The 287,500-nt window shown below is 42.0% G+C and overlaps 11 protein-coding genes across 20 annotated transcripts in view; 5 read left to right on the plus strand and 6 right to left on the minus strand.

Annotated features, from left to right (window-relative positions):
- Positions 1 to 29,913: 29,913 nt before the first annotated feature.
- On the minus strand, positions 29,914 to 148,872 carry sorl1 (sortilin-related receptor, L(DLR class) A repeats containing). 3 transcript variants are annotated; one of them, XM_041994393.1, is made up of 48 exons: positions 148,551 to 148,872; positions 132,012 to 132,128; positions 128,153 to 128,287; positions 120,171 to 120,332; positions 116,877 to 116,944; positions 108,467 to 108,647; positions 103,111 to 103,212; positions 98,937 to 99,106; positions 96,217 to 96,409; positions 89,797 to 89,914; positions 87,526 to 87,599; positions 86,157 to 86,245; positions 85,451 to 85,629; positions 85,174 to 85,360; positions 84,951 to 85,079; positions 84,787 to 84,872; positions 83,796 to 83,968; positions 83,588 to 83,719; positions 83,299 to 83,390; positions 80,583 to 80,829; positions 79,425 to 79,563; positions 79,160 to 79,333; positions 78,944 to 79,057; positions 78,742 to 78,864; positions 78,547 to 78,666; positions 76,744 to 76,869; positions 75,233 to 75,343; positions 75,004 to 75,135; positions 74,795 to 74,926; positions 74,557 to 74,691; positions 74,147 to 74,299; positions 73,882 to 74,061; positions 73,353 to 73,481; positions 73,133 to 73,256; positions 72,571 to 72,740; positions 72,357 to 72,469; positions 67,206 to 67,310; positions 67,058 to 67,124; positions 61,750 to 61,832; positions 61,560 to 61,650; positions 61,288 to 61,478; positions 58,935 to 59,054; positions 53,644 to 53,808; positions 53,354 to 53,528; positions 51,276 to 51,382; positions 50,932 to 51,121; positions 50,583 to 50,795; positions 29,914 to 30,461 (listed from the first exon to the last, which is right to left on the minus strand). In XM_041994393.1, exons 1-48 carry the CDS (start codon positions 148,869 to 148,871, stop codon positions 30,394 to 30,396), a joined length of 6,705 nt encoding a protein of 2,234 aa, XP_041850327.1. In that variant the 5' UTR covers position 148,872; the 3' UTR covers positions 29,914 to 30,393. The 3 variants fall into 3 exon arrangements, 2 of the variants coding, with proteins under 2 accessions (XP_041850327.1, XP_041850326.1); XM_041994392.1 differs by having other exon boundaries at positions 73,133 to 73,259; XR_006011502.1 differs by lacking the exons at positions 29,914 to 30,461; positions 50,583 to 50,795; positions 50,932 to 51,121; ... (2 more) ...; positions 53,644 to 53,808; positions 58,935 to 59,054 and having other exon boundaries at positions 61,337 to 61,478; positions 61,750 to 61,809; positions 73,133 to 73,259.
- Positions 148,873 to 171,754: 22,882 nt separating this feature from the next.
- bco2b (beta-carotene oxygenase 2b) lies at positions 171,755 to 177,114 on the minus strand. The gene is made up of 12 exons (XM_041995082.1): positions 177,078 to 177,114; positions 176,806 to 177,004; positions 176,517 to 176,728; positions 176,322 to 176,437; positions 176,068 to 176,170; positions 174,728 to 174,856; positions 174,358 to 174,518; positions 174,102 to 174,269; positions 173,884 to 174,021; positions 172,720 to 172,902; positions 172,501 to 172,611; positions 171,755 to 172,031 (listed from the first exon to the last, which is right to left on the minus strand). Exons 1-12 carry the CDS (start codon positions 177,112 to 177,114, stop codon positions 171,885 to 171,887), a joined length of 1,704 nt encoding a protein of 567 aa, XP_041851016.1. The 3' UTR covers positions 171,755 to 171,884.
- Positions 177,115 to 203,669: 26,555 nt separating this feature from the next.
- On the plus strand, positions 203,670 to 210,689 carry LOC121645486 (interleukin-18-like). The gene is made up of 8 exons (XM_041993961.1): positions 203,670 to 203,793; positions 203,830 to 203,869; positions 205,205 to 205,288; positions 205,416 to 205,427; positions 205,509 to 205,658; positions 205,813 to 205,955; positions 210,277 to 210,531; positions 210,658 to 210,689. Exons 3-7 carry the CDS (start codon positions 205,213 to 205,215, stop codon positions 210,493 to 210,495), a joined length of 600 nt encoding a protein of 199 aa, XP_041849895.1. The 5' UTR covers positions 203,670 to 203,793; positions 203,830 to 203,869; positions 205,205 to 205,212; the 3' UTR covers positions 210,496 to 210,531; positions 210,658 to 210,689.
- A 4,760-nt stretch (positions 210,690 to 215,449) lies between these two features.
- Positions 215,450 to 229,066, minus strand: sdhdb (succinate dehydrogenase complex, subunit D, integral membrane protein b). Its single transcript, XM_041994971.1, has 4 exons — positions 228,961 to 229,066; positions 225,072 to 225,182; positions 219,120 to 219,270; positions 215,450 to 216,224 (listed from the first exon to the last, which is right to left on the minus strand). The coding sequence occupies exons 1-4, from the start codon at positions 229,007 to 229,009 to the stop codon at positions 216,059 to 216,061; spliced, it is 477 nt and encodes a 158-aa protein (XP_041850905.1). The 5' UTR covers positions 229,010 to 229,066; the 3' UTR covers positions 215,450 to 216,058.
- A 9,637-nt stretch (positions 229,067 to 238,703) lies between these two features.
- Positions 238,704 to 240,388, plus strand: timm8b (translocase of inner mitochondrial membrane 8 homolog B (yeast)). The gene is made up of 2 exons (XM_041993785.1): positions 238,704 to 238,940; positions 240,033 to 240,388. The coding sequence occupies exons 1-2, from the start codon at positions 238,839 to 238,841 to the stop codon at positions 240,198 to 240,200; spliced, it is 270 nt and encodes an 89-aa protein (XP_041849719.1). The 5' UTR covers positions 238,704 to 238,838; the 3' UTR covers positions 240,201 to 240,388.
- A 2,853-nt stretch (positions 240,389 to 243,241) lies between these two features.
- Positions 243,242 to 244,031, minus strand: LOC121646065. The gene is made up of 2 exons (XM_041994950.1): positions 243,531 to 244,031; positions 243,242 to 243,451 (listed from the first exon to the last, which is right to left on the minus strand). The coding sequence occupies exons 1-2, from the start codon at positions 244,029 to 244,031 to the stop codon at positions 243,329 to 243,331; spliced, it is 624 nt and encodes a 207-aa protein (XP_041850884.1). The 3' UTR covers positions 243,242 to 243,328.
- Positions 244,032 to 249,353: 5,322 nt separating this feature from the next.
- Positions 249,354 to 255,086, minus strand: il4i1 (interleukin 4 induced 1). Its single transcript, XM_041995115.1, is given in 8 exon segments — positions 249,354 to 250,139; positions 251,731 to 251,852; positions 251,855 to 251,869; positions 251,949 to 252,017; positions 252,085 to 252,286; positions 254,473 to 254,585; positions 254,682 to 254,896; positions 255,008 to 255,086. Coding segments are annotated over 8 exon segments (1,524 nt in total). The 5' UTR covers positions 255,027 to 255,086; the 3' UTR covers positions 249,354 to 249,370.
- Positions 255,087 to 260,519: 5,433 nt separating this feature from the next.
- On the plus strand, positions 260,520 to 262,374 carry lyrm9 (LYR motif containing 9). 5 transcript variants are annotated; one of them, XR_006011651.1, is made up of 5 exons: positions 260,520 to 260,817; positions 260,923 to 261,071; positions 261,364 to 261,456; positions 261,526 to 261,638; positions 262,242 to 262,374. XR_006011651.1 is itself a non-coding variant. In XM_041995522.1 (4 exons), exons 2-4 carry the CDS (start codon positions 260,946 to 260,948, stop codon positions 261,541 to 261,543), a joined length of 237 nt encoding a protein of 78 aa, XP_041851456.1. In that variant the 5' UTR covers positions 260,520 to 260,817; positions 260,923 to 260,945; the 3' UTR covers positions 261,544 to 261,718. The 5 variants fall into 5 exon arrangements, 4 of the variants coding, with proteins under 4 accessions (XP_041851456.1, XP_041851457.1, XP_041851459.1 ...); XM_041995522.1 differs by lacking the exon at positions 262,242 to 262,374 and having other exon boundaries at positions 261,526 to 261,718; XM_041995523.1 differs by lacking the exon at positions 262,242 to 262,374 and having other exon boundaries at positions 260,520 to 260,648; positions 261,526 to 261,718.
- Positions 261,785 to 265,688, minus strand: ift20 (intraflagellar transport 20 homolog (Chlamydomonas)). Of its 3 annotated transcripts, none has more exons than XM_041995519.1 (5): positions 265,588 to 265,688; positions 264,758 to 264,901; positions 264,585 to 264,670; positions 262,561 to 262,664; positions 261,785 to 262,487 (listed from the first exon to the last, which is right to left on the minus strand). In XM_041995519.1, the coding sequence occupies exons 2-5, from the start codon at positions 264,882 to 264,884 to the stop codon at positions 262,406 to 262,408; spliced, it is 399 nt and encodes a 132-aa protein (XP_041851453.1). In that variant the 5' UTR covers positions 264,885 to 264,901; positions 265,588 to 265,688; the 3' UTR covers positions 261,785 to 262,405. The 3 variants fall into 3 exon arrangements, with proteins under 3 accessions (XP_041851453.1, XP_041851454.1, XP_041851455.1); XM_041995520.1 differs by having other exon boundaries at positions 264,758 to 264,895; positions 265,588 to 265,673; XM_041995521.1 differs by lacking the exon at positions 265,588 to 265,688 and adding an exon at positions 265,499 to 265,567 and having other exon boundaries at positions 264,758 to 264,895.
- A 371-nt stretch (positions 265,689 to 266,059) lies between these two features.
- Positions 266,060 to 272,167, plus strand: tnfaip1 (tumor necrosis factor, alpha-induced protein 1 (endothelial)). The gene is made up of 9 exons (XM_041994569.1): positions 266,060 to 266,211; positions 266,788 to 266,831; positions 266,956 to 267,016; positions 267,097 to 267,452; positions 267,693 to 267,862; positions 270,084 to 270,167; positions 270,256 to 270,308; positions 270,423 to 270,618; positions 271,461 to 272,167. The coding sequence occupies exons 4-9, from the start codon at positions 267,206 to 267,208 to the stop codon at positions 271,689 to 271,691; spliced, it is 981 nt and encodes a 326-aa protein (XP_041850503.1). The 5' UTR covers positions 266,060 to 266,211; positions 266,788 to 266,831; positions 266,956 to 267,016; positions 267,097 to 267,205; the 3' UTR covers positions 271,692 to 272,167.
- Positions 272,168 to 273,026: 859 nt separating this feature from the next.
- sgsm2 (small G protein signaling modulator 2) overlaps positions 273,027 to 287,500 on the plus strand; it is a 107,114-nt gene continuing 92,640 nt past the window's right edge. The window contains exon 1 of one of the 2 annotated variants that reach the window (XM_041994567.1): positions 273,027 to 273,270. In XM_041994567.1, coding sequence (XP_041850501.1) covers positions 273,211 to 273,270 — 60 coding nt within the window. In that variant the 5' untranslated portion in view covers positions 273,027 to 273,210. The remainder of the gene's footprint in view (positions 273,271 to 287,500) is intronic. The other variant, XM_041994568.1, reaches the window with a different exon arrangement.

Raw genomic sequence — 287,500 nt, forward strand, 5'->3', positions numbered from 1 at the left:
GATCTATCTGTTATGGTGGCTTTATTTCATTTCTTGACTTTAATAAAGCCTTTGATCTATTTGTTATGGTGGCTTCCTTTCATTTCTTGACTTTAATAAAGTCTTTCATCTATTTATCATGGTGGTTTATTAAGTTTATTGACTGGAATAAAGCCTTTCATCTATCTGTTATGGTGTTTTTTTTCAGTTTATTGACTTTAATAAATCCTTTGAACTATCTATTATGGTGGTGTTTTGTCCTTTCTTGACTTTAATAAAGCCTTTGATCCATCTGTTATGGTGTTTTATTCATTTTATTTACTTTAATAAAGCCTTTGATCTATCTGTTATGGTGTTTTATTCAGTTTATTTACTTTAATAAAGCCTTTGATCTATCTCTTATGGTGGCTTCCTTTCATTTCTTGACTTTAATAAAGTCTTTCATCTTTTTATCATGGTGGTTTATTCAGTTTATTGACTTTAATAAATCCTTTGATCTATCTGTTATGGTGGTGTTTTGTCCTTTCTTGACTTTAAAAAAGCCTTTGATCTATCTGTTATGGTGTTTTATTCAGTTTATTTATTTTAATAAAGCCTTTGATCTATCTGTTATCTTGGGGTTTTGTCCTTTCTTGACTGTAATAAAGCCTTAGATCTATCTGTTATGGTGGCTTTATTTCATTTTTGTACTTTAGTACAGCCTTTGATCTATCTGTTATGGTGTTTTATTCAGTATATTTACTTTAATAAAGCCTATGATCTATCTTTTATGGTGGTTTATTCAGTTTATTTACTTTAATAAAGCCTTTGATCTATCTGTTATGGTGGCTTTCTTTCATTTCTTGACTTTAATAACGTCTTTCATCTATTTATCATGGTGTTTTTTCCTTTCTTGACTTTAATAAAACCTTTGAACTATCTATTATGGTGGCTTTATTTCATTTCTGTACTTTAGTAAAGCCTTTGATCTATCTGTTATGGTGTTTTATTCAGTTTATTGACTGTTATAAAGCCCTTGATATATGTGTTATGGTGGTGTTTTGTTCTTTCTTGACTTGACTAAAGCCTTTGACCTATCTGTTATGGTGGCTTTATTCACTTTCTTGACTTTAAAAAAGCCTTTGATCTATCTGTTATGGTGGTGTTTTGTCCTTTCTTTACTTTAATAAAGCCTTTGATCTATCTGTTATTTTGGGCTTTTCTGCTTTCTTGACTTTAATAAAGCCTTTGATCTATCTATCATGGTGGCTTAATTACATTTCTTTACTTTATTAAAGCCTTTCATCTATTTATTATGGTGGATTATTCAGATTATTTACTTTAATAAAACCTTTGATCTATCTGTTATCTTGGGGTTTTGTCCTTTCTTGACTTTAATAAAGCCTTTGATCTATCTGTTATGGTGGCTGTTGGGGTCCTTGACTTCCAAAAAGCCTTTCATCTGTCTATTATGGTGGTTTATTCAGTGTATTGACTTCAATAAAGCTTTTGATCTATCTGTCATGGTGGTATTTTGTCCTTTCTTGCCTTTAATAAAGCCTTTGATCTATCTGTTATGGTGGCTTTACGTCCTTTCTTGACTTTAATAAAGCCTTTCATCTATCTCTTTTGGTGGTTTTGTTTCATTTCTTTATGGTAATAAAGCCTTTGATCTATCTTTTATGGTGGCTTTATTACATTTATTTACTTTAATAAAGCATTTGATCTAACTATTTTGGTGGTTTGTTCAGTTTATTGACATTAGTTAAGCCTTTGATCTATCTGTTATGGTGGCTGTTGGGGTCCTTGACTTCCAAAAAGCCTTTAATCTATCTATTATGGTGGCTTTGTTTCGATTCTTGACTTTAATAATGCCTTTCATCTGTCTATTATGGTGGTTTATTCAGTGTATTGACTTCAATAAAGCTTTTAATCTTCTGTCATGGTGGTATTTTGTCCTTTCTTGCCTTTAATAAAGCCTTTGATCTATCTGTTATGGTGGCTTTGTTTCATTTATTGACATTAATAAAGCCTTTGATCTATCTGTTATGGTGGCTTTATTTCATTTCTTAACTTTAATAAAGCCTTTGATCTATCTGTTATGGTGGTGTTATGTCGTGTCTTGACTTTAATAAGGCCTTTGATCAATCTCTTATGGTGGTTTTATTTCATTTCTTGACATTAATAAAGCCTTTCATCTGTCTATTACGGTGGTTTATTCAGTTTATTGACTTCAATAAAGCCTTTTATCTATCTATTATGGTGTTGTTTTGTCCTTTCTTGACTTTAATAAAGCCTTTCATCTATTTATTATGGTGGTTTATTCAGTTTATTGACATTAATGAAGCCTTTGATCTGTCTGTCATGGTGGTATTTTGTCCTTTCTTGTCTTTAATAAAGCCTTTGATCTACGTGTTATGGTGGTTATGTTTAATTTATTGACTTTAATAAAGCTTTTGGTCCATCTGTTATGGTGGCTATGTTTCATTTATTGACTTTAATAAAGCCTTTGGTCTATCAGTTATGGTGGCTTTATTTCATTTCTTAACTTTAATGAAGCCTATGATCTATCTGTTATGGTGGTGTTATGTCGGGTCTTCACTTTAATAGGGCCTTTGATCTATCTATTATCTTGGTGTTATGTCTTGTTTTGACATTAATAAAGCCTTTGATCAATCTCTTATGGTGGTTTTATTTCATTTCTTGACATTAATAAAGCCTTTCATCTGTCTATTATGGTGGTTTATTCAGTTTATTGACTTCAATAAAGCCTTTGATCTATCTATTAGGGTGGCTTTGTTTCATTTATTGATGTTAATAAAGCCTTTGATCGATCTTTTATGGTGGCTTTATTACATGTCTTTACTTTAATAAAGCCTTTGATCTAACTATTTTGGTGGTTTATTCAGTTTATTTACTTTAATAAGCCATTGATCTATCTATTATGGTGGCTTTTTGTCCTTTCTTGACTTTAATAAAGCCTTTGAAATATCTATCGTGGTGGTTTATCTCCTTTCTTGACTTTAATAAAGCCTTTCATCTATCTGTTATGGTGGTGTTTTGCCCTTTATTCACTTTAATAAAGCCTTTGATCTATCTGTTATGGTGGTGTTTTTTCCTTTCTTGACTTTAATAAAGCCTTTGATCTATCTGTTATGGTGGTTTTGTTTCATTTCTTTATGTTAATGAAGCCTTTGATCGATCTTTTATGGTGGCTTTATTACATGTCTTTACTTTAATAAAGCCTTTGATCTAACTATTTTGGTGGTTTATTCAGTTTAGTGACATTAGTAAAGGCTTTGATCTATCTGTTATGGTGGTTTTATGTCATTTCTTAACTTTAATAAAGCCTTTTATCTATCTATTATGGTGGTTTGTTCAGTTTATTTACTTTAATGAAGCCTTTGATCTATCTGTTATGGTCATGTATTATCCTTTCTTGATTAAATAAGCCCTTTGATCTACCTGTTATGGTGGCTTTATTTCATTTCTTTACTTTAATGAAGTCTTTCATCTATTTATTATGGTGGTTTATTCTGTTTATTGACTTTAATAAAGCTTTAGATCTATCTGTCATGGTGGTATTTTGTCCTTTCTTGCCTTTAATAAAGCCTTTGATCTATCTGTTATGGTGGCTTTATTTCATTTCTTAACTTTAATAAAGCCTTTGATCTATCTGTTATGGTGGTGTTATGTCTTGTCTTGACATTAATAAAGCCTTTGATCAATCTCTTATGTTGGTTTTATTTCATTTCTTGACATTAATAATGCCTTTCAGCTGTCTATTATGGTGGTTTATTCAGTTTATTGACTTCAATAAAGCCTATGATCTGTCTATTATGGTGGCGTTTTGTCCTTTCTTGACTTTAATAAAGCCTTTCATCTATTTATTATGGTGGTTTATTCAGTTTATTGACATTAATAAAGCCTATGATCTGTCTATTATGGTGGCGTTTTGTCCTTTCTTGACTTTAATAAAGCCTTTCATCTATTTATTATGGTGGTTTATTCAGTTTATTGACATTAATAAAGCCTTTGATCTATCTGTCATGGTGGTATTTTGTCCTTTCTTGCCTTTAATAAAGCCTTTGATCTATCTGTTATGGTGGCATTGTTTCATTTATTGACATTAATAAAGCCTTTGATCTATCTGTTATGTTGGGGTTTTGTCCTTTCTTGACTTTAATAAAGCCTTTGATCGATCTATTATCGTGGCTTTATTTCATTTCTTGACTTTAATAAAGCCTTTGATCTATCTGTTATGGTGGTTTTATGTCATTTCTTATAATTAATAAAGCCTTTGATCTATCTGTTATGGTGGCTTCCTTTCATTTCTTGACTTTAATAAAGTCTTTCATCTATTTATCATGGTGGTTTATTCAGTTTATTGACTGTAATAAAGCCTTTGATCTATCTCTTATGTTGGGGTTTCGTGCTTTCTTGACTTTAATAAAGCCTTTGCTCTATCTGTTATGGTGGTGTTTTGTCCTTTCTTTACTTTAATAAAGCCTTTGATCTATCTGTTATGGTGGTTTTATGTCATTTCTTATAATTAATAAAGCCTTTGATTTATCTGTTATGGTGGCTTCCTTTCATTTCTTGACTTCCATAAACTCTTTCATCTATTTATGATGGCAATTTATTCAGTTTATTGACTGTAATAAAACCTTTGATCTATCTGTTATGGTGTTTTATTCAGTTTATTTACTTTAATACAGCCTTTGATCTATCTGTTATGGTGGCTTCCTTTCATTTCTTGACTTCAATAAAGTCTTTCATCTATTTATCATGGCAATTTATTCAGTTTATTGACTGTAATAAAGCCTTTGATCCATCTGTTATGGTGTTTTATTCGGTTTATTTACTTTAATAAAGCCTTTGATCTATCTGTTATGGTGTTTTATTCAGTTTATTTACTTTAATAAAGCCTTTGATCTATCTCTTATGGTGGCTTCCTTTCATTTCTTGACTTTAATAAAGTCTTTCATCTTTTTATCATGGTGGTTTCTTCAGTTTATTGACTTTAATAAATCCTTTGATCTATCTGTTATGGTGGCTTCCTTTCATTTCTTGACTTCAATAAAGTCTTTCATCTATTTATCATGGCAATTTATTCAGTTTATTGACTGTAATAAAGCCTTTGATCCATCTGTTATGGTGTTTTATTCAGTTTATTTACTTTAATAAAGCCTTTGATCTATCTGTTATGGTGTTTTATTCAGTTTATTTACTTTAATAAAGCCTTTGATCTATCTCTTATGGTGGCTTCCTTTCATTTCTTGACTTTAATAAAGTCTTTCATCTTTTTATCATGGTGGTTTATTCAGTTTATTGACTTTAATAAATCCTTTGATCTATCTGTTATGGTGGTGTTTTGTCCTTTCTTGACTTTAAAAAAGCCTTTGATCTATCTGTTATGGTGTTTTATTCAGTTTATTTATTTTAATAAAGCCTTTGATCTATCTGTTATCTTGGGGTTTTGTCCTTTCTTGACTGTAATAAAACCTTAGATCTATCTGTTATGGTGGCTTTATTTCATTTTTGTACTTTAGTACAGCCTTTGATCTATCTGTTATGGTGTTTTATTCAGTATATTTACTTTAATAAAGCCTATGATCTATCTTTTATGGTGGTTTATTCAGTTTATTTACTTTAATAAAGCCTTTGATCTATCTGTTATGGTGGCTTTCTTTCATTTCTTCACTTTAATAACGTCTTTCATCTATTTATCATGGTGTTTTTTCCTTTCTTGACTTTAATAAAACCTTTGAACTATCTATTATGGTGGCTTTATTTCATTTCTGTACTTTAGTAAAGCCTTTGATCTATCTGTTATGGTGTTTTATTCAGTTTATTGACTGTTATAAAGCCCTTGATATATGTGTTATGGTGGTGTTTTGTTCTTTCTTGACTTGACTAAAGCCTTTGACCTATCTGTTATGGTGGCTTTATTCACTTTCTTGACTTTTAAAAAGTCTTTGATCTATCTGTTATGGTGTTGTTTTGTCCTTTCTTTACTTTAATAAAGCCTTTGATCTATCTGTTATTTTGGGCTTTTCTGCTTTCTTGACTTTAATAAAGCCTTTGATCTATCTATCATGGTGGCTTAATTACATTTCTTTACTTTATTAAAGCCTTTCATCTATTTATTATGGTGGATTATTCAGATTATTTACTTTAATAAAACCTTTGATCTATCTGTTATCTTGGGGTTTTGTCCTTTCTTGACTTTAATAAAGCCTTTGATCTATCTGTTATGGTGGCTGTTGGGGTCCTTGACTTCCAAAAAGCCTTTAATCTATCTATTATGGTGGCTTTGTTTCGATTCTTGACTTTAATAATGCCTTTCATCTGTCTATTATGGTGGTTTATTCAGTGTATTGACTTCAATAAAGCTTTTGATCTATCTGTCATGGTGGTATTTTGTCCTTTCTTGCCTTTAATAAAGCCTTTGATCTATCTGTTATGGTGGCTTTACGTCCTTTCTTGACTTTAATAAAGCCTTTCATCTATCTCTTTTGGTGGTTTTGTTTCATTTCTTTATGGTAATAAAGCCTTTGATCTATCTTTTATGGTGGCTTTATTACATTTATTTACTTTAATAAAGCATTTGATCTAACTATTTTGGTGGTTTGTTCAGTTTATTGACATTAGTTAAGCCTTTGATCTATCTGTTATGGTGGCTGTTGGGGTCCTTGACTTCCAAAAAGCCTTTAATCTATCTATTATGGTGGCTTTGTTTCGATTCTTGACTTTAATAATGCCTTTCATCTGTCTATTATGGTGGTTTATTCAGTGTATTGACTTCAATAAAGCTTTTAATCTTCTGTCATGGTGGTATTTTGTCCTTTCTTGCCTTTAATAAAGCCTTTGATCTATCTGTTATGGTGGCTTTATTTCATTTCTTAACTTTAATAAAGCCTTTGATCTATCTGTTATGGTGGTGTTATGTCGTGTCTTGACTTTAATAAGGCCTTTGATCAATCTCTTATGGTGGTTTTATTTCATTTCTTGACATTAATAAAGCCTTTCATCTGTCTATTACGGTGGTTTATTCAGTTTATTGACTTCAATAAAGCCTTTTATCTATCTATTATGGTGTTGTTTTGTCCTTTCTTGACTTTAATAAAGCCTTTCATCTATTTATTATGGTGGTTTATTCAGTTTATTGACATTAATGAAGCCTTTGATCTGTCTGTCATGGTGGTATTTTGTCCTTTCTTGCCTTTAATAAAGCCTTTGATCTACGTGTTATGGTGGTTATGTTTAATTTATTGACTTTAATAAAGCTTTTGGTCCATCTGTTATGGTGGCTATGTTTCATTTATTGACTTTAATAAAGCCTTTGGTCTATCAGTTATGGTGGCTTTATTTCATTTCTTAACTTTAATGAAGCCTATCATCTATCTGTTATGGTGGTGTTATGTCGGGTCTTCACTTTAATAGGGCCTTTGATCTATCTATTATCTTGGTGTTATGTCTTGTTTTGACATTAATAAAGCCTTTGATCAATCTCTTATGGTGGTTTTATTTCATTTCTTGACATTAATAAAGCCTTTCATCTGTCTATTATGGTGGTTTATTCAGTTTATTGACTTCAATAAAGCCTTTGATCTATCTATTATGGTGGCTTTGTTTCATTTATTGATGTTAATAAAGCCCTTGATCTATATATTATTGTGGTTTTATGTCATTTCTTGACTTTAATAAAGCCTTTTATTTTAATATTATGTTGTTGTTATTTCTTGTCTTGACTTTAATCAAGCCTTTCATCTATCTATCATGGTGGTTTATTTCGTTTCTTGACTTTAATAAAGCCTTTGATCTATCTGTTATGGTGGTTAATATCATTTCTTTACTGTAGTAAAGCCCTTGATCTATCTATTGTGGTGGTTTATTCAGTTTATTAACTTTAATAAAGCTTTTGATCTATCTGTTATGGTGGTGTTTTGTCCTTTCTTGACGTTAATAAAGCCTTTGATCTATCTGTTATAGTGGTTTTATGTCATTTCTTGAAGTTAAAAAAGCATTTGATCTATCTATTATGTTGGTGTTATGTCTTGTCTTTACTTTAATAAGCCTTTGATGTATCAATCATGGTGGTGTATTTTGTTTCTTGACTTTAATAAAGCCTTTGATCTATCTATTATGGTGGTTTAATGTCATTTCTTGACTTTAATAAACCCTTGATCTATATATTATGGTGGTTTATTCAGTTTATTTACTTTAATAAGCCATTGATCTATCTATTATGGTGGCTTTTTGTCCTTTCTTGACTTTAATAAAGCCTTTCAAATATCTATCGTGGTGGTTTATCTCCTTTCTTGACTTTAATAAAGCCTTTCATCTATCTGTTATGGTGGTGTTTTGCCCTTTATTCACTTTAATAAAGCCTTTGATCTATCTGTTATGGTGGTGTTTTTTCCTTTCTTGACTTTAATAAAGCCTTTGATCTATCTGTTATGGTGGTTTTGTTTCATTTCTTTATGTTAATAAAGCCTTTGATCGATCTTTTATGGTGGCTTTATTACATGTCTTTACTTTAATAAAGCCTTTGATCTAACTATTTTGGTGGTTTATTCAGTTTAGTGACATTAGTAAAGGCTTTGATCTATCTGTTATGGTGGTTTTATGTCATTTCTTAACTTTAATAAAGCCTTTTATCTATCTATTATGGTGGTTTGTTCAGTTTATTTACTTTAATGAAGCCTTTGATCTATCTGTTATGGTCATGTATTATCCTTTCTTGATTCAATAAGCCCTTTGATCTACCTGTTATGGTGGCTTTATTTCATTTCTTTACTTTAATGAAGTCTTTCATCTATTTATTATGGTGGTTTATTCTGTTTATTGACTTTAATAAAGCTTTAGATCTATCTGTCATGGTGGTATTTTGTCCTTTCTTGCCTTTAATAAAGCCTTTGATCTATCTGTTATGGTGGCTTTATTTCATTTCTTAACTTTAATAAAGCCTTTGATCTATCTGTTATGGTGGTGTTATGTCTTGTCTTGACATTAATAAAGCCTTTGATCAATCTCTTATGTTGGTTTTATTTCATTTCTTGACATTAATAATGCCTTTCAGCTGTCTATTATGGTGGTTTATTCAGTTTATTGACTTCAATAAAGCCTATGATCTGTCTATTATGGTGGTGTTTTGTCCTTTCTTGACTTTAATAAAGCCTTTCATCTATTTATTATGGTGGTTTATTCAGTTTATTGACATTAATAAAGCCTTTGATCTATCTGTCATGGTGGTATTTTGTCCTTTCTTGCCTTTAATAAAGCCTTTGATCTATCTGTTATGGTGGCTTTGTTTCATTTATTGACATTAATAAAGCCTTTGATCTATCTGTTATGGTGGCTTTATTTCATTTCTTAACTTTAAGAAAGCCTTTGATATCTCTGTTATGGTGGTGCTATGTCGTGTCTTGACTTTAATAACGCCTTTGATCTGTGTATTATCTTGGTGTTATGTCTTGTCTTGACATTAATAAAGCCTTTGATCAATCTCTTATGGTGGTTTTATTTCATTTCTTGACATTAATGAAGCCTTTCATCTGTCTATTATGGTGGTTTATTCAGTTTATTGACTTCAGTAAAGGCTATGATCTATCTATTATGGTGGTGTTTTGTCCTTTCTTTACTTTAATAAAGCCTTTCATCTATTTATTATGGTGGTTTATTCAGTTTATTGACATTACTAAAGCCTTTGATCTATCTATTATTGCGGCTTTGTTTTATTTATTGACTTTAATAAAGCCTTTGATCTATCTGTTATGGTGGCTGTTGCGGTTGTTGACTTTAAAAAAGCCTTTAATCTATCTATTATGGTGGCTTTGTTTCATTTCTTGACTTTAATAATGCCTTTCATCTGTCTATTATGGTGGTTTATTCAGTGTATTGACTTCAATAAAGCTTTTGATCTATCTGTCATGGTGGTATTTTGTCCTTTCTTGCCTTCAATAAAGCCTTTGATCTATCTGTTATGGTGGCTTTGTTTCATTTATTGACATTAATAAAGCCTTTGATCTATCTGTTATGGTGGCTTTATTTCATTTCTTAACTTTAATAAAGCCTTTGATCTATCTGTTATGGTGGTGTTATGTCGTGTCTTGACTTTAATAAGGCCTTTGATCAATCTCTTATGGTGGTTTTATTTCATTTCTTGACATTAATAACGCCTTTCATCTGTCTATTATGGTGGTTTATTCAGTTTATTGACTTCAATAAAGCCTTTTATCTATCTATTATGGTGGTGTTTTGTCCTTTCTTGACTTTAATAAAGCCTTTCATCTATTTATTATGGTGGTTTATTCAGTTTATTGACATTAATGAAGCCTTTGATCTGTCTGTCATGGTGGTATTTTGTCCTTTCTTGCCTTTAATAAAGCCTTTGATCTATGTGTTATGGTGGCTATGTTTAATTTATTGACTTTAATAAAGCTTTTGGTCTATCTGTTATGGTGGCTATGTTTCATTTATTGACTTTAATAAAGCCTTTGGTCTATCTGTTATGGTGGCTTTATTTCATTTCTTAACTTTAATAAAGCCTATGATCTATCTGTTATGGTGGTGTTATTTCGGGTCTTCACTTTAATAGGGCCTTTGATCTATCTATTATCTTGGTGTTATGTCTTGTTTTGACATTAATCAAGCCTTTGATCAATCTCTTATGGTGGTTTTATTTCATTTCTTGACATTAATAAAGCCTTTCATCTGTCTATTATGGTGGTTTATTCAGTTTATTGACTTCAATAAAGCCTTTGATCTATCTATTATGGTGGCTTTCTTTCATTTATTGATGTTAATAAAGCCCTTGATCTATATATTATTGTGGTTTTATGTCATTTCTTGACTTTAATAAAGCCTTTTATTTTAATATTATGTTGTTGTTATTTCTTTTCTTGACTTTAATCAAGCCTTTCATCTATCTATCATGGTGGTTTATTTCGTTTCTTGACTTTAATAAAGCCTTTGATCTATCTGTTATGGTGGTTAATGTCATTTCTTTACTGTAGTAAAGCCCTTGATCTATCTATTATGGTGGTTTATTCAGTTTATTAACTTTAATAAAGCCTTTGATCTATCTGTTATGGTGGTGTTTTGTCCTTTCTTGACGTTAATAAAGCCTTTGATCTATCTATTATGGTGGTTTAATGTCATTTCTTGACTTTAATAAACCCTTGATCTATATATTATGGTGGTTTATTCAGTTTATTTACTTTAATAAGCCATTGATCTATCTATTATGGTGGCTTTTTGTCCTTTCTTGACTTCAATAAAGCCTTTGAAATATCTATCGTGGTGGTTTATCTCGTTTCTTGACTTTAATAAAGCCTTTCATCTATCTGTTATGGTGGTGTTTTGCCTTTTATTCACTTTAATAAAGCCTTTGATCTATCTGTTATGGTGGTGTTTTTTCCTTTCTTGACTTTAATGAAGCCTTTGATCTATCTGTTATGGTGGTTTTGTTTCATTTCTTTATGTTAATAAAGCCTTTGATCGATCTTTTATGGTGGCTTTATTACATGTCTTTACTTTAATAAAGCCTTTGATCTAACTATTTTGGTGGTTTATTCAGTTTAGTGACATTGGTAAAGGCTTTGATCTATCTGTTATGGTGGTTTTATGTCATTTCTTAACTTTAATAAAGCCTTTTATCTGTCTATTATGGTGGTTTGTTCAGTTTATTTACTTTACTAAAGCCTTTGATCTATCTGTTATGGTCATGTATTATCCTTTCTTGATTAAATAAGCCCTTTGATCTACCTGTTATGGTGGCTTTATTTCATTTCTTTACTTTAATGAAGCCTTTCATCTATTTATTATGGTGGTTTATTCTGTTTATTGACTTTAATAACGCCTTTGATCTATCTATTATGGTGGCTTTGTTTCATTTCTTGACTTTAATAAAGCCTTTCATCTGTCTATTATGGTGGTTTATTCAGTTTATTGACTTCAATAAAGCTTTTGATCTATCTGTCATGGTGGTATTTTGTCCTTTCTTGCCTTTAATAAAGCCTTTGATCTATCTGTTATGGTGGCTTTATTTCATTTCTTAACTTTAATAAAGCCTTTGATCTATCTGTTATGGTGGTGTTATGTCCCTTCTTGACATTAATAAAGCCTTTGATCAATCTCTTATGTTGGTTTTATTTCACTTCTTGACATTAATAATGCCTTTCACCTGTCTATTATGGTGGTTTATTCAGTTTATTGACTTCAATAAAGCCTATGATCTGTTTATTATGGTCGTGTTTTGTCCTTTCTTGACTTTCAAAAAGCCTTTCATCTATTTATTATGGTGGTTTATTCAGTTTATTGACATTAATAAAGCCTTTGATCTATCTATTGTTGTAGCTTTGTTTTATTTATTGACTTTAATAAAGCCTTTGATCTATACATTACGGTGGCTGTTGCGTTACTTGACTTTAAAAAAGCCTTTAATTTATCTATTGTGGTGGCTTTGTTTAATTTCTTGACTTTAATAAAGCCTTTCATCTATTTATTATGGGGGTTTATTCAGATTATTGACATTACTAAAGCCTTTGATCTATCTATTATTGCGGCTTTGTTTTATTTATTAACTTTAATAAAGCCTTTGATCTATCTGTTATGGTCATGTATTATCCTTTCTTGATTAAATAAGCCCTTTGATCTACCTGTTATGGTGGCTTTATTTCATTTCTTTACTTTAATGAAGCCTTCATCTATTTATTATGGTGGTTTATTCTGTTTATTGACTTTAATAAAGCCTTTGATCTATCTATTATGGTGGCTTTGTTTCATTTCTTGACTTTAATAAAGCCTTTCATCTGTCTATTATGGTGGTTTATTCAGTTTATTGACTTCAATAAAGCTTTTGATCTATCTGTCATGGTGGTATTTTGTCCTTTCTTGCCTTTAATAAAGCCTTTGGTCTATCTGTTATGGTGGCTTTGTTTCATTTATTGACTTTAAAAAAGCCTTTGACCTATCTGTTATGGTGGCTTTATTTCATTTCTTAACTTTAATAAAGCCTTTGATCTATCTGTTATGGTGGTGTTCTGTTGTGTCTTGACTTTAATAAGGCCTTTGATCTATCTATTATCTTGGTGTTATGTCTTGTCTTGACATTAATAAAGCCTTTGATCAATCTCTTATGGTGGTTTTATTTCATTTCTTGACATTAATGAAGCCTTTCTTCTGTCTATTATGGTGGTTTATTCAGCTTATTGACGTCAATAAAGGCTATGATCTATCTATTATGGTGGTGTTTTGTCCTTTCTTGACTTTAATAAAGCCTTTCATCTATTTATTATGGTGGTTTATTCAGTTTATTGACTTTAATAAAGCCTTTGATCTATCTGTTATGGTGGCTGTTGCGGTTGTTGACTTTAAAAAAGCTTTTGATCTATTTGTCATGGTGGTATTTTGTCCTTTCTTCCCTTTAATAAAGCCTTTGATCTGTCTGTTATGGTGGCTTTATTTCATCTATTGACTTTAATAAAGCCTTTGATCTATCTGTTATGGTGGCTTCATTTAATTTCTTAACTTTTATAAAGCCTTTTATCTATCTCTTATGGTGGTGTTATGTCCTGTCTTGACATTAATAAAGCCTTTGATCAATCTCTTATGGTGGTTTTATTTCATTTTTTGACATTAATAAAGCCTTTCATCTGTCTATTATGGTGGTTTATTCAGTTTATTGACTTCAATAAAGCCTTTGATCTATCTATTATGGTGGCTTTCTTTCATTTATTGATGTTAATAAAGCCCTTGATCTATATATTATTGTGGTTTTATGTCATTTCTTGACTTTAATAAAGCCTTCGGTCTGTCTGTTATGGTGGCTTTATTTCATTTCTTGACATTAATGAAGCCTTTGATCTGTCTATTATGGTGGGTTTTTGTCCTTTCTTGACTTTAATAAAGCCTTGGATTTTAATATTATGTTGTTGTTATTTCTTGTCTTGACTTTAATAAAGCCTTTGATCTATCAATTATGGTGGTTTATTTCGTTTCTTGACTTTAATAAAGCCTTTGATCTATCTGTTATGGTGGTTTTATCTCATTTCTTTACTGTAGTAAAGGCCTTGATCTATCTATTATGGTGGTTTATTCAGTTTATTAACTTTAATAAAGCCATTGATCTATCTATTATGGTGGCTTTGTTTCATTTATTGACTTTAATAAAGCCTTTGATCTATTTATTATGGTGTCTTTATTTAATTTCTTACCTTTAATAAAGCCTTTGATCTATATATTACGGTGGCTGTTTTGTGTCTTGACCTTAATAAAGCCTTTGATCTATCTGTGAAGGTGCCTTTATTTCATTTCTTTACTTTAATAAAGCCGTTGAGCTATCTGTCATGGTGTTGGTTTGCCCTTTCTTGACTTTAATAAAGCCTTTGATTTATCTGTTAAGGTGGTTTTATTTCATTTCTTGACTTTAATAAAGCCTTTGATCTATCTGTTATGGTGGTTTTATTTCATTTCTTGACATTAATGAAGCCTTTGATCTATCTGTTATGGTGGTGTTTTGTCCTTTCTTGACTTTAATGAAGCATTTGATCTATCTGTTATGGTGGTTTTATTTCATTTCTGTACTTTAGTAAACCCTTTGATCTATCTATTATGGTGGTTTTATGGCATTTCTTGATGTTAATAAAGCCTTTGATCTATCTGTTATGGTGGCTTTTTGTCATTTCTTGACTTCATTAAAGTCTTTGAACTATTTGTCATGGCAGCTTTATGTCTTTTCTTTATTTTAACAAAGTCTTTGATCTATCTGTGATGGTGGCCTTTTGTCATTTTTTTTACGTTGATACAGACTTTGATCTACCTGTCATGGCGGCTTCATGTCATTTCTTGACTTTATTAATGATGTTGAACTATTTGTCTTAAGCTATATGTCATTTCTTCATTTAAATAAAGTCTTTGATCTGTCTGTGATGGAGACTTTTTGTCATTTCTTAACTTATTAAAGTCTTTGATCTAGCTGTCATGGTGGGTATATAAAGTCTTTCATATATTTCTCATGGCGGCTTTAAGTCATTTCTTGACTTTAATAAAATTTTTGATCAATCTGTGATGGCGGCTTTTATGTCATTTCTTTACTTTGATGAAGACTTTTATCTACCTGTCATGGCGGCTTTTTGTCATTTCTTTACGTTGATACAGACTTTGATCTACCTGTCATGTCGGCTTCATGTCATTTCTTGACATTATTAATGATTTTCATCTATTTGTCAAGGCAGCTTGATGTCTTTTCTTTATTTTTAATACAGTCTTTGATCTATCTGGGATGGTGGCTTTTTGTCATTTCTTTACTTTTATAAAAACCTTTATCTTCCTGTCATGGTAGTTTCATGTCATTTCTTGACTGTATTAATGATGTTGAACTATTTGTCAAGGCAGCTTTATGTCTTTTCTTTATTTTTAATACAGTCTTTGATCTATCTGTGATGGTGGCTTTTTGTCATTTCTTTACTTTTATAAAAACTTTGATCTACCTGTCATGGCAGCTTCATGTCATTTCATGACTTTATTAATGATTTTCATCTATTTGTCAAGGCAGCTTTATGTCATTTCTTTATTTTGATAAAGTCTTTGATCTGTCTGTGATGGCGACTTTTTGTCATTTCTTAACTTATTAAAGTCTTTGATCTAGCTGTCATGGTGGGTTTATAAGCTCTTTCATATACTTCTCATGGCAGCTTTGAGTCATTTCTTTACATTAATAAAATTTTTGATCAAACTGTGATGGCGGCTTTTTGTCATTTCTTTACTTTGATGAAGACTTTTATCTAAATGTCATGGCGGCTTCATGTCATTTCTTGACTTCATTAATGATTTTGATCTATTTGTCAAGGCAGCTTGATGTCATTTCTTTATTTTAATTAAGTCTCTGATCTATCTGTGATGGTGGCTTTTTGTCATTTCTTTACTTTGATAAAGACTAGCTACCTGTCATGGCATCTTCTTATCATTTCTTGACTTTTTTAATTATTTTGATCTATTTGTCAAGGCAGCTTTATGTCATTTCTTTATTTTAATAAAGCCTTTGATCTTTCTGTTAAGGTGGCTTTTTGTCATTTCTTTATTTTGATAAAAACTTTGATCTACCTGTCATGGCAGCTTCATGTCATTTCTTGACTTTATTAATGATTTTCATCTATTTGTCAAGGCAGCATTATGTCATTTCTTTATTTTAATAAAGCCTTTCATCTATCTGTGATGGTATCTTTTTGTCATTTCTTCACTTTAATACAGTCTTTGATCTATCTTTGATGGTGGCTTTTTGCCATTTCTTTACTTTTATAAAGACTTTGATCTACCTGTCATTGCAGCTTTATGTCATTTCTTCATTTAAATAAAGTCTTTGATCTGTCTGTGATAGCGACTTTTTGTCATTTCTTAACTTATTAAAGTCTTTGATCTAGCTGTCATGGTGGGTTTATAAAGTCTTTCATATACTTCTCATGGCAGCTTTGAGTCATTTCTTTACATTAATAAAATTTTTGATCAAACTGTGATGGCGGCTTTTTGTCATTTCTTTACTTTGATGAAGACTTTTATCTAAATGTCATGGCGGCTTCATGTCATTTCTTGACTTCATTAATGATTTTGATCTATTTGTCAAGGCAGCTTGATGTCATTTCTTTATTTTAATTAAGTCTCTGATCTATCTGTGATGGTGGCTTTTTGTCATTTCTTTACTTTAATAAAGTCTTTGATCTATCTGTGATGGTGGCTTTTTGTCATTTCTTTATTTTAATAAAGCCTTTGATCTATCTGTGATGGTGGCTTTTTGTCATTTCTTTACTTTAATAAAGTCTTTGATCTATCTGTGATGGTGGCTTTTAGTCATTTCTTTACTTTGATAAAGACTTTGAGCTACCTGTCATGGCATCTTCTTATCATTTCTTGACTTTTTTAATTATTTTGATCTATTTGTCAAGGCAGCTTTATGTCATTTCTTTATTTTAATAAAGCCTTTGATCTATCTGTTAAGGTGGCTTTTTGTCATTTCGTTACTTTGATAAAAACTTTGATCTACCTGTCATGGCAGCTTCATGTCATTTCTTGACTTTATTAATGATTTTCATCTATTTGTCAAGGCAGCATTATGTCATTTCTTTATTTTAATAAAGCCTTTCATCTATCTGTGATGGTATCTTTTTGTCATTTCTTCACTTTAATACAGTCTTTGATCTATCTTTGATGGTGGCTTTTTGCCATTTCTTTACTTTTATAAAGACTTTGATCTACCTGTCATTGCAGCTTTATGTCATTTCTTCATTTAAATAAAGTCTTTGATCTGTCTGTGATGGTGACTTTTTGTCATTTCTTAACTTATTAAAGTCTTTGATCTAGCTGTCATGGTGGGTATATAAAGTCTTTCATATATTTCTCATGGCGGCTTTAAGTCATTTCTTTACTTCAATAAGATTTTTGATCAATCTGTGATGGCGGCTTTTATGTCATTTCTTTACTTTGATGAAGGCTTTTATCTACCTGTCATGGCGGCTTCATGTCATTTCTTGACTTTATTAATGATTTTCATCTATTTGTCAAGGCAGTTTGATGTCATTTCTTTATTTTAACAAAGTCTCTGATCTATCTGTGATGTTGGCTTTTTGTCATTTCTTTACTTTAATAAAGTCTTTGATCTATCTGGGATGGTGGCTTTTTGTCATTTCTTTACGTTGATACAGACTTTGATGTACCTGTCATGGCGGCTTCATGTCATTTCTTGACTTTATTAATGATTTTCATCTATTTGTCAAGGCAGCTTGATGTCATTTCTTTATTTTAACAAAGTCTCTGATCTATCTGTGATGTTGGCTTTTTGTCATTTCTTTACTTTAATAAAGTCTTTGATCTATCTGTGATGGTGGCTTTTTGTCATTTCTTTACGTTGATACAGACTTTGATCTACCTGTCATGGCGGCTTCATGTCATTTCTTGACATTATTAATGATTTTCATCTATTTGTCAAGGCAGCTTTATGTCATTTCTTTATTTTAATAAAGTCTTTCATCTATCTGTTATGGTGGCTTTTTGTCATTTCTTTACTTTAATAAAGTCTCTGATCTACCTGTCATGGCGGCTTCATGTCATTTCATGACTTTATTAATGTCTTTGAACTATTTGTCAAGGCAGCAAAATGTCTTTTCTTTATTTTTAATACAGTCTTTGATCTATCTGTGATGGTGGCTTTTTGTCATTTCTTTACTTTTATAAAAACTTTGATCTACCTGTCATGGCAGCTTCATGTCATTTCTTGACTTTATTAATGATTTTGATCTATTTGTCAAGGCAGCTTTATGTCATTTCTTTATTTTAATAAAGTCTTTGATCTGTCTGTGATGGCGACGTTTTGTCATTTCTTAACTTATTAAAGTCTTTGATCTAGCTGTCATGGTGGGTTTATAAAGTCTTTCATATACTTCTCATGGCAGCTTTGAGTCATTTCTTTACATTAATAAAATTTTTGATCAAACTGTGATGGCGGCTTTTTGTCATTTCTTTACTTTGATGAAGACTTTGAGCTACCTGTCATGGCATCTTCTTATCATTTCTTGACTTTTTTAATTATTTTGATCTATTTGTCAAGGCAGCTTTATGTTATTTCTTTATTTTAATAAAGCCTTTGATCTATCTGTGATGGTGGCTTTTTGTCATTTCTTTACTTTAATAAAGTCTTTGGTCTATCTGTGATGGTGGCTTTTTGTCATTTCTTTGTTATAATAAAGTCTTGGATCTATCTGTGATGGTGGCTTCATATCATTTCTTTACTTCATTAATGACTTTGAACAATTTTTCATGGCAGCTTTATGTCTTTTCTTTGTTATAATAACCTCTTTGATCTATCTGTGACGGTGGCTTTTTGTCATTTCTTTACTTAACAACTTCTTTGATCTTTCTGTGATGGTGGCTTTTTGTCATTTCTTTACTTTGATAAAGAATTTGATCTACCTGTCATGGTGTCATTTCTTGACTTTATTAATGACTTTAAACAATTTTTCATGGCAGTGTTATGTCTTTTATTTATTATAATAAAGTCGTTGATCTTTCTGTGATTGCGGCTTTTTTACATTTCTTTCTTTAATAAAGTCTTTGATCTATCTGTCATGGTGGGTTTAAAAAGTCTTTCAAATGTTTCTCATTGAAGCATTATGTCTTTCTTTATTTTAATAAAGTCTTTGAACAATCTTTTATGGCGGCATTTTGTCATTTTCTTACTTTATTAAAGTCTATTATCTTTCTTTGATGGTGGCTTTTTGTCATTTCTTTACTTTGATAAAGACTTTTAACTACCTGTCATGGCAGCTTCATGTCATTTCTTGACTTTATTAATGACTTTGAACTATCTGTCATGACTGCTTTATGTCATTTCTTTATTTTAATAAAGTCTTTGATGTATCTATCATGGTTGGCTTTAAATCATTTCTTTACTTTAATAAAGTCTTTGATCTATCTGTCATGGGGGCTTTATAAACCTTTTATCTATCTGTCACGGTGGCTTTATATTTTTTTATTTTAATAATGCCTATGATCTATCTGTCATTGTGGCTATGTTTAATTTCTTTACTTTATGAAAGACTTTGATTTATTTGTCATGGCAGCTTTATCCCCACATGTGATTGCTGCCTGTCCATTTGGGCCAATCCAAATAAAGCAGTGCCGTGGGCAGAGCTGCAGCTGAGCACTCAGAGCTAAGCACACAACAACAGGAAAAAAAACTAGCTGTTCATGCTGCAACGTATCTGTTTTGACCTTGTTGTGTTGTTTTGCTTGCCAGTCAGTCACTGTTCGAAACTGCTGCCTCGCTCCCTGATAAATGCAGGCCAAGTTGTCCTGATTGTTGGTGGCCTACTCATCCGCTGTCAGTGACTCCGGCTGACCTGTGGCGCTTAACATACAGTCATGAATCTCCTGTGGACCGAGGCGGATGCACTGTCCACTGCCCTTTCTTTTTCTATGGCAGGGTGCAGAGAAGTTCATGGAGGGTTCTGTTAAATAGTTTACACTGGCCATTACCTTGAGGTCCGTAGGGTGTCCTCCTAGTCTTTGTGATATTGTAAATACATATCGTCATCACTTTAGCCTCAAAACATCGTCCTCAGTCAGAATGTATTCGGCGAGGGACTCCAAAGACATAGAACCAGCGTTTAACCAAAGCCTCAGCTACTGTTAGGTTTCTAACTGAAATGGTCTGTACATATTTTGAAAACACATCTGTCATGACTAAGACATTTTTCTGTCCATCAGATGCGGGCTGTAGAACAGTAAAGTCTATAGCCAGGATGTTATTAGGCTTAGAGGCTGTTAAATGGCCCATGAAGCTCCTTGGTTGAGTATGAACGTCTTTGACCAATGTGCAGTGTTCATGTAACAAGGTAAGCTAAGATTCCTGGGCACACCAACACAGCAAGAAGGACAGGTGGAAAAGGCTCGAAGCACAGCTTTTATTATAAATGAAAAAGATCACGGCTATAAAATAAAAGGAAGTGCTAAAAACCTAAAAAGGAAAACTTCAAAGAAAATAAAAGTCCACACTTTGCTGTTGGCCCCAGACCCGGCAGCACTTTCATTCCTTTCTTAATTGCCCCCTTAATACTAGAGAGTCAAGTCCAGTCCTGTCCGAGCTCTGGGATTTCTTTGGCCCACCGATTGTCCACCAGACGGCGCTCTGACAGGACTCCCACTGCAGTCCAATCCCTAGATCCAGTGCCGGGCCTTCTGTGCGCTGCACACCGCAGTCCGAACCATCATTCCCGAGCTCGGCCATCAGCGCCACTGCTGCCGTCGTTGCTGTTCCAGTGCCGAGCTTTCTGTGCCCTTCACACCGTCGTCCGTTCCATAACCCAAATGGCCTAGCTTCAAAGCCATCGTCGCCGTCGTTCCTGCTGTCAGGGGAGAGGGAATAAAATGAATGCCAGCCCATTTCTGTTAGCGGACATAGTCCAAGCCAACCTGGCACCACTTTCCTTCCTGTACGAGTCAGTGAGCATTGATTCAACGGAACCCCAGATGTCCAACATCACTACAACCGGGGGATGATCGGAGCCGAGGGAGCGAAGCCGACCGCAGCTTGAGTGACAGCAGCCATAGCAGGCGGGATGGCCACGACTCTCCCACGCCATCTGCCGCATTGTTCAGAGTTCATAATCAGGCAACCATCCAAGTCCACACAAAACACATAGCAATAAGAGGATAAAACATGGGGTTACCTGACCACACTACAAAAACTAGGCTATACTTTGCATCCTGTGACATTCACACGCCCTGCTGTACTTCTCTATTGTGTTATTCATACCTGGCCAGCAGCATCTCCTTCTAATGAGATCTGCTTTCGTTTCCACACCTTGGTGGCCGTTGTCATGAAGGCTGAGGAGGGCATCCCCTTGCAGTTTTTGTGGCAATAAAAGTTGCTTCTGAGTCCTTCTGATGACTCCTGTTGAAAAAGGACACCATCTTTTTCAATGACCCAAATCCCATTGCTTCAAGAGCTTGAGGAGCATGGGTGATGCTTCTTCCTCTCGTCCTCCCAGATCTCGAACTCCTGGATCATTTGGTCTTCTGCCTTCAACATAGTAAGGTTAGCTCCAGTCTCCCCAAAGGACACAAATACAGCCTGGGACACAGTTTTGAGAGGTCAATATACCATGCTGCCTTTGCACCACACACCTCAGCTCCTCTGAAAGGGCAGATGATGAGCAAGGGTTAGAATATGCTCCAGGTCAACATTTTGCCTGGACAGAGCATCAATATTTTTATTTCCTCTTCCTGGCTTATATTTCATCTCTAGGTCAAAACTTGCCAACACTGAGGCCCACCTTTGTTCAATTGCTCCCAATTTGGCTGTTTGGAGATGGCTTAGAGGATTATTGTCAGTGTAGACTACATTTTTGGCTCACCAAGTATTCTCTGAATTTTTCTGCCACAGCCCACTTAAGGGCTAAAAATGCCAATTTCATGGAACTGTAATTTTACATATTTCTTTCAGTTCTTCACAGATTACGGCTAACAAAAGCAATGGGTCAAATTTTGCCCTCCCACTCTTGTAACAGGAAAGCCCCCAACCCATCATGGCTAGCATATACATCCAGAATAAATGGTAAATGGTAAATGGACTTGTACTTATATAGCGCTTTTCCAGTCAGTTTGATCCCCAGTGTTGTTTTTGTCAACGATGACAAATTTATTTAGTTGACAAACCTTTTTTTCATGATGATAATGAGACGTTGAGGAGCTAAAAATGGCTCTGATGACGAAAACATGACGAGACGTTTGTGAGATTTCGTTGACAAGACGAGACGAAAATGTTCAAGGGCTGATTTTCCGTTATTAAAAATGCATGAAATTTCTGCCTATTGTGAGTCTACCTATATAGCGTCAGCAATGCTGCTGCACCTTGGCCATGCCCACCACCAAACGTGCAGCGCACACATAGACAAGCAGTTTATTCATTCATGTTAACCTTTGCCGTTTTCCTCTTGACCATCTTTCTTCTCCAGGGCCAAAGTAGCATTTGCTTTGGGGTTAAGTCCCTAAGCTCCTGTCTACACTTGTTAATGGGGTGAAACACAAGGAAATGAAGACTAAAACTAGTCTAAAATCCTTTTTCAGATTTCATTGACTAAAACTGGACTAAAACTGGACCAAAACTATCAAATTTAGAAACGACTAAAATGTGACTAAAACTAATAAGCATTTCCATCCTGAAGGCTAAAACTAAGACTAAAACTGAGATACCTGCCAAAAACAACACTGTTGACCCCTAAAAGTGCCTTACATTACATATCACATTCACCCATTCACTTCACACACACATTCACACCCAATAGGCACATTGGTACGCAACATGGGGTTAAGTGTCTTGCCCAAGGACACTTCGACATGTAGTCAGTGGAACCCTGGAATCTATCCACCTACCTTCCTTCCAGTTGGAAGATGACTGCTCTTCCTCCTGAGCTACAGCCGCCCCCTAAATGGTTTATTAAAATCGGAATAGCAAGCATTGGGGCTTCAATGAGTTTCTGTTTGAGTGTCTAGAATGCTGTTTGACATGTCTCTGTCCAGTGGAGTTTGACTAAATTTTTTACCTCTTGTCTTTACCAGTCAGTTTTGCAGCCAAAGAGTTTAATGGGGAGGCAACTTAAGAAAAACCAGGAACAATCATTGATAACTAGCAAAGCCCAGGAAGGATTTTAGTCCTTTGACATTCTCTGGGCATTTCCACTGGGCCACTGCAGTGATCTTATCTGGAACAGTGGCCACCCCATCCTCAGCCATCACATGGTCCAGGTATTTGACTTGAGTTTGGAAGAAGGACCACTTGCTCAGCTTGACCTTTAAGATCTCTTTTTGCAGACGCTGCAACACCAGGTCCAATCTTTGCAAATGTTGTTCCACAGAGGTTAAAAAAGACTACTACATCATCCAGATACAGAAGTAGAGACTGAAGACTTTGGTCTCCAAATATCCTTTCCATTAATCTTTGAAAGGGTCTGGGCACATTACACAAACCAAAAGCCATTCGATTTAATTCAGACTGATCAAATGTGCAAAAAGCTGCTTTTTGCTTGTCTGCTTCAGTTACAGGGACCTGATTATATCAACTGGCAAGGTCTACCGTAGAGAACCATTTAGCACCTGTTAGAGCATCAAGAAATTCTTCAATACTGGGCAGAGGATAGGCATCCCTTTGTGTCTTTGTGTTGACTTGCCTGTAGTCCAACGGTAACGTTGTTTAGTTGGAATGTCATCAGTAAGTGGAATATTATGTTCAATGAGTGTTTAACAGCCCAGGTCACTGTTTCCTGTTGAAAATACATCCATGTACTTCCTAAGCAAATCGTTTGATTTCAGTTGCTCCTGGTAACTCAAGTTAGACAATTGACTAGATCTAAACCCAGAGAGGGGCTAGCAGGGGCTTGGGAGTACATTACAGTTACTTTGCCTTGAGCATCAGTCTCCTCATTGAGCACAATTCTTGGACTATTAGCCTTCACTATATTAGTGGTTCTCAAACTTTTTTTTTTATCATGCCCTCCTTAGGAGGAATAAACATTACCAGTCTATCCCCCCATATATACAGAGCAAGTTGTCAAAACATTTGTTTGTCTGCTACATTTTCCCAATTCCATGTACCCCATGACGTTCATTCCTAACAGCCCAGGTACCATTTCCTTCTGTTTATGACATGGAACTGGCTGGGCTTCAACAGTTGGAATACCACAGTCATGAAGCACTGAGACAGTGACCCCCTCCTCTACATACCCCAAATATGAGATGGCGAGCCCATTGGCAGCAGAGAGGCTTAGCCACGAATGGAAATGTAACATGGTAAAACTTTTTATCAGTGTGGTAACAGTTGAACCAGTGTCCAGTAATGAGAGGACATTCACCCCATTCATGGTCAGCTGCTCGACGGTACATGGACCCAGCAGCTGCTTCGGGTTCTGGAGAGACTGGGTTAGAGTCAGATTCAGCTAGATATGTTACCTGGTGAGACAAAAGTTGGCTCCGTCACTGGGAGCTCTGCTTCCACCGTCTGGATGCTGGAGTTTCGATATATTCTCGTGGAGGTGGGCATGGGCTGGTGACAATATCGAGCAGTATGCCCTCGTTATTACAACGCAGGCCCTTTCGTTCCTTTGTCAGTCTGGCTGTGGTCTGCTCAAACATCGACTGCAGAGACTGAAACTGCTGCGCTAGAGAGGAGATTCTGTTGAATTGTTATCAGTTCGGTGATGGCCAGGAACTCTGGAGACTGTTTTGGCTGTTGTACTGATGTGTCAGCTGTTATGTTAGCTTGTGTAACATGTCACTGGCATGAATGAAACTGTTTCCTCAGTCACAATCCTCGCCCCATCTTATAGCTTCCTCTCAGTGACATGCTGGGTTTACCTCTCACCGCCTCCCTCTCATGGTGCCGTTCCACAAACCTGGTCCCTCAGGGCTACCTCTGAGTTCAGAACTGCATCTGGATCGTTGTCAAGAACAGAATCTATTTTTGACATTAATGCATGAGAAAACTGTCTCAGCGACTCCCCTCTTGCTGTTTACGTTCATAGAACCGTTGCTGCTGTACAACCAGGGGCTTTTAGCACCATGCAGTCATTTTAAGATGTCAATGATCTTGTGAGGATCCTCTCTCTCGCTGCTTGATCTGTGCTCGATCTCACTCCGTAGTTCATCTCCCCAATGGTCCAGGAGGAAATTAGATTTTCCTTGTTAGAGAATTGACGCCCTTCCAGACAAGCTTCCACTTCCTCCATCCAATCCTCCAGGCCAATACTATCAGGCGAGTCTTGATCACCATGAAATTTTGGGCATCTCCTTTCATGTGGGACATAAACAGTTCTTCAATTCTGGGGGCAGAAGCAGAGGAATTAAAGACACGAGGGCTACTGGCAGCTTGTTTAAAGACAGGAGAGAGAAGGTTAAAACCATAGACTGTATATAAAAGATGGACAGAGCCTCTGTGACGTCACCTGTGGGTTTCTGAAGAGCTGAATTGAAACTCACTGGGCGGTTCCCACTGTCACCATCTTGGCAGCGTCACGTGTGTAGTCTTTCCCAGAAAATCCAAAAATGGACAAAGAGGTGGAGCTGGGAGGGGGACTGTGAAGGTGGGGGTGGATAGCTAACAGTAGCTAACCAGCTAATGAAGGTAGGCGGGCTAAAGCTAAGGCACACTGTTAGCCGGCTAAAAACCGTGGTTGTGCTACACTCTCTTCTTGCCGCGGATATTGGATACCTGTCAATCAAAAGGACACGCCCCTAATTATGCCAAATTTCAAGATTAAATAACATCCAAACAGATGAGTCAGAAAAAAATTCACCCCCCTCACAGTTGTCATGAAGGTAAGCTTGACCTTTTAATCCTAAAATGGATTTTTGTACCAGGCCTTTATTTCTGCTGTGAAGTTGGTCTTTTTAACATGGGAGCCTATGAGGATTGACTCTGTTTTAGAGTCAGCCCCTAGTGGATGAGGAGGGAACTGCAATTTTTTGCACTTTCACATAGGCTTCACATTTTACCACGGGAGGTTGCCGCTTGGTTAGAACCTTAAAACAAAAAAATAGCAATGGCAAGATGGAAACGGTGTTCTAGTCCGTATTAAAACTGACATGGAACGTTTGAGGCAAAACAGTGTTCCGTGATCTGATTTAAGACGTGGTTGTCACATGACTTTTCCGTCACCAGTTGTTCTTAAACATCATGGGCGTTTCACCTGCTTTAGAATTAAAATTCTGTGAATCACAACTGAATGTGATGTGATCTTTTTGCCTTGGGTCCAAAACGGAACAATGAAAAATGTTTACTACATTTTGACAAAGTAAAAACACTCATATTCTGAATTACTTCTCGTGCCTTTGCTGATGTGCATACATTTAAAAGCTCTCCTAACAGCCATTTATTTGCAAAGTCTTGCCTCGTTTTATCTGAGTGTGTTGTACTGAGTGTTTTTGAGAAAATGAAAGGAAATGAAAGGATGCAGGTCAGCTCTCTGGGATCACTTCGAGCTCCTTGAGGAGAAAAGAGTTAAATTTGTGCATTGCATGCAACATTTGGCCTTTTGCAACAACACCACAACAATCTGGAGCCACCCACGGCCACATCAGTCCCATCTGAGAGAATATTATCCAAAGCAGGAGAGATTTTGAGCAATAGGCGAAACCCTCTCAGCTAGAGTACGGCTGAGCAGATCATCTTAATAGAAATATGTAAATGTACAGAAGCAGCCCCTACAAATATTAATGTTTATGTGTACAGGTGCACCCCATACAAATACTGACTGGTTAAAATAATACACCCTCACATACAAAAATCACTATAAACCACCAGAAGAAGGTACAACAGACAAAATGACCTAAGACACATGAAAACATTTCAGTTTATTGAGATTGATACTTTCACAATACTTGTTTTGGCCACCAGATCCTCCTCCAGAAATGAAAGAGTCTAAACTGTGGACAGCATGATGGCGCAATGCTTCAAGATACGAAATGGCGGCTTCTTTATGTGGAGTCTGCATGTTACTGTACCTGCATGTGTTTGGTCTGGATGTATTAGGCTCCAAATAGACCACAACTGGACCACAGTTTAATTTTCACCAACTTTTATTTCAATAAGTGGTTTTTCAAAACACCTCACACTGTTTCTCCAAGCTTTTCTTTTCTTGCATTTTCCAGAACAAGCAAGCAAAACATCAACATCGTCAAACATGGCCAAGTTCAACATAATCAAACCTCGTGTCAAATGACGTTATGAAGCAAAGTCAACATTAAGACAGGTGGGGAGCAAACAGTCACAAAACAACTAATAATTATACTTTTTACATGTGTAAAACCCGACTAAACACATTAAGCGTCCAGCTCGGGCACAGAAAGGAGCAGTGATATGATAAAATGATCAAATGCCCCAACATTAAATTTCTCCTTAGCCTCGTTGGTGTGTGAGACTATAAGCATGCCTGTGCATGTGTGTTTTATCGTACAAACAATACACTGAAACCTAACGTGTTCTAATAAGGCATTATGTGGCAAATAGAAAGTCAGACAACAGAAACTAAAAACAGCATCAGTACCAGAAAATCAGTTTTAAGGCCAAGAAACAGAGCCAAGTATCTAATTAACAGCAAAAATGAAACTTCCGTCTTGAGGAAACCTTGAACGTCAACACACACAGTGACTGATGCTCTGATGCAGAAAGAGACAATGAAAGGAAATATGAGACTTAAAAAGGTCTGTTTCTAAGATAAAAACTGTGTGCTCCACTGTGAAAGCAGTGATTTACAAATTCACGTCAAGGTGCAAAGACAAGAGAGTGCACCAAGTTCACAGGTGGTAACAGTAGCATCATGAGCTTAAAAAGTCCAGATAAAAAATACATTCATGAAGACATCTTTACAAACAAAACAAGAAAGCTGGACACCATCGTTTCAAAAGTCAAATAGCTCAAACCAAGACACACATCAGTTAATGGGGTGCGGTACAGAGTCAGGGCTGGAGCTGGGGGAGCAGAACCACTGGTTTTTTGGTGTGTTGACTTGTTAAGAGACAGTCGAATTCACTTCAAACTGGGACAAATAAAATCCGCTTTGGTTATCATCAGCTGGCGGCTACTGATCCAAGTCTGGTTTCACTGGCCTGGAAAACACGAACTTTCTGAACCTCGTGCTGTATCAGCCATGCGGATACTGTTTCTATGTTTTCTTCAATGTGTGGAAAAATCTGTTCCGCTGATTTTAATATTAATAAAGGTTTGTGATAGCATGCTAAGACACTAGAAGAATTCCTGACGTTTTTTTCACAAATTTGTTCCATTTGAAAAGGCAATCAATTCATTTATGAATGAGTGATTGATTTTGTTAATGTGAACAAACATGCTCAAGTTAATGGGGATTAGGAGTCACGATTAGACGAGAAATGAGGGTCTGATCAAATCTTTAATTTTCTTGCCAATAGTTTTTGTGTTTAATTGCTATTTTAAAAAAATAAAAATCTGTTGTTTAGAGTTGTGCAACCATAAGGATGTTTTTTTTTTACACCGACGCACTGGCACTTTGCTGCTGAGAAAACGAAGCAACTAGAAGGCCATATTTGAGCTCTGGGAGAAAGCCGGTTTATCATTTTTATTATAAAATTAATAATAAAAATAATGGTGAAACATATTTTAAAAATTAATAATGAATGAATATTACAATTTAAAAATGTATCTTGTAGATTGTGGACTTTTATGTAAAAAAAAAAAAAAGAAGTTAAAATGAACAAAAAAAAAAAGCCTGACAACTGTCTGCTTCATATTTGTTTGTTTTTTTTAAATATTAATTTCTGAAGCTACTATCTGACCTTTGACCTGACCTGATCTTTTCTATTTTGAGAAAATAACGTGTTGAATCTCGATGTTGTATCTTCAGCCGTGACTAAATACTTACATTGAATAATTCAAATAAAAATATTCAATAGGGGCTGTTTGTTTAGCAGAAAGTAGTTTCAAAGATTCTTTAAAAACCCAAATAAATACAAATTACAGCATGCCTACAAAAAAACTATTAACAGTGGAAATATTAATTTTATTTAACTTTTGTTTAACCAGGCAGTTGCTTCACATTAAAATATCCCTCTTACGAGCACAGCCTGACCAAATGGCTTTCAGCTTAAAAAAAAGACAAAGAAGCTCAAGCTGAAATGATCCCATGATCCCAGATCTGGATCTGATATTTTGTCTGCTTTTTCTTTCATCACAACCAATTATCTGCTCATACTACTGGTCCCCCCTACAGCTGTACCCTGTACCGCTGTAAAATCATGTGACAGTGCAGCTTAAGCCATGGTACTGATGGTGGTGATGTGTGGGTATCCGTTCTGACACAGTTCCCTGAGAGCCCCAAACACACTTCTTATGTGACAACAGCTATGGCAAAATGTTGGGGAAAATAATCTGTGGTCCTGAACAATGAAAGAAAAAAATTACAGACTGATGTGGTGCAGCATTACAAGGACAGGACATAATAATGTCACTATTTACATTAAGTTTAGATGATCTTGGCAATGCTCTAAGGGTGTTTTTCCCCTCAAAGCCAGAAATAATATTTTCCAATCATAGCATGTGGCTCCTCTACATACATACATACATACTTCCATACATACAACAGTGTGCTGGTGATAGAAAGAAAAGTGTTTTTATGAGGACACTGTCATGTTACTATTGAGTCTAATCACATATCTGTTCAGTTCTGGGATTAGAACATCTACAGTTTACAAATTGGTGATCATTCAACAAAACTATTCAGATTCTGTAAAGGATGAAACATGATCCACAGTTAACTCCTCCAACTGCCTCACATGGGGCACCAACATTGAAATTATCATTTCAACGTTGACCAAGACATGTAACATTACTGACCCGATAAATTCTATTTGTACATTGTGTATACAGCATAGGACTATATATTTGTATTTTTTTCTGTGTGTATATATGTGTTGTTTTTTTTTTTTATTTTGCATTTTTATATTCCAGTTTAGATGCTTCTTTTGGCTTTAAGCAATGACCAGCTCCAATGGACAGAGAGTTTGCATTTCAAACAGGGTCTTTCTTTCCCTGGCGTGCTGGACAAACTCAAATCTTTCACAGTTTACTTCCTAGGACTCTTTCCAGTCCTTTTTTTTTGACCCATATTCAACATTATAAAAAAATAAGTTATTGCACATCCAAAAAAAGTGCATTGTATTGTTGAAAAATATCTCTCTTTTTATGCCTATCCATTTTTCTTCATATTTTCCTGCTAATCAGAGGTGAATTCCCATCGATGGATTTGAAATGGCAGCAGTTTCCTGCTCTGCGCTCCATCGTAGCGCGCCACTAATGAGGAGTGAAGGGGACTCAGGGAGCAGAAGCAGGAAGAAGAGAGTAACAGGGGTGTCTTGCTATGCAATGACCATGGGTACATCATCAGAGAAACCGCTGATCATGGGGGCGTCCTCATCATCATCACCTAAGGAGAGAAAAGAGGAAAAACAGATGTTTTACAGAAAGAAAATGGACTTTTTTCCTATTTCCACTAAGATTCTGCCTATTTTGAGACAACTGTAGTATAGAACAGCACATACAGGTGGGGCCCAAGTTTTCATGTTGACAGCCATTTAACCGTTTAATAACAGGACTGCCAGATGTTCCCTATTAGTAGCAAGGTTATAATAGTTTTGGATTTTTTATTAATTTTAGTTTTTATTTCATTCTGACTTTTTATTTTCAAATTCAGTTAGTTTTAATTAGTTTTTAGAACATATTTTCTAGTTTTTATTAGTTTTCGTTTTTTAAAAATGCTTAGTTTTAGTTTAGTTTTTATTAGTTTTAGTGTTAGTTTTTTGTTTGTTTTTTCTAAATTAGAGTAATTGCCAGGTGCAAAATTTAAAATAATCAGAATAAGCACTGTATAATAAAAACTTAAGATACACTTTTTAAAAACTGTATCAGGAGGAAACATGAACGACAAATCAAATACAACAGCCCATAAGATAACAGCCTTAAGTAAAAAAAAAATGTGTGCAATACTGCTTCTGAGATAGTGTGCTAGGTAAAAATCAACATAACCAACATACTAAAGACACACACCAACATAACATAAATCCATTCAAGAGACAATTCACAGTCCTTGGCAGCCAGGAGTCTAAAGGAGATAAATCTGGCTAATCATGAACAACCTGAAAAACCCAACAAACTCTAGACCAGAGGTTTAATTCATTCAGATGAAACAATTCACAATTAACTACATAAAGAATTGTACTAGAGGTGCAGCAGCTTTAGTACAAATCACTGCATCCGTTTAACAGTACAGGACCTCACATGTTATACTGGACATGATAAAGCTGTGGATATTTTACACACTGAGAGTGAACGTGTCTGGTAGAACACAGAACCAGCAGCTGGTTAAGATACTCGTCCGTTTCAGCTGGATGATGATGTGCTTTTCTTTTCTTTTCAGAATTAAAAGTTTAGTTTCCCAGAAAGACCAAGAGAAACTCATCCATGCATTCATCTCCAGTAGGCTGGATTACTGTAATGGTCTTTTAACAGGACTTCCTAAAAAGAGCATTAAACATCTGCAGCTCATCCAAAACGCTGCTGCTAGAGTTTAAACCAGGACTAAGAGATCTGAACACATCACACCAGTTTTAACATCTTTACACTGGTTTCCAGTTTATACTTGTTTCCAGTTGATACTGGTTTCTAGTTTATACTGGTTTCCTGTCAGTCACAGAATAGATTTTAAACCCTTCTGATTGTTTACTAATCCCAGAATGGTTTAGGCCCAGAATACATCTGTGATATGTTCAGAGAATATAAACCTAGCAGAGCTCTTAGATCCAAAGACTCTGGTCAACTAGTCCAGACCAGAGTCCAGACTAAACATGGAGAAGCAGCATTTAGCTGTTATGCTGCAAACAAGTGGAACAAACTGCCAGTGGAGATTAAACTTTCACCAAATGTAGACATTTTAAAATCCAGGTTAAAACATTTCTTTTCTCATGCGCCTATGATATGGGAATATCTAATTTGTGTCCTAAAATGCCCACCTGTATCCTATTGGGGTTATATAACTGCTTGTTTTGGAAGGTTTTATGAATTAAGGCCATTTTAGGCCAGAGGTGGAATGATATGGGAATATCTAATTTGTGTCCTAAAATGACCATCTGTATACTATTGGTGTTATATAACTGCTTGTTTTGTCCCAAGTGACCACCTGTATACTGTTTTTGTTATATTATTCTGCTTGTTTTGGGAACTGTGTAACTGCCTATCTTTGGAAGGGTGAGAAAAGGGTGTCTTGTAAATATGTTTACAAGACAGGATCTCAGGACTCATCCTCGCCTGTGGGAAAGGACCGGCCATCCTCTCTCTCATGCGATGTTGTGTTTTTTCTAAATAAGTATAAAGACGGGGAAATCCCACATCTCGGTAGAGTCTGCTGCGGGTTACGTATACGAACGCCCAGCCGGGGTTTTCTAAGCCACTCTACCGGGATTGTTGGCTCTCCAGTCCGTGTCAAAGGTAGGGCAAGCTATGCTATGCTTATAAGGCTGAACCCATTGAGATGTAATGATGAGTGTCATGAGCTGCGGGGAATAAACCTGACACATTTATTCTAGCACTCTGACTTTGTGTGTTTCATCTGCCGACCACCACGAACCTCTAAAATCACACATTACATTATTGGCGTCAAGAACAGGATTAATAAATTAATAAATTGTAATTGATATTATTTGGTGGCTGCAGAAATGTTTAAGAAACAGAATAGGAAGTCTCCCGCCGTGGAGCAATCTGATGTGCCAGGTTGGACTGGCGAATGGAGCGAAGTTGCTCTCTGTCTTCGGGACGGCGGTGGTCGTCCCGAGCCGTGGGGGGAGGCTGTAAATGACGGCTCTCTAGCGGCTGCATTGCCTGCGCTAAAAGAAATTGTTGTTCCTCTGAAATCCCCGTTGGGGGGGGTTCAGAGGCGTGCGTGGTTTTGTGCATCAGCATGGCGTGGATCGCAGGAGAAGTGTAAAAAGTTAACTGATGAAAAAGAACAGTTGGAAACACAGCTGTCTTTAGCCAGGCAAGAAGTAATGAAAATACAGGCAGAGAAAGAAGCACTGAATCAGTGTTTGAACAAAGCTTTGGTGGGTTTGGCTCAGACTCAGCGGCAAATGCGGAGGAGACCGCCACGCCGTCCTGACCCTGCCAAAGTCCGTACCATGGCTGCACGGGTACGGGAGGATGCTAGTTGGGATCCCATGAAATGGGATGAGGATGTCTGGGATGAGGCTGAAGGGTTAGACTGGTATCAGGCAAAACCAGTGACCCGTCGTCGCCAGACTGAGGATATGGCTCAGTTAATGATGAGGGAAGGAGTGTTTCTGGGAACGGCTGATGCATGGGCTGATATGAATGTGCCCAAATCAGTACGGGATCATCTGATAAAAACCAGTCCTCCACATTACAGACCCCTGGTGTTGACATTAATGTTAAATGCTGTAGACAGACCTGCTTCTGCTGTACAAGGGATGATAAGAGAATTAGAAAATCTGGCAGATGGATTTTACTGGACCATTGCCAGTCTCACAGAACTGTAAATATGCATGTACTGCTGTAGATACTTATTCTGGAGTATTGATAGTTCACCCCTGTAAATTTAGTAATCAAAAGGCAACGTTAAGGTGTTTAGACATGATTGAACAATATTATGGCATGCCTGTGCAAATTCAAACTGATAATGGATCACATTTCACAGGTCACATGGTAAGGAGATGGGAAAACCATGTAGAATGGATTTATCACATTCCATATCACCCACAAGCAGCAGGGTTAGACAGACAGACAGACAGACAGACAACTTTATTTATCCCCGAAGGGAAATTGCGTTGTTACAGTAGTCCAGTGTCATAAGTGGCATAAACTAGGAATAAAAAATAGAAGTAAAATATACAATATAAGTAAAGTGGAATAAAAATAGAAATAAAATAAAGATAGAAATCCAGAGTGGATTGGCAGATAAAGTGCAGTGGCAAGATGATGACTATGTAAATAAAGGATGTGCAAAGATGATACAGAATGTTGAATGATGTGCAAAGGATACAAATATTGTATAATTATATGATATATAGTATCAGAGCGACAGTTATAGGTTGCAGTAAGTGGTTGACTTAGTCCAGTTGTGTGATCGTGGCTCTGGCAGAGGTAGATGAGTTATGAGTTAATTGAAAGACTAAACGGATTATTAAAATCCTCACTGAGGAAAGCCTCAGGTGATAATAGTTTAGATAATTGGAAGGGCAATTTACCAGAGGTGGTTAAACAAATTAATAACAGACCCCTTGCAGAAGGAGTGACACCACTCACTCAAATGGTCATGGTGCGAAAGTGTTAAAATGTGGAAAAAACAAAATGATGCTAAATTCCACTGCGAGCCACAGCTCAGCAGGTTTTGGACCTGACAAGTAAATATAGCTGCTGAACCGTTTGTGGTCACTAAAGGTGACAAAATAGCTCAGCTGGTAATAAAACCATGTAATATGACAATGGTGCAAGAAATAACAACACCACAGGTGTTTACTACTAGAGGTCAAGGGGGATTTGGATTTAAAAGACTAATGCTGTGTGCTATATTCTTCTGAAGTCATGTGTCTCTTTCAGCCTGGTGTGCCTGGTGGATGTCTGAGTGGGAGTGGAGGAGGTTGATCGGAAGATCCAATAAGGAGGGGACGCAGAAGGATCCTCGCTAGGGCCCGCCTGAGACCTGGTGGTGCTGCCTGCTGGGGCATGCTGCTAGCTGTCCTCACTGTCACTGCGATGACCCCCCACCAGTCGATGGAGGAAGTGGTTCAGTTTCGAATGGGCTGGAGGAACGCAACAACAATGAGGCCTGTTACATTGCCAATTTATCAGTTAAGAAATGCTACAACCATAGATAATCGGACTAACCCTTTTATTTACCCAGTGGACGCATTGCCAAAGGAACTAGTAATTAAAAATCATACAGCTCCACTGGTGACGACCTGCCAGGAAAAAGCACACGCTGTGGTTCGAACAGGAGAAACCACTTGGACAATGTTGTCCAACACTGGAAATAAAGCTAGCCAGGCCGTTCATCGCCTGGGGAACTGGATGCCGGTCCCTATAGGACCACAAAAAGAGACTGCAATCATTTTACAACAACAGTTGAAATGGCAAACTAGATTGTTTAATGACACTGCCGATGTTTTAATAAATGTAACCAAAGCTATTGATGCAACTGTGTGTGGTTTACAGGTGATATATTCCCGACTACAGGAGGAGAGGTTTGTACGGGTAATAACTACACCTAACCCAAATGAATGGAGACGATTGTTTGATATATCTGATGCTTTATGGTTACAAATAAAACCTGAACAGACTCGATGTAATATGACCATGTGTACAGTAAGTTGGATACAGTGGAATGTTACTCAAGTAATCACCATCTGTAAGTTTCAGGTATTACCATTGATCGTACATAATAAGTATATGTTTTTGAGAACTCACGGTGAATGGTTTAGTCCCCAAACCAATCACACATATGACCTGACGGACTGTGAAACTACTGATCGAGGCCAAGCCTGCCTCTTATCTAAAGGGTATAGAAATCCATGCTTTACAGGAGACACGGCACTGTGTGAATGGTTTATAGAACCAGCTAGCGACATGCTATGGCAAGTGGGCCCCAACACCCTTTGCGTAGCTACTACTCACAACCATACTCAGTTGCCTACTGTACCGTTCTCAGGTTGTTTAAAAGGTTTACACCTATGGAATTGGCACAATGTAACAATGTTACCCGTGCCTTAGCAACAACTCTAGTTAACCGGGAACAGGTTTTGCATGCAGCAAGGATGGTGGAGATGGACAGTGCTCATCACTGGTGGGACATTTTTTCAGGAATGTCTGTCACCGCTAGAACATATGTAGCTCCACCATTATTGATTCTTGTGGCTATTTTATGTGTATTGACGCTATGCAATGTATTAACATGCCTTTATATACGCCGCATTGTGTGTTATAATCTGACCGTAGATAATCAAAATCACTGGGGGCATGTGCAGGCTTTTGATGGAATTATTGGATGTCATGTGGGAAGGTGGAGGTTTTATGGATTAATGGCATTTTAGGCCAGAGGTGGTATGATATGAGAATATCTAATTTGTGTCCTAAAATGCCCACCTGTATGCTATTGGGGTTATATAACTGCTTGTTTTGGAAGGTTTTATGAATTAAGGCCATTTTAGGCCAGAGGTGGAATGATATGGGAATATCTAATTTGTGTCCTAAAATGACCATCTGTATACTATTGGTGTTATATAACTGCTTGTTTTGTCCCAAGTGACCACCTGTATACTGTTTTTGTTATATTATTCTGCTTGTTTTGGGAACTGTGTAACTGCCTATCTTTGGAAGGGTGAGAAAAGGGTGTCTTGTAAATATGTTTACAAGACAGGATCTCAGGACTCATCCTCGCCTGTGGGAAAGGACCGGCCATCCTCTCTCTCATGCGATGTTGTGTTTTTTCTAAATAAGTATAAAGACGGGGAAATCCCACATCTCGGTAGAGTCTGCTGCGGGTTACGTATACGAACGCCCAGCCGGGGTTTTCTAAGCCACTCTACCGGGATTGTTGGCTCTCCAGTCCGTGTCAAAGGTAGGGCAAGCTATGCTATGCTTATAAGGCTGAACCCATTGAGATGTAATGATGAGTGTCATGAGCTGCGGGGAATAAACCTGACACACTTATTCTAGCACTCTGACTTTGTGTGTTTCATCTGCCGACCACCACGAACCTCTAAAATCACACATTACAGCCTATGCATGAAATCTGCATGTTAACTTTTTAACTTATCTTGCTTTTAATTATTTTAATGTAATTTATGATTTTATTGTGATTTCTGCTATGTGTTGCTGTCTTTTATTATTTCTTAATATCTTTAATGCTTTTGTTTTATGTAAAGCACTTTGAATTGAACTGTAAATAAAATATGTGCTGTACATATAAACTGCTTTACCTTCTATTCTAAACATACATAACCTGCTGTCCAACACTGTAAACAAAAACTAATTTAAGCCTGTGTGTGTAGGTCTGTTTGCGTATGTGTGTGTGCGAGACTTTGTGTGTGTGTGTGTAACTGACAGTGTGTCTGTGACTCACGTTCCCTCCCCATGCTGCTCGGCCCGGCTGAAGCTTATCAATCCGTGGAGGGGGGCAGAAAGGCTACCTGGTCCAGGGACTCCTGGTTAAACTTCATGTGCAGCTTTTCAAATGGATTTTCAGATTCGTGGTTTTTCCTTCCACATATTTTACCACCTGCTTCTTCTACAAGACACTTTATCTTTGACATGGTCATAACGAAAGAAATCCCAAATAGGACTCTCCTCGCTTTCTCCTAACTTTCTCCGTAGCATCATGCTAGCGGCGCGGGCGGACACACTGTTGACACGTGACGTCACGGCTGTACGACGCAGACACCTGACGTAAATCCAGCAGAGCGAAGTAAATAGATTTCATATCAACCCCGAGGCCTTATGTATGAAATAAATTTACAAAAAACGAAAACGAAGGACATTTTGCTTTCATTTTAGTTCGTTTTAGTTCGTTTTGTAAACACACAATACAGTTTCAGTTAGTTTTTGTTTTTTTAAAAACTCTCGTTTTTATTTTTATTTCAGTTAGTTTTCGTTAACTATAATAACCTTGATTAGTAGAAACTTTGTACATTTAGAAACGTTTTGGATCACTAAGTTTTTTTTTGTTTATTTAGGAAGATGTGATGACAAATTTCTGATTTTTGTGTATTATTTATATTTATGCCCATTGACTATCACAAGTGTTTAAGTTGTTCACATCATAGAAATGTGAAACATTGAGGAAACTTTAAGAAATGACACCACTATGAACAAAAATAACAGTGTAGGCATAGGTGGTGCAAGCCGGGCTCCTGACACTCATACATCATTTATCCTCTCTTTCCAGGATGCAGCTGATAAATTGATCCATAAAAAAAATAAACGGATTTGTCTAATAATTCCTTCCACAAGGAAAACAAAACAAGCAATAGGGTTTTTTTTCCTTTGTTTTAGTGTCCTTCACATTCCTCACTTACAACCAGGATCATTAGAAATGTGGAATGCAGTGCCACAAGCATGATCACCACTAACAAAGAGTGGAAGTTCAGGAAACACAGCCAGTCAGAGGGTTTTCTCATCAGCAACACCAGAGCCCGACTACAAAACTGGACTCACGTACCTGGGACATCTCTATGTTATCTGGGCTGACTTACCCAGTCATTCAGGATCCTGATCAGTGTTACTACGAAGCTGCTTATCAACTCGGTGATTCAACCCAGGGTTTTCCATCTTGATCAGAGCGCGCTCACATAAAAGGGGCGGAGTTTGGAGTGTCTGACCAATCACAAACATGGAGAAACCCTGCAGAGCAGCTACTTCACCATGGAGGAGCAGACAATTATTCTTCACAAATATGAAGAATTAAATACATCATCCAGGCCAGAAGCAACAGCAGGAAGCAATGCTGGCAGAAAACTGCTGACTCTGTTAATGTATGAATTGGTGAGATTATAGGATATAAATTAATGAGACAATATAAACGCTCTAATCAGTCTGATTATTACAGCCCAGAGGTTTGGGGCTGAGCTTCCTCAGTGTCCTTCATATTTTTTATTACCTCCACCAAGGTGAAGGTTTGTCTGTCTGTCTGTTAGCAGCTTAACTCAAAAAATTATGGACAGATTTTGATTAAATTTTCAGGAAATCGACTTCCGGTTTGGGAGCATGTGAGATGGAAGCTTGAATCAGAGCTCTCACCAGAAAATCATAATTTTCCCCATACAAAATAACTTAACTCGAAACCTACACTGGAAGATATGTGGGGATGAGCGGAAGACATAAAAAAAGACGACAAACCCAAAACAAAACCGAAAAAGACTTGGAAATGGAAGGAGAAATCGCTGGAGACTGAAGGCTAACAGCTAATGCTCAGGGGAGTATGCTAGCACCTACCGCATGGCAAGATGGGATCGATAACATAACAAAGGAAATACGAGGGCTGAAACAAGAAATGAAAAGTGATCTGGCAATACTCAAAGATGAAGTGAAGACTGACCTTAAGCAAGAATTAAGCGCGTTCAAAGAGCAAATCGATCAGAGACTGTCGGAAAGTCAGAAAGGATTTCAAGAGCAGAAACAAGCTCTAGCAGAAGCGCAAACACGAATAGGAGAACTGGAAGAGTGGAACGTTGAGTCGAAACGAGCCCTCCTAACAGTTTTGGAAGAACAGCGAGCCCTAAAAGAAAAGTTGACTGATTTAGAGGGAAGATCACGGAGGAATAATATAAGGATCTTCGGAATACCGGAGGGTGCAGAGGGAAATTCCACCCCCCGCTACGTGGAAAATCTGCTGCGGAGGGAATTGGAGCTACCGGAGGAGACCCGTCTCTTAATCCAACGAGCACACAGAGCAACAGTGGGGAGGCCTGGACCCGGAGCAGCGCCCAGATCGATCATTGTTAACTTTTTACAGTTTGATACAAAGGAGTCCATACTCAAGAAAGCGTGGCAGAAACGCGTACAAGTGGATAATAAACCACTGTTCTTTGATCATGATTATCCCAGTGAGGTGGTCAAAAAACGCAAAGCATACACCGGTATAAAGAAGGTGTTGAAGAAAAATGGGATAAAGTTTCAGACGCCGATGACAAAAATCAAAATCCACTGGCAAGACGGAACTAAAATATACGACAACCCACAAGATGCAGCGCAGGAGATGCAGGAGAAGGGACTCGAGGTGGAGATGGGAGAAGGGGACCAAGAGGACGCAGTATACAACAGGATCAAAGAAGTGTTCCAATGGGAGAGGATCGGGGAGCCACCGGTATCGACAGGGGCCAGTCTGAGAGCAAAACAGAGGCTCCAGGAGTTTCGGAGAGGAGGTGTCAGTACGAAGGATGGGAGGTAGAGAGTACAAACATGATCAAAACAAGACCATGAGGCGGAAAATCCTTGAGACTTTTTGTTGGTTTAATTCCTTTGTACCAGCTTAATTGCTATATGTGAGTTGATAAAACTTTATATAGCTGGTCAGTTCTGTACGACATTGTTTCTCATTTGGAATAGTTATTCTAAGGACAGCCTCAACCTACCTCCCTACCAAAGTTGATGTCTTTAACAATGCAAGCTTGGTGAGAAAAGTGTGAACCGTTGGACAAGTGTAGAATGAAGGGAAGACTCACTTCTGAGTACTATCCCACCTCTACTGAGGGGCCCTCCTTTTCCAGGAGGCTCTACCCCTCCCCTACCAACAGGACCTGGGGACCGACGGAAGGTCCTCGAACTTACTGGGTAAAAGTTCATAAATGTTTTTTTTTGGTTATTGTTCTTACAGTTAATTGTGTTGATGGTGACAAGGTGACAAACAAGGAAAACTACTTGACTATAGATGCAACTTAATGAAGTAAAAATAATATCTTTAAATGTGAATGGGCTAAATAATCCAATCAAAAGAAAAAAAGTTCTTAACAAGTTTAAAAAAGAAAAAGCTGAGATAATTTATCTACAGGAAACACATCTTACAGACCAAGAACATGAGAAATTTAAGGAAAAGGGTTTTAGAAATACAGTTTACAGTTCATTTACAGGGAGCAGTAAAAGGGGTGTAGCAATCTTAATCTCAAACAAAATCAACTTCGAATGTATAAAAGAAGTAAAGGATAAAGAAGGAAGATATGTTATGGTTAAAGGGAAATTGGAAGAAGAGTTGGTCACGTTGTTTGCTGTATATGCCCCCCCTGAATCAGATAAATCTTTTTATAAGACCATATTCCATATAATTAGTCTAGAATCTGATGGAATACTGATTTGTGGAGGTGATCTAAATATTGCTCTAAACCACTCACTTGACTCCACCAGCAAAGCAAAGGGTAGTAAAACCAATATAGCCCACTATATAAACACAACATTAACAGAATTGGGAATCATAGATGTCTGGAGGGAGAGTCATCAGTTGGAAAGAGATTACACATTTTACTCCATCCCACATTCAGTTCATACAAGAATAGATTATTTTCTAATGAACAAGGAGGATGGGTTCAGGGTAAAAGAGTGCAGGATAGGTACAGCAGATCTATCAGATCACTGTGCATTGAGTTTGAAAGTAAACTTAAACAGGAGAACTAAGATCACAAATTGGAGACTGAACACTGGCCTATTAAACGATAAAAAATTGGTGGAAGAAATGAGAAAAGGCATAGAAACATACAAAATTGAAAACAATCAGGGAGGAGTAGATCCTACAATAGTGTGGGACGCAATGAAGGCAGTGATGCGGGGCAACTTAATATCAATAGCTTCATACAATAAAAAACAAAAACTGAAAGAATATCAGGAAACGATAAAAGAACTTGAAAAACTCGAAAAACTGCATAAGAAGACAAATGATGCGCATATATTGGTAAAGATTAAGGAGGTAAAAACCAAACTTGATGCTATTCTAACGAAAGAAGTGGAAAAAAAGATTAGGTTTCTTAAACAAACATATTATGAAGGGGGCCCAAAAATGACTAAATCTTTAGCCAGACAATTAAGGAATAAACAACAGTCAAATACAATCTACAAAATTAGAGACCCGATATCCAAAGAATTAATGTATAAACCAAAAGAGATTGAGAGAGCATTTGAAGATTACTATACAAACCTATACAAACAGCCTACAACTGCAGATGAGGACTCAAAAAAAACATTTCTAAACTCATTAGATCTCCCACACATAGGTAATCTGCATAATGCAGTGTTGTGTTCACAGATTACAGAGGAAGAATTGGACAATGCAATCAAGAAAATGAAAACTAATAAGGCCCCAGGTACTGATGGTTTTCCTATAGAATGGTACAAGACTTTTAAAAAAGAATTAAAACCAATGTTGTTAGCATCATTCAACCAAACACTTAAGAACAGAATATTGCCTCCATCATGGAATGAAGCCATAATTACAGTCATACCCAAGGAGGGTAAAAACAGGGAATACTGTGAAAACTACAGACCAATATCAATACTAAATTGTGATTACAAGATATATACGGCAATCATATCCAATAGATTTCAAACTTTTATTTCAGAGATTATAGACGAAGATCAATCAGGTTTCATTAAAGGGCGACAGACCCAGGATAACATTAGGAGGACCCTACATGTAATTGAGGACATTCAGAAAAAGGAGGAAGGTGCAATTCTTTTGAGCTTAGATGCAGAAAAAGCCTTTGACTGTGTAAGCTGGAGATTTCTGTATCTGTGTCTAGAGAGATTTGGGTTAAGCTCACAGTCAATTGCATGTATCACAACGCTGTACCAAGGTCCTAGGGCAAGAATTAAAATAAATGGCAGCCTCTCCAAATGGTTTAGACTGGAAAGATCTACAAGACAGGGCTGCTGCCTCTCTCCTACTTTATTCGCAATGTTTATTGAGCCCTTGGCCCAGGCGATAAGGCAAGCTGAGGAGATAGAAGGGGTTGAAATTAAAGGTAATGAACATAAAATTGGGTTATTTGCAGATGATGTCTTAATATACTTAAAACGACCAAACGTATGTCTACCTAAACTAATGAGTCTTTTGGAAAATTACGGATACATGTCGGGATACAAATTGAACATTGAAAAGACTCAAATCTTACCGTTCAATTATAATCCTACCATAGACATCATGAAACAATTCAACTTTAAATGGGGGAAAAAATCAATCAACTACCTAGGGATAACAATTACAAATAAACTAAACGAATTATATAAAACAAATTATACTCCCCTGAATCAGAAAATATACAATGACATGGAAAGGTGGGGAGTTTTGTTGCTAGACATGAACGCAAGAATAGAAATAATTAAAATGAACATATTACCCAGAATTTTGTATCTATTTCAATCTTTACCAATAACATTGCCAACCTCCCAATTTGCAGAATGGGATAAAAAAATCTCAAGATTTATCTGGAATGGAAGAAAACCAAGAATTAAATTTTCTACACTTCAAATACCAAGGGCAGAGGGAGGACTGGCTCTACCCAATCTCCAAAATTATTACTACGCAGCACAACTAAAGCCCTTGATTTGTTGGTGCAATAATGACTACTTTACTAAATGGAAAGAAATAGAATTAAATGTTGAAAGACACAATGTAATGGCTATGATTGCCAATAAGAAAATGTTAAAAGACAACGTAAAGGAATTAGATTCTATTACCAAATTCACCTTGGAGACCTGGTCCTCAGTAGTCAGGAAATGTAAAATTGAAAACGAATTGAAGATCTACAGATGGTTTGCATATGATGAAAGCTTTAAACCAGGAATTATAAACCCAAAATTCAAGGAATGGTCAAATAGAGGGTTGACTATGATATCTAAATTGATAAAAGGAGGGGAAATTAAGAGTTTTCAGACACTACAAAAAGAAGTTAATTTGGATAAGCAGGACTTTTATATGTATCTCCAGATTAGAGACTATTATTATAAGGAAATAAGGCCTGACCTCCCAGGTGAAATAAACACAATTACAGAAATATTAGACAAAGCATTTAAGAACATAACTGAGAAACTGACATCAAAACTTTATCAAGGTTTAATGGCAAATAGGAAAACTTCAACATTATATATAAGAGATAAATGGGAAAAAGAACTAAAGGTGGAAATAACTGATGACATGTGGTATGATATTTGTAAGACGCAACAAGGTACATCAAGCTCTAAAATATGGAAGACATTTTGTTGGAAAAATATTGTCAGATTTTTTATTACACCAAAGATTAGGAAGAGCTCTCTGTTTATACATCAACCCTGCTGGAGATTGTGTGGTGAGCAGGATGTAGGTCATGCACATGTTTTTTGGTATTGTAAAAGGATGACAGATTACTGGGACAATATATGGAAACAATTAAAGGAAATATTGGGATACGAATTACCTAAAGTATGTACAGTCTTGTATTTGGGACATTTATCAGGAATTACTTACTCAAGCAAAGACCGATATTTGATAAAGATTCTTTTGGCAGCCTCAAAAAAAGCAATAACCCGAAAATGGTACAATGTCAACCCTCCCACTTGGGAGAACTGGATAGAAATAGTGGAGGAAATTCATAACATGGAAAAACTTACATATATTATTAGACTTCAGCTTCCGAAATGTGAAATCAAGTGGGAAAAATGGTCAATATACAGAACTTGTCATAGAAATAAGTATTAACCTGTGTACTTACCTGTCACTGTTTTGTTCTTTTGTTACTGATTGTGTTGTAAAACATGAAAATAAAAAAAAAGTATAAAAAAAAAAAAAAAAAATTTTCAGGAAATCAGAAATGGAATAAAGGAACAAGTGATTACATTTTGGGGGCGATCCGGACCCCATCTGGATCCCAGATTTTTTTTAAAGGATGCTTTACCATGGGGAAATAGATGCACTAATGGCAAAATTATCATTTACTAAAAAATAATTCCCACAATCAATGGTAAAAATAAAAATAAATACATTTTTTTGTGTTGGAATATTAATTCCTCATGCAGCCCTAGCGGAGCTAAATGGACTTGGGAACAAGTCAAGAACAAGACAGAAACATTCTTCAAAGCTCTCAGTGACCAGGTTTCATTTCTTCATCTAAAGCAGACCCGGGCATTTTACGCCCCCCGGGCCACATACGGCCCTTTCGGTAACTCTGTCCGGCCCGTCTAAGGTTAATTGGAAATTACAAAATAAACATATTTTCTCATTTTACCTCACACATATACTAAAGCTGCATTGCTTTTATTTTGAAGTTGTTTTTTTTTTATTTACGTAGTAGTTAGTTTCCATAGTATTCCAACACCTGCACATGCTTGGATTATTGTCACAAGATAACTTTGGCCTTCAAAATGTCCGCTCATGCTAAAAAGAGAAAGGTAGATGCAGAATGCAGAATTTTCAACCAAAATTGGACTGCTAAGTATTTATTTACTGATGTCAAGGGTAAAGCCGTGTGTTTAGTTTGCGGGGAGGAGATCTCTGTTTTCAAGGACTAAAATTTGAGTAAGGATTACGAGACAAAACATGCGGATAAATAAAAAATCTTGACTAATGCTGAAAGGGCACGAACATCGGAAGCTTTGCTAGCTAAGCTGTAAAAGCAGGAAGGCTTTTTTTTTTTTTTACCAAACTTCACATGTCCATGGATGCAGCTTTGTAATATCTCACAAAATCACTAAAAACAGTAAGCCATTCTTGGAGGGGGAGTTTGTTAAAGAGTGCTTGGACTCTGCAGCACTAATATGCCCCGAAAAAAAAGCGCATTTGAGCAAGTCCCGCTGTCCAGGCGAACTGTGACGAGGAGGATCGAGGACATGGCGGGGAACTTGGAGCTTCAGCTTCAACGTGAAGAGGCAAGTTTTGACTTTTTCTCCTTGGCTTTGAATGAGAGCTGTGATGTCCGCGACACAGCCCAGCTACTCATATTTGTCCGGGGGATAACGGATTTCAAGATAACTGAGGAGCTGGCAGCCATGTGGTCGATTAAAGGGACGACGACAGGGTGTGATCTGTTTACAGAGGTAAATGTGTGCATGGACACTCTGGGATTGAAATGGGACAGACTGGCAGGTGTCACAACGAACGGTTCTCTCCTTACAGGGAAAAATGTCAAGATAAAGTGACAAAAATAGATGCAGATCAGAAATTGGTATTTTTGCATTGTATCATACACCAACATGTGTTGTGCAAGTCAGTGCTAAAAATGAACCACGTTATTGATGTTGTTTGCTTAAATGGTAAACTTCATCAGGGCACGGGTATTGAATCACAGACAGTTCGTCGCACTTTTGGAGGAGCATGAGACTGAGCAAAGGGACATCGGCTACCACACAGCTGTCAGATGGCTCAGCCTGGGCAAAGGGCTGAAAAGAGTTTGGGACCTGAAAGGAGAGATTCGAGAGTTTTGTGAGGAGAAAGGCGAAGACATCCCGGAGCTCGCAGATGAGGACTGGATGGCAGATTTTGCATTTGCGGTCGATGTGACAGAACTGATGAACTTGACACCAAACTGCAGGGCAAGGGCCTTTTTGTGCATGAAATGCACAGCCTGGTGAAGGCTTTCATGACAAAGTTGCAGTTTCTTTCAAGCTAATTGGAGAGCAACACTCTCACTCGCATGCAAACCCTGAAAGAAGTCACACCATCAGCTGATCACCTCTGCAGATACTCATCAATGTTAAGAGCTTTGCATGGTGAGTTTCCAAGGCAATTTGAAGATCTCAGGAAAATCGAGGATGAAATGCACATGATTTCCTCTCCCTTTACCTGCAGTGTGGATAATGCACCTGGTGCAGCTGGAACTCATTAGCCTGCAGTCTGATGCAGTCCTGGCAGAGCACTTTAAGTCAGGATCTCTGCTGGATTTCTATTCGCTTAAAAAGGAGAACTTTCCAAACATGAGGAGACATGCTCAGAAGATGTTGGTTCTCTCTGGCTCTGCCTACATATGTGAACAAACATTTTCAATGATGAAGTTCACAAAATCCAGGTATAGATCCTCTCTGACTGATGATCATCTGTCAGCTTTGCCTTGCATCTCCGCCTCAGACATTCAACCTGACTTTGATGCACTCGTTAACGCCCAGCAGAGACTAGATTTCTCTTACCGAACAAGAAAAAATAACTTAGACACCAAATGAGGTGGTTAGACTACCAATGTAGGCATGAAAAGGTACCAACTAGCAGTGAACTGGGACATTAGTTCAATATGACGTGTCATGCTGAATGTTTGAAGCACAAAGACAAAATCGTAATGTCTGTAGGATGCCAAGAATTTCTTTCCAACAGTATTTGAAACTCAAAATGTGTTTTGGAGTGAATGTGACTGAAAATATTCTCTAATATAAGTCACAAATGTTTAAAAAAAACTTCACAAAAGTTTACATTTTGTTTACCATTGCTTTGGGAAATTTGATTTAATAAATGACATTTTTTGCGAGGCAACCTCACTTTTTCATTGCTTGATTATAACATATAGCCTACTCTTACCTGTTTGTCAAAACAATTCTATTTTTTATAGAGAAATACAATTAATATGCAAAATTTAATTCAGCCTTTTGGCCCAGCCCTCCACAATATTTTGTTTCTCATGTGGCCCTATGGAGAAAATAATTGCCCACCCCTGATCTAAAGGAAGCATCTATCCCTAAAACTCTTCCTCTCTGAAGCCTCCTCTCACGTTCCACCACCAATCTGGACAGGATGTTCTAAGAATGGGCGGGACATTTTCCAAGAGATCTGATTGGTCAGGAGGTGGAGCTTTTATACATGGTGATCTCTTGTCCAGAACATACCCCGCTCCGTGGCTGGGGCCTTCCTCTGCGTGGTGATCCCGGTGGTGGGCTGGCTGGGGTACGAGCTTTTGGTGGCAGGCTGGTCTGCTGGGGCCCTCTGGGATGGCTTTGAACTTTGTAGTGGCCCGGTCGCATTTCCACATCCAGTATCAATTCATAAAACTTGGAGATTGATTTTTTTATATATCCTTATTTTACAGTAACGTGATCCTACTCTTGCATTAGTTACCGAGGCTCTGCGAGATCTTAGCATAAATACACACAACTGGGTTCCTGTGTTTCCTCCGTCCAATCAGCTTCTATTGCCGAGATGATGTCACATGTCACCAGCATGGATTACATCCATCTATCAAAGTGTTTGGTAGCGTATTACCGCTCACATTAGCAGCTAACGCTAACGGGCGCCGTTACGTTCAACAACAGGAAGTGATGTCACCACACACGTATGTACATTAAAATAAATCCGACATGGTCATTTAAAGCCACATTTCCTCTAGAACAGGTTTCCACTTCGTCCTTTTATCAAACAGGAAACAGTCTGATGCTGTTTATCTGGATTCCATGACATGTCATAGCTGCTCTCTGTATTCATGGCAGTCAGCGCACACACACACACACACAGAGAGTGCATATGTCAGAAAACATGTCAACCAGCTGGAAATCAGACAGAAAGATGAGAGTTTTCTAGCTTCTCCCAGCAGCTGGAGATGGAAGCATGTCGCTCCAGTGAGGAGCAGATGGAGGATTTCTCCTGCTCCGGTGTTACGCCGATACCGTCACGGTCGTCATGGCAACGCGCACAGCTGAACAAGCTGAATCTACATCAGTGTAGGAGTTTCTGAGTCATATTACAGCTTTAAATGGATCCAGTAATCTTTGTAGGTTTTATTAACATCCACACGTTATCTGAGACGTGAACTTTAGGAACATTTAGAGCGACTCTGCTGGATGAAACACTTCATCAGGACATTTACAAAGTCCTGATTGTTTGCATCACAGCGTTTCTGGCTGGGAATCTGGGAAACGCTGGATTGTTTTTCTATTTCAGAAATGCATGTAGATGTGTCAGATCAGATTATTACAGTAATCTGATTACTCCCAGATAACTGAGTTTGATTGTTATGTAAATGACTCAGTGGTTTTAAAATAGTTATCTGAGAACATCTTTAATATTCAAGAAAAATTCTGTGGTGTTACACAAGTTAGCTGTAAATGAATCGATATTGATTAAATTTAATCAAAATCTAATAAAAACAGGCTGCTGTGAATGGAAATTAGTGGACGATAGCCAGGCCTAGCGCGACCAGGATTGTCTGTCCTCTTACAGCTGCTCCTGATAAGTGTCAGCTTTGCTTTCTTAAAGATGTTGCAGGTGTGTTTATTTTCTGCTAAGAATTGAACCAGCTGATGTGTTAGCTTATATCTGTTATATCTCCTTGTATTTTCTCTTTCTCTTCCATTTTCTTTCTTTCATTTACTTTCTCCTTTCCTAACGCTCCCAAACCCTCTTGTCAGGTCCAACATAATATGTCAAATCAGCAACAGACAAATGCTTAAATTATCAAGAAGAGTCTTTAAACCCATAAGGCCCTCCTCTTGGCAAAGCAATTTGTTTGGCAGAACACAGCAGCCAGACCATCATTCTGCCGCCACCGTGCTGGACAGGACAAGGTAAAAAAGAACAAAACAACATAACCTACTCAGGAGCTGGTTCAGTGTAACGTTACCATTGGTGATTAACCCGGTAATAAGTGAACCAGCATTGTAGGACAGAAACCAGGGTTAAAACCTGATGTTACCTTGATAATAAAAAATCCATCTTCGTACAGGCCTCAGGACTGCCTCATTGGTACGGTGAGTACATATTACTGGATTCATCAGGACTGACTTCTACCTTGGCCATGAACATCTGACGCCCTCTGCTGCTGAACATTTTAACTACACATCAGGTACATTGTGTTCTCAGAGGATAAAGATTTGTGGGTGCTTTTGCAGGCCCATTTCTGCTAACCCTTACGTACGTAAACAAGGACGCCTGTTTCAAACGCCTCGTCCTCATACTTCCATGTGTCTTTTATGTTGCCATGATTACGTCAGTTCCTCCACTGGGGGGCGGTGCTGAGTTCTGAGCTCACTCCCACGATCTGACGTCAGTTTTGGACACCTGTTTAGCTGCGATGACACGTCGCTAGCGGCATATTTCCAACCCGCCCAACACGTCCTAAACACTCACATATAGTCTTTTTTCAAAAGCTTGCACAATTTCTACAGCTGCTGTTCTCGTCTTCATTCTTCTTCTGCATCTTTGTTCCCTTCCTGATCCTCTTCTTCTTCTCTGGTTTCTTTCTTTTGCTGGTTGCATGTCAGCTGTTCTGGGCCTTTAGAAATGTCTGAGGCACTTAGTAACCAGAAGGTTCAGCTACATCCAGCTTGCGTGTGTCTGAAATGGATTTCTGGAGTTTTGGACTTTTTAGTATTTGTGTTTTGTTTGCTTTGTTTTTTTTTCCATGAAGATGCAAAATGGTAAAATGTATTTATAAAGTAACCTTTACTGTGCACACTAATGTATGTTATTAAGCAAGCTTAATCCTCCCTCACAGCACAGACACAAGATGCCACAGTCAGTCCTGGATGCCTGTAGGACCTTAGTTAGCGTGTGCATGGAGTCAGGATTGTTAGAGAAATAATCAAATCCCCCCAGAACTAAATGATCTGAGTAATTTAAATTTAAATATTAACATTGCAAATTTGCCACAAACAACTTCCAGTTTTTTAATTCAGTTTATTTTTACTTAATTTGTTTATTTTAAAACTATTATTATTTGTTTACTATTATTTGTGCATTTACTTTTATGTATTCATTATTTCATTTTATTCATTTGTTGTAAATTTAATATTTTATTGTATTTTATTTTATTCCAGGTATTTTTCTTTTATTTTTTTTTTTGTCTTTAACTCTATTTATACTGTATTTATTTATATAACTGTAAATAAATTCAGATGTTAATGAAATATTTCCTCACTCTGACTCACGCTGCCCTCCCTCAAACTGTTTAGAGCCCCCCGGGAAGCCTTCCCTCACACCTGAAAACCCACTGATTTAATCACACCAGCATTAAAGTCTTAAATTTGGACTCAAAATATGCAGATAAAAATATAAAGTTCAGATGAAGTGGCCTTATGATTGTACATGTAGAAGCATGAAAAATCCATCTGTTACCCAGTTCATCCCCGGAAGAGAAGATGGCCGAGCCCAGGCGGGAGTTGTAGTGGGAGTTGGTGAAGGCAGTGAAGCTGTTTTGTAAGCGGCGGTGTCGCAGGTAGAGCGCCACCAAACCGCCACACACCCCCAGCAGCAGCAGGAAGAGGACTGGAACCACCACCGCCGCCACGTCCCCTGAATGGGCCTCACTACGGGAGGCATCGCTGGTCCCTGAACAGGTGGATGAAAACATTAACGAACACACGAAAACTGGCCTGAGGAGGCTTCAGACACGACACAGAAGCATGCGAGACTGAAAGTTGCTTCAGTCCAACATGAAGTTGTCTGAAAAGTGAGATGACATCACCTGTCAGCTGGTTGTAGAGCAGCATGGCAGGTTCCCCACACAGCTGGCCGCTGAGCAGGCATCGGGCCGCCACCGAAAACGTGTAGTTGTGTCCGACCACAAGGCTGCCGATGCGGAAGAAGGTCTCTGTGGTGTTTCCCAGGTATGACGTCTGGTTAGTCGCGCTGTCGAACACACGCACTTCATATCCCTGTAAGCAGAATAACAAAAGTTACAGACAAAGGAAGCACAAAGCATAATCTCAGCACTTATCTAACAATTCAATCCAAACTTTATTTAAACCTGAGAAGCATTAGAAAAAAGGAAACAGGCTATAGATGCGTTACTGATCTGTGGTTTCTCACCCTGCTTTCATCAAAGTCCTTCTCTCGGACTGCCAGACTCTTCCAGAAGAGGAACACGTGGTCGTTCTCAATCAGAATCTTCAAGGCTTCCGGCGCTGGAAGAGGCGCTGCAGCAGAGGGAAATTTTCCATTTCTGAGCTGAACGTTCGACACTGAGGCAGCACAACAGAAGCGTCTCCTTCATTTATCTGTCTTTAGTTAACCTGGTTAGTTGTCCAATGCTGCTCCACTTGTTTCTGATTTGTACCAGTTATCTTTTCAGCCTTTTGTTTTTGTTTATTATTGTTTTTATTTATTTCATTTTCAGCAAAAATACAAGCTAATTACACTAAATAAGAACACAATAAACTGAAATACTAAAAAGGAGCAGAAAGAAGAACAACCTTATGATACTTGCTGCTTTTTCACACCTACTTTTATTTTCATTATCGGCCATTTGCTCATGAACAATGAATGATAAATTCAACATATAAAAATACATCACGGTAAGAAAATCCTCCAGCTACCGGCTTACTGGTGGTAAACATGCCAATGAACTCATGCAGGTCTTCATATTTCCTACTTGCACATGTTTTTATTTCTTTCTTAAAGACAACAGCGGTTTCTATTGTTCTGATTTTCGTGTTGAAGTTCTTCCAGTGTGACGCGTTTCACTGTAACACCGCGTTGCCTCAGTTTTCTCTTAAATATCTGTTCATTTTAAATTAGAACAACTTTCTAATCTACTTTGCAGTTTGTGAGGCAGGACTCTTTTATGGGCTTTGATAATGATTTATAAAATACAACGCTCCACTAATTCCTGAATTTTTAACTATTTTAATGTGAAAAATAAAAGGATTTCTTTACGGTTCTCCCACTAATGACTCTAATGGTATCTTAAAATGAAAACTGCTTGTATGACTGTTGTACCTGCACTTCCCCAGACCTCGTACCACCAGGTGAGACCGGGAAACAGTCAGACTGGTCGACAGGTTACTTTACTTTAATAACAGAAATTATCCTTGGACATTTCACTTTTTATCTTCTATGTGTGCTTTCCATTTCACAATTTCATCTAAAATCCCCGTTAGAAAATCAGTTTTTTTGACATTTTAATACCGTCTATGTTGACAGGAACTGTTACAGAAAATCATATGAGTTTTACTAAGATTTAGTGAGAATTTATTTGAATCAAACCTTTTTTTTACAGGCTCTAATTTCCTTTCCACCATTTTAATGACCTGTGTTAAGTGAGAAAAGACAAGTTGGATACATCTAGCAAAACAGAATGCCGTTTAGAAGGCTGAGAAACATGGATTAGATCCGTTTTATACAAGATAAAAAAGAGCTGAGCCCCGTGACGGAATCCCACATGTAATATGTCCTGAGTTACCTGATTCTTCATGCTGCTTCCTGCCTGTGAAGGTAACGTGTGGACCCGACTTCATGAGCCAACACTCTAGGTGGCCCTATTTTCCCATTTTTAAGCAGAATGCTGTGAATCTGTTGTGTCAAACGCTTTTTAGGTCAACAAAGATGCTTTCACATAATGTGAACGGTTCCATAAACCAGGATCCATTCTGTTTTCTAACTAAATTCATGTAATATCAGGCCCAGTCCTGACAGATGACTTATTTGCATATTTATATACTACTATGGGTACTTTTTTGACTTTAGAAAGAAAGTTGCTGTTAGCATTGTCTCTAATTGTAGAATAGAATAGAATAGAAAATACTTTATTAATCCCTTTGGAGAGTCCTCAGGGAAATTTGGGTACCAGTACCAATTTGTACATGTGGCATCAGTGTTTTAGTTATGTTCTTTCCCAAATTTGGGGCCGCATTCACAAAAAAAAAAATCATTAAACTCCTTTATTATTTTAGTTTTATCAGAAATATCCAGGATTTCTTTAACAAAATGATTTGGGTGAGCTCAGCTCATATTTTCCATCGTTTATCTTCTACAGCGAATACAATATGGGCAGATCGGATTTGGAAATCATTGCATTCTGTTATTTACATTTCACACAGGGTCCCAGTTGTTTGGAGGTGGGGTTGTGAACAGGTCTTAGCTTTATCTGTGAGAGTTCGGACACATACCAGTACTGAGGGTGAAGCTAGCCTCCTTGCTCATGTTGCGCAGGCGGACGGAGACACTGTACCTCCCTCCGGGCTCCAGGCCTTTCAGCACGTACTCCACAGTGTTGTTCTGAGTGGTCAACTTGTAGTCACGCTCCACCTTCCGGATCACATCCCTCACATGGATAGCATACGTCTTAGAAGACAGGAAAACACACAAAGAGACCTCTCACTGATAGCTGTTTTTCTAATTATCCTGGCCCACCGGCATCATGTATCATTATCACTGCAGCACATGACATGTGTGGTACCAGAGGGGTGTCCGGAGTGTCGTAGGGCGGCTGCCATTTCAGCGTGGCCTGAGTTTTGTCTACGAGCACACGATGGAGGTTCCTGGGTGGAAGCCTCTCGTTTGGAATCATCTTCACCACCGCATAGTCAGAGGGAGGACCGAGGAAGGGAGAGACCATCCGAACCTGGAGAAAGATTAATTAACACAAATATCTAATCAGCCAATCATATGGCAGCAACACAGTGCATTTAGTCCTGGAGAGTAAAAGCAAACCATCCTGCCTTGGATCAACGCTTCAGGCTGCTGCTGGTGTAATGGTGGGGGGAGGTTTTCTTGGCCCACTTTGGGCCCCTTAGTACCAACGTGGCCTGGTTTAACCAGCACAGCCTACCTGAGTATTGTTACTGACCATGTCCATCCCTTTATGACCACAGTGGAGCATCTTCTGATGCTACTTCCAGCAGGATAATGCACCATGTCACAAAGCTCAGATCATCTCCACCTGCTTTCTAGAACATGACGATGAGTTCACTGGACTCCAACGGCCTCCACAGCCACCAGATCTCAGTCCAGTAGAGCAGCTTTGGGATGTGGTGGAACGGGAGATTCTCATCATGGATGCAGCCGACAAACCTGCAGCAACTGTGTGATGCTGTCATGTCAATATGGAGGAAACCTCTGAGGAAGGTTTCCACCACCTGCTTCATCTATTACACCAGTATTACAAAGGTCCGACCCGGTACTAGAAGGTGGACCTGATGAAGAGGACGACCGGGTCCTAGAAGGTGGTTCTGATGAAGTGAATGCTGATTCAGTTCAAAACATTCTCTGAGGTAAGGTTGCAGGGGCAGTAACTTAAGCAGGGAAGCCCAGACTTTCCACTCCCCAGCCACTCCTTCCAGCTCCAGAGGGAAAACCAGGTGTTCCCAGGCCAGCCGAGAGTGTAGACTCTCCGGCATGTCCTGGGTCTTATTTGAGTCTCCTGACTATGTTTCTTCCGTAGAGGATGTGTGTTGGTGGGATTGAACATATCGTGTTGAGTTCAGCAGCCCACCATCTCCACTATACACAGTGTTGATGGAGCACTGCTTCCCCATCCTGAGCTGCTGGATGGTGGACTAGAATCTCCTCAAAGTCCCCCACAAGTCGTTTTCCATGGCCTCTCAGAACTCCTCCCATGCCCAAGTTTTGTGTCAGCGACCACGGAAGCTGTGTTCTGGTTAGCCTGCCGATACCCATCAGCTGCCTCTGGAGTCCCACAGGCCAAAAAGGCCCAATAGGACTCAATGTCCCCTAGGGCTGGGCGATTAATCAAATTGTACAACGATCATAAAAATGAAAGGATCCAATTATTTTTGTCCTTCGCAGTTTCGTCTTGTGCTGTTTTCAGCATTGAAGACTCCACTCTGCTGCAGACTCCTCCCACTGCTGCAGACTCCTCCCGCTGCTGCAGACTCCTCCCACTGCTGCAGACTCCTCCCACTGCTGCAGACTCCTCCCACTGCTGCAGACTCCTCCCACAGCCCCGACTGCTTTGGTTTTATTCAGCGCGAGTTGCAAACACCTCGCCAGTTAGGGGCTGGACACACGGGAGGCGTCGCTCCTGCTCCATCATTTTCTATGGAACCTGCACGATGAGGCGAAAATCGCTGCCCTCCTCCAGCCAAGCGACAGGCGACATTTGTGCATGTGAAATGTTGCGCTCGTTCACGCAGACAAGCACACGGGGGCGAAGCGACACAAGAAAACAAAAAAAAATTAAATTTTTGTGAGTCGCGACTAAATAATCCACCAGCTTTCAGAGACACTGAGAGACAAACGTTATAAACAAACAACTTTTTTCTCCGTTACCAGTGAACAATCCGGATTTAAGAAAGTCCTTTACACTTTGGACAAACAGCATCACTGCCGTCTTGACACCATTTTAGTGGAGTGTCTCTCCCGCCCTGGATGATGAGGGGGGTGAGAGTGGTGTGAAGGACGTGGCTACAGTCCAATGTTTCGCCACCGCTATGGACCCTGTGGTCAAGCTGCACCATAGAGCCATATATATAAATGTCGCGCTACATTTTATTGACGCGGATTTCAACATGAAAATAATTTTTTTTTCCAGATCACACTGAGCAGAACATAGCTGCTGGTCTGAGACAAACTACAGCTATGTGGACCTGGTGGGAAGAAACTAGTCTGTATTACCACAGACAAGCTTCAAATGTCACACTGACCCCCCCGTTCTCTATTTCTTTCTTTAATCGTGTTAAATAATCGAGATCTCAATTTCAATCAAAATAATTGTGATTATCATTTCCCCATAATCGAGCAGCCCTAATGTCCCCCACCTCACCCGGGAAATGGTTGAAGGTCTGCTTCACCAGACGTTCCCAGCAGACCCTCACAACACGCTTGGGTCTGCCAAGCCTGACCAGCATCCTCCCCCACCATGTGAGCCAACTCACCACCAGGTGGTGATCAGTTGACAGCTCCGCCCCTCTCTTCACCCGAGTGTCCAAGACATGCGGCTGCAAGTCCAACGATTCGACTACAAAAACGATCATCGAACTGCGGCCTAAAGTGTCCTGGTGCCAAGTGCACATATTCCGAATATGAAATAATTTCACTAACAGAATGAAAGGTTTCACAATTAAAAACTGAACTGTGTATTCATGGATCAGTCCAGATTTGAACATCCTAAACCAGGGGTGTTCAACCTGCGGTGCCGGAGCAGCTAGTGGCTCTCTGGACCTTCACAGTGGTTCTTAATACGTGGCTAAAAATGCTAAAGAGCTAATTCTTGTTTTTAATATAGATATAATAACAAATGCAGGTTTTTAAACAAATTTTCTTTTTTTTTTTATGGAATAATTGCATTGAATTTCTAGAACATAATGACACCTCCAATAGAAGAAAGTCTGTCTACCCTCTTTCTGCAAAAGTTTCATTCATTCATTCATTTTCTGTACCACTTCATCCAGTTCAGTTTGCAGGGAAGCTGGAGTCTATCCCAGCACCTAGCAGGCGAGAGGCCGGCACACCTGGACCGGTTGCCAGTCCATCACAGGACCACAAATGCTTTATGTTTTTCTTTATTTTAAAACCTAAAATTAGAAATAAAAATGTGGTTCTTCCAAATGACAAGACATTTTCAATAGTAGATAATTATCAAAAATTACAAGTTGTCTTTTTAAAAGGTCTCGTAACATCTGCGGCTCTAAGCGAGTTTTATTTAGGTGGTTGAGGGAAAAATGGCTGTTTGACAGTAAAGGTTGAAGACCTGTGTCTGAAGTGATAGTTTTTCACCAGGACCTGGTCTAATGCGGTCTGGGTCCCCAAAAAGCAGCAGATTTGCCCCTTTTATATCACACAGATCAGAAGCTAACTCCATGAACATTTCTTCATCCATGCTCAGAGACAGAGTTTAAAACTAAACGGCCTGATGTTATTTACCTTATTTAAATGACGGCATGTCATTTCAGACTGTACATGGTCACGCTCACGATCCTCTTCCACCTCGATGTGCAGACTCCCACCAGTGGACAGAGCATGTCTCTGAATATTTGTGGCATAAATATCAGGAACTAACCAGGCTCCGTAAGCTGACCCTCCACCTAGCATCGCGCCAGGAGCAACTCCAGAATGGAAGAGGGTCCAGCCCTTCTTGAGGAGACTGGTTCCACAGCCCAAACTGGGTGTCGAGGTTAATCCAGCTAAATCTAGTCGGAACCGCTCAACCTCGTTCAACAGCTCAGGCTCCTTCCCCTCCAGAGAGGTGACATTACATCTTCAGAAGGTTGGTGAACTCAGCGTCAGGTTTATAAAACCAGTCAGAGATCTTTGCTTTAGTAATTCTGAATATTACACTGTCTATTGACAACAGATCACATTTATGCATCAGCCTGCTTGCTTCAAGAAACGATTATTCCAACTTCAGCTTTCAAGCAGTTCAGGAAGCAGACACCCTCTGTACGCCAAAAACTCAACCATCTATGTTTACATTTGAGGCTTCACTGAAATGTTTGGATCAGTGACGTGCGGTGAAGTTTATAATTGGTGAGACACTGATTTACAATAGTGAGAACTGAAAAGAGCATCTTACTTCAATATTCATCCAGCAGCATGCAGCTAGTGGTAATGCTTCATGTCCCATCAGCATTCCTCTTTTAATTACACTCACACACCCGCTGTTACCAACTCTTCAGTGAGAAAAGTAGCTACCGGCTGTCCTAAAAGCTGACGTCATCATCTAACGTGCATAATAGCTGGTACATGTAGTTGTAATGGAGGCTGCCGTGGGGAGGAATGTCATGGGAAAGGAAAAAATGGACCAAAAGACAAGACATAAAAAAGTCGCTAAGTTGGCAACACCACACACACCGTGTTGGTGTGTGAGTGTGCCCCCTTGAGGTGAGGCAGAGTACTGCCAGCGGGCTTTTCTCTGCACTTTACTGTAGATCAGCAGGAATATTTCTCTCACACACACATTAAAGACATTACACAGACGGTGGAGAGTCATGGTGTATAACACATATTTCTGTAACGTTCATCTTGGATATGCTGAGGAACAGAAACGCATCATGAACTCGGTTTGTACTGGATCACCAGTCAGAGGAGGCCGAGCTCGCCACGGCCTCACCCGGAGTTTCTGCCCTGATTGGGCCAGGAAAATAAATTCAGTGATTTTCACTTAATAAACTGTCAAAAACGTGTTAAGAGTCACACTGAAAGTGCATTTTTAACACAGATCAGTGGAAAATATTAATATTTATTTTATGTTTTTGTTTCTTTATCATGACAGGTGAGGCACTGCGTCTCCTGCCCACACGTCACTGGTTTCCATTGACTTCTTTCCACATCTCAAACACTGCATGTTACAAAGCTGATGGTATATTTGCTCCTACATTTAGCGGGTGTAACGCTGAATAATTTCCACCTCTACCTCAATTTTTGTGTTTTTAAGTAGAAAAATTAGGAGGGCCAAGCCTCCCCTCCTTCCAACACATGTTACAGGCTTTTCCGCCAGCACAAATGCTACTACATGCCGAGTGTGAAAACTCAGAAGGATTGAGGTGTTTCTCTTCAGACGTACTGGGAATGAAAGCATCTGACTGGATGTCTCTTCTGACTTGACACTGTTAGATCTGCTTCTGGCATCGTCACACAGAGCTAAAAAGATGTGTTGCATTCAAAATCCCAAAAAGTTCTTCTGTGTTAAGAATCAGCAGCAACTAAAAATATCAAGCAGAAGATAAAAGGAAGAGAAAGTCCCAGATGTTACCGCATCAAGTTTATAATCAGAGAAGAGTTAAGACTCACCAAGAAGAGATACTGTTCATCACTGTCTACGGTCACAGTGAGGCCGAGAGAAGAGGAGTGGACCTCATGAGGTCTGCGGTACAGATCCAGGAAAGATGTCGCATAAAACACACCGTAAACCTGGAAACACACAAATAAAACTGTTAAAAAGTCTCCTAGTAATTAAGATCAGTGTCATAATTTTTCATTATAGAATAGAATAGAATAGAATAAGAAACCTTTATTAGTTCCTCAGTGGGGAAAACACTTTGTTGCAACAGTACAGATGCAGTAAACTGGGGCCAGTTTGTGAGATGAAGGTAGATGATGAAGATGAAGCTCCACCCCAGCCCTCTCCAGTTTGGCTTTCAGGAGCACCGGCTGGATGGAGCTGAAGTCACTGGAGAAATAAAAAACATGATTCTCACACTGCTGTCGGGCTTCTCCAGGTGAGCCAGAGCACGGTGTAGCAGGAAGAAAACCGCTTCCACTCCAATGCCAGGCCGGGAGGTAAACTGCAGTGGATCCATGGAGGGTCCCACCGTGGAGTGGAGGTGTCCCAGGATCAGTCTCTCCAGTGTCTTCATCAGATGGGACGTGAGAGCCACCGGCCTGTAGCAGCTGAGTTCTCTGGTATGAGATGTGTTTGGTACTGGTACAACACAGAAGGTCTTCCAGAGCTGTGGTACCACCTTCAGCTTGAGCTCAGGTTGAAGACCTGCTCCATAACTCCACACAGTTCATCTGCACAGGACTTCAGGAGCCTGGAGTTGATGCCGTCTGGTCCAGCAGCTTCTTTCGCCTTTCGGAGAGGGGTGGGCAGGGGGGGTCTGTGCTGGGGGGGTGGCTGAGTCCAAGGAGATGTGGAGTGCTTCGATGGCAGAATGAGCCAGAAGTGTGAAGGGCTGTGGGGGTAGTCCAGGTGTCCAGGTGTTTAAATGCAGCTGCGTGGGGGGAGGAGTGGGTGCTTGATCAAACCTACTGAAATGCAGATTTATCTCTGGTGGGACAGGTGACGTACTGTGTGTATGTTGGCAGAACAGATGATGGAAAATGACATGATTGAAGTCCCAGAGATGAGGAAGAGGGCCTGTAGGTGCCGATTCTGCAGCCTGCTGGTGACTGAGAGCAGGGGGTCAGAGGTAATGTCTGCATTAGCAGAAGGGGGGCGTACGCTGCTATCACAATAACATGAACTCCGGTGGCAGATAATATGGCCTCATGCTGACCGTCAACAGTTTAATGTCTCTGCTGCACAGTTGCAGGACTGGTTTACACCACTTTACATTCAAAAACACAGCTAGTCCCCCTCTTTTCGTCTTACCGCTGTCCTCCGTTCTGTCCGTCTACAGTAGAGAGAATTGTCCAGTAAAAACTAGAATCAGGAATAAGCAGTGTCAGCCAGGTTTCTGTAAACAGAAGGACGCTACTCTCTCTGGACTCCCGCTGATGTCCTCTGAGCGCTGCCAGCTCGTCCATCTTGTTGGGAAGAGGCCTTACATTTTCCATGATGACAGAGAGGAGAACAGGTCTGAAGCTCTTCTTTTCCAGAACCTTTGTCCTGGTGCAGCGTCCACGGTGAGTCTTCGGGGGCACGTCCGTAGGGACCTCATGTCTGTCCCTGGGGAACCATGCAGCACGACCAGCTCTTCCTACTGGAAACAATGCACGCAGGGGACCCCATGCACATTGTTCAACTGGATGTTTTAATTGAAAGAAACGTGGTAAAATAAGGCTTGTATGCAAAATATTTACAGAAGTAGTAAGCTGATGCAACCAGCAGCCAGCCGATCAGGTCTAAACCAGTTTGGCTTCAGTTGTCCCAGAGCGTTCAGTTCTATGACCTCTCTCTGTGGAACCGGCCCCCAGTTTGCCTTTAAGTAGCAGACACCCTCTCTGCCTTTAAAAGTCAAACTTTCCTTTTAGATGAATCTTATGGTAGATGGTCCCAGTGTTCTTGGTGACCCTCAGCAACCATACAGCCGTGCTGTTGTAGGCCTACTGATGAACCTTTTTCACTCTCTGTGGTGGTTAACACCCACTTGTTGAAGTTTGTTGTTTCCTTTCCTGTAGCAGGAATCCCAGACCTGTTGTTAATGTGTCCTACCTGGTGGAGGTACTGTGGATGGTCTCAGGGCTCACCTCTCCACTGTTGGACCATAATAGTTCTTGTAGTTTTCTGGAACCATTGATTGATTAGGTATTTATTTTTGTGCTTTTCATGCGTCGTCTGCATACAGAGCTGTGTAACCTGACACAGTTTGTCTTCCAACTCTGATGCTACTCTCCCACAGAACATGAACATATTTTCCTGTTTATACTTTCAGATTATTATTGTTAGAAATTTGTGTTAATGTGGTTGTTTGTGTTGTACCTGTGCAGGGGTCCCATTGATGGTCCAGCTGCACTCCACCGCCGTCTGGTTGAGAGCCTTGGCTTTGAGGAGGGGACGCTCTGGCTGGGTGCCGTTGGTTCGGTAATGGGACAGGGTGGTAGGACTGTCTCCTATACTGGTGTGAGCCCACACAGCCACCTCATACAACGTCCCTGCTGTCAGGTTCGTAGCTGTAAACACATGACACAGTTCATGGTGTGAAACACTTTATTGACACATAAGACCAAACAGAAACACAAACAGAAACCCACCTTTCAGGACCCCCTCTGTGACTGTGTAGTTCTTGCTCTCCTTGACGTGGGTGTCAAACTGCCAGGACAGAGTCACGATGTAATGTTTCACCTGGAAAAAGGAAACACAGGGGACCCATCAAACTTTGCAGTGTGGACAGAAAGCATCACTTCTATGGCCAACGGAGAAGTTTCAGACGGCAGCTCTTACATTGAACTCGGAGCGGAGGAGGAACGACAGGCTGATGGAGTCCGAGGTGATGCTGTTGTCCTTCACAGATGGAGGAGGGAGAGCTTCAGAAAAGCACAGGTCACAAACTCATCACCCTGACAGGTTAAATACCTCCATTGTGATTTAATTATAGCTTCAAAGACATAAGTTTACACTGTGTTCCAGATGATTCCATATGTAGGATTTCACGTAATGAAACATCTGGGTTTTAGACTTGTGTTGTTTCTCATGTCTGTTTAGATAAATTATAACAATCTCAGACTGGTTTGATCATTTGTGAATGGATGAAGGTCGGGATGGTCCAGATGAAAGGAGGTCGGGGTGGTCCAGATGGATGGAGGTCGGGATGGTCCAGATGGATGGAGGTCGGGATGGTCCAGATGGATGAAGGTCGGGATGGTCCAGATGGATGGAGGTCGGGATGGTCCAGATAAATGGAGGTCAGGATGGTCCAGATGAATGGAGGTCGGGATGGTCCAGATGGATGGAAGCAGAGACTCAAGTCTGGGACTCGGACTCAAGTCGAACTTAAGTCACATTTCCAGTAACTTGAGACTCGACTTGTACTTGCAATTTTAGACTCGTTAACAGTCCCTTTTTTCTTTTTTTTCATTATCTTTTCTTTGTCCGCTCTACCGTTTGCTGTTGTTTCTCCAGACGTAACATTCACATCTCACACAGTGCACGCGCAACGAATCAAAAGATTGGCAGCACCGGTGAACGCAGGTGTTGCTGCATCACTATAACTTTTGGGTAATAAACTTATTAAAAAGGGATCAGTATAAGAGCAGCCAACTGTAACGCCTGTGGTATAAAAATCCAGGACGCTGCATCCACCTTCATCCACCTTAAAACACACCCGGAGAGGTTAGACACTGTAAGATGAAGCTAATGTTAGCATCTGTTAGCAACAAGCTTAGAGCCACAGTGGCGTAAACGTTGGCTTGTTACTACTTTTGTACTAAAATAATGTTATCTCCATCAGATTGGATCCAATGAATGTTTTCAGAAGAAGAACGAGACATTTACTGAATTGTTTCCATTAACTAACTTTGACATGATGACAAACTGGGACCAGACCAGCTGTAAACAACAAGGTTTTACTGGGTCTGTTTAATATAAAAGTCCAGCTGTTATAAGGGTTTTATTTGCTATTCATACAATGATGTAACATACTAGACATGTTTCGGCTGTCACCTCCACGCTTCCTCAAAAACGTCCACTAATATCAGCAGTTTTCCTCAAGAGTGGTCGTCTCAGAAAATCAGATCTGCTGGACAGCCACGCCCCCCACAGTTTGGTGGTCTCTGGAGTAGGGAAGCCCAGGTGTATGAGAGCATGTACGCCCCCTCATCCTGGTTTATGGAGGTGCTAGTCCTCTTCCTGATCTCGATTGCCTCCTTTATTCAACGTTTTAATTAGTTTCCTCTGATCCAACAATCCTTCTGTTGTCCCAGTCCATGATGTAGTTGTTCCTCCTGCGGTGATCCAATAGGGCTGATTTAAAATTCTCCTGTTCTGCTTCTCTTTTTTGTCTTTCTGGTCTTGTTTCCCTTTGTTTATGGCCCATGTTGGATCTTGACAGAGTGAGAGTGTGTGTTGAATATGTCTTTCCTCCTCCTGTTTGTCCTCTTCGTCTGTGATGATATCGCCCCACTCGAATAATGTCCTGACTGCTGTGGGATGTTCTGTCCAGAGGAGGTACTGGTCTGTGTTCTGACTTCCAGGGGAGGTACTGGTCTGTGTTCTGACTTCCAGAGGAGGTACTGGTCTGTGTTCTGACTAACAGAGGAGGTACTGGTCTGTGTTCTGACTTCCAGGGGAGGTACTGGTCTGTGTTCTGACTTCCAGAGGAGGTACTGGTCTGTGTTCTGACTAACAGAGGAGGTACTGGTCTGTGTTCTGACTTCCAGGGGAGGTACTGGTCTGTGTTCTGACTTCCAGAGGAGGTACTGGTCTGTGTTCTGACTAACAGAGGAGGTACTGGTCTGTGTTCTGACTTCCAGAGGAGGTACTGGTCCGTGTTCTGACTAACAGAGGAGGTACTGGTCTGTGTTCTGACTAACAGAGGAGGTACTGGTCTGTGTTCTGACACCCAGAGGAGGTACTGGTCCGTGTTCTGACTTCCAGATTATTTGTTTTTGATAAAATAACCAGAATAAAACCAGATAAAATATAGTAGATGGGATGACCAGCGGTTTAACAGCGAGGGTGATCAAAAGGATTCCCACATAAATATTCATTTTTACTCCTTTAAAGTCAATTTAACAAATGATTTTTGGAAGTTTACATATTCCTCATCACAGTATGCTGATATTTCTGCATCTTTTCTTTTCACAGACATTTTTTAAAGAGATTTAGTCTATGATTAGAAATGGGATGCTCTGATTGAGGTGAGGCGTTCACTTGTAGGAGAAAACCTGTGGATTTTTCAGGCTGGGCCTGGCGGAGCCTTATGTTCCAAGGCTCGACCACCAGGTGCCCCTTGGCTAACTCTCCTCCTAGGCTGGGCTCCAGGAAGGTGCCCCAGCTTCCTTTTCCAGGCCAGAAGTCTAACCCATCATGATGTTTGTCTATCGAAGTCTCTGAGACCACTCTGGTTTTTGATTTACTGGTCTGGCTATGATCCAACCCTCATCTATGCCCACCAGATGTGTGCGGGCTGAAATGAGCTTCCTTCAGGAGGTGGCCAGGCTCAGCCGGAGGTCTCTGGTGAGGAGCTTGACATTAGGGATGTCACCTTTAGAAATATTCTTGGTATCATGATTATCACGGTTATTCTGCGTTAACTGATTTTTCCACCAATAGGAATGTGTAAAACCACATGAAAACTCCTTATAGGTCTTCTAAGTTTGATTTATTTCTAACTTTCTTGCCAACATAACTACTTAACAACAAAGTAAAGTAACCAAGAAGTCTCATTTCAACTAAACCTCCTCTGCTGTGTGCAGAATAAAAAATTCCCACATATTAACTGTAGATTTCTCTCAGAGAAAACGGATGAAAAGCTACCTACCTGGACCTCTACCTGCCCCTCTGCCTGGACCTCTACCTGGACCTCTACCTGCCCCTCTGCCTGGACCTCTGCCTGCCCCTCTGCCTGGACCTCTACCAGGATCTCTACCTGCCCCTCTGCCTGGACCTCTGCCTGGACCTCTACCAGGACCTCTACCTGCCCCTCTGCCTGGACCTCTGCCTGGACCTCTACCTGGACCTCTGCCTGAACCTCTATCTGGACCTCTACCTGCCCCTCTGCCTGGACCTCTACCAGGACCTCTACCTGCCCCTCTGCCTGGACCTCTGCCTGGACCTCTGGCTGGACCTCTATCTGGACCTCTGCCTGGACCTCTATCTGTCCCTCTGCCTGGACCTCTACCTGGACATCTACCTGGACCTCTACCAGGACCTCTACATGGACCTCTGCCTGGACCTCTACCTGGACCTCTGCCTGAACCTTTGCCTGAACCTCTGCCCGGACCTCTACCTGGACCTCTACATGGACCTCTGCCTGGACCTCTACCTGGACCTCTGCCTGAACCTTTGCCTGGACCTCTGCCTGAACCTCTACCTGGACCTCTGCCCGGACCTCTACCTGGACCTCTGCCTGAACCTCTATCTAGACCTCTGCCCGGACCTCTGTCCGGACCTCTGCCTGGACCTCTACCTGGACCTCTGCCTGAACCTCTATCTGGACCTCTGCCTGGACCTCTACCTGGACCTCTATCTGGACCTCTGCCCGGACCTCTACCTGGACCTCTGCCTGGACCTCTGCCTGGACCTCTACCTGTACCTCTGCCTGAACCTCTATCTGGACCTCTGCCCGGACTTCTGCCCGGACCTCTACCTGTACCTCTGCCTGAACCTCTATCTGGACCTCTGCCTGGACCTCTATCTGGACCTCTATCTGAACCTCTGCCTGGACCTCTAGTTTTACGTCTAGAGTTTTACGAAGATGTAAATGACTCGCTGAAATTTAATGTGAACGTTGCATCAGATGAACATAATTTAACCCGTTACTGAACATTTCCCTTTACTTTAGCACATATAGCTGCTGGTTATCCTGCAGGGGGTGAAACATATTGGACGTTTTCCTCCTTTCACTGCAGCGTTTTATGTCCAGCTTTACAACCTGGAGAATTTTCCTCCAAATGATACCTCAGTAATTTTTCTATAACCAAAGAAATCCCACCAGCATGATTTAATCTGTTAGTTTGGAGGAAAAAACTCTTCCTCTACTGTACAGAAGGAAAACAAAGCAACACAAATTGTTTTCCTTCCTGACCCGATCAGACGATTCAAACATTATCTTTCCTGGAAAGAGATGATATTTACCGTAGTATTTAATTCCACGATTACTTGTTAAAAAAAATGTTGTGACATTCCTACTTGCTAAGCAAATCAGCTGAGGAGTTTCGAGCATCTGATCGGGACGCCTACTGGGAGGAGACCCTGGAGTGTAACTGGTAAAAGAGGTGTCCAAGTCTCCCTCCTGATGTGTTGCATTGGCAACTCAATCCCAGATAAATAGAAAAAATTGATGGATTGATTAAAGCCAAAGTTGATATGATGCATCTGAATTATCACTGACTTCTGATCAAGTTGTGTTCTTCAGAAAGTCCTGGGGGATGCTGAAGCCATGAGCAACAACAACCTGCATCACTGCATGTAGAAGCCATAAACTGTTTTAAGTTGCATCAACCTAAAACAGTTAAGACGGGTTTAAATCAAGGCTTAATTTTATCAGGAGCTTCCAGAGCTTCTCTTTTCATGTGTCTGCCATGCAGGATCAGTGGAAGACCGGTTAATGGGAGCCATCTTTGCTCCTAATCAGGAGAAGTTACCTTTCTAAGATGAGAGGAAACAAGCAAATTTACTGTACTGGTTGAACGTTAAGGCTTAGAAAAACTTGTGAATGTCAGATTCTGAGCAGTGGCAAAGAGGACAATGATTACACGTTCACCTCAGGTGAGCAGGTGCTTCTGTGCACCAATAAACAAACCACATCAGTGGCTGCTACATTATCACTACTGAGCTTTCAAACATCAGCTCCACGCAGCCCACTGGTCGCCACTAGATGGCAACGTTGCACAGCTTTTCAGTCCAGGTCCCCCACTCCAACACACCTGATTCAGATTAACGAACGTCCTCATCAAGATCTTTACAGCCTGTTAAGGAGCATTTATTTCATTCAGGCGTGTTAGAGTAGGACTACCTCTACAACATGCAGGGCAGGAGGTACTCAGGACCTGGACTGAGAAACACTGCTGTGGAGGGAAGATCAGAATACCTTTTTTAGGGGTGATGGATTTAATCTCAGTCCAGTTTCCGACACCTCGACTGGTAACAGCAGCCACCTGGAACACATCAGCGGTTATACGCAGCGAATCGAATGACAGACAGATGTTTCACCACAGCGAGTTACGTGGATGTCTTACCCTGAACTTGTACAGAGTGTCTGGCTGCAGCTCCTTCACCTCAGTGCTGTTTCTGGTGGATCTCTGGGACGTCCACTCCAGACCTCCACGCTCGCTGTATTCAACCTGCCACACACACACACACAGTTAGAGGCAACGTTAAGCCTAATCGAGTAATTTATTAAATAAAAACACAAGTGCCATATCTCTAAACGAACCTCACTTCTAGGAAAACTTTGAATAGTTTTTCCAAAATGGACCCAAAACTTAAATTTGAACCTTTTTTTTTTTTTTCTTTGTACGAAGAAAATTATTTCAGCTTCGTCATATTTATAAAATATAAAGAAATCCAGAATTTGATGCAGGAACACAATAAAAATCAATCTGAAGGAAGGTTTGTGATAAATACGGGTAGTTTGGTTCTGGAAGATTCATGCTGATCGGCTTTTCTGTCTCTGGCACCGTCTCCGGTTGCATTTGTTAATCATTCGGGTAAGGAGGAGGAAACTAGCGGTTCCTGGTTCACACCGTCACATATTTACCCTCAAAGTATTGTTCTTGGACACGCTAGCAATATTAAGCTAAATTTATCAGTCTCATGTCAGTCAGACCCACGTGTAGCTGGAGAATGAAACATGTTGATAACAGCAGACTTTCACTGACGTATTTTCCTTATTTCCGATAACTTTTCAGAATTAATAAGGTTTGCTAGTGACAGAGCTGTAAAATCTATTAGTCATCAGACAGCCATGCACGTCTATGAAGATGATCAGGACCAGATATCTAGTGAGAGTAAAACAGCAGAAGGAACAAGAAGACGTCTTCTCTAGATCACTGGTGCTGTGCAGATGTTGGAGACTAAGGTCTGATCATTTAGGGGTCATGAATATGGTGAGAGAAATTATAAACAGACTCTAAAATACAAATCAGAGAAGGACCTTCCTGGTGGTAGACAGGTTTATACTTACTAATATTAGTAATACTAATACTAAATATTTATAAGACGCTACTTGTGACAGAAAAGAAAATCAGCTGATCATGATTCACAACAGCAGCGCTGCACAGACACAGAGGTCCAGAAAGCATCTAGAGCAGCATGAGAGTGGCCATCCTGCAGGTTTTCCATGTTTCCCTGCTCCAACACACCTGACTCCGCTCAATGAATCATTGTGCAGAACTTCATGAGCTGTTAGATCCAGTTAATTGGATTCAGGTGTGTTGCTGCAGGAATACATTGAAAACCTGCTGGAATGTAGCCGTCGTAGGACCAATGGAGTGGCCCTGGTCTAGCGCTACAAAAGTTTCTGCAGCAGAACTGCAGGAAAGGTTTTTTAAATGATGAGGGAGACGTCCGGGTGTTGAACCCTCTCACTGGGGGGGATGCTCCATCTAACCTCTTGATGCAACGCCTCCATGTTTCTCTGTCATAAATGAGCGATGCATGCGTTAAAGATTTTAACACAATTAATTACATAACTGAGTTTCTGCTGTTAACGCGTCATTTTAGCCAGTCTTAATATATAAAACATTTCATATGATTTTTGGTTCTTTAGTGAACAAGCAGACAGAATCGGGCATGCTGACAACCAGATGTCACAGGTCTAACTAGAACCTGGGCTAACTGTGCGAGGTCGCTCAGCCTCAGAACTTTAGCCCTATAACACCTCCTACACAATACTGTGAAAAGATTCAGAGTTTTTGGGAAGTCTCTTTGCATTAAGACCAAAGCCAGAAACTGTATAAGAAACCGCCGAGCCAGCACGATCCTTGGACCTTGGAAAACCCTGGTCATCAAACGACATCCGCGGTGCATCCAGAAATGGACCTGAAACTGGATTACACAAGGTGGACACGGTGTATGAATTCTTCCTTAGACACCGGCTTGTCTCACACAGTGGACATGTGGTGGGGTGAGTCCACATTTCAGCTGCTTTCGGGGAAACTGACGTCTGCTTCTGTATGCCAAAGATAAGAGAGATAATCCAGGTTGTTATCAGATAAAGCTGTGATGGTATGGAGGACTTCATCTGTAGGGGGCTACCATTGATGCAGAGGTGGATGTTGGAGTGCCTGAGGAGAGATTCTTTCCCACAAACTGAACCAATGAATTCCACATAATCAAGTAGATAATATTGTACAGAAACAATATGTTTCTGCACAAAACAACCAAACAAAGCAAAATAACCAAAAACCCATCCTCAGCAGGACAGCTATGACTGCAAACATCCGGCTTTTTCCAAAACAAACCTTGCTGCACCGCAGTGTCCTGTTTCTATGCCCTGAGGACAACGAGGTGAGGAGTCCTGTGCCATGAGGATTGCAATGCATGCGGTGGCCTTGCTATTTAGTCCAGTTTTAAGAGATGTCAGGTACAGTGGGAATGATGGGATGATGCTTTGGTGCAGTGACAGAAGGAAATGTGGAGCATCTCCATCTCCTGAACACCTCCACCTGTTCACCTGCTGTTAACATAAATATCCAACCAGCCAATCACGTGGCAGCATGTAGTCATGTAGACGTGGTGAAGACGACCTGCTGAAGTTCACACTGAGCATCAGAATGAGGAAGAAAACGATTTACGAGACTTTGAACGTGGCATGGTTGTTGGTCTGAGTATTTACTGGGATCCACCCACAACCATCTCCAGGGTTTCCAGAGATGGTCTGAAGAAGAGAAAACATCCAGAGCAGCAGTTGTCTGGACCAGGATGCAGCAGAAGACACACCGGGTGCCTCCTGCCAGCTAAGAACAGGAAAGTGAGGCTACAGTTCACACACACTCACCAACACTGGACAATAGAAGATGCAGAAACATTGCTGGTCTGATGAGAATCTGCTGGAAACATCATGGAAACATGGATCCATCCTGCCTTGGATCAACGCTTCAGGCTGCTGCTGGTGTAATGGTGGGGGGAGGTTTTCTTGGCCCACTTTGGGCCCCTTAGTACCAACGTGGTCTGGTTTAACCAGCACAGCCTACCTGAGTATTGTTGCTGACCATGTCCATCCCTTTATGACCACAGTGGAGCATCTTCTGATGCTACTTCCAGCAGGATAATGCACCATGTCACAAAGCTCAGATCATCTCCACCTGCTTTCTAGAACATGACGATGAGTTCACTGGACTCCAATGGCCTCCACAGCCACCAGATCTCAGTCCAGTAGAGCAGTGGATCCTAACCTATTTTCCTTGAGGACCCTCTTCAGGATAGAAATGAAGTGATCCACCTGCTCTCTGAACTCATTAAACCCCCGTACATAGAGCTTTAGCCTTTTAAATGGCTTTTTGTCATTATTTTATTTTATTTATTTACTTTTTTTTTTTTTTACTAAGGATATGTGTGTTTAATTACTGTAAAACAGATTTTGATGAACCCCATTTATTCACTTTGGGATCTGGTTTAAAAAGTTTAGGTTTTTAGCTGGGGCGTTTCCTGGACCTGGGAACATTAGGGGCTGAGCCCACACCCTCGTAAGAACCAACACAGTAAAAACGGCTTTTTATTTAAGCTTCTTCAGCATTGTGTCACCTTGTTTAAAGCCAAATACTGTAATATGTGCTTCAATATGTATTTATTTTCAATCTTAAACGTGACCATGTAAACAAGATCTCTAAAATCAGAGGTAAACTTTTACTTTTCCAGACATCTGCTGTTTATCTCCACAACCTGCTCTTTAGTGCACATCTTCTACAACAAAAGGATGAACGTGAACTGTTTTCAGTCACTTGCAATTTTCAGAATAAAGATCATGATGTAGTATTTACTACCTCTCTATCATCTCATCTGTCTCTTCCTTCTTTCCCTACAGGCTTCACTTGTTTTCCTTCCATCATTTCCTTCTTTCCTTCTTTCACTTGCTGTTTTCCATCTTTACCATTACTACTTTTTCAGTAGTATAGCCGAGTTAAAAATAGTGGTAAACTCTGATTTTTCCTCCCAGTCTGGAACACGCCTGTCCTGGAGCAACACACACATACAAGAACCACCAACCTCATTAATACATAAAGTAAACACCCACACAAAGGTGAGACCATGAAAGACTGGTTTTGTATTCCAAATATAAATGTATTGTAAAACAACATAAAATGTAAAACACTCTTTAAAACTCTTTAACTACTGACCAGCCAGTGACCTGGAGGTGAACCAAAACATCAGAAAATAAATTTATAATAAAACTGTTCTTTATTTATCTATATTTAAACTAAAGCAGCATCTAGAAACCAAACATCCAACACCAATGGGAAAGCCATTTCCATCTACTACAACACAAACGCATGCACGCACACACACACACACACACACACACACACACACAGCAGCGGGTAAACCAGAGAAATACGTTGACTTCACTGGATTTAATGTAAATGTGTAGAACAGAAAAGGGCAGGACTAACGGTTTAGTACAGCTAGCTTAACCTTCGAAGTACCAAGTACTGTCATGAATGATCTGCCTAACGTTCATTTAATTTTAAGACATACAGGGTTTAAATTATTTGTGGTTTACCTGTTTCGTGTGTTGGTAGAGCCTTGCTGCCCATCGGCAGCGACCACAACTGAAAAGTGTCTCTCTTCTTTAAATAAAAAACCGTCTGATGTCCATTTTTGACCGCTAATAATGACGCTCGAAATAACACCAGAGTTCAGATTAGAGATAAAACGCCGGGCAGTTAGCCAACACGGATGATTCCTGCTTCCATAAATTTCCTCTGTGATTGGTCATATTGTACCTGTGTTGCATTCACAAAAGCCAGGAAATTACAAAACTACCATCTTCTTTAATGCCATAAAGCGGCTGAGAGAATGTAAACTTATTCCTTCTGGGATGAAAAAACATTCGGGGCTTGATGTGAAATGTTCGGGGCTAGAGCCGGGAATGCCCAGGCCAGGCGACGCCCCTGGTTTTTAGGCTCCCAAGAAAAAGCCAGTTCCATGTGAACTAAATGTCCAGATGATAAAAGAGCCCAGATTGGGAACCGCTGCAATAGAGCAGCTTTGGGGTGTGGTGGAACAGGAGATTCTCATCGTGGATGTGTATTTCTAAATTCAGTAAAGAAATTAAAAGTCTTTCCTTCAGTTGTCGTGTCTGTTAAAGTAAAAACTGTGTTCAGGGTGTTCACTGCAGCGAAGCGTCACGCCGTCATACAGCAAGCAAAACAAAAACACAGACTCACGATGTACTCCCTGATCAGGCCGTGGGCCTTGTCGGGGGGGTTCCAGGAAACTTCCACCGTCCCTTCTTCACCATTATTACAAGTCAGCTGCAGGTTTCTGGGAGGGTCAGGCACTGCACCACGTCCACACACAAAAACACACATTCAGCACCCAAAATAAGAAAAGCAAACCAAACCAAGTGGACCACAAGACCAGGGACCAGGTGATACTTACATCCCTCTGGCGTCCTCACTGTGATCACCTCGTTGGTCTTGTGCAGCTTGTTGAGGCACTGAGTCAGCACCTTCACATGGTAGGTGGAGTCTGGTTTCAGCACCATCAGTTTGTAGCTGGTTTTGTTGCTGTTGGTGTCCATAGGGGTCCATGACTGAGTTCCTACAAGCCTGAACGCAAGAACACACACAGAGGTCAGAAACTGAGACATCATTCTGGCACAACCTCAGAGGGAGGGTAAATAGTGGTCTGATGCAGAGATTCCCAACCAAGGGTCCAGGACGCCCCAAGGGTGTCCCTTAAAGAACACAGGGGTCCCAGAGGCTTTGAACATTCAGAGCCATTGTGATTAATGTCCACACATTGTCCCCATTTTAAGAAAAAACACAAGACTCAGCCAACATAGATTATTTATGATGAGAATCTCACTTTTGAAAGCATAAAACCAGCATGGTTTCAGCACAGATTGGGGCAGGGGGTCCATGGCTTTTTAGGGTTTGCATGAAAGGAGTCCCCAAAGAAAACAGATCAGGAACCACTGGTCTGATGCAACACAGCTCACCTGTAGTAGACCAGGAAGTAGCAGGAGTTCACTGGAAGGTTTTTGGGACGGGACCAGGTCAGAGTGATGGCACCTGAGAAATCTGGAGTCCACTGGAGGTTCTGGACTTTGTAGGCCAGTGTGTCTGCTGGGAAGCAAAAACAAGGAAAAAAGGATGAAGAGAAGCAACCAGCGGGTGGCCGAGGCAAAGTGGGAGGAGTCTCTGTGACGCTACACCTACAGGTGCAGTTGTCCTCGTCGCTGTGGTCGGAACAGTCCAGGAAACCGTCACACCTCTCGCTGTCCAGGATGCAGGCTTCACCGTCAGAGCAGCGAGTACCATTAACACAAACCAGAGGTCCACGAGTGGCTGCAGACACACACACACACACACACCTAATAGTAACGGTCTGCTTTTGGTTTATTTTTATACACATCAGTATAAATGAAGTCATTCTACTATCTTCTGATAAATAACATTTATAACAAATCTATTCAATACAATATTGAAGATGCCCCTTTCACCCCCCGTTCATAGTGTTCAGGGACAGGAACTCAGCTGGTGAGAGGAGGGTTCTGGCTCTTCAATTCAATCCCTGATCTGTCCACCACGTTAAAATGTCCTTGCTGAGTTTCCTGAGCAGGTGGAGGTGCTGCCAGGTTATTTTCTAGGCTGTGAAACCTGAACCTGCTTCACCTGTTGGCCCTGGAAGCTGAGTGGTGAGAACGGAAGTTGTCTCCAGAGAATTTTGTCTTAAACTCAGACTCACGGCAGTTCGCTTCATCAGAGTCGTCCTGGCAGTGGGCTCGGCCGTCACAGCGCTGCCACTCAGGTATGCAGCGAGGGGGGCGGCGGCAGAGGAACTGATCTCGACGACAGTGGCCGGGGGGTGGAGGCGGAGGAGGAGGAGCCTGGGTGGTGGCTGGTGGCACAGTCACAGAGCTGTTTGCTGCAGTCACGGAAATAAGAAGTTTCCCAATGAGGAGGTTTTCTACATGTATATGAACTAATAAAACCTGAACTCAAGGTGGTACCTGTTGGACATCCGAGCTCATCGCTGCCATCAGGACAGTCAGCGTAGCCATCACACACCCAGGTGTTGATGATGCAAGCTCCAGAGCCGCAGTGGAAGCGGTTGGGGCCACACGTGGTGGGACCAGGGGTCGCAGCGTGGGGAGTAACACCGCCTGAGATTTGATCACAATGACAGTAAAGTGTTAGCTAGATCAGAGTCAGCGGGTTCATGGTAAATGGTCTGTACTTATATAACACTTTTATCCAAAGCGCTTTACATGTACGTCACATTCACACACTGATGGTGGAAGCTGCCATGAAAGGCGCTCAACCACGGCCCATCAGGAATAATTAGGGGTTTGGTGTCTTGCTCAGGGACACCTCGACATGAACCTTTCTACCCACTGAGCCATGCCGCCTCCATCAGTACCTGTACACTGAGCCTCATCAGACCAGTCGCCACAGTCGTTCTCTCCATCACACTTCCACCACGTAGGGATGCAGCGTCCATTCCTGCATTCGTACTGGAAGTACCTGGAGCAGCCGGGGACCTCAGTGGGAGCAGCTGCAACGTGAAGTTTGCATCAGATTCGCTGCTGCAGTACAACTATGGGTACAAGGTTGAAAGTAAACATCTGGCTAATGCTCTAAAATCTCTTCATCCTCACCACAGTTGGCTTCATCAGAGTAATCCCCACAATCGTCCATGCCGTCACACTTCCACTCCAGGCTCACACACACTCCATTGGCACACTGGAAGGTGTAGGCGTCACACACTTTACCAAATTCAGACGGAGTGGCTAAAAAATGAAACAGGAGCACAAATTTTAATTAATGAACATATACATGTTACAGGGTTACAGAATTATTTACTCACCACATCCAGCGTACTCAGCATCCTCATCAGACCCATCCTCACAGTGTTTGATGCCGTCACAAACCAGAGAATGAAACAGACACTGGGCTCGGTTCTTACAGACAAACTCCATGTAGTGAGTACACAGTGGGTCTGGAGCAGGAAGAAACAGCAACAGGTAAACATCACGCACCTCTCCCAGCATTAAGCTCACACTGGTGCTCTCTGATGGCCACATGGAGCCACTCACCACAGTTGTGCTCATCTGCACCGTCCGGACATTCCTGGATGCCGTTGCAGTGTGCCGTGGCCGGCAGGCAGGTGTTGTTGGAGCAGAGGAAGCCTTTACACTGAGTTCCCTCTGAAAACACACCACATGAATCAAACTTTGCTGCTAATAACAGAAACATCAGAGTCTTTATTTCTGGCTCCATATTTGCTGACAGGACAAGACAAACAATGCTGGCTTTTTCAAGATCCTTTTAATGACATTTATCAGAAATAAAATGTTAATTTTTCATCATTTGTTGAGAATCCTTTGCAGAAAATGACTTCCTGAAGTCTGGAAGATGCGTGACTTGATGCTTTACCGCATTGTTAAGGCAGATGTCCTCAGTTGCTGCTTGCTTGTGGGTTTTCCTGCATGATGTTTGCTTTTAAATGAAGCAGATCAGGTTGAGATCTGATATTTACCTTGCTATCACAGTCTGTTTGGGGTCCTTGTCTACCTGTACCGTGAAGCGCCGTCCAGTCTGAGAAGCAAGTCTTCCTTTCAAGATGGCGGGGCTCTAGCAACAGCCTGCTGCAGCAGCTCTGCACATTCGTCTCTTTTTATGTGTTTTCACTGATTGTTTTAGGTTGGTACAACCTGCACATCGCAGCAACACACCAGCACCAAGGTGGACTTTATCTCTTCTGTCTGTAGTTTACAGTTTTGTGTTGGACTGTCATCATATCTGGTTCTGGGAGTTCAACTGGACCACAGGCTGGAGTGGGTCTGAGTGGGTCTAAGTGGGTCTGAGTGGGTCTGAGTGGGTCTGAGTGGGTCTGAGTGGGTCTAAGTGGGTCTGAGTGGGACAGTCAGGTCCTTGAATGGATGCAGCGCATGCTTGATCAGTCTGTTGATGTAAGCACCATGTTCATTGCTGTGGTGTGATGGGAACAAGTAACTCCAACCTCTCTGTCTGGAGGAAGAACTCATCCCACCACCACCACCCTGGACAGATGCAGTACTGGACTGAGTTGACCACTAACTGGACTCCTGTGTGTATATGCAGTACCTGCAGCTTAACCACTTGCTGCCCTTAACACTCCTAGAACTCTCTAAACATCTGAACCTCTTCTCCATTTTTTTATTCCATTCCAACAACTGGAATCTGTTAAAAACCCACTAAAGCTTCGTACCTACAACCAACTCTTTACTTTCTATTAGAAAAGATAGTTTCTGATCAGTGTACCTGATTCTAATTCTTTTTTTTACTCCTTGGAATTTGCTTGTTGAATGAAGTATATGTCGTGTGATTATGGTTTGTATTTTGTTCTTCTCTCATGAGTGTATGGCTGTAGAAATGACCTCTCGCTGTCACCTCTTACCAACTTACCTGCCGTAGCTTCCATCTGTAGAATCAGTATTTTTGTACATGTGAGTGAAATGTGACATGCCTACAACCCTAATCTACATCTGATTAACAAGACACCTCCATACCTTCACTATTATATTCAAGAAGCTGATTGAGTGAGTCTTACATGATGTCATCTTACCACAATACTGAGGATCTTCATCAGAGTTATCCTGACAGTCATCATCACCATCACACTTCCAGCGCAGTGGTATACAGTGACCAGTGTGACACTGGAAGCTGCTGGGCTCACATGTATGGTGCCCCACTAGGGTCAAACAGACAGCTGGTTAGACAGGTTGTTAACTCGTTAACACGTTGGAGTTTCTGCAGAAATAAACGTTTGTTTGCCAAATTAAACAGAAAGTTTTGATTTGTCCAAACAGAAAACTCCAGTTCCAGCCAAGGTGGGATGTTTTGGAACCATTTTGATCCCAGTCAGCATCAGACATGATGTTTCTCAGCTGTCAGATTGGGAGGTAAAATGATGTAAAATGAATGTATGAATAGATGTAGCAGCATAAAGGTCGACCAGAAGAAGAAAGCAGAATTTATTACTAACAGAACTTTGTAGAAATAACACACAGATCAACAGTGACCAAACCTTTTCTCATCTCATCGTTCTCTCAAGTCTTGGCTTTCAGGAGAAAAAATATTGTTATTGAAACAAACACACAACAGAAACTATTTCCATGTTTCCACTTTTTCCTCATTTCCAGTTATTCCTGCTACTATTTACCTGCTATCCTCACTAAACCAACTCCAGCTCAGCTGCTTTGTGGCGCCACCGTGCATCAGAAACGTCTTCTTGGCTTTATTCCAGCCATAGAGGAGCATTATTTTTCTTCTTTTCACACACACACATAGAACTTTCTGCTCACTGGTTGATCTTTGGCTGCTCCTGATTGGACGTTACCGTCAATCTAAGCTTTCTGATTGGTGGAAAGTCTGACAGGAAGTGGCTTCATCATCATGTCCAGGTCTAAATAGAGGTCTCTTAGCAACATAGTAGTGATGGTGATGTTTTTATGATGAAATGTGATAAATAATGCTGTTATCATGGATCATTGTGGATTTACCAGATAGAGTCTCTGAATAAAACTACATTTAGTGGCTGGATTGTAAACTTCCTGGACGGGATAGAAATACCTGGAAAACTTCCGTAGATCAGCTAAAGGACACCACCGCTCCTGAGACGCTGGTGATGATACAGGTGATGGTCCTCAGGGGCGGCAACATTTTAAGAATTAATGCAGCCTGAGGGGTCAAAGGTCACGGCCGGTTTTCAGGCTTGTTGCCTACATTTAGATATAGACTGTAGCTGATGACGTCCCTACAGTTTTGAACTATTTGCTTACAGACAAACAAACAAGCAAAGTTCAAGAAGATGTTCAGGACGCAGACTAGAGTTCGCCTCCATCTGGAGGTGGAAATCCTGGCTGGGGAGGAACCTGAATAAAACTGGAGAGCTGCGTAAAGATTAAAAGGAATGAGGGTAGATCTGGGCCAGAAAGACAGACAGGATTTTACCACTACATCCACTGAAAAAGCAGGAGAGGAGGAAAATATGATGAATCTCTTTGACCTGCTCAGGCATTTTGTGAATTGGTGTCAATGGTGAACAATAGAAGAAAAAGGTCATTTTAACTGTATCTGGGGTGATTTTATGAATAAGAGGGCCTTTACCTAGATGCCTACACCATGTGAGAGGAGGTGGACTGGCATAATGTCTTGGTTAAATAGAAAATGTTGATGTGTGACACCTCTAAGAATTCAATAAAAACTTACATGACAAACAAAACAAGCTTGAACATTAAATATTGTGTCTTTATCGTCTGTTCAAGTGAATATATGTTCACAAATATGTGTTTTCTGTTTTTATTGACTTTCTACATAATGTCACTGCTGCTGGGGTTTGCATGTCTGCAATGTTTTGTGTCAGAACCTGTGCAGTTGGCTTCATCCGACCAATCCCTGCAGTCGTTGTCTCCGTCACATCGCCACGCCTCGCGGATGCAAACCCCTCGAGCACAGGTAAACTCCCCCAGACCACACTGGTGAGATTCTGAAAGAACCATCAAAACCACGTATTACATTCCAGAACCAGGAAGTGACCACACGCATCTAAAACACATCTTACCACAACGCTCCTCGTCGCTGTTGTCTCCACAGTCGTCCTCGTGGTCGCATTTGAAGACCAGCGGGATGCAGGAGCCCGAGGCCACGCAGCGGAACTGGTTGGACGGGTCACAGGTGGTCGTGGCTGAGGACGGACACAGACCAGGTCAAACTCATGCTCCATCCTTACGAGATTTATCTTTCCGCTGAGAGAAGACACTCACGACACTCCTGCTCATCGCTCATGTCTCCGCAGTCGTTGTCGCTGTCACACTTCCAGATGCTGCTGATGCAGAGGCCGTTGGAGCAGCGGTACTGGTTGGGCAAACAGCTGTGCTCTGACGAGAGAAGAAGCGCCCACAGAGAGGAAATCAGTCTGAGAAGAAACACACATGGAGGCCGATCTGGCAGCAGGTCTGCCTCTGTGGGCTTCTGCTCACCGGTTTTGATGCAGGTGTTGTTGTGGAGCTGGTAGCCGAGTGGACACTGGCACTGCAGCTCTCCGTTCGGCATGGTCACGGTCGGGGCGCCGTCAGGGCAAACACAGGTGTGTCGGTGGCCCGGCTGAGGCAGACACAGCAGGCTGCAGGGCTGGTCGGCGCAGGCGTTATGACCTGAGAGGAGAGACGTAAAGACCAAAGCTGATTTAAGGCGTCACGACGAGACGAGACGGTAAAAAGACACCAGGCCCCCTCTGCTCCTCGCCTCTGCTTTTCCCCTTATAGAAGATCTTGAGGTCCATGACTCCGGTCAGTCTGCCAACAATCAGCTCATTGCTCTGAGATCCGGCTTTGGGGGCTTTGAAGATTCCCATCCTGGACCAGTCGTCCCAGTAGAGGTCATTCTGAAATCAGATGGATTCCTTGTTTAATCCAATCCAGCTGTTGTGCTATACAACTTAAAAACACAACGTGAAAAGGAAAAAGACAGGAGAAAACAAAAAGGCTAAATGTGGACAACTCCAAAAACCAGTCTTCAACATGTCCACCGTGTGGGGAGGACACTGCCAGCCCCTTCTTTCAGTCTGAAACTGGAAACTGTCTGATCAGCAGAGGTCAGAGCTCTTCAAATCCACTCTGGAAGCCCGAGCAGAAAGGCTGGAATCACTGCGATACGATCACCTTTACATGTTCCTGAGTCGAGCGGCTGTGTTGGTAAGAGAACTGGACCATAGCCGGTCTCTGTGACCTGGGACTGGACTGGTCCAGGTGGACCTGCAGCTTCCTGACCAACCGACCACAAGTGGTCCTGCTGGGTCATCATCATTCCTCCCTTAAATATTGTATTTTTATATTTATATTTCAAATGTAATATTCCTCTTGCAAGCATGTCACCTTTATTCTGTGATGTTATTTCTTTACTGGTACAAGAGCACGTTTCCCTGAACGGTGTCTGGCTGAACAGGTGACAAATACCGCTCATCTGATCCATCCTGTCTTTCAGACAAGCTGCAGCAGAGACCGACTTAAACCTGAACACAGACTGCTACAGTGGTCTGACTCAGGTCTGGTCTCCATGAGATAAAAGCATAAATCACTTTCTAAAAGCCAGAAAAGGAGAGGAAGCGTTTGACCTTAGAAAGGATTCTTACCTAAAATTCTGCATTTATCTGTTAAATATCAAACAAAATGAGGTCCAAGATGTCAGGAACCCAAATAACATGACTTCAGTTTTAACTCATTTAACTTTGTGCATTCCACAATATAAACCAGTCCAGTAAACTTCTAGAGGCGCTTTCCGGGGGCAGAAATCTGACCCCCCCTAGAGGACGCATAGGCAACAAGACGAGGACTGGACCAAGGATGGACCCCTGGGGGCCCAACATGTGAGAAGAGCTGAAGAGGAAATCCGGGAGGGTCCTACCTTGAAGACGGCGATGGCGTACGGGTGGGGGAGTCCCTCCATGAGGACGCTCCTCTGTCCCCCGCTGAAGTCAGCCCTCTCGATGCGGTCGCTGTAGGCCTCGGTCCAGTACAACCAGTGGTCGTCTGCCGTGATGCCGTTGGGCCAGCGGACACCCTCTGACACGATGCACATCACGTTGGAACCGTCCATGTAGCTCCGGTAAACACCGGCTGCTCGATCCCCCCAGTCGGTCCAGAACATGAGACTGTGGGACGCCAAAGGGTTTAACTGGAAGTTAATGAGGGTTAAACGCAGACCAGGAGGCAGGATTTGGAACGTTTCACATCTGGATGGCTGACCCAGTCTGGTTCAGGACACTGCCTGGTTCATGGTTCCAGCCTGGTTCATGGTCCCAGCCTGGTTCATGGTGCCAGCCTGGTTCATGGTTCCAGCCTGGTTCATGGTGCCAGTCTGGTTAATGGTCCCAGCCTGGTTCATGGTGCCAGCCTGGTTCATGGTTCCAGCCTGGTTCATGGTTCCAGTCTGGTTCATGGTCCCAGCCGTGTTCATGGTCCCAGCCTGGTTCATGGTTCCAGTCTGGTTCATGGTCCCAGCCTGGTTCATGGTGCCAGCCTAGTTCATGGTTCCAGCCTAGTTCATGGTTCCAGCCTGGTTAATGGTTCCAGCCTGGTTCATTGTGCCAGCCTGGTTCATGGTTCCAGCCTGGTTCATGGTGCCAGTCTGGTTCATGGTCCCAGCCTGGTTCATGGTCCCAGTCTGGTTCATGGTCCCAGCCTGGTTCATGGTGCCAGTCTGGTTAATGGTCCCAGTCTGGTTCATGGTTCCAGCCTGGTTCATGGTCCCAGCATGGTTCATGGTTCTAGTCTGGTTCATGGTCCCAGCCTGGTTCATGGTTCCAGTCTGGTTCATGGTTCCAGTCTGGTTCATGGTCCCAGCCTGGTTTATGGTGCCAGCCTGGTTCATGGTTCCAGCCTGGTTCATGGTGCCAGCCTGGTTCCAGTCTGGTTCATGGTGCCAGCCGGGTTCATGGTCCCAGCCTGGTTCATGGTCCCAGCCTGGTTAATGGTTCCAGCCTGGTTTATGGTGCCAGTCTGGTCTCAGTCTGGTTCATGGTCCCAGCCGGGTTCATGGTTCCAGTCTGGTTCATGGTGCCAGCCTGGTTCCAGTCTGGTTCATGGTCCCAGCCGGGTTCATGGTCCCAGCCTGGTTCATGGTTCCAGTCTGGTTCATGGTCCCAGCCTGGTTCATGGTGCCAGCCTGGTTCATGGTGCCAGCCTGGTTTATGGTGCCAGCCTGGTTCCAGTCTGGTTCAGGACACAGCCTGGTTCATGGTTCCAGCCTGGTTCACGGTGCCAGTCTGGTTAATGGTCCCAGCCTGGTTCATGGTCCCAGTCTGGTTCATGGTTCCAGCCTGGTTCATGGTCCCAGCCTGGTTCATGGTTCCAGTCTGGTTCATGGTCCCAGCCTGGTTCATGGTTCCAGCCTGGTTCATGGTCCCAGCCGGGTTCATGGTTCCAGTCTGGTTCATGGTCCAGCCGGGTTCATGGTGCCAGCCTGGTTAATGGTTCCAGCCTGGTTCATGGTGCCAGCCTGGTTCATGGTTCCAGCCTGGTTCATGGTGCCAGTCTGGTTCATGGTTCCAGCCTGGTTCATGGTCCCAGTCTGGTTCATGGTCCCAGCCTGGTTCATGGTGCCAGTCTGGTTAATGGTCCCAGCCTGGTTCATGGTCCCAGCCTGGTTCATGGTGCCAGCCTGGTTCCAGTCTGGTTCATGGTCCCAGCCGGGTTCATGGTCCCAGCCGGGGTCATGGTGCCAGCCTGGTTCATGGTGCCAGCCTGGTTCCAGTCTGGTTCATGGTCCCAGCCTGGTTCATGGTTCCAGTCTGGTTCATGGTTCCAGTCTGGTTCATGGTTCCAGTCTGGTTCATGGACCAAGTCTGGTTCTCTTGGGTGGGCTGGTTTTGAGGAGCTGGGTGGAGCCAGATCCTGGTGAACTGGCTTAAATCAAACTGGAGGGATGTGTGACCTGAAATGACCTTTGTTCTTCATTCACACTTGGTGAAAACATGAACTGAATGGAATAAAATGTGAATAAATTTAAATTAAAACGGAGGTTATCAGTGCTGTACATTCAGAATAAAGTTCAAGGTTTTTTGTGTTTGATGAAGATATATTAAATGAAATGAAAATTAAACATGTTAATCCCAGAGGATTAATTCTAAAAATTACATAAAAAGTTTGATCTTGAAAATAAAATTAAAAAGAAAATGCGATTAAAAAAATCCAAAGAAAATTCCAATTCAAATGATAGAAAATGTAATTCTAATATAAAATTCACATTAAAAGAAATCAAAATGGAATAAAAATACTAATAAATAAAAAAAATTCAAATAAATCAAAACGGAATAAAAATACAAATAAATTTTAAAAAATGAAAAGAAATCAAACTGGAATAAAAATACAAATTAAAAAATTTTAATCTATTTTGTTAGTTTAAAAAAAAACTTGATAATTAAAATGAAAAAAAATAAAATAAATTAAAATAAACAGGATATTTTGACCAAAGCAACATAATTGACACATAAAAGTTGTGGCGAGCTCAGTGTTCAAGCGTTCGGACGGTGACGCTGTCGACACCGTACGATGCCGTGCGACACCGTACGACACCGTACAACACCGTACGACACCGTATGACGCTGTAGACGCGTGTTTACCTCTCTCCGGGCAGCAGAACCAGAGCTCGGGGATGTTCCAGGATGGAGGAGTTGAGCAAAGTGTGGCGCATGTCCCCGTCCGGATTAGAAACCTTCAAACACAAAGTTCAGCTGAACACCTTCAACAAACTTAAGCTTCAAAGTGGAAATATAGAGACACTTTTATATATAAGACCCTTTTTTAATTCACTTGTTTAAATTATTTTGACTTAAATGACTTAAAAAATGTAAATGGAATTAAATTCCATTAAATCTCCTAACCAAGCCACAAAAGAAAACTAATAAATACCTCAATCTTCTGCGCTCCAGCATCCACCCAGTAGAGTAGTCTGCTGATGGGGTCAAAGGTCAATGCCTCCACGTTCTGCAGGTCTTTCCTCACCACGACCTCCTGACCTGTGCTGCCGTTCAGACAGAGACGCTGCAGGACGAGGAAGGAAGCAGCTGCATCATCTGTTAGAAAGCAATCTGTCAGAAGCCTCAGATCCATCACTGACCTGTATGGTGTCCAGAGAGATGTCGGCCCAGTACAGGCAGTTCCTGTCGTAGTCGAAGTCCAGGGCCACGGCTTCCCGAAGGCCGGCCAGCGGCAGGGCCTGGTTGGTGCCCGTGGCCAGGTCGTAGCGATGGATGGAGCTCCTCACAGCGTACAGGATGAACTCGTTACTCTCTGCAAGAACACAGGAGACACAAACAAGCTCCCGATGCTGTAGATGCTGACTTAACGTAACCTATAAATATATTCACTCATATGTTTTCCCTCATTAAGCGTTGTAGAAAATTAACTTTCATTACTATAGAACAGCTTTCTGTAGCTTAAATAAAATAAAATAAAATGAATTTGGTTAAACCAAACAAAGTGCATTCAGAAAAATAAAAATAAAGTTGTATTCTGTGAAAGAAAATAAAAGAAATAAAACTAAACATGAAATTAAAAGAAGGAATGAAAAATAATTTAATTAAATTGTTAATTAATTTAATTAAATTTCTCATTATCAATAACCTTCTGACAGCAGTTCAGAAAAATATAAAAACATTTAAATGGACAAACCCTCCTGATCAATATTTAGATACAAATAGAAATAAAAAGCTAAATAAATTTGAAAAATAGAAATGAAATGAAATTAGTGAAACCCCACTGACAGCCATTCTTAAACAGGATATAACCCTGGAATAATCCTTTTTCTCCAAAAATCAGAGGAAATTTTAAAAATTCAGCTTAAAGTTGTAACTGATGAGCTTCAGCTAAGATTACCAAACAGACGACACTGGATTGAGTATTTCCTCTCTGTGTTACTGTTATCAACATTTCTGCGTAATCTTTCTTTAAAATACATTTAAAACAAGTATGAGAAAGATTTCCAGGGGAGGACGTTCATCCAACATGTTTGTAAAAGCTTAACGGTCCGCGCTATGAAGCACAGGAGGATACAGCAGATGTTCCGACATGAAGAAACACCGTGAAAGGTCATGAATAAAACACATTACCTCCAACGGGACAGGGCAGCATCTCGCCATCCAGCCTGGCCTCCACGTCTCCTCCGCTGCAGCTGTCGCCCGGCACCTTCCTGTAGCTGCAGAGACCAGAGAGTTTCATCACATTCAGCAACGGCAGAAACAAACTTCCCGGCCTCGGGTCTCCGCTACGTTACCCTTTGCTGCGGCGGTAGGTGGTACCGACGGGACAAGGAACTGGAGGAGCGTAGAGGTCACCCAGGAACTCTGGGTCAGGCACACACACCTGAAGAGACAGGTCTTCACTGAGCTTGAAGCCGTAGTCGCTGACAGGAGGAAGAGGAGACAGAGAGGAAATAAACTCAGACGTATGAACAGAAACAGCCGCTGTTTGACCGCCATGACAGTTCTATGCCTCACCACTCGTAGTCCTGCCGCGTGCAGGAGCAGTTGGAGATGGTGACAGGTCGGTCGAAGTCTTCTCCGTTGAAGCAGGTGGCGTGAGGAGCTCGTCTCTTAAACGTGATCTCTCTGCCCAACAGACACTCGTTACCATGTTCGTCTGATGGAGACCAACGCTTGTAGTCGGCCTCAGAACAAGGAACGCCTGAAGACAGCAGAAGAGACCTGTGTGTTATTTATTTTCCTTTCATTTCAGCTCTGTGTCTTTAACACGCCTTCAGGGCGTCCGACCTACCCAGGACGTCAGAGGTGTTGACCTGCAGGATGAGCCAGCTGTGTTTCTGTCCGGCATACGAGCCGAAGATGGTGAAGATGGTGCTCTTCTCTCCGGGCTCCGTCAGTAGCTGGTAAACATACACCTCCTTCTCTGAGAACTGAAAATTGGTCCACGTCTCACCTTCGTTGGTGCTAAACCTGACAGAGACACGGCCAGTTTTTTAACATCAGCCTTCATGTATGTGTTTGAGAACTGTTCTGCTTTTTTTTTTAAAGACAGCATTTCCTTTCTTTCCATCTGCTGCTCACAGAAAAAGCAACAACATCCTGTGAGAAAACATTATTAAGGAGACAAGATGGGAGCACAGTGAGCATTTAACTGGATGGCTGAACCCAGCTACAGTGGCATTTGTTTATATAAAGATAAAACTGGGTTAGTGAGGAACAAGAGTAGAAGACATGGATTTCCTGCATGTAAAGGAGGTCAGCTGTTTTAGCTCAAATATAGCCCATCACCTGTAGATGTGGGTTGCCTGCCGTGCTCGTGTTGGTACTACACCTGTCTCACATTCATACAATCACATCCTGAGGACAGGTGGGCTTTGTGCATGTTGCTCTCCAGGTTTCCTCAAAATGTTCAGGGACGTTACTAATTAAAGCTTTCACTCAGAGACGAGCTGCTCGCGGTTCGGTTCATCTGATGTAAACAAGTTGTTTGGACTTACTTGAGGAGTTTGGTGGAGCCTCCCTGCGCGATGGCCATCAGGATCCCACCATGGTCCCCCCATGTGTAGAAATGAGGACCTGCCAGTGCCTGAATTACAAGGATTTAAGTTAATGTTCCTTTTATTTACAAAAAAACTGAACTCAGTGCACTCTTTCTGCTCAACCGAAAACATACAGCGACCACAGTGGAGCGACTCACATGAACAGCTTGTGATTGACTCAATAAAAAAAACTAAGAAAACATCCCCTTTCTCTTCTAAAACACATTTTCCTTTATTTGATTCTTTCTTCTCATTTGAAAGCTGGGAATTCCCAGCTCTTATTTGTTACTGAATGCAGCATGAGAACCTGCATATGCAACACTTCTTAACTTTAGTCATAATTATAGTAAATAAAACACAAAAGAATGTACGGACATCGAAGCTCCGGCTTTGAGGAGATAATATTCTGACAGGAGAATTAGCTGCTGGACAGCTGTGACATTTATTCATTGTATTTTGTCAACATGGGCCTGTTTAATGCATGACTTGACTGCCCCAAAGAGAAATTACAACCAAGCTCTTTGTTGGAAAACTGAAGACGAGAAAAATGTGCTTCAAAAGAAAAAGATTCAGAACCACATTTTTCTGAGTGTTAGTGTGAGCTTGTTCAGTGTGTGCTAGTTAGCTTGTTCTGAGTGTGCTAGAGTTAGCCTTTTGTGTGTGCTAGAATTAGCTTGTTCAGTGTGTCCTAGAGTTAGCTTGCACTGTATGTCCTAGAGTAAGCTAGTTCCCTGTGGGCTTGAATAAGTTTGTTGGGTGTATGGTGGAGTTAGCTTGTGCTGTGTGTCCTTGAGTTAGCTTACTCTGGGTGTCCTACAATTAGCTTTTTCTATGTGTACTACAGTTAGCTTGTTCTGCTTCTCCTAGAGTTAGTTTGTTCTGTGTGGGCTAGTGTGAGCTTGTTATGTGTCTGCTAGTATGAGCTATCAGGCTAGCTAATGTCTGATTAGCAATGTCTGTGACTCAAAGTTGTACGACCAATCTGAAAAAAGGCCACTCCAAGAGCTGGAGTGGAGCTGTGGGGCTCACTTCACCTCCTGAACGAGTTGCTATGAACAGAGCTGTACAAATGAGAGAGAAAAGTGAGCTGGAAATTCGACCAGCCTGTGAGGAAGGAACACATCTAATAGATGCATGTGATGCCATCAGCTTAGCAGTTAGTAAGCTTAGTTAGTAACATCCAATGCATTCTTGGCAAATTAATAATCTGGGATAAACTTAAACATTTCCAAAAGTTTGCTACCTGATTTTTTTCATTTTGGCTTGGATTTGTTCATTATTAGTGTATTAGATAGAAGGGTATTTTTGTGTCAGGGTTTGTACTGACCTCTTTCCACCGGCCTCCAGCACTACTTGAAACATACACATTGGGTTTGCTGGCCAAGTTCCTGCCTACAGATCCTAAAATCAGAGGGAAAAAATGGAATTTCAGACACATATAAATAAATTCATATACCGGAGGACTTCCCTGAAAATGACAGACTTGGCAGCTGCTTCTGCTTTGGCATGTGGAAAATCTCTAAGCAAGAACTCAAATCGGATCATTCTGTATTTTTATGTATGTGGCCTTTGTAAACACTGAGGAACACTCTACCCTGACTGTATGGAAGAAGATTAATGAATGAACAAACTGAAAATTACAAATATTTACTGCAACCAGTGGGTGAACTGTAATAACTTGGATAATTATCAGACCATTTTGATCATTAAACAATTATGAGCATCCATGTCACCCTTTTTTAACCTTCTATCTGCACATCAACTGTGTCTGAGATCTTAATCTGAGACAATAGAAGATGGAGAAACGTTGCTGGTCTGATGAGTCTCCATTTCAGCTCCACATTCAGATGCTCGGCTCAGAATCTGCTGGAAACATCATGAAAACATGGATCCATCCTGCCTTGGATCAACGCTTCAGGCTGCTGCTGGTGTAATGGTGGGGGGAGATTTTCTTGGTCCACTTTGGGCCCCTTAGTACCAACGTGGCCTGGTTTAACCAGCACAGCCTACCTGAGTATTGTTGCTGACCATGTCCATCCCTTTATGACCACAGTGGAGCATCTTCTGATGCTACTTCCAGCAGGATAATGCACCATGTCACAAAGCTCAGATCATCTCCACCTGCTTTCTAGAACATGACGATGAGTTCACTGGACTCCAACGGCCTCCACAGCCACCAGATCTCAGTCCAGTAGAGCAGCTTTGGGATGTGGTGGAACGGGAGATTCTCATCATGGATGCAGCCGACAAACCTGCAGCAACTGTGTGATGCTGTCATGTAAATATGGAGAAAACCTCTGAGGAAGGTTTCCTCCACCTGCTTCATCTATCACACCAGGAATAAAAAGGTCCGACCCAGTACTAGAAGGTGGTCCTGATGAAGCGGACGACCCGGTACTAGAAGGTGGTCCTGATGAAGCGGACGACCCGGTACTTGAAGGAGGACCTGATGAAGAGGATGTTTAACTGTGACTGCACTGTCCTCAGGCTTTAATTTAATTGCAACTTTTTATTAGCAGATTAAGAAAAAAGGCTGAACTTCGTTGGGGTTTCACATACAGGATGTGCTGGAAGTGGAGGAGATTTAGCCAAGTGAAAGAGGATGAAGATTAAAGCCTAAATGTGCTTTTTATGCATGTTTTATGCAGCAGCGCTTCACAGCCAACAGATAACTTCTGGAGAACAAGCTGAGGAGATTTTATCCTTCAGCTGACAGATGCCCTCCAACACGTTTCCACCTCTACATCCCTTCTGAAAAACTGAACAATCCATACTAAATTCTCTGAGTCTTCATCTTCTTGTCTTTATTCTCTTGTTTGTCTTTGTGTTGTTTGATTACCGTTTAATCTTTTGTTTTTAAGTTTTATCCGAACAAAATAAAACTGTGACTGTTAAAAAATGAAATAATCCTTAAACATGAATAACACGTGTATGATGCAGGTGCTGAGCATGTCAACATGTCAGTGCAGTGTGTGTATGTGCATTTGTTCGTGTATCCGGCGGTTCGGTACCTGGTGCAGCAGCGATCAGCCCCTTCGTTTAAACGCGACTGTTTTGCTCTCTTTCCTTGATCTAATAAGAATTTAATTAGAAAGACTGTCTGGGTTCAGGGGAAGCAGCAGCACTGAAAACAAATGGATACTCTCCAACAGCTGTGAGGATGTAAAGTGTGTTCAAACTTTAGCCAGAAAGCTCTTCAGACTCATTCCACCTTTTAGATCAAATCTCCTCAACACAACACCAAACAGCAACTTTCTGGGTTGATTTCAAGCTGCCAGGAAAAATGACAACTTCTGAGCCCTTTCTAGCGCCACGATTTCCACTAATTCTCGTCTATTAGACAACACAGGAAGTGAATATTTACCCAGAGAGACCAGATTCAGAGCTGTAGGTCTGTATTGCTTCCTTTGTTAGAAAAATGTTTGTGCAGCAGCAGAATAGAGGAAGTTGCTGAAGAGGAAGAAGACATCAGCTGACAGACGGCCCCCAAGGTATTTCCAACCTTATTAGAGACTTTCCTACATTAGATGTTCAAATGAGGCTTGTTTTGCTTCCTGTACTGAGACTCCAGCACATCAGAGAGAACTGTTACTTTCACCTGTGGCCATGATGAGTCCTGGAGCAGAGTCCTTGGATAAAATGGGCATCCTCCTCAGCTGGATGTTGAAGAGCTGGCTCCAGCGCTGGGCCAAGTGGAGAGAACAACCTTTACTAAGCTGAAGAGGAGAGGAAAAATGAGACTGAGTCAGCTGCTGCATCCCTGAGACATCCATGTTTGTGGAAATTAAGCCTCCACTAGATAAAAGCCCAGAGTAAAAGATCAGGAACCAGAATCTGATAACCTGGCAGACTTACACCATCATTTGTTGTCTTTACATAAGGATGACAAAACTGAATGTCATGAAGGATACCAGAGCAAACATTTGAATCTGCTGACTTTTTTCACCTAATTCAGCATCTTCAAAACTCAACAAATGAGCAAATGTTCAACCCATAAAACTCCACTAGATAGCCAGCAGAACCGAGCGCCACCTCTTCTATCATCACCAGTGTCTCAGCAGCGGTAGTGTGTATCTCTGTGGGGTAAACTGTGATGGATATTTTACCCTTTAGCTGATCTACGGAGGTTTTCCAGGCATTTCTACCCCGTCCAGGATTTTTACAATCCAGCCACTAAATGTAGTTTTATTCAGAGACTCTATCTGGTAAATCCACAATGATCCATGATAACAGCATTATTTATCACATTTCATCATAAAAACATCACCATCACTACTATGTTGCTAAGAGACCTCTATTTAGACCTGGACATGATGATGAAGCCACTTCCTGTCAGACTTTCCACCAATCAGAAAGCTTAGATTGACGGTAACGTCCAATCAGGAGCAGCCAAAGATCAACCAGTGAGCAGAAAGTTCTGTGTGTGTGTGAAAAGAAGAAAAATAATGCTCCTCTATGGCTGGAATAAAGCCAAGAAGACGTTTCTGATGCACGGTGGCGCCACAAAGCAGCTGCTACAGGCTGGTTTATACTGGGATTAAAAGCTGCTACACACTGGTTTATACTGGGATTAAAAGCTGCTACAGACTGGTTTATACTGGGATTAAAAGCTGCTACAGACTGGTTTATACTGGGATTAAAAGCTGCTACACACTGGTTTATACTGGGATTAAAAGCTGGTACAGACTGGTTTATACTGGGATTAAAAGCTGCTACACACTGGTTTATACTGGGATTTAAAGCTGCTACAGACTGGTTTATACTGGGGTTAAAGGCTGCTACAGACTGGTTTTTACTGGGATTAAAAGCTGCTACACACTGGTTTATACTGGGATTAAAAGCTGCTACAGACTGGTTTATACTGGGATTAAAAGCTGCTACACACTGGTTTATACTGGGATTAAAAACTGGTACAGACTGGTTTATACTGGGATTAAAAACTGGTACACACTGGTTTATACTGGGATTAAAAGCTGGTACAGACTGGTTTATACTGGGATTAAAAACTGGTACAGACTGGTTTATACTGGGATTAAAAGCTGCTACAGACTGGTTTATACTGGGATTAAAAACTGGTACAGACTGGTTTATACTGGGATTAAAAACTGGTACAGACTGGTTTATACTGGGATTAAAAGCTGCTACACACTGTTTTATACTGGGATTAAAAGCTGGTACAGACTGGATTATACTGGGATTAAAAACTGTTACAGACTGGTTTATACTGGGATTAAAAGCTGCTACAGACTGGTTTATACTGGGATTAAAAGCTGCTACAGACTGGTTTATACTGGGATTAAAAGCTGCTACACACTGGTTTATACTGGGATTAAAAGCTGTCACAGACTGGTTTATACTGGGATTAAAAGCTGTTACAGACTGGTTTATACTGGGATTAAAAGCTGGTACACACTGGTTTATACTGGGATTAAAAGCTGCTACTTACTGGTTTATAATGGGATTAAAAGCTGTTACAGACTGGTTTATACTGGGATTAAAAGCTGTTACAGACTGGTTTATACTGGGATTAAAACCTGCTACAGACTGGTTTATACTGGGATTAAAAGCTGCTACAGACTGGTTTATACTGGGATTAAAAGCTGCTACAGACTGGTTTATACTGGGATTAAAAGCTGCTACACACTGGTTTATACTGGGATTAAAAGCTGCTACACACTGGTTTATACTGGGATTAAAAGCTGCTACACACTGGTTTATACTGGGATTAAAAGCTGCTACACACTGGTTTATACTGGGATTTAAAGCTGCTACAGACTGGTTTATACTGGGGTTAAAGGCTGCTACAGACTGGTTTTTACTGGGATTAAAAGCTGCTACACACTGGTTTATACTGGGATTAAAAGCTGCTACACACTGGTTTATACTGGGATTAAAAGCTGCTACACACTGGTTTATACTGGGATTTAAAGCTGCTACAGACTGGTTTATACTGGGGTTAAAGGCTGCTACAGATTGGTTTATACTGGGATTAAAAGCTGTGACAGACTGGTTTTTACTGGGATTAAAAGCTGCTACAGACTGGTTTATACTGGGATTAAAAACTGGTACAGACTGGTTTATACTGGGATTAAAAGCTGCTACAGACTGGTTTATACTGGGATTAAAAACTGGTACAGACTGGTTTATACTGGGATTAAAAGCTGCTACAGACTGGTTTTTACTGGGATTAAAAGCTGCTACAGACTGGTTTTTACTGGGATTAAAAGCTGCTACACACTGGTTTATACTGGGATTAAAAACTGGTACAGACTGGTTTATACTGGGATTAAAAACTGGTACAGACTGGTTTATACTGGGATTAAAAGCTGTTACAGACTGGTTCATACTGGGATTAAAAGCTGCTACAGACTGGTTTATACTGGGATTAAAAGCTGCTACAGACTGGTTTATACTGGGATTAAAAGCTGCTACACACTGGTTTATACTGGGATTAAAAGCTGCTACACACTGGTTTATACTGGGATTAAAAGCTGCTACACACTGGTTTATACTGGGATTTAAAGCTGCTACAGACTGGTTTATACTGGGGTTAAAGGCTGCTACAGACTGGTTTTTACTGGGATTAAAAGCTGCTACACACTGGTTTATACTGGGATTAAAAGCTGCTACAGACTGGTTTATACTGGGATTAAAAGCTGGTACACACTGGTTTACACTGGGATTAAAAGCTGCTACACACTGGTTGATACTGGGATTAAAAGCTGTTACAGACTGGTTTATACTGGGATTAAAAGCTGTTACAGACTGGTTCATACTGGGATTAAAAGCTGCTACAGACTGGTTTATACTGGGATTAAAAGCTGTTACAGACTGGTTTATACTGGGATTAAAAGCTGTTACAGACTGGTTTATACTGGGATTAAAAGCTGGCACAGACTGGTTTATACTGGGATTAAAAGCTGCTACAGACTGGTTTATACTGGGATTAAAAACTGGTTCAGACTGGTTTATACTGGGATTAAAAACTGGTACACACTGGTTTATACTGGGATTAAAAGCTGGTACAGACTGGTTTATACTGGGATTAAAAGCTGCTACAGACTGGTTTATACTGGGATTAAAAACTTGTACAGACTGGTTTATACTGGGATTAAAAGCTGCTACAGACTGGTTTATACTGGGATTAAAAGCTGCTACAGACTGGTTTATACTGGGATTAAAAGCTGCTACAGACTGGTTTATACTGGGATTAAAAGCTGTTACAGACTGGTTTATACTGGGATTAAAAGCTGCTACAGACTGGTTTATACTGGGATTAAAAACTGGTACAGACTGGTTTATACTGGGATTAAAAACTGGTACACACTGGTTTATACTGGGATTAAAAACTGGTACACACTGGTTTATACTGGGATTAAAAGCTGGTACAGACTGGTTTATACTGCGATTAAAAACTGGTACAGACTGGTTTATACTGGGATTAAAAACTGGTACAGACTGGTTTATACTGGGATTAAAAACTGGTACAGACTGGTTTATACTGGGATTAAAAGCTGCTACACACTGGTTTATACTGGGATTAAAAGCTGGTACAGACTGGTTTATACTGGGATTAAAAACTGTTACAGACTGGTTTATACTGGGATTAAAAGCTGCTACAGACTGGTTTATACTGGGATTAAAAGCTGCTACAGACTGGTTTATACTGGGATTAAAAGCTGCTACACACTGGTTTATACTGGGATTAAAAGCTGTTACAGACTGGTTTATACTGGGATTAAAAGCTGTTACAGACTGGTTTATACTGGGATTAAAAGCTGGTACACACTGGTTTATACTGGGATTAAAAGCTGCTACTTACTGGTTTATACTGGGATTAAAAGCTGTTACAGACTGGTTTATACTGGGATTAAAAGCTGTTACAGACTGGTTTATACTGGGATTAAAAGCTGCTACAGACTGGTTTATACTAGGATTAAAAGCTGCTACAGACTGGTTTATACTGGGATTAAAAGCTGCTACAGACTGGTTTATACTGGGATTAAAAGCTGCTACACACTGGTTTATACTGGGATTAAAAGCTGCTACAGACTGGTTTATACTGGGATTAAAAGCTGTTACAGACTGGTTTATACTGGGATTAAAAGCTGGTACAGACTGGTTTATACTGGGATTAAAAGCTGGTACAGACTGGTTTATACTGGGATTAAAAGCTGTTACAGACTGGTTTATACTGGGATTAAAACTTGTTACAGACTGGTTTATACTGGGATTAAAAGCTGTTACAGACTGGTTTATACTGGGATTAAAAGCTGTTACAGACTGGTTTATACTGGGATTAAAAGCTGTTACAGACTGGTTTATACTGGGATTAAAAGCTGTTACAGACTGGTTTATACTGGGATTAAAAGCTGGCACAGACTGGTTTATACTGGGATTAAAAGCTGCTACAGACTGGTTTATACTGGGATTAAAAGCTGCTACACACTGGTTTATACTGGGGTTAAAAGCTGCTACAGACTGGTTCATACTGGGATTAAAAGCTGCTACAGACTGGTTTATACTGGGATTAAAAGCTGTTACAGACTGGTTTATACTGGGATTAAAAGTTGTTACAGACTGGTTTATACTGGGATTAAAAGCTGTTACAGACTGGTTTATACTGGGATTAAAAGTTGTTACAGACTGGTTTATACTGGGATTAAAAGCTGTTACAGACTGGTTTATACTGGGATTAAAAGCTGTTACAGACTGGTTTATACTGGGATTAAAAGCTGCTACACACTGGTTTATACTGGGATTAAAAGCTGCTACAGACTGGTTTATACTGGGATTAAAAGCTGCTACAGACTGGTTTATACTGGGATTAAAAGCTGGTACAGACTGGTTTATACTGGGATTAAAAGCTGTTACAGACTGGTTTATACTGGGATTAAAACTTGTTACAGACTGGTTTATACTGGGATTAAAAGCTGTTACAGACTGGTTTATACTGGGATTAAAAGCTGTTACAGACTGGTTTATACTGCGATTAAAAGCTGTTACAGACTGGTTTATACTGGGATTAAAAGCTGTTACAGACTGGTTTATACTGGGATTAAAAGCTGTTACAGACTGGTTTATACTGGGATTAAAAGCTGGCACAGACTGGTTTATACTGGGATTAAAAGCTGCTACAGACTGGTTTATACTGGGATTAAAAGCTGTTACAGACTGGTTTATACTGGGATTAAAAGCTGTTACAGACTGGTTTATAATGGGATTAAAAGCTGTTACAGACTGGTTTATACTGGGATTAAAAGCTGCTACAGACTGGTTTATACTGGGATTAAAAGCTGCTACAGACTGGTTTATACTGGGATTAAAAGCTGCTACAGACTGGTTTATACTGGGATTAAAAGCTGCTACAGACTGGTTTATACTGGGATTAAAAGCTGTTACAGACTGGTTTATACTGGGATTAAAAGCTGTTACAGACTGGTTTATACTGGGATTAAAAGCTGCTACAGACTGGTTTATACTGGGATTAAAAGCTGTTACAGACTGGTTTATACTGGGATTAAAAGCTGTTACAGACTGGTTTATAATGGGATTAAAAGCTGTTACAGACTGGTTTATACTGGGATTAAAAGCTGCTACAGACTGGTTTATACTGGGATTAAAAGCTGCTACAGACTGGTTTATACTGGGATTAAAAGCTGCTACACACTGGTTTATACTGGGATTAAAAGCTGCTACAGACTGGTTTATACTGGGATTAAAAGCTGCTACACACTGGTTTATACTGGGATTAAAAGCTGCTACACACTGGTTTATACTGGGATTAAAAGCTGCTACACACTGGTTTATACTGGGATTAAAAGCTGCTACACACTGGTTTATACTGGGATTAAAATGTCCTGCTGCTACATGTGAAAAGTACAAGTGGACCAAAAAGTAGCTAAAATAGCTTGAAATTTTTAGATTTAAATCTAAAGTTGGTGAGCCATAACATTAAAACCACCCACTAATGATCACACACCACACCTGGAACAAGACTCCAGCTTCAGTATATTACCTGACAGTCCACAATTCCACCCAGGCTGTCGGCCGCCGGCGGCTGCAGCAGCTCCCACGTCCCTCCCTTGTCAAAAGTGATGACAGACCGCATGTTGTTCTCGCTGACCGAGCCATTGATGAGTGTGGCAATGAAGATGCCCCGCAGCCCGTCCACGCGGTGCAGGTCTGCAAACGGCTCGTTGGCAAAATACCTGAAATACAGAAGAAAACATCCCAGAGTCAGAGGAGAACAGCCTGAGACTGCAGCATCTTTTCTGGGTTTTCCAGCCTCATACATCGCTGCATTATACACCTTCACTTCAACAGGAAACTTTGTGTTCACAATGAGATGAAAATATGAGCTGATAGTGACTCTGATGGAAAAAGTTGGAACAGGAGCAAAAAATTGCTGGAAAAGTACCTGGTACAAACCAGAAACACCTGGAGGAGCATTGGACAACTAACCAGGTTACCTGGTAACAGGTCAGTAACATGACTGGTATAAAAGGAGCATTTCAGAGAGGCAGAGTCTCTCAGATGGAAAGATGGACAGAGGTTCACCAATCTGAAACAAACTGGATCTAAAACTGGAACAATTTCAGAAAAATGTTCCTCAGACTTTGAAAATCCTCCATCTACAGTGTAGAATATCAAAAATTTAGAGAATCAGGAGGAATCTCTGTGTGCATGGGACAAGGCTGGATGCTGGTGATCTTCTGCATTAAAAGCAGACACGATTCTCTACTGGAAACCACTGCACGGACTCAGCAAGACTTCCAGAAACCACTGTCTGTGAACACAGTTCACCCTGAAACCCACAAATGCAGGTTAAAGCTCCATCACGCAGAGAAGAAGCCAGATGTGAACAACTTTTTACAGACATGTTGCTGCAATCAGATTCACAATCGGCTCATATTTTCGATGAAATGGTAAAATGTCTCAGTTTCAACATCTGATGCATTGTTTATGTTCTACTGGGAATAAAATATGGCCTGATGAAATGTGGAAATCATTGCATCCTGGTTAAATTTACAATTTACAACTATTTTGAAATTGGGCTTGTATAAAGTGTGCAGTTTTAAATTTTTGTACATTATTATTATAATATTAAGTTATTTTACATGTGATAAAAACATGTGTGTCAGACTGTTTCCCACATTTGTAACTATTATAAGACTAATTTTAGTCCATAACAACCTACTTTTGCAGCAAGCTTTTAACCAGTCTGATGCAAAAAAACCCCACTTAATGATGAAACAGCAGGTTGAGCAATCTGAGGCTCATTTCGTTACGAGAGGACACAGTGTCAGATAAACAGAAGCATCAGCTGAAGGCTCACGCCTGAGCCAACACGGGCTTCCTGATGGGATTAGAACAACAATAAACACAGAGGTCCCAAACAGCTGTGGCACCACATCAGTAAATGTTATTAGATGAACTTGGTGGCATTAATCCTGCCACCAAGTTCCTGTTACCAAGCAGAAACTGAAGGCCTTTCTCTGACTTCCCACAGGCTGATACAGAAACTGTGCCACATGTTCCACTGGATCTCGTGATTAATGCATTCACTTTAATAAATGCAAAAAAACAAAAGAAATCCAGTAAGATTCTTCCTGGTTCAGTCTTTGAGCAGTTTATGCCTCTTTTCTGAAAGACCCCCTTCATTCAGATCCAACCAGTCTTCCTGCCCCGCTGGGAAACAACCCCATAGCATGATGCTACTACCACCATGCTGCATGCAAAGACAGTGGAGCTCACAGCCATGCCTACCCCCACTTCACCAACCCAGAAAACAACTCTCTCCACCCCTAATCCCCTGCTGGGATTCATCTCAGATTTAACTTCATCGAGCCAATCTAAAGTTTTAGGCCAGGGATGTACTTACTGTTAGCAACGCGTCCGCCATGGCTGCCACGCGTTCCTAGAGTCTGTTTAGCACGTAGGCGGCTCGTGTTGATGTGAGGTAACGTGTCACGTACAAGAGTTGCATTATTGACTTGAACACTAGAGGTGCTCATGCGAACAAGAGCATGAACACGACAGGTCTGAGATAAACACAATGGTGGAGAGTTTTAAAGACCATCTCTTGGACCTTCTCTGCAATTACCAACATCTGCAAGATTTTTCCTGCCCGCTCAAAGCTTTAAACAAGCTTTAAATTTCTTTCTTGAAGACCTAAAGAGACTTCTTGGATGTCCTCACATCCAGGTCAGGGAACTTGTTGAAGGTATTAAAACGACTATGCAGCACAATTTGCCACAGCTGGAGCATGTTTATACTTAATCATTATATCATTCCACGCCTAACACAGGATTTTAGACGTGGAAGAGGGGCTGGCTTATTCAAATAGCCTTCTGGGATGAGGAATTTGCAAGAGTTTACCCTCCTGGCGGTTCTGCTGTGAACAAAGGACCCAGACGGAAAAACTCCACCGTCTTCAAAAGAAAGACTTAACAAAAAAAAGAAAGTTAACACTTCAGTCCAACACCAGTACACATGTTTTAACTTGGAAAAGTGTAATTTCCAGGTGATGACTCCTTTAAAAGGTTATAAGTTCAATCTTAAGCATCTAAAATGGAATTTAAACAAAATATAAAACAACCAAGTAAGCAAAATGTTTTTAATGTACCAGGTAAATATTTGGTTACGTTGGCTCATGTGTTTTTAGTAAGAGTAGAACATCTTAGAATATGGTTTAGTTCCAGTCAAACAGGCGGTGTGTGTGGACAGGTGCAGTACCTGATGAGCGTGTTGCTGCCGGAGCCCTCGGGGCTGTAATACAACACATTTTCAAGCGACAGAGAGAATGACAGACCCTGTGTGTCTGAGATGTAGAGGTGTGTGACGTTGTTCAGGTGGTTAACACACACAAACACTTGGTCTTCAGACGCATCGGCGATGTAATACTCCTGTTGGACAGAGGGGGACACAATCATGGTAGATCCAATAATTGACTTTACACACTGAGAACAAACAGGGTGGTGGAGGTGGTTCTTCCACCCAGACATGCATACTTAGACAGCGGAACCACATCGTTCACTGTGTGTTTTAAAACATGTCTTTGGTCGGGTTGTAGCTGCATGTTTCTTTCATGTTGACGTACAGTTTACAGGCTGACAGCTGAACATCAGTTTGTCAGGATTTGCTGGAAAAAAAAAATCATAATTCATCGGTCAAACACTGACGACGAGCCATCCTAGCCTAGGTCCAGAGTATGATACTGCCACCACCGTGTTTCACAGATGGGAAGGTTTTGTGCTGATATAAGGTGTTTTACTCTCTCCAAACATAATGTTTAGCATTTACATTACACTCAGCAGAAAACTGCAACTAGAGAACATAAATAATCTAAGAGTACAATGAGAGGCAGAGTCTTCGGCTAGCAGGCCACTCTCTTATGGAACTAGCTCCCAGTTTGGGTTCAGGAGGCAGACAGCCGCAATTTAAGATCAAAATAAAAAAAACATTCATCTCTCTGGACCTTATCGTTTATGCAGAAACATATGACAGTATTGGCATCATTAACATACTTCTCTTCTCTAAGCAGTACTACTGCTGTAATACTGACCCTGGTACTACTGCTGTAATACTGACCCTGGTACTACTACTGTAATACTGACCCTGGTACTACTGCTGTAATACTGAGCCTGGTACTACTACTGTAATACTGAACCTGATACTACTACTGTAATACTGACCCTGGTACTACTACTGTAATACTGACCCTGGTACTACTACTGTAATACTGACCCTGGTACTACTGCTGTAATACTGAGCCTGGTACTACTACTGTAATACTGAACCTGATACTACTACTGTAATACTGACCCTGGTACTACTACTGTAATACTGACCCTGGTACTACTGTTATAATACTGACCCACGTACTACTACTGTAATACTGACCCTGGTACTACTACTGTAATACTGACCCTGGTACTACTACTGTAATACTGACCCTGGTACTACTGCTGTAATACTGAGCCTGGTACTACTACTGTAATACTGAACCTGATACTACTACTGTAATACTGACCCTGGTACTACTACTGTAATACTGACCCTGGTACTACTGTTATAATACTGACCCACGTACTACTACTGTAATACTGACCCTGGTACTACTACTGTAATACTGACCCTGGTACTACTGCTATAATACTGACCCTGGTACTACTGCTGTAAAACTGACCCTGGTATTACTGCTATAATTCTGACCCTGGTACTACTGCTGTAATACTGATCCTGGTACTACTATTGTAATAATGACCCTGGTACTACTACTGTAATACTGACCCTGGTACTACTGCTGTAATACTGACCCTGGTACTACTGCTGTAATACTGACCCTGGTACTACTGCTATAATACTGACCTGGTACTACTGCTGTAAAACTGACCCTGGTACTACTGCTATAATACTGACCCTGGTACTACTGCTGTAATACTGAGCCTGGTACTACTACTGTAATAATGACCCTGGTACTACTGCTGTAATACTGACCCTGGTACTACTGCTGTAATACTGACCCTGGTACTACTGCTGTAATACTGACCCTGGTACTACTGCTGTAATACTGACCCTGGTACTACTGCTGTAATACTGACCCTGGTACTACTACTGTAATACTGACCCTGGTACTACTACTGTAATACTGACCCTGGTACTACTACTGTAATACTGACCCTGGTACTACTACTGCAATACTGACCCTGGTACTACTGCTGTAATACTGAGCCTGGTACTACTACTGTAATACTGACCCTGGTACTACTGCTGTAATACTGACCCTGGTACTACTACTGTAATAATGACCTTGGTACTACTGCTGTAATACTGACCCTGGTACTACTGCTGTAATACTGACCCTGGTACTACTGCTGTAATACTGACCCTGGTACTACTGCTGTAATACTGACCCTGGTACTACTGCTGTAATACTGACCCTGGTACTACTACTGTAATACTGACCCTGGTACTACTGCTGTAATACTGACCCTGGTACTACTACTGTAATACTGACCCTGGTACTACTACTGTAATACTGACCCTGGTACTACTACTGTAATACTGACCCTGGTACTACTGCTGTAATACTGACCCTGGTACTACTACTGTAATACTGACCCTGGTACTACTGCTGTAATACTGACCCTGGTACTACTGCTGTAATACTGACCCTGGTACTACTGCTGTAATACTGACCGTCGTACTACTACTGTAATACTGACCCTGGTACTACTGCTGTAATACTTACCCTGGTACTACTGCTGTAATACTGACCCTGGTACTACTGCTGTAATACTGAGCCTGGTACTACTACTGTAATACTGAGCCTGGTACTACTAATGTAATACTGACCCTGGTACTACTACTGTAATACTGACCCTGGTACTACTGCTGTAAAACTGACCCTGGTACTACTGCTGTAATACTGACCCTGGTACTACTGCTGTAATACTGACCCTGGTACTACTGCTGTAATAATGACCCTGGTACTACTGCTGTAATACTGACCCTGGTACTACTGCTGTAATACTGACCCTGGTACTACTACTGTAATAATGACCCTGGTACTACTGCTGTAATACTGACCCTGGTACTACTGCTGTAATAATGACCCTGGTACTACTACTGTAATAATGACCCTGGTACTACTACTGTAATAATGACCCTGGTACTACTACTGTAATACTGACCCTGATACTACTACTGTAATAATGACCCTGGTACTACTGCTGTAATACTGAACCTGGTACTACTGCTGTAATACTGACCCTGGTACTACTACTGTAATAATGACCCTGGTACTACTGCTGTAATACTGAACCTGGTACTACTGCTGTAATACTGACCCTGGTACTACTACTGTAATACTGACCCTGGTACTACTACTGTAATAATGACCCTGGTACTACTGCTGTAATACTGAACCTGGTACTACTGCTGTAATACTGACCCTGGTACTACTACTGTAATAATGACCCTGGTACTACTGCTGTAATACTGAACCTGGTACTACTGCTGTAATAATGACCCAGGTACTACTACTGTACTGTTCCATCAGCGCACCATAGATGCTTCTGGTTATTCCAACCTTGGACATACAGGGTCTATGTGGGATTTCCTGGTATCAGAGATAAAATATGAGGTAATTTTATGCGCTATGTTAAAGTGACAGGTGGATATTTCAATACTGATGCAGGTCAGTATTAAACAGTAGTAAACTACTCTGTCCACATCTGTCCTGGTCCAGCTAAATGGGGCCAGTGAGGAACATTTTATTAGTCCAGGTTAAACCTGATGAGGAAACTTTGTATGTTTATCTTGGTGAAAATGTGATTGCAGCATTTTATGATTGTTGTCCTATTTTACTACATGAAATATTTGGTGGGTCCTGCTGGACCAAACATACCTTCACAGGTGGGCTGCTGCATGGTAAAGTTTGGGAACCCCTCCTAAGGTTGGACAGTCTCTTATATGTCTAAGCTATGTCGACTTTTTCATTTTCTAATGTTAGTAGAAAAACATCAGGTGAAGCTTCTTGTTTTTACTGTTGCAGTGTATATTGATGTTAACATGTTATATTTATGGTAAACTGGCATCTACATTATTTGCTAACATAATGACTCAATCATGTTGTTTCAGGTTAACATGAGATTATGGGACCTGCTGGGACCGTAGGCGAGAGAAAAGCTCTGGACTGGTGGCTGATAGTTGTGTTTGAATGTCGGCCTCTATAGTGACCGAATATTCAGCTTTGGTGATTACTTAGCCTAGGTGTGTGTGTGTATGCGTGTGTGTGTATGTGTGTGTGTGTTCACTTGCATGTGAGCATACGTGTACAGTACATGAATTAGGGAGGCCTAGGTGTGTGACTTTTTGTCCCAGTCCGGCCGTGCAGAAAACTCACCGTTATAGGATGCCGGGTCATAAACTGGGCTGCTTTCATTGGCTGACGGTTGTAGGAGACCCAAAGTTGGACAGATGAAGCTTCATGGCTCCCAAACATTTTCTAAAGATTCAGAGGAGAAAAATCAGGAAAGTTAATTTAGATTTTATTTCAGCTGAGCGTGACGACCACACCCCGCCTCCCAACACCAGGAGAGGAAGTGAAGCTTCCCTCTTTCCAAGGTGTTTTTATTTAAAGAGTTTATCTTGACGGGTAAGATGTGACATGAAGCTAAATTCAGGTTACTGTTTAAAACTAACCCAATTTAACTTGGTCTCAGTTAGTTAAAACTAATAACAGCGAATAAGAGTTATTATGAGAAAAGTTAACAGCTTCCTGGTTCTAAAGTCCTATTTTCCATTTTTCTTGTCTACTTCCGTGCTAGTAAGAAAAGTTTATTCCATATTGAGCTCGTCATTTTAATGAGTGACACGAAGCTAAGGTCTGGTTAGCCTGGAGTCTGGACTGGAATCCAGCTGTTCACTCAAGGAACCGACACAGACAATAAAAAATACTGATATATTATTAATGTATATTATAATACTATTACAAGTCCAAATCCTGGAGCTATCTGCTTAGTAACAGTTATTGATTCTCTACATACTAGAAGTGTAACGGTTGATGTTTCCGTATTCAGATTTCTCGGTGCAGAACAGAGGCGTACCGAGTAACTGCCTTGCATTATGCTAGCGGATGTTATGGCTAGCGACGGCTTTAAGGAGAAACCAGAGCTTGAAGACCCTGTTCCATCAATAAAATTTCCCTTTGGAGAACTTCAGCTTTCCAGTGAAGGATGTAAATGTACAAAGACCAGTGGATCAGACGAAAGCAGTCTGCCTTTGCTCGAGAGCCGTTTCTATTAAAAAGATTCTTATATTGACATTTTCAGACAACTTTTCTCTTTAACGATAACAAATATTGTAAATAAAACGTGTAAAATGGTTGAAGGGTCTTTACTCATTATAACAATTGTTTTATTAAGCAAACATGTCACAGCCTTGCAACTAATCCTGTTACTTTATCTTCTACAGTACACATGCAATTGAAGTTTTTTAAAACATTGAACTGTGAATTAATATTTGTACAAGTTCAAGTGAATTATCTTTATTTTTTCTCAAAACATCCCTCCATCCCTTATAATATGTATATACAGATACTGTCCATTAAATAGAGGCATTTCTCTATTTATTCAGCTTTTTATTTATCTAAGAATCTTTCATTGGAGAATTTACTGCAAGCAATTTTCTTTTTTGTTTTTGTTTTCATTATAAATCTCAAATTAAACATGTTCCTGTTTACAGAAAAGTTATGCAGTGTAATGTTCTGGATTTATTCCCTTGCTGTAACGAAAAAGAACCGAACCAGGACCTTAAAACCAAAGTACGTACCCAACTGTGGTTTTGGCGTACTGCTACACTCCTACTACACATCATTTATTTTTTAATTCTATGGTTCAAAATATAAACAAGTATGAAAAGTTGTTTTATTTTATACTGTCCTAATTTAATTTAATCCTAAATTAAATTATCTTGAATTGTGTTTTGATTTTTTGTTTTAAATTTATTGAAAACTTGCAAGTTAAACCAAAGAAAAACAACAAACTCTGCATACTGAGTTACCACGTGTCAGTAATAACAATAATAAACTATTGACTAAATAAAGAGATTTTGTTCAGCCGTTCAGTTTTATATGGACGTGGTACGGCTGTGGCACATATCTCCACTGAAACCACAGTTTCTACCGGCAGCTGGACGCGAGCTGCACATTCCACACTGAAACTCGTGTCAGCAACTACAATGTCTTGCTCTGCTTTAGGTTTCACACCACTTCATTACATCCACAGTCACAGGAGGAGCTGCTAGATAGATTATCTGCAAGGAATTCTGCTTCTTTACTGACAGCATAATTACAATTAGACAAGCAAACCACAAAGGTTTCTGCCTTTGTGGTTTGCTTGTCTAATTGTGGCTAGTTGCTTATCTATTCAATTTCTTGCCCAGGCAAAAGTATTTAGCATCAGTACTGAATCATTTCACCTGGATTTAGATGAATCTTTTAACACCTGCAGTCAAATGGGTGCATGTTTCCTGGAACTTTCTGTAAAAGCTGTCCTCCCACACAGTAAACAGCCACAAGGTGACATTTGCAAAAAGCATTTCCAAAAGTACCAAAACAGGTTTTCTCTTTACTTTCTCTTCCGCTGACATTTGACTATAATCAAAGTTCTGTGCTTCTGCACGGCTCAGTCCAATCACACCTTTATCTGACTCACAGTTTTGATATCGAAGCTTTTTTTCTGTTTAAACATAACTTTATATAAAAAAATCCTCTGTTACATATTCCTGATGCACCTCAGATGTAACACAGCCTAAACTGCAGCATGTCTTTGTTTAAGACACTTCTCAGGTGTTTATGTCAGTAGTTTTATGGAAGAACCTGTGGACCGTTGGAGTCTGCAGACGGCTCTGAGCAGGAGTCACTTGTTTTTCTCCTCCCTCCTGTTTTCAGCCTGCATCACAGGTTTGAGACCAAATGCTTGACTTACGGAAAAAAAATAAAAACATGTTTCACTTTGTGCATTTTGGCCCTCAGGGCTTCCTTAAGATCAGTGCACCTGAGCCGGCACGTACAACACCTTTCCATTTTTTTATCTGTTTCAGCTGTACCCAGTTTCAAAGTGCATTCTGCACATTTTATTTCAGTGCAACGGCTCTGAAGAGAGTAAACCACACATTATGATTGTGTTTAAACACAATGATAACGATGTTGTTGATGCAACACAGCAAATGTTCCCCAGCAGTTACGTGAGATCAAAACAGATGAAAAGACAAGGTCAAACAGGGCTGCTGACAAACATTTTAGTCTGATTCATATGAGGACACAGACTTCTGCTGCTTCCCTGCCCAGCAGCGGGACAGGCCATGCGGTGAAAATGCTGCTATAAGCAGCAGCGTTACCAGGAGGTTTCAGCAGTCTGAGCTATTTACTAACCTAAAACTAAGACTTCTGAGGAACTGCAGGTAAGCAACAACATTCTGGCTCTGATGCGAGGAATCAACACGTCCTGGGTTTTTCTCGGGTGGTGTGTCGGTGCAGGGATGCATGGAAAACCTGCAGGATTGTGGCTCTCGAGGAGCGACGTTGGCCACCCCTGCTATAGAACAGCAAATAAATCAGGAAAAGCTGCTTCAGAAGGGAAGATCAAACCTTTAAATCTTCCAAACCAAACTGCACTATCTTATGATAAATGATGGTCAAACTTAAAAGGTCACGTTAGCCAAGACATGCCAGCGCACAATAACGAGCAATACAGATATGCATAAAAAGTCTAATTTATTCCGGCTTCCAACGACAGTTCAAAAAACTGCAAGTGGGGTTAAGTGGAAACTAACAGCTGTAGAAGTGTTTGCGGTGAACCTCTGAGCCTTACTGGATCACTTCAGAAACCTGTGAACACCATTAAAATCACTGCAAACTGCTGTCATTTATAAATGCATCATGCATCAGAACATGACAGGTTAATGATATTTACATTATCGTCGCCACTGAAAGCAACGCAAAGGGAGCAAACAAACATCAAACCATAGACAAAATGCAACGGCTTCATCATCATGAGGAGAGCTCATGTAACTCTGCTGATTTAAATCCAGCTAGCTGAACCGACTGGATGTTAACCATCTAATAACAAACGTTCCACAGCCAGCCTCCTGAAAACACAGCAGCAGCCAACGAGTGATGGAGGAGAGACAGAAAGTCTGTGTGAGGCAGCCTGGGTAACGATGGAGGAGGTGAGATCTGAACCATCTTCACCATCTGCTGTGCTGCCTGACCGAGGCTACCACCCAGAAACATGAGAGATAAACAACAACAAACATGGCACTCTGACATGGAAAACAACCGTTGTTTGTTGAGAACAGACCTGCTGTAAGCGGAGAAAGAGAAACTTGTATCAGTGAGTGGAAGAAAGTGGTTTACTGTTTATTTTTTGCTGAATCCCAGACAGATCCATCAATCATTACAAAGACAGTTCGAAGGATTGTGTAGCTTTCATACTGAAAGAGGGCAAAACGGTCAAAACTGGGTTGGTACGTGCACCCAAAAGAAACCTTGTGCACGCTTGTTCCTGCAAATCCTACCTTCATATAATCCAACTGACTTGGAGTTGAGCATAGCTTTATGTGCCATATGGAAGCCTTGTCTCCTCCTATTATTAAATATACAAATGAGTATAAATACCTGGCATGTTTTCACCTTTTGTTCAAATAACAACAGCCACAACAAAACATAAAAAAACAAAAAAAACAAAACAAAAAACTATTACACTAAGTTTGCTAACATCCGATCCAAATTGCAAGCAGCCTCCATCATCAGAGAAACACCATCAGGTGTTGAGACGGACTAGGTCTGCATCTTCATCACTGCTACTTAATGTGCAACCCTGCCTTAGAACTGCGCTGTGCTGATCTGCTTTAAATAAAACACTTATCTGGAAAGCACTATATAAATTCAGACCATTTATCATTAATAATAATAATAAACAAACTTAAGTAAAAACTACACAGCTCATAGGAGACGGACTGGTACACCTGGAGACAGACCAGTACACCAGGAGACAGGCCAGTATAGCAGGAGACGGACTAGTATACCAGGAGACAGGCCAGTATAGCAGGAGACGGACTAGTATACCAGGAGACGGGCCGGTATAGCAGGAGACGGACTAGTATACCAGGAGACGGGCCGGTATAGCAGGAGACGGACTAGTATACCAGGAGACGGGCCGGTATAGCAGGAGACGGACTAGTATACCAGGAGACGGGCCGGTATAGCAGGAGACGGACTAGTATACCAGGAGATGGACCGGTCGCTCTGGAGAAAAGCGTCTGTACCGTCTAAATGACTGCAGAATAGAATAAAGGTTAAATAATGTCTTCAGGAACTTCTATCAAGTGTCTTGTTCTTCTTTAATGTGATCATCCAATAATGTTTTGTCTTCTCGGTGAGAATCAGAGTGAATGATGGATGTGTGTTAATGTCTTCACATGTTAATAAATAGTCAAAGAAATCAGATGGTGAACTGTTTTACAAATCCATCTTCAGAGAGTTTACAGGAACATTTTTAGCATATAAAGTTTGAGGAATCAGAGTGGGGTCAGAACATTCCCACGTCAGGTGGAACGTTAGCAGGGCTGAGCCCAGATCCAAGCAGTGCATCCCAGTGTGTGCATGAACATGGCGTAGCCAACATTTTGATGCGTGCGCAGCTTTCCTACACAAGGCCCCAGGTCGAATCTTTGCAGACGCCTTCCCCGTGACTTACCCGTGTGGTGGTGGCGAACATGTACTTGTCCCGGAGCTGGAAACTGTCCACCTTCTCCAGGATCACTTTGTGGTTCTGTTCGCTCTGGAAGAAGTCCGTGCTGCTGAGGATGGTGGAGACGCCCTGGGGCTCGTGCCTCTGGACCAGCACTGTGGTCGGGGGGTCGTAAGGTTCCACACCCCTGAGATGTTGGGATGATGAGGATGAGGAGGGCAGAAGCAGAGGGGGAGGGAGGAAAGATAAAAATGGGAGAACATGAAAACCATTTTGTTAGTTTGTATTACCCAGGGAGAATTACTCTCTTACTTTCTTTCTCCTCTACACGTCCTGTTTATTACTCTTATTTATTAGAAATACTGGAACTAAGACACCATCCACAAGTTATAAGAATTTGGAATTTAGGTGCGTGTACGTGCACTAATCTGCGTGGGTTAAAAACTAACGCCATCAAACATCAACGACGTTGATTTAATCAATTAATTCAAATTTGTAGTTTTTGATCATTAATTTTTAGGAAATTGGACTCAGCCCTAAAACAAATGAAGGAAGTTGCATCCATGTCCCTTCAGAGAGTTCCCAGTGGACGTTACTACCAAAATATACCGTTTCAGTTAGAACTAAAGCTGCATTTACTGAAACAGGTACTAAATTATTCTGCTAAAAATGCTTAGATTTCATTTTTCTTTTTTTAATATGAAATTATTGGCATTGCGAAAATGAATGAAGTTTTATTTTTGCTTTTTTAAGTGAACATAGTGCCAGTTTATACAATGCAGTGTTCAGGAGAGAAAGAAAGATAAAAAAAAAACTGACAAAAGGATGTATTAAAAAAAAGGCACTTTGGCAAATCCTTGGTTGTATGACAGTTAACACAATATCCGAGTACAGATGGGCATTTACCAAGTTAATTAAAGTTTTTACACATATTGTGCATAGTAGGGATAATTCATATGTATACTACTACTACCACTATTATTATTATTTTTATTATTATTAATTATAATAATAATAATAATCAGGTGCAGGCTATCACAGGCGTTTGTATATTTTTAATATGGTGTCATTTACAGTCTTAACAGCTTTTTAGGTTCAGTAAGTCCCAGTGCAGGTCTTCAGGAGCCTTTATAATGTGACACATTGGAGCAACTGTTGTCGTGGTAACTGTGTTCCCAGCAGCAGGTTGAATGTCAGCTCACTTTAAAGCAGGAACCGATGCATTTGCAGCATGTGTGAAAAAAGGGAACAGCAGCAGGATAAGAAGCACCTGCATGGTGCAACAGACGTGAAAAAGGATTTAGTTTCTGGAGAACTTAACTAAGTAGAAGTAATAGATTTGGTCTCATGATGTCTTTTCGGGGCTGCTCCACCACTTAAACTATTGAAATTATTCACTGTCAAAGATATACACAGACTGATTTTAAGACAGTAAATGTCAGCAGGCTGCCACCACTGTCAAACTGAACGTATGGGTTTGTGTCGACCTGGGAAACCAGCGCGGTCTGGCTTTTTGCAGCCACAGAACGTGTTGTTCAGAAACCATGGCACAGGGAGTCAGCTGGCATGAATGAAGGAGGTTTGCTGCTTCTTATCGTCGCTGAGAGGCAAACAGAGGGAGCAGTGTCTCAGCTCAGCTCTGCTGCTGTGGCCTTCTTTCAAAGGTCCTCGTTCAACTGATGGACAGTGTCTGGACTGTGAGTGCCTGCAGTGCTATTAGTAGGCCGTCTGTGCTCCTTCCTTTGAATTAATCACCGTTTCTTCTGAAACAACTACACAACGCTGCTTCAGCACAGTTTTGTGCTGGTCTGGACGGAATGAAAGGCTTCTATTCTACACTCGACATCCGTTTCAGACCAAACCTTCTTACTTAAATCATATTAAAAGTGGATTTTGTGTTTCTTAATCATAAAAAGGTCTGATTCCATATCAAACATTTAACTTATATAAACTTTAATTAAATAAAAAAAGAAAATAGGCAAGAAAATTGTATCCTTTTAAATTTGAGAAAACTCAAAATAAGTCATGAGCTGCACCGTGTGTTAGTTTTACTATACAAACACATAGATTTAACACACACACACACACACACACACACACACACACACACACACACACACATATATATATATATATATATATATACATATATATACATATATATACATATGGGCATTTGGTCTGTTTTAATATACAGAAAACTTTCTGGTATTTTCTATTCTAAGCTGAGGCTTTAAGTTATTTTTAAATGCATACTGGTTAACATTTTGACCCAATCTAATTTTTTTTAGCATCCCCTGTAAATCATAATCTCGTTGACATAACTTTCTACACAGGATATGGATTGTTTTCTATAATCCAGAAGGGAAAGGAGATTGTACTTCTCATTGTAAACTGAGAGGGTTTTGCCTCTCAGTCTGTCACCTAGCAGCAAGATCCCAGGATGAGAGTCAGGACGGTGGCGGTTACCCATCAGTTTGGTTTGGTTTTCAAAACATCTCTCAGTAGCCCGGCTGTTTTTTGGCTTTCAGCCCTTTAAGACTGATGTGCAGTACAACAGTAGCGACCTCTGCTACGGCCAGAAAAACCAGGATTATACCAGAACTGGATGGAGCCACTGGGGAGGAAAAGTTTAGGCTCAGTCCTTATTTGTGTTGCATTTGTTCTCTGATAATCTCCAGTAACTCTTGACTGGTTTAGTGGTGTCGTGTTAACTGGCTTTATCAGATTTTTATTGCCACCTTTGAATAACAGCGGGAAAAGAAATCCTCTAATTCTGTCATTCTAGGACACAAAATTTAAGATTTTGGTTGGTAAACAGCAGCTGTATCATAAAAAACCCTTCACCTGCACCTCCTCCCACCAGGAGAGCTCGGCTTCCTGCCGTGATGCGTTTGTGTGAACAGCAACTGGACCGAATTTTCAAGACCTCTGCTTCAAAATGGAGTAAAATAGTTTCAACTGGAACAAATCATACTCCCAATTACATGACCATCAAAGTCGGATAACTGGGAGCTATCAGAGCTGAAGCGTCTGCATGCACGGGGAAATCTTACAGTCCATTACTGGATTTCTTTTGGAGTATTTACATAATGATGCAACTTGCTGCTATTTTCAGAACACTTTGCCTTTGTTGAACATGGATGCCAAGGTTTTCTAGCGTTAGCTGCTAATGTTTGAGCTAATAAGCTGCAAAACCAGCTATAAGTGAATGTTTTACTACGTTTATGCTCCAGCGTCCTGTTATTGCAAGCCATCGTGTTTTTTATTTTTTTTTTTTTGGTGTTCTACCTACGCTGTGACTGCATGATAAACATGGTAAACACATATTTTCTCTCAAAACGAGGTGACAGTTTTTTGCACATGCTATTTATTTTTTTGCTATTGTGAAGAAATCTAGGTGTGTTAAATCAAATTTATTTATAAAGCGTTTTTCCTGCCAAAGACAACACAGCGTGCTTTACATGGTAAAAACAATTTATGCTTATTAAAGTCAAACAATTCTTCACAAACCAAAGCAACGTAGCAATTTAATAAACACATTATCTCTCTCACATGCAGTCACATTGACATCCACATACATGCACAAACAGAGCAGTTACCCCCCCTCCACACACACTCACACACTACACAAACACAAACTCCCTAATGTCTCTCTCTTAGAATAACAATATTAAAACTAATAAATATCTGGCTTTGAGCTTGGCTGCTGTGAGGAAACACCGTCTTGGGGATCCCATCACACCAGGAGCCAGCCCACCCATGTCCACAGAGGCCGCCACCGCAACCACCCTGACAAGGGCAGGCCAGAGTCCACACCACAGCCGTAGGGCTGCAGTGCAGGACCTCCAGCCACCCGGTCAAGGGCCATCACCATGGCAACAACCTCCAGACTGAGCAGGCAAAGCTCCTGGTGCAGAGACCCACGAGGAAAACACTGGAGTTAAATAAATAAATAAGTACACATAAAGGACATAAAATAAGGTGCTAAAAAAGTAATATGACATAATAATATAAAATAACATAAAATCAGATAAATATCAAATAGAAATCAGCTAAAAACTAAGCTAATAACATCAACAGTCTCTGCGACCCTGAGGTTCTCTGTCAAGCTGGTCCACAGACAAGGCTCGTAGTGGTGGAACGAGGCCTTGCCGTAGGTTTTGGTCCTTTCTCTTGGAACAACTAAGAGACCAGTACCACTGGACCCCAGGGTCCGCGAGAGTTCATCATTTAAAAGAAGGTCAGTTTTTAAACCTGGTGTGATGTGTTCCCGCCCTGTGTTAATCTGTTTTGTTATAATCTGCCATTATCTGATAAAGGATAATCAGATTGTGGTGTTTACATGATCATTTAAATAATCTGATAATCCTCTTTGGTCTTCCTCCCAGAAGTCCCTCCTCAATCCCACCACATCCCCCCATCCTGCAGCAGCTCCACTGGCTCCCAGTCAGCCAAAGAACTGACTACGAACTCCACCTGTTCACCTTTAAGGCCATCCATAACCTCGCCCCACCATATCGGTCTGACCTCCTCCAGATCACCACTCCATCCCACTTTCTAAGACGCTTCTTCCACCTCACCGGGCCCTCAGCCCACCTCAGCACCATAGGGTTAAGGTTCTTCAGTACGAACTTAAACAATTTTATCCGCCAGAATATTCCATTTTTAATTATTGATCGAATAAAAATGTCTAAAAAGGTATTTTAAAACCCATTTATCTCATTTAGTTCTTTTAATTGAGCTGTTTTACAGCTGATCATATATTAGTAATACAAATCTGAGGGCAGCCCAAGCTCCCATTGCCTGGGTACATTAACCCAGGGCTCCAGACTGCGACCAAATGGTCGCATTTTGCAACTAAAATGTGAGACAGTGCGAGTGAATGTTTCATCTACTCTACAATGGCGACGATACGTTTGTCGGCCTTTTTCTTGTAGGAGTTATAACTGAATTTATTTAGTCACTAACAAACTTCTGCCCCCCTCTTCAGCCCAGTAGTTCACAGTAAAGCGCAAATTAGCTGCTGGTTCTGTGCCGCCAAGCCCAGCGAGTTTGTTCCAGTTTTACCTGCTGCTGCTGCTGGAGGGTTGCAGGGGATCAATCCAGTGTCATCCAACACAGATTTATTTTAATCCACATCCTTTCTTTGTGTTTGAAAGACGTAAGCCACACACAAAGCAACTCCAATAATAATAATAATAATAATTAAAGCTGCAAGCAGCGATGAAGGCCCTCGCACCTCTGGCGCCGCTCCGGCCTATTGCACCGCCGCATGAGCCCGCAACGTCCCTGCCCCAACATGCTCACACTCGCTTGCAGCCGTATGCTCACTCGTCCCCAGGTTTTCTGCCATGAGTGGACACTGTCACCCTCTGAGGATCAACTGGTACATCACTGGGCCCAAAAATGCACCAGAAGTGTTCTTGACCATATTCTGACAAATTGTGTGAAAGAAATACAAACAACAGCATGGTTTTAATATCCGCAGATATCAACATGGCCAGTAGGTGGCGCTATTTTGTTTGATCATGTACTAACATATTGAGGTCGGGACTCTAATGACAACTGAAAAATATCACATCCTTTGGTCAACCGAGTCCAGAGTTAGAGCCACTTCCTGTTTGATGGCGAGGGACCGAAACCTGACAGGCAGCCATTTTAATTATGATAGTGTAAGGACACTGTGATATTTTCAGTGATGAGGTCTCCAAGAACGATATTGATGAGTTTGATGATGTTTGTAAGGTTTTCAATGGTAAAACATGGGGTACTTCCTGTTTCCAGGGGGCGGGGCTATGGCGTTGACAACATCTGGACTAGTAGATGTGGTCAGCATGGAAATGACATTATACGTGGCCATTTTGGTCAAGATAGGTTGTTTAATATGTAAGTTATATCAGTTTCGTCTGTCATGGCGAGATATCAAAGTTTGAGGCCGCGCCCCCGCCATGCCCTTTCTCCTTTGAGAAAGTTTTGCATAGCGTTTGATCACACATGCCTCTGGAAGCTTCAGAGTGATTTTGAGGTAAATACGATAAAATCTGTAGGAGGAGTTTGTTCAAATGCAATGGCAAGAAACAGGCAAAAATTACCCTGAAAATGACACTTTTTCCAAAATGGCCGACTTCCTGTTGAAATTAGCCTAAAGGTCTAATGGACAGTTTTGTGCATCCTGGCATAGTAAATCAATGTGGTGAATTTCATGCATGTCGGTCCACGTAGGGGGCGGGGCTGGTTGATCAAAATATTGTAGGGGGCGCTATAGAGCCACTATGTCACTATTCCAGCATATGTCAATTTGGCTCAGTTCCACGTCTGAATACGATCCTCCCTGGCAAGTTTGGTGGAGATCGATGGTACACCGGGTGAGTTACAAGTACTTCCTGTTTGGTGGCGTCAGACCAATATTCGCCATGGTTACGTTTGGCGAAGGAACTTGAGATTTTTGTTGTGGTATCATGAAAGGGTTTGACCTGTTGTGAAGCACTTTCAAGTGTCTGGGGTTCATGCCTGAGGAGAAGGACCACGACAACTGCAAAAAAGCACTTCCTGTTGAAAGTGGGCGGGGCTTAGGGCTAGACCGGAAGTGGTGAAATGGGTGTGTTCGGGACTGGACCATGACTAAGCCCTGTGAGTTTGATGGTGATTGGGTTAAAAATGAGGGAGTTATACTGATTTATGATGTCGTGGCGTCTCATCGAACTTCGCCATGGCGCCACGGTCTTGCTTTGCAGCGTAGAGCAACAGTCTTCACCGGATATCATCCCCAACTTGTTTTCAGGTGTCTGACCCAGTTTGACCCCGGTTGTGTTCAAAACGTCAGAGAAGTGGGTCTTCGAGTAAAAAACATGACTTCCTGTCGCCAGGGGGCGTGGCATATTCATAATCCCAAAATGGCGACTTTGACCCAAAATGGCCGACTTACAGTTTTGTTTAGAGCACTACTCTAAGAGGATTTTTTGTTCGCCCCACCATTTAGAACATGTGTAGTGAGTTTCATAAAGATTGATGACGTGCAGTGGCGGGGCACCATAAATAGGTGGCGCTCTCGTTCAATTTTGCCCGAACAGTTCCGAGCACCCCACCATATGTAAATTTACACATTCCTCTGGGGGGATAGGCAAAATTTGGTGAGTTTTCGAGCATGACCAGTACCCCAAAAATGCGTTTGAGTTCGGAGAAGAATAAGAATAAGAATAAGAAGAAGAAAAAACGCTTGCATTACAATAGGCCTTCGCACCGCCTTCGGTGCTCGGGCCTAATAATAATAATAATAATAATAATAATAATAATAAGCCTTAAACAAGTAAGGTTGAAATACATCTGACACTACAGGAAGTAGAAAAGTACCTTCTTGTTGAGTGAATCCTTCATGCCTTCATTCCAGGTAAAGATTATAAATTCTTCCTTCATTTAAACTTACTAAGCTTCACCACCTTCATAGTTTGTGTTTACCCACAATGCTGTTTGAGCTGTAGTCCGCTTCCTGTATTTGTTCTCTTGAAACTAACCAAGAGCTACGTTTGTAGGGGAACCGGAGTTTGGTTGCACGTCCACACCTCCTCAAACGAACCGGACTTTCCGAGCAAATGAAGCCGAAGTACTTCCTTCAAGGGCTGCTCGGATTTCATGTTGGATCTCAGGCTCAGCCGTCACAGACGGTCCAGACATGAAGAGCTGCTGGCATATGAATATGTTCTGGTTTTGTAGTTTTGTTGTAGAGGCAGTAAAAGCTAAAAGATTTCTTGGACAGCTGAGTGATGGTATCACCAAACTGGATCACAGGGCATTGCTGGGAAATGTTATTTCACCACGGCCTCTACCTGGTGCTGCTCGCTGGGCGGGTCCAAACAGTTTACTCAAATATCCAGGATGAAGCAGCCATGAATAAACAAAAGTCTCCTGTCCAATCAAACCAGTTAGCAGAAAATGTACTAGTAAGGACCAAAGAGCAGCAGGTCGGCGCGTCCTTCGAGACGCTCTCAACAGCTAAAATCAATTTGACTGAGATGTGTGAGGAAAATGGGAAATATTAGAAATGTTCTGCAATTTTTTTAATTCTACATTGGTGAAAAAGTGAAAAATGGTTTTACTGATTTAAGGAAAATTTTGTGTTTCATTGATTTTTAATGATTCATTGATAATTAATTGACACAGCTGATCATTAATTAAGGAAATAGCCATTTTCACCCATTTTTTTAATTATTTAGTAACGGACATCATTTCTGATCCTCGTGTAGATGCTGCTGTAGTTGAATAAAGTCAGATTCTCTTTGCTGGTATCTGAGATTTAACTGGTATTTTCTGAACGCTTGTGTTTACGTGTGGTAGTGAACGCAGCACAGCAGCAGGACATTTCTCACCTACAGCAGACATACACACTTCAGTGCAGCGTCTGCAGCCGCTGTCTTACCAAAAGTAGGTCTTCACATGCTCCTGGATCAACACCCACGTCTCCCCAAAGTCGTCTGATTTCCACAGCTACAGAGGCGGGACGGGAGAGGGGTGCAGGGAGACGGGAGGGCAGGAGGAAGGGGAGAGGAGGAGGAGAAGAGGTAGAAGAGGAGGGGGATGGTGCACTGTTAAAATGTAGGTCAAGCTCATTCCTACGTTTGCTCTAACACATATGACAAGGAAACCACTAGAAAAATGTCAGTGTGCATGCACTCATGCAGCATAAAACAACACACTGAACATTTACCAGAAACATGGCAAATATTTAAAAGCTGCTCAAACAAAATAAACAAAGAACAGGGTGAAAAATGGAGTAATTAAAGCATTCTGGTATGTTTACCACTGCACATAAAGTATGTGTGTGTACAATTCCAATTCCATAAAAACTAGGAAGCTGAGTGAAAAAAAAAAAAAAGACAGAATCTCATCAACTCTCATTTTCTTCACAGTAGAAGGTAAACATCACATCAGATGATGGAACTGAGACGTTTCACCATGTGATGAAAATTTGAGCTGATAGTGAATCTGATGCAGCAACACGTCTGGAAAAAGTTGGAACAGGAGCAACAAAAGGCTGGAAAAGTACCTGGTACAAACCAGAAACACCTGGAGGAGCATTTGACAACTAACCAGGTTACCTGGCAACAGGTCAGTAACATGACTGGTATAAAAGGAGCATTTCAGAGAGGCAGAGTCTCTCAGATGGAAAGATGGACAGAGCTTCACCAATCTGAGACAAACTGGATCTAAAACTGTGGAACAAATTCAAAAAAACGTTCCTCAGACTTTGAAGATCCTCCATCTACAGTGTAGAATATCATCAGAAGATTCAGGAGGAATCTCTGTATGCACTGGACAAGGCTGGATGCTGGTGATCTTCTGCATTAAAAGCAGACATGATTCTCTACTGGAAACCACTGCATGGACTCAGGAAGACTTCCAGAAACCACTGTCTGTGAACACAGTTCACCCTGAAACCCACAAATGCAGGTTAAAGCTCCATCATGCAGAGAAGAAGCCAGATGTGAACAGGATCCAGAACCAGCTTCTTCCGTCTTCTCTGGACCAAAGCTCATTTAAAATGTTCTGAGGCAAAGTGGAAACCTGGATGAAGATGTGAACTAGTTTGTGGAAAGCATGGACGGCGTGTCCTGCAGACTAAAGAGGAGAGGGAGCATCCAGCTTGTTATCAGTGGACAGGTGAAAAGCTGCATCTCTGATGGGATGGGGCTGCATTAGTGCCTATGGCGTGGGCAGCTTCCACATCTGTGAAGCTCCATCAATGCTGAAAAGTACATGGAGGTTTTAGAGCAACATCTGCTCCCATCCAGACAACGTCTCTTTCAGGGAAGGCCTTGCAGATTTCAGCAAGACGATGCTGAACCACATCCTGCATCCATCACAGCAGCATGGCTTCACAGGAGAAGAGTCCGGCTGCTGAACTGGCCTGCCTGCAGTCCAGACCTTTCACCAATACACAACATCTGGAGCATCATGGAAGCACAAATCCAGCAACCAAGGTCCAGGACTGTAGAGCAGCTAGAATCCTGCATCAGACCAGAATGGGACAACACTCCTCTCCTAAAACTCCAGCATCTGGTCTCCTCACTTCCCAGATGTTTCCAGACATGTTAGAAGAAGAGATGCTACACCCTGCTGAACACCACCCTGGAACTACTTTTCACACCGTGCTGAACACCACCCTGGAACTACTTTTTACACCATACTGAACATCACCCTGGAACTACTTTTTACACCCTGCTGAACATCACCCTGGAACTACTTTTTACACGGTGCTGAACATCACCCTGGAACTACTTTTTACACCGTGCTGAACACCACCCTGGAACTACTTTTTACACCGTGCTGAATACCACCCTGGAACTACTTTTTACACCATGCTGAACATCACCCTGGAACAACTTTTTACACGGTGCTGAACATCACCCTGGAACTACTTTTTACACCGTGCTGAACATCACCCTGGAACTACTTTTTACACCGTGCTGAACACCACCCTGGAACTACTTTTTACACCATGCTGAACATCACCCTGGAACTACTTTTTACACGGTGCTGAACATCACCCTGGAACTACTTTTTACACCTTGCTGAACATCACCCTGGAACTACTTTTTCCACCATGCTGAACATCACCCTGGAACTACTTTTTACACCATACTGAACATCACCCTGGAACTACTTTTTACACCATGCTGAACACCACCCTGGAACTACTTTTTACACGGTGCTGAACATCACCCTGGAACTACTTTTTACACCATGCTGAACATCACCCTGGAACTACTTTTTACACCATGCTGAACACCACCCTGGAACTACTTTTTACACCGTGCAGAACATCACCCTGGAACTACTTTTTACACCATGCTGAACATCACCCTGGAACTACTTTTTACACCGTGCTGAACATCACCCTGGAACTACTTTTTACACCATGCTGAACATCACCCTGGAACTACTTTTTACACCATGCTGAACATCACCCTGGAACTACTTTTTACACAGTGCTGAACATCACCCTGGAACTACTTTTTACACCTTGCTGAACATCACCCTGGAACTACTTTTTACACCGTGCTGAACATCACCCTGGAACTACTTTTTACAACCGGCTGAACATCACCCTGGAACTACTTTTCACACCGTGCTGAACATCACCCTGGAACTACTTTTTACAACGTGCTGAACATCACCCTGGAACTACTTTTTACAACGTGCTGAACATCACCCTGGAACTACTTTTTACAACGTGCTGAACATCACCCTGGAACTACTTTTTACACCGTGCTGAACATCACCCTGGAACTACTTTTTACAACGTGCTGAACATCACCCTGGAACTACTTTTTCAGACGTGTTGCTGCATCAGATTCACTATCAGCTCAGATTTTCCATCACATGGTAAAATGTCTCAGTTTCATCATCTGACATGTTGTTTATCTTCTACTGGGAATAAAAATATGAGTTGATGAGGAATAGAAATCATTGTTTTCTTGTTTAATTTTGATTTTATACAGTTCCAACCTATTTTGGAACCGTGGTTGTATGACTGCAGATGTCTTTACTGTAAAATTTTAACTGGAACCTGAATACACAGAATTTGGTCTCCATATGAAAACAAGTGACTAAACTCAATCTAAACCTGCAGCTTTCACCCTGTGGTTCCACTCAAGGCTCAGTTTTAAACAAGGACCAGTCTATGACCCATGACGATGAATCGGGCTTGTACCTGTTTGTTTGGGTGTAAGCTGTCGTAGCCGAGCACCAGGTTGGCTCGTTTTGAGTGAAGCAGCAGGTCGGTTGGTTTGAAGGGAAGAGAGAAGCCCTGGACACTCTTACAGAAGTCAAAGCTGTTCCACAGATAGTTGTTGGTTGAGTCTACAAAAAGGTACTGAGGAAGAAGGAGAAAAGTGGGGTCAGATTATTTACTGTTTTTTATGACCATATATGGAAGGCAGGTTTATTTCTACATCACATTTAATGTAAAAGCCAAGTTGAAGTGCTTTAATAAAACATTACAGCAAAGTGCAAAAGAAATATTAATATAAGGGAATTAGAGAGAGAAATAAAATAAAAACTAATCTGTCTGGTCCTCCAGTGTTAACCACAAATCTCCCTAACTCGCCCTTCTATGCTTGTTTTAGCACATTTCCTCTTTCTGTGGAACAGAATCTGTTCCGCATCTGAATGATCTGAACAGAAACCTGCAATTCCTTATGTACAGTTATACTAACTGCTTCTGTAGATGATTTCATTCCTGCACGAAACCACTTACAACAAGAACAACAAATCACCACCACACTAACTCACCATAACGGTTCCATACAACTACACATTTATATTTATTATTTGCCTTTTTGTAGGAAAAACAGCTTTTGCTGTTGCTTTTTTATCATAGTCCATTTGGAAAATCAAATTTCAGCTTCAGGCAGTTTTCTATCAAATTTAAATGGAGACTTCCTGCTAGCCCGGGATGCACTTCCAGTCCTTCAACTCGTTCCAGTCCTTCCAGCCCAGAGTCCTGAGACCGATCACATGCACACTGTCTGAGACCCGTTAGGGTGTGAGAAAATACTGATATACGACATATCCCAATATTTCATGTTACAATATTGTATCCATGTTAAAAAGCACTGAATGGATATTTTTATTAACAAATGACAGTATATGCAAACATAATGGCTCGTTTCCGTGTGCATTTTACACTCCGACCACTAGTTTGCAGCAGTCATTTTCTCCTCTGTGCCAAAGGAACAGCAAATTTGACAAATTTGCTAGCACATGTGGCTAGATGCCATGACGAGGTAGCGTTCAAGGCTAACGCGAAACGGACTGATGCAGGACAATGTACAATTTAAGAAGTTATCTTTTCTACACTACCTCAGCTAGTGCAACCAAAATAACGCAGTCAGTACTTTGATTTATTTGCAGAGACGTGCGCCGTCTGAGTGTTGTGCGATTTCGTGATATGATTAAAACACTGGAGCCCCGTTACACCGTCCCTGTCCGACAACAAATGTTGCTCTGCCAAGTTGTACAAAGAGGGTCGAGCGATGGCGCTGGACTCTCAGCTCAGCAGAGAGCGACACTTGGACTTCCAGGGCCACTGAATCATACGTGACTCTTACAGCACATCACATGACTGACCAGCGGAACCTTCAGTCTCATGTACTGCAAACCCGAGTAATGCATGACAGTCACACAGGGGAACACACTGCAGCGCTACTTTAGGAGGCCATCACTGAATGGAGGCTAGGTGCAAAGCATCCCGTTGTTGCTACATCAGTGAGAGGGACGCTGCACATGGCATCAGCTGTGGATCCAAGACCTGCCCAGAGACCAGTGAGATCTATTCCAGACTGACCAATCCTGTGGTGGAAGACGCAACAGAATGTAAGTAAATAAATTAATTAATTAGTGTTTTATTCTGTAAGGAAATGTGGATCTTGCCGTTCTTATGGGCTCGACACACGGGAGGTGACCAACGACAGCGACGGCAGCAGTGCTGTGCATCGTGCTCTAAGATCGCTTTTCTCCAAGAAATTTGATTGGTTATGATATTGGTGGGGATTTTGACATTTTCAAACCAGTCCCTGACGTGACAAAGTTTGACGGCTGGAGAGTCAGAAGATTTTGCACGAATTGACAGAAATCTTGCTGTTTGCTGTATAAAAGAAAGACAACTTCATCCAAGTTTACAAAATAGGAAACCGCATCGTGAATACCATCATTTGATGGACCTCAAGGCTGATCGAGATAAATCCAGAACCTACGTTTGGACTAATTTACTCTGGCGCCACGCAGCTGCCTTTTATTAAGCTAAAATGATCCATTCTTCCATGTTCAAAGTGTTTGCTGACTGCGCTGTCCAGCCTGCTCTCATTGGTCCGTCCATAAAGCCCCTTGCTGGTTGGCTGTTGTGCCAGGTGACAGGGACAAAAATCTAACATTTTTCTATTTTCTTGTGTCGCATCGCCCCGTGTGCACGTCTACATGAACGAGCGCAACATTTCACATGTACGAATGTCGCCTGTTGCTTGGCTGGAGGAGGGCAGCCATTTTCGCCTCAATAAGCAGATTCCATAGAAAATGATGGAGAAGAAGCGACGTCGCCTCCTGTGTGTCGAGCCCATTATTCAGTAAGTTGATATCGAGCATGTAGCAGCTTTAAGTGTTTACCATGCTTTGACGGTTTAATTACTATAAAAATCTGGTAAAGAAAAGTCACAATATACAGTCATGCTTATAGTATCATGATATATCGCAATATATTGTATTGATGTCCCTTTATTGTGATACATACCTTATCGCCAGATTCTTGCCAATACACACCCCTAAAGACCAGGTGGCACATTTTCTCAAAGCCCAGTAACACAGTCTCATCTCCCTCCACTTCAGGGACATTCTTTAAAAAAATATTCTGATAGCTTATAAATTGGTTTTAGATGCATTTATTTAATTAATGATCACAATTCTGAAATTATAGAGAAAGTCTGGGGCACTAATACAGCTAATCCCTGCCAATCAGTGTATTTTTTACCATAATTTCACTGTAATATTACCACACACCCTCCATGAGCTCACAGCTTTCCTGTTATACCGTGGTACACCACTCCGTCACCCTGCAGCTCAGTCATGGACTTTAACACAGCCTCACCTCCCTCCATATGTGAACATACCGAGACGCCCTCTGCCTCCACCTCTAGCCCGTCTGTCTCCTGCATTCAGATGAAGAAACAACAGGAGAAACTGAACCGGAACAAGGCTGCAGGTCCAGATGGTTTCAGCTCAAGGGTTCTGAAAACCTGCTCAGAACATCTATGTTGGATTTTTCAGCATCTTTTTAACATCAGCCTGAGTCAGAAGAGAGTTCCTGTGCTGTGGAAAACATCCCACTTTGTTCCAATACCAAAAAAATCCGACCATCCGAACCAGATGACTGCAGACCAGTTGTTCTAACAACTCACATCATGAAAGTCCTGCAGAGATTGTTATTGGCTCACACTAATAACAAGTCAGCACCTTTCAGGTCATTAGTTTTCTTATCGTAATGTTCTTGGGGCTGAAGACGCCTTCATCTACCTGCTTCAGAGAGCCCACTCTCATCTGGACCAACCAGGCAGAACTTTGGGGATCATGTTCTGTAATTTTTCATGTTTTTAATACAATTCAGCTGCTCTGTTATGTGAGAAGCTCCATAAACTCCAGGTGGAACCTCCACCACCACCTGGATGTATGACTCACTAACAAACAGACCAGAGTTGGTGAAGCTGAAAGGTTGTGTGTCTGAGATGATGATCAGCAGACCTGGAGCCCCACAAGAGACTGTACTCTCACCATTTCTCTTCACACTGTCCACTTCAGACCTCAACCAAACTCTGAGTCCGGTCATCTGCAGAAATACTCTGATTACTCTGCAGCTGTGGGGAGTATCAGTGATGGAGAAGAAGCTGAGTACAGAGAACTGGTCAGAAACTATCACCTTATCTAGAACACAAACAAAATAAAAAAAGATGACTGTTGGTGTCAGGAGGAAGAGGAGTCAACAAAGCAATGTTTACTTCCTGGGAGAAGAGGTGGAGGAGGAACACCTCTACCTCAGAGTCTGGATTTTCTTTTACTGGTTTTCTCCTTTATCTTTTTACTTTGGTGGTTTTCACCAGAATCTGTCAGCAGCCAGACATCCACCACGATGATCTACATCAGGGATCAGAAAAAGCAAGGTTTACTTCTTCTTTATTCTTGGTTAGTGGTCGTTTTGGGAAATACTGGCCCCTAGCGAGCAGTTTTTGCAAATGCATGACGTCAATCAGACGGTTTGGTCAACTTGAGTCCATCAGACATTCCTGGTGTAAATGTACCCTTAAAGAAGCTGAACAAAACTGATCAAGAAGTTCTGGTTCTCTTCTGGGGACTAATCTGGTTCTGCTTTGGGGACTTATCTGACTGATTGTCCAAAGAATACTGCATGGACATGCTCTAAACAACACAGTGTTCAGTCAGAGGCTTCTTCAGGTCTACTATAACACAGAAAGCAAAGTACCCTTTGGAGAAAGAACTTAAATAACGATTTTTTTACCACATTATTATAATTTTATAATGGGATAATATGGGATTTTTGGATTAATTTTTCCTATAATTAAATTTACTTTAATTTCTTTTTATTAGATAAAATAAATTTCTTAAGCAGCAGGATCTCAGGAATACCACAGTGATGTTGTTGCCACCATCCCATCCTCCAAACAAGCTGTTTTTTCCCCTCAGTTGCAAAGTAGACGAGTCCTTCATGGCCCTGGTGGTGGCAGGCAAGCATCCATCATACACTTCAAAGTGACCCGTATGCAGTTTTGTTCCAATTCAAAGCACAGATGGAGGCATCTGTGGAACTCCGTTTACAAATGTGGGAATTTGCATCCTAAACCCTGCTGTTATCTCAGTGTTAATTGCTCCACTTAAGTTTCAGAAGACATCACACAACTGTTTACACAAGCTGAGGAGTGCTGAAGTGTCCTGAATACATATAATAAAATGGAGCAGAAGAGGGAAAAAAGAGGGGGCTCTGATGTCTGAGTGCCCAAAGAGAAACCAGATCACTGATGCACGGTGAGGCTTTGCTAATTCAGTCCCAGTGGGAGCAGATTCTGGTCAAGACTTTAGAATATTTACTGTACTGAAAAATAAGAAGCTGATTAAACCTGGAGCAGCTGGATGGCTTTTCAGTTCCTCAATTAAGATCAGTCGTCTATATCAGCACTTTCAAATTCTGTGCTGGCCGATGACAGAACATCAGAAAACATGGAAAAAGATACTGAACGCCTCCAGACTCTGTCAGCCTCAAACAAATCCAGATATAAAAAATACCAACAAAGAAAGAAACAGATGCGATGATAGTTTCCTGCCCTTCAACGTTGGGTTGAATCAGCTGAGCAGCAGCTCCTCAGGTTATACAGCCAATTCAAGGTCCAACCGGGTCTGCTCCAAACCCGGGCCATTGGGTTCTGCGTTTCATGCAGGAGTGTGATCCATAATACATCCATAATACATACTCCTTTGTTCTGGGTACACACTTAAAGATTATCGTCCTGATTTTACCCCCTCCCAACCAAGGACGACAAACGGCCGATTATCAAAGTTTTATCCAGTAAGATGGTCTGAGGTGTGTTAGAGTGAATATGTCCCGACAATCGGCTCCGAAACGGGTCGTGGACGAAAATCGGAAGTATTGAACATGTTCAATATTTACAACCAAAACTCTTAACATGTGTGAGGAAAGCCGACGACTCCTGAGTTGTGACTGTAGATTGTAACGTGGAACGGAGTGTAGCCAATCAGAGAGCGAGCTGACTGGGGAGCAAGGAAGGATATAAAAGCCATGGTTCTCCTTCGTTTTTCGGTTGTTGCCAGACAATCATGTATTTATGATTTTATTGTGATTCTTGCTATGTGTTGCTGCCTTTTACTATTTCTTAATATCTGTAATGATTTTGTTTTATGTAAAACACTTTGAATTGTCCTGTACATGAAATGTGCTGTACAAATAAACTGCTTTGCCTTGCCTAAAAAAAAACTAGATCATATTAAAGGTCCCATATTATGCAAAATTCACTTTCTAAAGGTTTTCTAACAGTCATATGTGCCCTCATAGCCTGTGTATGAGGCCCAAAAATGAGAAAATTGTGTTTCCTTTCTCACCTGCTCCACGTTTTAGTGAATGTGTGCACAAACAGGTGGGTCTGCGAACTTTCCCTTTGTGACATCGCAAAGGAAAATAACCACTACCCCCAGTAGTGGATACTGTCACTGACCCGCCTCCCTGGCTAGCTGAGTCTGCCCTCTAAAATCACCGAACGGGGGGCAGTGAAAGCTGGATTCTCTCCCAGAGAGGGGCATGGCCAGGCTCCGCTCATGAACATTTAGAGGTTCAGACAGAAACAGCCGTTCTCATTAGAGTTCAGTACAGCCACATTTGGATAGGCTAAAATTAAGGACCAAGACTGATTTTGGGGTAAAACAGTTTGAAAACAAAAAAATGTGTAATATGGGACCTAGGTTCTATTGTGTACTTGCGGAAAATTTTTTGTAAATAAGTTTTTTTTGCTTTGTATTTTTTGCACTACAGTTAGCAAACAGTCCGAGAAGACTACCTTTGTACGAGCTAATTTAGTTTTAACCAAGCGGCAACCTCTGGCTGTAAAATGTGAAGCCTATGTGGAAGTGCAAAAAACTGCAGTTCCCCCCTCATCCACTAGGGGCTCCAAAACAGAGCAAATCCCCATAGACTCCCATGTTAAAAAGACCAACTTCACAGCAGAAATAAACATGTTTAAAACCTGGTACAAAAATCCATTTTAGGATTAATAGATCAAGTTTACCTTCATGAAAACTGTGAGGGGGTGAATTTTTGTCTGACTCATTCGTTTGGATGTTATTTAATCTTGAAATTCGGCATAATTAGGGGCGTGTCCTTTTGATTGACAGGTATCCAATATCCACGGAAAGAAGGGAGAGTGTAGAACAACCGCAATTTTTAGCCGGCTAATAGTGCGCCTTAGCTTCAGCCCGCCTACCGCTATTAGCTGGTTAGCTACCATTAGCTCCAGGTTAGCTCGGTTAGCTCTTAGCTACAGGCAGCTCAGAGTTTGATGGGTGTCAATCATCCAACCCCACCTTCACAGTCCCCCTCTCAGCTCCGCATCTTTGCCCATTTTGGATTTTCCAGGAATTAGGACAAGCGTGACGCTGCCAATATGGCAACGGTGGGAACCGCCTACTGAGCTTTAATTCGGCTCTCCAGAACCTACGGGTGACATCACGGAGGCTCCACCCATCTTTTATATACAGTCTATAGCAGGGCTATTCAATTCGGTCCTACCAGCAGGTTTTCCATGTATCCCTGCCTCAGCACACGTGCATCAAATTAAATGGATCTGACAGCCAATCAAGTTCTGCACAATGACTAATTAATTTGAGTCAGGTGTGTTGAAGCAGGGATACATGGAAAACCTGCTGGATTGCGGCCCTCGTAGGACCGAATTGAATAGCCCTGGTCTATAGTTTAACATAATTTATGTACTTTACAATGTTAATCTCTTATCTTATATTTAATATGTTTTTATTGTTTTGATTGAGTTGAGTTGCTATTTTTGTGGTGTTCTGACTTTGATTTAATTAAAAAAAGTGAGCTTCCCCCTCCATAGTATTGTAGCAGTATTTTAGTACATATTCACATACTCAGCAAGTAGATGTACAAATGTACATGTACAATGTAAAAAGTCCTGTTAGCAACGTTAGCACCATGCTGGATAGACCTACTGTTACCAAGGAAACAGAGGGGAGATTGGTGCACATTTATGATTATAAATAATTCCCATTCCACATGTAAACCTTACAGTCAGAGTCTGAGGAAATAGGCATTTTCCAAAATGCTGGTTTTAATGATCAGGACTGTGTTGACATGTAGACAATAAACACAGCATGTGGGAAAATACCCATGTTCAGATGTACAAGATCCCAAACCAACACATAACAAACTGCCCACTCAACACACACACACAACACCACATCTACTCTTCATCATTAATACGTTCCTTTTTGCTACCTAAGCCTTCGTTTATCCAAAATGTGACACGTTTGTTATCTGCACCTGAACTCATCGTTACTTAAATGGTAGCTCCCCTGTTTGTCTGTCAGCGAGGCGGTGACTCGACTTACCCGCCGGTTGTCTGCAGGACTGTGGTAGAACTGAGAGATGAACTGCTTGCTGCTGTCCTTTACTTTGGCCCCTGAAAGCTGGAACTTGTCTGAGACCATCACAAAACTTATACCGTAGTCATAGGACACATAGACCTGCAGAAAAAGAAGAGGAGATGAAGAAGTCAACGCCTGCACTGACATCTTCTTTACAGCATGCACGTTTGCAAAACTGTGATCATGTATATACGAAATGAGCAAATGTTGCCATTTTAACTCCATAACAAGCTTTAGTTGTTCATTAAATACCTGCTGGTTCGGTAGAGGTTGTAAGAGAGTAAACTTCAGCCAACAAAGCCTTAAAGCACATTTTAGAAGTACTTTGTTCATCAGTTTCAGAGCTCGAAATGGAAGATGTGAGACTGTAAAGTACCAGATGTGATGTATGAGAGTCCGTTCTCAGCAAACAACTCTAAAAGTGACATAAGCGTTTTTTTTAAGGTTTTCTGAGGTCCTTCCAGGTGTCACAGATCAGCTGTGTGTTAGAATAGTGCAAAAAAAGACAGCAACACTGGTATAAACTGCAGGTTTTAAGAATAAAAGCCATAAATTCTAGGATAAATGCTCCCTGGATTATTCATTGTGATGTTTTAAAGTGAATATTAGGGATGTTACGATTCTAGATTTTCTTGGTACGATTATTGTCACGATTTTAAGATTATCATGGCTATTTTGTGTTAATTTCCCAACACTAGAAATGTGTAAAACCACATTAACAGTCATTATAGGTCTTTAAGTTTGAAATATTTCTATTTATGCCAACATAACAACAGCGTACAGTAACCAAGACGTCTCATTACAACTACATTTACTCTGTTGCGTGCAGAATAAATAAATCCTAAATATTAACTCAGAGAAAACAGATGAAAAGGCTGCAGGACCTCTACCTGGACCTCTACCTGGTCCTCTACCTGGTCCTCTACCTGGACCTCTACCTGGACTTGGGAGGCTTCTTTCTGAAAACTACATTATAAAAATGCTTTTAAACATTTCTTTAGAAAGCAGGAAAACATCCAGCTAGCTTTGACTTCCAGCTGCTGTTTGACACAGAAATAATCCTGAACAGTGGGAATAAAGAACCTGGACCACACATCTGGAACTAAATACACGTTCTGCTACAGACCATGACTGCACATGGACCTCATGTTGGGTCGATAACGTTTGAGCAGCGAAACTGTCGGTCACAAAAACGTATTTAGTGTTTTTTCTGTGTACAACGCAGCGTCCAGTGAACACATCACCAGGGCTGAAATTACGGGGAACTCGGCTGTCCTGAAAGGCTGAGGAGCTCCTCTAAAGTCATTCAGCTGATCCTTTATGGGAGAGCTCTAAAAATGGTCCACTTCAAGGTTCCATTTAATTTTTCCAGAAGGTTCCTGATATTTCTTTAAAAGAAAAGCCTGAATTTGTTGGCGTTGTGTGTGTCCTTCAGCACTGTGGACAGCTGTTTGTTTGTTGTGTGCTGAGAACGTCCGAACAACAAACACTTCATATGCTTCCTGTTGTGTTTGTTAAAGAACTCCGTCCCTGTTTGTGATTAAACCAGCTGCATACAGCAGTAGCAGAAGGTGTTTTGGTAGTAACCATATTATTTGTGCTGCATATAATAATATACAGATAAAACTAAAAAAAATTGAATATCGGGCAAAGCTTTACTTCAGTAATTCGTGAAACATGATGTGCAGGACTTATTACCCCTGGGAAGTCCCGTGGCCATGCATATACAAAAAACTTAGAATATCGTGTAAAACTTAATTTATTTCAGTAGTTCAACTTAAAAAGGGAAACTAATAAAATATATAGACTCATTACAGGCTAAGTGAGATATTTCCAGCATTTATTTGTTATGTGATGATCATGGCTGATGAAAAAAAATCATAACCTCAGAAAATTAGAAAAGTGTGAAAAGGCTCATCAAAAAAGACCCAAAGGGTAGAAATCCAGGTCCCAGAGTCTGGAGGAAGACTGGAGAGGCAACAATCCAAGACCCTCAAAGTGCAGCGTGACGTTTCCACAGTGGGTGGTGATGTGGGAGCCGTGTCCTCTGGTGCTGGTCCACCAGGCTTTACTAAGTCCAGAGTCCACACAGAGTCTACCAGGAGGTTTTAGAGCCCTTCATGCTTCCTTTGTGGAGATGTGGACTTTATTTTCCAGCTGGACTCGGCAGCTGCCCACACTGCCACAAGAACCAGAACCTGGTCCAGACCTGAACCCCGTAGAAAACCTGTGGAGCCTTTCCAAGAGAAGATGAGACACATGAGACAGAGCGATGCAGAAGACCTGAAGGACTGAAGCATCCTGGTCTTCATTCCACCCAGCAAGACCACAGGCTGGTAACATCCACGCCACAAGACCTGGGTTCATATGCAAGACTAGACCAAGACCTGGGTTCATATGCAGGACTGGACCGAGAACTGGGTTCATATGCAGGACTGGACCGAGACCTGGGTTCATATGCTGGACTGGACCGAGACCTGGGTTCATATGCAGGACTGGACCGAGACCTGGGTTCATATGCTGGACTAGATCAAGACCTGGGTTCATATGCTGGACTAGACCGAGAACTGGGTTCATATGCTGGACTGGACCGAGAACTGTGTTCATATGCAGGACTGGACCGAGAACTGTGTTCATATGCAGGACTGGACCGAGAACTGGGTTCATATGCAGGACTGGACCGAGAACTGTGTTCATATGCTGGACTGGACCGAGAACTGTGTTCATATGCAGGACTGGACCGAGAACTGGGTTCATATGCAGGACTGGACCGAGAACTGGGTTCATATGCAGGACTGGACCGAGAACTGGGTTCATATGCAGGACTGGACCGAGAACTGGGTTCATATGCAGGACTAGACCGAGAACTGGGTTCATATGCAGGACTGGACCGAGAACTGGGTTCATATGCAGGACTGGACCGAGAACTGGGTTCATATGCAGGACTAGACCGAGAACTGGGTTCATATGCAGGACTAGACCGAGAACTGGGTTCATATGCAGGACTGGACTGAGAACTGGGTTCATATGTAGGCCTGGATTCTTCACGTGGTCAAAGTTCTGGATTCAGTTTTCTTTTTATTGATTTCATGTAAAATTCTAATTTTTGGGTTTTCATCAGCTGGAAGACGTGATCATCAAGATTAGAACAAATAAATGTGGAATTGTCTCACTCTGCATGGAGTCTAGATATTAGTTTATGTTAAGCTGATTTACTAAAATAAATAAAGTTTTATGCATTACTCTTTTTTACGTGCGGATGTAACTTCGTATTCGTCCGTGTGGACGTTGTGATGATCGTGCTTATTGTTCAGACACAACCCTTTATAGAAAGTGACGAATTGAGGGACCTTTACGATTACTTAATTGTAGCTTTTAATACAGCAATTAATTATGGAATTAAGTACCTGTGACGTCCCTTGTGATTATACACATGCTGAAGTGCTGAAAGTGGGGTTGAACATGAGGGTCCTGAACTAAATTTGAGTTGAGGGAGGTGAAATATTTGCATCCAAACAGAGATTTTTTGGAAGGGAGAGCAGTGTGATATCTGAACATGAAAACAAGGAAAGCTGCTCTCAAGCAGAAAACTATGTTCTTTTTTAAAGGTTTTAGTGTAGCTTCAGAGGACCGTTACAATCCACCGGCGTCAGTAAAGACCCTGAACGTGTATAAAGCCCTCACAAGGAAATCATTAAAGAAATTCTTCATCCTTCAACTTTACAATTTTACAGATAGTTTAATGATTAAAAATGCACCTGAGCACTGGAAGAGGTTACAATAGATGCATAGTAAAACTCGGGGTTTGTTCAGGGGAACTTACAGAACTGGTTTTGGGCCCGGTGGCTGCAGTGCTGTCTCGGGCCAACGCCACGATGACGTTGCTCTTCTCTCCGGCCCAGTGGACCACCATCTGGTTATGGGAGTCATTCAGGTTGGCCTGCAGGACGTCAGTGAACAGAGAACAGAAGATATCAGGAACAGGAAGAACAGATCCACAAATTCAAGTAACATTTGGGGAGTTTTGACAGCAGGAACCTTTTTGAGGCAGTTTTTTTTAACTAAAATAGTCCTTCTGTAAGGTTTACTTATTAACACCTAGTTCAGAGTTAAATGTTTCCCAGCATTCGGGTCACTGTTAGCTAACTAAAGGTGACCGGTCCAGACACCATGAACACCACTGAATCTCCCACATGACCAAAACCTTAAATAAAACACATTTCTTCCCATTATTCTTAAAAAACAAAACATCAAACACAGAAGAATGGACTGAGAGACGAGCCCAGCCTTTTTTGTATTCCACCTGCAGAGTAGGAGCGTAAATCACAGGTTTAATTACGACAGGATAATATGTTGTTGTATGATAAGGATTTGCGCCAACGTGCCCATCTTCCATGTGAGCTATAATCTGCACCTTTCATTCAAATACAAACTAAGCTGTTCTGGGATCCATACGGAGCCGCACAGGGATATTTTTTTCTTTTGCATTGCCACGCAATTACAGTGTATTTAATAAATCATTAATAAATCGTATCAATCTCACTTCACAGTCTAAACACAAGCAGCAAGGTGCTGACAGCGTTTCTGATTACAGCAAAACTCTGTCTGCGCCGTAATTAATCTGTTAAAGCACTTCGTTACAGCACACTTCCTCTGTTAGCGTGGACGTTAACTCATTGTCAGGCGTGTAACGTTGACTTGATGCTGAGAGGGAAGGAGGCAGACCAGAAACTGAGCAAACCGGCTGTAACAGGCTGTGCGAGCTCTGGGATCATCCCCTTCTTTTATGTGTGGTAACGCAAAAGAAAAAAACATTCCCGTGGCCCCTGGGGGGCCCCGTAGATTCCCACATTTTTAAGTTCATAGCAAAAGTCCCAGATCTAAAGTCAATCAGCGAGCTGCTAGCAGATCATCAATCAGTTCGCAGGAATCATCATTTAAAGAAGGTACTGAGTGGCTGAATGGAGCCGTTTCAGTCAGCCACTCAATATTTTGAATGTTATTTTGTTTTTTCTTCGTTTGAAATTTGTGTGCATTTTTGTTTAATGTTTTTTTTTTTAGGCCAAAATCGTAAATAAGAATTTGTTCTTAATGTTTTACCTGACAGCAGAAAGATGGCCTGGCTGTCTCTCGATGGAGAAAATACAGGTGCTCGTCATAAAGTTAGAATATCATGAAAAAGTTGATTGATTTCAGTAATTCAATTCAAAAAGTGAAACTTGTATAATGTATATCAACATATATCAAATGTTGATTTCTTTTCATTGTTATGATTATAACTGGCACCTGTATGACGAGCACCTGTAAGAGTCCACTTTATTAGATGCAACAGGCCAGTGGCCAATCAGACTTCCCCTCCTCTGCATTTGCAATTGGTTGTTGTTTTATTTTATTTTAAGGTATATATTAATTATAATAAGTTCCTTGAATCCTTACTTCACTATTGATCTTCATGTTGGATATTAGTTACATTTAATGCTGGAACTCACAAGGAAACAAGGGAAGGAGAAGAGAAAGGAGACAGAGAGAAAAAGAAACTGTACAGAAAACAGAAAAACAGCTGCTACACATGTAGAGAAACGACAGCCTCAGTAAAAAAAAACAAAAGCAGACAATCATCGGGAGCACCTGTAAGCAGACAGCCTGAGAAAAACCTGAATATCAACGACACCAATAACAACAGCACCAGCATCAAGACCTGGAACGTAAAACTCATCCACATAAACAATAAATAGTGTGATTAATACTAGAGAGGAGCTGTAGCCAATTAAAGAGCAAGAGATAGACGCTCCTTTAACGTAGCAACACGACGCATCGACCGCTGCGTTTGCAGGACACGGTGGTGTGAAAGGCAGCTTCAATCCGTCTGCAGACGAAACCATTTCAGGTCATTCTGACTCACAAACTGCACATTTAATGTGCAGCTCAGTGAGGACTTCAGTCAAAATGCAGCTCAGCATTTATTTCATTGAGCATCTTTATTGACATCAACAGATGGTTGAGCCGACAGAAAAACCAAACTGCTGCTTGATTTTAAAGGCTCCTCCGATCAGGATACCGACACAGATCAGAGACGTCGGATCCCGTGGTGGATTTGAGGCCTTCCACTTCTACCACACAATTTTTAACTATTTTATATTATTCTGAGATGAGACGGCAAAAAAAAGTCTGTGCAAGAAAAAAAAACAAACATCATCGAGCTAAATCATCTGTTTCCGGCGTCGTGCACCTCGTGCAACAGAATGTTTTATTAGTGTTCTGCAGAGAAACAGCTGACTACAGGAAAACCAGAACCAAGCCAGACACACCCTGCAGATCAGGCTCCATTTCCATGTAAAATGCTGCCATAACACACACCCTGTACATGCGCCTCCCTTCAGGCAGATGGATCAATGAAAAGAAATTGGCTATTTAATCTTTCTCATTGTCACTCTCTTGCTATCTCATCTCTTGGCTGTTCCCCTTCATTTATTTTTTATTGATGATTCTGAGAGGATGCCGGCCAATGAAAGGACTTGCTGCAGAGCAAACTACACATCTCTGCTATCTTTGTGTGATCTGACCTAACCTGGCTTACTGAAACAGTTGCATCGTGATTGCAAGTGCTGCAGCTGCAGCGTTTGGAGTCACCAGTCTGAACTGGAACCTTACAGGGAAAAATCCATCGAAGAAAAGGCTGAAACACTAATATCTCCTCCCTCCCACAGAGGCCTCAAAAATCTATAAAACCAACACAGCTACAAGATATATTGTGTTCTGGTCAAGGGGAGTAGGTGAACAGAAGAGAGGCATCATGCATGGGAGACTGACGGTGTAGAAAAGAGGTTTAATCTTACAGCACGGAAACAGACTGCTTGTCTCCAGCAACAAACAAATTCAACCTTTTTATCATGTAGCTTCACATAAAGAGACGACTATGAGCTGCTGCCATGACGCCCGTTTCACTCACACACATCTTGTTTTTCCATGCTCTGCTTTTCATCCTCCTCCTCCTCTCCATCTTCCTCAGTCTGCCTCCCCTCTGGGACATCTCTGCAAAAGCCAACACTGCCTCTCGGGCCAAGGTGTTGCAGCAGTAAATCTCTGCATTTTAGGGCTCATTGGTCACTGTAAGCAGGCTGAAGGGGCACCAGCAGCTCTGCAGACCAGCATCCACAGAGTCATGAGGATTATCTGCCAGGCTGCAGTAAACTGCGGCATGAGAGGAAGTCTGCTGGTTAAGGAACAATTAAATATGCCACGTTCACTCATGGCGTGAAGCATTTTTACACCATTTAAGCCCCCGATCATAATCGTATGCAACGCATCGCTTCTCTTCTAGTTTTGGGCAAAGAAGCCTCCACTTTGTGACATTTTTGTGGTCAGTTTAAAACTAAGACCACACTGCAGAGAGCAGCACTGATGCCTCCACGATTTACAGCCGCCCAGCTCAACCAGCTGAGGATTTGTCCGGCACTTTTTACCGAGATCCAGAACCGATCTGCAGCAGCCAGCTGACTGTTTTCCACTGCCTGCAATGACAGTTTCAACCCAAACGGGTCAAACCTGACAGCCTGCATGCTGACGGGAGCTTCTCAGGGTTTCAGGCCTGACTGCTCAGCTTGCAGACTGTTTTACTGTTGCATCATTTAACCCCTTAATGTCTAAATTTATTTATAATTATATAAAAATAAAAGAAATACCATAAAAAATAAAGATGCTGGAAAAAATGAAATCCCATTAAAAACAAGTTTGTGACACCAGACACTAAGGGGTTAAAATATCTGAATTTCAAGCAGATGCTTTAAGAACAGACTTTAATCTAAGTATAGAATAGACTCTAAAGTTCTGCTGCTGGTCCAGAAAGCTCTGAATGGAGAATGAACCTACCAGAACCCTCAGGTCATCTGGATCCAGGTTCTAATCAGTTCCAGAGTCAGAAGCAGACATGGAGAAGCTGCATTCAGCTTCTATGCTCCACATGTCTGGAACAAACTCCCAGAAAGCCTCAGATCAGCTGAAACACTCAGTTTATTTAGATCCAGGTTGAAGACCCACCTGTTCTCTGCTGCATGGACTAGTTTTAATGTAGAGTCCAGATCTGGATCTGGTTCTTTAAGCTGGAATCTTTAAACTGGATCATGTTTTTATCCAACGTTCTTTCTCCTTTTTCTTTTGTTTTTAACGCTAAATTGTGCTTCTTGTTTTCTGTAAAGCGCTTTGAATCGCCCGTCGGTGAACTATAAATAAACTTGTTTTGCCTGAGAAATGCTGTTTGCTTTACAGGATATAATTGCAGCAGTATGATGAAAAACAAACAAGCACTTATTTATTTATGATGATGTAACAACCAGCTACTGAATAAAACCATTAACCTAAACAATAAAAAAAATAAATGAATAAAAAACATATTCATCATTCTCTGCACCGCTTTGTCCATTACGGGTCGCGGGGCAACTGGAGCCTAACCCAGCATTCAGCAGGTGAGAGGCAGGTACACCTGGACAGGTCACCGGTCCATCGCAGGGCCAACACAGAGACAAGCAGCCGTTCACACACACTCCCAGGGAGGATTCAGAAACCAGTTAACCTCACATCATGTCTTTGGACGGTGGGAGGAAGCCGGAGAATCCGGAGAGAACCCACACATACACGGGGAGAACATGCAAACTAAAAAAAAAAAACACATAAGAGGTTCAAAATGTTCAAAATTTTAAAGATTGTATGCTTTTTTTTTTTTTTAAATCCAAGCCGAGGAAACTTTCATGCAAGAAAACTATGACGGTCGCAAAAATATATTTATAGAGATATAAATCAAAACTATTTTTTAATAAAGTTTAAAATGTACAAAATCCTAAAGATTAAATATTTTTAGAATTAGACCATAATATTTCTGATGAATAATTACTAACCTGTTATATGACTAAATGACAATAAAATAAATAAATAGATAAATAAAGTGTGAATGCAGGGTTGTGTTAAGGTCGACAGCTGAAAGAAATTAAATGATTTAATTATTTATTAAATACTTGGGTAATTTGTTTTATAATTATTTTATTTCATTATGTTATCATATTTAGTTTGTCCCTTCTGGGCTGCTGTACTGGGGACAGGGACTCAACAGTTCTTACTCTATTTAATGAACGATGACTTTCTGCTATCAGAAAAAAGTGCACACAGCTCTCCTCCATCCCTCTGCTCAGATTTTTAGTTCATAGGAACATTTTTGGACAAAGCAGCTGTTCTACTTTAACTGTAAATAAAAGAGACCTGCAGTCGATCCCAGGAGAAGAGTTCTGGTCTTTCCAGCACACTTTATCAGCTCACTTCAGTGGTTTAATCTGTCTTGCTTGTTTATGCTGATCAGACAAGCAGGATTTTCTCCTCACAAACAAGCCATTACATGCAGCTGAGACACTGGCCGCATTCCTCGTTGGTGCTTGGACCCAAATAAAACCAGCATGTGGTCTTCTGTGGCTGCAGGGCTTTAATTATAGAGCATTTATATTAGTTATATAAGCCACATCTGTAGATCTGTATCAATTATTTGATAAAAGATCATTGCAGTTCATTCATAGCAGACAAATCACAGAAAGTGAACTATCAGAGGAGAGAACTGAACTCCAGACAGACCTGTCCAACCAGTTTACTCCAGTTAAATAGAGAACTATTCCCTGGGTGAAGCAGTTAGAATTTACTAAAGATCACACTGGAAACATGAAACCAAAATCATTCCTCCTCTTCCTCCCCTCCTCTAGCTCTCTGATATCCTTTTGGTTGGAGAGGAGTTTGGCTCGGTGTCTGGTACTACCAAGGAGTGGAACACAGCAACAATACAGCAGGGCACCACACTCCCCTCCTCACCCCATCTGAGCTCCTCATTATTCATTATTATTCACCATGGCCAGGAGAGCATCATCCGTCTGAAACAATGACATCATCTCTGCAGGACTGGCAGGCAGCGACGGCTCGATGAGCATTCTCCATGTTTGCATTTACAACTGAGCCTCCAGGCACATTTATAGGTCCAAAGTCATCCACAATGGAGCCACTGTTCCCCTGCAGGGTGACAACACACCTCCCCGTCTCATCTCTTCACAGGTTTACACAGCAGGGCTTTAAGCTCTGGTCCACCAAAACTATTAGCAAAAAGTTTGTGATTAGTTACTGGTTTAAATTAAACTGACCGATCCCAAGGGTGAAACCTACGGAGCTGGAATCAAACCTTCGGAGCTTATCGCAACCTATGGAACTTACAGAGCTCCAGACTGCGACCAATTGGTCGCATTTTACAACTAAAATGTGAGACGGTGCGAGTGAATTTTTCATCTACTTGCGCAATGGCGACATCGATACGGTCTTTTTCTTGTAGTAGTTGTAACTGAATTTATTTAGTCGCTAACAAACTTCTGCTCCGCTCTTCAGCCCAGTAGTTCACAGTAACGCACAGATTAGCTGCTGGTTTAGCCTGCAAGCCTACTCAGCTAGGATTCAACCTACGGAGCTAGGATCAAACCTACGGAGCTGGAGTCAAACCTACGGAGCTGGAGCCAAACCTACTGAGCTAGGATCAAACCTACGGAGCTAGGATCAAACCTAAGGAGCTGGAGTCAAACCTACGGAGCTAGGATCAAACCTACGGAGCTAGGATCAAACCTACGGAGCTAGAGTCAAACCTACGGAGCTGGAGTCAAACCTACGGAGCTGGAGTCAAACCTACAGAGCTAGGATCAAACCTACGGAGCTAGGATCAAACCTACAGAGCTGGAGTCAAACCTACGGAGCTAGGATCAAACCTACGGAGCTAGGATCAAACCTACGGAGCTGGAGTCAAACCTACGGATCTAGCAGTGTTGCAGTTCGGTCGCTGCTCATAGATCAGTCTGACAGCAGTGATGAGGGAGATATTTCAGCTTCACAAACAGCAACGATGTGCAGTATATTTTTTTTTCTAGTTTTTTTAAATACAAACTGGCAGTTTTACCGGGTTTCCCTGTCTGAGCTCCATGTTTAATATTTTTTTAATATACTTCTTGATGGGCAGTTTTGTTTACAGAACAGAGAATTTATTATCTATGATACTTATTGTTTTTGCTTGTTTGGTTTTCATTCATTGTTAATGAGAGTCCGTTCTATTTATTGTTTTTGTTTTATTTAAAATTTCTTCCAGTTCCAGAGTAAAATGTTCTTTAGAAATTAAAGTTTATTGATCTATGAAAGGGTTTACTGGCATTATGATTGCATTGTCATTATATTAGTTGAAAACAGTCTCAACTAACACATGACAGCTTTGCGCAATATTATCGCTTATCGCGATAATTTCTGAGAAAATTTATAGCACAGCAAAACTTGTTATCGTGACAGGTCTACCAGCAGGAGGGCTGTGCGTGAAACGTCGGACAGCAGCTGCACACTCATCCAGAAAGAAATATGCACATTGTTCATGCTCTGTGACTCCTGGTGGTTTTACGCCAGCAGAAAACACAGCGTGCACATCACCGTCACAGCAGGAGACATTTGTACCGTGCTCCGTGACATCTTTAGTTTGGTGGCCACTTCTGCCAGCAGCCAGAACAAATGACAAGAAAGAATAAAGAACTGCTCAAAAGTGGAACATACAGAGCAAACCTGCAAACTCACTGTGGTTTCCTGTTTATTTAACTAGGATGTGGCTATAAAGTTAAACATCAGGGGAAGAACATTAGCACAGAAACTGAGAAACGACAGAAACTCCACCAATCAGCAGACAAAAAGCTCAAGTTCAAAAGCCCCTGCTCAAACTCTGTCTCTGGAACTGTGGTCTACGGAAGCCCAGAGGGGAAAATGAAGCCATCTAATGAATTATATAATACAAACTTTCCTTAACATGGTCATTTTTCATCAGTAACCGAACTGAGAAACATCTGGACCTTGTGAACTGGCACTGTGTGGATTTACAGGTTTCTGTCGTTGCCCTGCAACAGACGGATGACCCGTCCAGGTGAACTTGCTTCTCACCAGCTGATCATTGGGATAGGCTCCACCCACCACAACCCTAAATTGGAATAAGTGCTATAGAAAATGAATGTTGTTGTTAAGTTGTAATTAAATTAAATTAAATTAAATTAGAAACATCTGAAGCCTGTTAATATCAAACTAGAGCACAAGGACCAGAAACCATGAAAAAGCTGTCCAATGAACCGGCAGCTCTTACGCAGTTCCAACGTAAAAGGCTCTTTAGTGACTACTGATGACATATCTGATTGTTGAAGGGGTGTCCCAGTTCGTAGGGGTTGACTTAGCCCTTCTAGCTCCATTTTTTAGGAACAAGTGGCAGGGGGTAGGGGAAGGGTTAACAAAGAGAAATGGGATTGGGCCAAAGACTCCCACCATGTCGAGGTGTGGTGCATTCATTCAGAAATGTGCAACTCCAGACGGCTGAACCTGGCGTTCCCCGGCAGGCTGCATGAGTTTAGATGGTGGAGCTTGCAGACGACACCACTGCAACAACAATGGGTCCTGCTACAGACAGAAGATAAGGAGGGAGGTCAGTCCCTGCTGAGCAACTCTGCTTCCCAGAACTGCAGCATCAAAACCAGGGGTCAGCAACTGCCGGCCCGTGGGCCAAAACTGGCCCGCCGTCAATAATATCTGGCCCACTAGATTAGACTGATTATGCACAGACACATGGTGGTGTTTACAGTGCTGTTAAAAGAACGGCGTGGCCCCTTTAAGGTCGAGCTAGAGAGAGAGAGAGATGTCAGCTGGTCTGACACACTGCACAGGTCTCGTCAAGTACTCCGCTCAAAGATCAAATAAAATAGAACAAAAGCAACAAGTTCTGCTAGTCTTCCGGAGTTATCTCAGCATCTGGATGTTTCAGGAAAAGAGGCGGCGTTACTAACGACAGCCAGATCGTTCCAGCAAAAATCCTTAACATGCTTACTGGGCTACGCTAGTTCGGCTCAGACAAGTATTTATTATTTAAAACGGGGATTATTTAGCTATGTGAGAGTGTGAATGAAGAGCAGCTTTACGATCAGCAGGTTGCTGTTTCATATCGCAGCGTGGAGCCAAACAGGTACAACAGTCTGGAGCTAATTCTACTAAATTCTACTCATTTTCAATAAATAACTTCATTAAATGACGTTTTTGGGGCGCGTGGCTCAGTCTGGTAGCCTGAGGGTGGCTGGTTTGATCATTGCTGGTAGTTAGCGCCTTGCATGGCAGCTTCCGCCATCAGTGTGTGAATGTGTGTGTGAATGGGTGTGTGAATGGGTGAATGTGACGTATGATATAAAGCGCTTTAAGTATACGGACCATTTACCATTTTATAGAAGATATAAAAGTATAAATATAAAAACGTGTTTGTCATCTCGGCCGACATTCAGCTGGTCAGAAACAATTTGGCCCCAGACCAAATTTCGTTGTCGACCCCATCACACCACCACCACGGGCCAGGTCCACACCACCACGGGCCAGGTCCACACCACCACGGGCCAGGACCACACCACCACGGGCCAGGACCACGCCACCACGGGCCAGGACCACGCCACCACGGGCCAGGTCCACGCCACCACGGGCCAGGTCCACGCCACCACGGGCCAGGTCCACACCACAGGCCAGGTCCACACCACCACAGGCCAGGTCCACACCACCACGGGCCAGGTCCACGCCACCACGGGCCAGGTCCACACCACAGGCCACGTACACACACCACAGGCCAGGTCCACACCACCACGGGCCAGGTCCACACCACCACGGGCCAGGACCACACAACCACGGACCAGGTCCACACCACCACGGGCCAGGTCCACACCACCACGGGCCAGGACCACACCACCACGGGCCAGGACCACACCACCACGGGCCAGGTCCACGCCACCACGGGCCAGGTCCACGCCACCACGGGCCAGGTCCACGCCACCACGGGCCAGGTCCACACCACAGGCCAGGTCCACACCACCACAGGCCAGGTCCACACCACCACGGGCCAGGTCCACGCCACCACGGGCCAGGTCCACACCACAGGCCACGTACACACACCACAGGCCAGGTCCACACCACCACGGGCCAGGTCCACACCACCACGGGCCAGGACCACACAACCACGGACCAGGTCCACACCACCACGGACCAGGTCCACAACACCACGGACCAGGTCCACACAACCACGGACCAGGTCCACACAACCACGGACCAGGTCCACACCACCACGGACCAGGTCCACAACACCACGGACCAGGTCCACACCACCACGGGCCAGGACCACACCACCACGGACCAGGTCCACACCACCACGGGCCAGGTCCACACCACCACGGGCCAGGTCCACACCACAGGCCAGGTCCACACCACCACGGGCCAGGACCACACCACCACGGGCCAGGACCACACCACCACGGGCCAGGTCCACACCTCCACGGGCCAGGACCACACCACTACGGGCCTGGACCACGCCACCACGGGCCAGGTCCACGCCACCACGGGCCAGGTCCACGCCACCACGGGCCAGGTCCACACCACAGGCCACGTACACACACCACAGGCCAGGTCCACACCACCACGGGCCAGGTCCACGCCACCACGGGCCAGGTCCACGCCACCACGGGCCAGGACCACGCCACCACGGGCCAGGACCACGCCACCATGGGCCAGGACCACACTACCATGGGCCAGGACCACACCACCATGGGCCAGGACCACACCACAGGCCAGGTCCACACCACCACGGGCCAGGACCACACCACCACGGACCAGGTCCACACCACCACGGGCCAGGACCACTCCACCATGGGCCAGGACCGCACCACGGACCATGTCCACACTACCACGGACCAGGTCCACACCACCACGGGCCAGGACCACACCATCATGGGCCAAGACCACACCACCATGGGCCAGGTCCACACCACCATGGGCCAGGTCCACACCACCACGGGCCAGGACCACACCACAGGCCAGGTCCACACCACCACGGGCCAGGACTACACCACAGGCCTGGTCCACACCACCACGGGCCAGGTCCACACCACCACGGGCCAGGTCCACACCACCACGGGCCAGGACCACACCACCACGGGCCAGGACCACACCACCACTGACCAGGTCCACACCACCACGGGCCAGGTCCACACCACCACGGGCCAGGACCACACCACCACGGGCCAGGACCACACCACCACGGACCAGGTCCACACCACCACGGGCCAGGACCACACCACCACGGGCCAGGACCACACCACCACGGACCAGGTCCACACCACCACGGACCAGGTCCACACCACCACGGGCCAGGTCCACACTACCACGGGCCAGGTCCACACCACCACGGGCCAGGACCACACCACAGGCCAGGTACACACCACCACGGGCCAGGACCACACCAACACGGGCCAGGACCACACCACCACGGGCCAGGACCACATCACCACGGGCCAGGACCACACCACCACGGACCAGGTCCACACCACCACGGACCAGGTCCACACCACCACGGGCCAGGTCCACACTACCACGGGCCAGGTCCACACCACCACGGGCCAGGACCACACCACCACGAGCCAGGACCACACCACAGGCCAGGTACACACCACCACGGGCCAGGACCACACCAACACGGGCCAGGACCACACCACCACGGGCCAGGACCACATCACCACGGGCCAGGTCCACACCACCACGGGCCAGGACCACACCACCAAGGGCCAGGACCACACCACCTGAAGACTCCACCAGACAGGTGATGGAGACACACACACTTCCCTCTGCAAAGCTGATTCTGAGTCAACACACACCACCCAAACTCTTCTTCTTCATCTGGTCCTCCAACATTTTCTTACCTATTTTGTACAAGGATCTTGTTTATTTATTTATTTTAGATTTTGGAAGCTTTTTTTCTTCAACAGCAACCAATAAAAATATTCACTACAAAAAAAATACAAAATAAATTAAAGCTGCAAGCAGCGTTGGAGGCCCTCGCACCTCTGGCGCCACTCCGGCCTATTGCACCGCCCCATCAGCTTGCAACCTCCCTTCTACAACAGGAACGCACTCGCTCCCACAGCCATGAACCCATTCTTCCAGAGTTTATCTCCATCAAGACGTAATTTTCCTAATGAGAGGATCAGCTTTCATCTCAGCCTGTCCAGTGATGACATCTGAAGCATTCATGACCTTGTTTCTTACAAACTTGTGTTGAATTCTCACATAATGGAGCATGATTTTATCATGAGAAAAATTCCATGTAGCCACTAGGTGGCGCTGTACTCATTTTCATGTAAAGCCATGTTCAGGTAGGAACTCTAATGAGAACAGAAAAATATCAGCTCAATTGGTCAACTGACAGCAGGGTTAGAGCCACTTCCTGTTCCATGGCGAATGATTTAAACCATCACAGGAAGCCATTTTAATCTTGATGCTGTAAGAAGTCAGTCAACTTATCAGCCATGAGTTCATGAAGGATGATATTAATGAGTTTGTATTGGTTTTACAGATAATAAAAGGGTTAAAATGGTGGGACTTCCTGTTCCCAGGGCGTGGGGTTATGGCGTTGACAACATCAGGACATGAAGAGGCTTTTTTGTTTGTCCTGGCATGTTATATAAATATACCGCATTTGATGAATGTCAGTCAAAGCAGTGATTGGAGCTGATAGATTAAATATTTATAGGGGGCGCTACAGAGCCAATTTAACCTGCATAAGTCTGTTTGAATAAGTTCCAGACCTGACCACTGTCCTCCCTGCCGAGTTTGGTGGAGATCAAGAGTACATTGGGTCAGTTACAAGTACTTCCTGTTTCATGACAGTGGACGCCATTCGCCATGGTTTTGTTTGACAACGGAACTTGAGGTTTTTTTCTGTAGTGTCATGAAAGAGTGTGACCTGATCTGAAGCACTTTTGAATGTGTGAGGTTAATCCCTGATGAGCGGGACCCCGCTGTCTGAGAAAGGCACTTCCTGTTTCAAGTGGGTGGGGCGTTGGCCAAAACGAGAACTAGTTACATGTATCTGTTCAGGAGCAGACCCTGATTAATCACTGTAAGTGTCATATTGATTGGATAAAAATTGAGGGATTTATACATATTATTGACGTCACAGCGTCTTATCCAACCTTGTCATGGCGCCACGGTCTCGCCATGCAGCGTTGAGCAATGTCCAGATGACAACATCTGGACATGTAGATGTGGTCGGCATGGAACTGAAGTGAAACATTTGTAGTTTGGTACAGAATGAGTGTTGTATTTCAGAAATAGTGGATTCCGTGCTTGATGGCGAAATATCAAAACTTAATGAGGTGCCGCCGCTGAACGCCACCTCCTATTAGAAAATTTTCAATAACTTTTGACCACACATGCCTCTGGAGTGTTCAGACTGAGTTTGAGGTAAATATGATAAAATCTGTAGGAGGAGTTCGTTCAAATGCAAGGCAAAGAAACATGCAAAAATGACCCCAAAAATGACACTCTTTTCAAAATGGCCGACTTCCTGTTGAAGTTATCATATAGGTCCAAGAGGCTTTTTTGTACATCCTTCCAAGTTCTATCAATATACTGGATTTCAGCCATATCGCTCAATATAGTGGGCGGTTATTATCAATTAAATATTTGTAGGGGGCGCTATAGAGCCATATTGCAATTTTTCCAGCATATGTCAATGTGGCTGAGTTCCCAGCCTGACTGCGGTCCTTCCTGCCAAGTTTGGACCACTATTCGCCATGGTTACGTTTGGCGAAGGAACTTGAGATTTTTATTGTGGTATCATGAAAGGGTTTGACCTGTTGTGAAGCACTTTCAAGTGTGTAGGTTTTATTCCTGAGGGGATGGACCCCGGCGTCTAAAAAAAAGCACTTCCTGTTGGAAGTGGGCGGGGCTTAGGGCTAGTCTGGAATTGGTCATATGGATCTGTTCAGGGCCAGATCCTGATTAATCCCTGTAAGTCTGATGGGTATTGGATTAGAATTTAGGGATTTATAGTGATTTATGATGTCATGGCGTCTTATTGAAGTTCGCCATGGCACCACGGTATCGCCCTGCAGCGTAGAGCAAAAGTTTTCACTGGATATCATCACCAACTGGTTTTCTGCTGTCTGACCTAGTTTGGACCTAGTTGTGTCCAAAATGTGAGATAAGTCGGTCTCCGAGTAAAAACCATGACTTCCTGTCGCCAGGGGGCGTGGCCAATTCATAACCCAAATTTTGACATGTAGATGGGCTGAGTTTTATTTTCTTCTGTTCTTCAGAGGTTTTAGTGAAGAGTCATTCTCCAAAGAAAACATTGAAAAGAAAGTCTCATATTTCCTGAGCCCATTAACTCACATTTAGTCATTAAAAATATTAAATTATTTTAAATAAAAAATAATTAAATAAAAAATAATACATGAATTAATTTAATTTTAAATAAAACTGCATTACACTAAATGAAATCCCACAGTCCTTAGAAGGTTTTAAAACTCGGTAACTACAAACCGAGATGTGAAATATTAGTGTCATGATTAACTTAAAGGAGTCATCGCCCAGAAAACACACTTTTCCAAGTTAAAACATGAGTACTGGTGTACGAAGCGTTAACGCCCTGAAAGTGTTTCCGTCTGGACACGTTGTTCACAGCAGAACCGCCAACAAGGTAAAATCTCACCAACGCGTCATTTTAATCTGACCCTGGGATTCATCATCACAGGAGGCTATTTGAATAAGCCAGCCCCTCTTCCACACCTGAAGTCCTGCTGTAGGAGACGAGGAGACAAGGAGACGAGGAGATGAGAAAGACGAGGTGATGAGGAGACAAAGAGATGAGGAGACGAGGAGACGAGGAGCAGGCAGCAGCCAAATGAAACCATGTTGGAGGATGAGTAAAGGCTGCTACGTTTTCTTGTTGTGACGACATTTTTCTCGGCCGGACGTGAACGGGGACGGTTCTCGACACATCGGCCGAGCAGAACTTTCTTTTCGTGGGGCTCCGAGAAATATTGTGTGCTCGGTCAGACATTTGAGGAGGGCGTGGTTAACTGTGGCCTCCTCATCTCTCCTGATGGTTCGAGGGTAGCTTCACTGAACAGCTGATCGAGGTCGTTAGAAAGTACATAATGTAAACAACGTGGGATTTATAGACACAACGCCGCTGTGTGCACAACCCCGTCCTGCCACGAACAAAGTTTCACGTTAAATATGAAAAACCGAGTCAGCTGTTCCTCACACATTAAAACACATTAAATCCGAACTTTTCTTGTTCTTGTGGCCTTGAGAAGAAAAACAAAGTTCTCGCTTCCCGTCGGTAACAAGCTTGACGGAGAGCTGTAACCCTACTGGACTCCTCAGCGGCCACGGTTACATGTTTTATAATTCCAAATTAATTATTCTGAATTAAATCAGTCCTTTAAATAATCCTTTATTTACTTCGGCTTTAGGTCTGGGGGTTGGGAAGGGTTCTGATTGGACAGGGGGCGGGCGTGATGTGTTTACGTCTACCGGGAGAAATCAAACTCCAGGTTTTCTTCCGGTAGACGTAAAAACCCGACAGAGGTAGCGCTGGAGCCATGGCGCCTCCTCCATAATTATAAAATGGAGGATCTTTTTTGGTGTAGTTTTAGTACATTTTTTTCACATGTTTAGCTGTGTTTCTCATTCCACAGAAGCCCCGCCCATTCTGGTTCTACCTGGTTGTAAAGGTGACTAATCAGGCCTGGTAAACACCAGTTGGTATAAGAAGATTTATATTTCTAATTATTTTTAATGAGAGCTTTCAGGCATAAAGTGAGGACACAAAGACAGAAATCAGGGAAACATCTGGCTCATATTCAGTATTTAGTGAACTGGGAGAGACCTCTACTCTGAATCCTTTTAGATTTAGTGGATTTTTTCTAATGAAAAGAGCTCATTTACTTCCAGAACAGAAATCCGGCTCCGATCAAGCAAAAACCTTCATTTTCAGGTGTGTTTGCTGTGTGGGTGATTCATTTAAGGGTGAAGACAACCTCTAGACAGGCCAGGTAAGGCCAGGTAAAGACTGTTTCCTGGCAGAGTTGTTTCCTGGCAGAGTTCTGGTAACTTCACTTTTTTTCCAGTAGCCAGAGAAAAGAGGAAGACGTCAGCTGCAATGAGAGGAAGGTTTGCTCTGACCCAGCTGAAACACGGAAAAGCACCAGGCGACCAAAACGCTTTCACTTCTGCTCCGAGTCGCTCGGAGGTTAAACAGGAAGCAGAATAAATACGTTACTGAATAAACCCGTAAGTCACCAGTAAAGCACTGGAACAAGGTGAGAAATGAGGACTAGAAAGCAGAAGATGCTTTTTTCTTTCATTCTTTCTTTTTTGTCTTTACCCTTGCCAGCTAAGGTCAGCCTGAGGTGATGGTCACCATTCAGATTACATTCATCATCATCATCATCATCATCACCACCATTACCTGGCCGTACACCTTCGGCATGGCCGCTTCAGCAGCGCTTCGGCGTCTTCGATGCTCCGGGTGGTCGCCGGAGCCCGACGCGTCTCGAGGAGCACTACGAGCGGCCAGAGGCAGCGCTGGAGCCGCGGCGCCTCCTCCATCTCCGTCTGTTAGATCCTTACTGGTTTCAATGGTGAGAAATCCTCTGTTCTGCAGCGGCACGTAGCGCAGCTCCGGGTGAAGATGAAGAGTCGACGAGTTTATTCCTGAAGCCCCGAGGACTACGAGATACAAGGAGTACCAGAGAGACAACCGCATCCCGCCTGCTTGTGTTATCGCCATGTTTGTGTATGTTTGGCTTCCAGATTAGGTAAGATCGAAAGAGCTCCTTCTACTGGCCGTCATGCTACTGGTGCTGCGTTCACAGGCCATGGGGGTGTCAGGAAGAAACACAATTCTCCGTTTAAGATGCGTTTCTGCAGCGCTGTCTCACACAAAGCCAGTTATAAGAAATTCCACAGGGATCCACGCCGTGTCGGATTTTATCAACACACACGAGGACTGTAGAGAAACACCGCGTGGGGCGTTCAAATAAACACAAAAAGAAGCCGTGAAAAAACAACAATAACATTAAACGTCTCACAGGACCACACAGCACACTTCAAACCTGAGAGATTTTAGAAATATAATAATATTCTAAACTATATTTACTGACATCTGTTTCCACACAGCAGTAATAAAGATCAAATAACTAAAATAATTATAATTATATCATCCACAGTTTATAGTATATTTTTTTAGCATTGTTAAAAATGTGCAGTTTCCCTCTAGAATAAATTTAATAATTTAATCTACCCTGTAATGAATATATATATGTGTGTGTGTGTGTGCATATATATATATATATATATGTATATATATATATATATATATGTGTGTGTGTGTGTATTAGGGTTGTCAAACAATTAAAATTTTTAATCAGATTAATCACAGCTTTCAAATTAATTAATCACGACGCTCCACCTCCCCATTACCCTGGCCGGTCAGTGCTGCTGCCTGGGCCCCTGTCAGAACTTTTCTAGACCCGTCTCTGCATAGCTGAAGCGTAAACCCTGTCTACCACCAGTCAGCTACTGTGTTAGAGAAGGTCCTACTAACAACAACACTTTAAGGTGAATATGTGACGGTGTAAACCATGAACCGCTAGTTTCCTCCTTCTCAGCTGAACCATGAACACACGCAACAAAAGAGAAAAGCCGATCAGCTGATCACCGACAGCCGTCATAATTCACAGAACAACATGAGAGGAGAGGGAGGAAGCAGCTGCTGCACAAACAGAGACGACCAGAGATCCTCTAGAGCAGCCATGTTGGTGCAAAACATAGGATAAGAAAAAAAGAATATGGGAAAAGTGCAGGTGTGGAACCCTCTCACCGGGAAAAGAGTTTGTGTTAATACACTCATATTCTCCACAGAGGTGACATCTATGGTTTGCTCCATTAATGGTGTGTTCATTCTCAAGTCCATCCATAGAGCCACCCGGCTCATCTTTTCCATCATGCCTCTCCATGTCCTGCCATTATAACAGAGAAATGACGGATGTATGGGGGTTGTTATGTATTAATTATGTTAAAAATGTTTACACAATGAATTACATAAAGTAATTAACGCCGTTAACGCATTATATATACATATATACATATATATATATATGTATATATAAAGGAGCTGTCGGGGAGCCCCAAAATTGTACAATTCTCCATCAAATGTGGTATACAACAAGGTGATGCTCTACCTCAGCCAAATAATCAACAAGTCTGGCTATGGCTACCGACTCAGGAATGGGGCCACCATCAGTCACCTACATGGATGACATCGAGCTGTCCACTAAGAGTGAGCGAGACATGGACTCACTGATCCACACAACTAGGATCTACAGCAGGGACATCAGAATGTCATTCGGGCTGGAGAAATGTGGCCGAATAGTAACAAAGAGAGGGAAGGTAGTCCATACAGAGGGCATTACATTCCCAAAGGGCAGAATGACAGAACGAGAAAAGAAGCCACAAGGAAAGCTGCCATGAAGTCAGCTTAATGGCAAGAGCAAAATCCAGGCAATTAACAGCGATGCCCTGCCAGTGATCAGATACCCTGCAGGGATAATAAGCTGGCCAAAGGAGGAGGTTCAGACCACAGATGAAAAACATGGAAGCTGGCCACCATGCATGGAGGGTTCCACCCCAAATCCAGTGTCCAGAGATTAGACACTAAGCTCAAAAAGGGAGGCCGAGGGCTAGTGAGCATCAGGACCACTATCCAAGCTGAAACATCCAGGACTTGCCGTATGGGACTTGTGGGCTATCTTTTTGACTTTCTGACTATCTTTCTGACTTTGATCCTTTTTGTATGTGTGTATACAAATACACACAAATACCTGAATGGGCCAGGACGATCGGACAGAGGGGAGAGTTAACTTTAACTCCCCCCTCTGTCCTATCGTGCTGTCGTTCTTTCAAACTCCTTGCAGCTGTCTCTGAACCCAGCAAAAGCTCATGCAGAGGCTGCAGTCCAGGCCTCTTCCTCCATGTCTGCTCCTGCTGCAGCGGTGCTTCTGATGTAATCAGGAGAGAACGGCTTTATTAACATGAAGAGACATTTTCTGTCTGGAACAGAAGAAAAAGAACCAAGATTTCTCTTTGTCCGTTACATCCCATGCAGATGTATATTTGGACAGGAAAACTGCTCCTAAAGCACAATGAGAAAAGTAGTTGTTTTTAAACTAAATGCGGTTTTATCCTGGTGGATTTAAGTTTTGAGGCCAGACAGCAAAGGTGAGACATTTTCTGACTATGTTTTACAAACATGAAGCATAAATTGGGCCTTCTTCAGGTTCAGTGAATCTTGGTCATAGCGAGATGAAACTTACACTTGTGGAATTTGTGAGATGTGAGCTTTCAGTAGAGGAGTCGTTTGTTTGTCATCACATATTGTTCCTTCTGTGTTTAGAAGGAAGCAGCTTCACAGCTTTAAATTCATCCTGCTGACTTTTTACCTTTTAGTTAGTAAATCCTGAACATTTCATCCTTCTTTGTCATAAATATTTGATTTAATTTATATCAAGAACTCATCAACTGCTGCTAAATGTGTTTAGTGCAGGGGTCTGCAGCCTTTCCAATCCAAAGAGCCATTTTTCCCTCAGCCAGCTAAATAAAACTACTTTAGAGACGCAGATGTTACCAGACTTTTTGAAAAAACACAATTCATCATTTTTGATAAATATCTACTATTGGAAATCTGTTTTAATTTGTGATGAACCACATTTTTATTTCTATTTTTAGGTTTTAAATTAAAGAAAAACAAAAGAGGATAGACAGACTTTCTTCTATGGGATGTAGATATTTGTGGAAAATTATATGTATTAATTAAATTATATGTATATAATTTTCCACAGTGGCTCTGGAGATGCAGAAAAGGGTCATTTTCTACATAGTATTGCGATTAATCACGATTTCATGATTAAATGTTTTTTTCATTTCCCATAAATATATATATATATAATCGGTCAAACAAGGTCTGAGTCAGGTGCTGGAGAACCAGAGCACCCTGGCGAGAAGTGGGCTACTGGAACAAAATGGAAATGGACGAGAGGAGAGAACAAGGCTCTGTTGGAATGTTACTACTCCAGTAACCCTAGTCAGAGGGGTTACATGCAGAGACTGTGGGAAATTTGGAATCCTCGAAACCCAGGACTCACTGCCAAACAACTAGTAGCTCAATGTTCCAACATCCACAGATGGCAACTTGAGATTGACGAGGTAAAACACAAATTCGACGGCAAGGGGGAGCCAGGACGCCAGGTCAGGGGGGAGTTAACAACAATTCCCCATCCAGAGATTGGGTATGAAGCCCCAATAAGCACAATCATGCTGAGCGAGGCAGCGACTGACCTAAGAGATAAGATCATGGCAAAAATATACATCAGGCAACCCCGACGCCAATTACAGAGGCTGAGTGGAGCACCATCGAAAAGTCTCCTGGAAGATGTGAATGCAGCTTTGAGAATGATTCCTACAAAGACCAACACTGAAACCAATGAGCTGATCTACACCTCACCAGCAGTGATCCTTGAGGTGCTTGGCTATCAACCAAAGAGCATATAAGATACATATCCACAAAAGATACATATCCACCATGGAAGAGGAGGTTGGAGGCTAAAATCAAGGCAGCTCGGAGGGAAGTGAGCCAACTAGCAGAGCTCCAGAAAGGTGCAAAGAAAAAACAGGTACCCAGGAGGTACAGCCAGATGCCCATACCTGAAGCACTAGAAACTGCCAAACAACGACTCCAAGCCTTGGCCACCCACCTAAAGAGGTACACGAGAGAAATTGAAGCAAGGCAAATAAACCGGCTGTTCTCAACTTAACCAGCTAAAGTGTACTCTCAGTGGCAGGGTAATAACAACAGGGCAGACCCGCCAAGGCTGGAGACTGAACAATACTGGAAAAGCATATGGGACACAGCAGCTGTAAACAGTGGCTGATGGATCTAAGAGCAGACCACAGCAACCTCCATGAACAAGAACCAGTAACCATTACCATGGCAGACGTTCAACAAAAAGTCTCAGGTATGAAAAACTGGACAGCACCAGGACCTGACATGGTTCACACCTACTGGCTGAAGAAGCTAACTGCACTCCATGAGCACCTGGCAGCACAAATGACCCAGCTGCTAAAGGATGGGACCCACCCTGAATGGCTAACTGAAGGCCGGACAATCCTGATCCAGAAGGATCCCCTGAAGGGAACAGTTCCATCCAACTATCAGCCAATAACCTGTCTCCCCACCACATGGAGGCTCATGTCAGGCATCTTAGCTGCTAAGATAAGTGGGCACATGGATCAATACATGAGCACAGCACAGAAGGGCATTGGTAAAAATACCAGAGGAGCAAAACACCAGCTGCTGGTAGATAGAACAGTCGCTCGGGACTGCAGAACCAGGAATACCAATCTGTGCACTGCCTGGATTGATTACAAGAAAGCCTATGACTCAATGCCACACACATGGATCATGGAATGCTTGGAGATGTATAACATCAACAGGACTCTAAGAGCCTTCATTGCAAACTCAATGCAGCAGTGGAAGACCACCCTTGAGGCCAACTGCAAGCTAATTACACAAGTGTCCATCAAATGTGGCAAATACCAAGGAGATGCCCTGTCACTGTGCTGTTCTGCATAGGTCTGAACCCCCTCAGCCAAATAATCACCAAGACTGGCTATGGATACGACTCAGGAATGAGTCCACCATCAGTCGCCTCCTCTGCATGGATGACATCAAGCTGTACGCCAAGAGCGAGCGAGACACTGACTCACTGATCCACACAACCAGGCTCTACAGCAATGACATCGGAATGTCATTCGGACTTGAGAAGTGTGGGCGGATGGTGACAAAGAGAGGGAAGGTATCCATACAGAAGGGCCCTCACTCCCAGACGGCAGAATAGCAGACATTGAGGACAACTACAAGTATCTTGGAATCCCACAAACAAATGGCAACCTCGAACCGGCCACAAGAAAAGCAGCCACAGCCAAATACCTCCAACGAGTAAGGCAAGTACTAAGGAGTCAGCTCAATGGCAAGAACAAGGTCCGAGCAGTTAACAGCTATGCCCTGCCGGTCATCAGATACCCTGCAGGAATAGTAAGCTGGCCAAAGGAGGAGATTCAGACCACAGATGTGAAAACATGAAAGCTCCTGACCTTGCATGGAGGGTTCCAACCCAAATCCAGCACCCTGAGACTGTACACTAAGCGATATATATTTATATATATATATACATATATATAAGCGATATATATATATATATATATATATATATATAAGCGATATATATATATATATATATATATATATATAATGTAACTGGCTATGAAGTAATTTGTTGTGGGATAAATTATTGTTATTATTATTATTGTTGTTGTTATGTCATTCTTTATTTACAAGAGTATATTTACTTTTACTATTTACTATTTTTGCAGAAATAATTGTAATCTGCACAGAAATTATTAATAAAATAAATAAATAAATAAATAAACAATAATAAATAATGACTAAAATCTTTACCTTTATTATTGTTTATGTAGCAAATGTATTTGCATGAATATCTGGGCTTGTAATAATTTATCCAAACATAATGTTACATTTTAGTCAGTCAGTCAGTTAGTTAGTTAGTTATTTAACTTTGGATATATATTCTGTTCTTCCAGTAAGATATTACTGGGAAATAATCAGTCAGTCAGTCTGTCAAACATTTTTTAAAAAGTCAGTATTACCGATGAAACATCCAGTCTGTACGCGGTCACCCAGGTGGGATCATCTGCATGCAGCTGTCTGTGGATGACGTGAACACCTTCATGCTCAGAGCTGGAGGACAAACGTTCTCTGAGAACTTCTGGGATTGGGGTACTTCCTGGTTTTTACATAAAGTCCCTTTAAATGAAAATCCTAGCTTAAAGTCTTTCTAATGTCTCATATCAGGTTGACTTTGCAAGAGGACTCAGTTGGTTATTGTAAATGCAGCTGTGAAGTTTAGAATTCATGATGTGTGGGAAAAATGATTGATGACTGATCCTGCTCTGGGTATACTAGGAAACAAAAAGAAAAACCAGGAGCCCAGTCACAGTGCATAAAGTCCGAGGGGGCTGAGTCTTTGGAGGCTTCTTTCTACTTAACAGTGCATCGCAGGGTGAGCTCTAGAACTCTTTTGGTGCTCAGGTGTCTTTATTATCACATCTGTTGTTGTCAGCCCGTTTTTTTCTTGTGCTAATTTTCTGCCTAGCCTGTCTGGTTTTATGATGGCTGAACATCCCTCCATCTACGTTGAAATATTACCCAAAATCCTTCACTCTGTGAGGGCTGAAAGTGACAGGTACAGCATAAACAGATCCTAACCTTACCAAGAGAAGAGTTGTTTACAGCTGGGAGCAGCTGATAAAGCTTCCAACACCCAACTATTACCTGGAACAAAAGCCCAGTCTCCCAGAAGTTGAGGAGGAAATGCACATCTAGGACAGGCGGAAGAGGGAGAGAAAAGTAGAGGAAGTTTAAACCATGTCTTCCCTTGATCTGGCCATTAAAATGGATGAGCTTAGAGTGCTGAAGCGCACAGTAGAAATAATGGGAATGCATTATTTTGTGTTTCACTGAGACATGGCTCCAGGAGCACATACTAACCCTGAATGTCATCCAGCTTTCAGATATATTACATTTCAAGCAGTCCATGGCAGATTTCTTGAAATGAATGCCTTTCCTAGCAAGGAAAAGTCTGTGTACAAATAAATTCTTTTAAGGGGAAAAACAGCAACAGATCATGTTACTTTCAGTCCAACACAAACCAAATCTTTCTGTTCCTTTTACATAGAAATACTCATGCATGCCTCTATATCTTAACTGAGCTTTGATGACATTTAAATGAATAAAACATTATTTTAACTCTGCAGATGAGACAGAAAACATGCCACAAGCGTACCCTCGTCACCATGACAGTATCATCTACAACATGGCATCACGCCCTGGTCTCAGGAAACTAGATACTCTTTACCACTAACACCTTTCCACACTCACCACTGTGATCTTTACAAGCTGGGGGACTGGTCGTCCCTTCATACTCACAGGCTCCATCACTGGTTTCCCTTTCCTGGGCATGACACCTCCACATTTATCATCTCGTCTTAACCTCGCCCACAATACATATCACACTAGGTCATGTGGATATGTCAAGTTCTTCATTCTAATATCTCTTCTATTTTAAAACCTTTCACTCTGCAGCAGCAAATACCAGGAACAATTTAAAAATACTTTAAAACTTACAGCTTGACGGGTTTTACCACTTTCAGCTACAACAGATTATTAATTGTTAATCTTGTTAATCATCCCGGATCACTGTTGCATGCGTTCACGCACGAACACACGCTTCAATTGATATGAAAGAAACTAAAAGACAGGTCAGTGAACGCATCTCAAGGTCTTAATACATAGATTTAAAATGATTAAGAGAGACAAGTCATGGAAGTTGTTAAATGTTTTGTCCACTGTCGAAGGACAATATTGAAATGATATTTTCCCCAAACTCAGTACGAAAATGGGGGACAGACAATGTGGAGATACAAGCACAGACAAGGAGGGAGCAGACCCAGAATGCTTTTATAAATGAATGTGTACCAGCGTGCACGCCAACATGTCACCAGATCAGGCCAGCAAGCCTGAAAAGGAAGTTCACGGTGGTGAGTCCGAGGTTTACAGGTTGTTATAAAATGCATACATACAAAACAAACACATTTTGTCTCTAAAGTTGGAAAGAAGTTTGAGACAGACTTTTAAAAACAGTCCTCATGAGATTTAAGTCAGAGAATCATTGATGTAAACATCCAGACATTTAAAAGATTTAACAACTTCAGTGGCGGATCATCAGCAGTGACCACTGAGGGAAGATTATTAATCCTTTTTTAATGTTAGAGAACAGCATAAATTAAATAAATTAGTTTGTTTTAAGTGAAAGTTTCGATTTTCTTTTTGTAGGTGCTCCTGATAATTTTGTTTTCTTGCAGAGGCTGTATGAAGTTTTCTGTAAAGTTTCTATACAGGTGGTTGTCTGCTTTTTCTTTTAGGTTTTGATTGTACAATTATTGTTGTTTCCTTTCCTCAACGGATTATCAAGAGAAGATTTAAATCCACAAAGCTTAATTCCCGTTATATCCATAAAACTCTGCTACACAACATGGCGGCCTCCTCTAACATAAGTTTCGAATTAGCTCAAGCAGTTCAAAATGTAATTTATTTGCCCGTTTCTATGCTGTAAAATGTTTTTTTAATCTCTCTGAATAGGTAGGTAGCCAAACTGGATGTTGCTGGACTCACTGAAATGATCCCCTTTGCAGCCACAGGGTAGCAGCATTGATCTGCATTTAAACCCACAACCTTGGCAGCTTAGTTCAGTCCTTTATATCCAATATTAACACACAGTCTTCCAGCGATCTCGCTGATTTAATCCATACGAGTGATTTTAAGACACCACACACTTCTCTGACATGTTTGAGTAAATCTCACTTTAAAAGCACATTGTCCATGTTTAATAAATGATCTAAAAGCATCAGGGGATGGAAATATGGAATAATTGTTTAATGGCGTTAAAATGAGAGCTGTATTTTCATTTGTCTCGTTCCCGTGTTGGGATGTTCCATTAGATCCTGGTGTGTGTGTGTGTGTGTGTGTGTGTGTAATACATTTATTGGTTCAGTATTCTAGTTTCAGAGCTGTCAGCCTTTAAAATCAAAATAACATTGTCCAAATCATGTTAGTTTGTTTTTACCTCACACTGTGTGTCAAACATAAAATAAATGTCATCTCACCTCTTGAATACATCGGCTCGCTCAACTGTATAAGCCTCGTTTCCATTGAGCGGTTCGGTTCGGTTCGGTTCGGGCCGGGCCGGTCCGGTCCGGTCCGGTCCGGTCCGGTGCATTATTGAATGGTCCAGCCAATTCTGGTGAGCGTTTCCACTGCAAGTCGGACTGCCACTGGGTGGCGCTGTTTAGACCAAATGCCTAGTGTGGCGTCATTCTAGCGCGACGACAGCAAACGAGACGCTCCTGAACAACAACAATAGAGGCCATTCAGCAACTTGTTTTTGTTCTGCTTAGCTTGTGGTTCTTTGTACAAACATCTCAAGCCGCATCGTACGAGAGAAGATTGCGGGCGGCAAAGAGAAACACAGCCGAAAAGAGAAGAAAACTTCTGGCTTGGTTCTTACGGTGGAACGAGAGATACGCCGTTGTGCGGCAAAGACAGAGGCGTCACAGGGTAAGCGACTTCATGCCATGTTATCATGTATGTCATGTAGTTGTACTTATATGTTTACTAACTTGTACAAAATAACCTCTGTACCCGAAAAGATATTACATGGGTAGCTTAAATATGAACTGCACTCTAATGTAATGAGTTAGAAACATTTGTCCAGCTCTGTGGCTCAACCAAGTACTGAATAAGCTGTGTGCACTTATGCCCAAGTTGACATTGTTTGATGAAATCGTGATGTTGTATTTAAACAAAATGACGTACAAAAAACTTAAAAAAATAAATAAAAAATAAATTATATGCACTGCCTCTAGCACTGCATGACAGCACCTGGTCCAACTGGACTCACAGCAGTCTGATTACTATTTAATTATGACGTCCCATCTTGTTTGAATTCATGCTTGTGTTGTTCTGACTCTCAAATGTAAGTCACTTTGGATAAAAGCGTCTGCTAAATGACTGTAGAATAGAATAGAACCATTTTCAATTCTGCAGTCTTTTGTTTACTTCTTGTGTTTATGAAAACATAACATAAAAATAAGGAAATTCGGAAAAAAGAAAACATAAGATGGAAAGGATATGATTTAACAAGATACAGGTTTCATATATATCTATGTTGAATCGCATATTTCCTTATTTATGTTGCTCCCCTTTATACATGCCCTTTTTTTGTAAGGAATATTATGTTGTATTACATTGACTTAATATGTATTAAGTTGTGTTTCTTTTTCTTTTCTTTTTTTTCTTTAGATGCTTCTTCTTTTGTTGAAGCAGCGCCGCCGACCAGTCATTTGGCTTTCAGCCGGGCCAATGAATGGTGGGATGTGACAGTCCCGGGGTTCACACACATGCAGTGGGTTCACAATTTCCGAATGTCTGAGGAATCATTTTCATACCTTTGTGCACGGCTACGTCCAGTGATGGAGAAGCAAAACACCAACTTCAGAGCCTGTTTGCCCCTGAGGAAAAGAGTTGCCATTGCACTGTGGAAGCTGGCGACTAACAGTGAATACAGAAGCATCGGTCATCTTTTTGGTGTCAGTAAATCATCAGTGTGTCGGTGTGTGCAGGACTTCTGTAAGGCTGCCTGCACATTGTTAGTTCCTGAAATGATTTGTTTTCCAGACCGGGAAAAGCTTGAAGACATGGCTGAATACTTTGAGAAAAGGTGGGGCCTTCCACAGTGTGATGGCGCTATTGATGGCTCACACACACCAATAATAGCACCACAAGAATACCACACCGACTACTTCAACAGAAAAGGCTGGCATTCCATCATCCATTCCATCAGACATTGAACTTGTCAAATCCATGGTGCTTACTTGCTGTGCTCTTCACAATCTTTATGAAAGTCATGGAGAAGACTACCAGCATGATTTGGATATGTCTGCAGAAGAGCCAGTACTTCTAATAGCTCGGGATGCTGAAGAAGAGGGGAGTGAAGTACGTGAGGCTCTGATGCGGCTCCTCAACACTTAACAAGTTTTTTTTCAGTGTTACATATAAGCAGACACTCCCATGGCCTCTACAGATTTTGTTAAGTGATCGTTTGCCTTAATAAATTCTGTTACCTTGGTCATTTCCCCATGTTTTTTTTATTACAGGGTACTTGTTACAGGGCACTAAACTCTTTCTTTAATAACTTATATATTGAAACTGGAATAATTACACAGAACCTAGACAAAAAACAGATTACATATTTTACTTTTTAGAAATAAGAAATGCACACAAAATGTACTAGATAGACCACCTTTTTTAAAACAATAAATTAAAACATAAATAGAAGCTAAACTAAAGGTTTTCTGTCGCTTTCTCACTATTGCTTGGGCTGTGGCATGGGGTCACGACTGCCTCCCAGCACATGAATAAGTTGCCCAAGGACACCAAGGAAGGCCTGGTTGAAGGTAGCTGACTGCTCCATCTGCTGCCGTGTAAGTTCTCGCTCCTGTTGCCTCGCTTCCTGGGCGTCCAGACGCAGTGCCTGAAACTGACGCTCAGAAAGGCTCTCCATTTATATATATATGTTTTATAGAATACTGACTTTTCCCAGGAGCTTTGAATGCAGCACTTGGAAGCACGCGCCAGGCGTCATCGCCAAGTAACGTCTCAGCTGTCTGTCCGCATATTAGCGTCGAAAAAACTGACGTATACATTTTATTTGTACATCGGTTAAATGAAAATCTTCAGTTTTCCGGGAAAGACGTTTTAGTCTCGGTGGGTACAGACCAGCTCCGTTTTTTAGAAGCTGCCAGTTTAGTATTTTATTAGCATTATTAGCCAGTAAGCTAGCTGGTCGTTGTTTGCATTAGCATGTTTGCTTTTTAGCCAGGCAGCGCAGCTTCGTGCTAAACTGGTATTTATTAACTTTTCAGTACATTAAGTGGCTGTGAATGGATATAACAAAATGTGGAATAAATTGGCTGTGAAACAGTGATTTACAGACCTGCATGTCATCTGTCCAGTCAGGATCAGGAATTAACTGTATGTGTAGCTCAGGTAAAGGTAAAGGTAGCCAACAAATATTGGTGTGTATTTTCTCTTGCTAGTTTAACCGCTTGAACCAGTTAAACACCTGACTGTGTGTGTGGCTTAAAATAGCAATGGTAATAAGAAATCATATTTATCCTAAAGGTAGATTAAAAGAATCTGAAATGAATCAGGGAAAACATAAAGTCAAACTAGATCATTTGCTTGTTGAGTAAATAATGAAAATTCTCTCTTTAAATGGGAAAAGTTAATTAAAAGCTAAGTTATGGAATCTGTCCTGTTAGTGGTATGACTATCGGGTGTAAGTGACTCTTTTCGTTTTAATAAATTTAGTATAAAAGTAAAGAAATTAGTGTTGGGTAGAATGTTTCTCTCCTTCAGTAGTACCAGCCGGGGTTGTGTGGTATGGTTGGAAAGCCTGATCAGGTGGGATGGCTTGAATCTACCATTGTTGTCGTCATTTCTACATAATACATCCGTGATCGAGCCATAAATTCACACTCATAACTAATCACATGGGCAGAAGTTAATTCCCGTGTGTTTGTCATCCGTGATGACTCATCAGTACATTTTCTGTTCATCACCGGATGGTTTTTGAAGTTCACTGAAAGTTGTTAGATGCTGATGAGATTAAAAAAAATATACTTTTAGTTTGAAGAAGTTACACATAGAAAAAGGCCCTGATTCTAAATTAAATGTGACTCTTACAGAACCATCCGTCAACCATGAAAGACACGACTCAGACTGCAGGACAGCCGTCGCCACCAGTAGTCAGTAATCCGACGGGGACTGGCACCAAGGGGCCGAAACAGAAAACCACTCAAGAGGTACGTTTACTGTTTATAGGAAACTGATTCGCCTCCTGACTCCTCAGAAGCTGCAACTTGCGGCGGTGTGGTGCAGATAACTTTTTTTTTTTTAAACTAAAGAACTGTACAGTTAGCATTAGCATTAGCTTTACTGACAAACGCAGAATTAAAGATGATTCAGTAATGTTTTAGTGCAGATGATCTCTCTCTTGCAACAGATGGAATTTACTCTTCCAAATCCAGACAAATCTCCACCAAGGAAGAAAAAAACTCCTGAAGCATCGTCGTTGCACTCAGCCAACTCGTTTGAGGCTACAGCTGCAGGTGTGTCAGTCCACTGAGGGTTTGACTTCAAAGGTGTTACTGAAATAATCTTCTGCTTTCTAAAGGCATGAAACAAACAGGAAGTCTGTTTTTGACACCTCTGTGTAAAGAGTGTTGTGACCACAAATAGTTGTTTATATCTATCCGATCATCTTCACTGCTTCAGTTGATGTAAAAGTGCAGGATATGTTGTGCACGTAAACTGCTGAAGTGAAACGAATGAGCATTTTACCACCAGATGAAATGATCTCATTACAGGTGCAAGCAGAGAGGTCAGCGTGCTGGTTGCGACATTTGCTGAAGTGTTGAGGTATTAAAACAAGTCAGACTTTTTACTTTTAAGAGTTAAATGAGAGCTGGGTGATATCTCCAGTTTTTTTAATTCCCTCAGTGAATTTTTACCAGAGATACAGCATTAAAAAAATCATCACTTATCTTAATATAGATTCCATGTTACATAGGATGATACTGACTGCCTCCATTTTCCCTTTCCTTAACATGACCTCATGGTTCCTCCTCTGTCCCTGACTCAGAGCTGGTGGCTCAGTCATGTGATTCAGAGCTGCAGCTGAGCAGCAGAAGAATGTTTGAATTCAGCTTTATTTATACAGCACTCATTCACAACAAAGGCTGGTTCATCGTGATCCAGTTCAAACACACCTGCATTAGTCCAGCTCATAATAACTGTTCATGCAACATACTGCTGAGTTAAGAAAAGCCAACCGAGTGCATCGAAGTGGCTCCGGTTCAGCCCCCCATCCTCAGCATGCAGGCGACAGTGGGAGGGAAAACTGTTTGATGGGAATAATTAGATAATATTATTACCATCCAAATATTAATTACTGATCTTTTTAGTCCATATATATATTTCCTCATTGTTTACTGACTATTCTTATCATTGTGACAAATATGAAGATGATTGTATTTTGGTTGTACATATTGTTTCTGTTCTTGTTTATTCCTCTTTTTTTTTAAAAAAATCTCTTGTTGCTATGTTCTGAGTAGAGTTGGGTTGTATTATCGCAACAAACACACAACACTCATCACTCTGGGTTATTCATATTCATCCTGTCTGTCCAAAAAAAGGCCAAAGTCCCAGAGGAAAATGGTAAAACATTTTATCAGTTGTGGTTCAGTAAGTCGACTCTTTTCTACCAAGAATTGACTCTTAGAGCTGCTCGTTCACAACGGACTCATCACTGCTTTATTTACTGACTCCAGATGTGTGAGTCAGCAAACGTATGCAGATGTGAGAGAAGGTGTCTTCACCGTCTTGTTATTCCTTAACAGGAAATAAAGATAAAAATGGGCATATATGTTGCTTATTGTCATTTAGTTGAAATATATTGATATGGTTTGTGATCCATATCACCCAGAAAGCAGAGAAAGCCTCTTGTGACAACTTGTAGACCAGTATTGGTTAGTAACTTGGAAACAGTGCAGATATTAAAGATCCTGGACTTTCAGTGAAATTTCCCTTCTCACTGTTGCTTCTTTTCAGCGTCCATCTTTTCTTGCTGTCGACCACCAACACTGACACACGTTCCCTTTTCACGCTTCTACTTGGATAATTGCTCTGGTTTGTTGCAGTGAGAGAGCGTCAGCAGATACCTCCCAGATGAAGGAGCTGGAGGGCATTTTGACCGAAGCTCGAAACCTGGAGTCCTTCCTGAAAGAGAAGAAGAGCCACCTGAGGCAAACGCTGGCTCTGATCTCTGATAAACTGCAGGGATGAGTCTGCTGCAGGGCCGTCGCCACTGTCAGAAAAAACCTGAACACTTCTGTTTGTGTGAACTGAACGTAGCCAGTCTGCAGTTCTGCATATCTGGAGATATAGATTCTATAAACTTATATATCTATATGTTTATGAGACAGAATTTCGGATTGAATGTTAATTTATTTAAAGTCCAATAAATAAAAATCTTTATTCTTTAAGTTTCTAAACTCATTTCCAGGATTTCACATTCAACTTGTCCTGTGATTTCACTTAATACTGTTTCATAAAATCCAGTTCACTGGAGTCCAATGACAGTCCGCTGACCAGCGGCGTCACCGCGTGGTGGGCGCCTGCTCCACATCCTACAGGAAGGAAGAGGACCAGGACCAGCAGACTGAGGGACAGCTTGGTCCACCAGGTTATCAGGATGCTGAACTCTCCCTGCTCCCTTCAATCCCACCTAAATTCTGATGACCCCCATCAACACCTGAACTTTTTACACCTTCAGGAACAAGCACACAGCCACTTTAACCAGGCGATAAGCTAACTCAGTCGGCTTGTTTTCACTATAACAATTAACTTATTACACTGACTGTAATTTGTCTTGTCTATTTATTATCATGTTTACTTAGTGACAGTACTTTTTTTTGGCATACATTTTTGTATTTCATGCACCAAGGTTTGAAAAAACATTTTCAATTCTCTGTCTTGTATATGCTGCAGAAATGACAATAAAGTTGACTTTGACTATAACCCAATAGCCACCATATGATCCACATCAGTCCAGTTTATACTGTCTTCATCCAAACCAATTCATGAAAACAATCACCTAGCTAAAGGAAGCATCAGATTGGATCTCTCATTCAGTCCTCCATTCTGAGCTGCACAAGGAGACAGTGGAGAGGAAAACCCCCACCAAAACCATGGAGGAAGACCTCCACCAGAACCAGGAAGGAAAACCATCAGGACCAGGAACAAAGATGGTGCCAGTGTGTGTGGCACGTCATCTTCTGATCTCTGCTGTTTTCTGTTTTTGCTGTTGTTCCTGTGCGTCAGTTCATTGCTGGTGTATGATTCCCAAACTCTTTAGGAACTTTGTCTGACTACTGCAAAATGTCTACATTTCAATCAAGAAAGACACAATTCCTCACCCCTGATCCTGGCTGGAGTACAGGTGTTATACCAAAGTCTGTGACCCATCAGGATCTGCAATACATTCCTACCCGTGCTACCTCATCTGGCTCCTCTCGATGTGATGGCATACATTTCTCTGGATGTAAGTCTTGAAGACAAGCAATGTCTTGAAAACATGCAGGTACATATTCTAATGGCTTTCTGAAATGGTGAGGGTCACATGTTAAAAAAGAGGTCAGACTACAAGAGCGGTGGCCTAGTTAACCATTTCTGATATGTGTGACTTCATTATTATTTATAATGAACTCAGAAATACAGACAGCAACTGCAGTCTTCAATCATAATAAATTAACTAGAACGACTTCAGGCCTGCCAACTTTTTAATAATCCTCAAAGTGAGATTTGGTGCAACCAACCAAAAAGTTGCCGCATACACGGCAGCAAGATATGAGAATCATTTGTCTAGTTTTGTGCAGGTTAAATCATAAAATACAGTACTCAGGAGTAACAACATATAACAGAAATATTTAGTTTTTTAAAAGTACCAACAGAAACATAAAAATAAAACAACTCTACTGCACAATAAAGTGAGACTAAGACAAAAACAGAATTTGCAATTCACAATACTTCTAGATCAGTGTACCTTGTTAAACTGGCTTGTGGACTTTTTTGAGGCCTTATTTAACAACTGATAGAGGTGGTGAGAAAGTAGGAAAATGAATGCAGCCAGGGCCAGCCCTGGGCATAGGCGACCAAGGCAGTCGATTGGGGCACCATCTGTTGGAAGGGGCACCAAATTGCTTTATATGTTTTGGTTTTTTTTTTAATGCTCATTTGATTTCCATTCCATTTCTTTGTAAATAACTAGACCAAACTCCATCCATCCATCCGTTTTCTGCCGTTTATCCAGAGTCGGGTCACAGGGGCAGCTGCCTAAGCAGGGAAACCCAGACTTCCCTCTTCCCGGCCACATTCACCAACTCGCCCGAGGGGATCCCAAGGTGTTCCCAGGCCAGCCGAGAGATGTAGTCCATCCAGCGTGTCTTCCCTGGGGCCTCTTTCCGGTGGGGCGTGCCCGGAACACCTAACCAGGGAGGCGTCCAGGAGGGATCCTGACCAGATGTCCGTGCTACCTCATCTAGCTCCTCTCGATGTGGAGGAGCAGTGACTCTACTCTGAGCCCCTCCTGGATGACTGAGCTTCTCACCCTATCTCTAAGGGAAAGCCCGACCACCCTGAGGAGAAAACTCATTTTGGCCGCTTGTATTTGCTCAGCTCCCTCTTCACCACGACAGACCGATGCAGAGTCCGCATCACTGCAGATGCCGCACCAATCCGCCTGTCCATCTCCCGCTCCATCCTGCCCTCACTTGTGAACAAGAGCCCGAGATACGTGAACTCCTCTACTTGGGACAGGACCTCATTGCCGACCCCTAGAAAGCACTCCACCCTTTTCCGGCTGAGGACCATGGTCTTGGATTTGGAGGTGCTGATTCTCATCCCAGCCGCTCCAGTGAGAGCTGAAGATCACGGCCCGATGAAGCCAACAGAACCACATCATCCGCAAAGAGCAGAGACCCAATCCTGAGAGCACCAAACTGGATCCCCTCAACACCTCGGCTGCACCTAGAAATTCTGTCCATAAAAGTTGTGTACAGAATCGGTGACAAAGGGCAGCCTTGGCGGAGTCCAATCCTCACTGTATATTATTCTGACTTACTGACAGCAATGCGGACCAAGCTCTGTACAGCGACTGGACAGCTTGTACAAGGGGGTCCAGCACTCCATAATCCCCCTACAGGAGTCCCCAGGGGACACGGTTGAACGCCTTCTCCGAGTTCACAAAGCACATGTAGACTGGTTGAGCAAATTCCCATGCCCCCTCAAAGACCCTGAAGAGAGTGTATAACTAGCCCACTGTTCCACGACCGGGATGAAAACCACACTGCTCCTCCTCAATCCGAGGTTCGACTATCCAATGGACCCTCCACTCAAATACCCCTGAATAGACCTTACCAGGGAGGCTGAGGAGTGTGATCCCCCTGTAGTTGGAGCACACCCTCCGGTATCCCTTTTTGAAGAGAGGGACCACCACCCCAGTCTGTCAGTCCAGGGGAACTGTCCCTGATGTTCACGCGATGCTGCAGAGGCGTGTCAGCCAAGACAGCCCTACAGCATCCAGAGCCTTAAGGAACTCTGGGCGAACATCATTCACCCCTAGGGCCCTGCCACTGAGGAGCTTTTTAATCACCTCAGCGACCTCAGCCCCAGAGATGGGAGAGCCAACACCAGGGTCCCCAGACTCTGCTTCCTCATCGGAAGACCGTTATAGGGGTATGAATGGGACATAACACAAAAGACAGTCGCGGACAGTTGTAAAGTTGGAACATATAATTTCATTGTGGAGGGAATAAAATAAAGGGGATAAAATAGGAAGTTAACCGAGATCCAAGTGTTGGGGTTAGTGGAACTGCTGAAAAGAACAAACAAAAGTAAAATCAGAAATTATACATGAAACCCGCCAAGTAAACCATCTCAAATACAACAAACAAAAAGGTGATCTTAACTTGGCGCGATAACTAATTGGCAAAAGGGCAGCAGTCCCAATAAACTAAATGTAAAATCAATCAACACATATGGTCTAATCTAGCCCAACACAACACACCCAAACTTTAACATAAAGTGAACGAAGTGGCAGAACACACACAAAAGGAAGAGCTGTTTAAAACCTAGCCTGTGCCCAGAAAGTTTCCCACTGGGAACACGAAGGTAAGCCCAACCTAAAAGGACTATCATACTGTCCCCCACTGGGAACCCAAACAGCCAGGACTTGTCCTGCTGCACACACAAGAATAGTCCAATACACAAAAGGCTACCAACTAACACAGCTAGTACACAAAAACAGCACGCCACCATAAGTCTGCCCAGATGGTCAAAGGTGAGGGGAAGCAGCACCCGCAGCCTACTTCTACTTCCGAATGTGAGGGGAGGCAGTCCACACGGTCCAGCCTCTCCCTCCCGAATGATCGCTGCAACCGTCCTTTATTTCCTGGACTCTACTAAGCTGAGCTACTGAGGTGATTGGCTGGTTGTAGAGCCAATCAGCAGGAAGGAGATTGAGGGGTATCTGATCTAGCCAGTTCAAAGAGACAGCAGGGCCTGGTCTTTTTAATGCTGAACGAGCCCCAGCTGTCAGCAATGATCATCAACCGTCTCACGTCCCTAGGGACGTAACAGTGGGATTGAGAAGGTCTTCCCATCCCATCCACCGCCTCACAACGTCCCGAGTCGAGGTCAACAGCCCCATCCCCACTGTACACAGTGTTGACAGAACACTGCTTTCCCCTCCTGGTCCTGGTGGACCAGAATCTCCTTGAAGCTGTCCGTAAGTCATTCTCCATGGCCTCTCCTAACTCCTCCCATGACCAAGTTTTTGCCTTAACGACTGTCGAAGCTGCGTTCCACTTAGTCTGTCGATACCCATCAGCTGCCTCTGGAGTCCCACAGGCCAAAAAGGCCCGAAAGGATTCCTTCTTCAGCTTGACTGTGGACACCAGTATCCCTCACTGCTTGTGTCCACCAACGAGTTCGGAGGCTACCACCACAACAGGCACCGACGACCTTGTGACCACAGCTGTGGCTGGCCGCCTCAACAATAGAGGCACGGAACACAGCCCACTCGGACCCACCTCACCCGGGACATGGTTGAAGCTCTGCCGGAGATAGAAGTTGAAACTCTTTCTGACAGGGGACTCCCCCAGACATTCCCAGCAGACCCTCACAACACGCTTTGGGCCTGCCAGACCTGACCGGCATCCTCCCCCACCATCTGAGCCAACTCACCACCACGTGGTGATCAGTTGACAGCTCCGCCCCTCTCTTCACCCAAGTGTCCAAGTCATGCGGCCGCAAGTCCAACAATACGACTACAAAGCCGATCATCGAACTGCGGCGTAGAGTGTCCTGGTGCCAAGTGCACATGTGGGCACTCTTATGCCTGGACAAGGTGTTCGTTATGAACAGTCCATGACGAGCACAGAAGTCCAGCTGTTACGGCCACTGCCGAGTGCTGGCAGCTGCGGCTCATTCTGCCGCTGATTGCTTGATTCAGAGCTCTGTATGGACTGGCTGGATTCCACACACCTCAGTCTCCTCCCTTCTGATTGGCTAATCGTTGGACCAATCAGGCTGCAGCTTACTAGAAGCCAAGACTGAAAAGGCTGCTGCAGAAGCCAGTCAGGAGGGGGAAGCCAGAAATGGCTCAGGCCGCTTTCCCCTCACGTTGTGCACTGGGTGTGTGTGTTTGTGGCATCAGGGTGAGACTGGTTGGCGCAGATGGTCTCATCCTGATTTTGACAGGAGTTTTGGTAGCAGGGCTAACTGGGTGTTCGCTGTGCTTTGTGTGGGTGATCCGTTTAGTTGCAGACCATTTTGTGGAGTTCGGTGTGGGGACTCGGTTATGGTTCTGTTTTAGTTTGGAGTCACCGTTCTACACTCAGTTTTGTTTAAGCTTTGCTACACCTTTATTTTGTTCTGTCATAGTGGGAGTTTTGTATTTAGTTTTAGTGTTGGGTGTCATTTCGTTGTTTGCACTCGGTGGGTTTTGGATATATGTTTTGGTTTATTTCTTTCAGCAGGTCCGCTAACCCCAGCACTTGTTTATTTTGTGTATTTTTTTTTTACAGGTTTTCACTCATTGTTTCACGGGATTTCAATAAAATGTGCTTATTTTAAATTCACCATCTGTCCTCCACGTTATCTTTTGTTACGCCCAACCATACCCCTATATTGGGTCATAACACCAGCAACAAAATTCCACTCGGATTTAGATCAGGGGGGCCATTCCTCCCAATCACACCCTTCCAGGTCGTGCTGTCATTGCCCATGTGGGGATTCCCCCAGCAGAACGAGGAAGTCCCCGTAGTGCTCTTCAACACCCCTTCCAAGGACTCCATAAAGGGTGGGTACTCTGAACTGCCGTTTGGTGTATAAGTACAAACAACAGTCAGGACCCGTTCCCCGACCTGAAGGCGGAGGGAGGCTACCCTTTCGTCCACTGGGGTAAACCCCAACGTACAGGCGCCAGGTCGGGGGGCAATGAGTATGCCCACATCTGCTCGGCACCTCGATCTCACCAGGAGCAACTCCAGAATGGAAGAGGGTCCAACCCCTCTCAAGGACAGTGGTTCTAGAGCCCAAGCCGTGCATCAAGGCTGGTCCAACTATATCTAGCCGGAATTGCACAACCCCGCGCACCAGGCTCCTTCTCCACCAGAGAGGTGACATTCCACGTCCCTAGAGCTAGCCTCTGGCAGCTGCCCAGCTCACACTGCACCCGACCCATATGGCTTCTTTTGCATGTGGCTCCAGAGGGGGACCCCGGTGACCCACGTCCAGGCACAGGAAACCAGGGTCCATGGTTTATTGTCATCATAGGGGTGTTTTTGAGCCGCGCTTCATCTGGTCCCTCCCCTAGACACCTGTTTGCCATGGGTGACCCTACCAGGGGCATGAGCCCCCGACAACATAGCTACTAGGACCATCAGGACACGCAAGCTCCACCACGATAAGGTGGCGGCTCAGGAAGGAGAACTAGAACAAACTAATTATAATTATATATTATCACAATTATAATAATAATAATATAATAATTATAATTATATATTAAAGCGCTGCTCCCCTCACTCCACTCTCTCACCTGCCAGCAGCAGGTCAGGCAAGGAGGTCGTCATCATCACAGAATGTTGTAGCTTCTTTTAATTTTTATACCTAGACCAAACTAATTATAAAAGTACCAGCCTGCATTCAACCATCCAACATTCAGTCCAGGAAGACTGAGCACGCTCCTCTCTGCATCCACGGAAAGGCAGTGGAGTGAGTGGACAGCATGAAGTTCCTGGACATCCACATTTCCTCTGACCTCTCCTGGACTGTGAACATTTCCCACCTGGTGAAGAAGCCCAACAACGGCTGTTCATTCCTCAGGAAGGTGAAGCGACGGGACTCTCTTCTCAGCTGCTGGTGAACTTCTACAGAGCCTCCATGGAGAGCATCCTGTGTCCCAGAGTGACGGTACGGCAGCTGCACAGGATCAGAGGAGCTTAGCCCGGCTTGTGAGGACAGCTCAGGGGATTGTGGGCCACCGTCTATCAGATCTGGACTCCATCTACACCGCCCGAGTCCAGAAGAGGGCCAGACGCACTGCAGCCGACCCCGCCCACCCGGGCTCCATCAGGAAAGCTGAACAGGAGCTTTAAAACCACCACAGACAGACTCAGAGACAGTTCTTCCCCAGAGCTGTGGAAGCAGCAGCTCCCTGTAGTTCAACACTACAGTACTCACACACATGCACTCACCCCTCCACACACACACACATACACACACACAAACACACACACATATCCTTGTACTAAGATGCACTTTATCCAGCCTGTAAATATTACTGTCTGCTGGGAATTCTCTCACTTTCTGTAAATATAGATGTGTTCTTGTATCTTTTATATATTTTATATCTTCATTTTTATATTTATTCATGTGTGCCTGAGGTTCTCAGGTCTCAAGAGAGCAACTTCAGGAGTGATTTGGGTCTTCATGGTGTAATGTTCATGAATATGGAATTTTTCTCCAACACAAACACCAAATAAAAGGTCGTTTGAAAGGAAAAACTTCCAACCAGGAGCTTCATGACAGTTTTTTTTATTTCTCTTTAGTGTTTCACACATGCATTTAAAAATGTACGATATCAAAAAACCACACATTCATTAACATTCTGACTAAATATGCTTTTATTCATCAATAAAAATGTCATAAAACTGAAGTTGTTTCCTGTTTTATTTGAGTTATTGTGATAACGTCTGCAGGAAAGAGACTGATCTGCTCAGGTGTAAATGTGATCATCTTGACATTTTAAGAGTAGGAAAAAATGCCTGTACAATCAGGTTTTCTGGGTGCAGCTGAATGGAATGAAATACATGTTTATGTGATGACCTAACTTGGTGTTTATATTGAGACAAAGATGAATATTACTTTTCATGCTGTGGCTTCGCCCCCCGCATCGGTCGATGCCGAGGCACTGAACGCTCCGTGGAAGCCGTATGGGATGTTGACAGGAACAGCAGCCCGGCCCAGCTCCTCAAATGTCTTTGCATCCAAAACGAGAAGAAATGTGCTCTTGTCCTGGGAAAAGATCAATAAAAAGGAGCAAATAATGATGTTTTATGTTTAGAACAATAGTGATGAGTCTTTCGACTCTAAGAGTTGATTCTTTTTAATGAAAGAAAGAATCGATTCCCTTCTGGGTGAGATGAATAGTCAGAGAGACGGATAAAAATAAGAACTTCAGGAAAAATGTTAATTAAAATATTAAATTGTAATTGGATTTAATGAAAAAAATGCATGAAAATAAGCCTTGTACGGAAATACTAAATAATAACTTTCTTCCCAACATACAAGCCATTCATAAAGCTAAATGAGGCTCAAGTGGAAGCTCAGGGTGAGACTAAATGAGCCATTCTGGGACCCAAACATCCGGTTCTCCTAAGGGAACCGAGCCAAACAATCCAAACTCCCCTTCACTAGAAACCAATCAAGGAGCTGTGCTGTGATATAAAACATTTTCCAGAAGGTTCGGCTGAGCGTGACTCACCTCATTTGGAGTGATGACCACAGACAAGATGACACCATCGTCCTCCTCTGTAGCGCTCGGGGAAGCGACAAAGATCGGCTCAGAGGGATACAGGCCAGGATGTTCCCACACCTGTGAGAAAATGGTTGGTTCAGTCAAAATGTCAGATACCAGCCATTCTGGTCCCTGTTGATGGCTGGACGTTGTATCCCTGTTATTTACTGGAACATTACAGCTCACCTTCATCTGTTTCCCATGGATGTCCATCTTGATCAGAGTGTCTCCCACAAGGTGTCTAAAGCCACAGCCGTAGAAGTAGCGGTAGGGATGGGTGTTGTATTGGCCGTAGTTGATCTGGGGGAACTCTAGACCCCCATACTCATGGAGATCCTCCCCGTGGAGGTCCTCATGGGTACAGAAAACCTGCACACATTAAATAAGGCAAGGCAAGTTTATTTATACAGCACCTTTCGTGCATAATAGCAGTTCAGTGTGTTTTACATAGAAGAAATGAAAAATAGAAGCAAAATTCGTTGACACGATTAAAAGGGTTTACACACAGAATAAAGTCAAGCATAGTACCAAACATTTAAATGATTTAAAGTCTAGATAAGTTCAAGGATACGCTGCAGACTTGCACGAATGAAGAAGTCAGTAACCTGGATTTCTACACCTGGTCAAAGTTTCATCTCCACTGGCAGCTAAATGCTGGACTGTATTCTGGACTCTGATCCGGACTCTGGACTGGACTCTGGTCTGGACTTTGGTCTGGACTCTGGTCTGGACTCTGGGCTCTGGTCTGGACTCTGGTCTGGGTTCTGAACTCTGATCTGGACTCTGGGCTCTGGTCTGGACTCTGGACTCCAGTCTGGGCTGTGGTCTGGACTCTGATCTGGACTCTGGGCTCTGGTCTGGACTCGGGTCTGAACTCTAGGCTCTGGTCTGGACTCTGATCTGGACTCTGGGCTCTGGTCTGGACTCGGGTCTGGACTCTGCGCTCTAGTCTGGACCCTGGGCTCTGGTCTGGACTCTGGGCTCTGGTCTGGACTCGGGTCTGGACTCTGGGCTGTGGTCTGGACTATGTTTTAAATCCATTCTTTGACTGGAGACCAGCGTAAAGATGGAAAAACTGGTTTGCTCTCTAGCAGCAGCCTCCTGTTTAATGCTCTTACTGGGAAGTCCAGTTCCAGTTCCAGTGGAGATGGAGGCGTTTCTACTGGTCTTACTGGAAACAAGACTTCCTGGTAAATCGTTGCCTTGGTGACAGCTTTAGTGGGATGTATTCTAAGGAGGAGCTGTGATATTTAAGGAGTGTTTGTATATCAGTAACAGGTCAAAGGGCCGTTATGGAGGAAATCTTTTTTTCTTCATCGTGACAGATGTGGACTACGTTTGGTTTCCTACCGTGTTCTTGCCAGTCCTGATGGCCGTGGCCGTGGTGGTGGGCAGGTCAATCAGGTTCTGGAAGTAGGGTGTCCTCTGGTCCACTGTGAGCGGCAGTACGAAACGTCGAGGGAAGGTTCTGCACAAGGTGTTGTAAACCTTTCAAAGAAACAGAAATTCCATCAGCTGCACAAACTCACAGCTGATAGCAGAACCCTTACTTCACGTATCCCGCTCACCTCATCGAGGGCTTCCCCAGACTTACGCAGATTCTGGACGTTGTAGTTAGAAATGGCCTGGCCGTCGTCCGAAGCACACATGTCTATGACCACGAAGCCGTTCTCCTCGTATGCATTGATCTGGTGGAAGGTTGACAGTGCCTTGGTGATGTACTTCACGGAGCTTTGCTGGAAAACAGGAATGAAAATGTTTGACGTGTGCTCCATGAAGAGTGAAAACACAAAGCTTTAGTCAAATCCGGCGTCTACTTCATACCTCCCCAGTCTGTTTGTGGATCAGATGGAAGATGGTGTTGCGTTTGGGGTCCCAGGAGAAGCCGTCACTGATGCTTTTCCCCGTCAGCTTTCCTGTTGCGATCTTCAGCAAGTCCATCTTGATGGGCTGCTCAATGAACACCACGTAGTTCTCAGACATGGCTGTCGTGCATAAAGACGGTTATATTAGCTCCGACTGTGAGGAAACGACTGAGCCAAACTTTGCTTCCTAGTTTAGCAACATAACCCTAGTGTTGTCTTCTCATTTACTGCACACCTTTTGTCCTCCCGGCTCAAACTGACCCGACCTTATCTACCTGTCGATAGGATGAAATGAATCTATAAAACAGACTTGAAAAAGTTTTACTCACCAAAGCTGTGGTAGTAGGACGGTTTGGTCTTGTCTGCTGCAGGAATCGAACACAGCACTGTGGTTCCCTCCAGGGTCTCTCCTTCTGCTTTTTTGGCTGGTGGCACTCGGATGATGTTGTAGTATGCTCCTGCCAGAGCAGACACATATACAGCCCTGATGAAGACCATCTGACCTGCAGCAAGCCGTGATTGGCTGTTGCACACTTGCGTCACAGCAGAGAGAACTCCACAAAAGTATAAAATTTCCTCTAAAAAACAAAACCAGAGGTTTTAAATTTGAGTTATATGGAATAATTTGAGTTTGTAGAACTGAACTTAATTATTTTTAGTATGTTGAGAAACTTGATGTAAAATTAGATTTCAGGTTCCCCTCACTGGGCTCAACTGACATCCCTGAACACAAGAAGTTGGTGTTAATGTGGTTTTAAGTAAAATATCGGACCACCAAACATGATGAGCAGGAACTGGAGAGCAGCCACATCACACCAACATAAGTTCTAAATCCTTCATCTTCATCATTCTACCAGGTGTCTTATGTCCAGACCCTGAAACTCTGGTGGAAGGAGACTTTTTGCTGATATGAGGTCAACATGGAGACCAGAAAACTGGTTTCCCAGCTGAGATCTGGAGCTGGAGATCATCAAGGAGACATGAGATGATTTTATCCCTCCTAAATATCTCAGTGTGATTCATGGAAATAAAACAGAGAAACAAAAAGGAAAAAAAAAAAAACTAAACAAGAAACTTTGAGATATTTTAGTTTTTATGATTGAAAATGTGCATAACAGTAAAGTTTATTTTAAAGATTTTACCTCTCATTGGTATCCCCCCCCCCCCCCCAAAAAAAAAACTATTATTAAACTTCTGAACCTCTAATTTGTTGTCTTCTTATAAAAGTCTACAGGATTGAGCGTGTTGCTATTTTCACATATTAATTTTATTGTAACATAAGTACATTAATTTATTTAACCATTTGCACCTCCAGCCTTCTTTAAAATTTATTTATAATTTTTCATTTTATTAATTTAATTAACTAAGTTTGATTTATGTACATTAATTAATATATTATATTAAATATGTAATTGTAGTTTATTTTATTCACTCACTATTATTTATGTATTTATTTCATATGAGCTATTTATAATTTATCCTAATAAATGTACTGTTATTATTTTTTAAATTATAGATGATGTTATTCCAGTCTTTTTATTTTTCCTTATCTTTTTATTTATTAATTTAAAAAAGTGAAATAAGATTTACGAACAAATACAGTAAAAATGTTTTGATATAACTGTGAATAAATCCAGGTGTTTCTGGGTTAAAGTGGGGGCTGGAATACCTTTAGGAGTGTAGGAATTTCCCATGTTGTAGGTGGTTCCGTCGGGCTCAATGTGGGGGTGTGCGGTTGCTCCATTTACAGCGATAAACCTGCTCCAGTCCACCTGTTACCAACGGGTAAATTTATGAGTACAAATCAGATCTGGGTTAATGTGAAATTATTCATCAGATAACAGCAGCAGTACTTTCAGAGCCTGTCATAAATTCAGCTTTCCTCCTCGTGTGCCAGTAAATGTTCATGAGGCAAAGTGCTACCTTTCTGGTCGTCTCCAGGGTCTCAGGGTCCACCTTGTGCATGACGTTGGTTTCTGTGCTGACATAGTAATCACCCTTGTAGGTCACAAAGCTCACATTGGCATTGTCTGTGGGCTCTAGAGGGACAGACAAGTTATTCTGAGCTGGTTTACATCCATGATGTTTGGCTGCATTACTCTGTAAAGGAGTGCTCACTGGGTAATTCAAATCTGGACAGGAAGCGCTGGAAGAAGTTCTTGCAGGGGTCTGGCATGGTGATGGTCCCAAACTCAGACACAACAATGCGGTTCTGCTCCTTGTTGGATTGGTAACTGTCACTGGACAGGAAGCGGCTTTTATAAGTCACCTTCCCGTTGGAGATTTTAAACTGGTGCAGGAGAGCCATCCCATCAAACCAGTGGTTGAACCTGAGGAGGAAGACTCCGCTCCATCATTCAGGGCCTGTTCTAACATTACATGGATGAACATGTTTGGATTTACTCACTTCTGGTTACCGATCTCAAACTTCCCCGGTCCATTTCTCAAGAAGTTCCCGTTGATCCACCGTGGGATGGTGCCTGTGATGACGGTGCTGATGGGCTCAGGAGTTTCTTCCACCGATGCCACAATGTTCTTAATGCACGGCAGGCCATGCACATCTGTGAAGTGGTTGATCTTCTTCTTAGACTTGGATTTTTTGACTCCTGTGGAAAGAAGAAAGTTTTCTCATGCAAACATCCAACCAGCAAAAAGCTGAGTATGTGAAGCGGGTCTCACCTGGAGAACTGATCTTCTGATGTTTGATGGTGTTCATGGTTGGTCCTCCGTTGTCTCTGTTTCTTCTCCAGCTGGGGCCTGCAGCTTTATATAGGCAGTCTGAGTGTGACACCCCCCAGAAGCAGATAACTATGCAACCCGCACTCATTTCACGGTTGTGTAAGCCTTAATAAAACAGGACCCTGTGATCCAAGATAAATAAGGACCAACTTATTTGCAGAGATAATCACTTGATCTTCCTGTCAACTGACAAATCCCTGTGTAATTTTTTACATTCAATTCACTCTTTATCCAGTTCGGTTTGTGAAGCTGGGAGGGATTTTTTTAATAGATCCATACAATCAGTTTTGAATTCATTTCTAAATATATCTGTTCATTTCTGGAATAATGAGAGCATTTGAAAATGTTTTTCTCCCATCAGGAAAATTCCTTTCAGTTTATCTGCTGCAGACACTAAATGAGAGTCTATTACCTGCTTGTGACACCACATGTCATCATCCATTTACAGGGGATGTGCATGTAATAGTGGGAGCTCTGAAAGTGTAAGTGAGGCATTATTTTTAGATGAAAGGCTACACGGAGGTTGTATGGAGCATGGTATCTGAATTGATTAATGATTTACTTCCTTTTCAGGCCATAGAGGGCCAGATTTTTAATCTTTCAGCCATAACACAGTATAATCATTCATCCTCAAAGACCCTGAAGAGGGTGTAGAGCTGGTCCACTGTTCCACGACCGGGACGAAAACCACAATGCTCCTCCTCAATCCAAGGTTTGACTATCGGACGGACCCTCCAGCACACCTGAACACACCTTACCAGGGAGTTTGATCACCCTGTAGTTGGAGCACACCCTCCGGTCCCCCTTTTTGAAGAGGGTACCACCACCCCAGTCTGCCAGTCCAGGGGAACTGTCCCTGATGTCCATGCGATGCTGCAGAAGTGTGTCAGCCAAGACAGCCCTATAACATTCAGAGCCTTAAGAAACTCTGAGCGGACCTCATCCACCCCCAGGGCCTTGCCACCGAGGAGCTTTTAACAACCTCAGTGACCTCAGCCCCAGAGATAGGAGAGCCAGCACCAGCTACCCAGACTCTGCTTCCTCATCGGAAGATGTGTTGGTGGGATTGAGAAGGTCTTTGAAGTATTCCCTCCACCGCCTCACAACGTCCCGAGTCAAGGTCAGCAGCCCCCCATCCCCACTGTACACAGTGTTGACGGAGCACTGCTTTCCCCTCCTGAGCCGCCAGATGGTGGACCAGAATCTCCTCGAAACCGTCTGGAAGTCATTCTCCATGGCCTCTTCGAACTCCTCTCATGAGTTTTTGCCTTAGTAACCGCCGAAGCCATGTTCCGCTTAGCCCGCCAATACCTATCAGCTGCCTCTGGAGTCCCACAGACCAAAAAGGCCCGATAGGACTCCTTCTTCAGCTTGACGGCATCCCTTACTGCCGGTGTCCACCAACGAGTTCGGGGGTTACTGCCACGACAGGCACCGACGGCCTTACGGCCACAGCTGCAGCTGGCCGCCTCGACAATAGAGGCACAGAACACAGCCCACTCGGACTCAATGTCCCCTGCCTCACCCGGGACATGGTTGAAGCTCTGCCGGAGATGGGAGTTGAAAGTCTTTCTGACAGGGGGCTCCGCCAGCCGTTCCCAGCAGTCCCTGACAGCAGGCTTGGGTCTGCCAGGCCTGACTGGCATCCTCCCCCACCATCTGAGCTAACTCACCACCACGTGGTGATCAGTTGACAGCTCTGCCCCTCTCTTCACCCAAGTGTCTAGAACATGCGGCCGCAAGTCCAACGATACGACTACGAAGTCGATCATCGAACTGCGGCCTAGAGTGTCCTGGTGCCAAGTGCACATGTGGGCACTCTTATGCCTGAACAAGGTGTTCGTTATGGGCAGTCCATGACGAGCACAGAAGTCCAGCAACAAAATTCCATTCGGATTCAGATCAGGGGGCCATTCCTCCCAATCACGCCCCTCCAAGTCTCGCTGTCATTCCCCAAGTTAGCATTGAAGTCCCCCAGTAGAACGAGGGAGTCCCCGGAAGGAGTGCTCTCCAGCACCCCCTCCAAGGACTCCCAAAAGGGTGGGTACTCTGAACTGCTGTTTGGTGCATAAGCACAAACAACAGTCAGGACCCGTCCCCCCATCTGAAGGCAGAGGGAGGCTACCCTGCTCGGTGCCTCCCACCGGGAGCAACTCCAGAATGGAAGAGGGTCCAGCCCCTCTCAAGGACAGTGGTTCCAGAGCCCAAGCCATGCGTCGAGTTGAGTCCAACTATATCTAACCAGAACTGCTCAACCTCGCTCACCAGCTCAGGCTCCCTAGAGCTAGCTTTTGCAGCCGAAGATCAGACAACCAGGGTCCCCGTCTCTGGCAGCTCACACTGCACCCGACCCTTATGGCCCCTCCTGCATGTGGGGAGCCCACGGGAGGGGAGGCCCATGTCACCCTTTCGGGCTGAGCCCGACCAGACCCAATGGGCAAAGGCCTGGCCACCAATCGCTCGTCTCCGTGCCCCACCTCCAGAGGGGGACCCTGGTGACCCATGTCCGGGCAATGGAAACCCTGGTCCTTGCTTTGTCATCATCATAGGGGTGATTTAAGCGGCACTTCGTCTGGTCCCTCCCCTAGACACCTGTTTGCCATGGGTGACCCTACCAGGGGCATGAAGCCCCTGACAACATAGCCGCTAGGATCATCAGGACGCACAAACTCCTCCACCACGATAAGGTGGCGGCTCAGGGAGGAGATGTAATCAATAATGAAATGAAAAAAATCAAATCTCCAAAGGGTAATTGTAAAATGTGTATGAGATGTTATTTGTGTACTCTGTGTGTTCCATACAGAGTGTTTTTGACTGTGTTAAATACAGTGTTGGAAGTAACGCTTTACAGTAACGATATTACTTTTTTGGGTAACGAAGTAAAGTAGTGCGTTACACTTAAAATATCGGTAACGAAACCACTTTACTGGACTACAGTAACTTGTTTTTCTGCGTTACTCGAGCCGTGTTTGCCTATGTGTAAAATTCTGATCTGTTTTAAGTGGTATGCGCATGCTGCTGCCACACTGTGTGTGCTTGCCTGGATACGTTGCCATAGAGATCAGTTTGCGTGACGTAGCTGATTGTGCGCCAACTAAAGAGAAAGAAAAATGCAGCTGGAGACAGGCAACAAGTGTCTTTCAACCAGTGTCAAGCAATGAGCAACCTGTTGAAGCATTTGCCACGCAGCAGGCCAATACCAAACCTGTGGTGAAAGATCCTGCTCGCCGATCAGTGGAAGGAGTACTTCAGCAGCCGACCCGCTTAAACAAGCTAAGCTTTTTTCAACATTTCCTGGAGCGCAGCAGCCGGTAAGACAAAAATGAACAAGCTAGTTGCAGGTTCATTGTAGGAGACATGCTCCCCATGTGGACTATTGAATGGCCCAGGTTTAGAAAAATACTAGATTAAATGACGATGAGACAAGTGTGTCCATTTCTTCCACAAACAGGGATGTTGTTCTTGTGGTTTAAAGCCATTTTGTTTACAATATACAGTAAACACTCTGCAGACAGGCAGTGATGATTCGGCTATGATGTCTGTCCATGTCTACACGGTGAATTAAGGAATGGTAAAGTAAAGTAATAAGTAGTGGCGTTACTTTTCAAATGCAGTAACGAGTAAAGTAATTTCATTACAATTTACAGAAGTAATGAGTAACTATTAAGTAATTACTTTTTTTAGAGTAATTTCCCCAACACTGGTTACATATTTAACATTGTGTGGGCTCTAGAGTCCTTTATTGTTCAGCAGATAGATGAGAAAGCTGGTTAGGGAGACATAGGGATTTAACCTGGTCTGGCTGTGTTTATATGGCAACGTCTATACCAGCTGAGCTAAACACCACACCAGCAACAACAAAGCCAGTTATTTTCCTTGTCTTTCTGGTCTCTTTGCTCCTGAAGCAACTGTGAGGGTTTAGTAACTGTGCTGCTCTGGCCTGTTGCCTCCACCATCAGTGAAAACACAGACAGAAACAGCTGCTAAACTTTCCAACTTCTGCCTCCCCAACAGCGAGGTGATTCCTCCTGGGTGAAGCTGCAGCTAGCTTCAGGCTTAGCTCCCTTCACTTTACCCAGCAGCTAGCATCAGCAAGCTTTAGACTTAGCTCCCTTCACTTTTCCTAGCAGCTAGCATCAGCCAACTTCAGGCTTAGCTCCCTTCACTTTACCCAGCAGTGGTGAACCAGATGCAGGACTCTGCTGGAACTAGCAGAGCTGTGTGGTGTTTACTGCTAAAGCCGGTAGTAAAACATTCATCGCTAACCAGGAAGTTTCTCACAGCGACCTCCTCTGCTCCGACGTTACCCCCTTCCCTCGCTACTGCTCTGACCTGCACTGTACATCTCTTACTGGCTGTATCCGAATGTGCACCCTACTCCATACATAGTGCCTTATATATAGGAGTCACGCCATTAGGGGTGTCCGAATGTTAAAAGATAAAAAAGTAGTGCACTCAAAGTTACCCACAACGCATCTTGAAAAGTAGTGAGGATCAATGGTCAATGAATCGAGCAGCGCGAAATTACCAAATAAACATAGAATGAAATACAACATAAAGAATAAAAATAAAAATATTTACACACAACTTTGGATTGGATTTGGAATGACATCTTGACGAGAGTTGTGGTTGCTTTGGTGACAGCTGGTAGTCACGTGGTCTGTGGCGAGGAAGAAATAGGGAGCTTCATGTCCGAATCACCAAGAGAATGAGTGCAATAGTAGTGTGCTATACAGTGCAGTAGTAAACGGGGGGTTAGGGAGTAGGGTGGACATTCGGACACAGCCTCTCTCTCTAGCTTGACCTAGTGATGTTAATGTGAGCCCGTCTGCTCGAGTATGTGACAGTGTCTCGAGCATTGTTCCGATTCAGCATGACAAAAGTCATGTGACCACACCAACCGAGGCCTTGGTATGATGCCTGTTGAACTACCCCTGGGGATTTCGAAGAGACTGAAATTGTTAATCAGTCAATGCTTTTAAATGGATTAAATTGCGTTGTAAACCGAGTGTTTCTGGGAGGAGCTCTCACTAGCAACCATTCATCATTTCGAATTGAAGGAAAGCCACACATTATAATGGTAGTAGCTTTTAGGAATCAAACACATGTACGTGACGCTGTTGCCTTTGCTACTTTGATCAGAGTGAGAACGGAGCGGGCAGGGCCTTCAATATTATAGGTAGGCTTTCTTTACATTGTTGTTTTAAAATTGCCTTCCAAAAAGCAAAATTTAAAGTTAAGCATATGAACTTCAAGCATCAGGGGAAACGTTTCGGGCTGCATCTGCAGAGGAGCACCACAACCTGTGGGACCGAGCTGGTTCTAATCACCATCAGCAGAGATTTTTAATGCTTCGAAGTTGGTTAATTTAAATTTAATTCTTGTTTCTTTCAGGTGCAACCTCTCCGAAAGTGAAGAGGTAGGTAGACAGAGCCTAACATTATGGCCATGTCCCCACACTGGAGAAGTGGCTCCAACAGATACCTGGAAAACCATCAGACATCTCCATCCACCTAGAGAGCAGTCCTAGGAACAGCTGAGACACTGGTAGGACCCTCAAGCTCCCAGGACTCTGGTAGAGGACCCGAGCTGGAGATGAGTAGCCAGTCTACCCAGGGGAGATGGGAAATTGGGTGAGGGAAGAGTTATTTTTACACACACACACACACACACACACACACACACACACACACACACACACACACACACACACACACACACACACACACACACACATTTTTATCAGATCCAACCCTCTCTTTAACCCTGGTGTGATAGATGAAGCAGGTGCTGGAAACCTTCCTCAGAGGTTTTCTCCATATTTACATGACAGCATCACACAGTTGCTGCAGGTTTGTCGGCTGCATCCATGATGAGAATCTCCCGTTCCACCACATCCCAAAGCTGCTCTACTGGACTGAGATCTGGTGGCTGTGGAGGCCGTTGGAGTCCAGTGAACTCATCATCATGTTCTAGAAAGCAGCTGGAGATGATCTGAGCTTTGTGACATGGTGCATTATCCTGCTGGAAGTAGCATCAGAAGATGCTCCACTGTGGTCATAAAGGGATGGACATGGTCAGCAACAATACTCAGGTAGGCTGTGCTGGTTAAACCAGGCCATGTTGGTACTAAGGGGCCCAAAGTGGGCCAAGAAGATGGATAAATCCATGTTTTCATGATGTTTCCACCAAATTTTGATCTTACCATCTGAGGAGCTGAAATGGAGATTCATTAGATCAGGCAACGTTTTTCCATCTTTTATTGTCCAGGTTTGGTGAGTCCTCCATGCAGCTGTTATTTCTTACGTCTGTCTCTTCACTGTGCATTTGTGCCCTGTTTCCACACCACTATTCTGACAAAAACCATTTCCAACTGACTTAAAAATACAAATCATGCAAAGCCAAAATTTAAAAATTCACATCAGGATAGTCCGGGGGACTCGGTTCAGTTGGCTGGAGAATTTAGAAAAATTTCACACCTTCTTTTGGTTTGGTTTGCTTTCACATGGCACTTCACTCATGTCACGCATGTCTGGAATAAAGGAGACACTTAGACCTCGTTGTTCTTTGGCTACATCCTTTGGCACTGTGATCCGGGAGGGGCTCAGAGTAGAGCCGCTTCTCCTCCACATCGAGAGGAGCCAGATGAGGTGGCTCGGGCATCTGGTTAGGATGCCTCCTGGACGCCTCCCTGGTGAGGTGTTCCGGGCACGTCCCACCAGAAAGAGGCCCCGGGGAAGACCCAGGACATGCTGGACGGATTACATCTCTCGGCTGGCCTGGGAATGCCTCTGGATCCCTTCGGATGAGCTGGTGAATGTGGCCGGGGAGAGGGAAGTATGGGTTTCCCTGCTTAGGCAGCTGCCCCTGCGACCCGACTTCGGATAAGCGGAAGAAAATGGATGGATGGATGGATGGATGGATGGATATTTCATCATGACTGAATCATTGCAATGGACTTTATATATCTGTATAAGCAAAACATATTTAGAACAGTTACAAGTTTTCTTGTGTGACTCCACTCTTGATGCAGCTGCATTGGCTTCCAGTTTATTTCAGAGTTCAGTTCCAGATTCTTTTACTGACCTAGAGATCTCTTCAAGGACAGGCACCAGCCTACATCAGAGGGCTGTTGAAGCCATGTCTCCCTAGCAGGTCCCTGAGGTCCTGTGACCAGGGCCTGCTGATCCTGCCCCATACAAAGTCAAAAACTAAAGGAAACAGAGCTTTCTGTTTAGTGGCCCTCAGACTCTGAAACTCTCTTCCTTTGGACTTCAGATCGTTGGACTCTGTGGTCACTTTTAAAAGTCAGTTAAAAACACATCTTTTAAAATCTGTTTTTTATTCATTTCTTTTTTTTTTTTTTTTACATTTTTGGCTCTTGTGAAGCACTTTGTGATTTTTTTATTTTGAGAGGTGCAGTATAAATAAAGTTTTTACTTACTTACTCAACTTGTGCTGGTGAACTAATGTGACCCTGACAAGGATAACTGTGCTGCTAATTGTTATGAAGGACTTCCTGAGACAGAGCAGGTTTAATTGGATTTATTTCCAATAAGAGGAACAAAAGCACTTTCCTTTTGATAAGGATATTTCAGATGAGTCAACCAGGAGGAGTCGGAGCCGGGAAGGGAGAGAGGAGAAGTCTAACACTGTTGAAATGAGGTCCGACAGGGTGAGAATGTGGGGGTGGAGTATATAAAGCCAGCTGATGGGATTGATTGCAGGTGTGGGTGATTAGAACTCTGGGTGACTGTGGCGATGTGTGGCAGAAGTGGGTGTGTTTGTTGCAGAGGCTGATTCAATCGTAACACTAATTCAAGCCTCATCTCAAAGAATGTCCAATGGGTGGAAACGGGACTTCTAAAACATGGTTTCTCCACATAAATTCTGCACTGAAGCTGCTCTGTCATAAGATCATATAAAAATCTATTAAAATGAGTCAAAATACTTAATACAATCTACCAAAATACTAAGTGTCTTTATTGTTTCTAAATAAATAAAAAAATAAAAACCTTAAAAACTAAAACATTATGTACAATGGGTTGCAACATACAGTATATTTAAGAAAAAAAAAAGTCTAACTGGGTTCACCATTAATTTAAAGACATTACTTCCATTTCATGAAATGACCCCACAGCGCCCTATGTGTGGTGTGTATGATGTGGGGTGGCGGGGGAGGAGAGGGGCACAACTGGAAGAAAAACCCCTCTCCTGGGCGACCAACTCCTCAGCTGGCCACTGTAGGTGCCCCCACCTCTCCAGGACCACCCGAGTCCCACACCAGAAAGGTAAAGGCCCAGCCCGGCCAAGAGTCCAAGGCAACAGCCCCCCAGACGCCCACTCACCCCTGGAAGTCCATGCCACTACCCCAGGGGACCAAAGAGCCCCAGTTTGCACACCCATACATCTGGTCGACCCCAAGGCCCAGTGCCCCCACCCATTCCAAAGGGGAGAGAGAGAAAAGACTCCCCCGGTTCCACCCCCCATGAACCCTAATCCCCCCCACTCCCCACCAGGCCCCTGCCACCCCCCTCCTCCCCACCCAGGCAGGGTCTCCCTACCGTCTCCCAGGTCAGACACACATCCTCCCACACAATGGCCGACCTGACCACCAACCCAGAGAAAGGGCCGATAGATCCCCAAGTCCCCAAGTTTTCTTTCCGATACATAAAGCCATGAGGATCATGTGTGCTTTGTTAGTGTCCATATTGATGTCACTTAGGTCACCCAGTAGACAAAGTTTAGGACAGGGGTGCCCAAAGTTGGTCATCTAGGGCCACTGTCCTGCAGGTTTTCAGTGTTTCCTGCTTCAACACACCTGACTCAAGTTAAATAGATCCAACCTGTTATGTTTTGCACAATGACACATTAATTTGAGTCAGGTGGTTTTGGAGCAGGGACACATTGAAAACCTGCAGGATTGTGGCCCTTGAGGACTGGGGTTGGGCACCCCTGGTTTACATGCAGGAATGTTACATTTGACTCACGTTGATAAATCCTCACAAACAATGAGGCCAACATCAAGGTTTTTTTGCATCAACTGTGGAAATTCACCCAGACGGTGTGGTAGAAGCTGTTGCCGGTGTTTGTGTGAGAAAAATTAGAAAATATGGAAGTGAAACAGAAGCATCAGCTGCTCTTATTTAAAGCAGACAGAAAACTGCTGTGTCATGGGAAAGTTACTAGCTTAGTGTTGATACTGAAACAGACCAAACTCGACTGCACAGATTTTTTAAATGAATAATTATCCATCTCTACAGTGATTACAGAGAAAAAAAGCACCTTTTGTTTATACATTGTCCACAACAAAAATTCACTGTGCATTCACCAACTTGAAATTAAAGTTGTTTTGATTCACTCTTTTAAATTTTTAGGACATTATGACTTATTTTGACATGACTGAAAACAAAGAGGTGCTTGTATGTGCTGATGTGTGTTGCAGAGTGCAGCTTAGCTGAAAACAGCAACAACAACCAGTTAGTTATGATCATGATCATTGCCCACAGGCAAACCAACTCAACTCAGCTTTATTTATAGACCACTTTAACACCACATCAGTTGAATAAAGTACTGAACACAGCATAGAAGCAATACATTTAAAAGTAAAATAAAATGCAAATTAAAAACAGAAATGATTGCAGTAAAATGATAAAACAATAGAACACTATAAACAATAAAACAAGTCTCACAGTGATTTTTATTTATTTATTTATTTACATTTTTTACAGTAAGGTTTAAGGTTGCAAATGTTTCTGCTTTTAATTACATGTTCACATGTTCATCATGGCTGCCTCATGTATTTTATCTTCATTCGATGTGCTGTTTTCTTTGCATCCTCAAAAATTAACACTGCACATTTACAAGCTGCAGTAATGTGAGTAACCAGCATGGGCAGTGTAGGGACCAGTTTGACCAGATGCAACATCACAGATTTTACAGCTGTAGAAATGACAGAAAGTGAGGTGGCGTGAAGCTTCATGAACAGAAACTGCAGCTTCTCAGTGCAACTGGCTGAGGTTCAGGTCAAAACAGCAAAAAAATAATGCTGTGAGCTGGGACTGATGCTGAGAGCTGGGACTGATGCTGAGAGCGGGGAATGATGCGGTGAGCTGGGACTGATGCTGAGAGCTGGGACTGATGCAGTGAGCTGGGACTGATGCAGTGAGCTGGGACTGATGCGTGAGCTGGGACTGATGCTGAGAGCTGGGACTGATGCTGAGAGCGGGGAATGATGCGGTGAGCTGGGACTGATGCAGTGAGCTGGGACTGATGCTGAGAGCTGGGACTGATGCTGAGAGCTGGGACTGATGCTGAGAGCGGGGAATGATGCGGTGAGCTGGGACTGATGCTGAGAGTGGGGAATGATGCTGAGAGCTGGGACTGATGCGGTGAGCTGGGACTGATGCTGTGAGCTGGGACTGATGCTGAGAGCTGGGACTGATGCTGAGAGCTGGGACTGATGCTGAGAGCGGGGAATGATGCGGTGAGCTGGGACTGATGCTGAGAGTGGGGAATGATGCTGAGAGCTGGGACTGATGCGGTGAGCTGGGACTGATGCTGAGAGCTGGGACTGATGCTGAGAGCTGGGACTGATGCAGTGAGCTGGGACTGATGCAGTGAGCTGGGACTGATGCTGAGAGCTGGGACGGATGCTGAGAGCTGGGAATGATGCGGTGAGCTGGGACTGATGCTGAGAGCTGGGACTGATGCTGAGAGCGGGGAATGATGCGGTGAGCTGGGACTGATGCTGAGAGCTGGGACTGATGCAGTGAGCTGGGACTGATGCTGAGAGCTGGGACTGATGCTGAGAGCTGGGACTGATGCAGTGAGCTGGGACTGATGCAGTGAGCTGGGACTGATGCTGAGAGCTGGGACGGATGCTGAGAGCTGGGAATGATGCGGTGAGCTGGGACTGATGCTGAGAGCTGGGACTGATGCTGAGAGCGGGGAATGATGCGGTGAGCTGGGACTGATGCTGAGAGCTGGGACTGATGCAGTGAGCTGGGACTGATGCAGTGAGCTGGGACTGATGCTGAGAGCTGGGACGGATGCTGAGAGCTGGGAATGATGCGGTGAGCTGGGACTGATGCTGAGAGCTGGGACTGATGCTGAGAGCGGGGAATGATGCGGTGAGCTGGGACTGATGCTGAGAGCTGGGAATGATGTGGTGAGCAAAGAAAAAATTACACAGCCCAACTGTTTTCTGTTTGTAGGTTGACAAAAAAAAAAAAATAAAAATAAAAATAAAAGCGCTAAACTGGGTTTTATCTCAAAACCTGTTGAAACAACTATAGTGGAGGGGAAAAAAACTGATTATATTTGCAACCATTAGTCCTGAGTGATGGCTGTATATCCTCCACCTCCACTTCTTTTTGGTGCCTCAGATGCTCAGATGTGTGCCTCCTTATAAAGTCTTCTGCTGCTGACTCGTTACGTTTCATGCTTCCATATGCATGAATAGAAAAAGCAAAGTGAGTAGAAATATGGAAAGGCAAAAACATGTTGCTGTGGCATCTACTAGCAATACATGTAAAATACAAAGCCATCTCAACAAATGTTAAGATAGTCATGGTAGACAATTATCATTATTTTTTTAAATTTTTTTTTTTGCTAGCTTAGCAAATATAGCTTACGTCGGCTGGAGACTTAGCAACCAAACTTGTTCACGCTGAGCGGCTAAAAGTGATCATGTCATAATAATCACTACGTCAACTTACTTTACTATCGGTGAAATTACTGTCAATAATGAATTTGGACAACAACAACTGCATTCAGTGGTGGCTGCGTTGCAGTTATGTAGCTTGACTAGCTTGCTAGTAGCCTGAAAGTGTAGTTCGAATCTCAGGTGCCAACGTTTTGACTGTGACCGTAACCGCCGGGTGACTGAGAAGTAACTGCCGACTGACCAAGTCACTTTTTTGCATCTGCAAAATGCATACATGTAAATGTATTTTTAGACACTGGTCGATCCTTTTCAAGATTCATTCCAATTAATTTTAACACTGAAGCGAAGAGTTGTAGCCAGAGCAAGTTTTAGGTAGTTTAAGAAAACAAAGCCAAAACACCTGACACCCCAAAATTAAGTTGACTAAACTCACCTTCAACTTCTGAGCAGATCGGAATGAACAGGTGCTTCAGCCAAAGCATCGGCCGCAGACAATCACCAGGACTGCAGAGAAAATCTTTGGCTGCTCTCTGCCATTTCCTGAGATCTGGGCAGACAGCACCCACCCTGGCCACCCGCTGTTCAGCCTGCTACCATCAGGGAAAAGATTTAGATCCCTCAAATGCAGAACAAACAGGCTGATTGACCTTCCACAGTGCAGCTTACATATTTATTATTTTATTGGTTTATTGGTTTTATTCACCCCCCACCCCCCGTGATTTTGTGTTCATATATATCACACATATTAAACTTCAGCTGGGGCGCGTGGTTGTGAAAACATAATAGCATAAGACTGTGGTGAGACTGTCTTTAAAAAGAGGGTGCAGAGCATATTGATGTCAGTTAGAGCCGGATGGTTACCCCAACCTGCGGTTCGAAATTCTGATATAAATCAGTACAGAAAATGTAAAACTATATATATATGTATTAAATTAACAAATGATGTTGAATCAGTTAATGGTGTTGATAACAAATTTGAGATTATTTCTCTTGAAAAAATGTGGCATTCATTTCAATTTTCTGCAGCTGTGTTAGACGTCCATATGACCCCCAAAAAAGTTACAGAGTCTCACGTTCAGACGTTAAATTGCATGCTGACGTCTAAGTGGGGTCATGGTTAGAAGTTAAAATAGCAGACCTGTTTATCATGTCGCGTAGACGTCCAGAATCAGTCATGGACCGACGGACGCAATATAGACATGATCTGTACGTCCATCAGGCGTCTAATGTTTAGTGGGTAAGTTGATAGCTAAATGTAATGACTGTTTTTGTTTATTTGTGTGAAAGAAAGGTTAATCCATTGTTTTAAGCTAAGCTAATCATATCACTATGATTAATGGAGGGAAAACAAAGGATTCACTTGTGTTATCGTTGGATGTAATGCTAAGAGCAAACGCTGCTCTTTATGAGGTCAAATGCAAGTTTTTCCCAAGTCATGCTCATCCAGCAGTTTATCAGACCTTCATCGTTAACTTGTTTATTGTTGGCCAAGAAAAGCAGAGACTAAACGTGGACATTGAACACCACATGTAGAGTTCATTTAGCTGTGATTACTTGGTGCAATGTGTCTCACAAGACCTTATTCATAAAGACATAATTAAGTAATTTGTTTCACTAAACCATAATTTTAAAACCCATGATTTGAATCTATGAAGAAAAAAACCACAAACATAAATTCATTATCACTGCTCTAAAAAGATGCTGTCCTCAGTACGATGCGGTAGTTTTGTTTTTGCATCCGTTGGTGGGTGGCAAGCAGCCATTTTAAACACATCACACAGATTTATAAATGTGTTTGTCAAGGAATACTGTTATTATCTGTGTTTATTACTTCAGGGTAAACTTTGCAGGCTTGCATAATTCAGTAAATGAGCAGGTGGTCAAACAAACCACAATGGCTGATGTTGAACAAGGAAGTGAGACGCTGTACGAGTATTTTCACAGTTTAGATGCGAGTTCAGCTCTACATAGCTTAAATAAACAGAGCTATGTGATGTCATGGATCTGTTTATTATTTACTGATCTTTGAATTGGAGAAATACCATCTGTTCAGCTCCTGATATCTGGAACTATCAGCTGCTTCAGACCAGCTTCCACACGGCTAAGCAGATTAAAACAAGGAAACTCTTGGAAGTCTAGAACTTCTGGTGTGGGGTTGGATGAAAACCGTTGGGATTACAACTCTTCCATAAACCACAATGAATAAAAAATGAACAAAGTTCCAGTTAGCGTCATCCTATCAAATCAGAGAATTGATTTCAACCCTGAGGAAACCTCCAGAGCATGTCCTGAGGAATGTTGTGTAGCTAACAGCAAGAGGGAGTGCTACTTCAGTTAGTAGGTAGTCCATCTATCTGTCCATCCATCCACCCAATTTATCATCCATCCATCCGTCCATCCATCTGTCCCTCTGTCTGTCCATCATCCGTCCATCCATCCATCCACCCATGACATGATGATAGGTGGTATAATTATCAGACTCTGATCACTGTGGCCTTAAACTAGAAAATTCTCCTGTTTTATTTAATTAATTTTTAAAAAATGGTCTAAGGTAATTGTGAGAGACTAAGGCCAAGGACGAAGAGAGCACAAGAGGTTTTTTAAGAAAAAGTCTGACATTTAATTTTACAAAAAAAACAAAAAAACAAAAACAAAAACAAAAAAACAAAAAACAAAAAAAAAAAACAACACAAAAATACAAATTCCAAAGTAAAAGTTCTGGGCCCATAAAAGAGGTCAAATAAACAGAACATCAACATAAGGAACTGAAACTAACGGACCTAACAAACTGACACACAAGGGAAACTTTATACTCTGGCTGATCAGACCATGTTGACCTAAGAGGGAAAACATAAAACAGCTATCTCCAACTAACTTAATAAACTTAACTGATTCACAACAGAACTTAAACAATTTAGACTCTTAACTCATTAGGGAAACAGAAATCTAAATAATCATAATTCTACACAAAGAATAAACAAAGTAATACAAAACAATAGAAAATCTAAACCCCTCTCCCACTATCATGTTGTGAGATGGATGAGTTCAATTAGGCTGCAGCCTCAAAGGAGCACCACCTCAGCTGGGACTCTTAGCGGGCTTGGGCCTCCCACACAGCAACTTCCCAGGAACTGGTAACTCTGGTAACTGGTAAAGAAAATGCATATTAACCGAAAGTAAACCAAACTAGCAAGGTGACAAGAATGAGTCAACTAAAAGTGTGCACCCAAATATTTAACCACCCCAGCCAAACCTACTAATACTAATGTGAAATATAAAAGAAATGGTAAAAATTACAAATAAAAATGTGTATTGAATTAACTGAAATAAGAAAAAAGGTTACCAGACCGGGCTCAATGTGTGGCTGCCAAGGCGACCATCACATTAATAATGGTGGATTTGTTAGTAACATCACAGACTGTGAGCTCTGGTGCATTCAGTTTTTCTGATAACGTGATGCCAGCGGCATCTTTACAATCCTGAAGGAATCCATTGATATCAAACATGACTGATATCTAGGAAAAAGCTAAAATATCAATGGACAGCGGAAGAGCTTTTTATCGTGAGGTTCCTAACACAACTTCTTTGTTTATTATTATTTATTTTGTTTTTTCTCCCTTTTCTGGCATCCAGACTTCACTTTCTTTGGGAAATACATGACTTTCTCTTCTGGTTGTCTGGCTGTGCGGCAGTGGACTAAACCATTCAGCACAACTTTAGAGGGGTGATAGGGCCCCTAAAGAACGTGCTTTAATAGTCAAAACATCTGAACCTGGAGATTTATCCAAAGATAAACAACTCATGGCTCTTTCTGCTTCTTCCATGGTGATTTCGGCTTCACAAAGCTCTCTGATGGCATCGTCCACCTTGGGAACCAGATGTTTAATGTGGTCAAAAAAGGCCTCAGCATCATGGGGAGAGTAAGAGGAGGAGAACAACTCCCTGTAGAATTTAAAGATTTCTCCTGTCATTTCCTTAGGCTCTGTGGACTCTTTGTCATTAATAAGCAGTGATTTTACAGCATTTCATTCTTGCATTTTTTTCTCCAGTCTGCAGAAATATGCTGAACTTCTTTCTCCTTCCTCGACCCATTTCGCTCTTGACCTTATATCTGCACCGTTGGCCTTAGTGGTGTAAATATTGTCCAGAGAGGACTGTAATAAAAGGAGCTTTTGTTTATCATTTTCATTTTGTACAGACTTGTGACAAATAGAGGCGATTTCTTTTATCATTTCTGTCTCCTTTTGTTCACCATCCCGGCTCAGTCGTTTACCGTGTGTTAACGAAATGTGCCGTGTGTAGTAAAGTGCACACGATTGCTAATTTTGTTAATTGCAGTAACAATTTTATGACAGTTTTGTTCATCATTGAGGAGTTTAGAATGAAACTTCCAGTAACCTTTATTTTTGGGACAAATATTACGAGGCTGAATAGTGAGTTTAATCATGCAATGATCTGTTAGTGGTGCAGCAGAAATGTTAACTTTGGAAAAACAGTTTTGTCTTTTTTCTGACAACAACTAAAAGTCTCATCTCGATTTAGCTGTGCCATCAGGTCTGAGCCAAGTAAAGGCTTGTTCATCAGGAATATCTACATTTAAAGCTCTACAGAAACTGAGGAGGGTTGGATTGTAGTGGTGACTCTGAAATGCCGATGGAAATCTATCGAGCCGTTCATCTTCCACAATATTAAAGTCACCAAACTATGAGGTTTGGGGTTGGGTCTCTGAATTAGTTTTTTATTAGAACTGGCTAATTCTGACAGCATTAGTTTGTTTTGTGTGGCAAAGTTTTGTACCCATACACATTCACCAAGATAATAACATTTTCATCAATATGAAAGACATCAATTATCCAAGTTCGTCATTCTTTGTAATAATCATCTCTCCTGGAAAGTTGTTCAGAAGTATGGCCACACCTGCTGATCTGTCGCTACCATGACTAAAGTATATTTTACCGCCCCACTGATTGGACCAGACTTTTCCTTCATTTCCATTTGAATGGGTTTCTTGAAGAAGATAGCATTGAGCTTTTTGGTTTTTACAAAATAAAAAAGTAGATTTCTACTACAGACCCCTAGCATTGAGTGACACATAAGAACACACAGAAAATAACGAAGACATAAATATACAAGAGATGAACCTGAAGAAGCTGGTGTTAGAACCAAGTATTAACAAAGCCCTTAATTATTTCACTCATAAGGCTGAGAGTTTAACTTAAATTGTTAAATGCAATCAATCTTTTATCAAGGGAACAAGGACATTTAACTCTGTTCCCTACACGGTTTCTCAAATAGTACTTTTAGTTGGAGACCTTTAGAACTGTGGCTTTAACTCCTTAACAAAGGTCAAACTCACACTTTCTTTGTAGAAGAAAGAACATTTTAAAATGAACACAACTATTTTGAAAACAGCACCTTAAATGTGCAGCCAAAATATAGCTAGTTTAGCTTTAATTTCCCCCCTTTCTACTTTAGTCAGCTTGATCCAGAACCAGCCTGTTCCCACTGATGTAGCCCACATGACCTCTGGAGTAGACCTTCTTCCCTCCATCTTTGGCCAGGCCGCTGCTCGAGCCTCTCTGTCGGCCTTAGAGAAGTCGTGCTTAAAGAGAATCCCCAGGTCTTTCCACGTCTTAGTTTTTAGACATTCTCTAGAAAGCATCTGTGTCGTGTCTCATGACGAACTGTACGATGACGTGACGTGTCTGCCCTCCTCCTTTCTTCCCAGCTGGTGAGTGGAATCCACCACCATGTCCATCTTCTCAGCCCATTGCGGTGCAATCTTGGAGAGGACATCAAGCACAGTGTCGCGGATGTTTTCATCATCTTTTTCTTTTAGACCCTGGATTTTTAGTTCCACCGTCTCTTATACCGCCCAGCTCTGCCTTTTTTCTTTCAGCTCTTTGTTTTTCTTGACAATCTGTGGTTTTTCTTTTTCCGTTTCCTTAATCTTGGTCTTGCATTCTTTTATCTCCGCAGCGTTCATTTCCACCAGTCGAGAGACATTCGCCACCAAAACGGAGTTTAAGCTGGTGTCCGAAGTCGTCCATCTTGGAGGACAGTTTATTAAGTGCAGCAACGAGCGCCTCAGCCGACATGACAGCGGCTTCCTGCACGGTTTTCATCTTTAAAGGTGGAGCTGAAGCCTTTGTAGGAGTAGCAGGAGAGGGTTTTCTCTTCATGTTGTTGTTAATCGGGACTTCCATCAGGGAGTAATCATGGTCATACGTGTTCGGTTACAGTTGCAGCTCTGTGGTTAGCTTAGCATCGGCTTTCTTCATTACTATTATGGTCATAAAAAGTACGCATAGCAATTCAGTGTTAAATAGTCCAGCTCCAGTCATGTACTATGAAGACTTAGTAATTATACCCGACCTCAGCTTTCAGGAAAGTAAGTTTCCAATACAATTCGGGGCAAGTTGAAGAACACCTAACAGAAGCTGTTCGCCCTGTCCGCCATCCCAGCGGAAGGCTGGTCGAAAAGATGCCATGCTGAAGAGAAATTAACTCCAAACTTTAATTTTTTATAGGTGAGCGTGCACCATAATCATTTAATTAAATTAAATTAAATCACAATTTGATGCAATCATGTGCAACGCCAATGTAACATCTAATAATCCACAACAACAACTAGGTTTTATTTACACTAGAAACTTAATAGATTTTTAATAAAGACCACAGTGGACTACAGGTGGAACTGGGCCAGTCATATTTAAATCTGCAATCTCGGGGTCATCTGTAACTTACGAGTTCTCTGTTAGAAAAACCAGGTCACTGAATCATTTTCTGCAAAAATTCCTTCTAAAAACAAAGACAGCTGGAACACACAGTGTGTGCAGGGATGTTTGATGCTGCCAAGCTGCTGCAACTGCTCCAAAAAGCAACACCTGATATTTAACCCACTTAACAGCAGCATGCTGATTGGTGACATCTATGTCAGCAAAAGTAAATGTTCCAGTAAACTGAATCAAACATTTGTACACAAGGTAACTCTGCCTTCTGGGAGGTATTTTTGGTCTTTGTTTGGAAACTTTACCTGGAACCCAACTTGGCTAAAATAAGGGAAATTTTGCTTCAAGGTCCAGGGTGTAAGAAATACTGCCATCTAGTGGTAAACATGGGTATAGCACAGTATTGAATGTATGGTGGCCGCTAGTGGCCAAACTTCTTCCAGCCATAAAGGTGATGTCATGTGTTAGTGGATCCAGTGGCCTCATGGTGCATTTCAGTTGTACTCGGAAGTAGGATTTTTTTTGCTTCCAGTCAGAAATACAACACGAACACCCTTCGAAGTCGGATATCCAACTCGGAAAGTCGGAGCAAACTCACCAACCCTGACTTCACCAGTAAAGATGGCTGCCCAACAAATCAATGGTTTATCCTGCATAAACGTTATCTACACTAAATGAAAACAAGTTGCACACCTGGGAAACAACAAAAACATATTCCCAGTTTTTGTTATGTGAAGTCATGCTTTACCTTCGGCATCTTTCATCTTCTTCTGTGGTAATTTCCACACACTGGTTGACTGGTTCAATAATCTGTAAACAGACAGCGCGAGCAAAATAAAGAGTTTTCTACTGCCGTACATATTGGTTTTGCACATTTTCTCTGACTTTGTCAACAAGAACGCTCTTAGCCGGGATGTGGCGTCATTCTCAGATCCGAGCTCTGAGTCAAATTGAGCGCACCATCAGGTGCAGTGACGAGTGCCCTGCAGGTGTACTGTCTATGTAGTTTTGTTGTTTTTGTTGAAGAACACCTAACAGAAGCTGTTTGCCCTGTCCGCCATCCCAGCGGAAGGCTGGTCGAAAAGATGCCATGCTGAAGAGAAATTAACTCCAAACTTTAAGTTTTTATAGGTGAGCGTGCACATTGACGGCACCAGTCAATTTTGGTGATAATAATTTAAAAAAATCACAGGACTAGACCGAGAACTGGGTTCATATGCAGGACTAGACCGAGAACTGGGTTCATATGCAGGACTAGACCGAGAACTGGGTTCATATGCAGGACATGACTCTTCATGTGGTCACAGTTCTGGATTCAGTTTCCTTTTTTATTGATTTCATGTAAAATTCTAATTTTCTGAGATTTAGAACTTTGGGTTTTCATCAGCTGGAAGACGTGATCATCAAGATTAGAACAAATAAATGTGGAAATATCTCACTCTGCATGGAGTCTAGATATTAGTTTATGTTGTTAAGCTGATTTACTAAAATAAAGTTTTTTACAATCTTAAATTCTTTTTTAGTTTTACCTGCATCTCATCTGAACTGATTCATATGAAAAACACACATTGATCCTGGTGTGTGTGTTCACTTTCCTCAGTTGATAACCTGGGTGTGTTTCCTGCAGTGAGATTAAACTCTTACATGGAAAAACTAACGTCTTGTCACATTCAAGTAGTCATGATAAAACCGTCGATTTAAGGCTGTAAATCAGTGGCGGATCCTAGAACTGAGACTTTAAAGTTGTTGTGTAGACTTGCTTTAACCCATAAAACTCCTCCAGATCTCCCGGAGCGCTACCAGTGGTGTTCAAGCTCCGGCCCCTGAGGGCCTGGTCCTGCAGGTTTTCCATGTTTCCCTGATTCAACACATCTAACTCAAATTAATGAGCCACTGTGCAGAGCTTGAAATGCTGTTGGAGCCATGTAATCTGAGTCAGGTGTGTTGAAGCAGGGAAACATGGAAAGCCTGCAGGATTGTGGCTTTCGAGGACTGGAGTTGGACACTCCTGACTTCCACCATCACCAGTGGAGCGGTGGTGTGTATCTATTTTTCCTCCTGAAAGCCAAGACTTGAGAGAACGATGAGATGAGAAAAGGTTTGGTCACTGTTGATCTGTGTGTTATTTCTACAAAGTTCTGTTAGTAATAAATTCTGCTTTCTTCTTCTGGTCGACCTTTATGCTGCTACATCTATTCATACATTCATTTTACATCATTTTACCTCCCAGTCTGACAGCTGAGAAACATCATGTCTGATGCTGACTGGTTTATACTGGGGTTAAAAGCTCCAGCTGCTACAGAAAGTGTTTTATTTAAAAAAAAAACTGCAGATCAAAAATAGCAGAACATGGTTTTGATATTTAAGGGTCAACTTCAGCTGTTGGCAACACTCATCCCTCGTCCTCATCTTCTCTCCTCAGCTCTGTTTTACCAAAGCTCGTTGCTGCTCAGGCCAGTTGCTGTTCCACACAGGTACCAGGAGCAGCCCCACCTGAAGACAGCGGCTATCCACTCATCACAAGCTCTGTATGGTCAGTGTTGACAGACAGCAGCGTTCTGGGTGAACTATATGCCGGGGTATCTAGAACAACCACAGTGAGTTAAACTGCACTGTGACATTTCAAAACCTGATAAATTAGCACAGCGTTGAATCAAAATATCTGACACACTTTGATTCAGAGCTCCACTTCCTGTAATTTTAACCTCTTTATCATGACAAGAGCATGCATTTAGTCCAGAAGATGTCTGCACACACCTGAAAGCAGCAATGCTAACATGTAGCATAGCAACATGACGGGAGAAACTCAGCTAAAAGACTCCACCAAACCAAACACACTTCAAACCCCAGCAGTTCTATGTGAATGTAAGAAACCATGAGAACAGCTCTGTCCACTGTAGAGCTTCTGATCATTTCTCCACACAAACCAGGAGTCGTATGAAAGCAGAGACTCTGCTGGTTCCAGAGACGTCTGTCTCATCACGGTGGGACAGAAACTCTGGAGCTAGCAGCCAGAACCACAAACCAGGTCTTCCTGCTGCTGTTTGTGGTGAAAAGTTTGAATCCAGCTTAAAAACTCTGCTAACGTTTCTCCTATGACTCTGCCTTTGTTTGACATGAACCATGAAGGTCCTGCTGGTTTCCATGGAGATGAAGGAGGTTTTTAGTGAAGGGTTCACGCTTCCTATCATAGACTATCTTGGGCTTCACTTCTTTCTGGGTCCTCATGGGGTTTCTAAGGTGAATGTGGGGCCATCCCCGGAACCCCCTAGACTCTGACCATTGATAGAGGCGTCCATCATCATCATCATCATCATTGGCTGATGGATTCCTGAGATATTTATAGCAGGAATAACTCGAAATGAGGAAAAAGTGGAAACATGGAAATAGTTTCTGTTGTGTGTTTTAATGCCAATATTTTTTCTCCTGGAAGCCAAGACTTGAGAGAACGACATATATATATCATTCTTAATATATATATATATATATATATATATATATATATAGAGAGAGAGAGAGAGAGAGAGAGAGAGAGAGAGAGAGAGAGAGAGAGGAATATAACCCCCCAAAAAATTCGCTATAAGACTAAGCAAGTTCATGTGTGTGCATGCACCATTAACACAATGTTATGAGCGAGCTGAATGTGGCAAGATGGCTGCCAGAGTGGACGTTTGACCCCATTGGCCAGATATCTATGGACTGCACTGCATAAAATGTGTTGTTCTTTAATTCAAATCTCTGTTTCCTCTGCTCAGATTTTCAAAACCAATTTTGAATTTCCCGACTGTGTTCACATCTGGCTTCTTCTCTGCATGATGGAGCTTTAACCTGCATTTGTGGGTTTCAGGGTGAACTGTGTTCACAGACAGTGGTTTCTGGAAGTCTTCCTGAGTCCATGCAGTGGTTTCCAGTAGAGAATCATGTCTGCTTTTAATGCAGAAGATCACCAGCATCCAGCCTTGTCCCATGCATACAGAGATTCCTCCTGATTCTCTGAATCTTTTTATATTATACACTTGGGATCACCAACACTAGACCTCCTGGGCTAGTGTCCTTTAGGTTTTTGATGTTTTCCTGCTGCAACACATCTGACCCAAATGAATCATTAACAGGCAAGCAGAACATAACAACAAGCTGTTGGAGAACCATTTCACTGGAACCAGGTGTGTTGCCACAGGAAAACATCTAAAACATGGAAGACACTGGCCCATGAGGTCCGGAGTTGGTGATCCATATTTAACACTTTTTTTCATTGCAGCTTTTAAAGTTAATTAATTATGAGTTACTAAAGCCAAAAAGGATGAAAATTTTGATCAAATGATTTCAAAGCTCTGCAGCTTGTCAATTTTATTGGCTAGAAGTGTGACCCTCCCCGACATAACTGAAGAAAAAATTTAACTTTTTTCACATGCATCTTACATTAGAATCATATAACTATTATAAGAGGACTGTTACACTAACAAATCAATGAGATATTATAGTACACGCTGCCTGGCCAAAAACAGAGTTGCCTGCTGGTTTTAACTAAGCAAATGGGTAGGAGCCTCCTATTGGACAATTACTTGTGGATAAGTTCAGTAAGCGGAACATCATATGCTGTTTGATCCATTTAATTTCAGTCAGCTGTGTTGGAGCAGGGAATCATTGAAAACCTGCAGAACTGTGGCCCACAGAGGGTGTACCTGAATATACCAAATCATCTGTCTACCCTGCAACATGGCCTCGAAGGCTGAATTTAAGAGGTTTCTAACCAACTAAAACGGATCTCTTCCAGAGCTCTGAAAAGTTTTATCAGGCTGAAGCTTCCAACAAATCATCTGCATCCATAAAATAAACAATAAGTTAAGTCCAGAATCAAAGCGTTCACATAGGAAACAATTTTCCCACAAACAGAAATATTCACTCTCACATTCAGCTCAGTGAGATAAAAATGAAATCAGCTGACTGTATTTACTGCAACAACCTAATATCCAGTTACTTATGTCCCAACCCGACTAAATTTAAACTTAAACACATGAATACATGGTAAATTCTCTGGCTATATGGTTCACTTTCTGGACGTAGACAGAGAAAATGATGGAAAAGAAATAAGGAAAAGTTTAGTGTTGGTTGGAAGCGAAGTGGTGGAGCAAATCTCAAAGGCCACGTTTACATGAGAGTTTTTATACCCCTTTAATTCAGAATGAAACTTAAATCCTTTTTAAAATGACCCCATAAACACTTAATTCTGAATGAAAATGGCCATTCCGAATTAGACTGAAACCTGACCTCTGCAGACCTCCACCAAGCTTTTTTTTTTTTTTTTTTGTACCACTGATTGTGGGCATTTAGTTTTGAGTTAGAAGCTCTAAAGGTAAAATGATCCCTACCTCTCCATGGGCAAACCTACGTCGCAACCCGGTGGTCATGTGACCAGGAACAGCTTGCCGGTGAAACCAAACCAGCGTCTGTGTTGAAGTGTGCAACTTGTTCCCATAGTTTTAAGTTTCCTTTTTGATAGAAAATGATTCATAATGTCATCCAGTTATGTCGATCCCCTCAGTGTCGAGGCTAGAAAAATATACGAGGCGAAGCTCGAGGCCGTAGGACTGAACAGACGTCCTGATGTCGGTCCACCGTCACGTTGTGAAGCAGCTGCTAGCAAGCAACATGGAGAACTTCACACAAACCACCAACTGATGTGTCATATTGTTACTGTGAGCAGACATTTCATGGTGTCTTTGGCATCTTTACAAAAACAACCATAAGTTTTAAACAGTAATATGATAAATGTTTTACTCACCAGTCACGAAATGATCTGAACACATTGTTGAATATTTCTACAGACATCAAGGTTGTCAGCATCAACACGCTCGATAGCTGCTAGCCTGTTATCACGTCTTTCTGGGCTTTTGTGTCTTTTCGGTAGTTGGAAGAGCGATCTCGTGTTGTCTGTGGAACAGCTGTGTTTATGGCAGCCAACAGCACAACATTTGGGCACATTTAAAGGAAACACCACAAAAATAAAAGAAAAATCTATGAGGATCGACAATGAAAATTCATTTTTCTCTTACATTAGCAACCTTTTCTTTTCACTGGACCCGGATGTGTCAAAGTTCACTGATGTTCCCGGATGTTCGCACCTGCTCTGCGCCTGCAAAGAATCATTTAAAAAATTCCTGGATCCAGACGGTGATCCGGATCACCCCCAAACTCTAATTACTTGTTCCTTTATTCCATTTCTGAGATATCCTGAAAATGTCATCACAATGCATCCATAACTTTTTGAGTGATGTTGCAGAGAGACAGACACTCCAACGCTGCTGAATACATAACCTCTACCGTGCAGTAGGAAATCATTACTACCCTAGGAATTCTATAACTTACCATCCTTAGCCTGACAGTTAGGATTAGCTGTATTATCTGCACATTTTACCACTTTCTCAATGTCTTTTTCCTTTTTTTTTTTTTTTTTGGATAGGTTTTTTTATTTTAAACACGGAACATGGTGCGGGCCTCTGCCTTGTAGGCTCTTGGGGGCCTGGGCCCTTCGCTCTGACCGCCCGGGATGGCCGGTGCCTGGCAGGGTCGGCGGCTGCTGATCTTGGCCCGCCGGGGCCTGTGCCCCATGACCGCGGAGGGGCTCTGCCTGTGGCCTTCCTCTGCCTCCCTCGGAGTGGGTCTGGTCTTAATGGGGGGGGGCTTGGGTTCGTTCTACGGGATTGCTGCTGATGGGCCGGGTCTCTGGGCCGCCCTAGTCTGCCTCCAGCCTCCGTAGAGGCATGGTCACACTTGCAGGATCACACTCACTTCTGATCCTCCTCATTCCTCATCCTCTGCATGCTGAAACAGCACTGAGGTGTCCAGTGGGTTTATACACTGAGAGATGCTTTGTTTAGTTTTGTTTTATTTTTCTGTGAGTATCTGGTACTTTGGTTGTTGTTGTGGTATGTTCGTGATATTATTGTGTTATTACTTAAGAACTCTTGATTACTTTCAGCTGTTTTCCTGTAAAAGATGTAGGAAATTTTCTGGTGTGTTTCTGTACAGGTGTAGCAGCTGGTTCTCTGGTGATAGTTTGGACTGAAGGGTCGTTGCTTCTATCTATTGTGTTTATGTCTCCTCTTTCTTCTTTCTGCTTTCCTTTTTGCTTCTTTTTGCTGTCTTCCCCCTTTTTCTGTCCCCTCCACTCAGGTCCAGCAAGATTACATAGATTTCATGATTCAAGTAAATAAGTAAATAAATAAATGAATAAGATTATCAAGAGGAGCTTTTTACCCATAAGCCTCCCCTTAGCAAAGCGAATTTGTTTGGCACAACACAGCAACCAGACCATCATTCTGCTGCTATGATGGTGAACAGGAAAGGTTAAAAAACAAAAAACAAAAATGAAACTAAAACATAACAAAACCCACAAACCACAGCCATGGGAATGTGTGGGCTCATTAATAACAGATTTCAGTCTGTTCTTGCGGCCATGACTCACCACTCCCAAAGCAGGTTGCACTTCCGTTTTTGCTCGGCCAGGCTGGAACTGGACCACGCCATGTTGGCATCTCAGCAAAATGATCAATTACACAAAATGGACCTTTTGTTATGTTTTCTAGGTCACTTTGTGTTCACAGCTGACAGGAGAAAACTGGAAAGCTTCAGTATTTGATATTACCTCTGTAGCCCACTTCTGCCCTCTGCTGGAAGAAAGCAGAGCTGCTATTAAAGTCCAACAAGCAAAAGGACAATAAAAGAATGAAATTATCTCTAATCACTTCAGCATAAATGAGAGAATACGTGTCTCCTATTTAAGGGAGAATGTGTTATTTACATGAAGGTGAAACAAAATATGGAAAACTTCTGGTTTTAGATAAAATAAAATAGGAATAACATTTTCAATCTATTAGTTCCTTTTAAAGCTATTTTAACCAGGGTAATATTTTAATTTAACCATTAAAATATTTGTAGCTTTGTTTAACAAAAAGAAAAAAAAACCCTAACAAAGAAAGTTGGTCTTTTTTAGTTTTTGTATCTTTTAAATTTTGATAATAAAGTTTGATTGAATGAACGACTAAATAAATAAATAACATTTACTTCACTTCCGCGTTTGTTACCGGGAGTGACGCAACGCGCGACTGTCACCAAAGTCCCGGATGACCAAATCACAAACACACGCACACACACACGGCACGAGCCTGCAGGCGAGACAACATCCTCGGGCTTGTCACGTGCAGACGTTGCAGAAATTAGTTTAGTTTTTAAACATATAGCGCCCGAGTTGAGCCGCAGAAGCAGAAGAAGAAGCAGAAGAAGCAGAAGAAGAAGAAGAAGAAGAAGCCATCCCGCTGAGCACAGCTTCACAGGTACGTGACGTTTCCCGCTGAGCTGTGAACCAATGAGGCGCCACTTCAGGTGAAGCGCGCGGTCTCTTCAGCTTCTTAGAACATGCTGTGCATCATAAGGGAGGGAGAGAATTTAAACTTTTTTTCACAATGGAGTTTTCGGTGAGCGCGAGCTCAGCATTAATACGGACGGAGTGTGTAAAATCTCACCGAGGGGTCAGAGGACTCGGACTCGTGAAAGTGTGTGTAACTTTTGGCCAATATTTAAATAAAGTTTTAGGGCTAAATGTGTGTCCTTCCATTCAGAGTTAGTCCATTTATAAAGCAGCAACGTAATAAATAAAGAGAAAACGGAAGAAGAGAAACCTCTTTGGGCTGCTGAGCTTGATGCATACAGGATGAAATAAGACCTTCTGTAGATCATCTGTGAGTTTACATTTATTTTTTAGCATTTTCTAGCTTTACTGGACACTCAGGTCTAACTCCTTAACAGTTTCTTCCGCAAGCCATCAAAGGCATCAGTCCAAAGCATGAACCTGGTCTTCGCCTGGTCCGGTAAAGGCGTGAAGCTGCGGACAAGCTGGGGGAGCTGACGGAAAGAAGCGGTGATGAAACGTCGGTGGAGCGTCCTGAAGGAGGAGCGGGTGGTTATTAGAAGCAAATGTCTGCTGTGGATCATTTATGTGTTACAGTATAATGATCTAACAAATAAGAGAATAAAAACTCGTCCATCCCTCCAGATTCTGATGAGTCGGGGTAACACCTGGTGGAGATGTAAAGCCACACTTAATAATGATGGTGTGTAATTCCCTCCTGGAGGGAAACTCTCCCCTTGTTTGCTTTACTGTGTGCAGATCAGCCCTGTTCCATATCAACTGTCCAACATGTCACAAAAAATGCTAAAAGAATCTAGTTGCAGTCTTGTAATTTGTGACCCTATAGATTCACAGTCTTTGTCAAATCTCAGGCTGAGACTAGGCTGAGACTTAAAACTCTAAACACTGGTCTTTAGATGTGAGCTGGTAGTCTTTCAGAGTCTTGTGCAAATCTTTTGAAAGTCTTCTGGTGTAAGCCCAGCCTTAGTAAGACGAGGCTATGAAAACAACGTTGTGGCTTCCATATTCCAGTTTTCTCGGAGGAGCCGAGGGTAGGTGACGTCATTACCAGGTAACTGCAGCGGCCCCTCCCCCTCCTGTGGGTAAAGTAGTGGGTGTGGGGGTGAAACAACGTAAAACGGATGTAAACTCATTTGAAACGAGGATATTTGCTCACCCTGGTATAGTAAACTTTGTGTGTAATCTGCTTTACAGGAGAAAAAATATTTTTTCCTCTTTTTTCTTTTCTTCCTCCATCTAGTTTACCTGATGGCTGCCAGTCACTGCGATCCATCCATCCCTATCAGATTTCAAGATATTTGTCAGGATTCCTTCTACTTCACAGGTAAACATGATTTCACTTGTTCCTAATTCAACATTTGAAAAATGTTCCTTCTGGTTGATACGTCCTCACTCTGACTTTATCTCCCCATGAACCCGCGATCCTCTGCTACACGTGTCCACATGTGCAGAGACTGAAACTGGTAAAGTGATTTTTTCTCTGATCGCTTTTGGTTAAAGTAGAAAGGACTGTCTTTCACTGCTGCTCATGTTATCTCTCACAGATGCAGATTTACAGGAGGATGATTTCTGTAAGTGTGGACGTGAAGCCAAGACATTTATGATCGAGAGCAACGAAAGAAAATTCCTGATTTTGACCACTGACGGGACTCTAGAAGCCCAGGACCTGGATCAGGTGGAAAGAGGAAGATCTGGTGAGACATGGCAACTGGACGTAAAGTTATTGACATCGGACTAATTTAGCCGCCATGAATTGGGGGCTCTGTGTACCTGCGCTGACTTGTAGCTTTTTGTAGACACAACATAATGAAACTGCTGCCTTGTCCTTTTTCATATTTTCTCTGTTAGGGTGCAAATTCAACATCCAGGAGTATCTTGACAGCTCTTCACAGCCAAAGATGGGAAAGCCAGTCATGCTGTACGCCAGTAAAGACGGCCAAAAGATGGTGGTATGCTGCCGTGAGAACGGAGACGTTTATCCGAAGCCGATGGTGAATGTTTTTAAATGGAATGTGTTTTTTTTTTTGGTTAAAGCAACTTTGACCTACAGGCTGTGCAGAATTATTAGGCAAGTTGTATTTTTGAGGATTAATTTTATTATAGAACAACAACTATGTTCGCAATGAACACAAAAGACTCATAAATATCAAAGCTGAATATTTTTTGGAAGTTGGAGTGGGGCTTTTTTAGTTTTAGTATCTTAGGAGGATATCTGTGTGTGCAGGTGACGATTACTGTACATAATTATTAGGCAACTTAACAAAAACCAAATATATACCCATTTCACTTATTTATTTTCACCAGGGAAACCAATATAACAACTCAAAATTTACAAATATACATTTCTGGCATTCAAAAACAAAACAAAAACATGGGTAAACGTCAGATGTCCAAGGGTCAGTAAATGCAGCATGAAATTGTTGGCATCCCTACTTTATGGGAGGCTGGTACAGTAAGCGAGTTGTACTGTGCTTACCTTTTGGACCTGTGGCTTGATTTTAGGCTGGTCTGAATGGAAATGTAACATGGTAAAACTTTTTATCAGTGTGGTAACAGTTGAACCAGTGTCCAGTAATGAGAGGACATTCACCCCATTCATGGTCAGCTGCTCGACGGTACATGGACCCAGCAGCTGCTTCGGGTTCTGGAGAGACTGGGTTAGAGTCAGATTCAGCTAGATATGTTACCTGGTGAGACAAAAGTTGACTCCGTCACTGGGAGCTCTGCTTCCACCGTCTGGATGCTGGAGTTTCGATATATTCTCGTGGAGGTGGGCATGGGCTGGTGACAATATCGAGCAGTATGCCCTCGTTATTACAACGCAGGCCCTTTCGTTCCTTTGTCAGTCTGGCTGTGGTCTGCTCAAACATCGACTGCAGAGACTGAAACTGTTGCGCTAGAGAGGAGATTCTGTTGAATTGTTATCAGTTCGGTGATGGCCAGGAACTCTGGAGACTGTTTTGGCTGTTGTACTGATGTGTCAGCTGTTATGTTAGCTTGTGTAACATGTCACTGGCATGAATGAAACTGTTTCCTCAGTCACAATCCTCGCCCCATCTTATAGCTTCCTCTCAGTGACATGCTGGGTTTACCTCTCACCGCCTCCCTCTCATGGTGCCGTTCCACAAACCTGGTCCCTCAGGGCTACCTCTGAGTTCAGAACTGCATCTGGATCGTTGTCAAGAACAGAATCTATTTTTGACATTAATGCATGAGAAAACTGTCTCAGCGACTCCCCTCTTGCTGTTTACGTTCATAGAACCGTTGCTGCTGTACAACCAGGGGCTTTTAGCACCATGCAGTCATTTTAAGATGTCAATGATCTTGTGAGGATCCTCTCTCTCGCTGCTTGATCTGTGCTCGATCTCACTCCGTAGTTCATCTCCCCGATGGTCCAGGAGGAAATTAGATTTTCCTTGTTAGAGAATTGACGCCCTTCCAGACAAGCTTCCACTTCCTCCATCCAATCCTCCAGGCCAATACTATCAGGCGAGTCTTGATCACCATGAAATTTTGGGCATCTCCTTTCATGTGGGACATAAACAGTTCTTCAATTCTGGGGGCAGAAGCAGAGGAATTAAAGACACGAGGGCTACTGGCAGCTTGTTTTAGAGTTCATTTCCAGCTTAGAGTGCTGTGGCTTCTCTGAGTGTTCTTCAGTTTCTCTCATGTTGGAACCACTCTTTACAACCCAGAGAAGTGGGGTTACTACGTCTTCTGTGCCTTGGGGTGATAAACCAGCCTTGATGCCACTTTAGTCTTCGGCACTGACAGCCGTTTTTAATTAAAAAAAAAACAACAAAATAAGACATGCACCACACACTGACTGTTTCTCCAACCCTACTTGCCACGGCAGATATAACCTAGAGGAGGACCAGCACACAGGGGCTTCGATGAAGAGGCCACAACAGTCAGTGTGGGTCAGACATGTTATTATTTTACACTAACTACAACTTTAAAACACAGACAAGAAACGATAGACAGTCATGCTGGGAAACTAACCAATCACTGTGAAGGGGCTGAGGTCATACTGAAGGACATATAACTCCAACTAACTTCAAATTAAAAACACAATCCAAGACAGTAAAAACAAAAAAGGCAAATTTCAGGCATAGTTGTGATTATTCATCATTAATTAATTTTAAAGCTATGATTAATCTGAAAATCTTAATCATTTGACAGCCGTTACACACACACAAACACATATATATCACACACACACATATATATCAAACACACACACACACACACATGTATATATATATATATATATATAATATATAAAACATTCAAAAAGTAAACTTGTATGTATAGTGTAGACATTCATTCCTCACAGACTGACATATTTCAGTGTGTGTGTATATGTACACTGTGTGCAGAATTATTAGGCAAATGAGTATTTTGACCACATCATCCTCTTTATGCATGTTGTTCTACTCCAACCGGTACAGGTTTGAAAGCCTACTACCAATTAAGCATATCAGGTGATGTGCATCTCTGTAATGAGAAGGGGTGTGGTCTAATGACATCAACACCCTATATCAGGTGTGCATAATTATTAGGCAACTTCCATTCCTTTGGCAAAATGGGTCAGAAGAGAGATTTGACGGACTCTGAAAAGTCAAAAATAGTGAGATGTCTTGCAGAGGGATGCAGCACTCTTAAAACTGCCAAGCTTTTGAGGCGTGATCATCGAACAATCAAGCGTTTCATTCAAAATAGTCAACAGGGTCGCAAGAAGCGTGTTGAAAAAACAAGGCGCAAAATAACTGCCCATGAACTGAGGAAAATCAAGCGTGAAGCTGCCAAGATGCCATTGGCCACCAGTTTTACCATATTTCAGAGCTGCAACATCACTGGAGTGCCAAGAAGCACAAGGTGTGCAATACTCAGGGACATGGCCAAGGTAAGGAAGGCTGAAAAACGACCACCACTGAACAAGACACACAAGATAAAACGTCAAGACTGGGCCAAGAAATATCATAAGACTGATTTTTCTAAGGTTTTATGGACTGATGAAATGAGAGTGAGTCTTGATGGGCCAGATGGATGGGCCCGTGGCTGGATCAGTACAGGGCAGAGAGCTCCACTCCGACTCAGACGCCAGCAAGGTGGAGGTGGGATACTGGTATGGGCTGGTATCATCAAAGATGAGCTTGTGGGACCTTTTCAGGTTGAGGATGGAGTCAAGCTCAACTCCCAGTCCTACTGCCAGTTTCTGGAAGACACCTTCTTCAAGCAGTGGTACAGGAAGAAGTCAGCATCGTTCAAGAAAAACATGGTTTTCATGCAGGACAATGCTCCATCACACGCATCCAAGTACTCCACTGCGTGGCTGGCCAGAAAAGGTCTAAAAGAAGAAAAAATAATGACATGGCCTCCTTGTTCACCTGATCTTAACCCCATAGAGAACCTGTGGTCCCTCATCAAATGTGAGATCTACAGGGAGGAAAACAGTACACCTCTCTGAACAGGGTCTGGGAGGCTGTGGTTGCTGCTGCACGCAATGTTGATTGTGAACAGATCAAGACACTAACAGAATCTATGGATGGCAGGCTTTTGAGTGTCCTCGCAAAGAAAGGTGGTTATATTGGTCACTGATTTGTTTTTGTTTTGTTTTTGAATGCCAGAAATGTATATTTGTAAATTTTGAGTTGTTATATTGGTTTCCCTGGTGAAAATAAATAAGTGAAATGGGTATATATTTGGTTTTTGTTAAGTTGCCTAATAATTATGTACAGTAATAGTCACCTGCACACACAGAAATATCCTCCTAAGATACTAAAACTAAAAAAGCCCCACTCCAACTTCCAAAAATATTCAGCTTTGATATTTATGAGTCTTTTGTGTTCATTGGGAACATAGTTGTTGTTCTATAATAAAATTAATCCTCAAAAATAGAACTTGCCTAATAATTCTGCACAGCCTGTATGTGTGTGTGTGTATCTATATATATATTGCAGATTTTTTATTTTCAAACTGACCTTGCAATTAGATGTTAATGCACACCGTCAGGGGGTTTTCCTTTAAGGGGTAAAAGGTTTCGGTATGAAAGTGTTGGCATCTCTACATTATGTGAGGCTGGTACAGTTTTCCTGTCAGGATCAATGCTTATCAGCAACAAACTGAAAAAAACCCGAGGAACCAAACAGAAAAAATGGCAAAGTTGGAAATGAAGTTCAGGTTCTATACTAAGAAAATTCAAAGCCATTTGTTTGGCTTTAGATCAGCTTTGGGCTCAAAAAGCAGAATCTGTAAAATTTTGATCAGGAGCAGAAGGTAACGGGTCTACTTCTCCTACTTCTTCTCCAGGACCTTCCCACGAATATTTCTGGAGAAGAACACGAGGCCATGTTCTACCAGGAAAGAATCTCCTGTGGCAGATGCAGGTTTGAGTCCACCATGTATAAAAACCACTTCCTGGCGTTCGAGCCAGACCAGAATATTCCAGGTTTGTATAAACTGCTCCTGCATTATAAAGGAGAAACTGAAGTGGACGAGTCGTGCAATCTTACCCTGACTACGAAATGAATATCCTGTCCCCTAAATATACCACACATTAACTCCTTAAACTGTCATGTTGTAATATTTTACATTTTTGTGTGTGTGTGTGTATATATATATATATATATATATATATATATATATCTCCCGTTAAGGCCCGACCAATGAAAAAATGGTAAGAAAAGTCAAATTTTCTTTATATATGAGGTTTTTATTTTGGCCCTTTAACAAAATGTAACAAAAAATTAACTTTTTTGGGGGGGGGGGGGTATATAATAAATATCTATCATTTATTACCATGTAATATATTAAAAATATTGTGGTTTTCTGCTTCTGGGTATCTATTAGGGGACAGAAGACGAGTATCAGATTGTGTTCAACAGGATTTACAGAGAGATCCTGCTTGATGGAAACTGTTTTGTGTCTCTGTGTTTTTATCTTTTATTGAGTATCTGTCCTGGTATGACTGTATTATTGTAGAAGCTATTAGATGCTCATTTGTAATTTTGGATCCTACATTAACATTTAAAAGTCATGTAAAAAAAGTAGCACAAGTAATCAAATTTAATATCCAAAATTTTCAACATATCAGAAATAACTTAACCTTAAACGCAGCCAAGATGTTTTTTTATTCTATGATCATCTCTCACATGGATTATTGTTTAACCAGTTGGTCACTTGCCTGTCCTACAACTCTTAAAACCGTGGAAACTCTATATAAAAGATCACTGAAAATACTTATATAATAAAAAACCGCAATCGCACCATTACTGCAACATTTTAAGAAAACTCAAGTTACTGTATTTCCAGAATATGATATATTTAAAAAACGCTTCTCTGATTTGTAAGGTGCTACACTCTCTAGCACCCCCTCCACTGGGAGATTTCATTGGTCGATGCATTAGTGTACAGAGGACAACGAGGGCCACCACTAGAGGAGATGTGATTATCCCACACAGACGCACCTCTTTTGGTCAGGGTGTGTTATCTGTCCAAGGTGGAAAGCTATGGAATAATCTACCACAAACATTAAGAGAATGTCCTACATATAATTCATTAAAAGCCCAATTAAAAAGTTGGCTTTGGTCGAATCAGGAGTGTACTCACATGTAACGTACACTGTAACGTACAATAAATAAAACTCTGAAGGGTTCTGTAAGTATGTAGTGATATTGAGCTTTGATAAGTATGAGTGTTTGTAATTGTGTATGTGAATGTACTGTTTTAGATATAAGAATGTGTATTTTTATATTGGTTTGTAAATACAAATTGTTTCTATAGTGTATTATATTGTTCTCCCATTTCCCCGAAATCCCCGGGACAACGGATGGAAATTAGCATTTGCTATAATCCGGTATGTTTTCATTCATGCTGTATAAGCCTGTCTGTTCATTAACATGCACTGTCCCGCTCAAATAAATAAATAAAAAAATTTGCACAAGTTATAATTCAGTTTTTATACTTCCATCAACACTGATAAATACCAGTTACTGCAGGAGTACCGGAAGTAATAGTTACTGCAGGGTGAGTAGACCAGTTCCACGGTGGCCGTGTACTGACACAGGTGGACCTGCATGTCCGCTGGATTCTGTTCTAACACGCTTATATTCTGTAATATTTGAGTTTTTTTCTTTTGTGTGTCATTACTCTGCTTTGTAGTGTTTTTATGTCTTAAAATAAACTAAATAAACATTTATCTAAAGTAATTTTACAAATACACAAATTTTTTACACAAATATAATTTTTTAGGGGGTTTGTTGCCTTGAGGCATAAAATGGTGCAAAGGTGAAAACGATTAGAAAAAAATGTGATCGACATTTATCTCAAACGTGTAAAATATCCTGCAGCTCCAAAGAGTTTCACTTTTAAATGTAAAAGTATGAGGAAAGAAAGTTTTTAAAGGGTTTTATGTCTGAAGGCAACATTGGAAATAAACTTCTCAAATATTCTGAGCTTCGTTTCTCTTTATACAAACTATGAAATTAAAGCTGCAAGCTGGCGCCGCTCCGGCCTATTGCACCGCCCCATCACCTGGTAACCGCTCCGGCCTATTGCACCGCCCCATCACCTGGTAACCGCTCCGGCCTATTGCACCGCCCCATCACCTGGTAACCGCTCCGGCCTATTGCACCGCCCCATCACCTGGTAACCACTCCGGCCTATTGCACCGCCCCATCACCTGGTAACCGCTCCGGCCTATTGCACCGCCCCATCACCTGGTAACCGCTCCGGCCTATTGCACCGCCCCATCACCTGGTAACCGCTCCGGCCTATTGCACCGCCCCAGCCATACGCGCATTCGCCTGGGGATGTTTTGCTTCAGGCGGTCGTCTTCCTCCTCTGGGGATCAACTGGCATCTTACTGTGCCCAGTGATGACCTCAGACTTGTTCCCAACCATGTTTCTGACAAACTGTGTGAAATAGATGCAAAGAGAAGCATGATTTTAACACCTGCAGTATTTAATGGGGCCACTAGGTGGCGCTAAAGTCGATAATGTACAACCAGGTTCAGATTTTCAGCCATGGGTTCATGAGGGATGATATTAAGGAGTTTGAATTGGTTTCACAGGTATTAAATGGTTAAAATGATGGGACTTCCTGTTCTCAGGGGGCGGGGCTATGGCGTTGACAACATCTGGAGTTTGAGGCTTTTTGTATGTCCTGGCACAGTCTCGCCTTGCAGCGTTGAGCAACGTCACGATGACAACATCTGGACATGTAGATGTGGTCGGCATGGAACTGAAGTGAAACATACAGTTTGGTGCAAATCAAGTGTTGTATGTCAGAAATAATGGATTCGATCCTTGATGGAGAAACATGAAAACTTGACGAGGCGCCGCCGCTGAACACCACCTCCTATTAGAAAGTTTTTAAAAACTTTTGACCACACATGCCTCTGGAGTGTTCAGACTGATTTTGAGGCCAGCACGATCAAATTTCTGGTAGGAGTTAGTTTAAATGCAAGGCAAAGATACATGCAAAAGTGACCCCAAAACAAACACAATTTTCAAAATGACCGACTTCCTGCTAAAGTTATCATGTAGGTCCAAGAGGCTTTTTTGTACGTCCTGCCATGTTATAGCAATATGCTGGATTTCATCCCTGATTGTCAATGTAGTGGGAGTGGCTGATCAATTAAATATTTGTAGGGGGCGCTATTGAGCTATATTGCAATTTTTCCAGCATATGTCGATGTGGCTGAGTTCCTGGCCTGACCGCGCTCCTCCCTGGCAAGTTTGGTGGAGATCAACAGTACAATGGGTCAGTTCCAAGTACTTCCTGTGTCATGGTGTCGGACCATTATTCGCCTTGGTTACGTTTGGCGAAGAAACTTGAGATTTTTATTGTGGTATCATGAAAGGGTTTGACCTGTTGTGAAGCACTTTCAAGTGTGTAAGTTTCATTCCTGAGGAGATGGACCCCGGCGTCTCAAAAAAAGCACTTCCTGTTGGAAGTGGGTGGGGCTTAGGGCTAGACTGGAATTGGTCATATGGATCCGTTCAGGGCCAGACCCTGAATAATCCCTGCAAGTCTGATGGGGATTGGATGAGAATTGAGGGATTTATACTGATTTATGATGTCATGGCGTCTTATTGAAGGTCGCCATGGCGCCATGGTTTGGCCCTGCAGCGTAGAGCAAAAGTTTTCACTGGATATCATCACCAACTTGTTTTCTGCTGTCTGATTGTGTCATAAACATCAGAGAAGTGGGTCTTCGAGTAAAAACTATGACTTCCTGTCGCCAGGGAGTGTGGCCAATTCATGATCCAATTATTGACATGTAGATGTGTTCAGGATGGGACTGGCATCACACATGGCCATTTGGGTTCACATATATTGTTTAATGTGGAAGTCATATCACTTTTGTTTTTCATGGCGAGACATCAAACTTTGAAGCCCCGCCCCCTCTATGCCCTTTCTCCTATTAGAAAACTTTTGATAACTTTTAAAGACACATGCCTTCTGAACGTCCTGAGCCATTTTGGTGGCGGTATGATAAAATCTCTAGGAGGAGATAGATTTTGAACGACGTCAGTATAACGCCAAAATGGCAACTTTGACCCAAAATGGCCGACTTCCTGTTGGTTTTAGGCCATTGCTCCAAGAGGATTTTTTGTTCGCCCGAGCATTTACAATATGTGTAGCGAATTTCATAAAGATTGATGACGTGCAGTGGCGGGGCATCATAAATAGGTGGCGCTCTTGTTCAGTTTAACAGCCAAACAGTCCCGAGCACCACAAAATACGTAAATTTACACATTCCTTTGGGGGGTAGGAAAAATGTGGTGAGTTTTCGAGCATGTTCATTCCCCCAAAAATGTGATTTACTTTTAAGGAGAATTGAAATAAGGAAAAACGGAGCATTTACAACAGGCCTTCACACCGCCGTCGGTGCTCGGGCATAAAAACAGATCCCAACATTACTGAACCAGAAACTGGAGCCAGATTCCAGAGTTACTTCATTTTCATGACGTTTGTCAGTTTTTCTGATCTTTCCTGACCACCGTAGCTGCTATTCATGATGTTGCTGCTCAGTGCTGACGGAGCGGCGTGAAGCAGCTTTTTCTTCCGTTTCAGTTTTTAGTCACCGTGTAGTGAGATCCTATCAGTTTTTAAGCTTTTTGTCTGGAGTGAAACCGCAAGGATGGTTCGACTAGAGATTTACATGTGGCTTCCTGAGTCATGTGACCAACTCACGTTCACACGATGCGTTTAGATGTATCAGGATACAACAGCTGCAGCAGGTGGATGTCTGGTCAGCAAACATCTTCATAGCTACCTTCAGTCATGCTTGTAATCACCATGACAACAAACAATCAGCATTCATGTCAATATTTTACCAGACTGAATCTAAAAAGTCAGATTTTATTGAGGCTCTGATGTCGGCAGCGCTGGGATTAAAGCTGCATGCAAACACTGTGTAAAATAGCACTAGTTTTATCATGTAGACTTGACACAATTCAAGAGTTTAAAATGATCAATATTTCCTCTGGTGTTTATTATGTTCAGCTTCATTTACACTGTAGGGGAGAATAATTCCGACATGCTCCATGTTGACCGACCAGCTCGTATCTGCAGCTGATCGCAGCGTCGTCATGGTAAACTTCGTGTTTCACCGCCTGGAAGCGACGCTTCAGCTCCGCTGAACTGAAACAGCCTCAGAGCCGTTTCTCCTTCTAACCTGTGGCTCAGAGGTCTCCCAAGTCGGCCTGTGACTTCTGGGAATGCCAGGCCGACGGGAATACGACCGTGTAACAGTTTACTGACTTTCTGCTTGAAAAGTTGCTGAAAGCTGCAGTTCCGCATGAAGACACGGAAACAAAAGGACCCCAACATGAAAATGATTATGATGTCAAACAGTGGTAATCTGTGAGAGACCGGCTACGTTCCTGACACGTGAATCACCTAAATACAAAAACCAAGCTGGAGCTGATGGTATTCATTTCAATTAAACACAACACATACATACATGTAATATTGTCAAATGAGGAATTTACAAAGAACACTGAATTTTTTTACAATCAGCCTGGACGAGATTCTTTCACCACCGTGCGAAGGTTCTCGGAGCTTCCCAGTCCACAGTCCGTTTCATTTGCTCCAGAGCAGAGCGACGGCTTTGCAGATGCCCACGTCGCTGTAGTTGAAGTAGCAAAGCCCGGCGAAGGTGACCGTGGACAGCAGGAGGAGCCCTGCGTTGGCCAGCTTGATCTTTGTATCGCCATGAACGTAATCCGTTAAAACCTGACTGAGACCCCTGAAAGACAGAAACAACGCCATGGTAAGTCATGTGTTACGTCAGCTTTTTATTTTCTTGCTGCAAACATGTATCTGAGGCTGTTCGAAGGGCCCAGTGATCCCAGGTGGAGATGAAAGAGAAGCAGCTGTAGCTCAGGAGGAAGAGCAATCATCCGAAAGTCTGTGGATTGATTCCAGGCTTCCCCTGGGTGAGACGCTGGACCCCACGCTGCATCCTGATGTGTATCAGGGTATGAATGTGTGATAGAGCAAAGCACCTAGTATGTAACAGTAAAAGTGCTGTATGAATGTGTGTGTGCCCAAAGGCAACAGGAAGTCAATCAGCACTGGTTCTGACCAAGGTCTGCAGAACACAACACGTCCAACCTTAAAGCAGATGGGCTACAGCAGCAGACAATAGAAGATGGAGAAACGTTGCTGGTCTGATGAGAATCTGCTGGAAACATCATGAAAACATGGATCCATCCTGCCTTGGATCAACGCTTCAGGCTGCTGCTGGTGTAATGGTGGGGGGAGGTTTTCTTGGTCCACTTTGGGCCTCTTAGTACCAACGTGGCCTGGTTTAACCAGCACAGCCTACCTGAGTATTGTTGCTGACCATGTCCATCCCTTTATGACCACAGTGGAGCATCTTCTGATGCTACTTCCAGCAGGATAATGCACCACGTCACAAAGCTCAGATCATCTCCACCTGCTTTCTAGAACATGACGATGAGTTCACTGGACTCCAACGGCCTCCACAGCCACCAGATCTCAGTCCAGTAGAGCAGCTTTTAGTAGTTGTGAACGACTGGTTGGACTTTCAGCATATTACAATTATACTGATGCAAAAGAGCAGAAAAACTTTCATGACGGATAGTTTCTCTGTTCCAGCATCAGCGACTGGACGTGAGGTCTTTACTGGTCCGTGTTTGATGGTCTGTAGCAGAACGTGTATTTAGTTCCAGATGTGTGGTCCAGCTTCTTTATTTCCACTGTTCAGGATTATTTCTGTGTCAAACAGCAGCTGGAAGTCAAAGCTAGCTGGATGTTTTCCTGCTTTCTAAAGAAAACCAGGTTTATAATGTAGTTTCCAGAAAGAAGCCTCCTGAGTCCTTGTAGAGGTCCAGGTAGAGGTCCTGGTAGAGGTCCTGGTAGAGGTCCAGGTAGAGGACCTGGTAGAGGTCCAGGTAGAGGACCAGGTAGAGGTCCAGGTAGAGGACCAGGTAGAGGTCCAGGTAGAGGACCAGGTAGAGGTCCTGGTAGAGGTCCTGGTAGAGGTCCAGGTAGAGGTCCTGGTAGAGGTCCTGGTAGAGGACCAGGTAGAGGTCCTGGTAGTGGTCCTGGTAGAGGACCAGGTAGAGGACCAGGTAGAGGTCCTGGTAGAGGTCCTGGTAGAGGACCAGGTAGAGGACCAGGTAGAGGTCCTGGTAGAGGACCAGGTAGACGACCAGGTAGAGGTCCTGGTAGAGGACCAGGTAGAGGTCCTGGTAGAGGTCCAGGTAGAGGTCCTGGTAGAGGTCCTGGTAGAGGTCCTGGTAGAGGACCAGGTAGAGGACCAGGTAGACGACCAGGTAGAGGTCCTGGTAGAGGTCCAGGTAGAGGTCCTGGTAGAGGTCCTGGTAGAGGACCAGGTAGAGGACCAGGTAGAGGTCCTGGTAGAGGACCAGGTAGACGACCAGGTAGAGGTCCTGGTAGAGGACCAGGTAGAGGTCCTGGTAGAGGTCCTGGTAGACGACCAGGTAGAGGTCCTGGTAGAGGACCAGGTAGAGGTCCTGGTAGAGGTCCTGGTAGAGGACCAGGTAGACGACCAGGTAGAGGTCCTGGTAGAGGACCTGGTAGAGGACCAGGTAGAGGTCCTGGTAGAGGTCCTGATAGAGGTCCTGGTAGAGGACCAGGTAGACGACCAGGTAGAGGTCCTGGTAGAGGACCTGGTAGAGGACCAGGTAGAGGTCCTGGTAGAGGTCCTGGTAGAGGTCCTGGTAGAGGACCAGGTAGACGACCAGGTAGAGGTCCTGGTAGAGGACCAGGTAGAGGACCAGGTAGAGGTCCTGGTAGAGGTCCTGGTAGAGGTCCTGGTAGAGGACCAGGTAGACGACCAGGTAGAGGTCCTGGTAGAGGACCTGGTAGAGGTCCAGGTAGAGGTCCTGTAGCCTTTCCATCGGTTTCTCTGAGTTCATATGTAGGATTTATTTATTCTGAGAGGAAATTTAACTTGCTTTACTTTGTTTCTAGATTATTGTTATGTTGGCATCAAAAGGTAGAAATAAACTTAAAGAAGTGATTTTTATATATTTAGTGTTAGTGAAAGATTTGCTGCGTCTCATTCATGCGTCAGCTTGGGATTAATTTCCAACATTCCTCAGAACAATAAAATCCCATTAGTCTCACATTCAGCTGACAGCTGGAAGCTTTCCGGCTTTCTCCTGCTTCAAACTACGGCGATGGCGTTGCACCAGGAAATGGGAGCATTGGTATTCATCACGGCTCGAAGCAGAGCTCCTCGCCACCGTTTAATGGGACGTATGACTGGGATTTGTGAGGTACACTCGCTGTGCTGCTCTGTCTGCGCTCTGACTGATGGAGGATCATATTGTTGTGGCACTGAGCCACAACCTCCTTCTGAAGTCTGCAAACAGAGCTGGAACACACCGAGGCTGAGCTAACATCTGCTGACAGCTGAGTTAACCCCCCAGCCCAACCAAACCCCCAGCCTGGTGTCACATGAGGGTCAGTGAACAATTTACTTTCTTGATCCGTTTAATCCCGACGTGCTGAGGTGAAGACCACCGAGGTGAAGATGACTGAACCCGGGTCGACCACGTGTGATGAAGAATATCACTCAGCTTTTTAACCTTTAACATGGATTTCTATGTGTAAGAAGGAAAATAAAAGAGGAGTTTTCTGGTCTTACCAGTGTCCGTGCAGGGTGAGGGCAGCAGCCAGGGAGTAGTCGATGACGGGACCAGGGCTGTAATACGCCGCGGGGCCCATGGCCAGCAGCAGGATGCTCAGCACTCGCTCGGCTGTCCAGTGCAGGGAGGCGGCTTTGGAGTCGGAGCCCGCTGGAGAACAAGCATCCACATATTAGACATTACTCCCTTCATCAGGCTCATCAGTACTCAGAGTGAGTCTTTCCCAAACTGGGTTCCTAAGATCATTCCAGGGGGTCATGGCTCAGAAAGTCTGGGAACGGCTACTCTAAGTTATAATCCAGTTCACGGCTGATTTTTTTCTGCCTCCTGTCTGAAAAAGCAAAAAATGAACGCTTTTATATCTAATGAGGCTTCTTCTTCTTCTTCTTTTAAACTTTTAGATTTGGACATTTTGTTTATTGATATGTTTTGTGTTTGTTGATGTTTCACGGTTTGCTTTAACACTTGCTGCTACAACCTTTAAGCCCGTCTATCTATGAACACAGACAAATCTGTTTTTGTAAATTAGAGCCGAACAAATAAACACCAATAGTTCATCCATCTTCTGTACCGCTTCATCCAGTTCAGGGTCGCAGGGAAGCTGGAGCCTATCCCAGCAATTAGCAGGTGAGAGGTGGGTTCACCTGGACGATCGCCAGTCCACGGCAGAAACACCATCACTAGACTTCCTTCCTCATTTTTATATGACTGTTTAAAATGCTGACTGGACATAATTCATCATGAACAGTTTATGTTGAAAGAATCTTTTTGTCACATTTGTTGATTTTGTGACTCACATCAACACCTAAAAGCTTCATGAAGCAGATAAATATGGCAGATTCTTTGCAGAAATGATATGAATAAAGTTTCAAATCAAATGATAACAATTATCAATTGAATGTATGGCCGATGCAAAAGTACACACATCACACATGATACAACTTCTGGTGTGAAACTTTAACGATCTTTTTCCGTTTTTCTTTTTACACCCAGATATTTTTTACTTAAAAAGTCCTAACTACTGAGATGTTCCATCAGGTACGTTTGGGTTTTTTTTATACACGGCTCAAAAAAATAAAGGGAACACTTAAACAACACAATTTAACTCCAAGTCAATCACACTTCTGTGAAGTCAAACTGTCCACTTAGGAAGCAACACTGACTGAAATCATTTTAACATGCTGTTACGCATGGAAAAGACAACAGGTGGAAATTATAGACAAACACACCCACAATAAAGGAGGTTCTGCAGGTGGTGACCACAGAGCACGTCTCAGTCCTGCTTTCTGGTGATGTTTTGGTCACTTTTGAATGCTGGCGGTGCTTTCACTCTAGTGGTAGCATGAGACGGAGTCTACACCCACACAAGTGGCTCAGGTAGTGCAGCTCATCCAGGATGGCTCATCAATGCGAGCTGTGGCCAGAAGGTTTGCTGTGTCTGTCAGCGTCGTGTCCAGAGCATGGAGGCGCCACCAGGAGACAGGCCAGTACATCAGGAGACTTGGAGGAGGCCGTAGGAGGCAACAACCCAGCAGCAGGACGCTACCTCCACCTTTGTACAAGGAGGACCAGGAGGAGCACTGCCAGAGCCCTGCAACATGACCTCCAGCAGGACACAGATGTGCATGTGTAGCTCAAACGGTCAGAAACAGACTCCATGAGGGAGGTATGAGGACCCGACGTCCACAGGTGGGGGTTGTGTTTACAGCCCAACACCGTGCAGGACGTTTGGCTTTTACCAGAGAAAACACCAAGATTGGTAACTTCACAGCTCACCAGAGGTAGCCTGACTGCCATTAGGTACCGAGATGAGATCCTCAGACCCTTTGTGAGACCACATGCTGGTGCGGTTGGTCCTGGGTTCCTCCTAATGCAAGACCATGCTAGACCTCATGTGGCTGGAGTGTGTCAGCAGTTCCTGCCAGACGAAGCATCGATGCTATGGACTGGCCGCCCGTTCCCCAGACCTGAATCCAGCTGAGCACATCTGGGACATCATGTCTCCATCCACCAACGCCACGTTGACCACAGACTGTCCAGGAGCTGGCAGATGCTTTAGTCCAGGTCTGGGAGGAGATCCCTCAGGAGACCATCCACCACCTCATCAGGAGCATGTCCAGGCGTTATAGGGAGGTCCTACAGACACATGGAGGCCACACACACACTACTGAGCCTCATTCTGACTTGTTTTAAGGACATTAAATCAAAGCTGGATCAGCCTGTAGTTGTTTTTCCACTTTAATGTGGAGTGTGACTCCAAATCCAGTCCATGGGTTAATAAATCTGATTTCCATTGATCATTTTTGTGTGATTTTGTTGTTGTTCTTTAACTATGTAAAGACCAAAATGTTTAATAAGATTTCATTCATTCAGATCTAGGATGTTATTTTAGTGTTCCTTTATTTTTTTGAACAGTGTTTATCATCTGGAAGCCACCAGTGTTGCAGCCACCTTCTCTTCTGTTGCTCCATAAAATCCAACCACATCCATCACCTGACTGGTTCCAGTCAATCCAGTTAGAGACCACTATACCCAGTGTTCTGCCTGAACGAGTTCATTGAACCATGGTTCATGAACTGGTTCATATTCTGGGTGAACGTGAACTGAACGTTCTGTATTTCTGCCTGATGAACGTTATTGTGAGCGCTCTCATTCTGCCGTTAGTGAACGGCGTTCTCTCACAGCTGAACTTTGTTCCAGAGAGTTCCAGATTTCCACGGAGCCTTCCAGGCAAAATCCCAATAAAACACATTGTAAATAGGCCTTAATATAAAGGTGAAAAACACCAAATCTGGCAACACCAGCCACCAAAGAGCTGCACCGCACATGCGTCAAATTGTGAAACATGGAGGTAAAATCCAGCAGCAGCAGCTCCACCTCAATGATCACTACAGCATCTTTGTATGAGCACTTAAAATCATTCTTTGGAAAGACCAGTGATGATCCAGGAGGGAGAAATCTGGCCTTTTTCTGTGAACTTCGCCTGCCGGGTGTCAGGAAGCAACTCCAGACATCAACAACGTCAACATGAAACCTGGAACAGCAGATTGAAATAAAGCACCGGCTCGCCCTCCACGGTACGTCAACTAAATGTCACTAAAAACAATCTGAAGCCGTGGCAACGGCGCCTAAAGCAGGTCCTCTACCGGCCAGAACTAAATACCGGCGTCCAGCAGCAGCAGCTCCCGTGGCTTCATCTCCAGCCGCAGCTGGAAAACCTTTGCAGGATGTTGTCGGAGACCTGCAGCCTTGGAGGAAAGAGGAACCCTCAGCTTTCAGAAACTTGACAGATGCAGACGTTTGGTCTCATTTCTTTCTTTGTTTTACTTCTTCATTTGGACTGAGGTCCATCCTTTGGTTCCTACCTCAGCCTGGTTCCTACCTCGGCCTGGTTCCTACCTCAGCCTGATTCCTACCTCAGCCTGGTTCCTACCTCAGCCTGGTTCCCCCCTCCGCCTGGTTCCCACCTCCGCCTGGTTCCCACCTCCGCCTGGTTCCTCCCTCAGCCTGGTTCCTCCCTCCGCCTGGTTCCTACCTCAGCCTGATTCCTCCCTCAGCCTGATTCCTACCTCAGCCTGGTTCCTCCCTCAGCCTGGTTCATTCCTCAGCCTGATTCCTACCTCAGCCTGGTTCCTCCCTCAACCTGGTTCCAACCTGCGCCTGGTTCCTCCCTCAGCCTGGTTCCTCCCTCAGCCTGGTTCCTCCCTCAGCCTGGTTCCTACCTCCGCCTGGTTCCTACCTCCGCCTGGTTCCTCCTTCAGCGTGGTTCCTACCTCAGCCTGGTTCCTCCCTCAGCCTGGTTCATCCCTCCGCCTGGTTCCTCCCTCCGCCTGGTTCCTACCTCAGCCTGGTTCCTCCCTCAACCTGGTTCCTACCTCAGCCTGATTCCTCCCTCAGCCTGATTCCTCCCTCAACCGGGTTCCTACCCCAGCCTGGTTCCTCCCTCAGCCTGATTCCTACCTCAGCCTGGTTCCTCCCTCAACCTGGTTCCTCCCTCAACCTGGTTCCTACCTGCGCCTGGTTCCTCCCTCAGCCTGGTTCCTCCCTCAGCCTGGTTCCTCCCTCAGCCTGATTCCTACCTCAGCCTGGTTCCTCCCTCAGCCTGGTTCCTATCTCAGCCTGATTCCTACCTCAGCCTGGTTCCTCTCTCAGCCTCGTTCCTACCTCAGCCTCGTTCCTACCTCAGCCTGGTTCCTCCCTCAGCCTGGTTCCTCCCTCCGCCTGGTTCTTACCTCAGCCTGGTTCCTCCCTCAGCCTGGTTCTTACCTCAGCCTGGTTCCTACCTCCGCCTGGTTCCTCCTTCAGCCTGGTTCCTCCCTCCGCCTGGTTCCTACCTCCGCCTGGTTCCTACCTCCGCCTGGTTCCTCCTTCAGCCTGGTTCCTACCTCAGCCTGGTTCCTACCTCAGCCTGGTTCCTCCCTCAGCCTGGTTCTTACCTCAGCCTGGTTCCTCCCTCAGATAGTTTAATAATTCCTCAGTAAAAAAGCAAGTTTTCCTCATGTTTTATCCTGTAGGAGTGAAAGCTGCAGCTGCTACGAGCGTAGACTGAATAGGTGGAACAACAGGAAAATGCCGTATTCTGAGGGTAACAGCTCACAGAAACATACTGGGAAAAAATAACTATGAACTAGTTCATTTTTAGAACCGTGAACTTAGTTTAAAAATCTGAATTATGAACTATGAACTGAACTAGTTCATGTAGAAACTGAACTTTCCCTCATACCATGGGCACCTTTAATCTTACTGCAGCCTGAGGACACGTGACGGGACTTTCACCCTGTTTCTGCCATGATTTTCTTACATAAGCTGAGACAACAGTCACTGCGGACTTTAAACTGCAATAATATAAGAAATGTTTTCTGTCTGAAATTACTTAAAATAAATTATGTTTATCTGACAAGGACTGTATGTCTATTCTTAGTCTCTACAGAAAGCTGAGATGTGAGAGTACCACCGAAGTCTCAGAATCAATGTACTTTATGAAGAAAATCTCCCAGAAGAAACCCATTTTACTTTCAATGGAAACCAGAGAATAAAATAATCCTAGGGATGAGTAAAGTAATATCCGAGGAGGAACTGTGCTACAGTAGAAGGTAAACGTGAACCTGGGCAGGTTTCCAGATGTTTTAATACGCAGGTAAATATCTCAGGAAGCCATCGGCAGACGATGATGAAGATGATGATGATGGACGCCTCTATCAATGGTCAGAGTCTAGGGGGTTCCGGGGATGGCCCCACATTCACCTTAGAAACCCCATGAGGACCCAGAAAGAAGTGAAGCCCAAGATAGTCTATGATAGGAAGCGTGAACCCTTCACTAAAAACCTCCTTCATCTCCATGGAAACCAGCAGGACCTTCATGGTTCATGTCAAACAAAGGCAGAGTCATAGGAGAAACGTTAGCAGAGTTTTTAAGCTGGATTCAAACTTTTCACCACAAACAGCAGCAGGAAGACCTGGTTTGTGGTTCTGGCTGCTAGCTCCAGAGTTTCTGTCCCACCGTGATGAGACAGACGTCTCTGGAACCAGCAGAGTCTCTGCTTTCATACGACTCCTGGTTTGTGTGGAGAAATGATCAGAAGCTCTACAGTGGACAGAGCTGTTCTCATGGTTTCTTACATTCACATAGAACTGCTGGGGTTTGAAGTGTGTTTGGTTTGGTGGAGTCTTTTAGCTGAGTTTCTCCCGTCATGTTGCTATGCTACATGTTAGCATTGCTGCTTTCAGGTGTGTGCAGACATCTTCTGGACTAAATGCATGCTCTTGTCATGATAAAGAGGTTAAAATTACAGGAAGTGGAGCTCTGAATCAAAGTGTGTCAGATATTTTGATTCAACGCTGTGCTAATTTATCAGGTTTTGAAATGTCACAGTGCAGTTTAACTCACTGTGGTTGTTCTAGATACCCCGGCATATAGTTCACCCAGAACGCTGCTGTCTGTCAACACTGACCATACAGAGCTTGTGATGAGTGGATAGCCGCTGTCTTCAGGTGGGGCTGCTCCTGGTACCTGTGTGGAACAGCAACTGGCCTGAGCAGCAACGAGCTTTGGTAAAACAGAGCTGAGGAGAGAAGATGAGGACGAGGGATGAGTGTTGCCAACAGCTGAAGTTGACCCTTAAATATCAAAACCATGTTCTGCTATTTTTGATCTGCAGTTTTTTTTTTAAATAAAACACTTTCTGTAGCAGCTGGAGCTTTTAACCCCAGTATAAACCAGTCAGCATCAGACATGATGTTTCTCAGCTGTCAGACTGGGAGGTAAAATGATGTAAAATGAATGTATGAATAGATTTAGCAGCATAAAGGTCGACCAGAAGAAGAAAGCAGAATTTATTACTAACAGAACTTTGTAGAAATAACACACAGATCAACAGTGACCAAACCTTTTCTCATCTCATCGTTCTCTCAAGTCTTGGCTTTCAGGAGGAAAAATAGATACACACCACCGCTCCACTGGTGATGGTGGAAGTCAGGAGTGTCCAACTCCAGTCCTCGAAAGCCACAATCCTGCAGGCTTTCCATGTTTCCCTGCTTCAACACACCTGACTCAGATTACATGGCTCCAACAGCATTTCAAGCTCTGCACAGTGGCTCATTAATTTGAGTTAGATGTGTTGAATCAGGGAAACATGGAAAACCTGCAGGACCAGGCCCTCAGGGGCCGGAGCTTGAACACCACTGGTAGCGCTCCGGGAGATCTGGAGGAGTTTTATGGGTTAAAGCAAGTCTACACAACAACTTTAAAGTCTCAGTTCTAGGATCCGCCACTGATTTACAGCCTTAAATCGACGGTTTTATCATGACTACTTGAATGTGACAAGACGTTAGTTTTTCCATGTAAGAGTTTAATCTCACTGCAGGAAACACACCCAGGTTATCAACTGAGGAAAGTGAACACACACACCAGGATCAATGTGTGTTTTTCATATGAATCAGTTCAGATGAGATGCAGGTAAAACTAAAAAAGAATTTAAGATTGTAAAAAACTTTATTTTAGTAAATCAGCTTAACAACATAAACTAATATCTAGACTCCATGCAGAGTGAGATATTTCCACATTTATTTGTTCTAATCTTGATGATCACGTCTTCCAGCTGATGAAAACCCAAAGTTCTAAATCTCAGAAAATTAGAATTTTACATGAAATCAATAAAAAAGGAAACTGAATCCAGAACTGTGACCACATGAAGAGTCATGTCCTGCATATGAACCCAGTTCTCGGTCTAGTCCTGCATATGAACCCAGTTCTCGGTCTAGTCCTGCATATGAACCCAGGTCTTGATCTAGTCCAGCATATGAACCCAGGTCTCGGTCCATTCCAGCATATGAACCCAGGTCTTGGTCTAGGCCTGCATATGAACCCAGGTCTTGGTCCAGTCCAGCATATGAACCCAGGTCTTGTGGCGTGGATGTTACCAGCCTGTGGTCTTGCTGGGTGGAATGAAGACCAGGATGCTTCAGTCCTTCAGGTCTTCTGCGTCGCTCTGTCTTATGTGTCTCATCTTCTCTTGGAAAGGCTCCACAGGTTTTCTACGGGGTTCAGGTCTGGATCAGGTTCTGGTTCTTGTGGCAGTGTGGGCAGCTGCCGAGTCCAGCTGGAAAATAAAGTCCACATCTCCACAAAGGAAGCATGAAGGGCTCTAAAACCTCCTGGTAGACTCTGGACTTAATAAAGCCTGGTGGACCAGCACCAGAGGACACGGCTCCCACATCACCACCCACTGTGGAAACTTCATGCTGCACTTTAAAGGTTTTGGATTGTTGCCTCTCCAGTCTTCCTCCAGACTCTGGGACCTGGATGCAGAATCTGCTCATCAGAAAAGACCCTGTGGACCACTGCTCAGCAGACCAGGTCCTGGTTTCTTTAGTCCAGGTGAGACGCTGCTGACGTTGTGTTCAGGAGCAGCTGGACTAGAGGACTACAACATGAAGTCCAGGTCCAGGATCCGTCTGTGTGGTGGCTCTGGAAGCTCTAACTCCAGCCTCAGTCCAGTCCTGGTGACGCTTTTCCTGAACGTCCTCTCCAGCTGCTTCATCCGGCTGCTTGTTCCAGCTTCTCCTTCCTCTCAGCTTCTTCTTGATGAGCTTTGATGCAGCACTTTGATCATCCAGCTTCTTCTGCAGCCGCCTGCTGAGGCTTTTCCTCCTGGTGGAGGGAGGTGATGGTTTCTGTCCAGCTGTCAGGTCAGCAACCTTCCCCATGATGCTGGACTCTACTGGAACAGACTGAGACCATCTAGATCAGGCATGTCAAACTGGTCCAGCAAAGGGCCGTGTGGCTGCAGGTTTTTGTTCCAGCCAGCCAAGAGCACACAGTTTGACCAATCAGCTGTCTGAAGACTGAGATCAGTTGATTGAATCAGTCAAATCTGGTGTGCTGCTGCTTGGTTGGAACAAAAACCTGCAGCCACACGGCCCTTTGCTGGACCAGTTTGACATATGTGATCTAGATGCTCAGGAGGCCTCTGCAGGTTTGGATTAATCATCTGGTTAGAGTGCAGCTCTTAGAGGCTCCAACACTGAACCTTTTCACACTTTTCTAATTTTCTGAGGTTATAGTTTTTTGGTTTTCATTAGCTGATCATCAAAGAGATCTGACACCTGGTGCCACCTACTTTATATCATCATTAGAGCTTTTTCATGCCCTCTGTGCATTTATTTGTTCTTGGAGCTCCGGTTTGTCAAACATGTTGGCTCCTCTGACATCAGGAGGTTTTTGCCTCAGCTGGAATTGATCCTGAGCCCAGACCTGAGAGCCCAGGTAGCCAGAGTCCTTGTCAATAGTTTATGTTCTCTGGGTCTCATTAAAGTGTCACTGCAGGAAGCTTTCACTAGAATCCAACCACGACCATTACAGCACTGCATTATAGTCACTGCTATATGTACTAGATTATAACAATAACTTAAAACAACCAATGAGACAGTCATTTCATACATTCAGCTGGTTCTAAAGTGAAATAGTATAAGTCAGTAGATTCTAATATTATTTTAATTTCTAATATCTTATTGCATTTTTTTAATTATTATTATTATTATTATTTAATATTATTAAATTATTATTATTATTATTTTATTACTTAACACCAATTAGCTCAACTTCAAAAAGTTATTTTTTAGAGGGAATTGGAATTTCATTTTGGATTGTTGTGAATTCCTTACGAAAAACTAAAGACATCAACTGTGTTAATACATTATTTGTCATTAAGCAATACGTGGTCATTGTGTAGAAGTTGGCCAACCAACTGAACCAAAAGCAATGAACTACTCACTCAATTTCAACCACAATGTCTTTATTATTCCTTAAATTCCTATTTGAATGATATTATACTTGAATGACAAGAGCCGTTGAGAGAAATCTTTCAACCAGAAATATTTGGAAATAAATACATATAAGAAGCAGGAAGGAAGGAGAAGGAAGAAATAAAAACTTGAAATGAGTTTGCTCTCGCCTGTTAAAGGAACCTCGTTGTTTTCTTTGGGCTGAAGGGCACCAGATAAAATGGATACACTTCTATCTGTAACACCGGTCGGTCGTGGCATGTTTAAATTTCCCTTCCACGACACGACGTTAGTAAGCATCCCACGTGAAATAAGTTCACCAGACTCTTCTAACACAAACTAGCGATAGTTACTAACATACACACACCACTGATGATGTTACTCATTCTTGTTTTACTGGAGACGTGAACTTGAAAGCACAGGTCTCTGGCGGGCGTGATTTGCTCACGATCCACGTTTCCTCTTTCAAACGTCCTGCTTACAATCCGCTGCGCTAAAGTATGAACATGTACCGATTAAAAAAAGACACAAACATTCACAGAAGAGAAAAATACTTACGTTTAACTCCTCTGTGACACGCAGAAGTCAACCTAACGATGGCCGCCATGATGAATAACCAACCAAGGTCACCACAGTTACCCGGATGTAGTTGCTGCGGCGTCAGCGGTGCAAAGATGTTGTGTGTCAGTAGAGATGAGCTAATACAGTTCGCTGCGTGACTTTGGAAAACAAATCTTTGGATTATCTTGTATAGATGCTTTTTTAAGGTGTGATCACAAATGTGAATTATTGTGCTGGTGTGTACATAGTGAATCTATTCTTGGAATTGTTTTATTTTTACAAAAATAAAGTTCTTTTAAAAATGAAAAGATTTTGCTGAATGAAAAAGATGCATAGGTTGCTGGAGAGGCACTTACTCATGGTTCAGTGACGTATCCAGGAAGCTTTTAATGGGGTGGTCGAGAAAAGACAGAAGTTAGTGTGAGGTGGTCCATCAGGACGTAAGATGTCCAGCAGGATCGTTGTTAGCTTTGTTAGACTCAGTGTGTGAAATACAGAAATTTTCTGGTATCCCAAAACCATCAAACGACAGCTTTGAGCTCTTTCTAATGTTCAAAAAAACAAAATTCTGTTTACAAGTTTATTTAAGATAAAGCTATTTCAGGTAAAACATCTGTGGCATTTAAACACATTCTGTCACCACATTCTTAAAGAATATTGTAAATGATATAATCTTGGTTTAACCCGTAGGTTTAACCATGACATACTGCAGAGAAATCACACCGGCCAATCAGCTCTTCCTGGCTGCTGGAATCTGAAGTGTAGCTCTGTTCTTAAGGCCAACAGAGGGACAATTAGAAAAGCTGCAGCTAACACAAAATGGTAATAAAGACAGCGATAAAGCAGGAAGAAAGCCGTTTATCTTGGTTCCCATTTAATCATGTTGACGAGCTACCAGTCAGAACAGTGGTGGTCAACGAATGGCTCTCCCAGCCCCTTCAATTTATTTATCAACATCTAATAAATCTTCTTCTGTAAACTGAATCCGTCTGTACATCTGTCTGAAGTATCCTAGTATACTTGCACTGAGTAAATAATTGAGGAATTGTTTCAGTGTGTTGTTCACAAAAAGTACAGAGTAGTTAAGATCAAGGTCAAATCTCCCCGATGTCCTTAACTGGGTAACTACGTAGAATGTTAAAAGTTGTGGTGTGTAACTAAATTAAAGGTGAATTATATAATAATACCATGCATCAATAAAAACTGTGTTACTATATAAAAACTGTATTACTATGAACCGTTTAGCTAATCAGATTTGGCTTTCACATGTGTGGAAGTAATTTTAATGCATACGGTAATCAGTCATATTTACTTATATAATAATCACAAGTGTAATTATTCTTTTATTCATATAATACATTTATTCATTTATTACCCTCAATTACATTTCGTAATGTGTATTTTCCTTATATAGACCATTGAAGTTATTATTCTCCTGTTGGGTTCTTGTGTGAGGTCAGGCTGGCCACTTTTCTTCCAGACTCGTGATATGGGGAAAGGTTGAGACTGATGGGCAGCTGCTAGATACAAACAGTTTAGAAAATATCAGCCTGTTTGGGTGAGACAATAAGAGAGCGGGCGCCTTCTAGTCTCCCTTCTCCTTTTTATCAGTTTAGAGACTGGCCTTCAGCTAGGATCAGGTTGAATAAAACTGATGCCGAAGGCAGAGTCCTCTTGACAGCTTCTGGGGTCAGCAAGACAGCTCTGGAACTTGCAAGTATTGCCTGTATTTTATACTTCTCCTGTAATAAACCTCATATCCTTTCACTCATCCCAGACTCTTGGTAATTTTTCTACAACACATGAAAAATAAAGTAGCAGAATTTGGTGTGAATAATTTGGTTATACTGGTAAAATGTTTTATCCATAAATGTGTTTTCTTAATGATTTCTTCGATTTTTGAAGCTTTCAAAAATTACTTAAATTTATTTATAAGTGCATTAAAACGTTGACTTAGCCAAAGACACGATATTTGAATATGTAAGCTTTTCAGTGTATTTTTTCTTAGAAACTTTGTATTGCTATGCCAATTTTGCAATAAGGTTGTATGTGTGTATATATATATATATATATATATATATATATATACATGCACACATTATAACTTGTCATGGTGGCTGCTCTGCTGGGCTTCCAGTTCATTGATCAGGCTCATTGGCTCCACCTGCAGTTCCCTGATTGCTCCCTTGTCTCACCTGTGCTCTGCTCTAATTAAACCCTCTCCAGTCTTTGCTTCTCTGCCAGATGGTCAACTGCTCTTGCCTTGTTGATATTCAGCCTTGCTTCGTGTTCCTGATTTCCTGTCTTTGACCCAGTTACACCACGGATTTCTCTTGCCTGACCCTCATCGGATTATCATGCCCAAAGTCTACCTGGATATCGAACCCTGTTTTGGACCAACCACGGATTCTGGCCTGCCCCGGATAAGTCGTCTCTTTCCTGCCACTCTGTGTATGACCTCTGCCTGGCCACGCTGTTTGGATATTGGATTGATGCCCTTATATTCGGAGCTTTTGCAGATTCATGAATGCCACAGTCTTCCTGGATCCTCCCTCCTCGTCCTGTCAGACTGTTCCAGTTTCCCGGCATTTCCACCTGTACAATAAATTACTTTTGCCTTATCCTACTCCTGTTGTAGTTTGAATTATCGGGTCCTCTGGGAAAACCCTTACAATAACTGTCAGATGATTTAAAATTTTTAATCAGATTAATCACAGCTTTCAAATTGATCATGATTAATCACCATTCACAACTATACCTGAAATATGTATTAACAGCATGAGCCCATGCTACAGTATTTACTGTTAATTGACATTCCCTTGGGTAAATGTGAGATGTTCAAGGGTCAGTAAATGCAGCATGTAATGCATGCTGTTCTTTTCTAGACCCGCCCCTGCATAGCTGAAGTATAAACCCTGTCTACTACCAGCAGCTACTGTGTTAGAGAAGGTCCTGCCAACAACAACACTTTAAGGTAAATATGTGAAAGTGTGAACCATGAACCGCTAGTTTTCTCCTTCTCAGCTGAACAAGAAACAAAACTCAATAAAAGAGAAAAACTGATCAGCTGTCACTGACAGCCGTCATGATTTACGGAACAACAGGAGGAAGCAGCTGCTGCACAAACAGACAACCAGAGATCCTCTAGAGCAGCCATGTTGGTGCAAAATGCAGAATAAGTTTAGAAAATAACGTTGAAAACGTGCAGGTGGCTAATGTTTTCCATCCCGCCTCTCCAAAAATAAAATAAAAAAAAATTTATTTAAAAAACAAAACAAAAAAAAAAAAACATGGCAGCTGCCTCCATTTTCACTACGGTGTCTCTGAATGGACAAACAACTCAGTGTGTGACGCTTAAAACTGCAGAAGCAGCTTGGTTTGATAGGAGCTAGAGCACCGTTTGGGATAAATAACGCCTTAAAAGCACCATAGAAATGTACAGAGGCTACAGCTCCTCAGTGCTGAGGCCTAGGTTCAAATCCTGGCCTGAGGCCCTTTGTTGCATGTCATTCCCCACTCCGACCCATCTTTCCTGTCCTGATACTGTTAAAATAAAAGGCCAACAGAGCCCAAAAATCCTTAAAAAAAAAACAACTGAAAAAAAACAACAAAACTACATAGACAGTACACCTGCAGGGCACTCGTCACTGCACCTGATGGTGCGCTCAATTTGACTCAGAGCTCGGATCTGAGAATGACGCCACATCCCGGCTAAGAGCGTTCTTGTTGACAAAGTCAGAGAAAATGTACAAAACCAATATGTACGGCAGTAGAAAACTCTTTATTTTGCTCGCGCTGTCTGTTTACAGATTATTGAACCAGTCAACCAGTGTGTGGAAATTACCACAGAAGAAGATGAAAGATGCCGAAGGTAAAGCATGACTTCACATAACAAAAACTGGGAATATGTTTTTGTTGTTTCCCAGGTGTGCAACTTGTTTTCATTTAGTGTAGATAACGTTTATGCAGGATAAACCATTGATTTGTTGGGCAGCCATCTTTACTGGTGAAGTCAGGGTTGGTGAGTTTGCTCCGACTTTCCGAGTTGGATATCCGACTTCGAAGGGTGTTCGTGTTGTATTTCTGACTGGAAGCAAAAAAAATCCTACTTCCGAGTACAACTGAAATGCACCATGAGGCCACTGGATCCACTAACACATGACATCACCTTTATGGCTGGAAGAAGTTTGGCCACTAGCGGCCACCATACATTCAATACTGTGCTATACCCATGTTTACCACTAGATGGCAGTATTTCTTACACCCTGGACCTTGAAGCAAAATTTCCCTTATTTTAGCCAAGTTGGGTTCCAGGTAAAGTTTCCAAACAAAGACCAAAAATACCTCCCAGAAGGCAGAGTTACCTTGTGTACAAATGTTTGATTCAGTTTACTGGAACATTTACTTTTGCTGACATAGATGTCACCAATCAGCATGCTGCTGTTAAGTGGGTTAAATATCAGGTGTTGCTTTTTGGAGCAGTTGCAGCAGCTTGGCAGCATCAAACATCCCTGCACACACTGTGTGTTCCAGCTGTCTTTGTTTTTAGAAGGAATTTTTGCAGAAAATGATTCAGTGACCTGGTTTTTCTAACAGAGAACTCGTAAGTTACAGATGACCCCGAGATTGCAGATTTAAATATGACTGGCCCAGTTCCACCTGTAGTCCACTGTGGTCTTTATTAAAAATCTATTAAGTTTCTAGTGTAAATAAAACCTAGTTGTTGTTGTGGATTATTAGATGTTACATTGGCGTTGCACATGATTGCATCAAATTGTGATTTAATTTAATTTAATTAAATGATTATGGTGCACGCTCACCTATAAAAAATTAAAGTTTGGAGTTAATTTCTCTTCAGCATGGCATCTTTTCGACCAGCCTTCCGCTGGGATGGCGGACAGGGCGAACAGCTTCTGTTAGGTGTTCTTCAACTTGCCCCGAATTGTATTGGAAACTTACTTTCCTGAAAGCTGAGGTCGGGTATAATTACTAAGTCTTCATAGTACATGACTGGAGCTGGACTATTTAACACTGAATTGCTATGCGTACTTTTTATGACCATAATAGTAATGAAGAAAGCCGATGCTAAGCTAACCACAGAGCTGCAACTGTTACCGAACACGTATGACCATGATTACTCCCTGATGGAAGTCCCGATTAACAACAACATGAAGAGAAAACCCTCTCCTGCTACTCCTACAAAGGCTTCAGCTCCACCTTTAAAGATGAAAACCGTGCAGGAAGCCGCTGTCATGTCGGCTGAGGCGCTCGTTGCTGCACTTAATAAACTGTCCTCCAAGATGGACGACTTCGGACACCAGCTTAAACTCCGTTTTGGTGGCGAATGTCTCTCGACTGGTGGAAATGAACGCTGCGGAGATAAAAGAATGCAAGACCAAGATTAAGGAAACGGAAAAAGAAAAACCACAGATTGTCAAGAAAAACAAAGAGCTGAAAGAAAAAAGGCAGAGCTGGGCGGTATAAGAGACGGTGGAACTAAAAATCCAGGGTCTAAAAGAAAAAGATGATGAAAACATCCGCGACACTGTGCTTGATGTCCTCTCCAAGATTGCACCGCAATGGGCTGAGAAGATGGACATGGTGGTGGATTCCACTCACCAGCTGGGAAGAAAGGAGGAGGGCAGACACGTCACGTCATCGTACAGTTCGTCATGAGACACGACACAGATGCTTTCTAGAGAATGTCTAAAAACTAAGACGTGGAAAGACCTGGGGATTCTCTTTAAGCACGACTTCTCTAAGGCCGACAGAGAGGCTCGAGCAGCGGCCTGGCCAAAGATGGAGGGAAGAAGGTCTACTCCAGAGGTCATGTGGGCTACATCAGTGGGAACAGGCTGGTTCTGGATCAAGCTGACTAAAGTAGAAAGGGGGGAAATTAAAGCTAAACTAGCTATATTTTGGCTGCACATTTAAGGTGCTGTTTTCAAAATAGTTGTGTTCATTTTAAAATGTTCTTTCTTCTACAAAGAAAGTGTGAGTTTGACCTTTGTTAAGGAGTTAAAGCCACAGTTCTAAAGGTCTCCAACTAAAAGTACTATTTGAGAAACCGTGTAGGGAACAGAGTTAAATGTCCTTGTTCCCTTGATAAAAGATTGATTGCATTTAACAATTTAAGTTAAACTCTCAGCCTTATGAGTGAAATAATTAAGGGCTTTGTTAATACTTGGTTCTAACACCAGCTTCTTCAGGTTCATCTCTTGTATATTTATGTCTTCGTTATTTTCTGTGTGTTCTTATGTGTCACTCAATGCTAGGGGTCTGTAGTAGAAATCTACTTTTCTATTTTGTAAAAACCAAAAAGCTCAATGCTATCTTCTTCAAGAAACCCATTCAAATGGAAATGAAGGAAAAGTCTGGTCCAATCAGTGGGGCGGTAAAATATACTTTAGTCATGGTAGCGACAGATCAGCAGGTGTGGCCATACTTCTGAACAACTTTCCAGGAGAGATGATTATTACAAAGAATGACGAACTTGGATAATTGATGTCTTTCATATTGATGAAAATGTTATTATCTTGGTGAATGTGTATGGGTACAAAACTTTGCCACACAAAACAAACTAATGCTGTCAGAATTAGCCAGTTCTAATAAAAAACTAATTCAGAGACCCAACCCCAAACCTCATAGTTTGGTGACTTTAATATTGTGGAAGATGAACGGCTCGATAGATTTCCATCGGCATTTCAGAGTCACCACTACAATCCAACCCTCCTCAGTTTCTGTAGAGCTTTAAATGTAGATATTCCTGATGAACAAGCCTTTACTTGGCTCAGACCTGATGGCACAGCTAAATCGAGATGAGACTTTTAGTTGTTGTCAGAAAAAAGACAAAACTGTTTTTCCAAAGTTAACATTTCTGCTGCACCACTAACAGATCATTGCATGATTAAACTCACTATTCAGCCTCGTAATATTTGTCCCAAAAATAAAGGTTACTGGAAGTTTCATTCTAAACTCCTCAATGATGAACAAAACTGTCATAAAATTGTTACTGCAATTAACAAAATTAGCAATCGTGTGCACTTTACTACACACGGCACATTTCGTTAACACACGGTAAACGACTGAGCCGGGATGGTGAACAAAAGGAGACAGAAATGATAAAAGAAATCGCCTCTATTTGTCACAAGTCTGTACAAAATGAAAATGATAAACAAAAGCTCCTTTTATTACAGTCCTCTCTGGACAATATTTACACCACTAAGGCCAACGGTGCAGATATAAGGTCAAGAGCGAAATGGGTCGAGGAAGGAGAAAGAAGTTCAGCATATTTCTGCAGACTGGAGAAAAAAATGCAAGAATGAAATGCTGTAAAATCACTGCTTATTAATGACAAAGAGTCCACAGAGCCTAAGGAAATGACAGGAGAAATCTTTAAATTCTACAGGGAGTTGTTCTCCTCCTCTTACTCTCCCCATGATGCTGAGGCCTTTTTTGACCACATTAAACATCTGGTTCCCAAGGTGGACGATGCCATCAGAGAGCTTTGTGAAGCCGAAATCACCATGGAAGAAGCAGAAAGAGCCATGAGTTGTTTATCTTTGGATAAATCTCCAGGTTCAGATGGTCTGACTTAATTTTTTCTGGAAACACCTTAAAGATCTCTTCTTTCCTGTACTGAAAGAAATACCTGCACTCTACCGACCACCATGAAAAGAGGTATCATCACGCTCATCCCTAAACCCAGAAAACACTCTAGACTGGTCGACAGCTTAAGGCCGATAATCTGCTCAATAATGATGATAAAATCTTGACTCGTATATATGCCTCCAGACTGAAAACTGGCATGCCTCAGATTATCTCAGTTGGGCTCCGTCTTGTACTTGATCTGCTAGACTATAATTATTTAATTCATGACGAGGGCTTTAAATTGTTTTTAGATTTCTTTAAAGCCTTCGATACTATTGAACATGATTTTATGTTTCGCACTTTAGAATTATTTGGTTTTGGACCCAAATTTATAAATTTAAACAGAACTCTGTACAAAGATACGAACAGTGTACTTTCGTTACCTCATGGCACTTCTTCTAGACTTGCTACCAACAAAGGAATGAAACAAGGCTGTCCCTTTTCTCCTTTACTTTTAATCGCTGCAGCAGAACTGTTATCAATACATATAAAAACTTAGACTTTGGGAAACTTAATATTTTAGGTAAACAGCTGGGTATTACCCGGCTAGCCGATGACACGGCCATATTCGTGAAGGATGTCTGACAAATCCCAGAAATCCTTCAATCAATTGGCTTTTATTCCTCAGGTCTGAAGCTAAATCTCAAACATGTGAATTATTGCCAATACATGATTCCTCTCAAACCGTTATCCACAACATCCCAGTTAAGTCGGTAGTGAGATGCCTCTGTGTTTACGTCAGTAAAGATACTAAATTAATGGAGGAAGAACATTTCTGGAAAACTCTAAATAAAAGTAAAGTCAGCTTAAATGTGTGGTCACAGCGTGATATTTCCATTTTCGGCAGAGTTTTCCTCACAAAAATGGAACGTCTTTCATGATTTATCCATCCAGCAATTCTACGCAATTAAAGCTATAAACCAGGATAATTTTAACTATAAGGGAAAAACAAGACACACCATGTCAGGAAAAGTAGAATGATCACAGAGTGTGAGGACGGAGGAATTAAAGCACTATATTTTGAATGCTTAGATGGTACAATGGAAATTAATTGGCTTAGATCTTTCCTGAAGAATAAAAATAGCTTTTGGTATCATATTCCCTCAAAAATCTTTATGGAATTAGGAGGTATTTATTTCCTTTAAAAATGTGATTATGATCTTAAGAAATTGCCCATCCACCGTTAAACTATTCATCATCAAGTCTTACTAAACTACGAAATGATATTCAAACACAACTATAGTCCCCACAACACCCCAATCTGGAACGATACGTGTTATTTATCCCTGTTAGTTATCCCTTATCAGCTGGAGGAAACATGATCTCTAAGTATTTTACAAAAGACAAACTGGGCAAACTAAGGTATAAATATATAAAATTCCCTGTCGCTCCAAAAGTAAAGGAGCTTCACTTCAAAATTATTAGTGACATCTACCCCCCAAAGAATTTTTCAGACTTGGATTTGGTTATGAAGAGAACGACTGAACCTTTTGTTAAAATGAGATTGAGACAGCTGATCACTTGTTTTTTGATTGAATAATCGTGAATGGTTTCTGGGAAGACTTCCTTTTCTGGTGCTTCTCTAAATTCTCTGCCTAATTTGGATAAAAAGTTTTATTTGGTGCAATTCTGATGGACAGTTTGCATGATCTTGCGTGTTGTTATGTGTTGTTATTACCTGGGAAATTTTTCATTCACAAAACTAAATATTTGAAAACAAAACCAATTTTTAATGTTTTCCATAAAGAACTATGTATTTTCTTTAAATCATTTTAATTTATGAAGAAGAAAAATGGCATAAAATTGTATAATTTTGTACAGGACTGTAAACTCAATGAAAACCCCTAGTATATGAGTGTTTGTGTGTGTGTGTTTGTGTGTGTGTGTGTGTGTGTTTTGTTGATTTGTGTAATCATTATGGTCCATGTATCTTTGTTTTCAGTATATGTATTTAAATGTTGTTGCTGTAATGTCTCTGCTGCAAGTTAATAAAGTTAAGAAAAAAAAAAAAAACCTTTGCGACGCTTTCTTTTTGCGTCACATCCTGTTTACAGACTCCTAAAGAGAGCGGAAGTGAGGCACTAATGTGTGCGGCTCATCTTTTGACTTGGAAATCAGCGCTTTTTGCGCAGCCGCAGTGGTCCCAGGCGTGAAACGCGAAGGTGACCTCCTCTCCCGCGCTTGTTACCGGCTCCTCGCGCGCTCTTCTGGTTGTTCCTTCAGGCATGGACAACTTTGATAATTTCAGTGCTTCGGAGAAAGCGGAAGCGACGGAGCTCCAGAGGCTGATCGCTGCAGAGCAGCAGAAAGCTCAGTTCCAGGCTCAGGTAGGTACCAGGCACGCGGCGTCAGGCCGCATGGAGACCTCCACTCACCTGGAGACCAGCCTGTTCTCTACGTCACTGCTTCTTAATCTTTTTGGACATCCCACCCCCTGTAGAATAATTTTTTAAGCCAAGTATCTCCTAATCCAGGGGTGTCGATGTACATTTTAGTCCAGGGGCCACAAACAGAACAATCTGGCGTCCAGTGGGCGGGGCCAGTAAAATAAGCTGTACGTTTTTATTTTAGTGTAAAGAAGTACAAGTACAAGAAGCTGCAATTTTGGAGAAAACTTAGAAGTTTCAACCTTATTTTGACTCAGGTACACATTTACATCATTTTCCTATTTGTTTTTATTTGATTTTTTAATATATATATATATATATATATATATATATATATATATATATATATATATATATATGTGTGTGTGTGTGTGTGAGTGTGTGTATATATATATATATATATATATTAACAATATTTAATATTAACAAATTTTCCACGACGGTCCATGTGATATAACACCTTCTTTCAAGCTTTGGATTTGGAAAAATATTTATACTAAAATGGGTCAAATTTATATAACTAAAATAAAATTGTTAACTTGATACCTACTAAATATATATTAAATTATATACATGATATTTATCATATATAAATATATTTATTATTATTATTATCAGGAACTTTTCCAGCTCTAGAAGTTATTTTAAATCTACATCATACGTGTACATTTCCACATGTGTGTAGTAATCCTGACCACCTGAACTGACTCACCTCAGAAGTCAGAAAGATGGAAAAGAGGGAACATGTTCTCCTCCTGCCTCGGAAATGTTTTATGTTTAAACAAACAATGAAACCTCACCAGGACACGTTTGAGATTACAGTTACTTTAATTAAACAATGTCTCATCCCACGGGCCAGACTGGACCGTCTGGCAGGCCTGTTTTGGTCCCTGGGCCTTATGGTTGACACCCCTGATTAAACCACCGTTAACTACACCCATCTGGTCTAAGTTTTGTTCGTCCTGCAGCCGTTCCTCCTTCATGTTGGACGTGTCCATCGCCTCCTGACCTGCCTCTGGTTCTTGCTTCCAGGTGCACAGTTTCACCGACGTCTGCTGGGACAAGTGTGTGGACACTCCAGGCTCCAAGCTGGACCACCGGACCGAGACGTGCCTGGTGAGCTGCGTGGAGAGATTCATCGACACCACCCTGACCATCACCAACCGCTTCACACAGATGGTGCAGAAGGGAGCACATTGATGATGGACTTTCATGGGACTTTCAGTTTTTTGTTTTTCTACCAGGTTGACTGAGATGACATGAAGAGGACTGTGTGATCTTTAGCTGGTGGTGTTTGGGGGGTGGTAACCATGGAAACGCCCCATGGTTCTGGATGTGAATGTGAAAGTCCTGTAAGGGGATTTTATTAAACCGCCATGTGTAGCCTGTCTCTGGTTCTGTGTGAGATCTCTGCAGAAGTCCGAAGAGAAACAGCTGAACCCAGTTTCCCTCTGAAAAGGAATTCAGGTCTTTAAATATTCTCATCTGTCCATTGTTTTCTGGCACAAAGTTTCAGAAGCATTTATAATCTAGAGTAAAGAACATCAGTGTCTTTCTAAAGAAAAGAAATGATCTAGTGAGAAGAATGAGAAATAAAATGTTTCCAGTTGGAGCCTCCATCCGTTTCTCTGACTGCAGGTTGAATTATTTCATATGTGACATTCTCAGGAATTAATGTTTAATTTTAACTCGACTTTATTTCTTCTTTTTCTGTCTTACATCTTTTTTCTTGAACAGTATTAAAATTTGGTTTTGTTCTCCAGCAGAGAAACAATTCAACGTAATTCAGAGCCTTCTAGTACCGGGTCGTCCTCTTCATCAGGTCCGCCTTCTAGTACCGGGTCGTCCTCTTCATCAGGTCCGCCTTCTAGTACCGGGTCGTCCTCTTCATCAGGTCCGCCTTCTAGTACCGGGTCGTCCTCTTCATCAGGACCTTCTAGTACCGGGTCGTCCTCTTCATCAGGTCCACCTTCTAGTACCGGGTCGTCCTCTTCATCAGGACCTTCTAGTACCGGGTCGTCCTCTTCATCAGGACCTTCTAGTACCGGGTCGTCCTCTTCATCAGGACTTTCTAGTACCGGGTCGTCCTCTTCATCAGGACCTTCTAGTACCGGGTCGTCCTCTTCATCAGGTCCACCTTCTAGTACCGGGTCGTCCTCTTCATCAGGACTTTCTAGTACCGGGTCGTCCTCTTCATCAGGACTTTCTAGTACCGGGTCGTCCTCTTCATCAGGACCTTCTAGTACCGGGTTGTCCTCTTCATCAGGTCCACCTTCTACTACCGGGTTGTCCTCTTCATCAGGTCCACCTTCTACTACCGGGTCGTCCTCTTCATCAGGACCACCTTCTAGTACCGGGTCGTCCTCTTCATCAGGTCCACCTTCTAGTACTGGGTTGGACCTTTGTAATACTGGTGTGATAGATGAAGCAGGTGGTGGAAACCTTCCTCAGAGGTTTTCTCCATATTTACATGACAGCATCACACAGTTGCTGCAGGTTTGTCGGCTGCATCCATGATGAGAATCTCCCGTTCCACCACATCCCAAAGCTGCTCTACTGGACTGAGATCTGGTGGCTGTGGAGGCCGTTGGAGTCCAGTGAACTCATCGTCATGTTCTAGAAAGCAGGTGGAGATGATCTGAGCTTTGTGACATGGTGCATTATCCTGCTGGAAGTAGCATCAGAAGATGCTCCACTGTGGTCATAAAGGGATGGACATGGTCAGCAACAATACTCAGGTAGGCTGTGCTGGTTAAACCAGGCCACGTTGGTACTAAGGGGCCCAAAGTGGACCAAGAAAACCTCCCCCCACCATTACACCAGCAGCAGCTTGAAGCGTTGATCCAAGGCAGGATGGATCCATGTTTTCATGATGTTTCCAGCAGATTCTCATCAGACCAGCAACGTTTCTCCATCTTCTATTGTCCAGTGTTGGTGAGTGTGTGTGAATTGTAGCCTCACTTTCCTGTTCTTAGCTGGCAGGAGGCACCCGGTGTGTCTTCTGCTGCATCCTGGTCCAGACAACTGCTGCTCTGGATGTTTTCTCTTCTTCAGACCATCTCTGGAAACCCTGGAGATGGTTGTGGGTGGAAATCCCAGTAAATACTCAGACCAACAACCATGCCACGTTCAAAGTCTCTTAAATCCTCTTTCTTCCTCATTCTGATGCTCAGTGTGAATTTCAGCAGGTCGTCTTCACCACGTCTACATGACTACATGCTGCTCTGAGATTGGCTGGTTAGATGTTAGTGTAAAGAGCTGGTGAACAGGTGGAGCTAATAAAGTGGACGGTGAGTTTATATTTTGTACTAAAGCTCTGAAGTGAATTAAAAGTTTGACTTTACTTTGGGCTTTCTGAAAAGATGGACTACTCCATACTAAAGTTAGACATACAAAATACACCACCTGGTTATTTCTTCAACGTGGTTATGATTTTTTTAAAAAGCCTCAGTCAAAACCTTTTAACTTCCCAGTAACGGATTAAGTAGCAGCAGCAAACATGTTTTTTCTGTAGCCTGCACCACCTGCTTGTGTTAAAACATTAAGCAACACGTAGCTTCATGGAAAAGTTTGTTTCTGAGAAAACACTGATGCAAGTCTGTTGCTGAAAAGAAACCCATAGGCACTTCTGCTTTGGGTCAAATGTTAATGCGAAACTTTAGTTTCCTTCTATCAGCAAGTTCCCTGAAACAAAGTTTTGCAACCTACAAAGCTGAGAATTTTACAGATAAAGTTGCTGCCATACATTGTCCCCTGAACACATTTTCATTAACCTTCAGTTTCCTGAAGGTCAACATTAAATTTGTCTGTTGCATGTTCATTTAACCCTTTGATACTGGAGCGTATCTGATAAGACCTTTATGGTTAAAAAAAAAAAGTTTGTTCAACCCCGTTCTGCCCCCTGGTGGATCCCTATTGCACAATATTCCATTTTGTTAAGGGTAACTAAAGACTTCAGATATATGGGGGGAAAAAATATAAATTCTACCATTTTTTTACTACCTTCATTTCCTCCTTTGAAGTTCGTCCTGACAGGTCGGTAGAAGCTGCATTCAGTAGCAGAATGTTTGGATGTGCTGCCGTAAATGAGGCTCCCCTAAAAGCTCCTGACTAAACAGGGCTGTGTCGAGATTAGAGCGCATCAAATCACTAGAAACAGGTAAAAGGTGACAAGCTCTGAGGAGACAATTCCATTTACAGCACTGTATTTGGGATGGGGGGTTAAACCAGAGACCAGAGTGTAAGCAGTCTGAAGCATTTTATTTTCCATCCTAGATCTGGTTTCCAGAGTCCCACAGCAGAGTCGCGCCGCTTCTTGTGGTTCCTGCTCAGTTTGCATAGTGACACTCCACTCTGATGTCTGCACTCTGGCTCCTTATGATGGGACCCTTGCCCAACATCTTGGGTTTGTAGAACAGCTTGAAGGCATAAACAAATCCCTTCTCCCTTATCTAAGGACAGAAGACACCAAGTCTGGTTAACATTGCATTGAAGGAATAGAGATGTGCTTCTAAATGAAGAGCTTCATACCTCCAGTGTGCTGCCGCAGTCATGAAGCTCAGATTCAAAGATCAGCACGTGAGCCGAGGGGTCCACCTCTTTAGCTGGACAGCCTCCGAGTGTGATTTCATCTGGATTTATCAGCGTACCTAGACCCAGCAGGTCCTGACTCACCTCCACCTGCACCCTACTCTCCCCACACCTCACGGCCACCCGGTTTGGCACCACCGGCTGCTGCACTTGGAAATGGAAAGGAAGCTCCTTCACTGGCTCCAATGGATCTTCTGGAAACTTCCATGTGAGCGGTTCTCCTGCAGGCTGGATCCACTTTGAACGGAAGCTGGCAGTCTGCTGAGCGACCCGGCTGGCTCGCTCTCTCTCAGGTTGCATCGCTGGCTTGGCCTCCACTGCTGCAGGAAGCTGCATCTTGGCTGCCCAGTAAGGCGGCGGCACTCTGACGCTGCTGAAGTGAGCCTCGCTCAGCCTGAAACACGCCAGAACCAAGACCAACACAAGCTTCCTGACCTCCATGATCACATGCAGGCGCTCCTCTACACACCCTTTTTAAAGTCCAGCTCCTCCCTCTGGCTCATTAACTAAATCCCAGTCCACACGTGTGTCTGTCACAGCTGCACATCCTCCACTCATCACTCAGTCCCAGAGCTGCACTGGTGTTCCTGGACTGGTGTTACTGGACTGGTGTTACTGGACTGGTGTTATTGGACTGGTGTTACTGGTGGAGGAACTTCTCAAACCCATTTTGCTGGAGTAGGAAAACTACAAACACTTCAATGCAGGTAAAAATATTCAGAAAACAAACAAAAATGTCCAAGTATAAGTGGAAGTGTATTTGGTGAAATTTGAATTTATTTACTTTGCTGATTGTTTTTTTTTTTTTTTTTTTTTTTTTAATTTAGTTTTTATTTGAGAATGTTTTATGAAAATTTGACAAAGAAAATAAAACAGACATTAATATGAACACAAAACAGAGGGTGTACCTAGGGTTCCATAAAAAAGAATATATGAATAATAAAATAAAATCAAAATAATAAAGTCAGAATAAACATGATAGTACAGATAATATAGAAAGTTATACAAATTCTGGACGCCGACACATAATGTATCTTTTCCATTTATCCCAAATCTTGTAAAATTTCTCAGACTGAAATCTACTAGAGAACGTTATTCTTTCCACAATGAACAAACCGTATACAATCTGGTGCCAGTCGTCCAGAGCTGGGGCATTTGAGCTTAACCATTTCTTTGTGATAGCTTTTCGCACAGCCAAATTTAAGATACCAAACAGGCATCTAGTCTCTCTGTCTGTGCATACTGAGTGTAAAAGTTCAAAGAAAAGTTCATCCCAGTTAAAATTTGCATGTCCAGAATCACTTCCAACTCAGAGTCATCATAATCCAAAAGTAGGGCATGACCAAAACAGGTGAAGATGTTTTACTCCTTGAGCCCCACAGTTTCTCCAGCAGCTGGAGGAGCCTGAATAATGTTTACTTTGTGCAGGAGTAAGAAAGTATCTACTGAGACTCTTTCAGCCAAAACATCTCCATATATTAGAACTAGAGATTTTCCACTGAAATGCACACAGCTGAAACCAACATCATTAGAGATTACCACATTTGTTACCCTGTCCCATTTTTGTTTAATGTAAATTGAGTTTAAATTTTTAATTTCCTCAATACCTTTGTATAGTCTTGAATTAGTTTGGAACCAGGGTCTGCATGGTATGCCAAAATAAAAATTTTCAATAAAGGAATTTCATAAGTATCTTTGCTTTTAGGTATAAATTTCTGTAAATGATGCCGAATTTGAAGAAACCTGAAAAAATCAGTATTACTTAGCTGAAACCGTCCCTTTATTGATTGAAAATCTCTCAGTGTCGTTTTATCATAAAGAGTGCAATATGCAGTTAAACCTTGTCCTGCCCAACTTCTAAATTTCCCATCTAACTTACTAGGAGTAAAATCTGAATCATGAGCAAACCATCCTAACCATTCATTCTTGTTTAGATATTGTAACCATAGCTTTAACGGTAAGTTAATCCATTGATTACCTTGTTCAATTTGTTTTTTAATAAGTATTTTGTCCCCTAGTCTTGCCTGAATTGGACAATCCCAGGAAGTCCCTAATTCTATTTCTTTCCACCTTGCTTGGTAATCTTCGTTACACCAACACACTCGAGCCCTGAGTTGAGCAGGGGCATAATAATCTTTCATACATGGCAGGGCCAACCCCCCTTTATCCTTCGCTAGCTGTAGAGTTTGATATTTTAACCTTGGTCCTTTTCCCTGCCAAATAAACCTGAAAATTAATTTGTCCCACACATTAAATTGTTTATCCGTTATTTCAACTGGAAGTGATTGGAACAAGTAAAACATCCTCAGCAAAATATTCATCTTGACAGTATCAATACGTGATTCAAAGCTAAAGATTGGTAACAAATTCCATCTTTTAATATCCTCATTTATCTTAAGGTACAAGGGCTTAAAATTTACATCAAATAGCTTTGAAAGAGCTATGGGGATGTTTACTCCAAGATACTTCACCTGTTCCAACTCCCAACTCAAACTAGCTATAGATTTCAGTTCCTGAGTCGGCTTGAATTTGAAAGTTAAAATCTGAGTTTTCAGTATATTGAGTTAATAACCTGAGATTGAGCTGAATGTATTCAAAAATGACAACGGTTTAGGAAAAGACGTGCTTGAATTTGTCAAATATATCAAAACGTCATCGGCGAACAGAGAGATTTTGTGTTCTTGACCAGATAGTTTGACTCCTGTGATAATATCATTCTGGATAACACCCTGACTCAGAGCCTCAATAAAAATGGCGAAGAGTAATGGACTTATCGGACACCCCTGACGTGTTCCTCTTTTCAGGTCAAAGGACTTCGATAGGGCTCCGTTAACTTTGATTCTCGCCTTTGGACATTTATATAGTGCTTGAATAACTGCAATAAATGATTGATGAAATCCAAATTTCCCCAAAACGTTGTATAAAAATTCCCAGTTACCACGTGGTCAATTATATGTAGCGTTCGGCGAATATTATCTTGTGTTTGTCTCTGCTTAATAAAACCAATATGGTCCAAACTAGTTATCTGAGTGATAATATTTTCAATTCTTTTGGCAAGAATGTGTGTAAATATCTTATAGTCTTGACTGAGCACACTAATAGGACGATAATTTCCACAATCAAGCCTATCCTTCCCCTCTTTAGAAATTAAGGAAATAGATGCCTCGTTCCAGGATGGGGGAATTGTTCCAGTTTTTAAAATATAATTGAACATAATTTTCATTAAGGAAATCAAGAGGTCTTTCATTTCCTTATACCACTCTGACGGGAATCCGTCCGGTCCTGGTGCTTTGTTTGGTTTTAAGTTTGAAATGGTTTTTTTAATTTCAAGTTCAGATATTTCAGTAATCAGACTTATATTTTGGTTCTCACTCACTTTAGGTAAGTTTATTTCATTTAGAAAATTTAACATATCTTTTTCATCTGTTTTTGATTGTGTATATAGTTCTTTGTAGAATGTTAAAAAGGCTTGTTGAATACCTTCTAGTTTGTTGAGTATGTTTTTTGTTTGGGGGTCTTTTATTTTGTAAATAGTATTATCCAATTGTTGTTTTTTTAGCTTATAGGCCAGTATTTTAGCTGATTTGCCTCCTGCGTCCTAATATCTTTGCTGTAGAAATACCAGGTTCTTCTTTATTTAACTTGAGTAAATGTTGTTAATTTCATTCTTCTTCTTTTGTATTTCAGTCTTCAGATTCGTGTTTGTATCAATTTTATGTGCATCTTCCAGAGTTTGTAATTCTGACTTGAGTGTCTTCAATTGCTCATTTCTTTTCTTCTTTAATCTGGTACTATAGCCTATTAGCTTCCCTCGTAGGACTGCTTTTAAAACATCCCATAAAATAGTTGGGGAGACTTCTTCGTTATCATTTTCAGTTAAATAGTTTGTTATATCTTCTCTAATTTGCTCTCTCAAGGGATGTAAAATACTCGTATTTAGTCTCCAAGATGTGTCTCTCTTTTCATTTCCCAATACCATTTCTAAGTACACTGGGGTGTGACCCGACAAGTCCATCACTCCTATCTCACAGTTAACCACTCTGTTGAAGTCCTTCTGAAACACAAAACAATAGTCTAATCTAGAATAGGATGGATGTGGGTGGGAGAAGAATGTATAGTCTTTTTTTTGTTGGGTTTATCTCTCCAAACATCTAGGAGCCCAAAGTCCTTTAGAATTAATTTAATATTTTTGTTGTTTTGTTTAGCTGCAAGTTGTGTGGATTTGATGAATCTAAGGACGGATTAAGTCAAATGTTTAAATCACTCGCCATTATCAGAATGCCTTGTGCTTCCACTGCAATCAGTTCAAAAATATGTTTATAGAATTTCAACTCCGAACCTGGAGGAGCATATACGTTAAGAAAAGTTGTCAAAATACCCTCCAAATACCCCTTAACTATCACAAACCTCCCCTCCTTATCCCTTTTCTCTTGAATACATTCACAATTAAGCCTGTTTGAGATTAGAATTACTACACCCCTTTTTGAGCCCCAGTACAAGAGGATGAAAACTGGTTAAATTTCCATTTCTTGAGCTTTTCATGTTCTGACTGTGATTAATGGGTTTCCTGTAAAAGTGCCACTTCTATTCCTTCTTTTTTTTAATTTAGACATAATTTTGCTTCTCTTAATGGGATTCCCCAACCCATTCACATTATAGGATACTACTCTAGTTGACTTAGCACTCTGCATTACATAAACATTTTATTTTATACTGTATCTCTTTACATGTCAAGAACAAAACAAAAGGCACACCCCTGAACACAAAACCATGAACATATGTAAGAACAAAGAATGTAGAACAAAAACATACTTTCGTGTTGACTTCCAAAAACATGACCCCTGTATTAGCTGTGTTTGGTGAGGAAAGGGCTCTTCTGTGGAAGAGTGCCCTCTTCAGCCCGCAGGCTGAATACTTTGCTGATTGGACTCTAATGTTTCATCTTGGTGGAGCAGTGTGATGCTTGAAGGAAGGGACAGGAGTGGAGACTCTGGTGTTCCATGTCTCTGATGAGACTGCTGCGATATCAGAAAACACAGGATAAAAAAAAGCCCAAACACCAGGTGAACGTACCAATGAACCGCATCAGCTGTGAGATGGCATCTGTTCTTAGTTAATAAATCACAAAAACTTTTCTCGATTTATCATTATATATATATATATATATTCTCTGGAAACCCTGGAGATGGTTGTGTGTGGAAATCCCAGTAGATACTCAGACCAACAACTATTTCTTCCTCATTCTGATGCTCAGTGTGAACTTCAGCAGGTCGTCTTCACCACGTCTCCATGACTACATGCTGCTCTGTGATTGGCTGGTTGTGTGTTTGTGTGAACAGGAAGAACAGGTGGAATCATGGTGAGCTTTCAGGGGTCTGTACAGTGTTTTTGCACATTTACAGGTGATTTTAATAACTAATGTACTTAAATCCAACAATTAGGAATATGTGTAGTTTTCTTATGAATACTTAGTTTTATTTAAAGATTTAATCTTTACATTAAAAATGACCTTTTACTTCTTTAAATGACAACTTATTTAAAATCAAGGTCACAGAAAAAGACATGAAAATCTTTAAAATGGTTCAAAACTAGAAAAATCCATCTGACAGTTATTCAGAGAGAAAATACTGAGAAATGAAAATCATTTGTTTTTAGGTTATGTACTTTAGAGAAAGCTTCAACCATTTATGAACAGATACACACTGAGACCCATGTTGTCAGACCAGACCAGACCAGACCAGACCAGGAAGAGTAAACTCAATGTTAAAAAATAAAAGAAGCTAGACTGTAAGGCTGTGGATGCCTTTCGCTGCTCTGAGTGCAGACTTCATGGCGGTTTCGATCCAGCCGTGAGGCGTGGCCGTGTGCTCCCCTGCAAAGTGTACCCTCCCCTCACTCTGGAATAACTCTCTGGCGTAGTGTCCCTGCTGATATGGCGTGAACAGGGCAAATGCTCCAAGACTATATGGATCTAAGCCCCACTTCTTCACCAGTCCTCCTGTACACAGAGGTCTGATGTACTCCCCGTGGATTTTCACCAAGTCCTCTAGAACCACAGCCATGAGCTCCGCCTGGCTCATCCCCTGGAAGAGGGTTGAATCATCGGAGCAGGTGTAGGATGCCAGCAGGGCCCCTGCAGCCGTGCCTGGAAAGCTGTGGCTGGGGTAGTAGATGAAGCGAGAGGGCAGGTCGGTGACGCTTTTCCCTCCTCTGATACCCTCTGTCTCCCAGAAGCGCTCCTTGAAGCTGAGCACCACCTTGGTGGAGCTGGTGTAATGAACAGAGCGCAGGGCCTCCATCTTGTCCCCAGACAGAGGCGGCTGGAAATCTATGAAGAGGGTGGCCTTGGCTGTGGCAGTAACCAGAGCATAGTCAGCGGTGAGGTTAGCCAGGGATCCTGAATCACGCCAGTCCTGGTAGGTTACGGTCACACCACCTCCACTTGTCTGGTTTATACGCTTCACCTTGGAGCTGAGGAGGATTGTTGCATTTAAGACCTGGTAGAAGGCCCCGGGGAGGTGGTCGAAGCCGTCAGTCACTTCAAAATACCTGAGAAAAACAACATTTAGTAAAAATCTCTTTACAAAAGTGTTTTACTTTTCATGCCACGAGGCTGAGCTGTTCAGCTCTGTCCTGCCTGGTTTTTGCTCATTAATCCACTTCATACAGTTCATATGTAAGAAAGAAAATAGACTCAGTATAGTTAAAACTGTGTAATACAACCCCAATTCAAAAAGGGTGGGACGCTGTGTAAAATCTAAACAAAAACTGAATGCATAATTCTCAAATCTCAGCTCACATTTTCTTCCCCGTAGCAGATAAACAACATGTCAGGATGAAACTGAGACGTTTCACCATGAGATGAAAATATGAGCTGATAGTGAATCTGATGCAGCAACACGTCTGGAAAAAGTTGGAACAGGAGCAACAAAAGGCTGGAAAAGTACCTGGTACAAACCAGAAACACCTGGAGGAGCATTTGACAACTAACCAGGTTAACTAGCAACAGGTCAGTAACATGACTGGTATAAAAGGAGCATTTCAGAGGCAGAGTCTCTCAGATGGAAAGATGGACAGAGCTTCACCAATCTGAGACAAACTGGATCTAAAACTGTGGAACAGTTTCGGAAAAATGTTCCTCAGACTTTGAAGATCCTCCATCTACAGTGTAGAATATCACCAGAAGATTCAGAGAATCAGAAGGAATCTCTGTGTGTTGGGACAAGGCTGGATGCTGGTGATCTGCATTAAAAGCAGACATGATTCTCTACTGGAAACCACTGCATGGACTCAGGAAGACTTCCAGAACCACTGTCTGTGGACACAGTTCACCCTGAAACCACAAATGCAGGTTAAAGCTCCATCATGCAGAGAAGAAGCCAGATGTGAACAGGATCCAGAACCAGCTTCTTCCGTCTTCTCTGGACCAAAGCTCATTTAAAATGTTCTGAGGCAAAGTGGAAACCTGGATGAAGATGTGAACTAGTTTGTGGAAAGCATGGACGGCGTGTCCTGCAGACTAAAGAGGAGAGGGAGCATCCAGCTTGTTATCAGTGGACAGGTGAAAAGCTGCATCTCTGATGGGATGGGGCTGCATTAGTGCCTATGGCGTGGGCAGCTTCCACATCTGTGAAGCTCCATCAATGCTGAAAAGTACATGGAGGTTTTAGAGCAACATCTGCTCCATCCAGACAACGTCTCTTTCAGGAAAGACCTTGCAGATTTCAGCAAGACGATGCTGAACCACATCCTGCATCCATCACAGCAGCATGGCTTCACAGGAGAAGAGTCCGGCTGCTGAACTGGCCTGCCTGCAGTCCAGACCTTTCACCAGTACACAACATCTGGAGCATCATGGAAGCAGAAATCCAACAACCAAGGTCCAGGACTGTAGAGCAGCTAGAATCCTGCATCCATCACAGCACGCAAATATGCAAAAAAATGGTTTGTATAGTTTTAAAATTGTGGATCATACATAATATAGAGTCTATTTTCTCTCCATACATAAGCTCCTGGTTGTGTATTTTGCCAAAAACAAATGACCCTCAAACTATTCCTGCCTGCCTGGTTTGCAGGTCGCGTTGTTCCTCGTCTCCTGACATCCCACCACATCATAGCACAGCATGAAAGTCCAGCTTACTCTGTGTCATCACTGATGTCAGACTGGATGTACAGCATCTCTAGCAGCGAAGTGTAGAAGAGGCTGTTTTCATTCAGGATGTCCCCGATCATCCTCAGAGCGCCACGACTCAGGTTGCCCCTCCTTTCACCAAATATTCCTGCCAGTGTGGTAAAATCAGGGTTTACGCAGGTCACAGATTCTCTGTTCTTCCAGCACTATGGTAATAAAATGTTTACCTTCACTGTGTAGGAGTCATATTTATCCAACATGGCTCTGCAGCCAGCTGCCTTAAGGTCCTCTCTCACCTGAGCACACAGGAGAATACTTAGAATTAAAAAGCAGACATGTTGAATATATAAAAGTCATACAGACCTTCCAGAGTGTCTGGCTGAAGAGCTGGGCGGCGGACATCCCCCTCTCGCTGTCATTCAGGCTGTAGTTCAGCACACTGGGGTCATTTTCCACCGTAAAGGTTTTAAGTAGAACTCCATTTACCAAATAGTAGGTGTTGATGTCATCTTGGATGAATCGATTCAGGGAAATTTGCAATTTGGAGATAAAAGAGAGCAGAATCCTGCAAAACAACCGTTCTGTATTAAATACATCATTATGCTTTTTTCCCTCTCAGGTAATACTGGTGATGAAGGATGGAGGCTATTCTCTTCATTTCTTTCCCAGGCAATCAAACTTTATTTATATGGCACTTTTTATACAAAACTGAGTGTTTTAGAATAAAAAAAAACAATAAAACAAATATCAGAAAAACAAATCCTATCCTGGCCGACCCCAAACTCTCATGTACGACATGGTTTCCGTTTAGAGGGTCATATGGGGTCATAACGGTGAAAAACTGAGAACAAAATCTGGGAAAAAAGAAAAATAATTACATTTTTTAAATCTCCAACATTTCTATCAGGAAACACCAGAGGCAGATAAATGGTTGCATGATAACATTATTACCAACTAGAAGCACGCCGAGCGTGTAGCTCCACCCAGTACCTTCTACAGTTCCAACCACCAGACCCAGGACATCAACGTGATCCGGCTCAAACCATCTCAGATTACATGATGTCATCTTTCCTTTTTTTTTTCTTTTGTTTTTCTTTTTTTGTTTTTTTTTACCAATGATCCTGGGCATTATCTGAAGTTTTTTATTTCTATTTATTTATTTTAATGATTTTTGGGCTCTAAGGGGTCAAGACTGGGCCTTTTGAGGATGTCTAAAGTATCTGGGGACTGAGCCAGATTTAAACAAGAAACCAGACCAGATCAGACCAGACCAGACCAGATCAGACCAGGCCAGCCCAGATCAGACCAGACCAGACCAGACCAGGCCAGCCCAGATCAGACCAGACCAGGCCAGATCAGATCAGATTAGACCAGGCCAGACCAGATCAGATCAGACCAGGCCAGACCAGATCAGACCAGGCCAGCCCAGATCAGACCAGGCCAGATCAGACCAGACCAGACCAGACCAGGCCAGCCCAGATCAGACCAGACCAGGCCAGATCAGATCAGATTAGACCAGGCCAAACCAGATCAGATCAGACCAGGCCAGACCAGATCAGACCAGGCCAGCCCAGATCAGACCAGACCAGACCAGGCCAGGAAGAGTCAACTCATATTAAAAATCTTAAGTCTGGGAACTGAGCCAGATTTAAGCGAGAGATTAATCAGTTTTACTAAACAGGGGCCGACAACATCAAAAGTTTTTATAAACAGCGATGCTGGAACAATGTCAGCAGGACTGGGAGACGGTTTCATCTTTCCCCACTAAGGCTAGCACATCCTGTAGGCTGGCAGGAGTACAGGTGAAGCCAGTCGAACAAACATTTACAAAGGGAAGATTAACACTGCCCTAATGTCTTGTACGTTGTTCATGGAAAATTCATGAAGTTATTCCAGTCCTCCTGAGCGTGTACAGGCTCACGAGGAGCTGAGGGTGCAACAAGGTCTTCACTGGTGCCAAACAAGCCTTTCAGGTTTTTCTTATTACAAGAAACAAGATTAGAGGAAAAGACTGAGCGAGCTGGTTTTATCAGTTCATTTAGCTGCTGCATCACGTCTTTACGGCAGAGTCTGTGCACCTCTGATTTAGTGGATTTCCACAGACGCTCCACTTTCCAGCATTTTCTCCTAAAACTACAAATGCCTTCATTCATCCACTTTTTACATGACCTGATACCACGTCTGTCTTGTGGTATTGTGTTTTTAATTATTATACAAATGTGTTGCCTGTAAACTAAATTTATTATTATTATTATTATTATTATTATTATTATTATTATTATTATTAATAATAATAATAATAATAATAATAATTAGTGAAACTGTGAAATTAAGAAAAGTCAAATAAAATCTTCTTCAAAGCACAATAAAATGAATTGGGTTTATAAAAACTAAAAGACACTCACAGCAGACTGAGGCTGTAAATAAATACAGGAAGATTTTTCCTCAAATCAAATCAAATCAATTTTATTTACACAACACTTTTCCTGCCAAAGGCAACACAAAGTGCTTTACATGGTAAAAACAATGATGCATATTAAAGTAAAAACAAGCCTTCACACACCAAAGTAACACAGCAATTTAAAAAAATAGACTTCAATTCGATTTTTCCATTGAGTGAGTTTTTCTCCCAGGCTGCTGAGAGTGGTGTGTTCAGGTGTTACAGGTGTCAGGAAAGGACGCTGACCTTTGACGTGGCTCATCTCTGTGCACATATCACTGTCGTATTGGACAAGCTCTTTCAATACTCACTTATGAAAGCTTGGGATCCTCATGGCTCCCACTTCTATGTACCAGCCCTCCCGTCTGTTCCTGAAGGTCTCCACCCGTCCTCCGATTCGGTTACTGGCTTCTATTATGGTCACCTTTTATCCAAAGAAACACATAATTATCACACTTTGTCTCCAGCATCCAGGTCGTCCTGTCAAAGTAAAAGTTATTTCCTCACTGATCATATCAACCTTGTGTCCAGCATCTTCTAAAACCTTGGCAGCAGTCAGTCCAGCCATGCCCCCGCCTATGATCGCTACATGCCGGGGGGTCTTTGCAGGAGGTAGACCTTTAGCCACGATGTCGAGGAGCTCGCCGTAGTCGGCGTCTTGGAGGCATTTGTAGAGAGGGTCTCCAGTTATCCCGCTTACAGTGAAAACCACAACTCCCACCAGAACCAGCGGAGCTGACGGATGCAGAAAATATCAAGTCAAAGCACCAGCAGCCAAATGCAGGAAGAAGGCCGTTCAAAAAATACTAATCTTTTACATGTCAGATTCATTCATTTAAAACCTACCAACTTTAAAAAGTGCCATATGAGGAATTATCCTGAGGAGAGACCCCCACAGTCTGGACCTCTTCCCTCTGCTGCAGAGACTGACACTAGGAGGGGAAAAGGAAACCTAACAGACAAGGTTTACTGAGAAGCTCAAGCAGGATAACGACGAACAAACAGAAGTTAAATAGATTCCTTCTAACTAAATCTACTTACATACACAAAAACACACACAAACACAACATTTGGTACAAAAACTAGACTAAAACAGTTAATAAATCTAAAATAAGAGGAGACTGAATGGTCATTTTTCTCCCACTCACCTTGGTCTCAGGAAATGTGTTGTATGTTGTCACAGACCCACGCATAGCTGAGGAGAAATGACCCCGGGTCCCACCGAGGCTGAGCTATCAAAGCTGTGACTGCACACACCAAGGTTTGCTGGAAAACCCGGAGGAGTCTTGTGTGCCACACTGAGGTCATTTCAGCGATGGCTGGTGTGGCTCTCGCACGTCTTCCAGAAATATTTTCCCACACCAGCTTGAGAATCAACCAGACTGAACAAATCAGATTAGTGAGGTTAAACTAGTCATCAGCATACCTCATGTTCTCCATCTTCACTCATCTCAGTATCGGACCTGAAAGAGCTCATTTGCTGACGTCCATCAAACTTAAAGCTGCATCCAAACCGAGTTTCATCTAAATGAGCATGCAGTCAACTTCTACTACCAGTCAGTGTTTTTCTAACTTCGTTTTTATTAACTTTTCTCTTTGAAGCAAAACAAAATACAAAAACATTAGAGACACTTAGGAAAACGTTTTCTAAAAAAAACAATACTTGTACATAACAGTGAAATTTGAATGAGGAGATATCTTATTGTAAAAGGCTTCGAGGATGATGCTTTATGCTCCTCACAATAGTAGCAAACAATGTTTTAGAAATCTTACCAACAAAATAGTAGAAGAATAAGAAGGTATATAGATTTGATGTGGTGATCTCATTATTTTAATGAACAAATACCCTTGAAGAAGAGACTTCTACAGGGTGCAAGAATGTAAAACTGAAGAAACACTGAAATTAAACCTTAACCCCAGAATACGTCATACTTTATGGAGACTTAATTTGGGTCTTCTAAATAATAAAATAATCAAGGAAGAAATTAAAAGTGATATAATAGAATACATGGAGGAAAATGATAATGAGGAGTTTGTGACTTAAAAGCGGTTAAAGGGGGAAGCTGATTACCAAGAGGGTAGCACTCAAAAGAGAAAGAAAAAAGAAAACCAGGTGAACTGGAAGAGGAACATAAAAATACTTTAAAATCTGATTCTATTACCAAAAATAAAAGAAAAAAGAGATGGAACTGAAAAATGATTAACTTTAGAAAAGAAAACTAAATTTCTTAAACAATCTTATTATGAAATAATAGCAGATTACCGGCTAGGAAGCTTACGAAAAAAGAACGGTTTTTAAATTCAAGACGACAAAACATCAATTCATGTATGGACCAAAAGAAATAGAGCAATTAGTCAGAAATTACTGCGAACAACTTTACAGCCAACCAGTGTGTACAGATCAACCTTCGTACACCTTCTTCCCTCCAAACAAATGATCTGCTAACAGCTCCTATAACAAGAAATGAAATAGAGAAAACGATTGGTAGACTCAAAACAAACAAGACACCTGGGAGTGATGGACTGCCATCAGAACGGTATAAATCACTTCAGCATCATTTAATCAAACATTACAGCAAGAAATTCTTCCCCCTCCTGGAGAGAAGCCATTATAACAGTCATTCCCAAAACGAGGAAAAATGTGCAGATTTAAGGCCGATATCTGCGCTCAGCGTAGATTATAAGATCTAAGATATGAACAATTTGTTCAAACAGGATTTATAGGGTCGCCAAACCAAGGATAAAATTAGGAGTCTGCATATTATAGATGACATTAAAGAATCAGAGCAGAATTAGTGGGTGTAGATGCAGAGAAAGCGTTTGATAGTGTTAGCTGCTCGTTTCTGTATGAAGGTCTAAACAAATCTGGATTCAATGCTAAAGCAGAGCAGTGTGTCAGGACACTTTACCAGCCACCTGTGGCCCGAATCAAAGTCAGTGGTCATTTCACTGAAACCATACGACTCAAACGTCCAACTCGTCAAGGATGTAGTCTCCAATTCTGCTCTAACCATCAGCACAATTTACCCCACAAAGAGAAGAAATCAAGGGAATACAGACGGGGGATGATTGTCATGTGGTACGACGTAATATGTTATGTACCAGACCCAGAAGTCTCCCCAGTTTAATTCATAAACTGGAGGTGTACGGGTTTTACTCGGGGTACAAATTATATTTGGCTAAAATAAAACTATTTGCCATCAGAAACTATGAGGAGAAGACACAACTTCAGTTGGAGCTCTGACAATATGTCCTCTCCAGGAATCACATTAACAAAAACCCTTGATAAATGATGTAAATGATGCCAAGGCGAACCAGGACATCAGGAGCCACGTTGGAAGATGGACCTGACTTCCAGAAGTGAGACTGAATGATGAACGTCCTGCCTCGTCTCCTTTACGGTTTACTGTGGAAATACCAGAAAAGTAGCTCCAAGCAGGGCACAGACTTTTTTCAAGATTCATATGGGATGGTCACTAACCGAGAATAAAATTAGAAAAACTACAAGCTGAAAGACAAAAGGGAGGAATGGCTTCAAAGATACTACCATGCCTCTCAACTAACTCCTGTATTAAACTGGGGCGATGTAAAATTAGTTTCAAAATGGAAAAATATTGAACAAATTATACCACCTAAAATCACAACAAAGTCCAACCCTGCTGGAGAGAATGTGGACATGTTAATGTAAATCATGCGCATGTCTTCTGGTTACGCTCTAAACTTGTGCCATTTTGGGATGATAAACGTTCAGTAATTGTCCAGATATTAGGCTGTGCAATTCCTAAAACATGTCTGGTGATGTACTTTGAATGAATGGGGAATAATGTTGATAAAAATGATAGATATTTATTAAAATATTATTAGCAGCCTGTAAAAAGGCTATTACTATAAAATGGTCCAGATGGGAACCGCCTACCACTAAAGAGTGGCTACGAAATGTAAAAGGAATATCTGAGATCCTGACACACAGCCTGAGGACACAAGAAGAACTGTGTCAAGAAAAAATGGAAAAATGGACACTTTACACTTTCTTCTTCTTTTTTTTTTCTTTTTATTAAGAAAATAGTTTCAGAGGTAAATTTATTTACTTGTAAGAGTGTGTGATCAGTAGACTCACCTGCCTCTGCTCATGTCCAGCACAGATAGATTTTATTTTCGACAAATAAAAGAAAAGGCATGATGGGGGAAAGGATTACTGTCATTTTCCAAAATGATGCTGTTAAGAAACTGAAAGGCTGAATACTTCAGCAGTAAAGAATCAGAAAGCTTTGTCTTGTGATTTAAAGAAAGTCTCGAAAACTAAAAAGCTACCTGAGGTCATGGGTCAGGCTTTAGTTCACATTTTACATCTATGGGAAAGCATGGCTGCTAACCTGATGAGATTTTAGGAGTTAAATCAGCCACATTAACACAGAATGTGTAAGGTTGAGCTCTCCCAACACCCTGAGAAACCAGAAGCTTAGCTTAAAATCAGCTCAATGCTTGATGTAGGAAACCAGTTTGGGGAAAGAAGAAGGCAAGAAGAAAAAGATAAAGTTAAGTTAAAAAAGTTAATATGGAACATTAATTAAAACCTTTTTGGGGAAAAAAAAGCAGTACGTAGTAGTTTGTAGTAGTTTCCTACAACTTTTTAAATTAAGTGCTTGACTTTGGAACACCATATAGGACCAGAAATATTTATATAGTTATAATAGTTGTACAAGGTACATTTCTCTATGTGATGCCAAACATAAGGAGCTCATCTGTTAGCACTGATAAAAAAATGTTATTGCATGGCCGTGAGATATTAGTATGCTAATAAGTTCATTAAACCATTAAACAACAACTTATTACTGCAGAGGAATGAGATTCATATGATCTGGTCACACATTATTCAGATGTGTTGGATCAACACCCACAGGACTAGTCAAACAAACAAATCATAAAAAATAAACCCACCTTCTTTCAATCTAAGATTTTACATATGTGGTATGATGTCGTGTGCTGCGGTGCAATGCGATGCCATGCAATGTGATGCAGTGTGATGCGATGTAGTGTGATGTAATGCAATGCGATGCAATGTGGTGCGATGCAGGGCAGTGGGCTGCATGTGATGCGATGCAGTGTGGTGCGATGCGATGTGATGCGGTGTGGTGCGGTGCGATGCAGTGCGATGCAGTGCGATGCAGTGCAGCGGGCTGCATGCAATGCGATGCAGTGCGATGCGATGTAATGCAGTGCAGTGCGATGCAGTGCAGTTGGCTGCATGTGATGCAATGCGGTGCGATGCAGGGCAGTGGGCTGCATGTGATGCAATGGGGTGCGATGCAGGGCAGTGGGCTGCATATGATGCGATGCAGTGTGGTGCGCTGGGGTGTGATGCACTGCGATGCGCTGTGGTGTGATGCGATGTAATGCAATGTGATGCAATGTGGTGCGATGCAGGGCAGTGGGCTGCATGTGATGCGATGCGGTGCGGTGCGATACAGTGCAGCGGGCTGCATGCAAAGCGATGCGATGCAGTGTGATGCGATGCGATGTAATGCAGTGCGGTGCGATGCAGTGCAGTTGGCTGCATGTGATGCAATGCGGTGCAATGCAGGGCAGTTGGCTGCATGTGATGCAATGCGGTGCGATGCAGGGCAGTGGGCTGCATATGATGCGATGCAGTGCAGTGCGCTGCGGTGTGATGCACTGCGATGCGCTGCGGTGTGATGCAGGGCAGTGGGCTGCGGTGTGATGCGGTGTGATGAGATGCAATGCGGTGCGATGCAGTGCAGTGCGCTGCGGTGTGATGCGGTGCGATGAGATGCAAGGCGATGCGATGCGATGCAATGTGGTCCGATCCAGTGCGATGCAATCTCACAAAGGAAATAAGTAACAAGTGATTATATTTTGGGGATGATCTGGATCACCATCTGTATCCAGGAATTTTTAAAGGATCTTTTACTATGGGGACATAAAGATAATTTTGCTATTAGAGCTTCTAACTCAAAAATAGAGTCCATAATTGCAGGGATAGGCTACAGCTTCCCTGCAACCCTTATTTGGACAAAAATGAAAGAACGAACAAACAAACAAATGAATGAGTATAAAAGATCTGGTAAAAGTGTTAAAAAGTACTAAAAAATATTAAAATGTTATTTATATTTTTGATTTGTATAAAGAATAAAATAATTATAAATATTTTGTATTTGGAAAGGGGAGGGTTGATGAATAAAGGTTGAAAACTGGGCTAGTGAGCATTAAACTGAGGTCAACAATAAACCTGAATAAAAAGACTTAAGTCTGATTTAAGGCCAACTTGTTCAACGTTTTGTCCAGCAGGGGGCAGCGCCGTCTTAATTCACCGTGGTTTTAAACGTAGAAGAAGAGGACGGACTGCGTGTATCCGGTGGGGAGGGCACAGGAGGGTCATTTTAAGTAATTAGTGGAACTCCGAGGAGGATTTTTACCTGCTGACCACCTCCCGTCTACATCTACAGATTTATTTCAGTGTTTGCTGCTGGTAACGTTATGCTTTTAGAAACATGTTTACACATTAGCCAACTTCTTTATTTTAGCTAGCTTGTAAATACAACATGCTTTCCCAAATCTTTGATTGGGTCCAACTTGTGACAAACTAAAAACACCTGAGAGGCTCAAACAGGTTTCGTTCTATGACCTGATTCTTTAAGGCCTGTACTTTTCTCCCTCTCGGCTCAAGTCCGACTCAGTCCTTACATGGTTGTTTCATAAGGTTGAAATGTTGCTTCCAACCAGCATTTAATTTTTACCTGCAGCACTTGAAGCAAAGCAGGAGGGGATGCCGCCTTTAGTTGGAGCTGAGCTGATCCAGACGCCGCTGCAGCTTTATCGATTCCTCCTCAGATGCTGCAGGCAGCTGCCGTCCCCAGCGATGCAGCAGCACTACCGACACGCCATACGACAGGTCAGCGCATCGCGGGTTAACTGGACACCAGGGTTTCTGGAGCTTTTTTAAAAGGACGAACCATTTCTAAACCTCCAAGATGAAATTGTTGGTGATGGTGAAATAGCACTGCATTGCACAGACTATGGATGCAGTGTAGTAATGAGTGTTTGTGTCCACAGATCACACTCCTGTCTTCCAAAGTGCCATCGCTCATGTGCAGTCTTCACACCTTGAGGGGTTCTTAGTCTGCAACAATGAAGTACAGACTGCAAGACGTCCTCTCATCCTGGTCTTTGCTTTTTGTTTCCAGGGTTACAACAGCCACGCGGATGAAGATGATCCAGAGAGGATCCAGATGATAATACAGAGAGCTGTCACAGATGCAGACTGGATTCTAGAGAAGGTAAGGATTACAGAGAAATGATGGGTTGGCCTTGTGGGTTCTTTACAAATCGTTTTTACTAATTCACAGTATACCAAGAAGAAGTGAGCTGAGGAGGGAGTCTGAGGCGGTTCCTAACATCCCAGGGTCTTCACATTATTTGCTCCTCATTGTTTTGAAGATGTGAAAAGAAAACCTTTCAGGTAATAGACTGTTGTAGAAGATGGCCTCTTACTGCAAGTGTAAATACTTTTACATTTTTATTAAATTAATTCTGTCATGAGCTGGCTGTCTCGTTGCTCCAAACAAGGTAAAGTGGGAGGTGATGGATCCAGGACAATGAAGCTGATGGACATTAAGTCATCTTTATTAAAACAATACTTGAAAGCACAATGTTTGACATGTGCTCATCTACCAACCTCTTCATAGGAAAAACATATTTATGATAAAAACAGTATTCAAGTATAAACAGCTGTGTCTTTTATAAATGAATAAATCTGAAGACAACAGAAGATAAACGGGAAAAGAGGAAAATGTTTCTTCTGTCGTGTCCAGACTGGCTGCACCAGAAGGATGGAATGAACACAACATGACTTCTTTTTCAGCTCAAACTTATTTACAACTTCATGCACATGCAGTTTTAATTCCAGCTGATAGAAAAGTAACAAAACTAGATATACAGACCAATTATTCAGTATAAATAGTATAAATAATCTTCCTTTATATAAATAGCTCCATCTTCTTTAAAGTTGCTCTCATGTTGCTGAAGCATTTGGTGTAAACGTGAGGTTTCCGAATGCTTTCAGGCTTTCCTCTCGACACGGTAAATCCTCCCAGCTGCAGCGGGAGGATGTTTTCTGATGACGCCGGAGCTTGGAATTACTTGGGAGAAGAAGCTGCAGCAGGAGCGACTCTACAGCGGGAGTCGCCCAGTACAGGCACTCTGGAAAGAAGCGTCGCTGTCGGCTCCTCACTTCTGCAGAATGAACTGGTCGATGAACTCGTTTTGCTCTGACTCCACTTTGGACAGGGCTTCGTACTCGATGCGATATCTGAAACAAGCAGAGTTTACATCACAGCGGGGAATAACGCCGGACTCAGCAGAGGGCTTCGTGTTCCTCGTACCTCTCCAGCTGCATCTTCTTCTCGGCTATGAGGGCCTGAAGCTGCTGCTGCTGGGCTTCTCTTTGTTTTTCTACCGACTTCAGTAGATTCCGGGCTCCAATTGCCTAAAGAAGTGTAGCACAGGATTTTTACTCTCATTCATTAAACTTTTATCAACCAAAAATTAAAACTCTTGATAATTAAGTCTCTTTTCCATGACTGTCTCAGCCAACTCAGTCCCAAGATACTAGAATCAAATAATATACATGTAGACATGAAAGGGGACAAGTAATACCACACGTTTAAAACACAGAGACCTCTAACACCACTGTTGTAAAAGGCTAAATAGAGACGGAACTGGTTGAACAACTATTACAAGCCAACATTTCGGCTTCTGATTTATTTAAAGCTGGTTTGAATTCATTCAACCTCTTCTTGATGAGGCCTATTTTTCTGCCTTCCATCTGAAACGATGACGTTTCTCTTCCAGCTACCCGGCTGTATGTTTAACCTTCTCTCTGAGGGGAGAGATCACTGCCGACGTGCCAGAATCAGGATATTTGTTAAACTAGCAGAAGCTGTAAAGTGGACAGAGCTGCTCTCGTGGTTTCTTACATTCACATAATTTGAGGTCTGAACTGTGTTTGGTTTGGTGGAGTCTTTTAGCTGAGTTTCTCCCGTCATGTTGCTATGCTACATGCTAGCATTGCTGCTGTCTGCAAACATCTTCTGGACTGTACGGGGTGGCAGAGATCCTGATCGGGAAGAGGTTAAGAAGAGCAGTTCCTTCAGTTTCAGCTGATTTAGCAGAGTCTTCACAGCGGTGAGGGCAGCATAATTAAATGCTTTATTACTAAGTTCAGTTAGGGCACTGAGGACAGATAACAGGAGTAGATCACTGGAATGAAGACCAGAAGTTTCAGTACTTTTTGTTGATGGATATGCTGGAAAGATTAAGATAATTTGGGAGAAGACCAAGAACAGATTAATAAATAAGAACATTTCATATTTGAGTGTATGACAGGACATAGAAAACTCTCCAACCGGTGTGTGCAGTATGCAGTGATGTGTGAGGGGTTTAAGATTTTGGTGAACAGTCTGAAGCTGAACCTGCTCAAGGCAGTAGAGATGATTGTGGACTTCAGGAGACACCCCCCTGCTCTGCCCCCCTCACAGTCCCCAGTAACACCGTGTCCGTTGAAGAGAGTTTCAGATTCCTGGGCCTGATCATCTCAGGATCTGAAGTGGGAGGAAAAGATCCTCCAGAAGGCTCAGCAGCGAATGTACTTCCTGCTCTGGAGGAACCACAGACTGCTGTCGAGCTGCTGCTGCAGGTCTGTCCAGCAGTCACCAAGTCTGTCCAGTGCTCCTCCATCACCACCAAGCAGGACCAGACCAGACTTCATGTTCTACCGCGCCTCTATTGCATACAGCGTATATTGATTTGATATTTGTAGTTGTAATTTGTATCTGTATATATTGCTTTGTATACAGTAGACACCACTAATAAGAGTCTGTTTAATCTATTACCTAATAATCCTAATACTTACACTAGAGTGACATCTGCTGGAAAAAATTCCTTGTTTCATACTTGGTGAACAAAGCTGATTTTGAACCTTTGTACACCATAGTAGACAGTATCCAAAGCATGGAAGCACTTCAAAAATGCATCCATATGTACAACATCACTATAACAGAGTTGAGACATAAAAGGGACACCGACTATTGCTGGCACTGAGCGAAAGACAGGATTTGATCCTACAGAAAAAACCCAGTTTAGTTTTTTTTTTACAGCTGCTGGACTGAGGTTTGAAAGAGACAGTATTTGTACTGACATACAGACTAAATACAGGCTGAATAATTTATTCATAAAGGGTGAGAATAGGAGCAATGGTTTGGGAGCTTTCACCTTGAATTTGACAAGATTATGAATTTTTTTCTGCTTGTTTTTGTCCTGATGCAATTTACTTTAAATAAAGATGACCCATGGATCTGTTGTGCAACCTCTAGAGTTTTATTTTTGTGGTAAGTCATGGTAAATGTACCTTCATCTTTTCTGTCTCTGCTTCTTTTGCCAATTCATCCACCAGCTCGATCAGACCACCTACAATCTTCTGAAACTGGCCAATCTCTGCAAAATAAACAGATTTGTACATCATGTAGAATTTGCAGATGTTTGGAGGGAGGCTACGTGGACTTAAAGATACTGTTTGCTTACTGTCCACAAATTCTTTGCACTCCTCCTTCAGCTCGGATGTCTTCTGGCTGACATCAGGATCCAGAACCCGCAGTTTGTTGAGCTCATCAAAATAGAAACCTGCCTCAGCTAATGGGTCTTTAGCCATGGCCGCTGGGCCTGTCACAAACCACACACAAAGAGTGAGGCAGAAATTACATGCGGGAGAAAAAAGCTGATAAACGTGACGATCTGGTGTATCTAAAAGATAAACGATGGCAGATCAACCTGTACTGGAACAGGCATGTTCACCTGATAACCTGACAGGTGTCCTGTCATAAAGTTCTCACACAGACAGCACACATCTACATCTTCCACTTAAATTAGTACCTCTTCTTTAGTATAACCAGACATGTAAACGTAACGACTGTTACCAACAGTCATTGTCTGACCATATGTACCGAGTATTCGGCCATGATCATAGCCGCTAAGTTTCCACACAGTTTGTTCACTACAGGGTTTCCTAACTACATTATCTGCTTCAGCTAATGTATCAAACTTTGCACAACTGATATGAACTTTACCCTTAATCTTAAACGGAGTCTGTTAAAATGCCTCTAGTGATTTCATGTATGGAAATTCTTCCTTACGAGGCAACCTCGGGTATTATTCCTGTCTTGTTTTTGCTAGCTTGCTCAAATAGTTAGCCCTTTGAATTAACTTAGCTAGTTAGCTGCATTATGCTAGCCTGCTCGTAAAACTAACCGAAGGGAACACACTGACCTGTTCATGCCTGCTTACGTTCCTGTGCTTGTATAGCTACATTAACTTGTAGCTGCCACGTTGAGGAACATGAATGGAAAGATTTTTACCTGTTTGTACTGCAATCACTGTGAACGCGCCGGCTCTGTTGTGTTGATGTGGCACGATAAGTAAAGTAGCGGTTGAAGCTCCGCCTCTCCCCGCTGTCAAGGAAACCAAACACTGCTGCTCGCGAGCCAGCGCGTGTCCCAGATGACGTATAAAAATTTATTAAAATAAAATAATTAATGACACTAAGAACAAAATACAAAGAACAAAACAGTTACATATCACGACGGATTAAATTTTAATTCTGATATTATGTCATTTATCCCTGCACCTTTGCCATGCCTTTGTTTAATTCGTGGTTATTTTATTTAATTTAAACGGGGATGTTTTGTTGCACTATTTTTCTTAATTATTGTTTACCTTATTTGTTTTCAAGCGGATAGATCCATAAAGAATAAAAAAGGAGGACAGGGCGGCCCTTTCTCAGGAACTCAGGACCGTGGCTTGTAATATCGGATACTTTCGTTAGATGGCAGTACTGTGCTTCCCATCATTCCAACTACGTAAACTCACTAGAAGAAGAAAGAGTTTAACTTTTCATACTTTTTTACTGTTTAAATTTTGACAAATATCTGAGTATTTCTTTCTCTCGACGCTAAAGATAAAGTGACAACACGAGGAAGGCGGTAAGTAGCCGTCAGTGGGAAATGACCTATAATCCTGCTGGATGTGGACCAGGCGACGCATTCCATTGAGAAATCTTAACTTTTGTGTAGTTAGATCTGATAACCTATTCCTATGCTGTTTTTAGTTTCTGTCCGTTCTTGATATGTGAAAAAAGAACATCACGCGTCCTCGCATTTGGATTAGTTTTTCAGTTCACCAGATTCGTAGGTTTTAGTTTGTTTTAGCTTCAGAGGAAGTTTCAGCATTAGCTAACGTTAGCCTAACGCATTAACGCAGGAAGTTTCTTAAAGAGCGTTTACCACAGCTAAAACAGGTTTTAGTGTTACATTTTAGTGGTAAAATATTGACCAGACGAAATAAACGAGCAGAATGACACCTGGTTGGAAAATAGAACCAGTTCACTGTTGATTTACTACTTAGTCAACTATTACGTACAGTTGGCTAATTGGTGAGGAGTTGATCACATCACCATAACTTGTGTGTTTATTTGGTGTGAGCGGTTCAACACAAGCCATGGATAGGTACGTTTACGGTTAGTCCGTGGAAATTTGAAGTTGAAACCAAATATTTGTCAGATAATACTACTACACCGAAGAGATGACGTAACTGGACATCTCAGGTGGGTTCAAGCTAGCTGTTAAGAGTTAGCAACTGAATCTTCTGTTAATTACACAATCAGGCATCTGCCCAAAATAGTAGACTTTTCCTCATCCATGAATGTGTTCCTCTTTCTGTTTCTTTAGTGTCTGACCCAGCCACTTTCTATTGTATGGGAAGGGTCACAAAGAGAAAGCTAACAGTATGGTGGGTGTCCTGCTTTTACATTCACCAACACAGACTTTCTTCATGTTGCTCATAGAAAGTTTCTTGGCTCTGTTTTCCAGGTATGATCTGGAGCAGTGAGAGGTTGTGGCGACCTCATCAGTAGCTGTCACCACGGCGGGGGACCTCCGGACCTCTGTCTGCAGAGTGGTCATCTACCTCCAAAGGGACATGTCTGGGGAAAGCGTCCTTCCCCATCACCACAGCCAGTCTGAACCCACCTCTCCAGCTCCCCCCCTGGCTTGTCCCAAGACCAAGGCCTGCAGTTACAGAGGAGCAGTGGGCCTGGGCAACACATATGTCCGGCTTAATGTTGGAGGGATGCTGTTTTACACCACACTACAAGTGCTAACCAGGCAAAACTCCATGCTGAAAGCCATGTTCAGTGGGAAGAAAGAAGTATTCACAGACAAGGAAGGTTAGCCTCTCTGAGGTCAATTTAGCTGGTATCGTTATTGTAGTTTTACCTTATTCATATTTTATTTAACACGTATATTGAGGATAATTTATGCAAATACTAACACAACAACCTCAAATAGTTACTCTTTAGTTTTCTGAAAATTTCTCCAAAATGTGTGGCTCCCTGTTGGCCCACTGAGCTGTCTTGTCTTGACTTCCTGCGATGGTTTCATTCTAAAAGCCGATTGTTTCCATTTAGGGTGGATCCTGATTGACCGTAGTGGGAAACACTTTGGCTGCATCCTGTGTTACCTGCGTGACGGCACTGTCATCTTACCCAAAGGCCGTCAGGCTCTTCAGGAGTTGCTGGCTGAGGCAAAGTACTACCTCATCCAAGGCCTTGTAGAACTTTGTCAAAACACCTTGCAGGTCAGTTGTAACATACAGGCTAATGCGTAAAGAGACTGCCTCACCTGTCATGATAAAAAAGAAAAGTACATAAAATAAATAATATTTTCCACTGATGTGTTAAAAATGCATTTTCAGTGTGACTACACGTTTTTGACATTTTATTAAGTAAAAATCACTTAATTTGAGGATTTCCCGATCAGATCCAGGTGAGGCGGTGGCGAGCGGCCTCTCCTCTGACTGGTGATTCAGTACAAACTGGGTTCATGACGCGTTTCTGTTCCTCAGCATGTCGCCAACATGAACTTTACAGAAATACTTGTTATACACCATGACTCTCCACAGTCTGTGTAATGTCTTTAATGTGTGTGTGAGAGAATTATTCCTGCTCAGTGTTGTTGGGGTAGTTACTCTAAAAAAGTAATTAGTTACTAGTTACTCATTACTTCTGTAAATTGTTCTGAAATTACTCGTTACTGCATTTGAAAAGTAACGCCACTACTTATTACTTTACCATTTCTTAATTCACCGTGTAGACATGGACAAACATCGCTGCCTGTCTGCAGAGTGTTTACTGTCTATTGTAAACAAAATGGTTTTAAACCACAAGAACAGCGTCCCTGTCTGTGGGAAGAAACGGACACACTGGTCTCATCATCATTTTATCTAGTATTTTTCTAAACCTGGGCGATTCAGTAGTCGACAGGGTTTATATATCAGCTATGCAGGGGTGGGTCTAGAAAAGTTCTGGTGGGGGGCCAGGAGCACTGACCAGGGGGGGCACAGATGAGACATTTTTTAGGTCTAGGTTTTTTTTTATGAAGTATTAAACTGATTATTACGACTAAAGTGATTATCTGATGTAAAAAAAAAAAAAGTTAAGAAAAACTAGTAAAACTAGCCGCCAATCACGTGTTTAGCCAGCAGGTGTTTACTTTGGGTGATGCTGCTGTAGGACTTTTATCACGGCTGCACACACACCTACACTTCAATGATAAAAGAAAAATCCTGTTTTTATCCAGATCATCAGTTTTATCAAGAGTTTCTTCATCAATGTCGGCTGTTTAACTTCAGTCGTCATATCTGCTGGTTTTAGGACAGAAATTATCACCATGGAAACGGTTGGTGAGATGAAGATATATGAATTCTGCATTATGATCTAGAACATGGTAGAGATGATTTAGAACCACATATAAGCTGCGTCTCAGTTCTGGTCTGCACGGTTCGAAGTGCTGATTCGTCGGCTACATGAGTCGTCGTGGGCGCCAAGCACTGTCCCAGTTCAGAGGAGCCTCCAGATCCACCCTACCAATCTGTACTTTGGCTTTAAATGAAGGCTGCTGGTGATGCATCCTTCACGGCCTCTTTCCTCCCAGAATTTATTGCACACAAGATGTGGGCGAATGAGCAACACAGCTCAGAAGAGTACGTTTTATTTTTGTTTGTTTTTTCTTTTAAACCACACTTTTGTAGAAATGTAACAACCAAGTACATAGAAAACATGTTTGTTAAACGGTGGCATTAAAATTCTGGAATATTTGATATTCGTGGATTTTTAAGGGGTTAATGAAAAGTCTACTGGCTGGGGAAAAAAACACCCGCAGTTCCTTTTTTGTTTTTGTTTTTTTACATTATTACTCGGTCGGTTTAACGTTATGCAAACAGTAATTTCAGAGATTTAAGTCATTCAGCGTCCTACGTTGCTGCTGTGGGAAATTCTCTTCGGCTAGGTGGCCGTCCCATTTCACAAATGTTAAGCTGACTTTGGCGTGTGAAGACTACGTAGGACACTCCGTAGCCTACGTAGTCTTCGCACTCCGAATTGTATCGACCCTAAATTGGGACACAGCTATAGACGTATATTACATGCTGCATTTACTGACCATTGGACATCTGACGTTTACCCTAGGGAAGGGCAGTTAACAGTATTTGTAGCATCGGCTCGTTCTGGTGACAGAATGCAGTAAAAACGGGCAAATTTCAGGCATTGTCGCAAAAAGTGATTATGATCAGTTTGAAAGCTGTGATCATTTGACAGCCCGAATATTTACCAAAGTTAAGACGTGGCAAGGACCTGATTTATTTTTTATTTATTTTGTTATTTTATCATATGTTTGGATTTTTTGGCAAAACCTTTGAATTGGAAGATCCTGTTATTTTCCGCATGCCTGTATAATATATGTATAAATATATTTTTCAGAAAGTAATAATATGCAGTGTAAATTATATTTCTTCTTGACAGGGCAATAAAGAGCAACCCCTGTGTGTTATACCTGTGATCACCTCCCCGAAAGAAGAGGAGCGGCTCATCCAGTCCTCCTCTAAGGTAAATGAAACATCGGACCACTTTAAGTAATCTGGTAATAAGGCATATAGTAGAATTTTTAAAATGAATTAGTTTAATTTATTTTCAGCCTGTAGTGAAGCTGGTGTACAACAGAAGCAACAACAAATACTCCTACACCAGGTGAGACAACCCTCCTTCCTCCAAACACTCGCTGCTTGTCTTAAACAGCTGAGATTTTATAATAAAGAAAGCTCCAGACTTCATCCTTTAAGTTTTTGGTTCTGGTCTCTGCAGCAACTCTGACGACAACCTGTTGAAGAACATCGAGCTGTTTGACAGGCTGTCTCGCAACTTCAACAGCCGCGTCCTCTTTATGAAGGACGTGATCGGAGATGAGATATGCTGCTGGTCCTTTTACGGTCAGGGACGCAAGCTGGTCGAGGTGTGCTGCACCTCCATCGTCTACGCCACAGAGAAGAAGCAGACCAAGGTAAGCCACGCAAAACGGCTGACTACGGAAAGAAGGAATCTTGTATGTGTGAAACTGATGGGGCCTTTTTTAACTGGGTTTATATCCCACCTGTATAATGCAGACATCTTTGCTACGTGTGTGACTGTGCAGGAAGATTAAAAAAGTACCCCCTACAGCAGATGTCCCCAACCCTGGTCCTCAAGGCCCACTATCCCGCAGGTCTTGGGTGTCTCCCTGCTGCAACACACCTGATTCAAATTAATGGCTCAGCAGCACACTTGTGCAGAGCTTGTCAGAAAGCCGTTTAATTTGAATCAGGTGTGTTGCATAGGAGAAAGATCCAGTACCTGCAGGACACCGGCCCTCGAGGACCAGGGTTGGTGATCCCTGCCCTAGAGAAATAGGAAAAATCCTGTCTTTCCTTACTTCATTATGTTACTGATTAATGCATCCTGACACATGAAAACTGAGTACGTTGAACCCGAGTTCAGGAAAGAAAGAGCGGTGATTCTGTTACCATGGTAACGGAAGTGAACCTGATGGCTGGCAGGTTTTCTAGGAAAATAAACCCTGAGTTTCTACCTGTCCTCCCACCTGAAGCATCAGCCTGGGACAAACGGGACATATCTGCAGACTGTTCCTGTCATTCCTTCCTTTCTAAGCTGATCAGCTGATTGATTCTTCAGCTCCAACTGAGTAAAACTCAGTTTATTTGAAAGCAGTTTTTGCTGTGATTGACTTTAATTACATCAGTGATTCAGAGGGGAACTGAGTTACAAGCTGAAACTTTACTATGAGCTGTGATTTGTTCTGCCTCAGAGCGACAGCTTGTTGATGAATTGAAGTGTGTCCTGTCTCAGGTGGAGTTCCCTGAAGCCCGGATCTACGAGGAAACCCTGAACACTATGCTTTATGAGACCATGCCGCTGCCCGACAACTCCCTGCTGGAGGCCACTCGCCGGAGCTACAACAACTGTGGTTCTCACAGCGAGGAAGAGGAGGGGCCCGGAGGAAGCGAGCTACGTGAGCGCGTCCGTCGCATTCACGTGAAGCGGTACAGCACGTACGACGATCGGCCGCTCGGACACTGAGGCCATGAAACACGCTGGACGCTGGCTTGTTTTTCCACCATGAAATGTTCTGAAGCTCATCTCCATCTTTGTGTGACCGTACTCTCTCTGTCACATCTCCAAGTAGTGGCCTCGGTTTAATGACTTCCTCCACTCGAGCGTCTGATTCCAGATGTGATCACATGACTGTCGGAGGATCCAGAGCAGCTGCTCCACAAACACACAGAATGTGTCTTTTATGGAATTCGATTTAGTACTGAAGGAGAAAATCACTAACATGCACTGTTAATAAAATACTGTGTGAATGAAAAGTTCCAGCCTGCACCAGCACACAGCTGGTTTCACATTTACTGGCTGTACTTTTCACATGTTTGCAGCCTGTTTACGAAAGACGTGCCGGTTTTAGTTTGAATGAGTTGATGTGCCTCTGATACTAAGATGCTGCTCACCACCCTTCATCCTACCAGCTGTGAAGATTAAAGTTATTGTTATTCCCACGTTTCTGTGTTTTTCTTTTATTTTCGGGGGGAATCCAGCTGCAGCTGCAGCCAGATCTGCTGGTATTTATTTACTTCCATTTCCTAATTTACTTCCACGACTCTGCTGAATGTACCTTGCTGAAGTTCATGTGATTCATACTGACTCTGCTCAGGCCGTCTGTGAGGAGAAACTGAGCTTTTACATCTATAAATGCAGCAGACCAATAAAAGCAAAAACTTTTCAGATTTTGTCCCCCGAAACAGTTTGCTTGATGTTAACGGTGGGGAAAGTTCAGATATGATTTAGTATGGCCTCTCATGTTTCTTTACACGTTACAGGGGTGTGAACACCTTTTATATTCTCAGTATGTGATGAAACTAAAGAAACGTTCCTCGTTAACCAGTGCTTACAGTAAAAGGCTGTAATGAACCCAGTGATGGCTGCAGGAGCACGCTCTGCCCACATGGAGGCACAAGCAGCAGCTTCATGATGTCCCACGTTGCTGTGATGTCATTCGTTTTGCAGCAGGCGGTCAACGTGTGCTTCACTATTTTTAGAATATTCCTCCATGGCTGCAGCCTCCTCCTGCAGGAATAAAGAAAAACAGAGAGAAAAAGCAGCATTTAGCTCCTGATTATAATGATGTGAGGAAAGTAAACTGCGTGAACTGTTTTAAACAGCAAACAGTGGATTTGCTTTCTTAGTCACAGCCTTCATAGTGGATCCTCCACCCACCCTCACCCCCACCTTAAGAAGAAGAAGAAGCTAAAAATAGCAGCAGGTTCTACAGGTTGGTGTGTTGGATGCTGAGAGGCTGTGGGCCGCAGGTCGGGGCGGGGCTGGATGCTGTGAGCCCCCCCACCGACTTCTTTTTCCTCCATTGATCAGTATGGTGAGGAAGGCGGATCCTCTGACGTCACCGCCAAGCAGCTCGGTGCGTCACAGTCCAGCTGAGCCAGGGAAGAAGGAAACGGGGAATAAAAAGGAAAGAGGTTCTGGAAAGGCCGGGAGACGGGCTGACTGACCTGTTGTCGAGCACACCGCGCGCGGACAGACGGACATGGAGGGCTGCACGGAGGAAGAATACAAAGAGAAATTATTATGGAACGTCAAACGAGAGGTAGGACTGCTGTGTGACGGCCTCTCCAGCTCCACGGTCACATTTCACTCAGTGTTTTCCCCCATTAAAAACCCAATGTGCGTTTATTTATTCAGTCATTGACATATTTGTTTGTTGACCTGTTGTGTCTCATAACGCAAGTTTAGGTTAGAAAACTGGTGAGGAATGAGCGGAGAATGCACCTTATTTCTTTATAATGTGTTTGTATTTGGTCTGAAATTACCCTGATTGGTTTAAGTAAAAGAAAATCCAACACTGCATTAGATACGATCACTAATGACATATTTGAAGCTACAGCATCGCAGCCTGGACTATCATTTGATTAAAATTTTGCCTTTTAATCATCAAATCCCTGCAGGCAGGAACCTGAATTAAAGCTCAGATTTATCTCCGGCAGCTCTAACTGAGCTACAAGCTTCTGCTCATGATGATGAACGCCTCACCTCTCTGGAAAGGAATAAATCATCACTCCCTTCCTAATCCACGCTGCTTTTGCTGAATGTTATAACTGAAAAGGTTTGTCAGCAGACACTAAACATGGATGATCTAAGACGGATTTTGGCAAGGTGTGGCTCGCTGATGTACCTCAGTCTGGGTGAAAGTGAACATCCTGATGATGAAAAGGAAAGGTCAAGCTAAAAATATCAAGGCACAAATCTGCCCAGTGGTTAAACAAGGAGAGGAAAAGAACTTTTATAACCGGGGTTGTGAGACTCACATTTACTAGATCATATCTCATAAGTTAGCCACTGACTTCCAGAGTAAGGCTTGGTAGAACTTGTCCTTTCCAACAGCAGAGCCACTGGTGTAACTGGAAAAGAAGCCTGCTGTGTGGGTCCTGGGCATGCTGAGGGATGGTGATTTTTAATTTTGCATATGTCTGTCAACACTGACACCTAGTAGACAGATTTGTGCTCTTAACTCTACAGGATACACCTTTTTATGTGAACATGCACACTCGTTTTCAAAGAGGCTTTGTGAACACGGCTGATATGCAGCATGCTGCTTTGTAGTCTGCTGTTCAGCTGACAGCAGGTGTTCGTGGAGAGTACCGAGAATCCTGTGCACCTCCTGGTTTGCCTTTCTTAAATTATGTCTCCCTATTCACATTTAGAATAAGATGCACTTGCATTTTTTCCTTTGTGTTGGCTGGAAATTTTGGTGATAAATGATGCTCAGTGGCAAGCAGCAAACTGGCATTGATCGTCCCTGTCCGAGTCATGGCTGAGTTCTTACAGTCAGGAGGATGTTTTCAGTTTTTCTAACATGGTTAGTTTTAAAATGTTTAATCTGACAAACTTCAGTGTAAGGAACCGATTTGCATAATACGACTTCACTTCCAGAAGAGTTGGAATGAAGAAACTGAGACATTTCACCAGGTGATGGAAAATATGAGCTGATAGTGAATCTGATGCAGCAACATGTCTGGAAAAAGTAGTTCCAGGGTGATGTTCGGCACGGTGTAAAAAGTAGTTCCAGGGTGATGTTCGGCACGGTGTAAAAAGTAGTTCCAGGGTGATGTTCGGCACGGTGTAAAAAGTAGTTCCAGGGTGATGTTCGGCACGGTGTAAACAGTAGTTCCAGGGTGATGTTCAGCACGGTGTAAAAAGTAGTTCCAGGGTGATGTTCGGCACGGTGTAAAAAGTAGTTCCAGGGTGATGTTCGGCACGGTGTAAAAAGTAGTTCCAGGGTGATGTTCAGCACGGTGTAAAAAGTAGTTCCAGGGTGGTGTTCGGCACGGTGTAAAAAGTAGTTCCAGGGTGGTGTTCGGCACGGTGTAAAAAGTAGTTCCAGGGTGACGTTCGGCACGGTGTAAAAAGTAGTTCCAGGGTGACGTTCGGCACGGTGTAAAAAGTAGTTCCAGGGTGACGTTCGGCACGGTGTAAAAAGTAGTTCCAGGGTGACGTTCGGCACGGTGTAAAAAGTAGTTCCAGGGTGACGTTCGGCACGGTGTAAAAAGTAGTTCCAGGGTGACGTTCGGCACGGTGTAAAAAGTAGTTCCAGGGTGATGTTCGGCACGGTGTAAAAAGTAGTTCCATGATGCTCCAGATGTTGTGTACTGGTGAAAGGTCTGGACTGCAGGCAGGCCAGTTCAGCAGCCGGACTCTTCTCCTGTGAAGCCATGCTGCTGTGATGGATGCAGGATGTGGTTCAGCATCGTCTTGCTGAAATCTGCAAGGCCTTCCCTGAAAGAGACGTTGTCTGGATGGGAGCAGATGTTGCTCTAAAACCTCCATGTACGCTTCAGCATTGATGGAGCTTCACAGATGTGGAAGCTGCCCACGCCATAGGCACTAATGCAGCTCCATCCCATCAGAGATGCAGCTTTTCACCTGTCCACTGATAACAAGCTGGATGCTCCCTCTCCTCTTTAGTCTGCAGGACACGCCGTCCATGCTTTCCACAAACTAGTTCACATCTTCATCCAGGTTTCCACTTTGCCTCAGAACATTTTAAATGAGCTTTGGTCCAGAGAAGACGGAAGAAGCTGGTTCTGGATCCTGTTCACCTCTGGCTTCTTCTCTGCATGATGGAGCTTTAACCTGCATTTGTGGGTTTCAGGGTGAACTGTGTTCACAGACAGTGGTTTCTGGAAGTCTTCCTGAGTCCATGCAGTGGTTTCCAGTAGAGAATCATGCCTGCTTTTAATGCAGAAGATCACCAAATAAGAAATATTACATGTTTAGGTGAAAGAAGCTCCTCCAGATCCATTAATGTTTAAAAGTTCTGTTGTCCACATTTAAAGACATTCCCTCTGTGTGTTGCCTAAAATCTAACACTTTGCCCAGTTTGTTCATGTAACAGTTATTGAATTCGTCTTATATCCAGTACAAAAATCAATGCTATGATTAGCCTACAGATCATATGGGGACTTCAGTCAATACCTCAGGACATTTCAAAGCCACAGGTCTGAAAACAAGGTTGAACACTCCCTGTCTCTTTAAGTAGCACTCTCTGCTTCGGCATTGCCTGGCAACTGAAAGCTTTAGCAGGTCCCTAAGAAGTTAAATTACATCAGCTGGGGATGAAAATCACGGCAGTGAGGCCGTCCTGTCGGGTGGTCTCTGTACTAAAACTGAAGAGTCTTTCTGTCTTCACCTGCTGTCACCGCATTAGTGTTGTTGTTGTTAATCAGTTTGATTCTGTTTGGATAAAGGTTACAGCAGCAGCTCACACCTGGATGTCACGCAGAAATACTAAAAGAAGTTACAGGAATATTCAGATGTTGCTGCAGGCTAAGAAATCCACACAGGAGGTGGCAAATAGGAAAATATGCTGAAGGGATCTTTCCAGAGCTCTTTATCTGTTGGAAACCTGCTGATTGCATTTAAAGATGCTGTCATCTTCGTTATGGTTGCGTCTGTTTTATTTTCTTTCATTTTCCGTGCTGGAACTTCTTTTTACTCCCAGTCGGCCATTTTGACTGATGACAGGGTGCAGGGATGTGATCCTACAGGATGACTCCTCCAGATCTTTGGGAAGGGAAAAGGATGATGTGCGGCTTCATTCATAGTTAATCTCACCGTGCTGAACTTTCTTTGTGCACTGTTGCTGGACACAGAGCTCTACGGGGACACAGGACCCCATTACATTGTTAATGAAATGTGAACAAACTTGTTCTTAAGTCCTACTTACGAACTTCTTATGACGATTGTGGCGTTCATGAAAGTCTTCAGATTTGCTCTCCTAAGAACAAATCCTACGAACTCAGGAGTGCGGACATGTTTGAACACAATCAGCTGTTTTCTGCTGTTCATTTCATTAGAATACAAGATTATCGCTCCATAAATGTCCAAGTCATCTGAGATGCCCCGATCCACCTGCTGGATGTGGTCCAGTGTCTTTTTATTGTAATGATTAGTTTAATGGGGAAATCGATGTTATGCCTTGCTCGCCTGGTTAATAACATCACTAACTGACTAACCTGGAGGTTTCATTTCATCAGGCGCTCGCTCCATCCATCGGAGCAATGCATCGTAAAATGATGCCACAGCAGGAGGGAAGTTTGCTTGGCCAGCTGTAGAAGGTGCAGTTGCTTCATAAAACTGCTTTTACATGTTCTGAATCTGACTGGGTGATTATTTATAACCAAGTTATTACTTTAAAAATGAGATTTCAGTTCACATCTTTAATAATATTTGTTGTTTTCCTTCATTCTGTAATTTTTCCTCGTCTGTCTGTTTGCACACGGCCCAGAAATCATGGCCTTTTATGGGCTTTTACCTGCAAGGTAGAACCAGCTGGTCCCTCCTTTCACTTTACGAGAAGTTGGCGTTTACCAAGCTAAGAAAAAAACAATCAGTACATTTTAACATGTTTGTGAATCTGAGGGTTGTTTTTAAAAAAACTTCTTAAGTACAACTTAAAATCTAATTTTAGGAAGATGTTGAAGGAGGTGAATGAAGCCCGATGTTTATTTCTGATTCTGATCACAGTCTGCTGTGATTTGTGTCCTGAGTTACAGTCAGACTGACCATCGACAGGAAGTAGGCCACAAATTAAACATCCAGCCATTGCTGAGCTGGATTTTACCATCTGTGTTGGATTTCTCTGGGTCCAGAATATAATATGTAATTTGTAAAGATGTGTTATCATATCTGGTTAATTGACCACATTTCTGATTAAAGATGATCACAATTGTTCAGAAACATGGTGGTTTGGAACATGTATGCACGACTGGCCCCAAGTAAGTTTCATAAATACAGGCATTACTTTTGTGTTTAAGCAGTCATCAGCCAGTCAGTCATTATCTGCACTGCTTTGTCCATTCCGAGTCGCGGGAAGCTGGAGCCTAACCCAGCATTTAGCAGGTAAGAGGCAGGTACACCTGGACAGGTCACCAGTCCATCACAGGGCCAACACAGACAAACAACCACTCCCTCCTGGGAGAATTTAGAAACCAGTTAAGCTAACATCATGTCTTTGGATGTGGGAGGAATTACCTGGAGAGAATCCACACATACACGGGAAGAACATGCAAACTCCCCTCCACCCAGCTGAGGATCGAACCAGTGACCTTCTTGCTGTGTGAATTGAATTGTGTTCGTGTGATAGTTTGCACGCTTCGATCCCTCAGTAAGACGACACCTGTTGATCTGCATGAAGTCCAGCCCTTGTCTTAAACGGCCATGCTCCCATCTGGAGGCGTGTACTGGATGAGTTGGTGCCGCTGTGGCCTCAGAGTTACTGATGGGGTTGTTTCTTCTATGATGGTGTAGATACGGTGGTCCCTCCTGTTCTCCTCACTCTTATAGGTCCTATAAAAACGAATGAACTTTGTAATTACAAGTCTTATTTATTAGTAATAAATGAGTTGTACAGATAGAGGCTTCAAAAAGTTTTATTATAGCTACTGCTACAGCTTATCTTTTAATTACCTTATCAATAAAATAGTTTTCCAATTACTATTATAATCTAAAGATTTTTTTAAATTAATAATAATATGTAAATGGAAAAAAGAGATTTTTAGAGAAGTAAAATTGATTTTAAAGTAGAACTGCAACCAGGGCTTGAGCCGGGGCTTTCAGGGGAGCCTTATTTTCAGGTGTGCACTGCAGCTTTGCAAGTCATGTGCATGCGCATGCATACTAGTGCACGTAGCGTGGTAAAAATATAGCTACTGCCAATAAAATAAAAAACAACCCTCTGCTGCTACTGTATGTACCTTGTTTAATCAGAAACAGTGGTCATGGTCTGTGTGCTTTTGGTTTAGTTTTACTGTCCTGTGGGCTCATGTCTTGTCTGGTTTCCTGTTTTGTTTTGCACTTCCTTCCCAGGTATGTTGCATTCTGTTTTATTTTTCTGGTCTTTAGCTCACCTGGTTTGATTTGCTTATTTGCTTCACCTGCTCCCTGTTAGTTCACCTCTGTATTTATACTCCTTGCTTTCAGTTGTCAGACCATCCGTCCTGTTTCCCTGTCATGTCTCTTATGTTTCGTCCCTATAAGTTTTTTTGTGATTCTGGATTAAAACCTTTACTCCTGCATTCCATCTTCCTCCTGCCTCTGAGTCCTGCATTTGGTCACTTCCTCACCTCTGCTGCACCGTGAAAGAAAAGTTCCTTAACAGTCACAACAGGAAGCATATGAAGTGTTTGTTGTTTGGACGCTCACTGCACACAACAAACAAACAGCTGTCCACAGTGCTAAAGGAACCAGAACAGATCATCTGCATCGTTTGGAAAATGTAATTAATTAAATTAAATTAATGATTTAAAACGCAGCGCCAACAAATTAATGCTATTAAAAAAAAAAAAACTAAACAAAAACAAATAAACCCAAAAAGATCAGGAACCTTCTGGAAAAATGAAATGTGACCTTAAAGTGGACTATTTTTAGGGCTCCTCCTTAAAGGATCAGCTGAATGACTTTAGAGAAGCTCCTCAGCCTTTCAGGGGAGCCGAGCTCCCCTTAGCTCCCCCGTAATTCAAACCCTGAGTGCAACATAAATTTAGCTAAATGGAAATGGTGCAAATGAAAATCTAAAAATTTAGATTTTAGTATTTGAGGTGTTTGGTTCATGCACCTGGTGAGACCTGCACCAAGGCTGTTGGGCAAAACCCTCCTGACTTCTCTTAAATAAAAACCTCCATAAATTGTTCCAAGTCTCCTTGGGCACCATGTTGGCGCAAACTGAACCAAACATTCATGCGGCTGAACAGGGGGACTTAAGCTCAACCTCTTCATCATGAGGCTGAATTGTTTTTCTGCCTGCTGTCCAAATTGCCTAACTCCAAATACATGGAGTATATCTTCACAATGACAAGGGCTGTATGTATAATCTTGGTATCCACAGAAAGTGATGTGAGATTACTACAGATGTGTCAGAATCAAGATACGTGTTACTGTGGCAGAGTAAATTTGCCTGGAACACAGTAGGGAATGTAAATTATCTTCCTAAAAGAAAACCAATTAGTTAATGGAAGCCAGAGAAAAGAAGTTTGTCTAGGATAATTTGCCTAGGAATATGTAAGGTAGTCCCAGGGAATGAGTAAAGTAGTCTTAGGAATGAGCAAAGGAGTCCTAGGAGCGAGTAAAGTGATTCTAGGAGTGAGGGAAGCAATCCTGGGAATGTGAGCAGGTTTAAAGTTGTTTTAACTCAAGTAAAGTAATCATAGGAATTAGTAAAGTAGTCCTGAGAATAAATAAAGTAGTCCTGGGAATGAGTAAAGTAGTCCTAGAAGTGAGTAAAGTGATCCTAGGAGTGAGTTAAGTGATCCTAGGAACAAGTAAAGTAGTCCTGGGAACGAGTAAATTAATCCTAGGAACGAGTAAAGTAGTCCTGGGAATGAGTAAAGTAATACTAGGAATGAGTAAAGTAATCCCAGGAATGAGTAAATTAGTTCAAGGAATGAGTAAAGTAGTCCTATGAACGAGTAAAGTAATCCTAGGAATGAGGAAAGTAATCCTTGGAACGAGTAAAGTAGACCTGGGAATGAGTAAAGTTGTCAAAGGAATGAGTAATGGAGTCCTGGGAATGAATAAGGTAGTCCTAGGAGCGAGTAAAGTAATCATAGGAATGAGTAAAGTAGTCCTAGGAGTGAGTCAAGTGATCCTAGGAACGAGTAAAGTAGTCTTAGTAACGAGTAAAGTAATCCTTGGAACGAGTAAAGTAGTCCTTGGAACAAATAAAGTAATCCCAGGAATGTGTAAAGTGATCCTAAGATTTGTAAAGTAGTCCTGGGAACAAGTAGTCCTAGGAATGAGTAAAGCAATCCTAGGATTTGTAAGGTAGTCCTGGGAACGAGTAAATTAGTCCTAGAAATGAGTAAATTAGTCCTGGGAACGAGTAAAGTAGTCCTGGGAACGAGTAAAGTAATCCTGGGAATGAGTAAAGTAGTCCTAGAAGTGAGTAAAGTAGTCCTAGGAACGAGTAAAGTAATCCCAGGAATGAGTAAAGCAATCCTAGGATGTGTAAAGTAGTCCTGGGAACGAGTAAATTAGTCCTAGGAATGAGTAAAGCAATCCTGGGAACGAGTAAAGTAGTCCTGGGAACGAGTAAAGTAGTCCTGGGAACGAGTAAAGTAGTCCTAGGAATGAGTAAAGTAGTCCTAGAAGTGAGTAAAGTGATCCTAGGAGTGAGTTAAGTGATCCTAGGAACAAGTAAAGTAGTCCTGGGAACGAGTAAATTAATCCTAGGAACGAGTAAAGTAGTCCTGGGAATGAGTAAAGTAATACTAGGAATGAGTAAAGTAATCCCAGTAGTGAGTAAAGTTATCCTATGAAAGGGTAAAGTAGTCCTGGGAATAAGTAAAGTAATACTAGGAATGGGTAATGTAATCCTAGGAATGAGTAAAGTAATCCTATTAATGAGTAAATTAATCCTAGAAACGAGTAAAGTAGTCCTGGGAATGAGTAAAGTAATCCTAGGAATGAGTAAAGTAATCCTAGGATTGGTAACGTAGTCCTGGGAATAAGTAAAGTAATCCTAGGAATGGGTAATGTAATCCTAGGAGTGAGTCAAGTAATCCTATTAATGAGTAAATTAATCCTAGAAACGAGTAAAGTAGTCCTGGGAATGAGTAAAGTAATCCTAGGAATGAGTAAATTAATCCTAGGATTGGTAAAGTAGTCCTGGGAATAAGTAAAGTAATCCTAGGAATGGGTAATGTAATCCTAGGAGTGAGTAAAGTAATCCTATTAATGAATTTGAGCAGTTTTAAAGATGTCTTTATTCAAGTTTCCATTCAATTTTCTATTCTACCATAAAAATTTGACGAGTGAATTTGGAATTTTTTCTTCATTACTGTAGCCATATTTTTGCTGCGTCTGCAGTTGTTTTTCATTAAACCCTTTTACAGGAGCTCAGTCAATCTTTTCTAGTCCTCCCAGTGGACCTCCCCTGTTACCGCTGGCTTCTCGTTTGGCTTGTATTATTGCCTGTCTTTCTTATGGTGAGCTGCATTGGTTGCAGATTGCAGAAAATAACAGTAAATTGTTCCTTCCCTGTGAATTTTCTTTCTTTTGTCCTGAGAGCAAACCTTCAGGTCAGAGCACATCTTCCCCTGCAGCTATCTTCCTGCATGCCTGTTGATCCAGGAGCTCTGGAGGCCATGCCAGCTCTCTAAACACACCAATATCTACTTCATACAGTGTTTTTTTTTTTCTCTGAGGCCAAGTGTTAAATTACTCTGTATTTTCTTGATAGAACATGTCGAGATTGAATTGACACATTTTAGGCCATCTGTGGGTGTGTGAAGGCTGAAGTGTGTGAACAGCTGCAGGTTTATTCAAGATGAGTGAAAACAAATGGATTCCACTAAGTCATCCTTCCGTCTGCCGCCACCCCTTCCACATCCTGCTCTGCCAGGGCATTAATAATGACCTCATTAGTGATGGATCTGTAATTAAATCCAGAATGCAATGATTTTTAAATATTTTCAACCCATATTTTATTCCCAGTATAACATAAATAACACATCAATTGTTGAAACTGAGATATTTTACCATTTGTTGGAGTCTTTGTCCCATGCACACAGAGGTTCCTTCTTATTCTCTGAATCTTTTGACAATATTATATGCTATACAAGGTGGATCCTCAAAGTCTGAGGAACATTTTTCTGAAATTGTTTCACAGTTTTAGATCCAGTTTGTCTCAGATTGATGAACCTCTGTCCATCTTTCCATCTGAGAGACTCTGCCTCTCTGAAATGCTCCTTTTATACCAGTCATGTTACTGACTTGTTGCCAGGTAACCTGGTTAGTTGTCCAATGCTATCTACTATCCAGGTGTTTCTGGTTTGTCCCAGATGAACGTGTTATTTGTTTAGTTGCATCAAATGTTCAGAAGATGGCTGTCTTCTAATGCTGAGCTCTCAACCCTTTTTAACATTTTGCTGATATTCATGTCAAGAGTTTATGTTTATTAGGGATGAACAAAGTAGTTCTAGGAATTTTATTAACATGCACAAAAGGAAATTAAGTTCTGTCCACTGCTCACTGAAAATAATGAATAGAAGATTGAGTAAATAGATAAATAAGCCCTCTCTCCTGGCGCAGAGTAATGCTAGAGAGATGAAGAGTCCTAATTTCAGTGGAACCTGAACTAAATCTGTGGGTTTGTTTTTTGCAGAGCGTGTGCAGCATTGTTATGTTTAGCATCCTGTGCAGCGTTTCTCTTTCCAGGATCCGTGTGAGGAGCTGCAGGCAGCACCGAGCGGCATGCTCTGCCATCTGTCTGACGATTCAGTTGTCAAACGTCATCCTTACCGTTGGCTTTTCCTCAGTTCCCCCAAAAATCTATTTTTACTCCGTTTAGAATGATATGTTTATTAAATCTGACACGTCTGTATGTGGTGGGGGTGTGAAAGCAATGCTCTGAAGCATCACGCCGTCCCTCAGATCACAGATTTTACTTCTTCCTTAACTTTAATGTCAATTCAAAAATCTATTAAGGCCTTATTAAAATACAGCTGCTCTCTTTTTTCAACCAAATAAGCAAAAGTGAGAGTGAACTTCAGTCATTTGGCTCCATTAGTGATGTCCTATCAGTTAAACTACAGCTCTACTTTAGCAGAAGTCTAACACTGAAATCAGCTGCAGGGCTGCTCAGAAATGAGAAAACGAAAACCTGAACTGTAGTTTATTCCTGCCAGTTGTAATTTAAAAAGACTAAATTGTGTTACTGGGTTGCTAGGTAACAAGGCATGCCAGGAAAACGTAGGTACATACATAAACTTTGCAAACACCTGCAGTAGGTTAGAGGCTTTGCTGTGTTAGTGCTTTAAATGTTCACACAATCTAGACTGTTTCCTTAAAGATTTTTTTATCCATCAACAAAGCAAACTAAATCACTCACCCCGGGCGACTGCACACGCTCCGTTTTCTGCTCTGATTGCATCATAAATGATTACTGCCCTAGATGATCAACAAGCAGCCAGAATCAGGCGACAGCCTGCTGCACATTTCCTTTATTTTCTTTCCCTGGAGAAAATGTGTCTTATTAGCATCAGGAACGGCCTTCTTTCGTAGCCACACAACACAAACTGTTGTTTCTGTGATGTTCGCCATGTCATGAAACAGGATGAGGGGAGAGTTAATGCGTCCTTACGTAACGGACAGGAAGCTAATGAGCTCTCAGCTGGCCAGCTCCCTGTTTGACACAGACCAGCTATTTCTTGTTATGCTAGTGTCACTCCAGAGCTGGATGCTTGGATTGATCAGTAATTTATTTTTTTTAATTAAATACAACTCTGTCTACACACATGTGGCTGCTACCTCAGTTACTGAGGAACTATTGAGGCTTTAATTTCTCCCATTGATGTTATAATTATGTGTCAGTTAATATTTGGGGCAAGCATGTAACTGAAGTCTATTCCTTTTCCCGTCCTGGACACGTGCCAGTCCATCACAGGGCTGACCCAGACAAAGACAGACACAGTCATCTACAATCAACTTAACAGGGAACGAGAACACCCACACAGTCCGAAGCGGCTAACTCCATTCACAGAAACACCAGCAGCCTTTATTAAAGCACAGAAATGTTAATGAGTCATGAGTTACAGCATGCATCATCTGTCTTGGGCCTTAGTAATTATTATTCACAATCTACAAGAAAATCAATGTGTTTTCAGTTTGCATTCACATTAAAACATGGAAGCCGTGTCGAAGGGCTACTGAATCCACCAGTCTTCTTTTTTAAAACCTTAAAGGCTCCTAAACCTTCAGACCTGCTACACATTTGTTTATTTTTTTACTACTCCTGTAGGACATCAGTGGTTCCTTTGGTAGAAACTGAGGCATTAAACCTGAATTTCTGTCTCTGTGGAGGAAAGTATGGTGTGACCTTTCCTTCGAACACCCGTCTGTCTCTGACCTTATAGATCCTGTCAATGAATATTTAATACTAAATTATATTTTTTGTACACAAAGATTTTTCTCTCATCGTCCATTTTAAGAGCTGGGCCCCCTTTTTGTGACATGTTTGAATTTTTTTGTTTGAATCTGAGACAACAGAATATATCACCATCTTATCATCATCATCATCATCATCATGTCCATGCCTCCATGCGTTGTTCTTCAACTGTTTGTTTTCCATCATTGTGTTGCAGCTGGATCGTTTCATCTGTCCTAATGATGCTGGTTCAGAATTGGTCTGGCTTTGTGGGATTTATTGAACAGAGCAACCAAAACCAACCGAACAATCCACACAAACGGATTGTTTGTTTCTGTAACTACTGTAGTTATAAGAAGTGTAAATGACAACCAGTTTGAGGCAATCTAAACTTTTCCTTGTGGTTCCTGACATAAATGAGTGAGTGCTACCAAAAGGCCGGAACTGTAAAAAGCCGGTTTGACCAGATTTGTAGGTTGTTGGCGTTTATCCAGCTGGATTAGGAGGGTAACAAGCTGACCTTGTTTTGTTTCCTGTTTCTGTAGTTGGATTCTAACAGATACTGCATGTTGTAAAGTCGGAATGTCATTTAACAAATACGTGTCCTACAGAGATGCACAGTAAGAGAATAACTGCAGCGATGCAGCTGAAAGAATGAACTTTAATCCTCATACAAAACTTAAAACCAGTGTCAACCCGTAAATGTTGTATGTGTCACATCTGCTACAAACAGTTTCTGAGACTCTTTGAATCACTTGATGGTAAAAACTTTGCTGAAAACACTGTTGTACACAAGCTAATACTTGTCTTCTGCCCCTGGTGGAGACTTTTTGCATTGCACAATTTTGACATATAACACAATAACAAGCTGTAAATATAAAAAAATGATTTTTGTTCATTTTTATTTATTTTTTTATGTTTTGTTAAAGGGTCAAATAAAGAATTCAGAATAAAAAGAAAAAGAATTTTCCCAATTTTTTGTTGGGTCAGGCATTAAAGGTCTTGTGTATTACACTCTTCATGATGACAAACCCCTTTGGGTCTTCTTAAATTTTATTTCTTTTACTCTGCTTGATTTATTTTATTTACTTATTTGTTTTTATTTATGAATTTGTTTCTGTTTAATTTAGTTTATTGTTACTTTTAATTTATTTATTTTATTTAATGTTTAATTGTATTTAATTTAGTATGTTTTTCTATATTTTATTCAGGATTATTTTCCAGTATTTTGTTATCATATAAATGTAAAGAACTTCTAGCGTCTAGGTGAGATTACAGATTGTAGATATTTGCTTCCTTGTGTGTGGCTGGAAGAGATGAGATGGGTTAATTAACTGGTCAGATGCTACAGAAAACTACTCTTGCAGGCAAAAGAAAGTACAACCTGGTTATGTTTGAGGACATAATAAATACTGCATTAAAAATGTAAAATGTGTTCATACGTGTTCTAATTAATTTAATCGAATTTTCCATTTCTGACGATTTATTTTGATGAAAATCGGGACTTTTTTCCATAGTTAGCAGCAGACTTGGCCCTAAAATCGGAAATCGGATTTGGTTATAAAAACTTGAAAATTTTATTTTTAGGCCGTATCGCCCAGCCCTAACGTGTTCATATAAATCCTGTTTAGACCTGAGTTGGAACTGGTGGCTGAGGGCCTGCCACCCAGACATGTTCCTCACATCAGCATCAGGCCAGATGTTTTACACCTGCATTCGGTTCAGAGACAGAAACTAGGGATTGGAGTTCATGTTATTGTTTATTATATACGTTGATGTGTGAAGGCTTGTTTTATCTTCATATGGATAAATAGTTTTTATGTAAAGCACTTTGTTTTGCTTTTTGTCTGAAAAGCGCTTTATAAATAAAATTTGATTTGATGCTTTGAATGTCAACAGCTTATTTAAGAAAGTAACTAGTAACAGACTAGTGACTTGAACTGCAAAGCTGATGCACATCACTAGTTTTTACTAGTTACCGCTCTCCTGCAGTACTTTGTGATGCGTTCCAGTCCCTGTGAGCTGAGACCGGTCAGAACAGGACCCGAGACAGAAGCTGCAGCAGCAAACACCTCACCAGGACGAAGAAGCTGTGTTACCCGAGTGTGTCGTAGTAGTGGGATGGTTACATATCAGAAGTTTTACTGAGATCTACCGACCTGGACCCATCAGTAGAAACGGGGCCATGGAAAGCTGTAAAAAAGGACCTTTCAGGTTTAAATTATTAGTGAACACTCCAGTACACAAGCACAAACTAAAATAAGACGAAATGACATAAATAATAAATATAAAAAGTAATAAGTAATTATTAAACTCTCAGTATTCTTAAACAAACTTCTTTTTAAAAGGTCAAAAATCTGATAATGTTGCACTGAAATGAAAAGTGGGATGTGTGCGA

Source organism: Melanotaenia boesemani, chromosome 9, assembly GCF_017639745.1.
Source record: "Melanotaenia boesemani isolate fMelBoe1 chromosome 9, fMelBoe1.pri, whole genome shotgun sequence".
In the NCBI taxonomy this organism is placed as follows: Eukaryota; Metazoa; Chordata; class Actinopteri; order Atheriniformes; family Melanotaeniidae; genus Melanotaenia; species Melanotaenia boesemani.

Coding starts and splice junctions, on each gene's coding strand:
- bco2b (XM_041995082.1), bottom strand. CDS start 177,114: ATGAACACCATCAAACATCAGAAGATCAGTTCTCCAG. Junction 176,729..176,805: donor TTTGAGATCGGTAACCAGAA/GTGAGTAAATCC, acceptor CTTCCTCCTCAG/GTTCAACCACTGGTTTGATG. Junction 172,032..172,500: donor TGGTCATCACTCCAAATGAG/GTGAGTCACGCT, acceptor ATCTTTTCCCAG/GACAAGAGCACATTTCTTCT.
- sorl1 (XM_041994392.1), bottom strand. CDS start 148,871: ATGGCGATAACACAAGCAGGCGGGATGCGGTTGTCTCTCTGGTACTCC. Junction 120,333..128,152: donor GTCCTGCAGACAACCGGCGG/GTAAGTCGAGTC, acceptor CTTCTTCCTCAG/TACCTTTTTGTAGACTCAAC. Junction 67,125..67,205: donor ACACTCTGTACAAGTTCAGG/GTAAGACATCCA, acceptor GATGTGTTCCAG/GTGGCTGCTGTTACCAGTCG.
- ift20 (XM_041995519.1), bottom strand. CDS start 264,884: ATGGCTAAAGACCCATTAGCTGAGGCAGGTTTCTATTTTGATGAGCTC. Junction 264,671..264,757: donor GTGCAAAGAATTTGTGGACA/GTAAGCAAACAG, acceptor TTTATTTTGCAG/AGATTGGCCAGTTTCAGAAG. Junction 262,665..264,584: donor CAGAGACAGAAAAGATGAAG/GTACATTTACCA, acceptor ACACTTCTTTAG/GCAATTGGAGCCCGGAATCT.
- tnfaip1 (XM_041994569.1), top strand. CDS start 267,206: ATGTCTGGGGAAAGCGTCCTTCCCCATCACCACAGCCAGTCTGAACCC. Junction 270,168..270,255: donor TCATCCAGTCCTCCTCTAAG/GTAAATGAAACA, acceptor ATTTATTTTCAG/CCTGTAGTGAAGCTGGTGTA. Junction 270,619..271,460: donor CAGAGAAGAAGCAGACCAAG/GTAAGCCACGCA, acceptor GTCCTGTCTCAG/GTGGAGTTCCCTGAAGCCCG.
- LOC121645486 (XM_041993961.1), top strand. CDS start 205,213: ATGGCTGCCAGTCACTGCGATCCATCCATCCCTATCAGATTTCAAGAT. Junction 205,659..205,812: donor GGTGGAAAGAGGAAGATCTG/GTGAGACATGGC, acceptor TTTCTCTGTTAG/GGTGCAAATTCAACATCCAG. Junction 205,956..210,276: donor ACGTTTATCCGAAGCCGATG/GTGAATGTTTTT, acceptor CTTCTTCTCCAG/GACCTTCCCACGAATATTTC.
- timm8b (XM_041993785.1), top strand. CDS start 238,839: ATGGACAACTTTGATAATTTCAGTGCTTCGGAGAAAGCGGAAGCGACG. Junction 238,941..240,032: donor AAGCTCAGTTCCAGGCTCAG/GTAGGTACCAGG, acceptor TCTTGCTTCCAG/GTGCACAGTTTCACCGACGT.
- lyrm9 (XM_041995522.1), top strand. CDS start 260,946: ATGCCGCCTTTAGTTGGAGCTGAGCTGATCCAGACGCCGCTGCAGCTT. Junction 261,072..261,363: donor ACCGACACGCCATACGACAG/GTCAGCGCATCG, acceptor TTTTGTTTCCAG/GGTTACAACAGCCACGCGGA.
- LOC121646065 (XM_041994950.1), bottom strand. CDS start 244,031: ATGGAGGTCAGGAAGCTTGTGTTGGTCTTGGTTCTGGCGTGTTTCAGG. Junction 243,452..243,530: donor ACTGCGGCAGCACACTGGAG/GTATGAAGCTCT, acceptor TTCTGTCCTTAG/ATAAGGGAGAAGGGATTTGT.
- sdhdb (XM_041994971.1), bottom strand. CDS start 229,009: ATGGCGGCCATCGTTAGGTTGACTTCTGCGTGTCACAGAGGAGTTAAA. Junction 225,183..228,960: donor GTGTCACAGAGGAGTTAAAC/GTAAGTATTTTT, acceptor TTCTCTCCTCAG/CTCTGTTTTACCAAAGCTCG. Junction 216,225..219,119: donor CTCACCCTGCACGGACACTG/GTAAGACCAGAA, acceptor TCTGTCTTTCAG/GGGTCTCAGTCAGGTTTTAA.